This window comes from Bufo gargarizans, chromosome 8, assembly GCF_014858855.1.
Source record: "Bufo gargarizans isolate SCDJY-AF-19 chromosome 8, ASM1485885v1, whole genome shotgun sequence".
NCBI lineage: Eukaryota > Metazoa > Chordata > Amphibia > Anura > Bufonidae > Bufo > Bufo gargarizans.
This window is the reverse complement of record NC_058087.1, coordinates 102435296-102723653: the sequence shown is the minus strand read 5'-3', so window position 1 is coordinate 102723653 and position 288358 is coordinate 102435296. Positions and strand designations below refer to the sequence as shown.

General features: G+C 45.5%; 1 protein-coding gene across 3 annotated transcripts; it reads left to right on the top strand.

Moving 5' to 3' along the window:
• Nucleotides 1–136199: 136199 nt before the first annotated feature.
• INPP1 (inositol polyphosphate-1-phosphatase) lies at nucleotides 136200–285683 on the top strand. Of its 3 annotated transcripts, none has more exons than XM_044304079.1 (6): nucleotides 136200–136457; nucleotides 177649–177872; nucleotides 199870–199930; nucleotides 248208–248408; nucleotides 257485–257659; nucleotides 285086–285683. In XM_044304079.1, exons 2-6 carry the CDS (start codon nucleotides 177669–177671, stop codon nucleotides 285618–285620), a joined length of 1176 nt encoding a protein of 391 aa, XP_044160014.1. In that variant the 5' UTR covers nucleotides 136200–136457; nucleotides 177649–177668; the 3' UTR covers nucleotides 285621–285683. The 3 variants fall into 3 exon arrangements, with proteins under 3 accessions (XP_044160014.1, XP_044160012.1, XP_044160015.1); XM_044304077.1 differs by having other exon boundaries at nucleotides 136201–136395; XM_044304080.1 differs by lacking the exon at nucleotides 136200–136457 and adding an exon at nucleotides 154680–154698.
• Nucleotides 285684–288358: the final 2675 nt, after the last annotated feature.

The window sequence follows — 288358 nt, the reverse complement described above, 5'->3', positions numbered from 1 at the left end:
TGTAGATGGTTTGTCTCGTACTTACTGTTTGTCAAGCCAGGGTGCCCCAACCCATAGGTTAGTGCAAAAGGGGGGGAAATGTGGTGTCTCACAGGGTGAAGTCATTGAGGGTATATATGTGTCTCCCAGGTTCTTAACATATGCTGAAGAAAGTTATTTAGGAAAGGGTTAAAAAAAAAAACTAAGCCTGGGTCCTGATGAGCTGCACTTGGGGAGTTGCTAGATAACTGGGGTGTCAACACACTTGCGCAGAACTTCCTGGGAGTGAGAGAAGCCACATCTCACTGAGGGACCCTGAAGGTCCAGAGCCTGCAAACTGCAAGTATCACAGGCTGCTTTTTCAGACAGCGGGCTTATTTTGGGTGGACTGAGGATAGCTCATCCACGTCCTAGAGAGGGACCTATTGTTTAGAGCCAGGACAAGGCTAGGTGTTCCGTTTATATGTTGTGTTTTAATGCAACCTGTGAAATAAAGCTGGCAGGATGTCAGTTGAAATGCACTTCTGTCTCCTGAGGTCTCCTTGTGTGAAATAATCTGACTAATCCCCCTACCTTTTCACCGCTGGAAAGGGGAGCTAAATAACGGACTGTCACATTAGATTTAGAATTGACTGAACATTAGCTATAATGTTGTCTACTAGATTTCAAGTATGCTTTTGTTTTTTGTAGGTTCTGGCCTGCTTCTTGTTTTACTACAAACCAATTCAGCAGCAGATCAGAGTTTATCTGTTATCAGGATGTTGCACAGTACAGCAGTGCCATGACAGTAACTGGCAGTAGGAATCTAAGCACAGAAGCTTTCTATGGATTAGGGATTGTGTAGAGCGGTGTTCTGGACTCATGGGAACAGATCAAGATGAAACTGGATATCAGTGTCCATTATGTATGGTATGTAAAGCCATATGGAACCCTGTATTTTATGAGATCCTGCAATAAATTGCGGTATATGTCTCTTTTATAGTATTAGTGGTAATATTGGTCTTGGTATGCCTGTGGGGCGTCATTCTATAAAAAGGTGCATGCACAAAAGTTAAGGGGCGCCATACTAGGTTCGCCCCGGGTGCTGGCAACACACGCTACGCCACTGGTGCCTTGCTAAAGGCTTGAAAGCCGCATGCTGGAAAACAGGCACCTAAAGCCTGCTGTGGACTGCGGATGGAAAACTGCTAACCAGGTGAAGATTTTGTTCTATGGACATTGCATGGTGTGAACAAACACCAAGACTGTGAACTGTCATTTTGTGTTTCCTTATGTGTGAATAAACACCGAACTGTTTAAGTTAAAGACTTTGTGATTGCCTCTATACTGCCTACCAGAGCGAAACCCCACAGCTGATACAGGAACGATGTTTTTTTGGAATACTTTACTATTGCTTTATCACTGCTGCTCTTTCGTCACTATGTGTTAGTGTTGTTTTCAAGCTGATTACTCACCACTAGGGATGAGCGAACTCGAACTGTATAGTTCGGGTTCGTACCGAATTTTGGGGTGTCCGTGACACGGACCCGAACCCGGACATTTTCGTAAAAGTCCGGGTTCGGGTTCGGTGTTCGTCGCTTTCTTGGCGCTTTTGTGACGCTTTCTTGGCGCTTTTTGAAAGGCTGCAAAGCAGCCAATCAACAAGCGTCATACTACTTGCCCCAAGAGGCCATCACAGCCATGCCTACTATTGGCATGGCTGTGATTGGCCAGAGCACCATGTGACCCAGCCTCTATTTAAGCTGGAGTCACATAGCGCCGCCCGTCACTCTGCTCTGATTAGCGTAGGGAGAGGTTGCGGCTGCGACAGTAGGGCGAGATTAGGCAGATTAACTCCTCCAAAGGACTTGATTAACTGATCGATCTGCAGCTGTGGATCATTGAGCTGCTGATCCTCAATTGCTCACTGTTTTTAGGCTGCCCAGACCGTTTGTCAGTCACATTTTTCTGGGGTGATCGGCGGCCATTTTGTGTCTTGTGGTGCGCCAGCACAAGCTGCGACCAAGTGCATTTAACCCTCAATGGTGTGGTTGTTTTTTGGCTAAAGCCTACATCAGGGTGAAGCTGTCACACCAAGTGCATTTAACCAGCAATAGTCTGTTCATTTTTTGGCCATATACAAAATCAGGGGCAAGCTGCGCCTGTCACCAAGTGCATTTAACCCTCAATGGTGTGGTTGTTTTTTGGCTAAAGCCTACATCAGGGTGAAGCTGTCACACCAAGTGCATTTAACCAGCAATAGTCTGTTCATTTTTTGGCCATATACAAAATCAGGGGCAAGCTGCGCCTGTCACCAAGTGCATTTAACCCTCAATGGTGTGGTTGTTTTTTGGCTAAAGCCTACATCAGGGTGAAGCTGTCACACCAAGTGCATTTAACCAGCAATAGTCTGTTCATTTTTTGGCCATATACAAAATCAGGGGCAAGCTGCGCCTGTCACCAAGTGCATTTAACCCTCAATGGTGTGGTTGTTTTTTGGCTAAAGCCTACATCAGGGTGAAGCTGTCACACCAAGTGCATTTAACCAGCAATAGTCTGTTCATTTTTTGGCCATATACAAAATCAGGGGCAAGCTGCGCCTGTCACCAAGTGCATTTAACCCTCAATGGTGTGGTTGTTTTCTGGCTAAAGCCTACATCAGGGTGAAGCTGTCACACCAAGTGCATTTAACCAGCAATAGTCTGTTTATTTTTTGGCCATATACTACATCAGGGGCAAGCTGCGCCCGTCACCAAGTGCATTTAACCCTCAGTAGTGTGGTTGGTCAAGCTGTGACACCAAGTGCATTTAACCAGCAATAGTCTGTTCATTTTTTGGCCATATACTACATCAGGGGCAAGCTGCGCCCGTCACCAAGTGCATTTAACCAGCAATAGTGTGGTTATTTTTTGGCCATATCCCAGTCTAATTCTGTCACTAAATCCATACCGGTCACCCAGCGCCTAAATACTAGGCCTCAAATTTATATCCCGCTAAATCTCTCGTTACCGCTGTCCTGTTGTAGCTGGGAAAGTTATTTAGTGTCCGTCAAAGCACATTTTTTGTTCTGGGTTGAAGTACAATTCCCAATTTAGCAATTTCATAATTTAGTGGTTTCTGCTATATCAGAGCTATTTGAAATCTATCCCTAAAAGGGTATATAATATTCAAGGTGCACATTGGGTCATTCAGAATAACTTCACACACACCCGCTACTGTGTATTTTCAAGTCTAATTCTGTCACTAAACCCATACCTGTCACCCAGCGCCTAAATACTAGGCCTCAAATTTATATCCTGCTAAATCTCTCGTTACCGCTGTCCTGTTGTAGCTGGGAAAGTTATTTAGTGTCCGTCAAAGCACATTTTTTGTTCTGGGTTGAAGTACAATTCCCAATTTAGCAATTTCATAATTTAGTGGTTTCTGCTATATCAGAGCTATTTGAAATCTATCCCTAAAAGGGTATATAATATTCAAGGTGCACATTGGGTCATTCAGAATAACTTCACACACACCCGCTACTGTGTATTTCCAAGTCTAATTCTGTCACTAAACCCATACCTGTCACCCAGCGCCTAAATACTAGGCCTCAAATTTATATCCTGCTAAATCTCTCGTTACCGCTGTCCTGTTGTAGCTGGGAAAGTTATTTAGTGTCCGTCAAAGCACATTTTTTGTTCTGGGTTGAAATACAATTCCCAATTTAGCAATTTCATAATTTAGTGGTTTCTGCTATATCAGAGCTATTTGAAATCTATCCCTAAAAGGGTAGATCATATTGAAGGTGCACATAGGGTCATTCAGAATAACTTCACACACACCCGCTACTGTGTATTTCCAAGTCTAATTCTGTCACTAAACCCATACCTGTCACCCAGCGCCTAAATACTAGGCCTCAAATTTATATCCTGCTAAATCTCTCGTTACCGCTGTCCTGTTGTAGCTGGGAAAGTTATTTAGTGTCCGTCAAAGCACATTTTTTGTTCTGGGTTGAAGTACAATTCCCAATTTAGCAATTTCATAATTTAGTGGTTTCTGCTATATCAGAGCTATTTGAAATCTATCCCTAAAAGGGTATATAATATTCAAGGTGCACATTGGGTCATTCAGAATAACTTCACACACACCCGCTACTGTGTATTTCCAAGTCTAATTCTGTCACTAAACCCATACCTGTCACCCAGCGCCTAAATACTAGGCCTCAAATTTATATCCTGCTAAATCTCTCGTTACCGCTGTCCTGTTGTAGCTGGGAAAGTTATTTAGTGTCCGTCAAAGCACATTTTTTGTTCTGGGTTGAAATACAATTCCCAATTTAGCAATTTCATAATTTAGTGGTTTCTGCTATATCAGAGCTATTTTAAATCTATCCCTAAAAGGGTATATAATATTCAAGGTGCACATTGGGTCATTCAGAATAACTTCACACACACCCGCTACTGTGTATTTCCAAGTCTAATTCTGTCACTAAACCCATACCTGTCACCCAGCGCCTAAATACTAGGCCTCAAATTTATATCCTGCTAAATCTCTCGTTACCGCTGTCCTGTTGTAGCTGGGAAAGTTATTTAGTGTCCGTCAAAGCACATTTTTTGTTCTGGGTTGAAATACAATTCCCAATTTAGCAATTTCATAATTTAGTGGTTTCTGCTATATCAGAGCTATTTGAAATCTATCCCTAAAAGGGTAGATCATATTGAAGGTGCACATAGGGTCATTCAGAATAACTTCACACACACCCGCTACTGTGTATTTCCAAGTCTAATTCTGTCACTAAACCCATACCTGTCACCCAGCGCCTAAATACTAGGCCTCAAATTTATATCCCGCTAAATCTCTCGTTACCGCTGTCCTGTTGTAGCTGGGAAAGTTATTTAGTGTCCGTCAAAGCACATTTTTTGTTCTGGGTTGAAGTACAATTCCCAATTTAGCAATTTCATAATTTAGTGGTTTCTGCTATATCAGAGCTATTTGAAATCTATCCCTAAAAGGGTATATAATATTCAAGGTGCACATTGGGTCATTCAGAATAACTTCACACACACCCGCTACTGTGTATTTCCAAGTCTAATTCTGTCACTAAACCCATACCTGTCACCCAGCGCCTAAATACTAGGCCTCAAATTTATATCCTGCTAAATCTCTCGTTACCGCTGTCCTGTTGTAGCTGGGAAAGTTATTTAGTGTCCGTCAAAGCACATTTTTTGTTCTGGGTTGAAGTACAATTCCCAATTTAGCAATTTCATAATTTAGTGGTTTCTGCTATATCAGAGCTATTTGAAATCTATCCCTAAAAGGGTATATAATATTCAAGGTGCACATTGGGTCATTCAGAATAACTTCACACACACCCGCTACTGTGTATTTCCAAGTCTAATTCTGTCACTAAACCCATACCTGTCACCCAGCGCCTAAATACTAGGCCTCAAATTTATATCCTGCTAAATCTCTCGTTACCGCTGTCCTGTTGTAGCTGGGAAAGTTATTTAGTGTCCGTCAAAGCACATTTTTTGTTCTGGGTTGAAATACAATTCCCAATTTAGCAATTTCATAATTTAGTGGTTTCTGCTATATCAGAGCTATTTGAAATCTATCCCTAAAAGGGTATATAATATTCAAGGTGCACATTGGGTCATTCAGAATAACTTCACACACACCCGCTACTGTGTATTTCCAAGTCTAATTCTGTCACTAAACCCATACCTGTCACCCAGCGCCTAAATACTAGGCCTCAAATTTATATCCTGCTAAATCTCTCGTTACCGCTGTACTGTTGTTGCTGGGCAAGATATTTAGTGTCCGTCAAAGCACATTTTTTGTTCTGGGTTGAAATACAATTCCCAATTTAGCAATTTCATAATTTAGTGGTTCCTGCTATATCAGAGCTATTTGAAATCTATCCCAAAAAGGGTATATAATATTCAAGGTGCACATAGGGTCATTCAGAATAACTTCACACACACGCTTCTGTGCATTTCCAAGTCTAATTCTGTCACTAAATCCATACCGGTCACCCAGCGCCTAAATACTAGGCCTCAAATTTATATCCCGCTGAATTTGAATACAATACATTGGGCCAAATAATATATTTGTTGTTGTGGTGAACCATAACAATGAGAAAAACATCTAGTAAGGGACGCGGACGTGGACATGGTCGTGGTGGTGTTAGTGGACCCTCTGGTGCTGGGAGAGGACGTGGCCGTTCTGCCACATCCACACGTCCTAGTGTACCAACTACCTCAGGTCCCAGTAGCCGCCAGAATTTACAGCGATATATGGTGGGGCCCAATGCCGTTCTAAGGATGGTAAGGCCTGAGCAGGTACAGGCATTAGTCAATTGGGTGGCCGACAGTGGATCCAGCACGTTCACATTATCTCCCACCCAGTCTTCTGCAGAAAGCGCACAGATGGCGCCTGAAAACCAACCCCATCAGTCTGTCACATCACCCCCATGCATACCAGGGAAACTGTCTCAGCCTCAAGTTATGCAGCAGTCTCTTATGCTGTTTGAAGACTCCGCTGGCAGGGTTTCCCAAGGGCATCCACCTAGCCCTTCCCCAGCGGTGAAAGACATAGAATGCACTGACGCACAACCACTTATGTTTCCTGATGATGAGGACATGGGAATACCACCTCAGCATGTCTCTGATGATGACGAAACACAGGTGCCAACTGCTGCGTCTTTCTGCAGTGTGCAGACTGAACAGGAGGTCAGGGATCAAGACTGGGTGGAAGACGATGCAGGGGACGATGAGGTCCTAGACCCCACATGGAATGAAGGTCGTGCCACTGACTTTCACAGTTCGGAGGAAGAGGCAGTGGTGAGACCGAGCCAACAGCGTAGCAAAAGAGGGAGCAGTGGGCAAAAGCAGAACACCCGCCGCCAAGAGACTCCGCCTGCTACTGACCGCCGCCATCTGGGACCGAGCACCCCAAAGGCAGCTTCAAGGAGTTCCCTGGCATGGCACTTCTTCAAACAATGTGCTGACGACAAGACCCGAGTGGTTTGCACGCTGTGCCATCAGAGCCTGAAGCGAGGCATTAACGTTCTGAACCTGAGCACAACCTGCATGACCAGGCACCTGCATGCAAAGCATGAACTGCAGTGGAGTAAACACCTTAAAACCAAGGAAGTCACTCAGGCTCCCCCTGCTACCTCTTCTGCTGCTGCCGCCTCGGCCTATTCTGCTGCTGCCGCCTCGGCCTCTTCCTCCGCCTCTGGAGGAACGTTGGCACCTGCCGCCCAGCAAACAGGGGATGTACCACCAACACCACCACCACCACCTCCGTCACCAAGCGTCTCAACCATGTCACACGCCAGCGTTCAGCTCTTCATCTCACAAACATTTGATAGAAAGCGTAAATTCCCACCTAGCCACCCTCGATCCCTGGCCCTGAATGCCAGCATTTCTAAACTACTGGCCTATGAAATGCTGTCATTTAGGCTGGTGGACACAGACAGCGTCAAACAGCTCATGTCGCTTGCTGTCCCACAGTATGTTGTTCCCAGCCGGCACTACTTCTCCAAGAGAGCCGTGCCTTCCCTGCACAACCAAGTATCCGATAAAATCAAGTGTGCACTGCGCAACGCCATCTGTAGCAAGGTCCACCTAACCACAGATACGTGGACCAGTAAGCACGGCCAGGGACGCTATATCTCCCTAACTGCACACTGGGTAAATGTAGTGGCAGCTGGGCCCCAGGCGGAGAGCTGTTTGGCGCACGTCCTTCCGCCGCCAAGGATCGCAGGGCAACATTCTTTGCCTCCTGTTGCCACCTCCTCCTTCTCGGCTTCCTCCTCCTCTTCTTCCACCTGCTCATCCAGTCAGCCACACACCTTCACCACCAACTTCAGCACAGCCCGGGGTAAACGTCAGCAGGCCATTCTGAAACTCATATGTTTGGGGGACAGGCCCCACACCGCACAGGAGTTGTGGCGGGGTATTGAACAACAGACCGACGAGTGGTTGCTGCCGGTGAGCCTCAAGCCCGGCCTGGTGGTGTGTGATAATGGGCGAAATCTCGTTGCAGCTCTGGGACTAGCCAATTTGACGCACATCCCTTGCTTGGCGCATGTGCTGAATTTGGTGGTGCAGAAGTTCATTCACAACTACCCCGACATGTCAGAGCTGCTGCATAAAGTGCGGGCCGTCTGTTCGCGCTTCCGGCGTTCACATCCTGCTGCTGCTCGCCTGTCTGCGCTACAGCGTAACTTCGGCCTTCCCGCTCACCGCCTCATATGCGACGTGCCCACCAGGTGGAACTCCACCTTGCACATGCTGGACAGACTGTGCGAGCAGCAGCAGGCCATAGTGGAGTTTCAGCTGCAGCACGCACGGGTCAGTCGCACTACAGAACAGCACCACTTCACCACCAATGACTGGGCCTCCATGCGAGACCTGTGTGCCCTGTTGCGCTGTTTCGAGTACTCCACCAACATGGCCAGTGGCGATGACACCGTTATCAGCGTTACAATACCACTTCTATGTCTCCTTGAGAAAACACTTAGGGCGATGATGGAAGAGGAGGTGGCCCAGGAGGAGGAGGAGGAGGAGGAGGAAGAGGGGTCATTTTTAGCACTTTCAGGCCAGTCTCTTCGAAGTGACTCAGAGGGAGGTTTTTGGCAACAGCAGAGGCCAGGTACAAATGTGGCCAGCCAGGGCCCACTACTGGAGGACGAGGAGGACGAGGATGAGGAGGAGGTGGAGGAGGATGAGGATGAAGCATGGTCACAGCGGGGTGGCACCCAACGCAGCTCGGGTCCATCACTGGTGCGTGGCTGGGGGGAAAGGCAGGACGATGACGATACGCCTCCCACAGAGGACAGCTTGTCCTTACCCCTGGGCAGCCTGGCACACATGAGCGACTACATGCTGCAGTGCCTGCGCAACGACAGCAGAGTTGCCCACATTTTAACCTGTGCGGACTACTGGGTTGCCACCCTGCTGGATCCACGCTACAAAGACAATGTGCCCACCTTACTTCCTGCACTGGAGCGTGATAGGAAGATGCGCGAGTACAAGCGCACGTTGGTAGACGCGCTACTGAGAGCATTCCCAAATGTCACAGGGGAACAAGTGGAAGCCCAAGGCCAAGGCAGAGGAGGAGCAAGAGGTCGCCAAGGCAGCTGTGTCACGGCCAGCTCCTCTGAGGGCAGGGTTAGCATGGCAGAGATGTGGAAAACTTTTGTCAACACGCCACAGCTAACTGCACCACCACCTGATACGCAACGTGTTAGCAGGAGGCAACATTTCACTAACATGGTGGAACAGTACGTGTGCACACCCCTCCACGTACTGACTGATGGTTCGGCCCCATTCAACTTCTGGGTCTCTAAATTGTCCACGTGGCCAGAGCTAGCCTTTTATGCCTTGGAGGTGCTGGCCTGCCCGGCAGCCAGCGTTTTGTCTGAACGTGTATTCAGCACGGCAGGGGGCGTCATTACAGACAAACGCAGCCGCCTGTCTACAGCCAATGTGGACAAGCTGACGTTCATAAAAATGAACCAGGCATGGATCCCACAGGACCTGTCCGTCCCTTGTCCAGATTAGACATTAACTACCTCCCCATAACCATATATTATTGGACTCCAGGGCACTTCCTCATTCAATCCTATTTTTATTTTCATTTTACCATTATATTGCAAGGCTACCCAAAGTTGAATGAACCTCTCCTCTGCCTGTGTGCTAGGCCTAAATATATGCCAATGGATTGTTGCAGTGGTGGCTGACGTGAAGCCTCATTCTCTGCTATGACATGCAGACTGATTCTCTGGTGACATGAAGCCAGATTGTCTGTTACGGGACCTCTCTCCTCTGCCTGGGTGCTGGGCCTGAATTTATGACAATGGACTGTTGCAGTGGTGGCTGACGTGAAGCCTGATTCTCTGCTATGACATGCAGACTGATTCTCTGCTGACATGAAGCCAGATCCTCTGTTACGGGACCTCTCTCCTCTGCCTGGGTGCTGGGCCTAAATTTATGAAAATGGACTGTTGCAGTGGTGGGTGACGTGAAGCCTCATTCTCTGCTATGACATGCAGACTGATTCTCTGCTGACATGAAGCCAGATTGTCTGTTACGGGACCTCTCTCCTCTGCCTGGGTGCTGGGCCTAAATATCTGACAATGGACTGTTGCATTGGTGGCTGACGTGAAGCCTGATTCTCTGCTATGATATGAAGACTGATTCTCTGCTGACATGAAGCCAGATTGTCTGTTACGGGACCTCTCTCCTCTGCCTGTGTGCTAGGCCTAAATATATGCCAATGGATTGTTGCAGTGGTGGCTGACGTGAAGCCTGATTCTCTGCTATGACATGCAGACTGATTCTCTGGTGACATGAAGCCAGATCCTCTGTTACGGGACCTCTCTCCTCTGCCTGGGTGCTGGGCCTAAATTTATGAAAATGGACTGTTGCAGTGGTGGGTGACGTGAAGCCTGATTCTCTGCTATGACATGCAGACTGATTCTCTGGTGACATGAAGCCAGATCCTCTGTTACGGGACCTCTCTCCTCTGCCTGGGTGCTGGGCCTAAATTTATGAAAATGGACTGTTGCAGTGGTGGGTGACGTGAAGCCTCATTCTCTGCTATGACATGCAGACTGATTCTCTGCTGACATGAAGCCAGATCGTCTGTTACGGGACCTCTCTCCTCTGCCTGGGTGCTGGGCCTAAATTTATGAAAATGGACTCTTACAGTGGTGGGTGACGTGAAGCCTGATTCTCTGCTATGACATGAAGACTGATTCTCTGCTGACATGAAGCCAGATCCTCTGTTACGGGACCTCTCTCCTCTGCCTGGGTGCTGGGCCTAAATATCTGACAATGGACTGTTGCATTGGTGGCTGACGTGAAGCCTGATTCTCTGCTATGATATGAAGACTGATTCTCTGCTGACATGAAGCCAGATTGTCTGTTACGGGACCTCTCTCCTCTGCCTGTGTGCTAGGCCTAAATATATGCCAATGGATTGTTGCAGTGGTGGCTGACGTGAAGCCTGATTCTCTGCTATGACATGCAGACTGATTCTCTGGTGACATGAAGCCAGATCCTCTGTTACGGGACCTCTCTCCTCTGCCTGGGTGCTGGGCCTAAATTTATGAAAATGGACTGTTGCAGTGGTGGGTGACGTGAAGCCTCATTCTCTGCTATGACATGCAGACTGATTCTCTGCTGACATGAAGCCAGATCGTCTGTTACGGGACCTCTCTCCTCTGCCTGGGTGCTGGGCCTAAATTTATGAAAATGGACTCTTACAGTGGTGGGTGACGTGAAGCCTGATTCTCTGCTATGACATGAAGACTGATTCTCTGCTGACATGAAGCCAGATCCTCTGTTACGGGACCTCTCTCCTCTGCCTGGGTGCTGGGCCTAAATATCTGACAATGGACTGTTGCATTGGTGGCTGACGTGAAGCCTGATTCTCTGCTATGATATGAAGACTGATTCTCTGCTGACATGAAGCCAGATTGTCTGTTACGGGACCTCTCTCCTCTGCCTGTGTGCTAGGCCTAAATATATGCCAATGGATTGTTGCAGTGGTGGCTGACGTGAAGCCTGATTCTCTGCTATGACATGCAGACTGATTCTCTGGTGACATGAAGCCAGATCCTCTGTTACGGGACCTCTCTCCTCTGCCTGGGTGCTGGGCCTAAATTTATGAAAATGGACTGTTGCAGTGGTGGGTGACGTGAAGCCTGATTCTCTGCTATGACATGCAGACTGATTCTCTGGTGACATGAAGCCAGATCCTCTGTTACGGGACCTCTCTCCTCTGCCTGGGTGCTGGGCCTGAATTTATGACAATGGACTGTTGCAGTGGTGGCTGACGTGAAGCCTGATTCTCTGCTATGATATGAAGACTGATTCTCTGCTGACATGAAGCCAGATTGTCTGTTACGGGACCTCTCTCCTCTGCCTGGGTGCCGGGGCCTAAATATCTGAGAATGGACTGTTCCAGTGGTGGGTAACGGGAAGCCAGATTCTCTGCTATGATATGAAGACTGATTCTCTGCTGACATGAAGCCAGATTGTCTGTTACGGGACCTCTCTCCTCTGCCTGGGTGCCGGGGCCTAAATATCTGAGAATGGACTGTTCCAGTGGTGGGTGACGGGAAGCCAGATTCTCTGCTATGGAACCTCTCTCCAATTGATTTTGGTTAATTTTTATTTATTTAATTTTTATTTTAATTAATTTCCCTATCCACATTTGTTTGCAGGGGATTTACCTACATGTTGCTGCCTTTTGCAGCCCTCTAGCCCTTTCCTGGGCTGTTTTACAGCCGTTTTAGTGCCGAAAAGTTCGGGTCCCCATTGACTTCAATGGGGTTCGGGTTCGGGACGAAGTTCGGATCGGGTTCGGATCCCGAACCCGAACATTTCCGGGATGTTCGGCCGAACTTCTCGAACCCGAACATCCAGGTGTTCGCTCAACTCTACTCACCACCTGATAAGTACCACCCAGTGAGAGTATGGGTTAGATTGATCTTTTACTACGATATACAGGGAGTGCAGAATTATTAGGCAAGTTGTATTTTTGAGGATTCATTTTATTATTGAACAACCATGTTCTCAATGAAACCAAAAAACTCATTAATATCAAAGCTGAATATTTTTGGAAGTAGTTTTTAGTTTTAGCTATTTTAGGGGGATATCTGTGTGTGCAGGTGACTATTACTGTGCATAATTATCAGGCAACTTAACAAAAAACAAATATATACCCATTTCAATTATTTATTTTTACCAGTGAAACCAATATAACATCTCAACATTCACAAATATACATTTCTGACATTCAAAAACCAAAACAAAAACAAATCAGTGACCAATATAGCCACCTTTCTTTGCAAGGACACTCAAAAGCCTGCCATCCATGGATTCTGTCAGTGTTTTGATCTGTTCACCATCAACATTGTGTGCAGCAGCAACCACAGCCTCCCAGACACTGTTCAGATAGGTGTACTGTTTTCCCTCCTTGTAAATCTCACATTTGATGATGGACCACAGGTTCTCAATGGGGTTCAGATCAGGTGAACAAGGAGGCCATGTCATTAGATTTTCTTCTTTTATACCCTTTCTTGCCAGCCACGCTGTGGAGTACTTGGACGCGTGTGATGGAGCATTGTCCTGCATGAAAATCATGTTTTTCTTGAAGGATGCAGACTTCTTCCTGTACCACTGCTTGAAGAAGGTGTCTTCCAGAAACTGGCAGTAGGACTGGGAGTTGGGCTTGACTCCATCCTCAACCCGAAAAGGCCCCACAAGCTCATCTTTGATGATACCAGCCCAAACCAGTACTCCACCTCCACCTTGCTGGCATCTGAGTCGGACTGGAGCTCTCTGCCCTTTACCAATCCAGCCACGGGCCCATCCATCTGGCCCATCAAGACTCACTCTTATTTCATCAGTCCGTAAAACCTTAGAAAAATCAGTCTTGAGATATTTCTTGGCCCAGTCTTGACGTTTCAGCTTGTGTGTCTTGTTCAGTGGTGGTCGTCTTTCAGCCTTTCTTACCTTGGCCATGTCTCTGAGTATTGCACACCTTGTGCTTTTGGGCACTCCAGTGATGTTGCAGCTCTGAAATATGGCCAAACTGGTGGCAAGTGGCATCTTGGCAGCTGCTTGCTTGACTTTTCTCAGTTCATGGGCAGTTATTTTGCGCCTTGGTTTTTCCACACGCTTCTTGCGACCCTGTTGACTATTTTGAATGAAACGCTTGATTGTTCGATGACCACGCTTCAGAAGCTTTGCAATTTTAAGAGTGCTGCATCCCTCTGCAAGATATCTCACTATTTTTGACTTTTCTGAGCCTGTCAAGTACTTCTTTTGACCCATTTTGCCAAAGGAAAGGAAGTTGCCTAATAATTATGCACACCTGATATAGGGTGTTGATGTCATTAGACCACACCCCTTCTCATTACAGAGATGCACATCACCTAATATGCTTAATTGGTAGTAGGCTTTCGAGCCTATACAGCTTGGAGTAAGACAACATGCATAAAGAGGATGATGTGGTCAAAATACTCATTTGCCTAATAATTCTGCACTCCCTGTATAAGGTTTTTATACACATTAGAGGGTGTACCTGTTGATGAAGGCAAATCGCCGAAACACGTCCTGGTTTTTGGGACATTTCACTTTGGAAGTAATAAAACAGATATATTGAAAAAGAATTTTCTGATGGCTCAGATGGCGGCTACGGTGACTGCAAATCCCACACCATATTCACAGCACTGTGTGAATCCAGCCCATCGGTGTGCACACCTGTTGCAGAAAGGCAGATTTTGCTGGTCTGTACGCAAGTCTATCAGCAGGTCAAAATCTGCAGCGTTTCTGCAACATGTGTTTACACCCAAGACTTCTGCTGAAACAAGCAATTATTAACATATACAGTATTTTTCTCCCTATAAGACGCACCGGCCCATAAGATGCACCTAGGTTTTAGAGGAGGACAATAACTTATTTTTTTTATTGGACCTCAGATCAGCAATCAGACCCCCAATGTTAATCAGAGCTAAGCTCACAGCCTGTCACTACCAGAGCTTTGAGACGTTCTTACAGCTCTGTGTCTCCACCCCTGTGATGATGTCACTTAGAGTTTGGAGGTGTTCTCACTGTTCTGTCTCTCCGCCCCTGTGATGAGGTCTTTACTCCCAGCTGTTCCTCCTGCGTTTGATTTCCCTGCCTTTAAATCACCCCTCCTCCTATTGCAGGGCGTGGATTATATTTCTCTTTTCAGTTGTAGCTCTGCCTTGAGTATCTTCACTTGTTAAGCTATTAGTTCTCTGGACCTGTGTTCTGTTGCTGCAAGCACTCCGGATATTGCCAGCGGCCCTTGGATCCGTCTTCTCTGCGGCTGCAGCTCCATCAGCTAAGTGTGCAGACATTGTTGTGTACCTGGTGATTTTCTGACTGGATCTGAGGTGGCCACGGTTCCCTCCATATTCTGAGCAGGGCATCGGTGGCCGTGCCCCTTCCACTATTGTAGGGGTTACAGGGCTCATTAGTCTTAGGCACGCGGGCATGCCTCGTTCCACCACATGGATCCGGGCATGTGCTTTAGCAGCATAGGGAGAGTGTTGAGGGTCTGACAGGGGTCACCCTTTCTCTTCCCTAGTTTGGGTCCGGTCAGTAGCTCTTTTTACTGTGTATGCTCTTGTTACCCTTAAACAGCCGTGACACAGCCCCAATCAGATCCCCAATGTTAAAAAGATCTCAGATCAGAGCCCAATATAAAGACCCCAAATCAGACCTCAGACCTTAGACAAGTGTGTCTTATGGGGCGAAAAATAGGGTACATTATATTGCAGTCTTCCAACGCAAAGTAACCCTCCCTTTCAACCTAAGGTCTCTTGCAGATGAGCATATGCTGCCCGTGGGCAGGCCATATTTCACGGAGTGGCATCGCTCCTGTGAACTGGAGTGCACAGCATTACTAGTATGATGGTGTGTGCTACAAGACACCCGCTGGGTTACCGTCCCGTGCTCGTATGATTACGCTCGTCGGCAAGAAGCCTAACTTGCATCCCACAGATGCTAAGCCAGAATATTGTAAACCGTATCCCAATGTTCCCCAATGTACACATCTCACCATCATGCCAGCCTTCATCTGCATCCCCAGCTCTAACCACACTGCCATGTTCACCCCCCTATACACCCCCCCACACATACACACTTTACCACCCCGTGTTCACCCCCACACACAAACCATGGTCACAACCGCCAAGTTATTCCCCTTTCCCCGCTGCCAGCAGTCAAGAGCACTCAGTGTAAATACCTGTGGTAAAGACAGGCACTGGTTCTGCTCTTCTCTCACTTCAGGCGCCATCACTCTGAATGAGGATGCATCCGCTTTGCGCTCACGTGATTTCAGTATGTCACGTGCCTCCTTGACGTCAGAAGGTCCTTCACGTTCATGGAATATAACCTTTCCCTGTAGCTACAGAGAGGATCCCTGCTGAAGTTCGGTGAGTCCTAGCTGAACTAGGGTGCAATGTTCTGCAGAGTCTGGAATTGTTGCACTCTCTTTCCAGAGGTGCAATGCACTGCAAGGACTATGGACTCCTTCAGGATGTAATGTTCAGAGAATCTCATATTCTCTTTTCCTCCCAGAGTGATGTCTTCTCCACGGGATCCTAATAGCAGAAAGTTGGCTTCCAAGAGGAAGCATTTATCTAACTACGATTGTAGCACTCCTTTGGAGGATTGCTATCCCTACTCTAGGTGCGACAGCTGCCGTCCGAGGGTCGAACCTTCTGGTGAACCTACCATGCAGGATATAGAACCAAACAAGAAAAAGGCCTCATTTATAAGGTCATAGTCAAGGGCAAGCAAGAAAACCAACTATATAAACCTAAAGTCAGGGCTGCCATCAGAAATTTTGGGGCCCCTTACACAGCTCAAGGCCTGGGCCCCCCTTCTACCCCGCCCCTTTAGAATCCGTCCTGACTCCACCTCCCCTCCACCCCCAAGGACCTACCCCCAATTTCATTATTTTTTTACAACTACAAAGACAGTAAAAAATGATAATCAGCGATTTCAGTAAGGAATTATTTTTTGACCAAATAATATGAAGCCTGCTACCACGACAAGGTAGACTCTTTTAAGCAGGACCCTACACTAACACTAACTACACTACCTGTTCTAATCTGCCCTAGCAATCTTCCCCTGGCACATTTAAGAAAAAACACCATAAAAGCACAAGGTTTACTGTTACACTGTTATGGGGGGGAATCTGTGGATGACACACTGTTATGGGGGGGAATCTGTGGATGACACACTGTTATGGGGGGAATCTGTGGATGACACACTGTTATGGGGGGAATCTGTGGATGACACACTGTTATGGGGGGAATCTGTGGATGACACACTGTTATGGGGGGAATCTGTGGATGACACACTGTTATGGGGGGAATCTGTGGATGACACACTGTTATGGGGGGAATCTGTGGATGACACACTGTTATGGGGGGAATCTGTGGATGACACACTGTTATGGGGGGAATCTGTGGATGACACACTGTTATGGGGGGAATCTGTGGATGACACACTGTTATGGGGGGAATCTGTGGATGACACACTGTTATGGGGGGAATCTGTGGATGACACACTGTTATGGGGGGAATCTGTGGATGACACACTGTTATGGGGGGGGGGGTCTGTGGATGACACACTGTTATGGGGGGGGGTCTGTGGATGACACACTGTTATGGAGGGGGGTCTGTGGATGACACACTGTTATGGGGGGAATCTGTGGATGACACACTTATGGGGGGAATCTGTGGATGACACACTGTTATGGGGGGAATCTGTGGATGACACACTGTTATGGGGGGAATCTGTGGATGACACACTGTTATGGGGGGAATCTGTGGATGACACACTGTTATGGGGGGAATCTGTGGATGACACACTGTTATGGGGGGGGGTCTGTGGATGACACACTGTTATGGGGGGGGGTCTGTGGATGACACACTGTTATGGGGGGGAATCTGTGGATGACACACTGTTATGGGGGGAATCTGTGGATGACACACTGTTATGGGGGGAATCTGTGGATGACACACTGTTATGGGGGGAATCTGTGGATGACACACTGTTATGGGGGGAATCTGTGGATGACACTTAACCACTCTCAAACCCAACTGGTCAAACTTGTTAAATGGATCCCAAACACAATATGCACAATAACACCCCCCACCCCCTCCAACACTTAATTGACCCCTTCATGGCCTAAACATTTTTTTCAAAGCAGAACACAAAGCTAAATAGGGCTGGGTGGGCTGGCAAGGGAGAGGTTAATAACAATAAGTGATGGAGGATCCTGGCCCTGTGGGATAATCCAGAAAACAGCTTTGCATTTTACCCCCGAGCAAAGACCACACAAAATAGAGCTGCCTAGCCAAGTAGACAACATAAGGATCAATATGAAAAGAAATAATTTGGAGCCTTTGAAATAGCTCAGCTCAGTATGCGGCATAGGCTACTTTCACACTGCCGTTTCTGGGTCCGCCTGTGAGATCTGTTTCAGGGATCTCACAAGCGGCCCCAAACAGATCAGTTTTGCCCCAATGCATTCAGAATGGATAAGGATCCGTTTAGATCGCATCCGTTTGGCTCCGTTCCGCCTCCATTCTGCTATGGAAGCAGACACCAAAACGCTGCTTGCAGCAGGCAGCCAGGTAGGCTGCGGCGTGCTAATCTGAAGGCAGCGTCACGGCATGAGGCGGCAGCAGGCAGCGGACAGCGACAGCATCTGACGTCACCTGCCGCTGCGCAGCTACATTCCTCTGGATGCTTCGATTCACTTGCTGAGTCGGCTCTTGGTACATTGTCTGAGCTCTGACTGAGTGAGTCAGGAATGAAGGGAAGCGGACAGGAGGACTCAGTCACTCAGGAGCTGTGTGGTGGGCATGCAATGCATTGTTACCCACAGTGACAGCAGTCTGACAGCAGTACAACTAAGTGAATGCACAGGGAAAACTGTATGTGATAGGCCTCATGCACACGACCGTTGTGTGCATCCGTGGCCGTTGTGCCGTTTTCCTTTTTTTTTCGCGGACCCATTGACTTTCAATGGGTCCGTGGAAAAATCGGAAAATGCACCGTTTTGCAGCCGAGGCCGTGATCCGTGTATCCTGTCCGTCAAAAAAATATGACCTGTCCTATTTTTTTGACGGACAACGGTTCACGGACCCATTCAAGTCAATGGGTCCGTGAAAGAACACGGATGCACACAAGATTGGCATCCGTGTCCGTGATCCGTGGCCGTAGGTTACTATCATACAGACGGATCCGAAGATCCGTCTGCATAAAAGCTTTTTCTGATCTAAGTTTTCACTTCGTGAAAACTCATTTCCGACAGTATATTCTAACACAGAAGCGTTCCCATGGTGATGGGGACGCTTCTAGTTAGAATACACTGCAAACTTTGTACAAGACTGCCCCCTGCTGCCTGGCACCACCCGATCTCTTACAGGGGGATATGATAGCACAATTAACCCCTTCAGGTGCGGCACCTAAAGGGGTTAATTGTACTATCTATTCCCCTGTAAGAGATCAGGGCTGCCAGGCAGCAGGGGGCAGACCCCCCCCCCTCCCCAGTTTGAATATCGTTGGTGGCACAGTGTGCGCCCACCATCGCCCCCCCTTCCTCCCTCTATAGTTAAAAATCGTTGGTGGCACAGTGTGCGCCCACCATCGGCCCCCCCTCTCTCTATAGTAGTAACAACCATTGGTGGCAGTGTGCGGCCTCCCATTTCCCCCCCCCCCCCATCATTGGTGGCAGCGGAGTTCCGATCGGAGTCCCAGTTTAATCGCTGGGGCTCCGATCGGTAACCATGGCAACCAGGAAGCTACTGCAGCCCTGGTTGCCATGGTTACTTAGCAATAGTAGAAGATTCATACTTACCTGCTTGCTGCTGCGATGTCTGTGACCGGCCGGGAGCTCCTCCTACTGGACAGTTCTTTAGCAATGCGCCGCACAGACCTTTCACTTACCAGTAGGTGGAGCTCCCGGCCGGTCACAGACATCGCAGCAGCAAGCAGGTAAGTATGAATCTTCTACTGTTGTACTATTGCTAAGTAACCATGGCAACCAGGGCTGCAGTAGCTTCCTGGTTGCCATGGTTACCGATCGGAGCCCCAGCGATTAAACTGGGACTCCGATCGGAACTCCGCTGCCACCAATGATGGAAGGGGGGGGGGGGAAATGGGAGGCCGCACACTGCCACCAATGGTTGTTACTACTATAGAGAGAGGGGGGCCGATGGTGGGCGCACACTGTGCCACCAACGATTTTTAACTATAGAGGGAGGAAGGGGGGGCCCGATGGTGGGCGCACACTGTGCCACCAACGATTTTTAACTATAGAGGGAGGAAGGGGGGGGGCCCAATGGTGGGCGCACACTGTGCCACCAACGATATTCAAACTGGGGAGGGGGGGGGGTCTGCCCCCTGCTGCCTGGCAGCCCTGATCTCTTACAGGGGGACATGATAGTACAATTAACCCCTTCAGGTGCGGCACCTGAGCAGTTAATTGTGCTGATCACGGCCCCCTGTAAGAGATCGGGTGCTGCCAGGCAGCAGGGGGCAGTCATGTACACAGTTTTTGAGTATATTCTAACCTGAAGCGTCCCCATCACCATGGGAACACCTCTGTGTTAGAATATACTGTCGGAAATGAGTTTCACGAAGTAGCTCATATCCGACAGTATATTCTAACGTAGAGGCGTTCCCATGGTGATGGGGACGCTTCAAGTTATGTTCGGGTGTCCGCCTGGCCGTGCGGAGGCAAGCGGATCCGTCCAGACTTATAATGTAAGTCAATGGGGACGGATCCGTTTGAAGATGACACACTGTGGCTCAATTTTCAAACGGATCCGTCCCCCATTGACTTTCAATGTAAAGTCTGGACGGATCCGTCTGAGGCTATTTTCACACTTAGAAATGTTTTAACAATATAATGCAGACGGATCCGTTGTGAACGGAGCCACCGTCTGCATTATGAACACAAGTGTGAAAGTAAAGGGACTCCTGACTTTACATTGAAAGTCAATGGGTGACGGATCCGTTTGCAATTGCACCATATTGTGTCAACGTCAAACTGATCCGTCCCCATTGACTTGCATTGTAATTCAGGACGGATCCGTTTGACTCCGCACGGCCAGGCGGACGCCAAAACGACTTTTTTTTCATGAACGTGGATCCTCCAAAAATCAAGGAAGACCCACGGACGAAAAAACGGTCACGGATCACGGACCCACGGACCCCGTTTTTGCGGACCGTGAAAAAAACTGTCGTGTGCATGAGGCCAGAAGGTGATAAAAGTAACACTGGCTGATAATAAAATAGTCCCCACAGTCCACACAGACATCACTCAGGGAAATAACTAGTGTGCAATTTGTGCACGATTTTCTAATAAACCTGAAGAGAGATTGTCACCCTGTCGGATCCGTCCTGCTGCCGCTCCATCCCCTTTGACTATAATGGGGACGGGGGTGGAGCTCCGGCGCAGTATGGCAGTTCGCGGTGAGAGGCCGCCGGACTAAAAAGTTGGACATGCAGTACTTTTAGTCCGGCGGCTTTTCGCCATGCACTGCCGTGCTGCGCCGGAGCTCTGCCCCCGTCCCCATTATAGTCAATGGTGACGGAGCGGCGGTCCGGTGAAATAACGGCAGGACGGATCCGACAGGGTGAACAGCCTGTCCGATCCATCCTGCCGCTAGTGTGAAAGTAGCCTTACAATCTCATGGCTTCTGAGCAACAGATCGCATGGTCTTCACAGTCATCTGTCACTTCTCTTATCTCTCTGCTCCTGTCCCTTAATCTTATCACTGCTGCAAAAGCATCAGCCGACAGCCTCAGTGTTCTAGTGACTGACGGTTCTTTTAACTCAAAGAATCGAATGAGTCTCTATCTCTAACTAAGGCTACTTTCACACTAGCGCTTGATCGGATCCGTTCTGAACGGATCCGATCATATTAATGCAGACGGAGGCTCCGTTCAGTACGGATCCGTCTGCATTAATAACTTAGAAAATTTTCTAAGTGCGCAAGATGCCTGAGCGGATCCGTTCAGACTTTCAATGTAAAGTCAATGGGGGACGGATCCGCTTGAAGATTGAGCCATATGGTGACCTCTTCAAGCGGATCCGTTCCCATTGACTTACATTGTAAGTCTGAACGGATCCGCTCGCCTCCGCACGGCCAGGCGGACAGCTGAACGCTGCAAGCAGCGTTCAGCTGTCCGCCTGTCCGTGCGGAGGTGAGCGGAGCGGAGGCTGAACGCCGCCAGACTGATGCAGTCTGAGCGGATCCGCTCCATTCAGACTGCATCAGGGCCGGACGGAGGCGTTCGGGTCCGCTCGTGAGCTCCTTCAAACGGAGCTCACGAGCGGACCGACGAACGCAAGTGTGAAAATAGCCTAAGTCGGATCTTTAGATTCTTTTAACCTGTGACTCATTCCATTCTCAGACTCCCTGTACAGTGTGTGACTCAGACTCAGAGCTGCTAGTGCTTGCCTTGCCTCAGCTCTGATTAGTTGGTGGGCGGGGAGGGGAGGGGCTGGCAGAAGCAGCTTCCACTCTAGGATCACATTACACTCCTCCCCTCCCTGCTGCCAGCGGCTCTGCTATTGTGTGCTAGGTCAGACTGAGCTGTTTCACTCGGATCCGCTCAGTCTGAGGAATCGACTCCTCCGGTTCAGTGAACTGAATCGATTTAAATGAACGATTCGTTCATGAACCAGACATCACTTAGGCTACTTTCACACTAGCGTTCGATCGGATCCGGATCCGATCATAATAATGCAGACGGAGGCTCCGTTCAGAACGGATCCGTCTGCATTATTGTAGCATATAACAGCTAAGTGTGAAAATAGCCTCGTACGGATCCGTCCAGACTTTCAATGTAAAGTCAATGGGGGACGGATCCGCCTGAAGATTGAGCCATATTGTGGCATCTTCAAACGGATCCGTCCCCATTGACTTACATTGTAAGTCTGGACAGATCCGCACGCCTCCGCACGGCCAGGCGGACACCCGAACGCTGCAAGCAGCGTTCAGCTGTCCGCCTGTCCGTGCGGAGGCGAGCGGAGCGGAGGCTGAACGCCGCCAGACTGATGCAGTCTGAGCGGATCCGCTCCATTCAGACTGCATCAGGGCTGGACGGCTGCGTTCGGGTCCGCTCGTGAGCCCCTTCAAACGGAGCTCACGAGCGGACCGACGAACGCTAGTGTGAAAGTAGCCTAAAGGAATAATCAATTGCCCCCCTCTAGCGATGCAATAAAGTTCAACTCAAGTCACTGTCAAATGGGAGGGGGGAAAAAATAAATAAAAATTATTGGAACTGGCTGGGCCCCTCCCAGGGTCCGGGCCCCTTACTGGGGTATTGGCTGTACCCCCCTGATGGCGGCCCTGCCTAAAGTGTCGTTCAACAAACAACAAATGGATGCCCAATATATTAAAAATATATATTTTATTTTATAATAATAGACAATACATGATTATTAGAATATTAGGGATAACAAAAAAGAAATTTGAAGAGTCAGCAGAAAAACTCTGGACGCCGCAGTCCCCCGACCGGTGTCTCTATGACCCACCACAAGATGGAACACATGTAGGGCATGTATAAAGTACGCAATATGGTGATTCAGAGAAAGGAAGGGGTTATATAGTATGCAAACCCTAGAAAATAATACTACCTGTGATCATCACCTGAGTGCTTAGCCGCAGGATGAGACTCAAGCGCTGGATCCTAATATATCACAGATAAGGACATGGACAAAAAAAAATATAATGCCCATATGGGATACTCAAAATAAATAAATAAATGAGACCCCATACGCCAGACTTTCTAGAGAGCTGTAAGCAAAAAACTCAACCATAGATATCAGATGGAAAATCGCAACATACCCTGAGACATGATGGAGGGCAGAGACAACAGGCACAGGACAGGCAAAAGACCCTGACGCGCATTTCGCCTCTGCTTCGTCAGGAGGTAATGTAGGTGTGGTCATAGGCTCCTGTTTATATTCCATGTGGCTTCAGGGCATAGTGTAATTGAATACACCAGCTGGTACTTACTATCGAGCGCTCCTGCCTGATGATGCACGCCGAGTCAGTCATGGCGGCGCTGCATTCGTCAGGAGGAGGGGTGGAACGCAAGCCATGCGTTCCAGCCCGTCTCCCATGGAAACGTAGCGGCGTCCCCACCTGACCCGGCACACAATGCATCATAGCATAGCGTTGTATCAGCCAATCAAAGCAGGAAAAGGTCAGAGTTATAGTAATATGAGAACCGCATCCACCATGCTCGACACTGTTATTGACATTAAAAAGCCCGAAGAACGAAGTCCGCATAGGGGGTATCAAAAACGAGTACATCTGAATACATATATATTTCATTGCCCGGAGAGAGACGTAAGTATATCAATAAATATGGGGCTGAAAACGTAAATAGACAATATGTCAATCAATATGAGGCTAAATATATTAAGGCACATCCCAGATAGGCATCATTACAAAAAAGATATATATCGTTACCATACATATCATTGTGCTGTCACACGGTGGGGCACAACGCACACCGCACACCTCATAAACCACCAGAATCTGCAGCATCACCACTATATGGTCACTACGTATTCTGCAAGTCGGTAGAATACAAATTCATGACACATAATATATCATATAAGGTCATGCAAATATCAATAATGCAGAAATCGGACAATAATGCATGCGCGCCCCACCACATGGCAACACAACCAACATCCGCACCAAAAATAAACATCATACATGCCCAGGGAAGTGCCCTATTCCAACATACCATTACATAGAGATATCTTAAGATAAAATCATCATACATAAATATAGGACAGGTATCAAACATAATCACATGAATTAATATCACATATGCTGAATACAAAACATGATTACCCAAAAATTAAAAACCTCAATACAGTGCAAAATATATATTGTGTAATTGCATGATCATCATAGGCCCTAATAGTATCCTACTGTTCACTACCTGAACAGAATAGCAAATGTGAATAGACTTAGTGATTAGGGATGAGCAAACCCGAACTGTGTAGACATTTTGGGGTGTCCGTGACATGGACCCGAACCCGGACATTTTCGTAAAAGTCCGGGTTCGGTGTTCGTCGCTTTCTTGGCGCTTTTTGAAAGGCTGCAAAGCAGCCAATCAACAAGCGTCATACTACTTGCCCCAAGAGGCCGTCACAGCCATGCCTACTATTGGCATGGCTGTTATTGGCCAGAGCACCATGTGACCCAGCCTTTATTTAAGCTGGAGTCACATAGCACCGCCCGTCACTCTGCTCTGATCAGTGTAGGGAGAGGTTGCAGCTGCGACAGTAGGGCGAGATTAGGCTGATTAACTCCTCCAAAAGACTCCATCCAGTGATAGATCTGCAGCTGTGGATGATTGAACTGCTGCTATTGAATTGCTCACTGTTTTTAGGCTGCCCAGAGCATTTTTCAGTCACTTTTTTCTGGGGTGATCGGCGGCCATTTTGTGTCTTGTGTTGCGCCAGCACAAGCTGCCACCAAGTGCATTTAACCCTCAATGGTGTGGTTGTTTTTTGGCTAAAGCCTACATCAGGGTCAAGCTGTCACACCAAGTGCATTTAACCAGCAATAGTCGGTTTATTTTTTGGCCATATACTACATCAGGGGCAAGCTGCGCCTGTCACCAAGTGCATTTAACCCTCAGTAGTGTGGTTGGTCAAGCTGTCACACCAAGTGCATTTAACCAGCAATAGTCTGTTTATTTTTTGGCCATATACTACATCAGGGGCAAGCTGCGCCTGTCACCAAGTGCATTTAACCCTCAGTAGTGTGGTTGGTCAAGCTGTCACACCAAGTGCATTTAACCATCAATAGTGTGGTTATTTTTTGGCCATATCCCAGTCTAATTCTGTCAGTAAACGTATACCTGTCACCCAGCGCCTAAATACTAGGCCTCAAGTTTATATCCAGCTAAATCTGTCGTTACTGGTGTGGCTGGTCAAGTTATTTAGTGTCCGTCAAAGCACAGTTTTTGTTCTGGGCTGAAATACAATTCCCAATTTAGCAATTTCCTAATTTAGTGGTTTCTGCTGTATCAGAGCTATTTTAAAGGGCTTCTGTCAGCCCACTAAACCCTTTTTTTTCTTCGTTAATATTAATCCCTACACTGCGAGCTCCCTGTACATATGCTAAATATTAATTTTCGTTCAGTAGATATTGTTAAAAATCAAGTTTTATCATATGTAAATTACCTTGCTACCAGCAAGTAGGGCGGCTACTTGCTGGTAGCAGCCGCATCCTCCTCTCATCATGACGCCCCCTCCGCCGTTTGATTGACAGGGCCAGGGAACAGGTTCGTTCTCTGCTGGCCCTGTTCGAATTCAAAATATCGCGCCTGCGCCGTACCTTTCTTTAATCGGTGCAGGCGCACTGAGAGGCGGCCTCTCTCCCGGCCGCTCCATCCTCAATGCGCCTGCGCCGGGTGTAGATGTGACGGTCAATCAAACGGCGGAGGGGGCGTCATGATGAGAGGAGGATGCGGCTGCTACCAGCAAGTAGCCGCCCTACTTGCTGGTAGCAAGGTAATTTACATATGATAAAACTTGATTTTTAACAATATCTACTGAACGAAAATTAATATTTAGCATATGTACAGGGAGCTTGCAGTGTAGGGATTAATATTAACGGGGGAAAAAAAGGGTTTAGTGGGCTGACAGAAGCCCTTTAAATCTATCACTAAAAGGGTATATAATATTCAAGGTGCACATAGGGTCATTCTGAATAACTTCACACACACGCTACTGTGCATTTCCAAGTCTAATTCTGTCCGTAAAACGTATACCTGTCACCCAGCGCCTAAATACTAGGCCTCAAATTCATAGTCAGCTAAATCTGTGGTTACTGCTGTGCCTGTATTAGTGTAATACGGTACCTAAATAGATAGCCAGATAGTGTTAGGTGTCTGTAAAAAAAGGCCTGAATTTGAATTCAATACATTGGGCCAAATAATATTTTTGTTGTTGTGGTGAACGATAACAATGAGGAAAACATCTAGTAAGGGACACGGACATGGTCGTGGTGGTGTTAGTGGACCCTCTGGTGCTGGGAGAGGATGTGGCCGTTCTGCCACATCCACACGTCCTAGTGTACCAACTACCTCAGGTCCCAGTAGCCGCCAGAATTTACAGCGATATATGGTGGGGCCCAATGCCGTTCTAAGGATGGTAAGGCCTGAGCAGCTACAGGCATTAGTCAATTGGGTGGCCGACAGTGGATCCAGCACGTTCACATTATCTCCCACCCAGTCTTCTGCAGAAAGCGCACAGATGGCGCCTGAAAACCAAGCCCATCAGTCTGTCACATCACCCCCATGCATATCAGGGAAACTGTCTGAGCCTCAAGTTATGCAGCAGTCTATTATGCTGTTTGAAGACTCTGCTGGCAGGGTTTCCCAAGGGCATCCTCCTAGCCCTTCCCCAGCGGTGGAAGACATAGAATGCACTGACGCACAACCACTTATGTTTCCTGATGATGAGGACATGGGAATACCACCTCAGCAAGTCTCTGATGATGACGAAACACAGGTGCCAACTGCTGCGTCTTTCTGCAGTGTGCAGACTGAACAGGAGGTCAGGGATCAAGACTGGGTGGAAGACGATGCAGGGGACAATGAGGTCCTAGACCCCACATGGAATGAAGGTCGTGCCACTGACTTTCACAGTTCGGAGGAAGAGGCAGTGGTGAGACCGAGCCAACAGCGTACCAAAAGAGGGAGCAGTGGGCAAAAGCAGAACACCCGCCGCCAAGAGACTCCGCCTGCTACTGACCGCCGCCATCTGGGACCGAGCACCCCAAAGGCAGCTTCAAGGAGTTCCCTGGCATGGCACTTCTTCAAACAATGTGCTGACGACAAGACCTGAGTGGTTTGCACGCTGTGCCATCAGAGCCTGAAGCGAGGCATTAACGTTCTGAACCTTAGCACAACCTGCATGACCAGGCACCTGCATGCAAAGCATGAACTGCAGTGGAGTAAACACCTTAAAAACAAGGAAGTCACTCAGGCTCCCCCTGCTACCTCTTCTGCTGCTGCCGCCTCGGCCTCTTCCTCCGCCTCTGGAGGAACGTTGGCACCTGCCGCCCAGCAAACAGGGGATGTACCACCAACACCACCACCACCTCCGTCACCAAGCATCTCAACCATGTCACACGGCAGCGTTCAGCTCTCCATCTCACAAACATTTGAGAGAAAGCGTAAATTCCCACCTAGCCACCCTCGATCCCTGGCCCTGAATGCCAGCATTTCTAAACTACTGGCCTATGAAATGCTGTAATTTAGGCTGGTGGACACAGACATATAAATCACAGAAGAAATGCACCAAACGGATATGCCACTGACTATACTGGCTAGTCATAAATGCAGATATTAAAAGCTGAGACTTTTGCCAATATATTCCTGTCAGGAAGATATCGGAGCCCAACATGCACCACGTCACGGTTCTCAGCATGGCAAGGGGTCCTACCACTAAGCTACCTATGGTGTGAACAAGGTCTGAAGGTGATGTAATCCAGCTCACAGCCAAGCTTCCACACAACCGCCTAGCTGGACAACTAGTGCAATGTGAACAAAGCCAGACTGTAAGCCACACCCATATCAGACCATGTGATGGAGGTTACCAGGTGCAAAGGAGAGTGTTTGAATGCCAGGTAAAGGCACATACACTACATATAAAACAAGACAAAAACACAGAAATATAGTGGCAAATCTGGGGGAGCTGCTCAACCCCTAACACTGTAGCGTGTTTTTCATTAGGGGAGCAGCCCCACCGCATGTGGACCGCAGCAAACGACTATCCCCAGCAGTCGTTTGCAGCGGTCCACATGCGGTGGGGCTGCTCCCCCAATGAAAAACACGCTACAGTGTTAGGGGTTGAGCAGCTCCCCAGATTTGCCACTATATTTCTGTGTTTTTGTCTTGTTTTATATGTAGTGTATGTGCCTTTACTTGGCATTCAAACACTCTCCTTTGCACCTGGTAACCTCCATCACATGGTCTGATATGGGTGTGGCTTACAGTCTGGCTTTGTTCACATTGCACTAGTTGTCCTGCTAGGCGGTTGTGTGGAAGCTTGGCTGTGAGCTGGATTACATCACCTTCAGACCTTGTTCACACCATAGGTAGCTTAGTGGTAGGACCCCTTGCCATGCTGAGAACTGTGACGTGGTGCATGTTGGGCTCTGATATCTTTCTGACAGGAATATATTGGCAAAAGTCTCAGCTTTTAATATCTGCATTTATGACTAGCCAGTATAGTCAGTGGAATATCCGTTTGGTGCATTTCTTCTGTGATTTATATGATTATACTTTCATCCGCACAATGCTCCGTTTTGTGTAGGATGCCTTTGTGGTGCATGCGGACCGCGCCGACATCCTCCACCGTATGCAAAATGTTTTTTTGCTGGGGATAGTCGTTTGCAGCGGTCCACATGCGGTGGGGCTGCTCCCCCAATGAAAAACACGCTACAGTGTTAGGGGTTGAGCAGCTCCCCCAGATTTGCCACTATATTTCTGTGTTTTTGGTGGACACAGACAGCTTCAAACAGCTCATGTCGCTTGCTGTCCCACAGTATGTTGTTCCCAGCCGCCACTACTTCTCCAAGAGAGCCGTGCCTTCCCTGCACAACCAAGTATCCGATAAAATCAAGTGTGCACTGTGCAACACCATCTGTAGCAAGGTCCACCTAACCACAGATACGTGGACCAGTAAGCACGGCCAGGGATGCTATATCTCCCTAACTGCACACTGGGTAAATGTAGTGGCAGCTGGGCCCCAGGCGGAGAGCTGTTTGGCGCACGTCCTTCCGCCGCCAAGGATCGCAGGGCAACATGTAGTGTCCCACTAGGTAGGGGTGGGCACTACACAAGGGTCAATTGGTGTGCGCGTTACTCCTACTCACAAGGAACAGAAGTGTATATATTTAATTGTGCATTTTATGTATGTTCTAATGTGTTTTTACATGCAATGTAACCCTGTATGATGCAATAGCAGGCCTAGTTGGGTGTAGTTAGACATCCCAGACACTAGAGGGAGATAGGGAGCCCCTAGTATAAATGTCCAGGCCCAGACAGGGAGTGTTGGTGCAGAGTCAGGAGTCTGAGAAGACAGAGGTTAAAAAGCCTGCTCCTGACATGCAGCTGGATAGCCCTGGCTGCTAGTGATGTCCAGGAGGCTAGTGAGAAGCTCCAGCCTGCCTGAGAACAAGAGAGCCTTAGTTAGCTCTGAAGACACCCCAGTTGCAGGACCCAACCTCCTGGGAGAAACCCACAGTCATCCACTTTACAAGAGAGGGCGATCCAGGGTAAGCTAAGTGACCCTGATGGGCAGAAGAAACTAGAAAGTGCAGCAAGAATCTAATACCTGAGGAAGATAGTAACCAAGGATTTAAGCCACCCTTTAGGCATCCGGGCCTTGGGAGATAAAGCCAGAGCAGGAGTTCTAGAAAGGACAGTGTACATTGATTCTGAGGAAAGGTACAACCTGCTGCTGAGTGCTTGTGAATTTACCCTCTGCGTATCTTGCATAAATATTGCCTGCCATTTTGTGAATAAGCCTCCTTGTGGAACTGTGATTGAAAGACTGTACCACTACCTGCTGTACAAAGTTGGATTGTTCAGTAAAAATATGTTTGGTTCACTATTCTACTTGTGTACCTCCATCATTCCAACTACCAACCAGAGTGCCACCGTCCAAAGGCACTGGCGTCACGAATCCAACAGGGACCTTGCCCCAGGCACTCAAAATACCTGTAACATCCAGGGCACCTCATCCACCATCAGGCCTGGTCCCTATATACAGAGTGTGCCCCAGAGGAACCGTGTCTACCTCTCCTTCACTGCCACGCACCTGCCCAGGGTTCTCCAATACAGTGAGTACCCTCGATTGCCCATAACCGTGACCTCACTTCGTCTATACCCTGCAGGTCTGGCGTGTTGCAAACATTCTTTGCCTCCTGTTGCCACCTCCTCCTTCTCGGCTTCCTCCTCCTCTTCTTCCACCTGCTCATCCAGTCAGCCACACACCTTCACCACCAACTTCAGCACAGCCCGGGGTAAACGTCAGCAGACCATTCTGAAACTCATATGTTTGGGGGACAGGCCCCACACCGCACAGGAGTTGTGGCGTGGTATAGAACAACAGACCGACGAGTGGTTGCTGCCGGTGAGCCTCAAGCCCGGCCTGGTAGTGTGCGATAATGGGCGAAATCTCGTTGCAGCTCTGGGACTAGCCGGTTTGACGCACATCCCTTGCCTGGCGCATGTGCTGAATTTGGTGGTGCAGAAGTTCATTCACAACTACCCCGACATGTCAGAGCTGCTGCATAAAGTGCGGGCCGTCTGTTCGCGCTTCCGGCGTTCACATCCTGCCGCTGCTCGCCTGTCTGCGCTACAGCGTAACTTCGGCCTTCCCGCTCACCGCCTCATATGCGACGTGCCCACCAGGTGGAACTCCACCTTGCACATGCTGGACAGACTGTGCGAGCATCAGCAGGCCATAGTGGAGTTTCAGCTGCAGCACGCACGGGTCAGTCGCACTGCGGAACAGCACCACTTCACCACCAATGACTGGGCCTCCATGCGATACCTGTGTGCCCTGTTGCGCTGTTTCGAGTACTCCACCAACATGGCCAGTGGCGATGACGCCGTTATCAGCGTTACAACACCACTTCTATGTCTCCTTGAGAAAACACTTAGGGCGATGATGGAAGAGGAGGTGGCCCAGGAGGAGGAGGAAGAGGGGTCATTTTTAGCACTTTCAGGCCAGTCTCTTCGAAGTGACTCAGAGGTTTTTTCTTTGCAACAGCAGAGGCCAGGTACAAATGTGGCCAGCCAGGGCCCACTACTGGAGGATGAGGAGGTGGAGGAGGATGAGGATGAAGCATGGTCACAGCGGGGTGGCACCCAACGCAGCTCGGGCCCATCACTGGTGCGTGGCTGGGGGGAAAGGCAGGACGATGACGATACGCCTCCCACAGAGGACAGCTTGTCCTTACCCCTGGGCAGCCTGGCACACATGAGCGACTACATGCTGCAGTGCCTGCGCAACGACAGCAGAGTTGCCCACATTTTAACGTGTGCGGACTACTGGGTTGCCACCCTGCTGGATCCACGCTACAAAGACAATGTGCCCACCTTACTTCCTGCACTGGAGCGTGATAGAAAGATGCGCGAGTACAAGCGCACGTTGGTAGATGCGCTACTGAGAGCATTCCCAAATGTCACAGGGGAACAAGTGGAAGCCCAAGGCCAAGACAGAGGAGGAGCAAGAGGTCGCCAAGGCAGCTGTGTCACGGCCAGCTCCTCTGAGGGCAGGGTTAGCATGGCAGAGATGTGGAAAAGTTTTGTCAACACGCCACAGCTAACTGCACCACCACCTGATACGCAACGTGTTGGCAGGAGGCAACATTTCACTAACATGGTGGAACAGTACGTGTGCACACCCCTCCACGTACTGACTGATGGTTCGGCCCCATTCAACTTCTGGGTCTCTAAATTGTCCACGTGGCCAGAGCTAGCCTTTTATGCCTTGGAGGTGCTGGCCTGCCCGGCGGCCAGCGTTTTGTCTGAACGTGTATTCAGCACGGCAGGGGGCGTCATTACACACAAACGCAGCCGCCTGTCTACAGCCAATGTGGACAAGCTGACGTTCATAAAAATGAACCAGGCATGGATCCCACAGGACCTGTCCGTCCCTTGTGCAGATTAGACATTAACTACCTCCCCTTAACCATATATTATTGTACTCCAGGGCACTTCCTCATTCAATCCTATTTTTATTTTCATTTTACCATTATATTGCGAGGCTACCCAAAGTTGAATGAACCTCTCCTCTGTCTGGGTGCCGGGGCCTAAATATATGCCAATGGACTGTTCCAATGTTGGGTGACGTGAAGCCTGATTCTCTGCTATGACATGCAGACTAATTCTCTGCTGACATGAAGCCAGATTCTCTGTTACGGGACCTCTCTCCTCTGCCTGGGTGCTGGGCCTAAATATATGACAATGGGCTGTTACAGTGGTGGCTGACGTGAAGCCTGATTCTCTGCTATGACATGCAGACTGATTCTCTGCTGACATGAAGACAGATTCTCTGTTACGGGACCTCTCTCCTCTGCCTGGGTGCCGGGGCCTAAATATATGCCAATTGACTGTTCGAATGTTGGGTGACGTGAAGCCTGATTCTCTGCTATAACATGCAGACTGATTCTCTGCTGACATGAAGCCAGATTCTCTGTTACGGGACCTCTCTCCTCTGCCTGGGTGCCTGGGCCTAAATATATGCCAATGGACTGCTCCAATGTTGGGTGACGTGAATCCTGATTCTCTGTTACGGGACCTCTCTCCTCTGCCTGGGTGCTGGGCCTAAATATATGCCAATGGACTGTTCCAATGTTGGGTGACGTGAAGCCTGATTCTCTGCTATGACATGCAGACTGATTCTCTGCTGACATGAAGACAGATTCTCTGTTACGGGACCTCTCTCCTCTGCCTGGGTGCCGGGGCCTAAATATATGCCAATTGACTGTTCCAATGTTGGGTGACGTGAAGCCTGATTCTCTGCTATGACATGCAGACTGATTCTCTGCTGACATGAAGCCAGATTCTCTGTTACGGGACCTCTCTCCTCTGCCTGGGTGCCTGGGCCTAAATATATGCCAATGGACTGCTCCAATGTTGGGTGACGTGAATCCTGATTCTCTGTTACGGGACCTCTCTCCTCTGCCTGGGTGCTGGGCCTAAATATATGCCAATGGACTGTTCCAATGTTGGGTGACGTGAAGCCTGATTCTCTGCTATGACATGCAGACTGATTCTCTGCTGACATAAAGACAGATTCTCTGTTACGGGACCTCTCTCCTCTGCCTGGGTGCTGGGCCTAAATATCTGACAATGGACTGTTGCAGTGGTGGCTGACGTGAAGCCTGATTCTCTGCTATGACATGCAGACTGATTCTCTGCTGACATGAAGCCAGATTCTCTGTTACGGGACCTCTCTCCTCTGCCTGGGTGCCGGGGCCTAAATATCTGAGAATGGACTGTTCCAGTGGTGGGTGAAGTGAAGCCAGATTCTCTGCTATGGGACCTCTCTCCAATTGATATTGGTTAATTTTTATTTTATTTTTATTTTTATTCATTTCCCTATCCACATTTGTTTGCATGGGATTTACCTACAGTCATGTGAAAAAATTAGGACACCCTTTGAAAGCATGTGGTTTTTTGTAACATTTTTAATAAAAGGTTATTTCATCTCCGTTTCAACAATACAGAGAGATTAAAGTAATCCAACTAAACAAAGAAAACTGAAGAAAAGTCTTTTCAAGATCTTCTGTAAATGTCATTCTACAAAAATGCCTATTCTAACTGAGGAAAAAGATAGGACACCCTCACATGTATTCCCTCTTAAATTGGCTCAGATCTCACACAGGTATATCACACCAGGTGCACATAATTAGTAGATCGTTACTCTGCATGTTGAATGAGGCTTGCCCTATTTAAACCTCAGACATTTAGTTTGGTGTGCTCCTGACTGTTGAAGTGAGAGTGAGCACCATGGTGAGAGCAAAAGAGCTGTCAGAGGACTTCAGAAAAAAGATTGTAGCAGCCTATGAGTCTGGGAAGGGATTTAAAAAGATCTCAAAAGATTTTGAAATCAGCCATTCCACTGTCCGGAAGATAGTCTACAAGTGGAGGGCTTTCAAAACAACTGCCAACATGCCCAGGACTGGTCGCCCCAGCAAGTTCACCCCAAGAGCAGACCGCAAGATGCTAAAAGAGGTCTCCAAAAACCCTAAAGTGTCATCTCGAGAACTACAGCAGGCTCTGGCTACTGTTGATGTAGAAGTACATGCCTCTACAATCAGAAAGAGACTGTACAAGTTTAACTTGCATGGGAGGTGTGCAAGGAGGAAACCTTTGCTTTCCAAGAGAAACATCGAGGCCAGACTGACATTTGCCAGAGATAAAGTTGACAAAGACCAGGACTTCTGGAATAATGTTCTTTGGACAGATGAGTCCAAAATTGAATTATTTGGACACAACAGCAGAGGACATGTTTGGCGTAAACCAAACACAGCATTCCAAGAAAAGAACCTCATACCAACTGTGAAGCATGGAGGTGGAAGTGTCATGGTTTGGGGCTGCTTTGCTGCAGCAGGACCTGGTCAGCTCACCATCATAGAATCCACGATGAATTCTACTGTGTATCAGAAGGTGCTTGAAGAACATGTGAGACCATCAGTTAGAAAATTAAAGCTGAAGCGGAACTGGACCATGCAACATGACAATGACCCAAAACATACTAGTAAATCAACCAAAGATTGGCTGAAAAAGAAGAAATGGAGAGTCCTGGAATGGCCAAGTCAAAGTCCAGATTTGAATCCCATTGAGATGCTGTGGGGTGACTTGAAAAGGGCTGTACGTGCAAGAAACCCCTCAAACATCTCACAGCTGAAAAAGTTCTGCATTGAGGAGTGGGGTAAAATTTCCTCAGACCGATGTCGAAGACTGGTAGATGGCTACAAGAACCGTCTCACTGCAGTTATTTCAGCCAAAGGAGGTAACACTCGCTATTAGGGGCAAGGGTGTCCTATCTTTTTCCTCAGTTAGAATAGGCATTTTTGTAGAATGACATTTACAGAAGATCTTGAAAAGACTTTTCTTCAGTTTTCTTTGTTTAGTTGGATTACTTTAATCTCTCTGTATTGTTGAAACGGAGATGAAATAACCTTTTATTAAAAATGTTACAAAAAACCACATGCTTTCAAAGGGTGTCCTAATTTTTTCACATGACTGTACATGTTGCTGCCTTTTGCAGCCCTCTAGCCCTTTCCTGGGCTGTTTTACAGCCTTTTTAGTGCTGAAAAGTTCGGGTCCCCATTGACTTCAATGGGGTTCGGGACGAAGTTCGGATCCCGAACCCGAACATTTCCGGGAAGTTCGGCCGAACTTCTCGAACCCGAACATCCAGGTGTCCGCTCAACTCTATTAGTGATGCCATCACAATAACCATAATCCCTATTTGATGGCAATAGGTATACCTGCATTCTCATGGGTGACACGGAGTTTGTATATATGTCAACCCCACATGATCAGGAACACTACCCCTCTTAAAGTGCTTAATAAATAAGAAAAGAAGGGAATTTCATTATCATATAGTGATATAGTTTATTGTCTAGTCAGTGTGACGCGGCAACTAAGCCAAAACATAATGCATTAGGCTACTTTCACACTAGCGTTCGGGCGGATCCGTTCTGAACGGATCTGCTCATAATAATGCAGACGGAGGCTCCGTTCAGAACGGATCCGTCTGCATTATTTTTAGCATAGAACAGCTAAGTGTGAAAATAGCCTAGTACGGATCCGTCCAGACTTTCAATGTAAAGTCAATGGGGGACGGATCTGCTTGAAGATTGAGCCACATTGTGGCATCTTCAAACGGATCCGTCCCCATTGACTTACATTGAAAGTCTGGACGGATCCGCACGGATCCGCACGCCTCCGCACGGCCAGGCGGACACCCGAACGCTGCAAGCAGCGTTCAGCTGTCCGCCTGTCCGTGCGGAGGCGAGCGGAGCGGAGGCTGAACACCGCCAGACTGATGCAGTCTGAGCGGATCCGCTCCATTCAGACTGCATCAGGGCTGGACGGCTGCGTTCGGGTCCGCTCGTGAGCTCCTTCAAACGGAGCTCACGAGCGGACCAGCGAACGCTAGTGTGAAAGCAGACTTACACTGGCTCTCCAATAACTAAAATAATCACACCAACAGGTGTCAGTGTCATGATGCTCACCCACCATTGAAGTGGAATCAATTATTATTCAGCTGATGTGACCAAAACACCTTGGCTTCCATATAATAGGTCAAACTAGATCACTAGTGACTATATAAACACAAACACCTAAATCACAACCCTAACATTACACCCAGAATACATAGGTGTCATTCAGTGTATAAGATACAAGTCCCATATGAAGAGGTCCGTTCCAATATTGGTAAGGTGGTCCATCTTCGATGCTTATAGCATGTCTCGTATCCAGTTCCTCATTCACAGCTTGTATCAACACCATCTCTCTCCTCTTATAGCACTTCAGACATCAATATGGCCACACGAAAAACTAGATAAATAAAAGATCTGTTAAAATCACTGAAAAATTCAGTACATGCGCTAGCCTAAATAAAGGATTTGAAACTCAAGGCCTCATTTAATCCATGAGGAGTCAGTGTTGAGCAAGACCATCCATTTTGTTTCTTTTTGGAGGAGACATCGTTTGATATTGCCCCCCCTAATTCCCAATCGTACCTGGTCTATATGTATGTATGATGATTTTATCGTAAGCTATCTCTATGTAATGGTATGTTGGAATAGGGCACTTCCCTGGGCATGTATGATGTTTATTTTTGGTGCAGATGTTGGTTGTGTTGCCATGTGGCGGGGCACGCATGCATTATTGTCTGATTTCTGCATTATTTATATTTTCATGACCTTATATGATATTTTATGTGTCATGAATTTGTATTCTACCGACTTGCAGAATACGTGGTGGCCATATAGTGGTCATGCTGCAGATTCTGGTGGTTTATGAGGTGTGCGTTGTGCCCCACCGCGTGACGGCACAATGATTATGTATGGTAATGATAGGTATGGTAACAATATGAGTAAGGCCGATTTATTGGCCTGTATTTGTGGGAGGGGCATGGCTGCCTACTTCAACGGCCAGCGTCCCTCTCACTCTGTACGTCGTTACAGCGTTTGATGAGCCACACCTGGCTTCCCAGTGAGAGGAGTGCAGCATACCTGGATATCCTGACGTCGGTGAGGGTGAGAAGCTGCTTCTCTGCAGCGCGCAATGTTAGGGTCTGGCCGGCGGGGGCTCACCCCCCTAGATGAGGGGGGGGCTCCCCCGCACCGGAGCATAATGCCAGGGAGTTACGCGGCTCCCCACGCGGTACGGGTGTCCAGCCAGCGGTGGGTCGGCCCCTGGCTGATGGGGGGGCTCCCCCGCACTGGTGCACTCTGCCAGGGAGCTTTGCGGCTCCCCACGCGGCATCGACTTCAAAACCGGTGGGGGGCTGGGCCCATGATGGAAGTAGGGCTCCCCCTGCCTCGGTACCTAATGCCAGGGAGCTGCACTGCTCCCCACGCGGCAGGAGTGACCAGCCGGCGGTGGGTCGGCCCCTGGCTGATGGGGGGCACCCCCGCACTGGTGCACTCAGCATGAGCTCCCCACGCGGCACACAAATTTTGCTGATGTGGGGGCCACGGTGTATGAAGGGCTCCCCCTGGGTCGGTTCATGGTGCCAGGGAGTTTCGCTGCTCTCCACGTGGCAGGAGTGTCCAGCCGGCGGCGGGTCGGCCCCTGGCTGATGAGGGTTCCCCCGCACTGGTGCACTCTGCCAGGGTTATCATGTAGGGACGCAGAGGACACCGTGGCCCTGCTCCTTATCTTCGTCAAAGTCTGGCACGGGCCACCGTGCCGTTAGTGAGGCAGGGATCAGGGGTGAGAGAACCAGGCCGTTCAGGGGGAGCAGGTCATAGCCGGTGGCTAGCTTCCTTCTGCCGGCTGCACACAAGGTCGCCAAGAGGGTCATTTAGGCACAGGGGATTAATTAGTCCATACAGGTGAGTACTAGGTCTCACCTAGTGAGGGGTGGGTTACTGAGTACCGCATGGTCTACAGACCTGGTCCACCGTAGTAAATCCTAGCTGGGATTGCTGGTCAGGAGCTGAGGTTCACTCGTCTCAGTGTCAAGCCAGTACAGGGGTTAAGTAGGTCCAGCTTGTGGTGGTAGCTTCCCCCCCAGGTCACCAGGTTAGGCAATTCTTATTGGCAAGGGTTATTGGTAAAAAAAAAAAAAATGTGTGTGTGTGTGTAGAAATATATATATATATATTACCACAAATATTGCAGCAGCACAGTCGGACCACGTGCACTGGGTGCAATTCCTCACAGAGGTAGGCTTCTCCTCCATGATATATACTCGACAAATGACGAGGCAGCACTTCCAGCTTTTTGTGACAGGGTGACGACCCCAAAACTTTATTCCCAGCAACGTTTCGGCCTGCTCAATGAGGCCTTTGTCAAGCTATACAACAGTGCTTACTATTGAGTATATATACCCACAATTCATTACAAACTCAGTAGAATCAGTGAAAACACATGTTAAAAATAGGATCAGCAAAGCAGTGACCATTGTATGATGAACTGGCTGATGCGGCGGGTGTGCTTTTGGACGAGTCACATGGTGCATATTATGACATTCGACCTGATTTGCACCAATAAGAAGATGGTATTGGGTACCATGGTTTTGGCCTCGAACCTTTATGCCAGAAGGCATTGTTTTGCGTACCATGCTTTAAGTGCATGTAGATGGGAAGGGTTTGTCCCATTGGAGCAGCACTTGTGTTTCTCTCTTGGTGTGGGGGGTAGCCTAAGGGGGCGACACTGGTATGTCCGGTTTTGTAACCTGACGCTGGATGTCGCCGTCACTTGGCTCCCTCACACACCAAGATGAAGGTTGGCATGACTGTTGTGCACGATGTGGCCGTCTTGATGCCTCCACCGTAAACCACACTGGGATATGTACCCTGTGTTACCATGGCCACTGATACGCCCCCTTGACGCTGTGCGAGCGCGGCCGTGTCACATGTCCTTTCCCTCCTCCCACTGCCGCAGCGCCTGCGGTGCGCTCCACTGGGTGATGGTGCGTTCCAGGGAGCGTGCGTGGTGACGTGGCTGCGTGGGGAGGTGGGTGAGAGACATCTGGCCCGGCGCATGCGCATGGCAGATGGGGGGACGCCAGCGCTGGCTGACTCGGCGGGTCCATGGGCGGTGAGTTCCATCAGTTTTTAAAGTCTAATATGATGCAGCTGCATCATGAACAAGGAATTTTAACCCTTAATGTACAGAGCACGTTTGCATTACACTTAGATAATTGGGTGTTGTACCTAAGGGACACTGTCTGTGCATATTAAACTGTTATGTATAAATTTATGGTATATAGACTGCACGATGTACATTGTCGATTTGTTTTATAGATCATGTATAAGGGAATTATTGTTTTGACGCTAACATGTAGTATACACAGAATGTCATGTGATGATGTGGTGTTTGATGATCATGTGACCCTACTGTTAACATGTGTTTTCACTGATTGTACTGAGTTTGTAATGAATTGTGGGTATATACCCAATAGTAAGCACTGTTGTATAGCTTGACAAAGGCCTCATTGAGCAGGCCGAAACGTTGCTGGGAATAAAGTTTTGGGGTCGTCACCCTGTCACCAAAAGCTGGAAGTGCTGCCTCGTCATTTGTTGAGTATGTGTGTGTGTGTGTATATATATATATATATATATAGTGCTGCGCATATACCATCATTTACGTGTTACTTATTTGCGTGGTTCTTTACGACGAATGCACAATCCAGGGTTAATTTCTCAATTGTTTTGCTTCTAGGTCCTAACTTGTCTCGACTACACCCTGATTTGTGGCTTATCGGCAAGGTACTAGGGGTACATCTCGGAGAGGGGGGGAGGAGAGAAGTCACAAGCTTGGTTTTCAATAAAGTCTGGCACGGGCCGCCGTGCCGTTAGTTAGGCAGGGTTCAGGGGTGGGAGAACTAGGCTTGGTCAGAGTGAGCAGGTTATAGGTGGTGGCTGCCTTCCTTCTGCCGGCCGTACATAAGGTTTCCCAGGGGGTTATTTAGATACAGGTTGTTAATGAGTCCATGCAAGTGATTTATTTTAATTTGCAAAGGGTTGATTTCTCTGCCAGGGAGCAGCGCAAGCACCCCACGTGGCAATTGTGTAAAAGTACAGGGGACAGCATGTCCCCGCTCCTTGTCTTCAATAAAGTCTTGCACGGCCCGCCGTGCCATTAGTTAGGCAGGGATCGTGGCTGGGAGGACTAGGCTCGGTCAGGGGAAACAGCTCATAGGCGGTGGCTGGCTTCCTTCTGCTGCCTGTACATAAGGTTTCCCAGGAGGTTATTTAGGTACAAGGTGTTATTGAGTCCATGCAGGTGATAACCAGGGATCTTAGGCGGGTGTGTTGGGTCTGGTTTGGTAGGGACGGGATATATATATAAAAAAAAAAGCGGGAATTCATAGTTGGTGAAGCAAGGTCTCCGGGGAAGAGCGGGTTGCAGAGTACCACACGGTCTACAGGTCTGGTCCGCAGTGAGCGATTCTAGCGGAGGCTGCAGGTCAGGGGCCTAGGTTCGCTTGTGTCAGTGTTAAGCCAGTATGGGGGCTTAGTAGATGCGGCTTGCCGCGGTATCTTACCCTCCCTAGGTTTCCAGGTTAAGTAAATTTTAATTTGCAAAGGGTTAATTTGTAATTAAAAAAAATATATTAAAAAAATGCTGCTCTTGTTCCATCATTCACGTTTTACACATTTGCATGGTTTCCACACAACATGTGCACAATCCAGTGTTAATGCCTTCATTGTTTTGCTTCCAGGTCCAAAACTTGTCTCAAGTTACATCCTGAATTTTGGCTTATTGGCAAGGTAGTAGGGGTGCACGTCGGGGAGGGGGGAGGAAGCTTGGTTTGTGGCTCATGCACTGTCTCACGTCCAGGTCGTGCTGTATTACTACCATTCTGCGGTTGTCAGTCCGTAGGTATTCTGAGCAGGTAAGTGCATGGTCACCCTCTGGGTGTTACTTTTTGGGTGTCGGTTCTTGAAACCGAGTTGGATAAGGGTTTTGATCGGTCCTTTTGAAGTGCCCCCTTTCAGTGGTGGAGCGTTAGTCCCGATGGAGTGGTCACAGGTAAGTTTAGCAAGAAGGAGAGACTTATCATCGACCTGTCAGCCCCACATGGTTCCCACGTCCCTAGTCTTAACTCCCTCATTCCTTCAGAGGAAGTGGGCATGAGGTATTCTTCTATTGATAAGTGGAAGGTCCGATACTACTTTTCCACCAAACTCACTTTCGGTTCTAAGAGCAGCCCGTGGCTCTTTGATCAGTTGGCTCAGGCCTCCATTGGGTTTTAGAATATAAGGTACGCTGTGAATTTGTTATTCATTATTTAGATGACTTCCCGCTGATCTAGAGGCCAGGGGCAGCCCCCTTAGGGCTGGGGAGATTGTTGAGCTGTTTTCCCAGTTAGGTGTCCCGGTCTCCCCCAAGAAACCTGCTAGCTCAGGTTTTGCTGCTATTTTTGGCACCCACTTGGTCGCAGGCGAGTGGCCTGCTGAGGTGAGACAAATCCCAGGTTTCGTGCAAACCTCAGCACTTTTCGAGCTGTACCCCATTGTGTTTGGGGCAGCAGCTGGGTAAATCGCACTGTTTTGTTTGTAACCGACAATGCTGTGGTGGTAGATATCTTAACCAATGGGTTGTCTAAGTCGTCTTATGTCATATGTCTCTTGAGACGTCTAGTTCAACTCTCCTTGCGACATCATTTTTGTGTTAGTAGTACGCATGTGCCAGGTTCTCAAAATGTGGCAGCTGACGCTTTATCGAGGGCTAATTTCTCCCTTTTTGCAGGTCATGCCAGAGGCAGATGTTGTGGGCGCTACCGCCCCCCTTAACGAGTCACTAATACTGGTTTAACTGGTCACCTAGAGACGGCCCACTCCTTACTAGCCAAGCCCCTTTCACCGTATACAGCTAGGGCGTATCGCACCTGGTGGAGGGCATTTGCAGGTTTTAGGAAATATGCCCTCAAAGGGAGTCCAGTTTTGTTGAATACATCCTTGCCTTCATTGGCTACTGCCACTCAGAGCTCAAGCTGTCCCACAACACGGTGAAGTCATACTTGTCGGGGGTGCAGAATTTCCTCTCTGTCAGTCATCCTGAACGGGCATCGGTGTTCTCTGTGCATGCTGTCAAAGCTACGTTGAGGGGTTTGAGCAGATGTGGACCAGGAGGCCAAGTACGCAGACAAGCTGTTACTGGACTGCTTTTTCGTAACCTATCTGACATCCTGGATATGAACTCTTTCGGGGTTTTGCCCAGCCTGGTGCTTAAATACGCTGTTTATTTAGTCTTCTATGGTTTCTTGAGGCCTGGGGAGTTTACTTGTTCCCCTAATAGCAGCAAGTTTCTCACAGTCAGCCAGTTGGTCCAGGGTCCTGAGGGTTACGTGCTGCTGCTGAGGACATCAAAGACCTCGCAGAAAGGTCCCCCAGTCCCAATGTCCTAGTTCCATATGTCTCATCGATGGCGCCCTGTCAGAGTTCTTCGTAAGTTGCAGACAGCCTTAGCTGGGTTCAGGCCAGATAGTCCACTATTGCCTTTCGGGGTGGTTCCGCTCGCTTCTCACCAGTTCGTGTCTCACATATGCTCCTTAGTTGCCAGTTTGGGCGGTGACCCAGCTACGATCTCAGGACATCTATTCCATATAGGTGCAGCATCCACGGCCTCCAAGAATCAGGTACCGGCGCATGCCATCTAGAAGTTGGGTCGTTGGCGTTCCTCGTGTTTTAGCCGCTATACAGACGTGGACAAAATTGTTGGTACCCTTTGGTCAATGAAAGAAAAAGTCACAATGGTCACAGAAATAACTTTAATCTGACAAAAGTAATAATAAATTAAAATTCTATAAATGTTAACCAATGAAAGTCAGACATTGTTTTTCAACCATGCTTCAACAGAATTATGTAAAAAAATAAACTCATGAAACAGGCATGGACAAAAATGATGGTACCCCTAACTTAATATTTTGTTGCGCAACCTTTTGAGGCAATCACTGCAATCAAACGCTTCCTGTAACTGTCAATGAGACATCTGCACCTCTCAGCAGGTATTTTGGCCCACTCCTCATGAGCAAACTGCTCCAGTTGTGTCCGGTTTGAAGGGTGCCTTTTCCAGACTGCATGTTTCAGCTCCTTCCAAAGATGCTCAATAGGATTGAGGTCAGGGCTCATAGAAGGCCACTTTAGAATAGTCCAATTTTTTCCTCTTAGCCATTCTTGGGTGTTTTTAGCGGTGTGTTTTGGGTCATTGTCCTGTTGCAAGACCCATGACCTGCGACTGAGACCAAGCTTTCTGACACTGGCTAGTACATTTCTCTCTAGAATTCCTTGATAGTCTTGAGATTTCATTGTACCCTGCACAGATTCAAGACACCCTGTGCCAGACGCAGCAAAGCAGCCCCAGAACATAACAGAGCCTCCTCCATGTTTCACAGTAGGGACAGTGTTCTTTTCTTGATATGCTTCATTTTTTCGTCTGTGAACATACAGCTGATGTGCCTTGGCAAAAACTTCGATTTTTGTCTCATCTGTCCACAGGACATTCTCCCAGAAGCTTTGTGGCTTGTCAACATGTAGTTTGGCATATTCCAGTCTTGCTTTTTTATGATTCGTTTTCAACAATGGTGTCCTCCTTGGTCGTCTCCCATGTAGTCCACTTTGGCTCAAACAACGACGGATGGTGCGATCTGACACTGATGTTCCTTGAGCATGAAGTTCACCTTGAATCTCTTTAGAAGTCTTTCTAGGCTCTTTTGTTACCATTCGGATTATCCGTCTCTTAGATTTGTCATCAATTTTCCTCCTGCGGCCACGTCCAGGGAGGTTGGCTACAGTCCCATGGATCTTAAACTTATGAATAATATGTGCAACTGTACTCACAGGAACATCTAGTTGCTTGGAGATGGTCTTATAGCCTTTACCTTTAACATGCTTGTCTATAATTTTCTTTCTGATCTCTTGAGACAGCTCTTTCCTTTGCTTCCTCTGGTCCATGTCGAGTGTGGTACACACCATATCACCAAACAACACAGTGATTACCTGGAGCCATATATATAGGCCCAATGGCTGATTACAAGGTTGTAGACACCTGTGATGCTAATTAGTGGACACACCTTGAATTAACATGTCCCTTTGGTCACATTATGTTCTGTGTTTTCTAGGGGTACCATCATTTTTGTCCATGCCTGTTTCATGAGTTTATTTTTTTACATAATTCTGTTGAAGCATGGTTGAAAAACAATGTCTGACTTTCATTGGTTAACATTTATAGAATTTTAATTTATTATTACTTTTGTCAGATTAAAGTTATTTCTGTGACCATTGTGACTTTTTCTTTCATTGACCAAAGGGTACCAACAATTTTGTCCACGTCTGTATACCTTACCCCAAAACTAAGATGTCAATGGCTTTCCAAAGTCTGGTTTTGTGATTTATGCTGTAATAATTACTCCTGCTACTCAGTATGTCTTTTGCCCTCTTTCAGGTGTCCCTACTACGGCGCGGTTGCGGCATAACTCTAACCACTTAGGGGCAGGGTAGTCTCAGGTGGGACGGGGTGCATTCTCTTGGTTGCCACGACCACAAATATCTTTTTTGTAATGATGCCTATCTGGGATGTGCCTTAATATATTTAGCCTCATATTGATTGACATATTGTCTATTTACGTTTTCAGCCCCATATTTATTGATATACTTACGTCTCTCTCCGGGCAATGAAATATATATGTATTCAGATGTATTCAGCCATTTTGATACCCCCTATGCGGACTTCGTTCTTTGGGCTTTTTAATGTCAATAACAGTGTCGAGCATGGTGGATGCGGTTCTCATATTACTATAGCTCTGAACTTTTCCTGCTTTGATTGGCTGACACAACGCTATGCTATGATGCGCTGTACCACTACGTTTCCTTGGGAGGTGGGCTGGAACACATGGCTTGCGTTCCACCCCTCCTCCTGACGAATGCAGCGCCGCCATGACTGACTCGGCGTGCATCATCAGGCAGGAGCGCTCGATAGTAAGTACCAGCTGCTGTATTCAATTACACTATGCCCTGAAGCCACATGGGGGATATAAATAGGAGCCTATGGCCACACTTACATTACCTCCTGACGAAGCTGAGGCGAAATGCGCATCGGGGTCTTTTGCCTGTCCTATGCCTGTTGTCTCTGCCCTCCATCATGTCTCAGGGTATGTTTCAATTTTCCATCTGATATCTATGGTTGAGTTTTTTGCTTACAGCTCTCTAGAAAGTCTGGCGAATGGGGACACATTTTTTTTGTCCATGTCCTTATCTGTGATTTATTAGGATCCAGTGCTTGAGTCTCATCCTGCGGCTATGCATGCAGGATATGTATTCATGGGTGAAAAGCTATGTGGATGGATACCTCAGGGGAGTCATGAACTTAAATGATGAGAGGCTTCCTGCTCATCCTGCTACTGTCCAGACGACTACGGAGACCTCTGCTACAGTGGAGAGACCCTCTGTGGCAGGGGCGTAGCTAGAAATGCATGGGCCCCATAGCAAACAAAATGTATGGGCCCCCCCGCAGCCCCCACATATCTATCGGGCCTCCCACCACCCCTTCCAGAGCTCCCACCCAAACACCCATCCTAGATCTCCCACCGCCATGAGCAGTTTCACACTTGCGGCAGGACGGATCCGACAGGCTGTTCAGCCTGTTGGATCCGTCCTGCCGCTATTTCGCCTTGCTGCCACTCCATCCCCATTGACTATAATGGGAACGGGGACGGAGCTCCGGTGCAGCGTGTCAGTGTGCGGTGAAAGGCTGGCGGCCGAAAAGTACTGCAAGTCCGACTTTTTCGTCCGGTGGCCTCTCACCGCGCAGTGCCGTGCTGCGCAGGAGCTCCGCCCCATCCCTATTAGAGTCAATGGGGACGGAGCAGCGTTCCAGCGAAATAGCAGCCGGACGGATCCGACAGGCTGAACAGCCTGCCGGATCCGTCCTGCCGCAAGTGTAAAAGTACCTTTATGTCTGTCATATAAGAGTGTGCCCCCCAAAAGAAGGAAGGGGTGCCCTCCTTATCACAGCTGGCATCTCTTTTTAACATCAGACTCTCACTTATTAATTACAGCACACACCCCTGTAGTGTCCACCATCAGACAGGGGAGGGAAGAAAAGAAACCCCAGAAATAAAGTGTCAGTGTGCCCCCCAATGTGTTGGGGACCACACTCTAGTTCTGGGGTTTCTTCCGTCCCCTGTCTGATGGTGGACACTACAGGCCAGGGTGCAGGGTGTGTGCTGTAATTAGTGGGAGTCTGATGCGCTAGGGAGACTCCCCCCCTACACCTGATGTTTTCATCCAAGCGCGGGGAAAAGCAGCAGGGAGCGGGGAAAGTATATTCAGTGTGAGGAGCCCTGGCATATGGGGGGCATTTTTTAGTCTCGGATAACCCCTTTAAAGGGGCTTTAAACATGTGGATAGGGGATAAACGTCAGTGAGTGTCCAATGCCCACTCATCAGGAGAACCGGGGTCAGGTACTCTCTCCTTCCATTCTCATGATCGATGAAGGTCCCATCAGTCAGACCCCTACCAATCAGACACTTACCCTGTATTTTGTGGTTAGGGGACAAGTTTACATCTTGGTACAACCCTTTTACTATAGTCTAAAGTTAATCAAACAAGCAATTCCAGACAAAATGGTTGTTCATTGGGTGAATTTTAATGAATCATTGTTTTAGCACACCAATGACAAGCCTTCATCTTCTGGAAAGAAATTGTGTTTTCACCCAATAGTTGTTAGTCTCCAAAGATATTTCTATAAAAAAGAAGAGAGAGAGAGAGAAAGAGAAAGATTTTATGTCCTTCACCCGGAACAACATGTATGAACAGCTGTAATGGCCAGTATGGACTGAAATGTGTAGGTGCAATTGTTCTCCAGATGATATTTTCTTCAACCATCAACCAACTTCTATTTAATGTGCATGGACATCTTTAGAAATGAATTTGTAATCATTTTCAGAACTATTTTGCCATCTCTTTTAAAAACTCCCTCGACAGAAACAGCTGATTTCGCTGACTCATATGACAGCGCTTCATTCAGAGAATGAACATCCCATAATTATATTCTCCTTTCAATCACATAGCTTATTGAAGGCTGATTTTTGGCCTGCATGGTGGTGTAATAGTGAAATGCCCACAGGAGCAGGGCTACCAAGTCAACTGATAGCACGAAAACCAGTATGCTGTTACTATGCATTAGATCTGGACAGTGTGGTCTGGGATATTGAGCCAGTGGCCATGAGGAACGGGGGGAATCATACCGAATCCCAGGCCATCATCAAGCTGGGCTAGCTAGCGCGGCAGCGCCTCTTCTCACTGCGCTGCCGCCGCCTGTCACTGTGACTAGTTGAGACTAGAGAGAGTAGAGAGCCGAGTCAGAGAGAGTAGAGCCGAGCCGAGGCTAAAACTCACCTCGCGAGTCGCGCCGCACAGTCACTCACTGCCACTGCCGCTGCCGCCTGCTGCTTCTCCTGAAACCTGACAGTATCTGACTGGGAGCCGGAGATGCGCGGAAACCACGCCTCCAGCTCCCAGTCACTCAGACGGTCAGACCTCACACTGCTTCCGCTGCCGGCGCCGCCCCCTCTGACTCACGTGGTGAGCTGAGCTGCCAGGTGCCTGCCTACTAGAGCCTGCGCTGCACCGTGCGCACTGCCCCGGGCCCCGGCAGTACTATAAGATAACATTTTGAATAGGAGGCGGTGGGGGGGCCGTGGGCCCCCCTGGCTCAGGGGCCCGTCGCAATTGCGACCGCTGCGACCCCTGTAGCTACGCCACTGCTCTGTGGTCTCATTAGTTTCTTCCTCCTCAGAGGAGAAGGAGCTTACCTCATTTTATTTTTTCTCCAGAAGAGAGATAACTAAAGAGCCTTCCGATCACCGCTATTCGTGCACCACGTGTCTTTAAAGCGAATGAGACCCTCCTCTCTGTCATGCGTACAGAGTGGAAGAATCCTGAGAAAGGTCCAGTTCTAACAAAAAAATTTAGAACCATGTTCCCTATGGCTAAGTCCTTGGTGGAATCTTGTGGGGTTCCATTCCCAAGGTGGACATTGCAATAGCCAAATTGTCCAGACGCACTCTGGTTTCGGCAGACGATGGGTCTAGTCTGCAGGATCCCCTTGACAGGAGAGCAGAGTGCACTCTAGAACAGGTTACACAGCAGCTGCAGCATCCGCTTCTACAGCCATTTCTGCTACTGAGGTCTCTACGTTCCTCTGGACTCACCTGAACCAGATTCAGACTGACATGGATCCGAAGGTGTCTCGTGACGACATACTGGCTGCCTTCAAGACCATTAACCTGGCAATAGATTTCCTGTGCAAGACGGCGCAGCTTCAGCTAAAATTTGCGGCCAAATCCATGGCCCTTGTGTTACCAGTCCATAGGCCCTTATGGCTTAAGCCTTGGGTCGCTGAAAACTCTTCTAAATTCAATTTATGTGGCCTTCCCTTTGAGCCCAACTGTCTGTTCAGCTCGGAGCTTGATACAATTATGGAAGGCCTATCAGATAAAAAGTCTTCCCCAACAGTCCTTTTGAGGGCGTGGGTAGACAGGACCACCGTGGGGGTAGGTCTGGCCAGCAGTCAAGATCTCGAAGGGACTGGGGAGCGTAGAGAAGGGGTTCAAGGCGCTCTCGCGGAGGAGCCAATTATAAAGGAGCCACCTCCTTACTATGGGCCTCCTCAAGGCTCTTGGATGACTCCCGTTACTCTTGCTGTCCTGCCAGAAAGCCTGGTTCCCAAAGCGTCAGATTTCCGGATGATTATCGATCTGAGATGTTTCAATCTGTATATAAGGAAGGTGAAGTTTCGTATGGAAGCCATCAGATCAGTGGTTCACGTTCTCAGTCCTGGGGACGTGATGGCAACCCTGGACCTCAAGGATGCATATCTGTACATTCCGATCCATCCTACTTCCAGGAAATATCTCAGGATCGTGGTCCAGGTGTCGGGTATCACCAGACACCTTCAGTTTGTTGCCCTTCCTTTTGGCATTTCTTCTGCCCCTCACACTTTTACCAAGGTGGTGGTTTCTGTGGTGGCGGCTTTAAGACTTCAGAGACTGACTATCATTCCTTATCTGGACGATTGGCTTTTGAAAGCCTCTTCTCCGGCGGTCCTATCCCAGCATCTTCATGTAGCAATCTCCTTTCTGTTCCGCTTAGGTTGGATCATCAACTGGCAGAATTCGAATGTGAGCCCGTCAACTTCAGTAAGATCTCTAGGCTTCATAATCAACTCCTTTGGGATGTCTCTCCAGTTGTCTCCAGAAAGAAGATCCTGGATACAGAGCACGGCAGAGTTCCTATTCGTTCCCCGGCGAGTCCCAATTCAGACTCTCATAAAGATGTTCGGGCTCATGTCAGCGTTCCGTAGACCCTTGTGCTCTGTGGCACCTCCGTCCTTTACAGTCCGAGGTCCTCTCCAAATGAAATGGCAGCCCTGCCGGGCTAAACTCCCTGTCTTGGCGAACTCTGTATTCTCTCAGATGGTGGATTCATCCTTTAGGCGAGAAGTCTATGACCCAGCCAACCTGGATCATATTGACAACAGAAGCGTCCCAAGTAGTCTGGGGCGCTCACCTAGGCGACTCTCCAGTTCACGGAACCTGGTCTCCTCAGGAGCGGCTTCTCTCATTTAATCTCCGTGAGATTTGAGCTATCCGGCTAGCCCTCCTTCACTTCGCTCCTCAGATCTGGGGCAAAGCTGTGAAAGTCCAGACAATATGACTGCGGTACTTTACATCAACAAGCAGGGAGGAACAAGATCACTTCCCCTCCTATCAGAGATTGGGGCGATTCTGGATTGGGCAGAGTCGAATCTGTCCCATTTATTTGCGATCCACATTCAAGGCTCCCTCAATATGATAGCGGATCAGCTGAGCCACGGTCTTCCAACAATGGATTGGTCTTTACATCCGGAGATATTCAAGAAGATAGTCCTCAAGTGGGGGGTGCCAGAGGTGGATCTCATGGCAACAAGGTTCAAAGCCAAGGTGGAGAGGTTTTGCTCCATTTACAAGGAGGACAACCCCTGGCGATAGATGCTCTGTCAATATCCTGGAGGTTCAGGCTGGCTTGCATCTTTCCTCAGTTTTCCATGATTCCGATGGTATTGATGAAAATCCATCATTTTGGCCGAAGAGATCCTGGTTTACCCAGCTCACCCAGATGAGTCGAGGGCAATATTGGAGGCTCCCCCCTCAGCAGACCTTGGTGTCGTGGGACATTCACTTCTTCTCAGATCTGCACAGATTCAACCTGACAGCCTGGAGGTTGATCAGTCCCTTCCCAGAATAGAAAGGCTTTCAGTGTCGGTCCTGAGAACGCTGTCTTATTCAAGAGCGGACTCTACCAAGAGAGCCTACTCACAGATTATGAAGATATTTTCATCCTGGTGTACCTCAAGTGAGGTGGCATCTGCAGATCCGCCCCTCTCCGCCATCCTTCAGTTCCTGCAAGACAGCCTTGACAAACTCCAAAAAAGTGACCCCATTTTAGAACCTACGGGATTGGGTGGCAGTTTTTTTTTATTACTAGTTTAGGGTACATATTTTTAAAATCAAAGGTGCGGGAGCCGCGCTCTAAATAAAGATTAACAATGAATGCCAGTGAATACCTCCTGCAAATACAAAACAGTTGGGAAACTCGTCCAGTTATCAAAGATGGAAACCAATAAACCAGGCTGTTCACATGTAAAGTTTCTCCTGCTACTAATCCATACGTAGCATGCTAAAACTCGCACAATTATGACCAGGTCCGAACTCAGATGAAAAAACCCAATGCTGCTGGGACGTGTTGGTTATACGACGGACCGATCACAAGCACCTCCTGCTGGTCCACAAATCTCGTACTGAGTATCCGATCAGTTTTTTCATCTGAGTTCGGACCTGGTCATAATTGTGTGAGTTTTAGCATGCTACGTATGGATTAGTAGCAGGAGAAACTTTACATGTGAACAGCCTGGTTTATTGGTTTCCATCTTTGATAACTGGACGAGTTTCCCAACTGTTTTGTATTTGCAGGAGGTATTCACTGGCATTCATTGTTAATCTTTATTTAGAGCGCGGCTCCCGCACCTTTGATTTTATATACATAGGAGATTGAACCTACTCTTTTAAGGGCGCCGCTGCTGTTGTCCAGTATTTCCACACCAAATAATACTATATATCTTTTATCCTTTTATTTGGGTTCATTTGGTGAGAAATATGGACATAGACATTTTTACGTTTAGAGATAATATGCATTTGAATGTACACGAAGTGTTTAATGAAAAACCACAACCACACGGCAGTAATTACATTGATGTTGTATTTAACGATTTGGAAACATTGATGGTTAAGGAAATTAGGACCATCTGGGATGTGATATCCCTGGAAAAACTTCTGGTAGAAGACAAAATTCCAGAAGGTTTAAGATGGCAATTGCCGTTTAATTCCGATTCTGAAGAAGAATTAAAGGAATGGGAAGAGTTTGTTAATTCATGTGGTTTTGGAGCTATTAGATTCATTATTGATAGGAGGAAAAGGAAACTTACCTCGCTATGTAATAAGATTGATGAGATAAAAACAAAATTAGCTCCATTTTAAGAACTACCTGAATATCATGAATTATCATTAAAATGCCAGAAGGAGGTGGTAAAAGCTGAGCAGGAAGTAAAAAAGAAAAAACAAAAGAAGTATTTAAAGGTAGTTAATGATTATAAAAATAACACAGTGTACAAATGGAAACAAAAAAAGGATGAAAAAGAAGTGTGTGTCAAAATGGAAACAAAAAAAGGATGAAAAAGAAGTGTGTGTCAGTGAACCTGTGAATAATGGCTATTCCGCACCTAATTATGAGAGAAACACCACACATGATCATCATGTGGAATCCAACACCGGGTGGGGTCATTCAAATTTCCGTGGTTACAGACCAAGGTGGAATGGTTACCGTAGGAATTACGGCCATTATAACCATGGAGGGAATAATCAGTCCCAGTATAACAGCTACCAATATCGAGGTAATAATAATCGATACCACCATGGCCCCCGGGAATATCAGAATTCAGGGAATTATAGACAACAATACCGCCCGCATTTTGATAATAGAGGTATGGATAGTTATGCATCTGAATATAACGGAAGGTATCAGACTGAGACATATTACAGGCATCAGAATGAAAAATATCCTAGTGAGACAAATTATGGGAAAAAAACAGCATATGGACCAAAGGGGAATGGTTCTCCTAAGGTCAATAATCAACATGAAAATCAAATTGATAAGAATAATATGAAAGATTTCCGATCTTACCCCAATGAGAGAATTGATAATAGCGTTCAGGAAGAAAATTTTCCACACAAGTCAATAAAGGGAAAAACACCGCAAACACTGCAAAACAAGGAAGAAACACCCAGAAAGAAAAAGAGATAGAGGTAATAGGGGAGGAAAGAGACACAACAAGCCCCGATGCAAAGAAGGGCAGAGGGAATCTTTAGGCATTTATAATTTAAGTTCCTATGTTCTATCGTCTGATGAGCTGTCGGTCCTTAATAAGGGTCTCAAGTTTGCCCCCACTTTTTGGGGTAATAAATTTGAGACCTATTTGGATCTACATCGATTCATCAGAAAATTTAATATTCGAAAATACCTTACAAACAATCCCATCCAGAACTCTCAAACAGATGGAACAGGGATATATACAGACCTAAGGAATAAATCTACATTTTATCCAGATAACAAAGAAAACGAATGCATTGAGGCTTTTAAACGAGGTGTTCTGAAGGGACTTGACCAAATAGATACAAGGGGCATGAAACATAATAATTTGAGTAAAAAGGAAAAAGAATCTCTAAAAAATTTAGAACAAAATGACCAAATAATAATTAAGCCGGCTGACAAAGGGGGAGGGATAGTGATACTTAATATAGCAGATTACAATGCGGAAATGCAAAGAATCTTGGGTGATGCAAATACATATAAGAGATTAAAAAATGACCCGGTCATTGATTACAAGAAGGAATTAAAAACACTTCTTGATAGAGGGTTAGCTCAAGGTGTCCTTAATCAAAAAGAATATCAATATTTGAACAACCTATATCCTAAAACTCCAACTATTTATTACCTACCAAAGGTGCACAAGGATGCAGAGCGCCCCCCAGGTAGACCGATAGTCTCTGGCATTGATTCAATAACCAGCCGCATATCTGAATATATAGATATTTTTTTGCAGCGATATGTCACCACCACTCCCTATTATTTGAGAGATACAGGGCATATACTGGAATTGTTGAAGGCATTTGATAATGTCCCAGAAAATATCCATTTAATGACACTTGATGTCACATCATTATACACTATAATACCGAATAATATTGGTATAGATGCGGTTAGGTTTTATTTGGATAGCGATGAACGAATGAGTGAGGATCATAAATTATTCATTTTGTATTGTATACGGTTTTGCTTAGGACATAACTACTTTTGGTATGACGATCATTATTTTTTACAAATCTCCGGTGTGGCGATGGGTGCGAAATTCGCACCCAGTTTCGCCAACCTTTTTATGTCATATTGGGAGCATTTCACCATCTCCCCTGCCCTCAGAAGAGATATAGAGGGTGGCAGTCTTCGGTTTTGGAAGAGATATATTTATGACTGCATTGGCATTTGGTATGGTACTGAAGAAGGATTATTGAATTTTATTTCAAGTTTAAACTCTAATGAATGGAATATAAAATTCACGGAACATATTAGTAAAACCGTTATCCATTTTCTTGATCTTGAAATTAGACTGGAGCAAAACAAAATCGTAACCAGAACATTTTTCAAACCAACTGACCGCAATGGGTACATAGAAAGCAGCAGCTGTCATTATAAGCCTTGGTTATGTAATGTACCGAAAGGCCAACTAAAACGCATTAGAAGAAACTGTACCAATATTAAAGACTATGAGAATCAAAGTAGTATTATCGTAGAACGGTTTATTGAAAAGGGATATGAAAAAGAAATATTGTATGAGCAAAGGGAAGAAATAAAATAAAATAATGATGAACTAATAAATAAAAAGAAAAATAATGATCCAAAGGAAGAAAATATGAGGGATAAATATCAATTTGCCTTTTCCACTTCTTATTCTGTCATTTGTCCCCAGATTAAAAAGATCATATATCAGAACTGGAATGTCCTGAAGAATGACCGCATTATTGGAGATCTCATCCCCAAAAAAACCCCATTTATTTTTAAAAGAGCCCCCACTATAAGGAATCGCATTGTGCACAGCTTTGTGAAGGACGTCCCTAGCATAAATAAACCTTGCAGTGTGTTCACATGGTGCGGCTTTTGCACTTGTTGCAGAAATCGCTCCAGGGATGAGAAGAAAAAATCAAAAATAAAAGAGATTGTGTCTACCTCCAAAGCAACTGTTTTAAAGATTAAGGGAAACATTTCTTGTGAAACTATGGGAGTCATCTACATGTTGGAGTGCCCTTGTGGGCTCCAATATGTAGGTAGGACTCTAAGGAAGCTTAAAGTTAGGGTGGCAGAGCACATTAGAAATATTAAAAAGGGTTTGGAGACGCATAGTGTCTCTGCCCATTTTAAGAAAGTGCATCAGAAAGACCCTAGTGGTTTGAAATTTTGCGGCATAGAATTGGTTAAACAATATTGGCGAGGGGGCAATCCTGTAACACAAATTAATAAGATAGAAGCTAAATGGATTTACGAGATGGGCACCTTACAGCCACAAGGATTGAACATTGAGTGGGACATTAAAGCAGTCTGTATGGCTTGATTCATATGATACCTGTTTTCCGTTTTTATACATATATGTTTTAATGGGAATTTCATATATTACTTTTATATATATATATGTTCTTAAATATTTTATATAGGTGTATTTATATTTATATTGATTGTTTATATGACTTTTAATGTATAGTTTATACTTTTGACATTTGATATTGTGATTGACATGTAATTGATTACGGAAGTCCGTTCTAGTTCCGGGGTGGAAGGGTACTTCTACTCGCGGTTTGCACTGGCGCCTATACCGCAGCCCCTGAAGAAGCGAACAGCGAAACCCGGGTCGGGCTTTTTTATGCGCAAGTTTACAACTTACTAATTGTAAGTACAATAAATTCCTACCTTTGAAAATACCGAGGGTATTGCACCATTTGTCTCATTCCTTTTGAAGGTCCGGTGTTTGGATCGAGAGGTCGGATACTCAGTACGAGATTTGCGGACCAGCAGGAGGTGCTTGTGATCGGTCCGTCGTATAACCAACACGTCCCAGCAGCATTGGGTTTTTTCATCTGAGTTCGGACCTGGTCATAATTGTGCGAGTTTTAGCATGCTACGTATGGATTAGTAGCAGGAGAAACTTTACATGTGAACAGCCTGGTTTATTGGTTTCCATCTTTGATAACTGGACGAGTTTCCCAACTGTTTTGTATTTGCAGGAGGTATTCACTGGCATTCATTGTTAATCTTTATTTAGAGCGCGGCTCCCGCACCTTTGATTTTATATACATAGGAGATTGAACCTACTCTTTTAAGGGCGCCGCTGCTGTTGTCCAGTATTTCCACACCAAATAATACTATATATCTTTTACATATTATTTTTGGTTGCTCTATATTACACTTTTTTGTGAGGGAAGGTAACAAGAAATAGCTGTTTTGGCCCAGTTTTTATTTTTTGTTATTTACAACATTCATCTGACAGGTTAGATCATGTGGTATTTTTATAGACCAGGTTGTCATGGACATGGTGATACCTAATATGCATACTTTTTTTTATTTTATTTATGTAAGCTTTACACAATGATTTCATTTTTTAAACAAAAAAAATCATGTTTTAGTGTTTCCATAGTCTGAGAGCCATAGTTTTTTCAGTTTCTGGGCGATTATCTTGGGCAAGGTATGATTTTTGCGGGATGAGATGACGGTTCGATTGGCACTATTTTGGGGTGCATATGACTTTTTGATTGCTTGCTATTACACTTTTTGTGATGTAAGGTGACAAATAGCTTTTTTTACACCGTTTTTTTTTTTTTTTTTTTACGGTATTAACCTGAGGGGTTAGGTCATGGGATATTTTTATAGAGCAAGTTATTACGGACGCGGCGATACCTAATATGTATACTTTCTTTTATTTTTGTAAGTTTTACACAATGATTTCATTTTTTAAACAAATAAAATCATGTTTTAGTGTTTCCATAGTTTCCATAGTCTGAGAGCCATAGTTTTTTCAGTTTTTGGGCGATTATCTTGGGTAGGGTATGATTTTTGCAGGATGAGATTACTGTTTAATTGGCACTATGTTGGGGTGCGTATGACTTTTTGATCGCTTGCTATTACACTTTTTGTGATGTAAGGTGACAAAAAATGGCTTTTTTCAAAGGCCCCCACAGCGGCACGATTGACAGGAGGATTATCCTGCCTCCCCCAGGGACAGGAAACAACGTGGAGATCTTTAAATAGTCCCCTCCCCTTACCTGCTCCAGTTGTTTCCTGTCCCTCTGGGATTGCGTGGAGATCCTCCTGCTATCAGAAGCAGCAGGATTTTGTTATTTTCGGGGAGAGAGCGGGGTCGCAGGAGCGGTGCGGTCCTTCCTGTTCTTAGGCATAAGTCCTTCGGTGGAGGCAGCCCCGGGCAGCGTCCAGCGTAAAATCGTGATAGGACATGAGTCACGTGACGAGATCTCAGGACGCCGAGTCGCGTCGGATGACGTGTTTTCCCCTGGACAACGAGCATGTGAATGAAGAGCGGGAGGTGCTTCCGACAGCAGAGCAAACATGTCTGCACCAGGGGATTCGGACGCCCGGAGATCACTAGACCCAGTAAAGGCCAGCAGCCCAGTAAGCTTCCCTCCTATGAGGAGGTTCTTTGTTTGAGTATGTTGATCCTACCCACTGTGGGGAGATTGTAATCTTTTCGGCACCAGGGGCGAGGGGCTATCCCTATTAGTATTAAGAAAACTGCCCCTTCTAAATGCACCTTTTCCCCATAGGCCGGGGAGACCCACAAAGGTGTTGAATCTACTCAACGGATAAAAAAAATGCTCCATATGTATAAAAGGGCTACCATCCGGATATAAGAAACCCCTTTGTGCTAAATGTCTGGAAAGGATTGTGTCTGAAGAATCCCGTCCTTACTGGATAATATTAGACACATTGTTAAGGAGGAAGTGAACAGCGCTGTGGACCTTAAATTGGCCGTCGCAGCTCAAAAACCTTCCACTTCTTTGTCCGTTATGTCAGCACCCTCGGAAGTTGATCTCCATCAGGATGACTTGGAAAAAGGGGAGTTACCTTCAGGATCCTATTCCAAATCCTCGGATGACGAGTCTGGGCACCCACTTTGCTCTATTGAGGACACTGATTCCTTATTCAAAACAATAAGAGCAACCCTAAATTTAGAGGAGGCTAAACAGCCAAAATCCATACAGGATCTTATATTCAAAGGATTGGGAGAAAAGAGAAAGAGAGTTTTCCCTCTACATTCAAGTATAACAAAGCTCATAAATAAGGAATGGCCCGACCTGGATAAAAGTACAGGTGTATCTAGAATCATGAAAAGGAAATATCCCTTTTCTGAAGAGGATACTACCCTTTGGGATAAATGCCCAAAGGTACAGAAGACGCCCCTGTAGCTAAGATGACAAAAAAAAACTGCACTACCTTTTGAGGACTTAGGTCTCCTAAAAGACCCTATGGACAAAAAATGTGAAGCGTTCCCAAAGATATCCTGGGAAGCATCATGTCTATTTTCAGACCGAGTGTGGCATCCACTTACACGGCCAGATCTATGACTATCTGGATTAATCAGCTAGAGGAACATCTAATGACAGGTACTCCAAAGGAGGACATCACCGCTTCCTTGCCCATGATTAAACAGGCGGCCAATTTTTGGGCAGATGCCTCAGTGGACACTATTAGACTAGCAGCAAAATCAGCGGCCCTTTCTAATGCCTCTAGAAGAGCCATTTGGTTAAGATCATGGTCAGGAGACGCGGCATCTAAAAATAAGCTGTGCAGTATCTCCTGTGAAGGTGATAGGATCTTTGGATCCGTACTTGATGATATTCTTGAGAAAGCCACTAACAAGAAAAAGGGTTTTCCATCAGATCCCCGAAATTTCACCTCAGCCACAAAGGGCAGGCAAGGTCAGTAGAAAAGAGGTTTTTCTTCCAGATGGCAAACGGGTAGAGGAAGAGGGAAAGGTTTTCTCTTCAACACAGAAAATTCTTCCCAAAAGTCTTCATATCAATGACGCCAGAAGCAGCATGGGAGGAAGACTAAACAGATTCTTGTCGGCTTGGAAAAGCATTTCCAGCTCCCCTTGGGTTTTGGACGTCATATCAACAGACGTTGATCCTCTTTACCTCTGGATGTGTTCCGGGTCACCAAAGAACCAAAAATTATTTTTCTGCTAGAGACCAAATAAGAATTCTGCTACAAAAAGAGGCCATTGTTCCAGTTCCCCCAGCAGAAGAGACAACAGGATTTTATTCTCCAGTATTTCTAGTACGGAAACCAAACTGCTCATTCAGAGCAATAATAAACCTAAAGGGCCTAAATCGTTTTCTCCATTACAAACGTTTCAAAATGGAAACAATAAAATCCACCCATAAATCTATTAAGCGGAGACTCTTTCATGGCAACCCTGGATTTAACCGACGCATACTATCACATTCCAGTCTGTAGCGCCCACCAAAAGTATCTAAGATTCGCAATTCAGGTGGAAGAAGGAATACTACATTTTCAGTTTCAGGGCCTTCCGTTTGGCCTAACTTCCGTACCAAGGGTCTTTTCAAAAGTAATGGCAGAAGTGGTAGCATATTTACATCAAAGAGGGATTTTGGTTGTCCCCTACTTGGACGATTTTCTTATTGCTGCCGAGTCAAAGAAGATCCTAGAGGAACAACTGATTGTTGTGCAGCAGGATCTAGAAAATTTAGGATGGATGATAAATCCAGAAAAATCGGATCTTCATCCTGGAAAAAAATAATTTTTGGGAATATCAATGGATTCAGAGCTTATGAAGACCTTCCTGCCAGTAGAGAAGCGGTTAAAAATCATCCAGGAGATTTCTCTATTCCACAGCAGGAAAAAAGTATCCATTCGAATAATCATGAGATATGAGGTCTCATGTCTTCCTCGATTCCAGCTGTAAAATGGGCAAAGGCTCATTCTTGAACTCTTCAAGCGTTCATGTTAAGAAATTGGGACAAACGCATATCCTCCTTAGGGAAGAAGGTAAAATTGCCCCAGTATGTAAGAAAATCCCTAGATTGGTGGCAGAACAGGAAAAATCTTTGCAGAGGGGTCGCGTGGCGAATGACAAATATGATTAAAATAACGACAGATGCCAGCAGGAGCAGCTGGGGGCTCATTCAGACCAATTGGTAATACCGGGAACGTGGCAGAAAAATCTAAGTCTAGCATCTTCCAACCTGAGAGAATTGTCAGTAGTTTGGGAAGCCCTAAAAGCACTTCAACCAGAAATAGAAGGGAAAAAGATAAAATCTTTATCAGACAACGTCACGACAGTTACCTACCAACAAGCAGGGAGGTACAAAAAGCCCATCCCTGTCAAGAGTATCAGAAAAGATATTCCGATGGGCAGAGAGAAATATACACTCTATCACAGCAGTACACATAAGTGGAAAGGAGAACAAAATCGCACACTTCTTAAGCAGAGATACCCTGAAAGAAGGGGAGTGGAGTCTAAAACAACAAATCTTTTTTCAAATTACAAAAAGATGGGTTTTTCCAGACCTAGACCTGTTTGCAACTCGTCAAAACAGAAAAACTGAAAGATTTTGCTCCCTATCCTACAGGGATCGTCCAATTTTCGTAGATGCGCTCTCCCAGCCTTGGCCAAAAGAAAATCTGTATGCCTTTCCCCCATTTGCATTGATTCCAAAGATCCTACAGCGAGTACTACAGGAGAACCACAAGCTAATACTAATCGCACCTTATTGGCCAAGGAGGTCTTGGTTTCCGCTACTTCTGAGGATGTCGGCAGGGGACTTTTGGATTCTACCGAATATTACAGACCTTCTACATTATGGTCCAGTGGTACATCCAAGATCATTAGGTCTGCGGCTGACAGCCTGTAATCTGAACGGGAATTACTGAAGAAGAAGGGACTCTGAAGCAGTAATCTCTACTATACTTCACAGCTGTAAAACTATCACATCAAAAATGTATAATAGAATCTGGAGGACCTTTCTCAAATTTACAGAAGGTAACGCTGGAGCTTCCTTTATGATCCCTAATATCTTAGATTTCCTACAGAGCGGTTTGGATAAAGGTTTAAGAGTTAGTACCATTAAGGTCCAGGTTTCAGCCCTCAGTGCTTATTTAGATTCTAGACTTGCAGAAGTGGATCTCATTAAAAGGTTTATTAAAGGCGCTCATAGAAAGGAACCTATGGGTAGAACCACTGTTCCTCACTGGGATTTAACTTTAGTGTTGTCCACTTTAATTGAGTCCCCATTTGAGCTTCTGCCATAGATTTCTTTAAAATTGCTAACAATAAAAACAATCTTTTTAGTTGCAATTACTACAGCTATCAGGATAGGGGAGATGCAGGCCTTTTCATGCAGACCACCATATTTAACGATTAGAGACGATAGAATAGTGCTAAAACATTCTCCCTCCTTTTTACAGAAGGTTGTATCAAAATTCCACTGTTTACAGGAAGTATCACTGCCTTCCTTTGGATCTCCAACAGGCAGTCAGGAACAAAGGTGGTTTCACAATTTGGACATTCGGAGAGCGGTGTTGACCTATCTTAAGAAAACAGAAGAGTTTAGGAAGACAGACAGACTTTTTGTCCAGTTTGCAGGGCCAAACAAAGGAAAAGCAGCAAGCAAAACTACCATAGGCAGATGGATCAGAACGATAATCCTGTTTTGTTATGATCTGAAAAAGGTTTCTCCCCCAGGGTTAAAGGCTCATTCAACCCAATCAGTCGCAGACTCATGGGCTGAGTCAGCTGATGTCCCTCTGGAACAGATTTGCCAAGCAGCCACGTGGTCTTCGCCCTCAACATTCTTCAGACATTATCAGTTAGACATGCTAAAAAATAAGGACCTGTCCTCTCGCAGAGTGTTATCTGCGGTTGTCCCTCCCTAGACTTTCATTTCTCTGGTATTCCTCCTGTCAATCGTGCCGCTGTGGGGGCGTTTGGAAAGATTTCAATTACTTACCGGTAATTGGTTTTTCCTCTAGCCCCCACAGCGGCACGGGGAAATTCCCCCCACATTATGTTGATTCTGATGGCATTTTTATTTTGTCTCTGAGTGTAATCTGTTGTTTCAATAGAGATAAATAATATGTTGCATCCATTTCAGAGTTTCTCGGTTATTTACTGGAGCAGGTAAGGGGAGGGGACTATTTAAAGATCTCCACATTGTTTCCTGTCCCTGGGGGAGGCGGGATAATCCTCCTGTCAATCGTGATGCTGTGGGGGCTAGAGGAAAAAATAATTCCCGGTAAGCAATTGAAATCTTTTTACACCGTTTTAATTTTTTTACGGAATTCACCTGAGGGGTTAGGTCATGTGATATTTTTATAGAACAAGTTATTACAGACGCAGCAATACCTAATATGTATACCTTTTTTTTTATTTATGTAAGTTTTACACAATTAGATCATTTTTGAAACAAAAAAAAATCATAAGCTTAAATGCATGTAAATAAAATCCTGTGCCACCGTATGGGGTAGAGAAAAGGTATTTAAAGGTGAGCTGAGTTCAATTATCCATCACCTATAGTGATCTCAATTTCTGAGTAAACTGGAGGTGAGAAAGTCACTAGTCCAGCACGTCTGATGTCGCCGTGCATATATCGCCTTGCGTACAGCGGTTCAGTATGGTTCCACTTGAGTTAATGTTACTCACTGTTTCCCGTGTGAATTCACTCGGTTAGGTCTGCGGGAGGTTTTCTGTCGTGGCGTCCCACGCTTCAGTCTTTCCCCGCTGTGTTAGTGTCGGGTCCAGTTGTCTGTGTGGATCCCGTCTGCACTCTCGTGGGAGACCTATGTCAGCTTCGTCACGGACGACTGTGATCCAATAGCCTACCCAATTGGGGGGACACGGATGCAGCCCTCTGTGCGTAGCACTTCAGACCTCTGTGCCCTAAGAAAACTCCACTCGCTTGGCTAACACTGAGATATATGCTTTTTATTATATTTTTTATATATTTTATATGAATTTTACCTTGGTGCATCTAGTATATAGTGTTGATTGTTTAATAAATTTTGATTCAACTTCCACGTGAAATCCGATTGTTTTGAGTGCCGGTTCCATCCAGTCTATATTACATTGATTAGAATCAGGGGGTTCTTCTTTGAACCTGTGCACCTGTCGTGTCGAATCACAGTGAGCCACCTGCACAGCATCCTTTGCAAAAAAAAATCATGTTTTAGTGTCTCCATATTCTGAAAGCTATAGTTTTTTCAGTTTTTTGGGTGATTATCTTAGGTAGGGTCTCATTTTTTGTGGGATGAGATGACGGTTTTTATTGGCACTATTTTGGGGTGCATATGACTATTTGATCGCTTGCTATTACACTTTTTGTGATGTAAGGTGAGAAAAAAATGGTTTATTTAGCACAGTTTTTATTTTTTCACTGTGTTCATCTGAGGGGTTAGGTCATGTGATATATTTATAGAGCCGGTCGATACGGACGCGGCATTACCTAATATATTACCTATATTTTCCCCCTATTTTTTATCAATATTTTTTAGCTTTATTTGGGGAAAATTACTTTTTTCTGTTTATTTTTACTTGAAACTTTAAAAAAGTTCGGAAAAACTTTGTTTTTTCAACTTTTTTTCACTTTATTTTTTGTCCCACTTTGGGACTTCAACTTTTGGGGGTCTAATCCCCTTTACAATGCATTCCAATACTTCTGTATTGGAATGCATTGGCTGTATGAGTAATACAGTGTGGGGCTGGATCTCACAGGCTCGTCACCGGAAGGCAGCACCGATGCCTAAGGAAGGCATCGCGCTGCCTTCCATGCCAATGGTTCCCCTCTACAGCCGCATGGGGACCCGATGGCACCGCTGCCGCAACCTACAGTAAAAGCCACAAACCGCAGGTCTGAATGGACCCCTCCGCGCCTTGACGATTTGAGCAGGCACCTTGTTCCAATCACCGCCTGCCAGTACGTCATGTGTCCGCAAGAGGTTAATAAAAAATGTTAAATCACCACTGGACTTCTATATAAAATAAAGTTCCACTAGGATTTAGCATTCTTATATAAAACAAGCTAAATCTTAGTGGGCAGAGAGACCAGGTCCTTTTGATTGAGTGAGGTACCAGGAGGAGAATAATGCTGAAATCTGCATAGAAACAGTAGCAATGAGTTATTCGGGTTATCCCACACAAAAAAACTATCAATATGTAATAATTAGGACATTTCAAATTAAGTATTATTGTAATATATCCAGTAAAAATATTGTAACATTTTTATATGTATTACAGTTACAAAATTATTCAACCCCCACTGAAATTGAGTGTTTTGGCCAGTTTGACATTCATTTTGATCATTTCAGTCATCTTGTTTACAATAAAATCAAAGAGGCACTTGTAAGTCAGACAAATATAACATAACATTTATAATGAAATAACCACAAATGTATTTTCTGTGCTCACATCATTATCAGTTTTATTCAACCCCCAAGTGACATTCAATCTTAATACTTAGTACAACATCCTTTTCCAGCTTTTAAACGTGAAGCATAGCTTGACACAAGTGTCTTGCAGCGATATACGGGTATCTTCGCCCATTCTTCATGGGCAAAAGCCTCCAGTTCAGTCACATTCTTAGGCTTGCGCGCTGCAACTGCTTTCTTTAAGTCCCACCAGAGGTTCTCAATCGGATTTAAGTCTGGTGACTGCGATGGCCACTTCAAAATGTTCCAGCCTTTAATCTGCAACCATGCTCTAGTGGACTTGGAGGAATGCTTGGGATCATTGTCCTGTTGAAAGGTCCAACGTCTCCCAAGCCTCAGGTTTGTGACGGACTGCATCACATTTTCATCCAATATCTCCTGGTACTGAAGAAAATTCATGGTACCTTGCACACGCTGAAGCTTCCCTGTACCTGTAGAAGCAAAACAGCCCCAAAGCATGATTGACCCCCCCGCCGCCATGCTTCACAGTAGGCAAGGTGTTCTTTTCTTCATAGGCCTTGTTCTTCCTCCTCCAAACATAGCGTTGATCCATGGGCCCAAACAGTTCTAATTTTGTTCCATCAGTCCACAGAACACTATCCCAAAACTTTTGTGGTTTGTCCACATGACTTTTGGCATACTGCAGTCGACTCTTCTTATTCTTTGGAGACAGCAAGGGGGTGCGCCTGGGAGTTCTGGCATGGAGGCCTTCATTACGCAGTGTGCGCCTTATTGTCTGAGCTGAAACTTCAGTACCCACATCTGACAAATCTTTTTTCAGTTCCTCAGCAGTCACACAGGGACTTTTCTCCACTTTGCGCTTCAGGTAGCGCACAGCAGTCAAAGTCAGCATCTTCTTTCTGCCACGACCAGGTAGCGTTTCAACAGTGCCCTTTGCCTTGAATTTGTGAATGATGCTTCCTATAGTGTCTTTTGGTATGTTTAACATCTTTGCAATCTTCTTATAGCCATTGCCCTTCCTTTGAAGAGAAATCACCTCTTCTCTTGTCTTCCTGGACCATTCTCTTGACTTCACCATGTTTGTAAACACACCAGTAAATGTCTAGAAGGAGCTGAGTATCACAGTCCTTTTATATCTGCCTAATTGGTGCTTATTATGCTTGATTGCTGCTCCTTGACATCCACGGGTGTTTTCAATACCTGATCGAAAATACTTGAATGAACCTCTGTTCTTAAGAGTGGTAGTCTTTAAGGGGTTGAATAATTGTGTCAATGAAGAAATCACAAAAAAAAACATTTACTACTGTATTACAAAAACAATTGATGTCATTTTAGTTGCACTTGGTTCTTTCATTTTGAACACAACTGTATATTTTCCTCTCTGGTAGCACCACCTGCTGGTTATCATTCAGGTCTAGCGTCCCCTGCATTCAGCGCTAGTGTAGTGATCTCATAGTGAAGCGGTCCAGACACCTTTCATTCATTCATCCCTACGTCTAAATTCATAGATAGATATAGTTGTGTCTCTAGACAGCGGAGAAAGAAATTTGGAGGAGAGGGGTTGCATACAATAGAGTTATTTATTAGTAGAATTACGGGGGCTGTGTGTGAAGGATTCTTTTTTAACTCCTTCACTATCAGCGATGGACAAACATGGTGCATGCATGCAGCGGGCGTCATGGCTGGCGTGTGTCCGCTTTTCAAACAGAAGAGACCCGCAGCCAATGACCACGAAAGGCAATAATGCCGAACACGGTCATTAAAGCCTTTAGATGCAGTGATCAAGTGAGATCACGGCATCTAAAGGGTGAGAAAGATTGCGCTTCTGGGCTTATTACCGGCTTCCTCTGCGGCCAATAAGGATTGCTGGTAATTGATTTTAATGTGCTGGGTCTCGTTGAAGAGACCCAGGGCATTAAAGCTGAAATTCTTATTTTGGCCAGAAGGTGTCAAGCCAACAAGAAATTAGAAATTCTGAACAATTAATGGATAGGATGAGAAGAGGCCAAGTACCTGGGGTATGTAATTGGGCGCGGAGTTATCATACCTCAGGTTAACAAAATTGAGCCAATTCGGAATTGGCCCCAACATGTCACTACTAGGCAAGTAAATTCGTTCCTGGGAATGTAATTGGGCGCGGAGTTATCATACCTCAGGTTAACAAAATTGAGCCAATTCGGAATTGGCCCCAACATGTCACTGGTCGGCAAGTAAAGTCGTTCCTGGGAATGGTGGGATACTATATGAGGTTTGTCCCCCACTTTGCTACAGTGGCCGCACCATTGACAGGCCTTTTGAAGGGACGCAAATCAGTGACGGTCCACTGGAATGAGCAGACGGAAAAGGCTTTGAGCAGGAAGTCAACAGGGAGGAGCATCCCGTTGTCTTCCTCAGCCGGAAGCTTACCCCAGCCGAGACCAGGTATAGTATAGTGCCTTGCTATCAAGTGGGCACCCGAGTCTCTCCGCTATTATTTGTTGGGGAGAAAGTTTTGTCTGGTGACCGACCACGCCCCTCTCAAATGGATGAGCCAGGCCAAGGACAGAAATGCCCGGGTCACCCGGTGGTTTCTGTCCTTGCAAAATTTCAAGCTTTCAGTGTGACAGAGGGCAGGCCAGTTACTAGGAAACGTGGATGACCTGTCCCGGGTACACTGTTTAATGTGTGTCCACCACCTCAGGGTTGAACAAAGGGGGGAGGAATGTAGGAAGGAACAAGGGGCCGTCATTGATGGCCGGTATGTGTCACCAAGGTTCCTGGCCTCGGTGAGGTAAGAGCCGTTTTTTCTCAAGTGTCATTTGCAGATTGCAGTCTGACACTTCAGCTGTTTAGTATGGCTGTAAGCTGATCCGGGACGGCTTTTATTGGGAGTAGTTATAAACAGTGATGGCCAGTTTGCATTGTTCGCCCGCGAACTTTTTTCACAAGTCCTGCGAGGCACAGGTAAGCCCTTACCTGTGGCTGTGCGTGAGCTGGTCTGAAAACCGTGCAGTCAGTGGGAGCAGGCAGTTCTGAGAACAGCCAACGGGGGCCTTCATCGGGCTGTTCTCGAAACTGCCTGCTCCCGGTGACCGCATTTGTTTTCAGACCGGCTCGCAGCACAGGTAAGGGCTTACCTGTGTCTCGCCGGACTTGTGAAAAAAGATGGCAGCCCGCATATGTTTGCGGGCGAACAATGCGAACTGGCAATAACTGGTCAAAAGTGCTGGGTGGGTGGCTTCTCACCACGTTCCAGGCCGGTTCTTAGCAGGCTTATAAAGTAGTCAGCACTATCAGGTGGTGTGAATCTAACTCTGACAGTGAAGCTGTAGAGTCCTCTGTGCTGAAGGTTGAAGACTGCAAACAGGCGTGCAGGCCGCCTGGAAGCCTGACAGTGAACTTTTCCGTGGCTGAGCATTTAGCCGGGTGTGAACTGACACCTAGAATTCCAGGTGAACATTTTTTTGTTTTGCTGTGTATGAATAAGCACCAAAACTTTTATGTTTTGCTGAGTGTGAATAAACAACGGAAGTTTGATTTACAACCTGGTTCCTTGCCTCTATACTGCGTCCACTAACCTGTCTACCAGAGCAAATCCCCACAACACTTATACCAATATTACCTCCATACAGGGACCAAATACAGTTGTGTTCAAAATAATAGCAGTGTGTTTAAAAAAGTGAATAAAGCTCAAAATCCTTCTAATAGCTTTTATTTCCATACACACAAATGCATTGAGAACATTCTATTCCAAATCAAAACATGAATAAATATGTATAAAAATGTTATTGTTCCTCTAAAAAAAAATTAAGAAAAGTGAATATTAGACTGTTCAAAAAAATAGCAGTGTTTGTATTCTTCTTTATAAACTCAAACATTCACTATATAAACTGAAAAATGTCTGAAGATTTTGCTTTCCTTTGAATCACTTAACTTGGTTGTATAACCACAGTTTCTGAGAACTGCTGTACATCTGCCTTGCATGGAGTCAACCAACTTCTGGCACCTGTGAACAGGTATTCCGGACCGACTGGTCGGGCACTTCGGACGTGGTCCGAGGGCCCCCCGCAGCTGTGCATATAACATAATGTGCACGGACTGCAAAGTTATTCAGCCGGGCCCGGCGGCTGACGCAGCGTCGCCAACCTCGATACTTACCTGTATAGGATAGGACTCAGGAGGGGCCAGGCCCGGATGACGTCGACAGGCGCCGCCTGCACGGGACCGGCCTCGATCTCCATTTTTCTGGCTGCTCGGCCTGATCTTCACTGCATTAAGGTCTGTGTCTCTTGAAGTTTCCCAGCGCGATGTTCATTTTTATGCATATTGAAATGCATTCCCAGGGCTGGCGCTTCCATACAGTAGTGGAGAATGAAGTCTGTATGATCATGACAGACATTTCCCCGCTCGGAGGCTCCTCTTACCTGCTCCTGATGACTATTAACACCAAAGAGGTCATATGGGCACGTGTGAGAAAGTGATCATCATGTCAAGGAAGGAATTAGTTCTTTAAATAGCTAGGCCAAGGGAGATCAAAAGCTGCACTTGTGTCCTGTCACTGAAAGCAGGCACTGGTCTTGAAAAGCTGCATACTCAGTAAGCTTTTGACAAAACCTAGAGTGCAGTTATGTAACATCTATTGCTCCCTGTTTTCAGTCCTTCAATGGGATATCACTGAGGAATTTCAGACCAATATCCACCCCTATGGCATGTTACATAGCCATTTCTGATAATCTGTTGCAGCGTGTAATTGATCCAAGCAATTATTCTGAAAATGGCATTGGAGGGGCTATATCCAGTCCTCATAGTCAGCCCCAAAAGCGGTTGGCCAGCATTAGTGAGAGAGTCTGTTTTTGTCTCATAAACACCACCACTCGTGTCTATAGTTGTGTTGGCAATGCAGCTCTGCCTAATACTGCAGTACCATACGCAGACTACCGTCAAGGGTGGCGCCATTACTGAAAAACAAGCTTCTAATCATATATAACCCAAGTTAATGATCCAGCTGTGACATTTTTTCAGACTGGCATCATACTCCCTTTTGAAGGGACTTCTCTGTATACATTTATAGCATATAAACAGGTTAGATGTCCCCTAGAATACAATGCTGCTGTGTATTGGGGATCACTATTTACACAGGGACATTATTATAGGGGAATCTGTGGATGACACATATATAGCATAAGATGCCATGTGTCATCCACAGATCCCCCATAACAGTGCGTCATACACAGATGCCCCCCATAACAGTGTGTCATCCACAGATCCCTCATAACAGTGCATCATCCACAGATCCCCTCCATAACAGTTTCATCCACAGATGTCCCCATAACAGTGCATCATCCACAGATCCCCCAATTACAGTGCGTCATCCACAGATGCCCCCATAACAGTGTCATCCACAGATCCCCCATAACAGTACGTCATCCAAAAATCCCCCATAACAGTACGTCATCCACAGATCCCCTATAACAGTGTGTCATGCGTAGATCTCCCATAACAATGTCATCCACAGATGCCCCATAAAAGTGTCATCCACAGATCCCCCATAACAGTGTCATCCACAAATCCCCCATAACAGTGTCATCCACAGATCCCCCATAACAGTGTCATCCACAGATCCCCCATAACAGTGTCATCCACAGATCCCCCATAACGGTGTCATCCACAGATCCTTCATAACAGTGTCATCCACTGATCCCTCATGACAGTGTCATCCACAGATCCCCCATAACAGTGTGTCATCCACAGATTCCCCATAACAGCGCGCCTGCGCACTGGGGAGAGACAGAAAGGAGGGTAAAGAATCCGCGGAAGCAAGCAGAGGATGGCACAGCAGACGACTGAATAGCTTACTTTGTAAGTAAATTGTTTTATTATAAATGTAGTTACATTTAATGTCTGTTTTTCTCTTTTATTATCTTCTGGCTTTTGCTTAAAGGGACAGTAAACTATATATTTTTTTGTTGTGTATGATGCTTTTTGATAATAAATAAATGTAAATCTAGTGGTGCTATAATGTGGACCCCAGGCCTCTCTGATGTCCTGCAGGCTGGGCTGGCGCTGTGGCAACATATGGTTGGCCAGGCAGCAGAAAGGCTCTGGAGCTGTCATTGTGTGCTCTGGAACCAAGTGTAGGTGATGTGGGTGGGGCTGTGTGTGGGTGTGGCTTGAGGGTGGGCGGGCGTTGGAACACAAATTTCAAGGGCATTTCCTCTTCAGCATAAGGCAGCATGACCTCTTCAAGTATTCTGATGTATTCAAACTGATCCATGATCCCTGGTATGCGATAAATAGGCCCAACACCTTGGTATGAGAAACACCCCCATATCATGATGCTTGCGCCACCATGCTTCACTGTCTTTGGTGTACTGTGGCTTGAATTCAGTGTTTGGGGGTCGTCTGACAAACTGTCTCCGGCCACTAGACCCAAAAAGAACAATCTTACTTTCATCACTCCAGAAAATGTCTCTTTAGGGCAGTCAATGTGCTCTTTGGCAAATTGTAACCTCTTCAGAACATGACTTTTTCAACAGTGGAACTTTGCGGGGCTTCTTGCAGATAGCTTGGCTTCATGTAGGTGTCTTCTAATTGTAACAGTACTCACAGGTAACTTTAGACCTTCTTTGATCTTCCTGGAGCTGTTTTCTGGCTGAGTCCTTGCCATTTTGGCTATTCTTCTATCCATTCGAATGGTAGTTTTTCACTTTCTACCACGTCTTTCAGGTTTTGCTTGCCATTTTAAAGCATTTGTGATCATTTTAGCTGAGCAGCCTATCATTTTCTGCATTTCTTTATATGTTTTTACCTCTCCAATCAACTTTTTAATCAAGGTACGCTGTACTTCTGAACAATGTCTGGAACGACCCATTTTGCATTTCAGAAAGAAATGCACTGCAACCAGCAGGTAAAACATTTGCTGCCTTCCTTCCTTAAAGGGAACTTGTCACCAGTTTTATGGTGTCCTAACTAAGGGCAACATAAATAAGTGACTGATTCACTTAGCAAAATGCTGGCTCACTGTCTTTAATTGACCCAGTCAATCTGCCAACATCTTGTATTGAAAAGCTCCAGCTGATAAAGATGAGTCCTGAATATTCATGAGCTCCTGACTCTCCCCGCCCACCTGCTGCTGAATGACAGTTTGTTTCCATAGGAATCAGCAGCAGGTGGGCAGGGGAGTGGCTAGAGCTCTGAATTAAATATACGCTGGACTCAATGACATCACGCCGGACTCAAATCAGCTCATTAGCATGCGGCATCTTTGTGTGTATATTATGAGGTAACCATCTGTCACACCAGTAAGTGAATACATCTAAGGCACTTTTTAGTAGTTAATGATTGTATATAATTAGTTAGATTATAATCAAATATCCACATGACAGGTTCCCTTTAAATAAGGGAAATAATTGCCCCCTTTTTTTCAAAGAATGAATGACCTCACTCATTGAACTCCACACTGCTATTATTTTGAACATGCCCCTTTCAATAAGTGATTGAATTACAGAGAATCAGCAGCATGCCATGACTTTGGGGTCTGTTGGATTTCTATTACTCAATTATTTGCCATGTAGAAATATAATTTCTACCAAAAACCGTGATTGATCAGGTTAGTGATGTCTGACTGCTATTATTTTGAACACAACTGTAGTGGTAGATAGCAGTTTTACACAGTTATACCAATATTACCTTCATACCAGGACCACATAGTGGTATATAGCAGTTCTACACAGGTATACGAATATTACCTCCATACATGGACCATATAGTGGTATATAGCTGTAGGACTACTTTGGATCTGTTAAGCCTCATTCACACATCAGTGTTCCGCGGACATATGCTGTACGTTTTATCCACGGACAGAACATGTCCTCATTGATTTTAATGTGTGTATTCACACATCAGTGTTTTAGCAAAGTCTATGGGTCAGTTTTTTTTTTTTTTAGCACGGATGCATGCTCTATTTTGTCCATGTTCATGGATCCATCACGCCCCTTATAGTCTACGGGTCAGTGAAAACCACAAATGCCATCCGTTTTTCATCTGTGTTTCACGGATCATTAGGAAGAGCTGCTTTGAAAATTATTTTTCAGCTGTGCGGGGTCAGTGAAACATGGATGACACACAGACAGCAAAAAAAGGACACATGGATCCTTCATGGACATCTTCACGGAGGCATCACTGATTTAAGCACGGACATTCAGACGTGTGAATGAGCAGTATATTTTTTTTATAAATAAAATGGTCAACAAGGTTTGTGAAGGTTTAAATGTGTGTGTGTGTGTGTGTTTTTCCCCCCATTATTACTATTGCCTTAGGTACTTTCATACTTGTGGTGTTTGATTCCGGCAGGCAGTTCAGTTGCCTGAACTGCCTGCCTGATCAGGAAAACTGCATGCAGAATCCTGATCAGTCTGACAAATGCATTGCAATACCGGATCTGTTTTTCCAGTGTCATCCAGAAAAGCAAATCCGGTATTTATTATTTTTCACATTTCTAAAGGTCTGAGCATGCCCAGACCTGGAACCTGGATCCGTTTTACCGGAACACTTGATACCAGATCCAGCATTAATACATTTCAATGGAAATTATTGCTGGATCCGGCATTCAGGCAAGTGTTCAAGAATTTTGGCCAGAGAAAATACAAAATACCATAAAAGTGACTGGACTGAAGACATCCTGATGCATCCTGAACTGATTCCTTTCCATTCAGAATGCATTGGGACAAAACTGATCAGTTTTTTCCCCAGTATTGAGCCCCTAGGACGGAACTCAATACTGGAAAACGTTAACGCTAGTGTGAAAGTACCCGTATAGTAATGGCAATACTGCAAGGGCATGACTTCAATTAACCCCTTCTTAAGGCAATCAGTGCTTCCATCACTGAGACAGAATCGCTGATTTCAGGAGGTCCCTGGAGCCAAGGAATACATGCTTACCGCTGGCTCCAGTGGCGGGTCCAAAAAAGGAGCAGCGGTGAATACCTGTTCACCAGTACTATGGGGGCACCAAATGATAATTTATATTGCAGTGGGGATGGGGTTATACAATACTCAAGGAGTTTCTCTCGGTCAGCTGCGGACTGCAAGTATCCCCTTTTGTACACCAGCCGGTGTGTAGCAATCCTTTCACTGGCTGGCTTAGGGTATGTTCACACTGTGCAGTGGCACAGTGTGCATTATCCATACCTCATAAAGAAGGCACTGTCACTACACGTTATTGCCTGACAACATAGAGATGGCAACTGGCACCGTATCATTCTTTACTCTGTTATACTTTATGTGCTTGCAGGATACCATGGCTTTTCTAACTGGAGTCTGACAGATCCTGCACATTGTAATCTGTCACCTCTACCTCGGATGCATATATGTTCTAAAAGCCTAAGGCTCCATTCACACGTCCGCAATGTGTTTTGCGGATACACGGAGACACGGATCCGCAAAACACGGAAAGCGGCAATGTGCGTTCCGCATTTTGCGGACCGCACATTGCCGACATAATAGAATATGCCTGTTCTTGTCCGCAATTGCGGACAAGAATAGGACATGTTCTATTTTTTTGCGGAAACGGAAGCACGGATGCGGAAGTGCGGATCCGCAAATGTGGATGCGGACAGCACATTCCGTCCCCATAGAGAATGAATGGGTCCGCACCCTTTCCGCAAAATTGCGGAAAGGATGCAGACCCATTTTGCGGACATGTGAATGGAGCCTTAGGGATCATTCACATGAACTTTTTTTGCGTTCCGTACACGGGACATTTTTTTAGTTCCATATACGGTCCGTATACGGAACCATTAATTTCAATGGTTCAGCAAAAAAAAACTGAATGTACTCCGTATCCTATCTGTATTTCCGTTCCGTTCAAAGATAGAACATGTCCTATTATTGTCCGCAAATCAAGTTCCGTGGCTCCATTTAGGTCAATAGGTTTGAATAAAAAAAATAGAAACCAATACGGAATGTACTCCGTATGTCTTCTGTATCCTTTCCGTTTTTGCAGAACCATCTATTGAAAATGTTATGCTGAGACCAATTTTTTTCTATGTAATTACTGTATACTGTATATGCCATACGGAAAATCGGGAAGGAAAACGGAACAGAACCGGAAACACTACTGAAACAAAAAACGGAAAAACAGATCCGTTAAAAATTGCCCGCAAAACACTGAAAAAGCCATACGGTCGTGTGAATGAGCCCTTAGGGTACTGGAACACAGCGCAGTTCTGATCAGTTACTGTATCAACAAACATGCATTCTCAACGCAGTTTTTGATTGTAGCCTACTGAAATTAATTAAATCATTTAGATGATTTCAACTATGCAGAAAATCTGGGCTTAATGAGGCTGCTAAACTGGCCTAATTAAAAACTGCGCTGTAAATGCTTGTTTGTTGGAAAAAAGAATGTCAGCAAAAATCAGCATTAGACTTAAATAAATAAAGTTCCACTAGGATTTAGCATTCTTATATAAAACAAGCTAAATCCTAGTGGGCAGTGAGACCAGGTCCTTTTGATTGAGTGAGGTACCAGGATGAGAATAATGCTGAAATCTGCCTAGAAACAGTAGCAATGGGTTATTCGGGTTATCCCACAAAAAAAAACTATTAATATGTAATTAATTGGAATGAATTATTATTGTAATCTAGTAAAAAATATTGTTCGATTTTTATATGTATTGCGTTTTCCTCTCTGGTAGCACCACCTGACGGTTATCATTCAGGTCTAGCTACCCCTGCATTCAGTGCTAGTGTAGTGATCTCATAGTGAAGCGGTTCAGACACCTTTCATTCATTCATCCCTACTTCTACCTACTTCTAAATCCATAGATAGTGTAGGAAGGCGCAAGGGTCCGTCATTGACGGAAGGTATTTGTGGTCGTGGTTAATGATGGCGAGAAGGAACTGACCCCATCTGCGGCCCCCTCAACTCTAAAGCGGCTAGAATTATGCCGTAACCGCTGCGAAGTAGGGACGCCTGAATAGAGGGCAAAAACAGCAAACTTAAAGGCAGGATTTCCTTTATTACAACACAAAATTACAGAACCAGATTCTGAAAAGCAAGCAACATTTCGACCTTAGGATGAGGAATATACCTGCTAAAACACGATGACCTCCAGCGTCCTAACTTTTGGATGACGTGCGTCGGCACCTGATTTTTTGAAGCTGCGGATGCAGCCCCGATGCGGAATGAATGACCCGACACCGAAGCTGGATCCACACCTAAGCTGGCCAACAGAAGGCGTATATGGGACACAAATTGGTGGGTTGTGAGAGGCGATTGGCCGAAAGGCAATAATGGACTACTCGGCCCAAGGCCATCTAATGCTGCCAGTAACTGATTGAGTACACGGACAGGGCACCAACGGTGTTCTGTGGGGAAGAATGACACCTGAGCCGGAGGACCCACCTGTGATGTTTTCGACACTGGCAAAAGTAAAGTGAAAGCCCCAACACTCGGAACCAGTTGGCTAATCGCTACGAACTTACTGCTGTTGGAGGAGCTCGTGAACTCACCAGGTCTCAAAAACCCATAAAAGGCTAAATAAATAGCAGCTTTGAGCACTAGGCTAGGGAGGAAACCATAAGGACCCTTGTCTAAGGCGTCAGAGAGATCACGAAAAACCTGACCTGAAATAGCTTGTCTACGGACCCGTCCTTTCACGCTACATTTACCCAGACCCCTCAAAGCGGCCTTAACAGCGTGGACAGAAAATAAGGAAGCTGCTTCTTGGTTTTCTAAATTTGATTTGAGAGGAGCTTATAACCTAGTTAGTATTAAGTAGGGAAATTATATTTTTAGAGAACTTATTGGCAAAGTTATGATTGTTTATCTCGATGATATTCTTGTCTTTTCACCTGAATTGGATTCTCATGTGTCTCACATCAGACTGGTTCCTAAAATCATCAGGGAGAACCATTTGTCTGTTAAATTGGAGAACTGTGTATTTGGAGTTCAAGAGATCCCCTATCTTGGCTATATTCTTACTCCTCATTCATTTAAAATGGATCCCAGTAAGGGTCAGGGTATCCAAGACTGGGTAAGACCATCCTCCTTAAAGGCACTCCAAAATTTTTTAGGATTCACCAATTTTTACCGTAAATTCATAAAGAATTTTTCTGTTATTGCCAAACCCCTCACGGATCCACCGTATTTTTCGCCCTATAAGATGCACCGGCCCATAAGATGCACCTAGGTTTTTGGGGAGGAAAATAAGAAAAAAAAAAATTATTTTTTTTAAACTCGTTTTATTAAGCGATGTCAATCACAAGCATGTTGCACACATGACATTACATCAACCCACGCAGGGGTCAAGAGAATGTAGAGCAAGTCAAAGATCTTAGAAACAACAGTAAAGCAAATATACCAATAGCCCCAGACAGGGGAAGGTGAATGGAATAAGGCACAATCAACCCCGGGTACAGCACAGTACACACAATAGAGCATGAATATATTAAGGACCGCATACGACAATGTAAGCCCAGTGGGGCTGGGGATGAGGGTCACTAAGGACCATCGCCAGTCATAAACATGTGCGAGGAGTGCAGAGTGATCGGAGAGGCACACCAGTCGCCCCACACTCTATCGAACTTCTGAGGGCACCCTCTGTGCTTAAAGACAACTTTCTCCATTGAGACTGCGTGATTCACCAGGGAGATCCATTGTCCCTTGGAGGGGGGGAGATCACCCATCCACCTCAAGGCAATCGCCTTTCTGGCAAGAAATAAAGTCTCAGCTATAAAGATTCTATGGTAATGAGACCAGGACTCCTCATCCACAACCCCCAGGATACACAACTTGGGGCATAGGGGTAGCGCCACTGGGACCATGGTAGCGAGGACTTCCAGCACTGCAACCCAGAATTGACGAATGACTTCACAATCCCAAATCATGTGCCAGAAGTCTGCCCCCTCTATATCACATCTTTGACACCGATTATGAGCGATTCTTCCCATCTTTTGAAGTCTAGTGGGAGTGAGGTAGCTGCGATGCAGGATAAAAAGTTGAATCATTTTGTTATTTATGGAGGGTGACACTTTGGTCGGAGCTGCCAATGCCTCCTCCCAATCTTCAGGAGATAAAGACGGAATTAGCTGCCTCCACTTATCCTCAGCTGACAACGGAGCAGCCGTTATGCGGCAATTAAGTAGATGAATGTATAATACTGACACTATACCCCTCGGACCATGCGATTTCAAAACACCAATAATGGGGTATTTAGACATGCCTCTACACCCCCCCCCCCTCCCCGGAAATTGGGCCTGTAATGCGTGTCTCAGCTGGAGGTATCTGAAAAAGAGAGTGCGAGGCACAAGAAATTTGTCTTGTATCTGTTGAAATGAATAGAGTTGATGTCCCTTATAGATATCTCCCAGTGTCAGGACGCCATGCCGTCTCCATTCAGACACACCCTCCAGCTGTGGCAGGTGAGGGAACATGAGATTGTCCCAGATGGGAACCTCGTTGGGAAGATCCGTGTGAAGGACTTTGATGCAATTGCCTATATGCTTCAGTTTAATTCTCTCCCTGCTATTTTAAGGTCTATATTGTTCGGTTCCAAATGTCAAGAATGAATGTATTCGTGTACCGAACAGGGAGGCTGAAATTATGTTTGTATGTGGGATGGAAAGTACTTTTCTGAAAGTGTTAAAAGTTGTAAATGTTCTGGCCAGCAGACAATTGAGCTGTGTGTATTCTGAAAGTGTTAAAAGTTGTAAATGTTCTGGCCAGCAGACAATTGAGCCGTGTGTATTGTTAAAACTCAATTATCTAGCCGGGCCCAGAGGAGGAGTTTTATGCTGCATAAATTGTGAGTTCTGTGCGCCAGTAAAGTTAGTCTCGTGTTTCCAACATTAAGTTTTGACTCATGTGTGGATTACTCGGCGATTCCAGGGATATTCCTACTCGTGGAATATTGGGTGACTTTCTTTCATGGGAAGAAGGGAATGCTTGACGGGGATATTTTCTACTACCGTCACAACTGGTTGGCAGCAGCGGGATTTTCCCTTCTACTTTCCTTTACACCAGGATTCCAAGCAGACACTGGGAACAGTGAATGGAAGGCTGGTACACCCTGCTTGAAAGAAATACACTGAAAGAACTACTGGAAGTCCGTGGAAGGATTGCTAGCAACAAAACCAAGCGGGTCATTATAGCAGAATTAATGGAGCTAGACCAGGAGAACTTGGTTGCAGCAACGCCAGCAGTACAAGAGATGGGGACACCAGTGATTCAGGAGGAGGAATCACCAGCCAACAAGGCAATGAGAGAGAAGCTAGCATGGTTCGGTCCGAACCCAACGGCGGATGTGGTGCTGAAAGTGATGAACCTGTTAGCGGAGGAGGCTAAACAAATAAGAGACGCAGAGCTACAGTTAAAACTGGCAGCAGTCCAACAAGCAGCCGCACATTCTCCAAACAGTGAGTACAGTACAGCAGACACAAGGAAGATTCCGTTTAGCGCTTTTAAAGCTTTTGATGAAAAAGACTGTGAAATTGATAATTACCTGGCAGATTTTGAGCGACAATGCAACCTGCACCGAATAGATAGAGGAGAGTGGGTCGCAATATTGTCAGGCAAACTGTCAGGCAAAGCTTCTGATGCTTTCCGGACCGTGCCAGAGCAGGAGATCCATAGCTACGCCAGGGTTAAAGAAGTGCTCCTGGCTCGTTATGCAGTAACCCCGGAGTCCTACCGACAAAAATTCAGGGACTCACGCAAAACCACGAAAGACTCTTACGTGGAATGGGCATGCCAGTTATCCCTGTCGGCCTCTAACTGGGTCAACAGCAGCCAGGCCACCACCGCAGAGGACATTTTGCAACTAATGCTCCTGGAACAATTTTACGAGCACATCCAGACGGATGTCAAAGACTGGGTGAGAGATCGCCGGCCCATGACTCTACCAGAGGCCGCTAAGTTGGCGGATGAATATGCGGATACTCGCAAGACGAACCCGGTCACACCACGGGTACAACCTCCACGACCAACGGTGCCCTCATACCCACCCGCCGCTAGATACCAACCTCCTAACAGACCGGTGACATCTAGCCCTCGCTATCCATGCCAGGAGGGCAATGAACAACGCTGCTTCCGGTGCAAACAGCTGGGTCACTACAAGCAGAATTGCCCCATGGACAACACCAGGTCAAATTGGTCTCGACCTGGGTACCGCCCCCCCAGCAGCAGCCCATTGTGTAGACTCGGCTTGGGATCCCCAGGAACTGGGTCAGGAAGAACCATTGGGCACCCTTTACGAAGCCCTCATGGTACAATCTGTTATTACGGACAACAGGAAACACCATTGTCAGCTGGTCATGGTTAATGGAAAAACCGCCCGGGGATTAAGAGACAGTGGGGCAACCATCACGTTGGTACAAAGACACCTTATTAAGGCATCAGAGAAACCGGGGAAATCAATTGCTGTGAGAGTGGCAGGGGGGCAGTATACCGTATCCCTACTGCACAGGTACACCTAGACTGGGGGGCGGGAGCTGGCAATGTTCATGTGGGCGTCATGAAAGACTTACCTTCTGAAGCCATCTTGGGCAACGACATTGGCCCCCTGACTTCGGCGTTCGCCTCTACCCCCGCTCAGGAGGCCCACGCAGTAACCACCAGAGCACAAAGTCGCGCTGCCGAGAGCCATCCACTTCCTACTGAGACCCAGGTAAGCCAACCCAACCTACCCTTGACTGTAGAACCCCTACCCTGGGACACCCCAGAGGACTTTGGGCGGGAGGTGACCGGAGACCCTTCCCTCAGAAAGTATCGAGAGAAAGCCAGGAGGGGCCAAGGGGGATTAGAGAAGGAGCAATTTATCTGGGAGAACGGCCGCTTGTACAGGCTCACCGAGACCCGGGGTAATGCACCAGGGCCTAAGCAAAAACGCCAGCTGGTAGTTCCCCGGAAATACCGGCAGGAGTTATTGAGGATTGGGCACGACGTACCCTTGGCAGGCCATTTGGGAATACGCAAGACAGGGTATCGGGTAACCCAGAACTTCTTCTGGCCTGGGGTATCTGACGACGTCAGGGCGTATTGTCAAACGTGCGAGGTATGCCAACGTATAGGTAAAAAGGGAGACCACCCAAAGGCTAAACTAGTTTCCATGCCCATTATTGAAGAACCATTCACAAGGGTAGCCGTGGACATTATAGGGCCCCTGGCCCAACCTAGCCATTCCGGCAAGCGGTATATACTCACCATAGTAGACTACGCCACCCGTTACCCCGAAGCGGTAGCTCTCTCTAACATACAGGCTGAGACCGTAGCAGAGGCCCTAGTTAAAGTATTTTCCCGAGTAGGCTTTCCCAAGGAGGTTCTGTCCGACCAAGGTACCCAATTCACGGCCGAGGTAACCCAGCAGATATGGAAAACCTGTGGAGTTAAATCCCTGACTAGCTCCCCATACCATCCCCAGACTAACGGCCTGTGCGAGCGCTTCAACGGAACGCTAAAGCAAATGTTGAAGTCGTTCACGGGGGCATACAAGGATTGGGAGCGATTCCTGCCACACCTTATCTTTGCCTACCGAGAGGTGCCGCAGGAATCGACCGGATTCTCACCCTTCGAACTTCTCTATGGGAGGCGGGTGAGGGGGCCCTTAGATCTCATCAAGGATCACTGGGAGGGGCAGACAGAGATTGAGGGGACCCCGGTTGTACCTTATGTCCTGGAGCTGAGGGACCGCATGGAGGAATTAGCCCAGACAGTGCGAGAGAACCTCCGGGCGGCCCAGCAGCGCCAGAAGGTATGGTATGACCGACGGGCTAGGCACCGGAGCTTTCAGATAGGCCAAAAGGTCATGGTATTAAGACCGGTCCGAACAGACAAGCTACAGGCCGCCTGGCAGGGCCCCTATAAAGTTATAGGACAGATATGCGACACGACCTACACGATAGCCAGCTGCGAGGATGAAGATGTGAAACGAACTTTTCACATCAACATGCTCAAGGCCTATCAGGAACGGGCAGAGGAGGTAGCCGCTATCTGTGCACCAGCAGGAGAAGACACAGAGACCCTACCCCTTCCCGACCTATTGGGCAGTAACAACGGGATGACCCAGATAAAGAAAGTCCAGCTAGGTGAACAGCTGGAGCCGCAAGAGCGGGCTCAAGCTGTCCGCTTACTAGAAACAAAACAGGCCACATTCTCTCAGAAGCCTGGATACACACTCCTAGCTATACACAAGGTAGAGACTCCAGGACAGGCACCCCTGAGACAGCCCCCTTACCGTATCCCCGAAGCAGTCCGGGAAGGGATGCGGAAGGAAATAGATGAGATGCTTCGGCTAGGCGTAATCGAGCCCTCAGAAAGTCCTTGGGCCTCGCCGGTAGTCTTAGTGCCAAAGAAGGATGGGACAACCCGCTTCTGTGTAGATTACCGGCGCCTCAACGACAAGACAGTTACGGATGCCTATCCGATGCCACGGATGGACGAGCTGCTTGACCATATCTCTGCAGGGAAGTATCTGACCACAATAGACCTATGCAAGGGATATTGGCAGATTCCCCTAGCAGAAGATGCCATACCCAAGTCGGCCTTCATCACCCCGTTCGGCCTATACCAATTCCGGGTTATGCCGTTCGGGATGAAGAACGCCCCGGCCACCTTCCAACGGATGGTGGATCAGTTACTTGGGGGTCTCCAGAGCTTTGCATGCGCTTACCTGGATGACATCGCCATCCACAGCGATACCTGGGAAGCGCACCTAGAGCACATAGGGGTAGTATTAGATAGGATCAGGGGGGCCGGGCTGACCCTGAAACCCGACAAATGTCACTTGGGTATGGCGGAGGTACAATATTTGGGCCACCGAGTAGGATGTGGTAAGCAACGGCCGGAGCCGGCTAAGATCGAGGCTGTTGCCAATTGGCCCACTCCCCACACCAAGACACAAGTCATGGCTTTCTTAGGCACAGCCGGCTATTACAGACGCTTTGTACCCGACTATAGCGCCCTGGCCAAACCCCTGACCGACTTGACCAAAAAGCTACCCCGACAAGTCCTGTGGTCCCCGGAATGCGAGGTGGCTTTCCAAGCACTAAAGACTGCTCTGGTTAATGCTCCGGTGTTGGTTACCCCAGATCCTAACAAAAGATTTATTGTCCACACAGACGCTTCAATGTTTGGACTGGGGGCAGTACTGAGCCAGATCGGGGAGGATGGAGGTGAGCACCCGGTGGCATACCTGAGTCGGAAGCTGTTGCCAAGGGAGGTCAGCTATGCCACTATTGAAAAAGAGTGTTTGGCCTTGGTGTGGGCACTCAAAAAGCTCACACCTTACCTTTATGGCCGGGCGTTCACTCTCATCACCGATCACAACCCCTTGGTGTGGCTGAACCGGGTTTCAGGGGACAACGCCCGTTTGCTACGCTGGAGCTTGGCCTTACAGCCCTATGACTTTACGATTCATTATCGCCCAGGCAAGCAAAACGGGAATGCCGATGGATTGTCACGCCAACGGATTTAACCTCGGACTAAAAGCTCTGAACCCGTCAACCCTACTGGACCAGGAAAGGTCCAACCGAGTTGCCGGAGCAGGGAGAAAAAGGGGGGCCATTGTGAAGGACTTTGATGCAATTGCCTATATGCTTCAGTTTAATTCTCTCCCTGCTATTTTAAGGTCTATATTGTTCGGTTCCAAATGTCAAGAATGAATGTATTCGTGTACCGAACAGGGAGGCTGAAATTATGTTTGTATGTGGGATGGAAAGTACTTTTCTGAAAGTGTTAAAAGTTGTAAATGTTCTGGCCAGCAGACAATTGAGCTGTGTGTATTCTGAAAGTGTTAAAAGTTGTAAATGTTCTGGCCAGCAGACAATTGAGCCGTGTGTATTGTTAAAACTCAATTATCTAGCCGGGCCCAGAGGAGGAGTTTTATGCTGCATAAATTGTGAGTTCTGTGCGCCAGTAAAGTTAGTCTCGTGTTTCCAACATTAAGTTTTGACTCATGTGTGGATTACTCGGCGATTCCAGGGATATTCCTACTCGTGGAATATTGGGTGACTTTCTTTCATGGGAAGAAGGGAATGCTTGACGGGGATATTTTCTACTACCGTCACAATCCGTATAAACATTCAGCTTAGAGGCCTGCCATATTTGATGGGCCAGCCTATGTATGGAAAGGAGCCCCCTACGCAAATGGGCAGATCCCTCCAAAACAGGCCACAGCGTGGACACCATTAATTGTTGATGCAGATAGAACTCAGAATTGGGCATTATAAGATCAGTGACCCAGCTCCTGAGAAACCTCAGTTGGCTCGCTACGAAATACAGGAAAAAATCCGGGAGGGAGGCGCCCCCCTGCAGCTTAGATCTCTGCAAAACCGCCATGGAAAGCTTCCTCCTAGACTTGCCCCATAAAAATGATGTGACTAATGCATGAATACATTTGAAAAAACCTCTGGGGACCGGTGTGCAAGCATGGGACAGTAGATATAGGCCCTTCGGCAAAAGCACCATCTTTACCAGATTCAGCCTTCCCATAATAGACAAAGGGAGAGCCTCCCAAGCTTTAAACTTCTCATTAAACAGAGATTCCAAGGGTTCAATGTTCAGGGTATAGGAAAGGTGAGGTTCCCTAGTAATTATTATCCCCAAATATTTAAAACTATCTACTACGGGCAGATTATAGTGACGCTCAGGCCAATCATGCAGCCACAGGGGCATGATGGCCGACTTGCCCCAGTTGATATGCAACCCGGAGTAGCGCCCAAAGCGCTCTATGATCTCAATTGCTCTGGGAAGGGAAGCCTCCGGACATAAACAAAATCAGGTCATCCGCATACAACTCAATCCTGTCCTCCCTGCCGCCCGCCCCCACTTCTGTATATATTTGATCTTATCTAATTCTAATGGCGAGATGGCAAACAGTAAAGGCGACAGGGGACAACCCTGCCTAGTACCCCTACACAATGGAAATTTGTTCGAGTGGGAGCCATTAAGCTGAATACTAGCTGTAGGATTCCTATATAGTATCTCCACCCATTTAGTAAAATTAGGGCCAAAGCCAAAGCTCCTGAGGGCAGCTAACAGAAAGGGCCATTCCAGAGAGTCGAAAGCTTTGGCAGTGTCCAGGGAGGCCAAGGCCTACCTCGCCTTCTCCGCCATCCCACCTGCGCAACAACCTGAGCTCTCCGTATATTGTCTGAGGTGGACCTGCCAGGCATGAAGCCCGACTGATCAGCGTGAACCACAGAGGTAATCACCTTATTCAGTCTATTGGCTAGAATTCTGGTCAGGATTTTATAGTCCAGATTCAAGAGGGAAATTGGACGATAAGATCCGCAGTCCAGAGGATCCTTGCCAGGTTTAAGGATCACGAAAATGGAGGCATCATACATAAAATCCGGCAAGGATCCGCGGGAGTGCGCGTCCCGATACAGACTAAGGAGACGAGGACCGAGAGTAAACCTCAACCGGAATGCCATCCGGGCCGGGAGCTTTCCCTGCTGGTAGATCCCTAATAGCTCTCTCCACCTCCTCCAACGTAACATCCTCCTCCATAAGACCTCTATCCAGGTCCTCTAGCCGAGGATGAGACACTTCACCAAAGTAGGCCTCTAGATCCTGCTCCGAGTAATCAACAGCCGACTGGTATAAGTCCCTATAGAAATCATGAAAGCACATCAGAATGTCCTGCACTGTCTCCGCTATGTGTCCGGTCGCATCCTGAATACGGAGCACTGGGGGGCCATATTATTAGTACGTGTAACATGCGCAAGCAGCTTCCCAGACTGATTGCCACTTTCAAACGACTGCTGCTTGAGAAAGAAAAGCTTCCTTTTGCTCTTTTCCTCCAAATGCAACATGTACATCCTACCACTAGACAGCCATTCTACCTTGCGTTCCTCAGTGGGGGCCTCAGTGAACGCTCTTTCGGCTTCTCTACACCTAGCATGCAGGTCGAGCTCCTTGCGTTGTGAGTCTCTTTTGACATAAGAGATAGAGGATTTGAGGCACCCCCTGAGGTACGCCTTCGTGGTCTCTCCGGGATTCTATCATTCAGGCCAAACAAGGACAGCCAGAAAGGGTGTACCCGCATACTACAACCCCTGCTAACAGAGCCATCCAGTGCTATTTCAGCCCACAACGGGGCATGATCCGAGGGCCCCTGAGGTCCATAATGTATCTCCACCAGATCTGTATATACCATGGCATTACCAAATATGTAGTCTAGCCTGGACAATGCACCTCTAGCAGGTGTAAAGCTGGAGTACTCCCTAACACCTAAATGCCTGGCCCTCCACATGTCTATCCATCCCATCTTCTGGGATATTCCGGCGAGGACCGTGTCATCGCTACCAGGCCCAGCTCTTTCGGTGCCACTTCTAAACCTGTCCAGGCTCTCACTCATGACCAAGTTGAAGTCTCCCATGCAGACCAGTCGGGCCGTGGGGTAATGGGCTACAAAGCCCGTTATAGCCTGTAATAGGGAGATGGAGGCAGGGGGAGGGTTGTATACGTTGATCACTACATAGGGGATACTGTTAATGTGGACATGTAGGAAAATATACTGACCGCTCTGATCCACAACCGTATTGGTAACCTCACACCTAAGACTCTTGTGAAGCAGCAGGGAGACCCCCCTAGAATGGGAAGTGCCATAAGCGTTAAATAAGTGTTGAGCCCAAGGCTTCCTCAGCCTATTGCCCGTTTCGGGGGTAAGATGAGTCTCTTGGAGACCTACTATATGCGGATTAAAGGAACGAATGTGGGAGAACACCGCAATCCTCTTTTTGGGGTCCCCCAAACCGTTCCATGACAGCACTCTCATGGAGGCCATGGGGACTCTACTGATATATCAATGACAGGGATCCCCACCCAGGACACAGACACTGAGTCCACAGGTACCAGATAGGAGTGCAACATCATCTCGCTTGCTACTACCATGTGTATGAGCAATCGTGCTTGTGACATAAATACAAGAGTAAGTGGATAAAACATAATGCAGAACAATAACAGTAATAACTTGAGAGCGTCGGATACAAAACCGACTAACTTGGTGGCCCTTAAATCGGGGACCTGTATAGTGTAAAAAGATGTAATGACTACACAGGTTACACTCCCCCCCTCTTATTTGTCGATATAGGACAAAGTGCCAGCATGAAAAAAAACAATATGACAGTGGAACACATATGACGACCAATCATAATACATCAAGAGGACAACCCAAGACGCTGAAAGGGCCCCTCCTGATAGTCCAGACAAGATAAGAGTCCCCTACTAACAAAAACAGGGATGACAAAAGGACTCTTCATAGCTCTATAAAGCAGGCGGCATGAGGCTGAAAAAATCCCAGCCGAGTCCCATTGAAAACAGGAAAGAGGGGAAAAACATAATACTTGCTGATACCGTTCGGATAGCAGTTCAGCGTGGTTCAGGACGAGCTGTCTTCCTTGAGGCCCATTCTTCAGCTTCCCTAGGATCATTGAAGAAAACCGCTCTGTCGCCATCAACAACTCTGAGGCACGCCGGATAAGCCATTGAATACTGGAGGTTCAGTTCACGGAGACGGCGTTTAACCGCAACAAACGTGGCCCGTTTCTTCTGGAGATCAGCCGAAAAATCCGGGAACAGGGAGACACGTGCATTATCGTGCCTGATGTGTTGCTTGCTTCTGGCTTGGCTGAGGAGAAGATCCCTGTCCCTCCAGTTCAGCAGGCGTGCTAACAAGGGTCTAGGAGGAGCCCCAGGTGGGGGATATCTGGCTGGGACACGGTGCGCTCTCTCCACAGCGTACACAGAGGAAAAGGACGCCTCTGGAAACTGCTCCTTGAACCAGGATTCCAGGAAGGCCGCAGGATCCCTGCCCTCAGCTTTCTCAGGTAGGCCTAGGATTCTTACATTATTGCGGCGAGACCTGTTCTCCAGGTCATCGCACTTCTGCTGCCACTGACCCACAGAGCGCTCCAGCTTCTGCACCTTTCCTGCCATCGGCCTAGTCAGATCTTCCAGGGCAGACACTCGGTCCTCCGTGGTCTTGACCCGATCCCGCAGCTGCTGCACATCATGATGGAGCAGGCTCACGTCTACTCTCACCTCCTCCAGCTTCCCGGTGAGCGATGACTGGCACGATGAGATCGCCATTAGCAGCTGTTCATAAGCAGCTTTCAGAGTGAATTCAGGCTCTGTACCGTCCTCGGCCTCCGCCTGCTGGGCAGCTTGACCGCGCGTGACGGCCGCTCGAGTCGGAGTCACGGCCGCGGCGCCATTTTGGGCCTCAGAGCGGGCAAACTCTTTTAACCGTTCAGCAGCGGTTTGTGCCTTGTTGGGCCCCATATTCGGTGTGCGGGGTCTCCTCCTGCACACCGTCCACTCTGTGCCTGGGGTCGGCAGTTTGTCAGGATGGCTTAGGATTAGCGAGGGTAAGCGGAGCTACACTCAGATGCGTGCTTACATGCCGGCTGCTGGCCACGCCCCCCCCCCCCCCCCGAAAAAAATAAATATATATATTTTAAACCAAAAGGTATGCTTTTGGTGGGTTTGGAACTAATGGTGGTCTGTGGATGGCACTATTACTGGGGATCTGTGGATGACGGACACTGTTATGGGGGGATCTGTGGATGACTGACACTGTTATGGGGGATCTGTGGATGACTGACACTGTTATGGTGGGATCTGTGGATGATGGACACTGTTACGGGGGGATCTGTGGATGACGGACACTGTTACAAGGGGGATCTGTGGCTGGCACTGTTACAAGAGGGATCTGTGGCTGGCACTGTTACAAGGGGGATCTGTGGCTGGCACTGTTACAAGGGGGATCTGTGGCTGGCACTGTTAGAGGGGGGATCTGTGGGTGGCACTGTTATATATGTGCCATCCACAGACCCCCCCAGCCCATAACAGTGCCATCCACAGACCCCCCCCCCAAGCCCATAACAGTGCCATCCACAGACCCCCCAGCCCATAACAGTGCCATCCACAGACCCCTCAGCCCATAACTGTGCCATCCACACATTTCCCCCATAAAAATGTCATCCACAGATCCCCCCCCCGCCTCTCCAGTATACAAATATAATGTCTTATTCAATTAAAAGTTATTACACATGCCCCCCAACTCCTAACAGTACCATACATCCTAACCGCTTCAGTACAACCCAGGCAGGCCGGGCGGGCGGCGCGTCACTCACTGACGTCACTTGCCTGCGCCGCCTGCTTCATTCATAAAGTAGGCGGCACAGGCACGTGACATCAGGGAGTTACGTGGCACCTCCCCGACCTGCCTGCCTGCCTGCAATCTCCTGAAGCGGTTAGGATGTAAGGTACTATTAGGAGTGAGGGGGCATGTTTAATAACTATTAATTGAATAAGACATTTTATATTAGTATACCGGCGGGGCTATAGTACACTGACTGCACCGCCCCGCTGCTATTGCCAGCCCCCAGCTCCTCCTCCCAGTCCCTCCCCCCGCTCTCGCATACCGTACATCGCAGCCAGCGATGTAAAACTGCCAGCATTCGCCCCCTAAGACGCAGGGGCATTTTTCACCCATTTTGGGGGGAGAAAAAGTGTGTCTTATGGGGCGAAAAATACGGTAACTAAAAAAGGTTCGGATCTGGTTAACTGGTCATTGGATACCCTAAAAAATTATTTCCAAATGGCTCCAGTTTTGGTTCAGCCCAATACCGAGGAACCTTTTGTGTTGAAGGTTGATGCCTCAGAGAATGGTGTGGGGGCCGTCCTTTCACAGGGGTCCTCTGACCTCACTAATTTAAGGCCATGGGCCTTCTTCTCTTGCAAGTTCTCTTCTTCGGAAAGAAATTACGATATTGGAAACCGCGAGTTACTGGACATTACCTCTCTGAGGGCAAGTCAGTGGTGTGGGTAGTGGTTGACCGTTTTAGCAAGATGGTGCACTTTGTTCCTTTAAGTAAGCTCCCTGATACAAAGACCTTAGCATCCTTGTTCATTGAACATGTGGTACGTCTGCATGGTGTCCCTGAGAATATCGTCTCTGATAGAGGTGTTCAGTTTGTTTCTAGCTTTTGGAGGTCTTTTTGTAGAAGATGCGACATCTCTTTGTCCTTTTCATCAACAACTGAAAATATGTCATATTCTAGGTTTTTCAAAGTAGCCACTTTTGCTTTGATTACTGCTTTGCACACTCGCATTCTCTTGATGAGCTTCAAGAGCTAGTCACCTGAAATGGTCTTCCAACAGTCTTGAAGGAGTTCCCAGAGATGCTTAGCACTTGTTGGCCCTTTTGCCTTCACTCTGCGGTCCAGCTCACCCCAAACCATCTCGATTGGGTTCAGGTCCGGTGACTGTGGAGGCTAGGTCATCTGGCGCAGCACCCCATCACTCTCCTTCATGGTCAAATAGCCCTTACACAGTCTGGAGGTGTGTTTGGGGTCATTGTCCTGTTGAAAAATAAATGATGGTCCAACTAAACGCAAACCGGATGTAATAGCATGCCGCTGCAAGATGCTGTGGTAGCCATGCTGGTTCAGTATGCCTTCAATTTTGAATAAATCCCCAACAGTGTCACCGGCAAAGCACCCCCACACCATCACACCTCCTCCTCCATGCTTCACGGTGGGAACCAGGCATGTAGAGTCCATCCGTTCACCTTTTCTGCGTCGCACAAAGACACAGTGGTTGGAACCAAAGATCTCAAATTTGGACTCATTAGACCAAAGCACAGATTTCCACTGGTCTAATGTCCATTCCTTGTGTTCTTTAGCCCAAACAAGTCTCTTCTGCTTGTTGCCTGTCCTTAGCAGTGGTTTCCTAGCAGATATTCTACCATGAAGGCCTGATTCACACAGTCTCCTCTTAACAGTTGTTCTAGAGATGAGTCTGCTGCTAGAACTCTGTGTGGCATTGACCTGGTCTCTAATCTGAGCTGCTGTTAACCTGCGATTTCTGAGGCTGATGACTCGGATGAACTTATCCTCCGCAGCAGAGGTGACTCTTGTTCTTCCTTTCCTGGGGTGGTCCGCATGTGAGCCACTTTCTTTGTAGCGGTTGATGGTTTTTGTGACTGCACTTCGGGACACTTTCAAAGTTTTCCCAATTTTTCGGACTGACTGACCTTCATTTCTTAAAGTAATGATGGCCACTCGTTTTTCTTTACTTAGCTGCTTTTTTCTTGCCATAATACAAATTCTAACAGTCTATTCAGTAGGACTATCAGCTGTGTATCCACCTGACTTTTCCACAACTCAACTGATGGTCCCAACACCATTTATAAGGCAAGAAATCCCACTTATTAAACCTGACAGGGCACACCTGTGAAGTGAAAACCATTTCAGGTGACTACCTCTTGAAACTCATCAAGAGAATGCCAAGAGTGTGCAAAGCAGTAATCAAAGCAAAAGGTGGCTACTTTGAAGAACCTAGAATATGACATATTTTCAGTTGTTTCACTTTTTTGTTATGTATATAATTCCACATGTGTTAATTCATAGTTTTGATGCCTTCAGTGTGAATCTACAATTTTCATAGTCATGAAAATAAAGAAAACTCTTTGAATGAGAAGGTGTGGCCAAACTCATTAGGGTGCAGCTGGCTTAATATGGATATAAGCCAATCCAAATAGATAAAAAATGTAAAAAAAAGGGCAGCACTCCAGAAGGTAAAAATGCAAAAAAATACTTTATATACCCAAAAAGGACATGCAACGTTTTGGCTCTATGCAGGAGCCTTCCTCAAGCAGTGTGTACGGACAAAATGCTGAGTATATATAGCATTGTGCTAAATCATATCAATTTACAAAACATATGTGTTCAATTCATAACAATTAAATACCAATTTGATGAAAAATACAATACATATACATGATAATAAAGTGTAACACAGACAATCACTAATTCATGATCATATTATAAATATCCAAATAACAAAGTGTGCTCATGATTCTGCAGTGTATAGAGACTCATACATAAATCCATAATTACTATTCATATCATTAACAGTGCCAGCTGTGACCAATAACAAAGTGCCTAGTGCTTACTAGATGGTATTGCAGACGGAGGGTGAAGGAGGAGACAGAGCGTGAAGGGCTGCCATTCATGGTAACTCGTGCGATCCGGCGTGCCTAAAGCGCAACTGCGCATGTCTGAATGACAGGTACTTCATACTGCGCATGTCTGAATGAGGTGTACTTCATACTTCCAGGTTTCGATATAATCATAATGCCGCGGCTGCATATTGCAGCCCTGATGTCCAATCTGCCATTCTTAATGTGGGAATAGTGCCTTTACTGACAAGCGCATGTGTAGATGGCAGCATAGTCCGATGCGCACAGGATCAAGGTGGTAATTGCACATATTCGTGCCATATAACTACATTAGTGGCTAAGCGGGGTCGGATGAGGGCTGCCACAACCTAAGAAGTGAAGCCTCCATCCGTGACCTCAGACCAACTGCGCATCTGCACTTTAGTGCAGGATCGCACTGAGTCCGTGATCAAAGCCCACCTATCACCACCCTTTTAAGAGGGTTCTCCTCACAACCACCTGCCAAATGAATAACGGACTGTAACTGCAAAAATGCCAAATATAAACAAAAATAAATCAAACATCCTCTGCACATTATAACAGCGCGCCGTTCACGAATGCAGCCTCAGATTTCCTCACTGCATACTCCGCACTAACATGCAGATGCGCAGTTGGTCTGAGGTCACAGATGGAGGCTTCACTTCTTAGGTTGTGGCAGCCCTCATCCGACCCCGCTTAGCCACTCATGTAGTTATATGGCACGAATATGTGCAATTACCACCTTGATCCTGTGCGCACCGGACTATGCTGCCATCTACGCATGCGCTTGTCAGTAAAGGCACTATTCCAACACTAAGAATGGCAGATTGGACATCAGGGCTGCAATATGCAGCCACGGCATTATGATTATACCGAAACCCGGAAGTATGAAGTACACCTCATTCAGACATGCGCAGTCGCGCTTTAGGCACGCCGGATGGCACGAGTTACCATGAATGGCAGCCCTTCACGCTCTGTCTCCTCCTTCACCCTCCGTCTGCAATACCATCTAGTAAGCACTAGGCATTTTGTTATTGATCACAGCTGGCACTGTTAATGATATGAATAGTAATTATGGATTTATGTATGAGTTTCTATACACTGCAGAAACATGAGTACACTTTGTTATTTGGATATTTATAATATGATCATGAATTAGTGATTGTCTGTGTTACACTTTATTATCATGTATATGTATTGTATTTTTCATCACCTATCCGGGTGAGGAAGGATTTCCAATTTTTGAACCATCCAAAGTACTCATCCCATGGGTCTGTTATCCCTGAGTTACGTTTTTATTCCTCTGAGAGGTTAGTAAGCTTGTTTATTGCTTCAGTTACTTTCCCTTTGGTGCCAGTATTATCTGGGATATAGTTGCAGCAAGTTTCTCCAATCATTTTACAAACTCCCCAGTCTCAGCTAGGATCATATCTAGGGCCATCCTGTTCTGAAAGGCCACAGCAGAAGTAGCATCTAACTGTTCTGCTATTCCTTTTAGGGCATCACGGGTGTAGTTTACAAATCTTTGCTGATTATAATATATGTCGTTTATCCAGTCTACATTCTTGTTGATTGTCACAATTGGGAGTATGGATTCAAATTCAGCTGCCATCTGATCTCTGGCCTTAAACTCGTTGGGGACCCCCCTTGGGACTCCTATTGCATCTATATACTCCCTTTTTGACCTCCCTAAATAGGTTTTTTGAGTATACCCTCTAACTTTGGGGTCATCTTCTAGTATGTGAAGGGGCATTATGGTTTTCGCTAGGGTGCATTTACCAGACCAATTGCCGTCTAACCTAGTTCTTATTTTTCCGTCTCCACAGATCCAATAGATGTCCCCCAAAGATACCCTCTAATTCTGTGTTTCAGTGGACAGGTTGCTGTAGAATGAGCAGTACCTCTCTGTGAAGTTGCCCAAGAATCTTTGACTGCCAGGGTTGAAGTACCAGGTGTAGTTACCGGGGTATATAGTTATGGCTTCACCTGGTTTGGGGGTTTTTACTACCATGGGGTATTTTCTCTTCCACTTTTCACAGGCAGAGTAATTCACGCTAGTGTTGGTGTATAGGCTGAGGAAGCAGCTTTCAGTTTCAGGAGACAGATGCAAGAGCACTGTGCCTAGGTGTGGGCGTACCCCTACATATGTAAGTTTGTCTTATTGTGTGTGTCAGCATTGTATTTCCTGTCTCGGCGGCCATAGTATCTTCAAAGGTGGGGTCTGCTGTGGCTGTCATATGCCTAAGGGAGGTAGTGTAGGGTTTGGACGGACCCTTCTCTATCTTTGTGAGATTATGTAGGTCTTTCAGGTGGAACATGCCCATGTCCCCAGCAGTTACCCCCATCCAGGTGCCTATAAGGTATGTCCCTGCGTCATTGGGGCTGGGGTTTTCTATTGTGAGGGTAAGTGGCATGTTGGAGCCTGTCTGTCCACTTGGGTGGCATCTTCCACACTTAAACAGTGTCATGCGTGTAAGCAAGGATTTACCCATTTTGTCCTTTTTGTCTCAGACACTCTGAGGTCTGTATCCCCATGGGTCACCATTGTTCCACCCAACTGCTCCCCATGAGTTACACTGTTCCCCATACTGGTTATAAGTGACACAGGTGTATGTGGATCTATGGCTGCCCGTTTGGTATATGCTACATTGCCATGCTAGCATTGGGCACAATACTAGACTGCAGTAATCGAATTTGAAGGTAGTGCTGGAGGAATTAAACCAAAAAGTGGTTAATATGTAGCGATCCTTCTCTTTTTGTTCGGTGATGGCCGCTTGTCCTCCTGTCTTTGGAAGATTCTGTGTATATGTGACCATGTAGGCAAAAAGTAGCAGCGTGATAACTGTTGCAACAGGCATCATGCAGATTCAGCGGTGTTTCCCTCAATATCTGGAGCTGGCACTCGTGTTCTTTTGCAATGTGATGCGTGGATCCAGTTAGGTCTTCCCTTGAGTTTTACAGAAGTTGGGGTGGTCAGCAGCACCTGGTAAGGTCCCTTCTATTGTGGTTCGAGGGTGCTTCTGATATGCTTCTTGACCACCACCCGCTCTCCAGGTTTACCACTTCCTTCTAGGGAGTTAGGATGTGGAATGGAAGAGAAAACTTGTGCATGTACAGTACAAACCAAAAGTTTGGACACACCTTCTCATTCTAAGAGTTTTCTTTATTTTCATGACTATGAAAATTGTAGATTCACACTGAAATCAAAACTATGAGTTAACACGTGGAATTATATACATAACAAAAAAGTGTGAAACAACTGAAAATATGTCATATTCTAGGTTCTTCAAAGTAGCCACCTTTTGCTTTGATTACTGCTTTGCACACTCTTGGCATTCTCTTGATGAGCTTCAAGAGGTAGTCACCTGAAATGGTTTTCAGGTGTGCCCTGTCAGGTTTAATAAGTGGGATTTCTTGCCTTATAAATGGTGTTGGGACCATCAGTTGCATTGTGGAGAAGTCTGGTGGATACACAGCTGATAGTCCTACTGAATAGACTGTTAGAATTTGTATTATGGCAAGAAAAAAGCAGCTAAGTAAAGAAAAACGAGTGGCCATCATTACTTTAAGAAATGAAGGTCAGTCAGTCCGAAAAATTGGGAAAACTTTGAAAGTGTCCCGAAGTGCAGTCACAAAAACCATCAAGCGCCACAAAGAAAGTGGCTCGCATGCGGACCACCCCAGGAAAGGAAGAACAAGAGTCACCTCTGCTGCGGAGGATAAGTTCATCCGAGTCACCAGCCTCAGAAATCGCAGGTTAACAGCAGCTCAGATTAGAGGCCAGGTCAATGCCACACAGAGTTCTAGCAGCAGACACATCTCTAGAACAACTGTTAAGGGCTCCTTCACACTTGCGGCAGGACGGATCCGGCAGGCTGGTCTCCCTGTCGGATCTGTCCTTCCGCTGTTTCGCCGCTCCGTCCCCATTGTCTAGAATGGGGACGGGGGGGATGAGCTCCGGCGCAGCACGGCGAAAGCCACCGGACTAAAAAGTCGGACATGCAGGACTTTTTAGTCTGGCGGCTTTTGCCATGCACCGCCGTGCTGCGCCGGAGCTCAGCCCCCGTCCCCATTATAGTCAATAAAGGACGGAGCGGCGATCCGGCGGCTCGGCAAAACAGCGGAAGGATGGATCTGACAGGGAGACCAGCCTGCCGGATCCGTCCTGCCGCAAGTGTGAAGGAGCCCTAAGAGGAGACTGTGTGAATCAGGCCTTCATGCTTGAATATCTGCTAGGACCACTGCTAAGGACAGGCAGCAAGCAGAAGAGACTTGTTTGGGCTAAAGAACACAAGGAATGGACATTAGACCAATGGAAATCTGTGCTTTGGTCTAATGAGTCCAAATTTGAGATCTTTGGTTCCAACCACCGTGTCTTTGTGTGACGCAGAAAAGGTGAACGGATGGACTCTACATGCCTGGTTCCCACCGTGAAGCATGGAGGAGGAGGTGTGATGGTGCTTTGCTGATGACACTGTTGGGGATTTATTCAAAATTGAAGGCCTTTGAAAGACATTTACAGGTATCTAACCATAGTGTCCACAACTAGAGGACGGCAAGTCCCTGATCCAACCCTCTTGGATCATACTTACCACAGATGCATCCCTAGTAGGTTGGGGAGCACATCTTCTGAACAAGACAGTTCAAGGAACCTGGACATCTCAGGAGAAGTTATTGTCATCGAATCACCTAGAAATCAGGGCGATAAAATTAGCACTTCTTCATTTCGCTCCCTGAATTCAAGGCAAAGCGGTGAAGGTACAGTCAGACAGCATTACCGCTGTAATGTACATCAACAAGCAGGGAGGCATGCAGTCACAAAGTCTCCTGAGAGAGATAGGTGTTATATTGGATTGGGCAGAATTGAACCTCACCCATTTATCAGCCGTCCACATTATGATTGCAAATCGCCTGAGCCGAGGTCTTCCAACCGGAGAAGAGTCTCTCCATCCAGACGTCTTCAAGGAGATAACGCTCAGGTGGGGCATGCCAAAGATCGATCTCAACACCAAGGTACAGAGGTATTGCTCCCTTTACAGGGAGCACAACCCGGTGGCAATAGATGCACTATAACTATATCTTCCCTCCAATTTCCTTGTTTCCAAGGGTATTGATGAAAATCAGGCAGGACCAAGCATCAGTCATCGCCATCATTCCATACTGGCCGAAAAGATCTTGGTTTACCCAACTCATTCAAATGAGTCGGGGTCAATTTTGGAGGCTTCCCCCAGAGAGAGTACTTGTGTCGGGGGACACTCAGATCTCTTGTAATTTCTTGTAATCTTCAACCTGACAGCCTGGAGGTTGATCAGTTCCTTCCTAGAAAAGAAGGGCTATCGGGGTCTGTCTTAAGAACCCTACAGCACTCCAGATCTGAGACTACTAACAGATCTTATTCAAGATTTTGGAAGATTTTTTCTAAGTGGTGTTCCAGTCGTCAACCCCAGACACTTCCATGCCTACCATCCTACAGTTCCTGCAGGATGGTCTGGACAAGGGGTTGTCACCGTCTACCCCGAGAGTGCAAACTTCTGCTATCTCAGGTCCATTTCTCTAGAGCCCCTTATCAAGAGGTTCCTGAATGGAGCTTCAAGCTTAAAGCCTACAGTAATCAGACATATCCTGGTATGGGATTTAACGGTCGTGCTCAGGGGGTTTTAATCCCCCCCCCCACCCCTTTGAGCCTTTAGAGGAGTTGGAGTTCAAATTTCTTGCCTGGAAAATTACTTTTTTATTGGCTATAACTTCTGCAAAGCGAGTTGGGGAACTCCAAGCCTTTTCTTCTTTTGAGCCGTACACCAAGTTCCTTCAATATTGGGTGCTGCTCAAGTTTTTGCCTACCTTTTATACCAAAGGTGCAGCTTTGCCTACCTTTTATACCAAAGGCACCCTTCATTCAGCAACATCAACCAGGTGATTTCTCTTCCAGTTTTGGCTCCACTCCCCTCCTAAGAAGAAAGAGGGCTCCATACCCTTGATGTGTTGAGATGTCTCAGGATTTACCTGGAGCAGTCCAAGTTATTTAGGAAATATGAAAATCTCCTTATCCTTTTTTCCGGTACCCACAAGGGTAGGAAGGCCTCTAAGCCCTCCATCAGTCAATGGATTAAAGAGGCAATTCGGGAGTCTTATGTGTCTGAGGATTCTGAGCCATCGAGCGGTGGCTACTTCCTTTGCAGAAAGAAGCTCGAATCCACTGGAATCCACATCATGTTGTCACCCTGATTTGTATCACTTGTGATTAATGAACATACCCAGATGTGTACATTAATGATGCAGTATGAATATTGTGCAATATAATATATGTGTACACTGTCACTTATGTCTACAATATTATGTAAAGGTGTATATTCACTAGTTTTTATGTCATAATGTCACTTTTTAACATGGTTTTATCTATGAATTTTCACGATCATCACTTATGTATTTATTTGATTGATTGATTAGTTTGGCTATATTTATGCTACAAGTCACTTGTGTTTTTTGCTTGAGAAAGGCTCTAGGGATGAACAGAAGCGTCGCTATATTGTACTACATGGCTAAATACATTTTTCACGTTTTTATATTTTTGGAAGTGCTGTCCATTTTGCCATATTATGTTTTGGGTCATTTAGCCTGTACCCTGGGACATAGCACCCATTTGTGATTTGGTCAGTGCTGCCATTTTTTTCCATTTTGTGTTTTAGGCTTTTTGGCTGAGCACGACCATTGCAATATTTTGTCTTTTTATTCTGAGATTTAATATGGACATGGATCCGCCATGTGGTTTCACCTATACTCAGGAGGAAACGGAGCGCATTTTGCAGGGCATTGAGGGAGATGCCACCTTTCTGAACACTCTATTGGTCAAAGAGCTAAAGAAGAAATATGAATTTCTATCATAAAAGCTGCATCTCTACGTTTGCATATGACCACCCTTGGGGAATATCATTAAGCGCAACGAATACCACGTGGGGTGAGGTCGCATCTACGCACTAACCTGTGTGACAGGACCAGGGGAAAAGTGGTAGAAGGAGTCTACATTTCACCTAGGTTCCTGTCTTATACGTTCTAAAAAGCAGCCAGGGAATTGACAGCAAGGAAAACTAGGTTTTCTCTTTGCAAGGGTTTTGTTAAAAACCTGGTTAGAAGGGCCTGGCTGCTTGGAGCAGGGAGAGATGGGTGGGTCCCTGCTCCAATTAGCCGCTCCAGGTATTCAGGGTAACTGTGGCTAATCACCTTGGAACCTGAGTGTGCTATAAAAGGGCAAACAGCTCACTAGCTGATCTCTCTGCTCCTGGGAAGAACCCTGCTGTGTGAGTAAAACAACTGTGTGTTTGTTGATGGAGCTGGGCATAAGGCTCAGTTCCATGTAGTTAGGGACTACTGCCTGTTTAGTCGTAGTGGCCAGACGGCCAGGTATTTTATTTGTTTTGAACTGTTTTGTTTAATATTGATCTTTCTGCAAAAGTCAATAAAACTGGCTGAGGCCAGTTGCACCATACTTGCTTGGACTGGACTGTCTTTTATGTGCCTAAAGCGCCCGTCTATCCCAGGAGACGGCGGTCCCGTGAGCTAATCCCGTTACATATGGTGGAGGCTGCGCTGGCACAAAAAATCCAGCAAGTTTTATGTCCTGGGTTAAGTCTGCTGTTCTGAAAAAAACAAACAGTGCAGATATGGAGGAAGTGCTGAAACAGCTGATCCAGGCTAACATACAGCTTCAAAAGGCGAATGCTAACCAGCAGGAAACCAATCGGTTGTTCATGGAGACTACACAAACTGGTTTCAGAGAACAGCAATCGCTTAATAAAAGTCTGGTGGAGCAGATAGCGGTGCTGGCTGAAAGGCCGCATGTCCAGGAGGAATCCATCTGTGTGGGGAGGAGAGTGCAAGCTTCCCTTCAAAAAATGGTAGCAGGGGATGATGTGGAGACCTACCTCACCATTTTTCAAAGAGCCGCTGAAAGAGAGAAATTGCCAGCGGAACAGTGGGTAGACACCCTTGCTCCATTTCTGAGTGGGGAGCCACAGAAAGCCTACTATGATTTGACTGAGCAGGATGCCAGACAGTACCCAAAACTGAAAGCAGAAATTCTCGCTCGCTTAGGTGTAACATCTGCGGTCAGAGCCCAGCGAGTGCACAACTGGACTTTCCAATTGGATAAACCAGCGAGGTCGCAAATGTATGATCTTTTTCACCTGGCTAAAAAATGGCTACAGCCAGAGGTATCTACAGCCACTCAGGTGGTGGAAAGAGTGGTCCTGGACCGGTTTGTTCGTGCTCTACCAGTTCGGATACAGCGCTGTGTAGGACAAGCGGACCCCAGGGATGTGGATCAGCTCGTCGCCCTAGTGGAGCGGTATCTGAACACTGAGGAGTATCTCCAAGACCTCTCTCCTACTTGGCCGGCTCCAGGGAGCCAGAAGTCTACTGATTGCGGTAAGACTGTTCCTAATCTAAAGGGGGCGAGGGAGGGCCGTAAAGTAGGAACTAAGACTGATCTATTAGCCAGACCTCTTAAGCCAGCTAGCCCTAGACGGCCTTGGGCAGTCAAAAACATTGTTTGCTGGCGATGTCAAGGACTGGGCCACGTGGCTGCCAACTGTCCTTTGGCTGATGAGCCTATGGAATGTGACAGTGGGCGGAGGAGGTCATTGTTTGCGGGACCTGCCTACTCTGCCTTGCCAACCCCAGACATGGAGCGACAAACTTGCAGCTTGGTGATTGAAGGACACTCAGTTCAAGCTCTGTTGGACTCTGGTAGTCTAGTGACTCTTGTGCATGGTAGCCTGGTGGACACTAGGAAGCTGCAAAAGAGACAGATGGGGGTCATCTGCATACATGGGGATACAAAAGAGTACCCCACTGCTATAGTCTCTTTTGAAACCCCGTGCGGGAAAGTAACCCATGAAGTGGGGGTTGTAAATAGTCTATTGCATACTGTCATTGTGGGGTGTGATTTTCCTCTGTTTTGGCAAATGTGGAATATGCTTGATAAGTGTTTAAGTGGGTCTGCTGTAGATCCCATTCCCCTGGCTGAACCTGAAAATGTGCAAACAGTAGGGGTGACCCAGAGTGAAACCGAGAACTTTCCCTTAGCAGTGCTTGCAGGTGATACTGATGATGTTCCGGAAATTGGTCTCCCTGACTTGCCAGTCTCCAATGATAACTTTGGGACAGCTCAACTCAGGGACCCTACATTAACCCACGCATGGCAAAGTGTGAAAATAGTCAATGGGGTGCCTCAAGAAACTGGGGTAGAGAAAATATTTCCCCATTTTTCTATAGAGAATGAACTCTTATATAGAGTTGATGATAAGCAAAATGGACAAGTTGTGGAGCAACTGGTGGTCCCAAAATTGCATCGCCAGAGGGTGATGGATCTAGCCCATTCACATGTGCTAGGAGGGCACTTGGCTTATGAAAAAACCAAAGACCGGATTTTGCAGAGGTTTTATTGGCCCGGGGTACATAAAGAGATAAAAGAATACTGTGATTCATGCCCAGAGTGTCAATTACACAACCCGGTAGCGACCTTTAGGAGTCCGTTAGTGCCACTCCCGATTATTGAAACTCCCTTTGAGAGGATTGCAATGGATTTGGTGGGACCTCTTGTTAAGTCTGCCAGAGGTCACCAATACATTTTGGTTGTCCTTGATTATGCTACCCGCTATCCTGAAGCAATACCTCTAAGGAAAGCCTCTGCAAAAGTGATAGCCAAGGAGTTGTTCCAGATGTTCACTAGAGTGGGCATACCCAAAGAAGTACTCACTGACCAGGGGACGCCCTTTATGTCAAAGGTTACAAAAGAGTTGTGTAAACTGTTAAAAATAACTCACTTGCGTACCTCCGTTTATCACCCCCAAACGGATGGACTAGTCGAAAGATTCAACAAAACCTTAAAAGGGATGCTCAGAAAAGTAGTGGCACAGGATGGGAAAGACTGGGATTGTCTTTTACCATATCTTATGTTTTCTGTACGGGAGGTGCCTCAAGCATCTACTGGATTTTCTCCCTTCGAGCTAGTGTATGGTCGGCACCCTCGGGGTCTTTTGGATATTGCCAAAGAGACCTGGGAGAGTGAGGCTACACCCTACAAAAGTGTGATTGAACACTTGTCCCAAATGCAGGAAAGGATTGAAAAAGTAATGCCCATTGTAAAAGAACACTTGCTGCAGGCCCAGGAGAGTCAGTCCCGGGTTTACAACAGGTCGGCTAAAGTAAGAAATTTCAACCCTGGGGATAGGGTATTAATCCTTGTCCCCACCGTAGAAAGTAAATTTTTGGCCAAATGGCAAGGTCCTTATGAAATAGTTGAGAAGGTCGGAGAGGTGAATTACCGGGTTCACCAACCAGGTAGACGTAAGCCCTACCAAATTTATCATGTGAACCTAATCAAACCCTGGAAGGACCGAGAGGTGTTAGCAGCTTACAGCAGTGGGAAAACGGGATGTAGCGGTGAGATACCAGAGGTAAAAATTGCAGACACTTTGTCAGGATCTCAAACCCAAGAGGCAAAGGAGTTTGTACAGAAAAATAAAGATGTCTTTTCTGAGATACCTGGTCGAACAGATATAATTAAACATGATATTGTAACCGAACCAGGGGTCAGAGTCAACCAAAAGCCTTATAGAATACCTGAGGCTAGACGTAAAGCTGTCTCCCAAGAAGTCCAAACAATGCTTCAGTTAGGGGTTATAGAGGAGTCCCATAGTGACTGGTCTAGTCCTGTAGTCTTGGTCCCCAAACCTGATGGCACCATACGTTTTTGTAATGACTTCAGGAAACTGAACACTGTCTCAAAGTTTGATGCGTACCCAATGCCTCGAGTGGATGAGCTGATTGATAGGCTTGGTAATGCTAGGTTCTTTACCACATTAGATCTTACAAAAGGTTACTGGCAAGTACCGTTGACTGAAGGGGCCAAAGAAAAAACAGCTTTTAGTGTCCCTGGTGGCCATTTTCAGTATGTAGTCCTTCCCTTTGGTTTGCATGGGGCCCCGGCCACATTCCAGAGGATGATGGACAAAATTTTAAGACCACATCGTAGATACGCAGCTGCCTATTTAGACGATGTGATAATCCATAGCACGGATTGGGGAAGTCATCTACCCAGAGTAGAAGCCGTCCTGAATTCTATTAGGGAAGCGGGTTTGACAGCGAATCCCAAAAAATGTGCCATTGGGCAAGAAGAGGCAAAGTACTTGGGGTACACAATTGGGCGAGGAGTTATAAAACCTCAAATAAACAAAGTGGAAGCCATCCAGAGCTGGCCAAGGCCTTTGAACAAAAAACAAGTCAGAGCTTTCCTAGGTTTAACGGGTTATTATAGGCGTTTTATTGAAAATTTTGCCAGCATTGCGAGCCCTTTAACAGACCTTACAAAAGGGAAGGATTCAACCATGGTCAAATGGACCACGGAGGCGGAACAAGCCTTTCAGAACCTGAAGCAGGCTCTATGTGCCCACCCAGTGTTAGTCACACCAGATTTTAAAAAGGAGTTCATTGTGCAAACAGATGCCTCGGATGTTGGTATAGGGGCTGTGTTGTCGCAAGTAAGGGCTGGGGAAGAGCATCCAGTAGTGTACCTGAGTAAAAGGTTAAATGAACATGAAGAGAAATACTCCATTGTAGAAAAGGAGTGTTTGGCAATTAAGTGGGCCGTAGAAGCTCTCAGGTATTATTTGGTAGGGAGAACATTCAAACTGGTAACTGACCATGCCCCCCTTAAATGGATGTGCCAAAACCGTGAGAAAAACAGGCGAGTGACCCGATGGTTCTTGTCTCTTCAAGATTATAGTTTTACAGTTGAGCATAGGCCCGGGCGTCAGCTGGGAAATGCTGATGCCCTGTCCAGGATGTACTGTTTAAGGGCACAGAGTGTTCCTACCCCAAGGTCGAAACAGGGGGGGAGGATATGTGACAGGACCAGGGGAAAAGTGGTAGAAGGAGTCTACATTTCACCTAGGTTCCTGTCTTATACGTTCTAAAAAGCAGCCAGGGAATTGACAGCAAGGAAAACTAGGTTTTCTCTTTGCAAGGGTTTTGTTAAAAACCTGGTTAGAAGGGCCTGGCTGCTTGGAGCAGGGAGAGATGGGTGGGTCCCTGCTCCAATTAGCCGCTCCAGGTATTCAGGGTAACTGTGGCTAATCACCTTGGAACCTGAGTGTGCTATAAAAGGGCAAACAGCTCACTAGCTGATCTCTCTGCTCCTGGGAAGAACCCTGCTGTGTGAGTAAAACAACTGTGTGTTTGTTGATGGAGCTGGGCATAAGGCTCAGTTCCATGTAGTTAGGGACTACTGCCTGTTTAGTCGTAGTGGCCAGACGGCCAGGTATTTTATTTGTTTTGAACTGTTTTGTTTAATATTGATCTTTCTGCAAAAGTCAATAAAACTGGCTGAGGCCAGTTGCACCATACTTGCTTGGACTGGACTGTCTTTTATGTGCCTAAAGCGCCCGTCTATCCCAGGAGACGGCGGTCCCGTGAGCTAATCCCGTTACACCTGTTTTTGGGTAATCCGGTATTCTACAAGAGGTTTGAGACACTCTCTAACAGGTATTCTTTGGACTTTATTATTCTCAACATATCTGCAATATGAATTAACCATGTTGTGAAAATTTTATTATGCAGACATTTTATCTGATAAAATGTGTGTGTGTTTTTATAGATTGTCATCTGTCTCCCTGTGTCGGATTTAACCAAAGAACGCTCTAGCAGAGGGTACTTGGGTTGAATCGGGACCAGTGGTAAAACAGTCAGTATGGAAACCTTCTCATGGGCTTGGAGACGTGTTCTCAGTGTGTAGGGGGCGTTTGGGGCTTCTTCCCTTCAAATGTCTATACACATTAGAGAAGTGAATTCTGCATAACGAGAGATACATATTATACCTCTGCTGCGGCTTCGATATCCCTTTCTGGATACATATCTGCTTTTAAGACATGCATATCTGCCTTGTTGGTATACTCGTACCGTATACTGACAATAGCCGTAGCAATGTCTTGCAGATAATCTCAAACCTATAAGAACCAGTAGAATGATCTTCACTATATACTGGTCACTTTGAGCAATATTGAATGGGCTCCATGCTGACAGTGATGGGGGACGGCCACCTGGCTGATCAGACAATGGACATGACTCATCCTTCCTTATACAGGGATGGGGTGTGTGCATGGCACTGTTCGGCCATATTGATGCAATCACCTGTCCTTTGACATGTACTTGAACTATCTCATCTTCCTGTGTCATCACTTCCTGTATCCTTGTTACATGAAGTAAGTGATCGGGTAATGGGCCAGCCCCTTTTCTATTGTTACTGTGACTAAATAAAAGGTGAGCAGACTGTGGAGGGGCAGTTGCTCAGAAGAACTCAAGATGATAACACCTTTGTCTGACTGCAGTTGAAAGATTTGCCTGTCCTTGCACAAAGCCTGATGCGAGCGGATTTGTACTACAAATATTTCTATATCAACCATTAATAGTGTTGATCTGACAGACATTGAACATTCTTTAATTACACTAATGTCTGAGGAAGACGTCAAACATTTCAAGGACAATTTAATTACACAATTACAGAAATTCTAGATGGAATCTGAAAAAGTGAAACGTTCCAAATGGAACAGGGACTTGGATGATTATAAAAAGGGAAATGTGTATATATGGCAATCGGAAAGTAATACAATTTTCAAAGGGATGTTAGAAAGCGGAAAAGGAATGTCCTGCCGTCTACATCTGAACAGGTTCCTTTTTTTAGGCAACAGATCCAACAAAACGTCGGGGCAGCCGTAGGTATCGAAGAACACGGAAAATTGAGGAAAAACAAAATACGCACAGCACTCAGAAATCTGTCCTCTAAGATGCTTACACCAGCACAAGTGAGTGTCCTCAGCAAGGGACATTCTTTTTGCCCTTATGTCTTGATGAATTGGTTTGATTTAGATTCTGTTTTGAATGCATTTTTTCGCAATATAAAACTTAAGATCTGGTTTAGCAATAAATCACAAAGTGAGACTCCACAAACCAGTGAATTATCTTTGAGGATGTTAAATTTGTCCATCAAGAGTGAAGTCGCTTGGAAGGCGAGCTCCCCATCTACCTGCCGCAAATCGAGCTACACTGCCCGTGCACCCTCTTCATTGGTGGGGCGAGGGAGAACATAAGGTCCGACCATACTGCATGGATCGGTATCTTGTCAGCATGGGCAAAAAACTGAAAAGCAGAGTGCTTTCGTCGCCGCTGCAAGAAGGCGCAGTTCCAGCCAACATGGCGCCGAGCCCAGAAAAGGTGGATGACATCGTGGACCGACTCAGCTGGAGTAGCCGAGTGATGGGAGTGAGGTACGGAATCTCATGCCTGATAAGACATATTGATTATAAAGTGTTGGCAGTGGAGGTTGCTGCGCACCTAGCTCCTGACTTGCGGGAGACTCTGGCCTCCTCTTTCAATCATGTAATGCAGCAACTGCAGGAGGCAGTCCAACAACACGATACCAGGCTGGATGCTGCAGAGTCCAGAATACAGGTGATGGAGGACACTGCAGAATCTATTATTCATAAGCTACAAAAAGTCCTTACAGAAAATAAGAGACTATGTGAAAAAATGGAGGACTTGGAAAATCGCTCCAGGCGCAATAACTTGAGACTACTGGGGCTGCGGGAGGCGATCCCGGCAGGTGATTTGCTTGCCATCTGTGAAACTGAGCTACCTAGTGCCCTGGGAATCTCGCGCCTCTGCAAAGTAGAGCGAGCTCACAGAGTGGGCCCGAATAATCGTGGGGATGACCGTCAGTCTTCCAGACCTAGGCAGGTCATAATGCGCTACTTGGACTACTCTGATAAAGAGGCCATCCTCAGAGGTTTCAAAGCGCGCAAAGGCCCTGTCCTGCTGAGAGGGGCGAAAGTGTTGCTGTTCGGGGATTATTCCGCTGCAGTTGCGAAGAGGCGTAAAGCATTCTCCCCGATCTGTATTCAATTACACAACAAAAATGTCAGATTTGCTTTGATTTACCCGGCCTCGCTCCGGATTTATCGCTCAGACGGCTCATCTACGCTGTATCACTCTCCGGATGAAGCATCCAACTCACTGGAGGGACGCTCATCACCGATTCGAGGATCGCAGACATCGCCACGACATCGCGATTGGGGATCAGGTGGCTTTGCGGAGGACCTGTCGGGATCAGGTACTCATGTGCGACCCCTAGTGGATCGGACCGGTTCCAGTCAGCACCGAGGGGCAAGATGACTTTCCTGTTATGACTTTGTAACTTGCCTTGTACAAAAAAAAAGAGCAAGGATTTTTCCAAGGTAAAAAATCTCATTTTATTCAATATAAATCACATGATCATTACAGGTATTGCTCAAATGGGACAGGACATGGAGACTGAGCCACAAGGGGCTATACAATGTGGAGAATCACAATGGGGGATAATGTGACCATACCCAGCAGAGAACAACAATATACCAGAGGCCGTGAGCAAAAGTGTAGTTGCGGGTGCGAATGCTGATCCCCTAGTATAAAACAACTACTGACTATTGCTCACAGCCTCTGTCCGGGGATGCTGTGAGGTGTCAATGGACGGTGCAGTACTACTAATAAAGATGGCATATAACAATGAACTGCAAACCTCTCGTCCCACCCTGATCCAGCTACCAAGTTACCTACCCATGTTGCTGCTGTAGAATGGTAACACGACTCCCCCACTGCTTCAACCTCGACACGTGTTTCGCCACGTAGGCTTCGTCAGGAGGTATAAACCCTACGTGGCGAAACACGTGTCGAGGTTGAAGCAGTGGGGGAGTCGTGTTACCATTCTACAGCAGCAACATGGGTAGCTAACTTGGTAGCTGGATCAGGGTGGGACGAGAGGTTTGCAGTTCATTGTTATATGCCATCTTTATTAGTAGTACTGCACCGTCCATTGACACCTCACAGCATCCCCAGACAGAGGTTGTGAGCAATAGTCAGTAGTTGTTTTATACTAGGGGATCAGCATTCGCACCCGCAACTACACTTTTGCTCACGGCCTCTGGTATATTGTTGTTCTCTGCTGGGTATGGTCACATTATCCCCCATTGTGATTCTCCACATTGTATAGCCCCTTGTGGCTCAGTCTCCATGTCCTGTCCCATTTGAGCAATACCTGTAATGATCATGTGATTTATATTGAATAAAATGAGATTTTTTACCTAGGAAAAATCCTTGCTCTTTTTTTTGTACAAGTTGCAGTAGGTTGGGGAGTGAGGTACTGTTTTTGGGTTATTGTAGGCTCTATTTGTAACTTGCCTTGCAATGCGGACGCAGGAGAGTCCAGAATAAACACGGCGCAAGAGTCGGTATGTTTCGGGGTTAGTCTTTTGGATTGGGGAGGCCGGGGGCGATTTCGCTCCCGCGGGGAAGATGGATTGATCTCCTGATCCCTGGGGCCCTGGTTTCCCAGATCTAGAGGATGGATCCACTAAAATATCTCGTCGTGTTCTATGACTGTTACCTGTTTCTTAACCTCCAGTCGGGAAGTAACCGCTGACTGCGGTCCATACCATTTATTGACCTGCCTGGGTCGGCCTTTCGGGCGGGGGAAACTGGGGGCGACTTTGCTCCTGCAGGGTCTAAGAGCGTAGTCTATGACCCTGGGGCCTCAGTTTCCCGGGCCCGAAGGGTTGATCGGGATGGTAAGGCATGATATGCCGAGCTTTTATTGTTATATGCTCTGCTAGGATGTATTTGGAGTTGTATTCTAAAGGGCAGGGGAGTTTGGGGAGTGGAGCGATCATAACACCATTAACGCTCGCTCTCAAATGGGGAAAAAAGTGAAGGTTCCAAGAGATCTATTGTGGCCTTCAAGGTCATCTACAGGGCCACGTGCCTTACTGTTTTTTGTTCGTTGCTTATGCTTTAGTTATTGTTTTGGTGGGTTTGGGGGAACTTTTGCTAGGATGTCTGCCTACACTCGCTCTCTTCTTAGCTTTAACGCGCAGTGGAACCCTCCATGAGAATAGTTTCCTGTAACGTTAAAGGGCTGCGCTCTCCTCAGAAGCGCAACAAGATACTTCGGCACTTGAAAAATCTTTGCGCTGATATAGCCCTCTTACAGGAGACCCACTTGGTAGAGGAGGACTATGTCAGGATGAGGAAGATGTTGGTGGGCAATGTGATGGGATCAGCAGCGGTCAACCGCAAAGCAGGAGTGATGATTTTGTTCCATAAGAATTTGGCATGTAGTATCCTGGATCAGTCTAGTGATGGTGAGGGGAGATGGTGCACGGCAAAAGTCTCACTGGGGGCGGATGAGTTCCAGATTTATAATGTTTATGGCCCTAATGGAGATAATAGGCCTTTCTTCACTGAATTAGCGGGGATCATTGCCAAGGATGCGTCTGCCAACAAATTGGTAGGGGGAGACCTCAATGCCGCGGCCTCCTCGAGGGAGGACAGGAAACTCTTACGGAAGCCTGGTGAGCGACCCCCTGCTACTGAGGGGGCCTTGGTGAATTTTATGGAGGACATGGCATTGATAGACTCTTGGCGATTGCTTAGCCCTGACAGTAGGGAATACACATTTTACTCAAACCCTCATAACTCATGGTCGAGAATTGATTATCTTCTGGTATCGGGTAACCTGACTAATAGGATCTCAGATGCCAGAGTCCACTATTTAATCATATCCGATCATGCCCCCATTGCTATTAACTTAGCAGAGCAGCAGCCTAAAGGCTCTGACATTATATGGCGCTTCCCATCATACTTATACCAGGATGAGAACTTTGCTCACCTTCTTAGGGGTCGGTATTGGGAATACAAGGGTGATAATAGTTCATATCAAGACTCACCATCTATTTTCTGGGACACGGCGAAGGCGGTGTTGAGAGGACGCATAATGGCCTACACCTGGGGGTTGAAGAAGAAGGTGGCGTCGGCATTGCTGAACTATAGTAAGCTACTCCGTTCGGCCTACACCGAGCACATGACTGCGCCATCAGAACAGTCTAGACTAAAATGGAGGGAGGCCAGGGTCAATTACGAATTGTGGTATGAGAGAAAGGCACAGATGGATATGTCGCATGCCACGGCCAAATTTTTTAAGAGGGCAATAAAGCAGGTAGACTCTTGGCGTCGCTGGTAAAGAATTCTAAGAAACAAAATCACATAACGTCCATTGCTGATCCTCGGGGCGAAGTTCATACGAACCCGAAGAGAATAGTATCGGTCTTGCGAGATTTTTATGCAAAGCTCTATGAGGACCCTGGTTCGGCCGACCCCAAGTCTAAGGTTTTTTTTGCCATCGCCATCACAGGCCCAGTTAGATACCTTAAACTCACCGATCACTGAGTCGGAAGTCTTAGGGGCTATAAAAAACTCGAAATTGCACAAAGCTCCAGGCCCAGATGGGTATTCAATAGAGTTTTATAAGTTACTAGGCGGGGAGGTAGCAGAACCACTCACGAAAGTCTTTAATGGTGTCCTCACGGGATCCCCCCTGTCACCATCTGACAATGTAGCCTATCTTAAGTTAATTCCCAAACCTGGAAGGGACGCCATACTTCCTTCTTCGTACCGTCCCATCTCACTTATCAATGTCGATTTAAAATTGGCAGCTAAGATAATGTCGGATAGACTATCACTGTTGATGCCAGAATTGGTGTCCTCATCTCAGTCAGGTTTCATCAGGAACAGAGCTGCAGTCACCAACATACGCAAAGTCCTTACGGTACTAGATGCAGTAAGGTGGAAATCGGATAGAACTATTATGCCCTCATTGGTGGCATTTGATGTGGAAAAGGCATTTGATAATGTGAGATGGGACTGGTTGAATAGGGTGTTGGATAGGATGCAGATCCTTGGCCCCTTTAGAGTTTTCATCTCAGCATTGTATTGTGAACCCAAGGCCAGAATCTCGACACCAGGATTCTTGTCAGCACCCTTTCAGCTGGCAAGGGGAACACGACAGGGATGCCCCTTATCGCCGCTATTATTTAACTTAGCTTTAGAGCCCTTGGTTAGGTTACTAGAAGAGGGGGATATCTTCCAAGGTATTAAAGTTGGGAATCAGGAAGTGCGGACGTCGCTTTTTGCTGACGATCTGCTCATCTTCCTAGCTGATCCGATGGTGGATTTAGAGAAGGTGTTGCAGCTCTTATCCTCATTTGGCCCGGTCTCAGGCTTTAAGATAAACATAGATAAATGTATGTTACTTACGCTGCGGACACCTGCGACGAAACTTAAACTGCCGGAGTCCTGCAGTCAGATTGTAGTAGCTGAAACGTACATCAAATATTTAGGTATCAAAATAGGGAGGACCCCCGAATCCATCTACACCCTGAACTATATCCCGTTGTTTAAGGCAATCAGAAGGGACCTGCAAAGGTGGAAAAAACCTTATTAAAATGATTTGCTTCCCGAAGCTCTTGTACCCCATGCAAACGTTGCCGCTGCTCTTGAAACACTCTGATGTTAAAGGTATCCAATCCATGTTCTCAACATTTCTGTGGTTAGGTAAGAAGCCCAGAGTGTCTTTGTCCAAGTTAATGTTACCCAGACACCGGGGAGGCCTAAACATCCCAAACATGAGGATTTATAATCTAGCTTGTCTATTTAGGCATTGTATTGATTGGGCACATAAAACACATTTTTGCTCAGACCCCATTTTGGAGCAACAATTGACTGCCGAATGGCCGTTGGTGAACTTACTGCAGACTAGGAGGCAGACACTCCCACCCCATTTGAAACAATCGCTGATTTTACGAGACCCTATGGTCGCATGGAAAGAAGTGCGCAAATTAGCCAAAAGACCATTTCTAGCTTCCAGGAATCTGGAACTTTGGAAGCACCCAGAATTCCCCCTAGGGACACAAAATAAAATGTTTAAGGCTTGGAGGGCCAGAGGAATTCACACTTTTCTAGATATGCTTCATATCCCTGGGAAGAGATACCTGACGTTTCCGGAATTATGCGAGAAGTTTGGCCTAGATGACTCCCAGTTTTTGGCTTACCAGCAACTTATTCATTTTTGTAGACAAAGGCTGCTAGATGTTTCTAGTGAGTGCACAAACCAGTCCCTAGCATTCTCACTAGGACACAGGGGAACTAGGTACTCTATCTCCCAATTGTATCATGTCATGAGAGAGTCAGTTGATAAAAAAGTGGAGGCCGGACTTTTCAAGAAGTGGGGGAGGAAAATGCAAGTCTCATTGCCAGTAGAAGAGGTTTTGATGGGGTGTGAGAGGGTAAGCAAAGCAGTACCTTGCGAAAAATGGAGGGAGTCGCATTTCCGCCTCATACATTCGGCGATATATGCATTCAATGTTTCAAGGCGACCACCCAGAGTCGATTATTTAACGGCATGTCCAAAGTGCGGGTCTGAACAAGCAGATTTGCTACATTGCGTGTGGGACTGTGGTTATGTTCAGACATTCTGGAAGACAGTTGCTGCTTGGGTTAAGGATACTTGGGGAGAATCGCTGGACCACAGCCCTAAAGCACTGCTTTTCCATATTTTTGGCGATGCCTCCAAGACCCGTCAGATAATTGATGTGGCATTATTGATATCTCTCTGTGGCCTTCTAAATCACTGGTTGAAGCCCACTACCCCTCAAATTAGCGAGCTTATTTCTCAGATGTCTCATTTTATGTACATAGACAAATTGGACACGGAACATCAAAAGGAAAAGAAGACTAAGGGTTTTTTCCGCAAATGGCAAACCTTTATTGAAAAGCATATACCACGGAGAGATATCAATGAGCTGATGGCATCCTTCAGATACACGGAATGGTACTCGAAAGCGGTTCTAACAGGGAGCATAGCGAGTCTGGGTGTAGACAGCCGGGGATTGCAGGCAGCGTCATCGTGTATGCCAAACACACATGCTTGAAGCGATGATGTGGGAGGGGGTAATGGAAACAGACATCATGGGGGGTGGGACGGGGGGGGGTTGTTGGCTGTTAAAGTATTTATTTTATGCATTGAACTGTACTCCTATTGCAAAAAAAAAGAGGAAAATATGTGATGTATCTTTTGCTTACTTTAATGTGACATGCCGAGATAATGCCATGTAAGATGATATATCATGAATAAAAATATAAAAAAAAAAAAAGAGTGGGTTTACACCGTGTGTCAATGAACCAGCTGTTCATGCATTTATGTCTGCTGTTAAAACTGATATTTCACACATGACAGTAAGTCCTCTTTCACCCTGAACTATATCATACGGGCGAGATTTCCGCGTGGGTGCAATGCGTGAGGTAACTCCCCTTAATCCACTTGTTCGCACAGCCCGGCTTCTCTTCTGTCTTCTTGTTTGAGGAATAGGACCTTTGATGACGTCACTACGCTCATTACATGGTCTGTCACATGATCCATCACCATGGTAAAAGATCATGTGATGAGCGCAGTGACGTCATCAAAGGTCTTATTCCTCAAAGACGACAGAAGAGATACCGGCTGAGCGAGCAAGTGGATTAAGGCGAGTTACTTTTTTTTTTAACCCCTCCAGCCCTATTTTACTATGCATTCTATATTCAGAATGCTCTTATTTTCCCTTATAACCATGTTATAAGGGAAAATAATTCAATCTACACAACCTTGAAGTTTAGGGTCTGGGTACCACATTCAGTTGTTTATCTGGACACGCACGTGTGAAAGAGGCCTAAGGGATTCAAGCATCCCAATCTTAGCAAATTAGAGGTAAAGGCATTGCATCAATTGAGGAATGACCCCCTCCTTACAATGAAACCGGCTGATAATGGAGGTGCTGGAGCCATTATGGATACACACAAATATGTGGCCAAAATTATGCGACAATTGAGTGACACTAATGTGTATCAGGCTAGTCACTCTGATTCTAAGTTTTATATTGCCAGAATGATTAGGGTATGTCTGTGTGATACAGTTGGGGCGGGGATGGTCGAGGACTGTCTTTGTGAATATCTAATGGTGGTCCATCCTGTCACACCTGTGATATATGTACTACCTAAGATTCACAAGACATTAATTGACCCACCCGGTCGCCTGATTGTGTCTAGTCATTTGGCCATATTCTTTGATAAGTTATTGTGTAATTTTTCAATAGGCGGTGATTCATATGTACGAGATACAACTGATTTTCTGTGTAAATTGGAGGCGGCGGAAATACCCGATTCACATGGAATCATTTTAGCCTCATTTGATGTAACATCCTTTTATACCTCAATAGATCACAATTTAGGTATTTCAGCAGTTAAACGTATGCTAGACATGTCCACGCTATCTACAGCTGCCACTGATCTTATCATCCGATTGCTTGACATTGTCCTGAGACAGAATTATTTTTTGTTTCAGGGCAGATATTACAAACAGATACGAGGCGATATATCAACGACATCTTTCTCATATGGACAGGGGAACTATCTCAATTGATGGACTTTCATACTACACTTAATAATGTGAACGACTTACAATTCACTTTGGTACACTCTAATTCAGAAATACAATTTGTAGACACTACAGTTAGATACCTGGATGGGAGACTATAAACTCAATTGTACACTAAACCTACGGACAAAAATACGAATTTACGTTTTGACAGTAACCATCTTAGGAGTATGGTGAAGCATCTTCCATACTCACAGTTTTTAAGGGCAAAGCGTATAGTGTCAGAACCTAATATACTTGATAACACATTGCATGTTATGGCTGATAGGTTTAGGAAAAGAGGATATCCACGTGATCTATTGAGAACACAAATGGAAAAGGTACGAACAATTGAAAGGAATGACACATTGACCAATAAACAATCTAGATAAATGCAGACTAGAATTCCATTTATTTCTACATATACGGAATGTAGTATGGATATTAATCGGATCAGACGCCATTGGGGGATATTGCGTGGTTGTCTGGGTAATATTGCAGAATTTAAACCCCCCCCCCATTGTTCTAATTTCGCCGACCAAGAAACCTGCATGACTAACTGACAAGGGCCGATATTGGCCCCAAGAAGGGAATTACACAAACCACATTGACACAGCAGGGCTTAGGAAGTTTTCCGTGCCTGTGCTGTGTCAATTATTGTTATATTTGCAAGGGCAGTAGGTTTATACAACCAGACACGGGAATAATATACCCGAATCGCTTCCATCTCACATGCGATTCCAATTTTGTTATTTATATACTAACATGTCCCTGTAGGTTACTATATGTGGGCGATTAGGCGATATAAATTTGTGCCACGATATGGATTTTGTGCATATCGCCGGACTGCAATATGATCACGCTCTCGGCGCGCACCATGTTCTCCTGAGCCGGCACAGTGGAGAAGGCGAGAGTCTCTCTCTCTCCCCACTGTGCGCGGCTGCCGCTGGCCACCAATAAGAGCAGAGTAGGAGGAGGAGGGGAGGGACTGTGGTCACTGCGCCACCAATGAATGTGCCGGCCATATCCCGGCCCCTATAACTGCACGTTGCGGGGCAGTTCTCTCATGTGACTCCTTCCCAATCAGCTCCACCCACCAGCCGACCGCGAGATATTACAGAGCAAGACTGCCGTGTCACCACGATAGATGGAGGCGGAGTCCAGCACAGCGAAGTCCTTCACAACGATGTCTGGCAGTGGGCAGTTCCGATCGGAGTCCCAGCAGTGTAATGCTGGGGCTCCGATCGGTTACCATGGCAGCCAGGACGCTACTGAAGTCCTGGCTGCCATGGTATGTTAGTGAGCAGCATTATACTCACGTGCACCGCGGCCGCTCCTTCTTCTGTCTGTGCGGAGCATTGCTAATGCTTATAGCATTAGCAATGCGCCGCACAGACCTATGAGAAGAAGCGTCCGGCGGCCACGGCACACGTGAGTATAATGCTGCTCACTAACATACCATGGCAGCCAGGACTTCAGTAGGGTCCTAGCTGCCATGGTAACTGATCGGAGCCCGAGCATTACACTGCTGGGACTCTGATTGGAACTGCCCACTGCCACCAATGATGGGGGGGGGGAGGGGGTCCCTGTGGCCACTGCCACCAATGATTAATACTGGGGAGGAAGGGGTGGGTTTGAGTTACCAGAGGGGGCTGATAAGAGGGAGAGGCTGGGGGGCACATGAGAGGCTGGTGGGGGATCAGAGGCTGGGGGGGGCACATGAAAGGCTGGGGGGCGGATCAGAAGCTGGGGGGGCGGATGAGAGGCTGGCTGCCATGGTCAGCTCCCTGCTGTTGTGTGCACAAAGCACAGGGCAACAGGGAGAGTGTAAAGTCCTATTCACCCTAATAGAGCTCTATTAGGGTGAATATGACAAGGGTTCTAGCCCTTAAGGGGGCTAATAGTTATAAAAGAAAAAATGTAAACACCCCCCCAAATATAGAAAACAATATATTGCAATATATATCGCACATGCTTAAAATTATATCGCAATATAGATTTTAGGCCATATCGCCCACCCCTAGGCGAGACCTCCACAGACTTGAAGACACGGCTTAACAATCCGGGGGGGTATATAGATGAAAGGTTGGTTTGCCTTCTTAGCTCTGAATGATGTGTTTACGTAGCCTCATGAGTATAAGGTGATTTGTAAAGAACACACTTCGAAGCATAACATTTTTTTATTAAATATTTTTTATTTAATATTATTTTTTTTCTCTTTGCAGACACCGTGATACTCCTGGACAATAATTGGGAGGATGCCTGAACATCTAACGTGTACACAGTTACTGACATTATGAATTTTTTCATGACACCATGTGTCACATTTGTAGTTTGCATAGCTCTAATAATATGAGGAGAACTCTCTTGCTCATGAGTGCAGGTACTGGCTTGTGGCACAGATATGATATGCGCTTTATATTAACGTATTGTGAGCGTATACACTATTGGTCCACTAAGGATGAGGTTTGTCTTCTTTGACAAGAGGTAACCTCCCCTATTCCAGGATCCTCCATAATATACATCTTTGCCTCTATAACAGAGGAGCATGTGCTGTCCATTTTCTCATATTATGTTTTGGGTCATTTAGCCTGTACCCTGGGACATAGCACCCATTTGTGATTTGGATAGTCGGTGCTGCCATTTTTTTTCATTATATATATATATATATATATATACACACACACACACACACACACACATACATACACACACATATACATACACACACAGTGCCTTGCAAAAGTATTCCCCCTCTTGACTTTTTTTCATATTTTGTTACATTACAGCCTTAAATTCAATGTTTTGTTAATCTGAATTATTGTGTTCTGATCCATCACATAAAGTCTAAGTTGGTGAAGTGAAATGAGAAAAATATAGAAATAAAACTATATACTATATAGAAAACAGAAAATTGGAAGCCCATAAAAAGCTTTGGTGCAACCAATTACCTTCAGAAGTCACATAATTAGCGAAATGATGCATACTTGTGTGCAATCTAAGTGTCATATGATCTGTTATTACATATACACACCTTTTTTTTTTTTAAAGGCCCCAGAGGCTGCAACACCTAAGCAAGAGGTATCACTAACCAAACACTGCCATAAAGACCAAGGAACTCTCCAAACAAGTAAGGGACAATGTTGTTGTGAAGTATAAGTCAGGATTAGGTTATAAAAAATAAATAAAAAATCTTTGATGATCCCCAGGAGCACCATCAAATATATCATAACCAAATGGAAAGAACATAGCACAACAGCAAACCTGCCAAGAGATGGCTGCCGACCAAAACTCACGGGCCGGGCAAGGAGGGCATTAATCAGAGAGGCAGCACAGAGAACTAAGGTAACACTGGAGGAGCTGCAGAGTTCTACAGCAGAGACTGGAGTATCTGTACATAGGACGACAATAAGCCGTACGCTCCATAGAGTTTGGCTTTATGGCAGAGTGGCCAGAAGAAAGCCATTACTTTCAGCTAAAAACAAAAAGGCACATCGTGAGTTTGCGAAAAGCATGTGGAAGACTCCCAAAATGTATGGAGGAAGGTGCTCTGGTCTAATGAGACTAAAATTGAACTTCTCAGCAATCAAAGAAAATGCTGTCTGGTTCAAACCCAACACATCACATCACCCAAAAAACACCATCCCCACAGTGAAACATGGTGGTGGCAGCATCATGCTGTGAGGATGTTTTTCAGCAGCCGGGACTGGGAAACTGGTCAGAGTTGAGGGAAAGATGGACGATGGTAAATACAGGGAAATTCTTGAGCAAAACCTGTACCACTCTGCGCGTGATTTGAGGCTAGGGCGGAGGTTCAACTTCCAGCAGGACAATGACCCCAAACACACTGCTAAAGCAACACTTGAGTGGTTTAAGGGGAAACATGTAAATGTGTTGGAATGGCCTAGTCAAAGCCCAGATCTCAATCCAATAGAAAATCTGTGGTCAGACTTAAAAGTTGCTGTTCACAAGCTCAAACCATCCAACTTGAAGGAGCTGGAGCAGTTTTACAAGGAGGAATGGGCAAAAATCCCAGTGGTAAGATGTGGCAAGCTCATAGAGACTTATCCAAAGCGACTTGGAGTTGTGATTGCCGCAAAAGGTGGCTCTACAAAGTATTGACTTTAGGGGGGTGAATAGTTTTGCACATTGACTTTCTGTTATTTTGTCCTATTTGTTGTTTGCTTCACAATAAAAAAAACATGTTCAAAGTTGTGGGCATGTTCTGTAAATTAAATGATGCAAACCCTCAAATAATCCATGTTAACTCCAGGTTGTAAGGCACCAAAATACAAAAAAGGGGGTGAATACTTTTGCAAGGCACTGTATATACACAGTCATGTGAAAAAATTAGGACACCCTTTGAAAGCATGTGGTTTTTTGTAACATTTTTAATAAAAGGTTATTTCATCTCCGTTTCAACAATACAGAGAGATTAAAGTAATCCAACTAAACAAAGAAAACTGAAGAAAAGTCTTTTCAAGATCTTCCGTAAATGTCATTCTACAAAAATGCCTATTCTAACTGAGGAAAAAGATAGGACACCCTTGCCCCTAATAGCGAGTGTTACCTCCTTTGGCTGAAATAACTGCAGTGAGACGGTTCTTGTAGCCATCTACCAGTCTTCGACATCGGTCTGAGGAAATTTTACCCCACTCCTCAATGCAGAACTTTTTCAGCTGTGAGATGTTTGAGGGGTTTCTTGCACGTACAGCCCTTTTCAAGTCACCCCACAGCATCTCAATGGGATTCAAATCTGGACTTTGACTTGGCCATTCCAGGACTCTCCATTTCTTCTTTTTCAGCCAATCTTTGGTTGATTTACTAGTATGTTTTGGGTCATTGTCATGTTGCATGGTCCAGTTCCGCTTCAGCTTTAATTTTCTAACTGATGGTCTCACATGTTCTTCAAGCACCTTCTGATACACAGTAGAATTCATCGTGGATTCTATGATGGTGAGCTGACCAGGTCCTGCTGCAGCAAAGCAGCCCCAAACCATGACACTTCCACCTCCATGCTTCACAGTTGGTATGAGGTTCTTTTCTTGGAATGCTGTGTTTGGTTTACGCCAAACATGTCCTCTGCTGTTGTGTCCAAATAATTCAATTTTGGACTCATCTGTCCAAAGAACATTATTCCAGAAGTCCTGGTCTTTGTCAACTTTATCTCTGGCAAATGTCAGTCTGGCCTCGATGTTTCTCTTGGAAAGCAAAGGTTTCCTCCTTGCACACCTCCCATGCAAGTTAAACTTGTACAGTCTCTTTCTGATTGTAGAGGCATGTACTTCTACATCAACAGTAGCCAGAGCCTGCTGTAGTTCTCGAGATGACACTTTAGGGTTTTTGGAGACCTCTTTTAGCATCTTGCGGTCTGCTCTTGGGGTGAACTTGCTGGGGCGACCAGTCCTGGGCATGTTGGCAGTTGTTTTGAAAGCCCTCCACTTGTAGACTATCTTCCGGACAGTGGAATGGCTGATTTCAAAATCTTTTGAGATCTTTTTAAATCCCTTCCCAGACTCATAGGCTGCTACAATCTTTTTTCTGAAGTCCTCTGACAGCTCTTTTGCTCTCACCATGGTGCTCACTCTCACTTCAACAGTCAGGAGCACACCAAACTAAATGTCTGAGGTTTAAATAGGGCAAGCCTCATTCAACATGCAGAGTAACGATCTACTAATTATGTGCACCTGGTGTGATATACCTGTGTGAGATCTGAGCCAATTTAAGAGGGAATACATGTGAGGGTGTCCTAGCTTTTTCCTCAGTTAGAATAGGCATTTTTGTAGAATGACATTTACAGAAGATCTTGAAAAGACTTTTCTTCAGTTTTCTTTGTTTAGTTGGATTACTTTAATCTCTCTGTATTGTTGAAACGGAGATGAAATAACCTTTTATTAAAAATGTTACAAAAAACCACATGCTTTCAAAGGGTGTCCTAATTTTTTCACATGACTGTACACACATACACTGAACGCAACACTTTCGATTTTACTCCCATTTTGCATGAGCTGAACTCAAAGATCTGAAACTTTTTCTACATACACAAAAGACCCATTACTTAAATATTGTTCACACATCTGTCTAAATCTGTGTTAGTGAGCACTTCTTCTTTGCAGAGATAATCCATCCCAACTCATAGATGTGGCATATCAAGGTGCTGATTAGACAGCATGAATATTGCACAGGTGTGCCTTAGACTGCCCACAATAAAAGGCAACTCTGAAATGTGCACAGTTTTGCCTTACTGGGGGAGTGTCAGAAAACCAGTCAGTATCTGGTATTTGCCTCACGCATCTCCGTCGCATTGACTTGATCAGGTTGTTGATTGTGGCTTGTGGAATGTTGGTCCACTCCTCTTCAATAGCTGTGCAAAGTTGCAGAATGTTGGCAGGAACTGGAACACACTGTCGTATACACCGATCCAGAGCATCCCAAACATGCTCAATGGGTGACATGTCTGGTGAGTATGCTGGCCATGCAAGAACTGGGATGTTTTCAGCTTCCAGGAATTGTGTACAGATACTTGCAATATGGGCCTCACAACCGCAGACTACATCTAACCACACCAGCCCAGGACCTCCACATCCAGCATGTTCACCTCCATGATTGTCTGAGACCAGCCACCCTGACAGCTGCAGCAACAATCGGTTTGCATAACCAAAGAATTTCTGCACAAACTGTCAGAAACCGTCTCAGGAAAGCTCATTTGCATACTTGTCGTCCTCACTGGTCTGGACCTGACTGCAGTTCGTCCTCGTAACCGACTTGAGTGGGCAAATGCTCACATTCGATGGCGTCTGGCATGTTGGAGAGGCGTTCTGTTCACAGATGAGTCCCACTGTTCAAGGCAGATGACAGACAGCGTGTGTGGCGTCGTGTGGGTGAGCAGTTTGCTGACGTCGATGTTGTGGATTGGGTGGCCCATGGTGGCGGTGGGGTTATGGTATGGGCATTAATATGTTATGGACAACGAACACAGGTGCATTTTATTGATGACATTTTGAATGCACAGACATACCGTGACGAGATCCTGAGGCCCATTGTTGTGCCATTCATCCACGACCACCACCTCATGTTGCAGCATGATAATGCACGGCCCCATATTGCAAGTATCTGTACACAATTCCTGGAAGCTGAAAATCTTCCAGTTCTTGCATGGCCGGCATAATCACCAGACATGTCACCCATTGAGCATGTTTGGGATGCTCTGGATTGGTGTATACGACAGTGTGTTCCAGTTCCTGCCAACATTCTGCAACTTCGCACAGCTATTGAACAGGAGTGGACCAACATTCCACAGGCCACAATCAACAACCTGATCAACTCAATGCGACGGAGATGCACTGCGTGAGGCAAATGACACACATTACATAAAGGGGAAGAAGTCACTGCCGAAGCCTGTGATTGGCGATGACACATGTTGATGCCGATGCAGAAGTGCCATTCTGGGAGCCACACAGGCCGAATTCAGCAGCGACGACCAGGGGAGTATAATCGCCAGTGCGGCTATGCCAGATCTAGGTTTGTTTTTGTCTTGGATAACCCCTTTAACCCATTCAGGATAGGGCTATTTTAGTTTTTTACTGCCAACCTTAACTTTTTTTTTTTTCCCTCTTATATAGCAATGTGAGGGTTTGCTTTTTGAGGGAAAAGTTGTACTTTCTAGTAATTTTATATTGCATATGATGTAGTGGGAAGCTGAAATATAAATTCCTAATGGGTTGGAATTGGAAAACAAAAGTCAATTCCACCACCGTTTTATGGGTTTTCTTTTTACAGTGTTCCCTATAAGATAAAACGGACACGTTCTCTTCATTTTTCGGGTCAGGACGATTACAGCGATACCACATTTATATCGTTTTATGGGTTTTGTTTTTACAACGTTCCCCATGAGATAAAACTGACCTGTTCCCTTTATTCTCAGGGTCAGTACAATAACAGTGATTTATATAGTTTTTATAGATTTTTAATATGAAAAAAAAAAAGTTTGAATTTTCTGACCCCCTCATAAATGTTTTATTTTTATGAATAGAGGTGTTTTTACTGATACCGAATCATTTTTTGATTGCTTTTTATAAAAAAAAAATTGTTGGGGAGGTGAAATGACAAAATAGTGACAAATCAGCGATTTTGAAGTTTTTCCCCCATTACGCCATTCGCTGTTTATGTCATTATATTTAATAGTACCGGTGGTTTCACCTGCGTCGATACCTATGCTGTTTATTATTATTTTTTTGTTACACTTTTTAATAGTTCCCCCAGGTAACCTGAACCAGCAATCATTAGACTGTGTCTCTCATAGACTCCAATGCACAGGAAGGGTCTTTATAGGAAGACAGCTGTGGCAGCCTTGGATCATTCATGAGGACTGAGGTCACTGCACACACAATCCGGCTCGCTAGGGGGAGCCAATGCTCATGGTTTTTCAGCTCCCAGATGCCGTGGTCACATTTGACCACAGCATCTGAGGGGTTAAATGTGTGCAATCAATGTTGTTGTCTATTGCATACATTGGTCCAGGGTGCCTGTCGTTTAAAACACCAGGCACCCGGGGATATGGTGCTCACGAGCGGGCGCCATTTCTAAATACTAAACTGCCAACATACTGTATATTTACATTGGGTGGCTGGGAAGGGGTTAAAGCACTGTACAATGCAGGGAGGACCCTTGTAGAAGTAAATGCAGACGGTTTAGTGTGGAGGTCTGTGGGGTCATTGTAGACGTCTGTGCTACAAGCTCAGAGCAGACAGAAGAACGCCAGTGGATAGTGGGGGGGGGGGGGGGAGGAAATTTTTTAAAATTGGATAAAACTATTAGGGCCCCTTTCACACGGGCGAGAATTCCGCGCGGGTAAAATGCGTGAGGTGAACGCATTGCACTCGCACTGAATCCGGACCCATTCATTTCTATGGGGCTGTGCAGATGAGCGGTGATTTTCACGCATCACTTGTGTGTTGCGGGAAAATCGCAGCATGTTCTATATTCTGCATTTTTCACGAAACGCAGGCCCTATAGAAGTGAATGGGGATGCGTGAAAATCACATGCAATGCGATTTTCATGCATGATTGCTAGGAGATGATGTTAGTAAATTGATAAGTCAATTTACTGTATTATTTTCCCTTATAACATGGTTATAAAGGAAAATAATAGCATTCTGAATACAGAATGCTTACTAAAATGTGGCTTGAGGCACCGCCATCCTCTTGTTCGTGCAGCCGGCATGGTCTTCTTTCCTTCTATATTCATTCAGCAGGACCTGCACTGACGTCACCACATGGTGAGCGCGATTACTTCATCAAAGGTCCTTCTGCAGGTCCTGAAAGAACAAGAAAGACGATGCTGGCTGCGCGAACAAGTAAGTGGAAGAGGCAAATTAATTTTTATGTATTTTTTTAACCCCTCAAGGCACATTTTTGTAAGCATTCTGTATTAAGAATGCTATTATTTTCTTTCATAACCATGTTATAAGGGAAAATAATAAAATTAATAGCACACCTAACCCAAACTCGAACTTCAGTGATGAAGTTCGGGTACCACATTCAGTTTTTTATCACACGCATGCAAAATACATTCGCGCAGAAAAACTGACTGCAATTGCATGCCTACTCACGCAGGTTTTCCTGCAATACACGCGACGCATCCGGAGAAAATCCGGGACACCCTTGTAAAATAAGTTTTTATTCAAGACAAGAAAACCGGCAGATTTCTCCTCTACGAGCACAGTAGGAGATATCTTGGGCTATTGTGTGAGATTGCATGCTGAGGGGGGGCTGCTGTGTTGGATTGTATGCTGGGGGGGCTGCTGTATGAGATTATATGGGGGGCTATTGTGTGAGATTGCATGCTAAGGGGGGGGGGGGGGGGGGAGTTGCTGTGTGGGATTGTATCCTGGGGGGCTTCTGTATGAGATTGTATGGGGGGCTATTGTGTGAGATTGCATGCTAAGGGGGGGGGGGGGGGGGGCTGCTGTGTGGGATTGTATCCTGGGGGGGCTGCTGTATGAGATTGTATGGGGGGCTATTGTGTGAGATTGCATGCTAAGGGGGGGGGGGCTGCTGTGTGGGATTGTATCCTGGGGGGGCTGCTGTACGAGATTGTATGGGGGGCTATTGTGTGAGATTGCATGCTAAGGGGGGGGGGGGGTTGTATGGGGGGCTATTGTGTGATATTGCATGCTGAGGGGGGGGGGGCTGCTGTGTGGGATTGTATGCTGGGGAGGCTGCTGTATGAGATTGTATGAGGGGCTATTGTGTGAGATTGCATGCTGAGGGGGGCGGGGCTGCTGTGTGGGATTGTATGTTGGGGGGCTGCTGTATGAGATTGTATGGGGGGCTATTGTGTGAGATTGCATGCTGAGGGGGGGCTACTGTGTGGGATTGTGCCCCGGATGTGGCTGCATCCGGGGCACAAGCCCACTGTGTTGAAATTGCACATTAATGGCATGCTTAAAGGGGTGTTCTGGTTTACGCAAATGAAGTGCAGTACTGCAGACTGCAGTCATTGTATAATACAACATTCAGTAACTTTCCAATAACTGTTATGTTTCATTTCCTCACCACTGCAGAAGTCTCTGCTTGGGTCCTTTAATATTGATGGGAGTGGACCGTGGGCAACCCCACAAATCATCCCCCCCAACCCCCCTTGTACTTGTTCCGCTGATCCACTACTTGCAGGCTGCGCGGGCATGAGATCAGTCACTTCGGTGCGCAATCACATCCTGCGGCACGTGATCCCGCAAGACCCATGGCCCCCCGCAGCGGGTCTTGCGCTGCAGGACGGGATTGCTCACTGAAGTGACTGAACTCATGCCCGCGCAGACCGCAAGTAGCGTAACAAGTACAAGAGGGGTGCGGTGGGGTGGGGGAGGAATGATCTGTGGTAGGTTGCCCAGGTCCAATCAATATTAAAGGGCCCTGGAATAGCCAAATAAAAAAAACACGACCAGGCCACAGGGGAGAACCCAGGAATTTAGTCTAGGGGGGGTTTGAAAGGCAAAAAATGTGGCACGTGAAGTGCGCTGTGCCATTTCTTTTGCCTGCCCATTTTTCAAAGCCCCCTTTATATTTAAAAATGCGGCTTGCGTAGCGTGCTGCACCGATTCTATTGCCTGGCCATTTCTAAAAGCCGTGTAGGAGTGGAAAAATGGGTAGCCCGCAGCACGCTGCACAATTTTTTTTAGCCCCGCCCATTATTAACCCCTTAAGGACTCAGCCCTATTTCACCTTAAAGTATAACTGTCGTATTATTATTTTTTTGAGTATTGGATTGTGGTGATTAATATCTCCTTGGTGGCCCGATTTCAACTTTTCACTGTGTATTCAATTACCCCTTAATTCCACAGTTATGTTCCCTGTACTGCCTACTTTTACCGGTGCTTATAATCCGGTTGCTAGGCAGGGTCCGTCTATCTGTTGAAGGACGGAGGACGCAGAAGCACAGCGTGCAAGGTCAGATTACTGACAGCCAGGGACTGTAAGTAAATGATTACAGCCAGGTCCTCCCCAGCAGCTGATAACAGTGCCTGGGCTGTGTGCACTTCTCCCTGTCCCTGCGCTTGGCAGATGCTCCCTCACTCAGCAGACTGGGACAATGCAGAGTGGAATCAGCGCAGACCAGGGAAGGGAGATCTGCCGTCTGCTCAGTGTATAAATGAAAGCAACATGTGGTAAGAGGACCCCTTTGTGCTGCAGGAGATTAACCCTTTAGGGGGAGGGCTATGGTTGCTGACACTTTTGGGGGGCTATTGTTACTGGCTAGTGAGAGCAGGCGGTATTAGCCTCAGGGTGAGGGCAGTGGCGGCCATATTAACTGAATAGTGAAATTGAAGTTTTATGCAGACTGGTTGCTAAGGGCTGAATCTTATTAAATATGGGGTAAGTCAGTCTAATAGTAACTGATTTTGAAATATCATGTTATTAGTAACTACATATATGAAAATTGAAATTAGGGTCTAAATGTGACAGTTATTCTTAAACCGCCTCCGGACCACCTAACGCAGGATCACGTTCCGGAGGCGGTCCATTCATTCCCCCTGGACGCATCCGTGCGTCATCTCGCGAGACTTCGGCCAGGGCCGGCCCGCGGGCCGGGAATCGTTAGAAGAGAAGTTCGTCACCAGCCTGCCAGCCAATGATCATCGCTGGCAGGCTGGTGATTTTCAAAAAAACTAATCACAAGCTAGTTAACACATTATATTTATAAATATAATGTGTTAAATGGCTTCTGTGCTCTCTGTTGGGTCCTTTTCGTCGGTTGGTCCCAGCAGGGGAGCACAGATCACTGTAAGTACACAAACACCACACACTTAGCCCCAGATCACCCCAATTAACCCCTTGATCACCCCTGTCAATCACTAGTGAAAGGGAAAAAAGTGATCAGTGTAAACTGTCACTTTTTTTCCCCACTGGTATTGACTGTTAGGTTTTAGGATAGTTTAGGCCCCTTTGTTAGGTAGTTAGTGTCGGTTAGTGCCCAGCCCACCGCACTGCAGTCACTGATTCGCTGATTAGTGTATCACTAATCAGCATTGGTACTTTTATAGTATCTGTAAGTGATCAGAACTGATCACAGTCAGATCTATAATAGTATTAGTGTCACCTTAGCTCGCCCTCCACCCAAACGCAGTCACTGCGGCGGGGCGGGCATTCACCCACGCCCGCCCCGCCGCAGTGCCCAAAATTTTTTTTATTTATTTTTTGATCACTTGCACAATCACTTTACAAACGCTTCAGTGATAAAAATTAAAATCAGTTTTGATATTTTTTATCAATCGCAGCGGCTTCCGGTACTTCGCTAGCCTCCCAGACAGGCTTGCTTTTTTTCTTGTGTAGTCTTAGGGAATACCCCCTAAATTTAGTTGACCAAATGGCAAATAAGGGGTATTCTTCTGAAGAGGCCTACAGGCTTCTGACCCAGTTGGATGAGGAATGGGAACCCTCATCTGACGAATCCAGCGGGTCAGAATATGAACCTGTAGAAAGCAGTGGCAGTCTGACCCAAAGTTCAGACGAGGAGGTTGAGGTCCCTGATACCACCAGGCGTACCCGGTCACGTGTTGCTAGACCACAGGTTGCGCAGGATCCGCTTCAAGGGCAGCAGAGTGGGGCTGGCAGCCCCCAACTTCAGCCGCACCAGTAGTTCCCCCTTTCACCACCCAGCCTGGAGTTCGGGTTGAGACAGCTCAGATCGGAACTGGGGTTTTTGAGCCGTTCTTGACTGCGGAGCTGTTGGACTTAGTCATGGCAGAAACAAACCGGTATGCCACTCAATTTATAGCCGCCAACCCGGGAAGCTTTTATGCCCAGTCTTTCCGGTGGAAACCCGTCCAAGTTTCCGAAATAAAAACTTTTCTGGGCCTTCTCCTCAACATGGGCCTAACAAAAAAGCATGAATTGCGGTCATATTGGTCCACGAACCCAATTCATCACATGTCCATGTTCTCTGCTGCCATGTCCAGGACATGATTTGAGACCATCCTGCGTTTCCTGCACTTTAGTGACAACAGCATCTCTCATCCCAGAGGCCACCCAGCTTTTGACCGGCTCCACAAAATTCGGCCCCTCATAGACCACCTTACCACCAAATTTGCAGATTTGTATACCCCTGAGCAAAACATCTGCATAGACGAGTCCCTGATACATTTTACCGGGCGCCTTGGCTTCAAACAATACATCCCAAGCTATACCGGTATGGGGTCAAATTGTATAAGCTCTGTGAAAGGGCCACAGGCTATACGCACAAATTTAGAAGCTATGAGGGTAAAGATCAGACCCTGGAGCCGGTCGGTTGCCCCGACTACCTAGGGAGCACTGGGAAGACAGTCTGGGACTTGGTGTCACCCTTATTTGGCAAGGGGTACCATCTTTATGTGGACAATTTTTACACAAAGTGTGCCCCTCTTCAGGCATTTGTTTTTAGAACAGACTGGCTGCTGTGGCACCGTGCAACCTAGTTGCCGAGGCTTCCCCCAACGCCTCGTTACCACCCGTCTTGCAAGGGGGAGAGGGCTGCCTTGTGTAACCAAGAACTGCTTGCGGTGAAATGGAGAGACAAGCGTGACGTTTACATGCTCTCCTCCATTCATGCAGACACGACAATACAAATTGAACGAGCAACCAGTGTCATTGAAAAGCCCCTCTCGGTCCACGACTATAATTTGCTCATGGGAGGGGTGGACTTCAATGACCAGATGTTGGCTCCTTATTTAGTGTCCCGCCGCACAAGACACTGGTATAAGGTGTCTGTATATTTAATTCAATTGGCACTGTATAATAGTTTAGTTCTCTACAGTAACGCTGGAAGAACAAGATCCTTCTTCAAATTTCAGGAAGAGACCGAGAACCTCCTGTAGTGAGCCGTCTACACGAGCGTCATTTCCCCAATGTCGTTGCTGGTACCTCAACCCAAGCATCACCCCGAAAAATATGTTGTGTCTGTAGCAGGAATGGAATAAGGCATGACACCCGCTATTTCTGTCCTGACCACCCTGCCCTATGCTTAGGGGAGTGTTTCCGGAAGTGCCACTCACAGGTACACTATTAGCATAGGGATTGCATCTCACAGGACAGGCACACAGGGATCTTAAGGCCATTTAACTCACAGCTGCTGTAAACCTCTCCTTTCACCTGGGACAAAGTGCATAATGTACTTCGCTACATCTCTGGGCGATTTGCGCTTTGCACATTGTCCCATGGGGAAGGAGAGCTTTGTCCTATAAAAGGTAAAAAAAAGCAAAAAATAATAAAAAATAATCACCAGTAAGCAAAAAAGTTAATGTTCTGTTCAAATGTTATTATAAAGTTCATGTTAATAAATTTAATGCGTTGCGGTCTGGTTTTTTCTTTTTTGTTTAGTTTTTTTTACCTTCTAGGTGGACCAATCGATGAACCAGCTGCAGCACTGATGTGCATTCTGACAGATTACACAAAAGTCGGTGTATGCAGCGCTGCAAGACGAGATTTCTCCTCTGCAGTAAAAGATACGTTTGCCGAGGCATATGAGCTGAGGGCCGGTGGTGTTCATATGCTTTGGCAAACACTTTGTATATAAAAAAAATAAAAACACGGCAATGATTTTTTTATCCACATCGATTGATATGAATGAAGAAATCGGGTTTGCCAGGGCATACGAGCTAAGTGGGTTTGGATGTTGGGCGGAGATCCTATGTCCTGGCAGACGCCTTTCCCCTCCTTTTTTTTTTTTTTTTGGGCAGAGATTTTTTCATCCACATTGATCAATGCGAATGAAGAAATCTGTGTCGTTCATTTTTTCTTTCATTTTGGAGAGAAGACACCCTAAGGTAGTCGCTGATGGGCATAGTGAGTTCATAGAAGTTTTTATTTTTTGTCACAAGTTAGTGGAAAATTATGTTTTTTTTTTCTTACAAAGTCTCATATTCCACTAACTTGTGACAAAAAATAAAAACTTCCATGAACTCACTAAGCCCATCACGAAATACCATGGGGTGTCTTCTTTCCAAAATGGGGTCACATGTGGGGTATTTTTACTGCCCTGGCATTTTAGGGGCCCTAAAGTGTGAGAAGAAGCCTGGAATCCAAATGTCTAAAAATGCCCTCCTAAAAGGAATTTGTGCCCCTTTGCGCACCTAGGCTGCAAAAAAGTGTCACACATGTGGTATCGCCGTACTCAGGAGAAGTTGGGCAATGTGTTTTGGGGTGTCTTTTTACATATATCCATGCTGGGCGAGAGAAATATCTCTCTGAAGGTCAACTTTTCCCATTTTTTTATACAAAGTTGTCATTTTAGAGAGATATTTCTCTCACCCAGCATGGGTATATGTAAAAATACACCCCTAAACACGTTGCCCTACTTCTTCTGAGTACGGCGATACCACATGTGTGACACTTTTTTGCAGCCTAGGTGGGCAAAGGGGCACAAATTCTAAAGAGCACTTTTAGGATTTTACAGGGCATTTTTTACACATTTGGATTTTAAACTACTTCTCACGCATTAGGGCCCCTAAAATGCCAAGGCAGTATAACTACCCAACAAGTGACCCTATTTTGGAAAGAAGACACCCCAAGGTATTTCGCGATAGGCATAGTGAGTTCATGGAAGTTTTTATTTTTTATCACAAGTTAGTGGAATATGAGACTTTGTAAGAAAAAAAACCAAAAACCATTTTCCGCTAACTTGTGACAAGGGTGTCTACATTCCGAAATGGGGTCATTTGTGGGGTGTTTCTACTGTCTGGGCATTGTAGAACCTCAAGAAACATGACAGGTGCTCAGAAAGTCAGAGCTGCTTCAAAATGCGGAAATTCACATTTTTGTACCATAGTTTGTAAACGCTATAACTTTTGCGCAAACCAATAAATATACACTTATTGCATTTTTTTTTTATCAAAGACATTTAGAACAATAAAGTTAGAGAAAAATTTATATAGAAATGTAGTTTTATTTGAAAAATTTTACAACAGAAAGTGAAAAATGTATTTAAAAAAAAAATCTGTAAATTTCGATTAATAACAAAAAATTTAAAAAAGTCAGCAGCAATGAAATACCACCAAATGAAAGCTCTATTAGTGAGAAGAAAAGAGGTAACATTCATTTGGGTGGTAAGTTGTATGACCGAGCAATAAACCGTGAAAGTAGTGTAGTGCAGAATTGTAAAAAGTGGTCTGGTCATTAAGGGGGTTTAAGCTAGGGGAGCTGAGGTGGTTAAGGACCAGGCCATTTTTTGCAAATCTGACCAGTGTCACTTTAACCACTTCAGCCCCGCTAGCTGAAACCCCCTTCATGACCAGAGCACTTTTTACACTTCGGCAGTACACTCCTTTCACCGTTTATCGCTCGGTCATGCAACTTACCACCCAAATGAATTTTACCTCCCTTTCTTCTCACTAATAGAGCTTTCATTTGGTGGTATTTCATTGCTGCTGACATTTTAACTTTTTTTTGTTATTAATCGAAATTTAACGATTTTTTTTGCAAAAAAATGACATTTTTCACTTTCAGCTGTAAAATTTAGCAAAAAAAACGACATCCATATATAAATTTTTCGCCAAATTTATTGTTCTACATGTCTTTGATAAAAAAAAAAAAAAAAAAAAAAAATGGTTTGGGTAAAAGTTATAGCGCTTACACACTATGGTACAAAAATGTGAATTTCCACTTTTTGAAGCAGCTCTGACTTTCTGAGCACCTGTCATGTTTCCTGAGGTTCTACAATGCCCAAACAGTAGAAAAACCCCACAAATTACCCAATTTCGGAAAGTAGACACCCTAAGGTATTCGCTGATGGGCATAGTGAGTTCATAGAACTTTTTATTTTTTGTCACAAGTTAGCGGAAAATGATGATGATTTTTTATTTTTATTTTTTCTTACAAAGTCTCATATTCCACTAACTTGCGACAAAAAATAAAAAATTCTAGGAACTCACCGTGCCCCTCACAGAATACCTTGGGGTGTCTTCTTTCCAAAATGGGGTCACTTGTGGCGTAGTTATACTGCCCTGGCAATTTAGGGGCCCATATGTGTGAGAAGTACTTTGCAATCAAAATGTGTAAAAAATGACCGGTAAAATCCGAAAGGTGCACTTTGGAATGCGTGCCCCTTTGCCCACCTAGGCTGCAAAAAAGTGTGACACATCTGGTATCGCCGTACTCAGGAGAAGTTGGGGAATGTGTTTTGGGGCGTCATTTTACATATACCCATGCTGGGTGAGAAAAATATCTTGGTCAAATGCCAACTTTGTATAAAGAAATGGGAAAAGTTGTCTTTTGCCAAGATATTTCTCTCACCCAGCATGGGTATATGTAAAATGACACCCCAAAACACATTCCCCAACTTCTCCTGAGTACGGCGATACCAGATGTGTCACACTTTTTTGCTGCCAAGGTGGGCAAAGGGGCACATATTCCAAAGTGCACCTTTCGGATTTTGCAGGCCATTTTTTACACATTTTGATTGCAAAGTACTTCTCACACATATGGGCCCCTACCGACGAAAAGAACCAGCAGAGGAGCAGGCAGCCATATAACAGATCATATTTACTAATATGATCTGCTATCTGGCGCTCTGATTGGATTTTTTAAAAATCATCAGCTTGCCAGCCGCGATCATTGGCTGGCAAGCTGACGACGATTTACTCCCTGACAAAATGCCGGCCCGAACTGCGCATGCGCGGGCCGGCATAGCGCGTCAGTCTGCGCAGCGATGCCGCCTCCGGACCGCACATCTGCTTTAGGCGGTCCGGAGGCGGTTAAGTGCTGATAACTTTAAAATGCTTTGATTTATCCAGGCCATTCTGAGATAGTTTTTTCGTCACATATTGTACTTTACAACACTGGTAAAATGAAGTAAAAAAAAAATGTTTTTTATTTATTTATAGAAAAATACAAAATGTACCCAAAATTTGAAAAAAATTGCAAATTTCTAAGTTTCAATTTCTCTACTTCTATAATACATAGTAATACCGCCAAAAATAGTTATTACTTTACATTCCCCATATGTCTACTTCATGTTTGGATCATTTTGGGAATATTTTATTTTTTGGGTATGTTACAAGGCCTAGAAGTTTAGAAGCAAATCCTGAAATTTTTCAGAAATTTTCAAAAACCCAATTTTTAGGGACCAGTTCAGATCTGAACTCACTTTGCGAGGCTTACATAATAGAAACCACCCAAAAATGACCCCATTCTATAAACTACACCCCTCAAGGTATTCAAAACAGATTTTACAAACTTTGTTAACCCTTTAGGTGTTCCACAAGAATTAATGGAAAATAGAGATACAATTTCAAAATTTCACTTTTTTGGTAGATTTTCCATTTTAATATTTTTTTCTAGTTACAAAGCAAGGGTTAACAGCCAAACCAAACTCAATATTTATGGCCCTGATTCTGTAGTTTACAGAAACACCCCATATGTGGTCGTAAACAGCTGTACGGGCACACGGCAGGGCGCAGAAGGAAAGGAATACCATAAGTTTTTTGGAAGGCAGGTTTTGCTGGACTGTTTTTTTTTTTACACCATGTACCATTTAAAGCCCCCCTGATGCACCCCTAGAGTAGAAACTCCAAAAAAGTGGCTCCATTTTAGAAACTACAGGATAGGGTGGCAGTATTGTTGGTACTAGTTTAGGGTACATATGAATTTTGGTTGCTCTATATTACACTTTTTGTGAGGCAAGATAACAAGAAAGAGCTGTTTTGGCACCGTTTTTATTTTTTGTTATTTCCAACATTCATATGATTAGATCATGTGATATTTTTATAGACCAGGTTGTCACGGATACGGCGATACCTAATATGTATACTTTTTTTTATGTAAGTTTTACACAATGATTTCATTTTTGAAGCAAAAATAAATAAATCATGTTTTAGTGTTTCCATAGTCTGAGAGCCATAATTTTTTCAGTTTTTGGGCGATTACCTTGGGTAGGGTATGATTTTTGCGGGATGAGATGACGGTTTTATTTTGGCACTATTTTGGGGTGCGTCTGACTTTTTGATCGCTTGCTATTACACTTTTTGTGATGTAAGGTGACAAAAAAATTGTTTATTTAGCACAGTTTTTTTTTTTTTATGGCGTTCATCTGAGGGGTTAGGTCATGTGATATTTTTAGAGAGCCGGTCGATACGGACTCGGCGATACCAAATATGTATACTTTTTTTATTTATGTAAGTTTAACACAATAATATAATAAAAAAATAAATACAAAATAAATCATGTTTTAGTGTCTCCATATTCTGAGGGCCATAGTTTTTTCAGTTTTTGGGTGATTATCTTAGGTAGGGTCTAATTTTTTGCGGGATGAGATGACGGTTTAATTGGCACTATTTTGGGGTGCATATGACTTTTTGATCACTTGCTATTACACTTTTTGTGATGTAAGGTGACAAACAATGGTTTCTTTAGCACAGTTTTTATTTTTTTACGGTGTTCATCTGAGGGGTTAAGTCATGTGATATGTTTATAGAGCCAGTCGAAACGGACGCGGCGATACCTAATATGTAATCCCCCCCCCCCCTATTTTTTGACCAATTTATTTTTTACTTTATTTGGTGGAAAATTACGTTTTTGTTTATTTTTACTTGCAACTTTTAATTTTTTTTGGTGGGGGGGAAACCTTTTTTTCAGTCCCACTTTGGGACTTGAACTTTTGGGGGTATATTCCTTTACAATGCATTCCAATATAATGCATTGGCGGTATGAGTAATAGTTTGTATTACTCATACAGCTTCCGGGGCCTGTGAGATCCAGGGGGCTGGACTCCCCCGTGCATTTAGCCGAGGTGCCTGCTCAAGGATTTGAGCAGGCACCTTGTTCCGATCACCACCCGCCGGGGCGTAACATAATCTCGTAACATTAGTTTCCCACATTTCCATAATCTTCTGAACACCCTTTCCTGCCACCCCCAGTACTATACGGCAGAAACAGTCCCCCTGGAAATACTACCACACAGATAGTGCCCCCTTCAACAATTATTGGCACACAGTGCTCTAAAAAAAATAACTGCACCCAGACACTAATAGTATAAAGATAATGTCCCCCAAAAATAATTGTGTTAAGCTGATACTGTGCCAGGGTGCCCCCCCCCCCCCAAAATCTCACCAATAGAAATAATTCTCTGCCAGAGCACACTTAGTAGTAATAATGCCCCTATAGTGCCCATACTAGTGATCATGTTCCTCATAGCTCCCCATAATACCCCCTAGTAGTAATAATTCTCCTTATAATATGACAGTACATGAAATACCCCCACTTAGTGGCCACAGTTGAGCTAATGTCCCCATAATGTATGCCAGTATAAAATACCCCTATATAGTACCCCAGTAAATGCCCACATACATAGTTCTCCTTTCCCCCTTCCCCATAATATGACCCTTCTTAGTGCCCCCAGATGCCCCTATAGTGCTCCTCTGCCCCATAATGTGCCAGTAAAAAAATGCCCCTTTTTAGTGCCACCAGATTCCCCAATAGTGCCCCCAAATAATGCCCCATAGTGCTGCTCTCCCCTATAGTGCCTCCCATAATGTACCAGTAAAAATTCCCCCTTAGCGCCCCCCATAATGTGGCAATAAAAAAAAGGCCCCTTTAGAGCCCCCACTTGCTCATAGTGCCCCGAAATAATTCCCCTATAGTGCCACCAGATGCCCCATAGTGCCCCCCATAATGTGCCAAAAAAAAACCTTTAGAGCCGCCAGACGCCCCTATAGTGCTCCTCTCCTCTATGGTACCCCCCAATAATGTGCCAGTAAGAAATGCCCCCAAGTGCCCCCACCAAAAAAAGGCAAGAAATAAATGCCCCCAGAGTTCCACCCCCCAAAAAAATTGAGCTGTAAGAAATGCCAGATGCCCCCATAGTGTCAGCTCCTCTCCCAAAAACAAAACACTAATACTTACTTTCATCAGCAGTGATGCGATGCAGGTCTCTTCCAGCCTGTGTCCCCCCCAGCTTGTGTGCTGCCCGATGATAATGACGTCATCACTCCACCTGATCCGGCCTCTGATAGGCTGCAGGCCTTAGTGCCTGCGGCCTATCAGAAGAACAGGGAAGGGAGACGCCTCTCCCTCTCCTGCCCTGCCGCAGCACAGCCATCTGTATCGCTGTCCTGAGGACGGCGATACAGATGAATATGGAGATGAGAGCTTCCACAACCGCCAGCGGCAACTAGCCCTGAGGGATAAAAAAATATATAAATTATTCATTGCACCACTATCAGGCCAGCATGACATTCGGGGCACTAGACAAAACATCGGGGGCTCAAACCCCGAATGTTATGACCTAACGACACCCTTGCCCCCCCTCCAGTATATGATCTCATGCAGCAGCCCCTCCCACCAGTATACAATCTCACACAGAATCCCCCTCTGCATACAATTGTCAGCCCCCCCTCAGTATATAATCTCGCACGGCGGCCCCCCTCCAGTATATAATCTCGCACGGCAGCCCCCCTTCCGGTATATAATCTCGCACGGCAGCCCCCCTCCAGTATACAATCTCACACAGAATACCCCTCTGCATACAATTGTCAGCCCCCCCTCAGTATATAATCTCGCACAGCAGCCTCCCTCCAGTATATAATCTCGCACGGCAGCCCCCCTCAGTATATAATCTCGCACAGCAGCCCCCCTCCAGTATATAATCTCATGCAGCAGCCCCTCCCACCAGTATACAATCTCACACATAATACCCCTCTGCATACAATTGTCAGCCCCCCCTCAGTATATAATCTCGCACAGCAGCCCCCCTCCAGTATATAATCTCGCACGGCAGCCCCCCTCAGTATATAATCTCGCACAGCAGCCCCCCTCCAGTATATAATCTCGCACGGCAGCCCCTCCCACCAGTATACAATCTCACACAGAATACCCCTCTGCATACAATTGTCAGCCCCCCCTCAGTATATAATCTCGCACAGCAGCCTCCCTCCAGTATATAATCTCGCACGGCAGCCCCCCCTCCAGTATATAATCTCGCACGGCAGCCCCCCCTCCAGTATATAATCTCGCACGGCAGCCCCCCCTCCAGTATATAATCTCGCACGGCAGCCCCCCCCTCCAGTATATAATCTCGCACGGCAGCCCCCCTCCAGTATATAATCTCGCACGGCAGCCCCCCTCCAGTATATAATCTCATGCAGCAGCCCCTCCCACCAGTATACAATCTCACACAGAATACCCCTCTGCATACAATTGTCAGCCCCCCCTCAGTATATAATCTCGCACAGCAGCCTCCCTCCAGTATATAATCTCGCACGGCAGCCCCCCCTCAGTATATAATCTCGCACAGCAGCCCCCCTCCAGTATATAATCTCATGCAGCAGCCCCTCCCACCAGTATACAATCTCACACAGAATACCCCTCTGCATACAATTACCAGCCCCTCCCCAGTAGTCACATCCACCTCTCAGTGCAACAGACGCTGCTGAGCAGCCATCACTGACCTTTCTACTCTGCAGTCAGCTAGCGCCTGTGATAGCAGAGCACCGTCACGTGACATTGTGACGTCAGGAGGTCCTTACAGAAGATATAGCCATGTTCTTGGTAGAGCCGCTGGTCTCTTTCTTTCCAGTGTAGCACATGGGAGGAGCAGCAGCTCAGAAGGCGAGGCTAAACCCAAGTGTCAGGCGTGCCTTAGCTGGGAGCCAGATCTGCCTGCTGCTTGTGTCCTCGCCCTCCTCGGATCACCCGCTTGTCTTTGGTAAGTGTGACACGTCCGGTATGGCAGTGACGTCGTCACTGTGTGGAGCGAGGACCCCGACGGTGAGTGGCATTTACTGTGAACTGGAAGACGGGTTCTCTGCTTTCTGACTGGAACTCGCTGAGCTACTGTGGGCTCTGGCAAACAGGGCTGTCGTGTGACGTCACAACTAATTACAGGAGTTCACATCGGCTTGTCATGACTGGGCTGTGACGTCACAGAAGTGCACCTGGTTCATGTCATCTTCATGCCCGAAATCAGGAGTTTTCAGGAAGAAGTGGTTTGGGAAATGCTGAGTCTCTTCAGCTGGATTCTCTTATTAACCCCTTCAACCCTGGGCCTGTTTTCACCTTCCTGCCCAGGCCATTTTTTTGCAATCTTGACGTGTCACTTTATGTGGTAATAACTTTAAAACTCTTTTACTTATACAGGCCATTCTGAGATTGTTTTCTCGTCACTTATTGTACTTCATGACAGTTGTAAAAAAAAATAAAAAATTACCCAAAATTTTGAAAAATTAGCAAATATTCAAATTTCTATTTCTCTACTTTTATAATAGATAGTAATACCTTCAAAATAGTTATTACTTTACATTCCCCATATGTCTACTTCATGTTTGGATCATTTTGTGAATGACATTTTATTTTTTTGGGACGTTAGAAAGCTTAGAAGTAAATCTTAGACTGCTTTTACACTAGCGTTCGCTCGTGAGCTCCGTTTGAAGGAGCTCACGAGCGGACCCGAACGCAGCCGTCCAGCCCTGATGCAGTCTGAATGGAGGCGGATCCGCTCATACTGCATCAGTCTGGCGGCGTTCAGCCTCCGCTCCGCTCGCCTCCGCACGGACAGGCGGACAGCTGAACGCTGCTTGCAGCGTTCGGGTGTCCACCTGGCCGTGCGGATCCGTGCGGAGGCGTGCGGATCCGTGCGGATCCGTCCAGACTTACAATGTAAGTCAATGGGGACGGATCCGTTTGAAGATGCCACAATGTGGCTCAATCTTCAAGCGGATCCGTCCCCCATTGACTTTACATTGAAAGTCTGGACGGATCCGTACTAGGCTATTTTCACACTTAGCTGTTCTATGCTAAAAATAATGCAGACGGATCCGTTCTGAACGGAGCCTCCGTCTGCATCATTATGAGCGGATCCGTTCAGAACGGATCCGCCCGAACGCTAGTGTGAAAGTAGCCTTAAAATTTTTAATTTCCAAAACCCATTTTTTTTTTTTTTTTCAGGACCAGTTCAGTAATGCAGTCACATTTTGGGGCTTGCATATTAGAAACTAGGGGTGGGAGATATGGCCTAAAATCTATATTGCAATATATTGTTTTCTATATTTGGGGGGGGGGGGGGGGGGGCGTGTTTAAACTTTTTTTTTTTTTACTTTTTATTTATTAACTATTGGCCTCCAATAGAGCTCTATTAGGGTGAATAGGACTTTACACTCTCCCTGCTGCCCTGTGCTTTGTGCACACAACAGCAGGGAGCTGACCATGGTGCCAGCAGCCTCTCATGTGTCCCCCAGCCTCTGATCTGCCTCCCCTCCCCCCCCCCCCAGCCTCTGATCTGCCTCCCCTCCCCAGCCTCTGATCTGCCTCCCCTCCCCCCCCCAGCCTCTGATCTGCCTCCCCTCCCCCCCCCAGCCTCTGATCTGCCTCCCCTCCCCCCCCCCAGCCTCTGATCTGCCTCCCCTCCCCCCCCCCAGCCTCTGATCTGCCTCCCCTCCCCCCCCCCCAGCCTCTGATCTGCCTCCCCTCCCCCCCCCCCCAGCCTCTGATCTGCCTCCCCTCCCCCCCCCCAGCCTCTGATCTGCCTCCCCTCCCCCCCCCCCAGCCTCTGATCTGCCTCCCCTCCCCCCCCCCCAGCCTCTGATCTGCCTCCCCTCCCCCCCCCCCAGCCTCTGATCTGCCTCCCCTCCCCCCCCCCCAGCCTCTGATCTGCCTCCTCCCCCCCCCCCCCCCAGCCTCTGATCTGCCTCCTCCCCCCCCCCCCCCAGCCTCTGATCTGCCTCCTCCCCCCCCCCAGCCTCTGATCTGCCTCCCCTCCCCCCCCAGCCTCTGATCTGCCTCCCCTCCCCTCCCCCCCAGCCTCTGATCTGCCTCCCCTCCCCCCCCCCAGCCTCTGATCTGCCTCCCCTCCCCCCCCCAGCCTCTGATCTGCCTCCCCTCCCCCCCCCCCAGCCTCTGATCTGCCTCCCCCCCCCCCCCCCCAGCCTCTGATCTGCCTCCCCTCCCCTCCCCCCCCCAGCCTCTGATCTGCCTCCCCTCCCCTCCCCCCCCCAGCCTCTGATCTGCCTCCCCTCCCTCCCCTCCCCCCCCAGCCTCTGATCTGCCTCCCCTCCCCCCCCCCCCCCCCCCAGCCTCTGATCTGCCTCCCCTCCCCCCCCGCACCCAATCTCTTACAGTGGGCTGTGATCTGCACAATTAACCCCTCAGGTGCCTGACCCCCTCCCTCCCGAGTTTTAAATTCATTGGTGGCCAGTGCGGCCCCCCCTCCCTCCCCAGTCTTAAATTAATTGGTGGCTGTTACGACACTCCCCGCCAGGTAGATGGCACCGCTGGTTAGTGAATAAGCCCCTTTCTCCAAGAATGCCGTTTTTAATCCAGCCGATCATCAAACCCCCGAATGGAGCATACAAACGTGGCAACTCCTGATCAGCAATTCAGTCAAACTCCTTCCACAGCTAGCTATATACGAAAGCGCTGTCCCAATAATAAATCCCTCCATAAACGAGACCAAGCTCCGTCTTGAAAGTCAAACAGGGAATGTTTTATTGAGGGCTACCAGCCCATTTTTATGCAGGTCCCCATCTGGTGGACACGCCCCTAGGGGACCAGAATGGAGACTGTGACACAGGACAGACATGCAGCACTACAGAGACAATACATCCCCGCAATGCATTATGGTTTTCTCCTCTCTGCCCTGGCGGCACCCGAGGAATAATCCAATTATCTCTCAAGACAGAGGGAAATCACCAATACGCATGTGGGGACAACAGAACAGACATCACCATTTAAACATACAATGTCACAACCCTTTTCAATACACAGACATTTAGCATCACACAATGGCACGAATTAGACCAGGAGTTCAAGTTGGTTCAAGTCCTTTGTGAACAATGAGGCCATTTAGGTTAACTAGCAGCACACTCCTCTCCTGGGTGGCCGTCCGTTCAGTAGTTCCAATCGGTATGTGGGGAAACACACGAACAGGGGCATACGGACAGGAAATCCAGCGAAATGAAGGCAAACAGACGAACCAGCAATATAGGTCTATACTGATGGATCTGTCACAGTGGCCAGTGCAACCCCCCCCCCCCCCTCCCCAGTATTAAATTCATTGGTGGCAATTGCGGCTCCCCCCTCCCTCCCCAGTATTAATTCATTGGTGGCCAGTGCGGCCCCCCCCCCTTTGCTGGTGGCAGCGGAGAGTTCTGATTGGTTACCATGGCAACCAGGACGCTACAGCAGTCCCGGCCGCCATGGCTACTTAGCAATTTTAGAAGCATTATACTTAGGCTACTTTCACACTAGCGTTCGGGCGGATCCGTTCTGAACGGATCCGCCCATAATAATGCAGACGGAGGCTCCGTTCAGAACGGATCCGTCTGCATTATATTAGCTAAAAAAAGCTAAGTGTGACGGATCCGTCCAGACTTTCAATGTAAAGTCAATGGGGGACGGATCCGCTTGAAGATTGAGCCACATTGTGGCATCTTCAAACGGATCCGTCCCCATTGACTTACATTGTAAGTCTGGACGGATCCGCACGCCTCCGCACGGCCAGGCGGACACCCGAACGCTGCAAGCAGCGTTCAGCTGTCCGCCTGTCCGTGCGGAGGCGAGCGGAGCGGAGGCTGAACGCTGCCAGACTGATGCAGTCTGAGCGGATCCGCCTCCATTCAGACTGCATCAGGGCTGGACGGCTGCGTTCGGGTCCGCTCGTGAGCTCCTTCAAACGGAGCTCACGAACGGAAACCCGAACGCTAGTGTGAAAGCAGCCTTACCTGCGCTGTCTGTGGCTGGCCGGCCGGTCGCCACACTTTTTTTTTTTTTTTCTTATTTTCCTCCTCAAAAACCTATGTGCGTCTTATAGGGCGAAAAATACGGTAATAATAATTACTAGTAGACCCCAAATTTTCTTTCACAAGGGGTTAAAGAAGAAAATGCACCCCAGGTTGTGTTCCCCATTTTCTCCCCATTCAGGAAACGCCCCATATGTGCTGGTAGCCTGCTGTATGGGCGCACAGCAGGCAAATATTAATTTTGCTGACAGGCCTGAATAAACAGACATGGATTTTGGGTGCCATGTCGCATTAAAGGGGTTGTTGGAGTTATATTTATTGATTACCTATCCTCAAGATAGGTAATCGATATCAGATCAGCGGGGGTCCGACACCCATGCCGATCAGCTGTTTGAAGAGGATGCGCTGCGTCCTCTTCACTGTTTACCTTCTTGCTGGTGCATCTGTAGTGGTAAGCAGGTGTAATTACACCCAAGCCATTCATTTCAATGGGACGGCTTGCGTGTAATTACTCCTGCTCACCACTACAGATGCAACTGCGAGAAGGTAAACAGTGAAGATGAGGCCGCGCTGGCACGCCGCGCACCTCCACTTTAAACAGCTGATCGACGGGGGTGCCGGGTGTTGGACCCCCGCCGATCTGACATTGATGATCTATCCTGAGGATAGGTCATCAATAAATCTAACTTGGACAACCCCTTCAAATACATCTCCTGAGGTCCCCAGAAATGAAAAACCCCAAAAGGTGACCCAATTTCAAAAAAAGCACCCCGTACAAATATTTTAAGTGGTAGAAAGGGTACTTTTCTCCACGCCTCCACAACGGCACTACCTGGAGGTTGAACCGCCTTCTCAGGGACAGGAAACGACAGCGAGATCAGCCAATAAAGGGCCCCCTCCCTCTTGCCTCTCCAGTTGTTTCCTGTCCCTCAGAAGGTCGGAATCACGGATCAGCGGTTCGCGCGGCCTTTGCTTCTGGGGCTCTGCCGGAGGGCCAGCGCAGGAGGAGGGTCCGCGGGACAGAGCAGTCTGTCCCTCCCTCCTCTCGGTGTAAATCCGGTGGACGCTGGTGACCCCGGGCTTTTACCTCCCGCGTCCTGTGGACTGGACCGGCAGATCCGTGGTCAGCAGGGGGCGTTCCTGGGCCTGGGAACGCTCCTCCACGTGACTCCTCTGTGCGCTTTGCTGACTAAGTCATGGCGGTACGTACGGGGGAGGGGATATGACGTCACCGGAACTAGGAAGCGAAATACACAGCGAGCTGCCGGCATTTCTTGCAGCTATCGAGCTCTGTCTCCTGAGCAGCATGTCCCTGCAAACTGGTTCAGAGTCTCCTAGGAAGTCCACAGATGCTCCCAGGCCATCAAGCCCGGTAAGCCTCCTCCCTATTTTGACTATTTTGAATATTGGGATATCCTTAGGGGACACACCTTTTTTTGTGGCGGTTTTAAAATCATCCTAAATACTTAGTGTCATACTAAAATTGTGTCTCCTAGGGGAGAGAAGTCTCAAAAAAGGAACCGTCCCTCAAATAGAGATGTGCTATCTGCAAGAAGGCGCTTTCTAGTTCTTACAAGAAAGTTCTGTCAGAAATGCTGTGATAAAGTGGTCTCGGATGAATCCCCTACACTAATTGAAAGTCTAAGAACCATTATTAAAGAGGAAGTTGGGGCTGCTGTAGAAGCTAAAATCTCTACTATCCCATCCAGACCCTCTACGTCAAGTGCCTCTGTTATTGAACAAGACTCGGACGTAGATGAAGGGGAAGTCACTTCCGACTCAGACTCGTCTGTTTCTGAAGACGTCTATAGAAAACCTCTTTGCTCAATCGAACAGACAGATTCTTTAATAAAAACCATCCGTGCCACAATAAATTTAGAAGAACCCAAAGAACCATTATCGGTACAAGATAAAGAAAGAAAAAAAAAATTGTTTTTCCAGTCCATAGCAGTGTTGAGAATCAAGGTTTTAATGAGTTGAGAGACCCTGAAAAAAGACAGGCGGCATCAAAAATATTTAAGAGAAAGTATCCCTTTTCAGAAGAGGATTCGATTACATGAGACAAAACCCCGAGGGTGGATGCACCAGTAGCAAGGATTTCGGGAAGAAAACAGCACTGCCCTTTGAGGATTTGGGTCTACTGAAAGACCCAATGGACAAAAAATGTGAGTATGCTTAAAAAAGTGGGAATCCTCCACTGCAGTTCTAAGGCCAGGAATCTCAGCAACCTACACAGCCAGAACCCTATCCTTGTGGCTAAGTCAGTTAGAGGAACACATCGAATCCGGAACTCCGAGAGAAGATATACTAGCCTCAATCCCTACGTTGAAACAGGCCGCAGACTTTATGGCGGACGCTTCCGCAGACATGATGAAATTGTCAGCCAGGACAGCTGCCCTATCCAAAGCTTCTCGCAATGCAATTTGGTTGAGAACCTGGTCGGGGGATACGGCATCAAAGAACAAACTATGTGCCTTACCTTGCGATGGGTATAGAGTATTCGGCTCAGCACTGGATGATGATATTTTAGAGAAAGCTTCAGATCCTTTCGGCCCCAGAGACGTGGTAGACCTGATCAAAAGGAAAAAGAATCCGGAACGTCTTGGCAGTCATCTAGAGGGAAAGGCTTCCTATTCAATCCCGAAAAGTCTTCCCGGCCCACTAACCAATGACGCCAGAGGAGCAGTAGGGGGAAGGCTCATGCATTTTTACCCTGTCTGGGTCAATATTCGGGCCTCCCCTTGGGTGCTGGAGGTGATAAAAGAAGGCTACGGTCTGGAATTCATCCGCCTCCCCCCAGACCGTTACATGGAAAATTCCAGACTAAGCGAAAAATATCAGGAAGCGATGGATCAACAAATATCGCTACTGTTAGAAAAGAGAGCCATCATTCCGGTACCAGTAGGGGAACAGAAGAGGGGGTTCTATTCTCCTATTTTTCTCGTGAAAAAACCAAACTGTACTTTCAGGTCAATAATACATTTAAAAACTCTAAACAAATACGTTGTTTACAAAAAATTCTAAATGGAAACTGTAAGATCTGTGGTCAATCTTCTACAAAAAAATTCCTATATGATAACAGTACATATGGCGGATGCCTACTATCACATCCCAATCCAGAAGAGAGATCAGAAGTTTCTGAGGATAGCGGTTTGGTTCCAGGGATCACTCTGCCACTATCAATTTCAAGTTCTGCCATTTGGCCCCAGTTCAGCCCCAAGGCTATTCACAAAGGTGATGACAGAAGTAGCAAAATTCCTTCATCTAGTACAGGGATGGCCAACCTGAGGCTCTCCAGATGTTGCAAAACTACAACTCCCAGCATGCCCGGACTGCCAACAGCTATCAGCCTACAGCAGGGCATGGTGGGAATTGTAGTTTTACAACAGCTGGAGAGCCACAGGTTGGCCAGCCCTGATCTAGTACATGGATGTCAAACTCATGGCCCTCCAGATGTTGCAAAACTACAACTCCCATCATTCCCTGATAGCTGTAGTATGCCCAGGCATGATGGGAGTTGTAGTTTTGCAACAGCTGGAGGGCCACCAGTTTGACATCCCTGATCTAGTAGGAATCTCATTTATACTGTACCTAGACTATTTCTTTAAAAAAAATACAAAAAATCTGCAGCACTCGTCAATTGTAGCAAATACGGTGTAGGTTTATTCCATAAAAAACAGCAAGATGATGCGACGTTTTGACCGTCCCCGGTCTTTTTGAAGCCTTGAAAAAGACCGGGGACGGTCGAAATGTCGCATCATCTTGCTGTTTTTTATGGAATAAACCTACACTGTATTTGCTACAATTGACGAGTGCTGCAGATTTTTTGTATTTTCATTAATGTTGGATCAACAGCCAGGATCCCGATCTGCCTGCACCATCACTACCGCAGCTAAAGTATTGTTTATGGTTTTACCAATTGTTCTTTGGGTACAGTAGTGCTGCCGGATCTCTCTATATATCCTAGACTATTTCTTAGTCACAGCCCCGTCCAGAAAATCTTCTTCTGTGTCATTTTCAGACAATTCTTTCAACCCTAACCAACCTGGGTTGGATAATAAACCAACAAAAGCCTTGTCTTCTCCCCTCACAAGTAAAAATCTTTCTGGGCGTTCTTCTGGGCTCTCGCCTTATGACTTCGTTTCTGCCAGAGCAGAAACAGAAATTTAATTTCTAGTATCAAGAAATTCCAAACACAAAGGATAGCCTCCTTCAGGGAAATAATGGTAATCTTGGGTCTCATGACGTCTACAATTCTGTGTGTGAAGTGGGCTCAGCACCACTCAAGGACGCGTCAAGCCTTCCTTTTGGAACACTGGGACAAAAACCAGTCCTCTCTAAACAAGAAGATAAAAATCCCATCATATCTTAAAATGACCCTATTCTGGTGGACAAACCAGTCAAATTTATCCCGGGGGTGGAGTGGAGACAGACCAATTGGTCATCACTACCGATGCCAGTCAGCAGGGCTGGGGGGGCTCACATGGATGGGCAAATGACAGAGGGGTGTAGGAAAACACAGCTACAACAAGCTTCATCAAATGAGGGAGCTAAGTGCAGTCTGGGAAGCCATAAAAAAGTTTTCTCCTTAAATCTATCGGAAAAATGTAAAAATTATTTTGGACCATTCTACCACAGTGGCCTACCTGAACAAACAGGGGGGAACAAGAAGCCGCTCCCTGTCTTTAGTCACGAAGAAGATCCTAGATTGGACAGAGAAGAACCTATGCTCTTTATCAGCAGCCCACGTAAAAGGGGAAGAAAATCAAGTGGCAGACTTCCTGAGCAGGGATTGACTAAAGCCGGGAGAATGGAGCCTGAATCATCAGATCTTTGCTCAAATCTGTTCCAGATGGGGCATTCCAAAAGTCTACCTATTTTTTTTTTTTTTTTTTCCCCTATCCTCTCGACCGGCCCCTAAGAGTGGATGCCCTGGCCTTAGGAACTTCTTTATGCGCTCCCGCCTTTTCCTCTAAGGCTGTATTCACACGTCCGCAATGTGTTTTGCGGATACACGGAGACACGGATCCGCAAAACACGGAAAGCGGCAATGTGCTTTCCGCATTTTGCGGACCGCACATTGCCGACATAATAGAATATGCCTGTTCTTGTCCGCAATTGCGGACAAGAATAGGACATGTTCTATTTTTTTGCGGAAACGGAAGCACGGATGCGGAAGTGCGGATCCGCAAATGTGGATGCGGACAGCACATTCCGTCCCCATAGAGAATGAATGGGTCCGCACCCTTTCCGCAAAATTGCGGAAAGGATGCGGACCCATTTTGCGGGCGAGTGAATGGAGCCTTATACCGAGGGTCATTTCCAAAATCCTGGAAGAGAAAGCGCAGATTCTCCTAATCGCACCCTTCTGGCCCAGGAGAACATTGTTTCCAACACTGAAAAACCTAGCAGGGGAAGAATACTGGATGCTGCCACCCTGACCAGATCATCTTCTCCAGGGACCAGTAAGACATCCCAGTGTCAACCAGCTTTGGAAACTGAAAAACTCATCTTAAGAGAAAAAGGTTTCTCAGAGGCGGTAATCTCCACTCTATTACAGAGTAGAAAACCAGTCACGTCAAAAAAATATACTTAACAGCCTGGGGGTCCTTTTTTTACGTTTTGGGGACGGCAGGTGGGATCCCTCCAAGAAATCAGAGGTGACCCTAATATTGGGCTTCCTTTAAGCAGGACTTGATAAAGGTCTATCTGTAAGTACCATACGAGTCCAAGTAGTGGCTTTAAGCGCTTTTTTTAGATATCAAGCTCTCAGATTTAAATGTAGTCAAAAGATTCCTTAAAGGGGCAAGTAGAATTCACCCTAGGCTTAGGTCTTATGTCCCTCCTTGGGACCTAAATCTGGTCCTTTCCAGGCTAATGCATCCACCTTTTGAACCCCTCAGAGATCTCCTTGAGAACATTAACACTCAAAACAGTATTCTTATTAGCTATCTCCATGGCAAAAAGAATAGGAGAAATCCAGGCTTTCTCTATTGTACCTCCCTATCTTACGATTTTAGAAGATAGAATTTTATATTAAAGCATGCTCCTGTGTTCCTTCCCAAAGTAGTGTCCAGGTTCCACTGTCAGCAGGAAGTCACTCTACCTTCCTTCTGTTCCCAGGCAACATAGGATAAGGAAAAGTTGTTCCATAACCTAGATGTTAGACGGTGCGTTTTACAATACTTAGAAGCAACCAAGAATCTGAGAAAGTCAAACCAGTTGCTAATACAGTATCTGGGGCTTCATCGAGGCGAAGCAGCCAGCAAGACCTCCATCTCCAGATGGATAAAGGCCTGCATTACTTTGGCCTATGAGACTGAGGGGATTTCTCCTCCTCCTTCACTGAAAGCTGATTCACCCAGAGCATTGTCAGCATCCTGGGCTGAGGGTGCCTCCGCTTCATTGGAAGATATCTGTCGCGCAGCCACATGGTCCAACCCCTGTACCTATTTTAAGCATTACAAGCTGGACGTTTCTACCAATACAGACTTGTATTTTGGCCGCAGAGTCTTATCTGCGGTGGTCCCACCCTAAGTAATGTCTCCTATGTTATTCCTCTAGGTAGTGCCGTTGTGGAGGCATGGGGAAAATACATAAATTACTCTTATAAAAAATGCATAAAAAATATTATATATATAATCTCTATTATGATATGCCCTTTTGTTACATATTTACATATTATGAGCCGTTGCCTTTTCTTCACGGCACACTATCGAGTTTGATATTTCCTCTGTTTATACCTTTTTTATTAAATTGCTCTTTGTTTCATGCCTATTCTGAGTCCTAGGTTAATAAGTGGAGAGGTAAGAGGGAGGGGGCCCTTTATTGGCTGATCTGGCTGTTGTTTCCTGTCCCTGAGAAGGCGGTCCAACCTCCTAGGTAGTGTAATTTATGTCTTTGTCAAACGGTGTCTCTCAAAATAAATCGCACATTTGGAAAAATTACTAGCAGACCCCAATTTTTTACTTTCACAAGGGGTTAAAGGAGAAAATGCACCCCAGCATATGTTCCCCATTTTCTCCCCTTTTTTTGAAAACACCCCATATGTGCTTGTAGCCTGTTGTATTGGCGCACAGCAGAGCTCTAGAGGCAAAGTGCAAAAACTGTTTTTTGCAGGCCTGAATAAACGGACATGGATTTTAGCTGCCATGTTGCATTAAATAAATTTCCTGAAGTCCCCAGAAATGAAAGAATAAGGAGAGAAAAAAAAGCACTAAAACCTCAGCAGATGCTGTCAGTAAGTCCGAATGCACACTGCTGTGTTCCGTGGCCGAGAACGGTCGGTCCGTTGTATGCCGCGCTGGATTCCTGTTCACAGCAGGAGCGCACGGCGTCATTGGTTGCTATGACGCTGTGCGCTCCATGCCGCCTCTGCTGTACAATAATACACTCATATAGTGTATTACTGTATGCTGGGGAATGGAGGGACAGGGAATATGGGGATTAAATTAAAGGTACAACCTGATTGGTTGCTATGGGCAACTAAATCAGGTTTTCCCCCCTCGCCTATGACAGCACCCATGGATAGCATCCGCCCCCTTCCTCAGGACAGGAAACAGGAAGCACAGCCTCTTCAAAAGGGAGGTACAACCCCCATCATGCCAGTTCTGTTTCCTGTCCTAAGGGACAGGGTGGATGCATAGTGGTTAAAGAGCAGAGCTGCGGGAGCCCCTTGGTTGATACCCGTGGGAGGAGGGCCTACCCGAGCGGCGTAAGTCTTCCTCGGAAGCCGCTGCTGAAGTCTGGCCCCTTTGGACTCCCTCTCGTCCGGTCACTCCCCCGTCGGGGCTGCTTCGGTGTCCCCGGCTTGGCGAACCTCTGCGGCCGTGCCGTATGTTCGGCTGGCGTTCGCTGCGCGTATACTTCCGGGTAGGTCAGGCCGGCGCTGACGTCATCAGTCGGCGCCGGATCTTGGCTTCCGGCTTTTGGCAGTGGGAGGAGGCGGGCCTTGGACCGGAAGGGGAGGGTGCCGGCGCGCGCCCGGCAAGTTCAAAAACCAGCCAGCTCTCACTGCAGGCTGGTGTTTTGGCCTGCAGTGAACTCCATGGATGAGAGCCAGTGGCAGAAAATGGAGCCCACACAGCGCGCAGAACCCACTGAAACCACCAACGAATCCTCGGTACCGGTGGGGGTAAGAGGGGCGAATGCCCTGCATTTTCCATTTATCTCAGTACCTGATGGTTGTCTTTGCTTTATGTGTTTAGACTTCTAAAGAGAGAAGGGGGTCAAGATCCAAGGAGCAGGGCTGTGCTATTTGCAAGAGGAAGCTACCGTCCGGTTGGGGCAAACCTGCATGTCAGGCCTGCGTAGGCAAATTATTGGAGGATGAGGCCCCCTCTCTCTTATCAAGCCTAAAGAAGATTATCAAGGATGAAGTCAGAGAAACAGTTAAAGAATCCTTGAGTAATCTGCTTGAAGATCGCCCTAGTACTTCCGCCGCGGTCTCTATTCCCGCTTCAAGCGATCAGGAGCTGTTATCCGGGTTAGAGGAGGAGGGAGAACTTCCATCCTCGGATCATTCGCAGGACGAGCAGCTGGCGGGGAGACCCTTGTTCCTCCCAGAGAACATTAATGCTCTAGTCGGGATTGTCAGGGCAACTATGGGGCTTGATGATCAAGCAGAACCCCAGTCTATGAGGGATTTCATGTTCGAGGGCCTAGGTCCCAGAAGTTTGAAATGTTTTGATGTGCACGAGAACATAACTTTGGTTATTAAGAATGAATGGAGCAGGCCGGACAGAAAATTTTTCGTGCCTTCTGCCTTAAAAAGGAAGTATCCCTTTGAGGGCAAAGCCTCTGCTGATTGGGATAGAGCCCCAAAGTTGGATGCTCCGGTAGCAAAAATCTCTGAGAGCAGCCCTCCCGTTTGAAGATGCGGGAACTCTAAAGGATGCTATGGACAGAAGACCAGAGGTCTATTTAAAGAGAACTGGGAGGCGACGGCTGGTTCTTTTAGGCCCGCTATAGCCGCCACTTCTGTGGCCAGGTCCTTAAAGGTCTGGATGGAGGAGATGGAGGAGCAGATGAAGAAAGGAGCACCCATGGAACAACTCCTCTCATCATTCCCAACTCTGTACAGTGCCATTGACTTCTTAGCGGATGCCTCAGTGGACTCCCTGAAGCTGTCAGCAAGAGCCGCAGCTCTTTCAAATTCCGCCCGTCGGGCGATTTGGCTAAAAGACTGGAAGGGAGATGCAGGGTCGAAGGCAAAATTGTGTGCTATTCCCTGTCAGGGTGAATTTCTCTTCGGGCCCACGTTGGATGATCTGCTGGAAAAGGCCTCTGACAGAAAAAAGGGTTTCCCTTCTATTCATCAGCAGCCTCCTAAGAAGCCCTTTCGTTCTCAGTTGGCCAGATTTAACTTTAAGAGAAGAGAAACTCCCAGGCAGTCTGGTAATGCGCCCAGAAGGAGCAAAGGGTTTCTTTTTTCAGGTGGAGAGGCCTCTTAGAAGCCTCTGCAATGACGCCAGATGCCCGGTTGGAGGTCGTCTCTCCCTCTTCGCAGATCAATGGCGGAAGATCTCAAACAGCCCCTGGATCCTCTCAATCATTTCACAGGGCTATTGCCTGAACTTCCTGAGAACTCCTCCAGAAAGGTTCGTTTTGACGGACTATCGCTCCAGCCCAGAGAAGCTAGAAGCATTGCGTCTGGAAGTTGCAGATTTACTAAAGAAGAGGGTCCTGCAGGAAGTTCCAGGTCAAGGGAGGGAGAGGGGCTATTATTCGACACTTTTTCTTGTAAAGAAGCCGAATGGCACCTTCCGAACCATAATAAATCTGAAGCTGCTCAACAAATACCTGGTGTACGAGAGGTTTCGTATGGAGACTATCAGTTCCATAATTCCGAATTTTGCTACATGGCGACCCTGGACCTCAGGGACGCTTATTACCACGTCCCAATCCATCCCAGTCACCAGAAGTACCTGAGAGTAGCAGTTCAGTTCCCGGACAGACTCCTACACGTACAGTTTCGGGCCCTGCCGTTTGGGTTGTCTCAGGCACCCAGGCTTTTCACGAAGATTGTAGCAGAGATGATGGCTCATCTGAGGGAGAAGGATCTGATTGTCATTTCCTATCTAGACGATTTTCTCCTTCTCTCTCAGACACCGGGACAATTATCCGAAGGGATTGCCTGGGTCAGGGAGGTGCTGGTAAAGTTGGGTTGGGAGTTAAATCTCCAGAAATCCAATCTCGTACCAAGCCAGATATGCACCTTTCTGGGGCTGCTCCTGGACTCCCAGAAGCAGATGTGTTTTCTCCCGACACAGAAGGTTTCTCTGCTAGTCTCCAGGGTTCAGGACATTGTGACTCGCCGTTCCACCTCTCTAAGAGAGGCTATGTCAGTTCTGGGCCTAATGATGGCCGCAATCCCGGGGGTGGAATGGGCCCACTTCCACTCAAGGTCACTTCAGCTGCAGATCCTGGGAGTTTGGGACAAAGATCCCCTATCCTTGGATTCCCTCTTCTCCCTTTCAACTCGTACAATAAAAGATTTAGAGTGGTGGACAGTACCTTCCAACCTTCAGAGAGGAGTCCCTTGGTCAAGGCAGAATCCCCTCTCTCTGACTACAGACGCAAGTCCTTGGGGGTGGGGAGCTCACACAGAATCTCTACTTCTGCAGGGACAGTGGGATCAGGAGATAGTTCCCAGATCTCACAACTTCAAGGAACTCCTGGCGATCCTCATGGCCTTGAAGAAGTGCCTCCACCTTTTAAAAGGCAGAAATGTCTTAATCTACTCCGACAACATGACGGCAGTAGCCTATATCAATCGTCAAGGGGGGACGAGATCTCCAGATCTAATGTCTCTCACCAGGGAGATTTTCGAGATAGCAGAGGATTTCCTTCCATCGATCAGGGCGGTACACTTAAAGGGAAGGGAGAATGTGAAGGCAGACTTTCTGAGCAGGCATTGTGTTCGGCAGGGGGAATGGTCCCTAGATCAACAGGTCTTCAGCAACATCGTGGCTCTCTGGGGTCTCCCGGTGGTGGATCTCTTTGCCACAAGGGGAAACAGAAAAGTGAAAAGGTTCTTCTCTCTATCCCCACTAGAACGGCCCACGGCAGTGGACGCTTTGGCGCAGTCATGGAGAGTAGGCCTCCTGTACGCCTTCCCTCCTATAAAGCTACTCTCGAGAGTCCTGAAGAAGATTCGGGAGGAGAAGGCCCTAGAAATTACTATAGCCCCCTTTTGGCCCAGGAGGGTCTGGTTTTCCTGGCTAAGAAGGATGTCGGTAGCAGACCCCTGGGTACTTCCCGTCTTCCCGGGGCTACTAGTTCAGGGGCCATTACTTCATCCACAGTTGGAGAGCCTGCACTTGACAGCCTGGCTGTTGAGAGGCAGATCCTAGAGATGAAGGGTCTTTCCGGGGAGGTGATGACACCCTTTTATCCAGCAGAAAACCTGTTACCTCAAAAATCTATTTGAGGGTTTGGAGGGCCTTCCTTCGATTTGCAAACAAGCCAGTTAATGTCTTGGAACCCCCGGAGTTGCCTCTAGTCCTGAGCTTCCTCTAGGAAGGCTGGAATAAAAAACTGAGGCCCAGTACTTTAAAGGTCCATATCTCTGCCTTAAGTGCTCTTTGAGTATAAGTTAGCAGACCACCCCTGGATTAAGAGGTTTGTAGTTGCAATTTCTAGACTCGCTCCCGTCCAGAAATCCAGAGTTCCCCCCCTGGGATTTGAACCTAGTCCTGTCTGCCGTAACCGGAGATCCCTTTGAGCCCATTGAGGACATCTCTATTAAAATCTTGACCTTTTAAATTAGTTTTCTTGCTAGCCATTACTTCCGCTAGAAGAGTGAGTGAGATTTCGGCCCTCTCTATCGAAAAACCGTATCTCAATATCTTAGAAGATAGGGTTATTTTATCTCCTGACCCTGCCTTCCTTCCAAAGGTTTCATCATCCTTTCATCGGTCTCAGGATATAGTTTTACCTTCCTTCTGTTCCTCACCCAAGAATCAGAAGGAAAGGGAATTTCATTGCCTCGATGTTAGAAGGTGTCTAATCCAATACCTTTTGGCCACTCGGGACTGGAGGTTGTCCTCTAAGCTGGTGGTTTCCTTTCGGGGACAGAAGAAGGGCTCCCCTGCTTCCTCTCAGTCCATAGCCAGGTATATAAAACAAGCCATCTATCTGGCATATTCCTCTAAGGGGGGTTCCTCCTCCTGCCGGGTTTGGAGCACACTCAACAAGAGCAGTGTCTACATCCTGGGCAGAAAGAGCTTCCGCTTGTATTGACCAGATTTGCAGAGCAGCTACTTGGAGTTCTGCTCATACCTTCTTTAAGCACTATAGGCTGCAGCTTCCTTCACAGGAGGGTTTGGGATTTGGGCGTAAAGTCCTCCAAGCAGTTGTCCCACCCTAGGTTGATCTCGCCTAGATATCCATGGGTGCTGTCATAGGCGAGGGGGGAAATATGGGATTACACTTACCGGTAATCGTTTTTCCTTGAGCCTATGACAGCACCCGCCTAATTCCCTCCCCTACAATAAGAAATAAAAATAAAGATAAATAAAAAAATAAAAAGAGAATTTTAGAATATATATATATATATATATATATATATATATATATATATATATATATATATATATATATATATATATATATATATATATGTGTGTGTTTGCACACAGAGATGAGCATTTGTTCTGTTGTGGATTTGTGGTGTAGTGTTTTTGTCTCCTTAGTTCTTGGAATAGGACTGGCATGATGGGGGTTTATAATCTAAGATTGGGAAAGGGGGTGATTTAACCCCTTCCCGACCAGCACCATAATAGAATGGCGCAGCGGGACGTGACTTGCCCGCCAGGGCCGTACTAGTATGGCCCGCTGATCAGCTGCAGGGGACCGGCTGTTCCCGTTAGCGCCGGCATCGGTGAAAACACAGATGCCGGCACATTAATCAGTTCTATGCTGCCGTCAGAGCTGACTGAGACCTAGAAGGGGTCTGCTGCAGGTGGGGGAGCCCATCAGATCCCCACACTGCTGTGGCAGGGACCCGATGGGTAAGAAGGCAGCCCGATGGCTTGCATGGCATCATTGCTGTTAATATGAGGCACATTGTTTTTATCAATTTGGACCTGCATGTGCCTCACACTAATAGTAATTAACCTCATCACGTGTACCTCACATTAATGATTAACCCAAAGTTACCCATTAATTAATAAGGTGCTTGGGGCCACTTTCTTTTAATGTCAGGTACATGGGGGTACTAATGTAATAGCACCATCTACCTCAGATTAATAGGTGACCCCCATCTTCTCAAATTATGGCTACTGGCAACATTGCGGTTAATGAGTCACATTAACCCCAAGTCTTGCTGGCTGCCTGATACATGTTTTTTGCCTGCCTTTATTTTGAGGCAGGCTAATAATCTTGCAGTGTGTGGGACGGGTACCTGCAGCGGCTGCTTTTCAGAGCACTAATGACCGGGGACTGGAGAAAATAAGACTCGGGAGGAGGCGGCTGCCGTTCACCGAGCACACTAACTGAGATGGTGCAGTGGTAAACCTTCCCCCTACTTTAATATTAGCCACACATTCATTGGTGGCAGTGGTGTGACCAGCGTCAGAGCCCGCTCATTTTATTGGGCTCTGCGGCGGCATCATGGGAGGGAGGGATTCCCTGCCGCTGTACAAAGTATCACGACCACTGTCCCCAAGCCAGACTGCATCCTGGACTACAATAAACACAAGGGGGGGGGGGTGGTGGTGTTCTTTCGGATCAAGAACATTCCTACAGTTTCAAGAGGTGGTGATAAAGGCCCTCATTTTTTTCTAACCAAGCAATCGAGGCCCCCAGTGGTTCCGCAAGTTTCTGTGACAGTTGTACCAGGACAGTTGTACCCCCCCCCAAACAGCAAGAAAAGGAAGGACCCAAAAAAGATGCAGGGTGTGTTCCTAAATGGGGATAAGGAGAGACACCATTCACCTTTGCGAAACCTGGCCTGTGAATCAAGGATTGTTTCAGAATCTATCACTGATCCATGGAATAATTTCATCCTTGATGTACCATGTAATTTTACCACCTTATAACTGATTTTGTTCACAGAGCTTTCATATCCACTTTTCACCAACCACTACATATTAATTTCTGTAATACACCTGTTTGGTCAAAAGTGCCCTTTCAAGCCCTTAAAATGTTCGTACGGGGGTGCTTTTTCCAAAATGGGGTCATGTGATGAGTGCAGTGACGTCACCAATGGTCCTTTTTTCTCCCAGGTCCTCGAAGAAGAAAGATGAGCCGGGCTACGCAAATAAGTGGATGAGGCAAGTAAAATTTTTATTTTTTTTAACCCCTCCATCCCTTTTCTATTAAGCATTCTGTACAAAGAAATGCTATTTTCCCCAATAACCATGTAATAACACCTAACCCAAACCCGAACTTCTGTGAAGACGTTCGGGTCTGGGTACCAAACATGCCCCCCCTTCCTCACAAATATGCAAAATGCATTAAAACGCTTTGCACATGTGCGGAAAAATTTTGCATTTTCCCGCAACGCACTCGCATCCTATCTGGCCCTCACACACGATGCCCGTGTGAAAGAGTCCAAACTTTAACTCTTCAGGTGTTCCACAAGAATTAAAAGGATAATGGAGATGACATTTCTAAATTGCACTTTTTTGGCAGATTTTCAATTTTTTCTTTTTTTTTTCTTTAACGCATCGAGGGTTAGGGTCCATTCACACGTCCGTTTTTTCTTTCCTGATCTGTTCCGTTTTTTCAGGAACAGATCAGGACCAGATCTGGACCCATTCATTTTCAATGGGTCCTGGAAAAAAATCGGACAGCACAATGTGTGCTGTCCGTTTCCGTTGTTCCGTTCCGCATGTCCGTTTAAATATAAAACATGTCCTATTCTTGTCCTGAAAAATCGGATCCTGGTACAATGCAAAGTCAATGGTTCCGCAAAAAACGGAAGACATTCGGATGTCATTCCGTATGTCTTCCGTTTTTTGCGGAATCCGTTCCTGGAAACACATAGCAAATTTTATTTTTTTTTTTATTTTTTTTTTTTTTCAAAGAAATCCAAACAACTTTATTTGATTATTGAAATGTATACATGTTTCCGTTTTTTGCGGATCCGCAAAAAACGGATGACATACGGAAACATTTTCAGGAACAACGGATCCGCAAAAAACGGACCGTTTTTCAGGATGAAAAAAAACAGGACGTGTGAATGGACCCTTAACAGCCAAACAAAACTTAAAATATTTATTACCCCGATTCTGTGGTTTACAGAAACGCCCTACATTTGGTCGTAAATTTAATGTAAGGGCGCAGAAGAAAAGAAGCGTCATATGATTTTCGGAAGGCAGATTTTGCTGGACTGGTTTTTAGATGCCATGTCCCATTTTAAGCCCCCCCCCCCCATGCACCCTTAGAGTAGAAACGTATTATCAACAGAGAGAGCCCGGGCTATTGCCTTGTATCCCCAGCAGCTGAGAGCTGCGATGTAACCCACGGCATATGCCCCCCCTGCGCTGTACCTTGTATACCGCCCCCTGCTCTGTACCTTGTATGCCTCCCCCCTGCTCTGTACCTTGTATGCTCCTTGTACTGCCATCCTCCCGGCCGCTCTCATCTCGCTCCTACGCTTGTGCGAGATTTCATGCGGCGAGCGTGGATACACGGGATCCTCACGGCCGCTCGCATCTCGCTCCTGCGCATGTGCGAGATCTCCATGCGGCGTATCTAAGTGCGGCGCAGATGTGCATATGTGAATGTGAATATAAAGAATAACATAACAAAAACATGTTCAGGGTATAGGTGGCACATGTTTAGGGTCTGGGAGGCAGGGAGGGAGGACAAGGAAGGTGGTGGGATGCAGGGATGGTGGTGATACCATGGGATGGTGGTGATACCATGGGATGGCGGTAGTACCTAGGGATGGTGGTGGGATGCAGGGATGGCAGTGGTACCCAGGGATGGTGGTGGGATTCAGGGATGGCAGAGGTACCCAGGGATGGTGGTGGGATGCAGTAATGTACTGCTGTGTGTTGAAAAAGGGGTAGTCTTATACGGAGAGTATATCCCAAACTCTATATTTTCAGTGTAAAAGTTGGGTGTCGTCTTATACGCCCAGTCGTATTTTTATTTCTCTGCCAATCGTCTTGTGCAGGGGCTTGTTTTTTGCAGGAAGAGTTGACGTTTTTATTGGTACCATTTTTGGGTACATATGACTTTTTAATCATTCATTATTACACTTTATGGGGCAAAGTGACCAAAAAAAAAATATTGTACTTCATGACAGTGGTAAAAATAAGTAAAAAAACAAAACAGAACATTTTTATTTATCTAAATGCCAAATTTACCCAAAATTTTGAAAAATTTGCAAATTTCTATTTCTCTACTGTTATAATGGATAGTAATAACTTCAAAAATAGTAATTACTTTACATTCCCCATATGTCTACTTCATGTTTGGATCTTTTTGAAAATTACATTTTATTTTTGGGGGGACGTTAGAAGGCTTAGAAGTATGGAAGCAAATCTTAAATTTTTTTGGAAAATTTCCAAACCCACTTTTTAAGGACCAGTTTAGGTCTGAAGTCAGGCGCACTGAGAGGCGGCCGCTCCATCCTCAATGCGCCTGCGCCGGGTGTAGATGTGACGTCATCGGCGCAGGCGCATTGAGGATGGAGCGGCCCGCAGAGTGGCCGCCTCTCGGTGCGCCTGCGCTGATGACTTCACATCTACACCGGCGCAGGCAAATTGAGGATAGAGCGGCCGCCTCTCAGTGCGCCTGCGCCGATTAAAGACAGGTACGGCGCAGGCGCGATATTTTGAATTCAAACAGGGCCAGCAGAGAACGATCCCGTTCCCTGGCCCTGTCAATCACACAGCGAAGGGGGCGTCATTAGCAGCGGAGGATGCGGCTGCTACCAGCAAGTAGCCGCCCTACTTGCTGGTAGCAAGGTAATTTACATATTATAAAACTTGCTTTTTAACAAAATCTACAGAACCAAAATGAATATTTAGCTTATGTATAGGGAGCTCGCAGTGTAGGGATTAATATTAACCCCCCCAAAAAAATAAACGGTTTAGTGGGCTGACAGAAGCCCTTTAAGTTTTACACAATAGCCTTTTTTTTTTTATTTATTTGTTGACCGATTGTCTTAGGTAGGGTCTTATTTTTTGCAGGATGAGGTGACTGTCTTATTGGTACTCTTTTGGGGGGCATACGCCTTTTTGTTGCAATATTTATGATGTAATGTGACATGGCTTCTTTTTTTTTTTTTTTCCTTTTACGGTGTTCACCTGAGTGGTTAGGTCATGTAATATTTTTATAGAGCTGTTTGTTACGGACGTGGCGATACCTAGAGTGTGTGTGTGTGTATACAGTACAGACCAAAAGTTTGGACACACCTTCTCATTCAAAGAGTTTTCTTTATTTTCATGACTATGAAAATTGTAGATTCACACTGAAGGCATCAAAACTATGAATTAACACATGTGGAATTATATACATAACAAAAAGGTGTGAAACAACTGAAAATATGTCATATTCTAGGTTCTTCAAAGTAGCCACCTTTTGCTTTGATTACTGCTTTGCACACTCTTGGCATTCTCTTAATGAGCTTCAAGAGGTAGTCACCTGAAATGGTTTTCGCTTCACAGGTGTGCCCTGTCAGGTTTAATAAGTGGGATTTCTTGCCTTTATAAATTGGGTTGGGACCATCAGTTGCGTTGTGGAGAAGTCTGGTGGATACACAGCTGATAGTCCTACTGAATAGACTGTTAGCTGCATTTTTCTTGCCATAATATAAATTCTAAGTAAAGAAAAACGAGTGGCCATCATTACTTTAAGAAATGAAGGCGAGTCAGTCCAAAAAATTGGGAAAACTTTGAAGCATGGAGGAGGAGGTGTGATGGTGTGGGGGTGCTTTGCTGGTGACACTGTTGGGGATTTATTCAAAATTGAAGGCATACTGAACCAGCATGGCTACCACAGCATCTTGCAGCGGCATGCTATTCCACCCGGTTTGCGTTTAGTTGGACCATCATTTATTTTTCAACAGGACAATGACCCCAAACACACCTCCAGGCTGTGTAACGGCTATTTGACCATGAAGGAGAGTGATGGGGTGCTGCGCCAGATGACCTGGCCTCCACAGTCACCGGACCTGAACCCAATCGAGATGGTTTGGGGGTGAGCTGGACCGCAGAGTGAAGGCAAAAGGGCCAACAAGTGCTAAGCATCTCTGTGCAAAGCAGTAATCAAAGCAAAAGGTGGCTACTTTGAAGAACCTAGAATATGACATATTTTCAGTTGTTTCACACCTTTTTGTTATGTATATAATTCCACATGTGTTAATTCATAGTTTTGATGCCTTCAGTGTGAATCTACAATTTTCATAGTCATGAAAATAAAGAAAACGCTTTGAATGAGAAGGTGTGTCCAAACTTTTGGTCCGTACTGTATCTCCCCACAGACACTAAATAACGGTACAATGCTTGGACTCTACTGGTAGCCAGAACCCAGGCGGATCCGTTGGTCCCAGAACCATCTTCCTGTGACCTTCTGGTTTGGAGCTATGCACCCTAAGGGTTTTGTGGGTCATTTGCTGCCAGTCCAGCAGAGGGTGGGGGGGTGGGGGTGGACCCCTCCCAGAGGCCGAGAGGGGAGGGGCAGGCTACAGGTTAAAAGGCTTGTGCCAGCAAGCAGGCATGTTTTTCTTTGAAGGAGGGTCACACCGTGCCATGTGTTTAGAGGGACCTGCAACCAGCTAACATCACTGCCCTCCATGTGACTACAGCAAAGGACTAATCGTAACCCAAAGGAACATTCATCTACCTGGTAACTGACTTGTACTGTGTAATCCTGTTTGTACCAGACCACTGTATGTATTTCTCGCCCATTTTCCTTGGGGGACACAGACCTTGGGTATAGCTCAGCTCCCTAGGAGGCGTGACACTAAGTAAAACTGTTAAGCCCCTCCTCCATCAGCTATACCCTCAGCCTGGAGATAGCGGCTACCAGTTTTAGCTTAGTGTCCAAGGAGGCAAGACACTCCCTGCTACTGCAGGGCTGTTTTCTCCTTGATATTTTATTTTTCTACTTTTGATATTTACTTTTTCCTAGGGATACCAGAGACGCATGGACCTCTCTGCTCTCCCGGGGTTGAGCTGCGCCAGTGCCAACTTATCTGCACTGCTGCCTCCCCCACAGAAGCAATAGGAGGATCTGGGCAGCAATGGCTCCCCTACATCCCGCCAGCTAGGGGGTGCCCCTCTCCCAGCTTCCTGCCACTGCGGTGCCAGTGGCTGAAGGGGCGACCCTGCTGGAAGGAACTGAGGGTGAAGACGTCGTTCGGTGAGATGGCTATTCCAGCCCATACCCCTTCCCTATTTGCAGCGCCAGCTCCCCTCAGGTTATCCTCAGCAGGGGGGCCGCCTTCCTCCACGCCGTTCCCCCCCACGCTGCTTTCTTCAGCCCGGCATTCTCTCTCCCTCTCTCCCTTCCCGCCGCCGCCCGCTCCGTTCCGATCGGGGGGGGCGGGGCTTATGCCCGACATGGGCAGATCGCGGCGGAGCTCGTTTCTCGGCGGAGCAGGGGACTTGGTGGCAGAAGGTCACCCACCTGGGCAAATCGCCGCACTCTAGGGGCCTGCGGGCCCTTTATTTTCTGGCATCTGGCTTCTTCTTGGCCCTGAGAGCATTTTCGGCAGCAGGGGGCGTGGCTTACGCGCCCCATGTTGGGGGCGGAGCAAGCACTGGAGGGGGCGGAGCTTGTTTCCCCGCGATTCTGCTGAGATTTCCCGCGCTTCCTCACTCCTGACAGGAAGCTGAGACACGGTGGGGGACTCTAAACTCCTGTGTACATCGCCCGGCTTCTGTGGGCGCTATCTGCTGGCTCACTGCTGTTGCTGCTCTCTGCTGCTGCTGATCTGCTCCATCTCTACTCCTGACGTTCTTCTGTGGCACTGGTAGGACAGTTAACCCTCTCCTAACCCTCCTGGTCATAGCTGCTATAACCCTTTGTGGTCTCTATATTAGAGTACAACCACCTTTCAGCATGTCAGATCCCACGGGTGCCCCCAAACCCTGGTACCATGCCTGTACCGCCTGTAAGGAACTTTTTCCGCGTGGGCAATCTGAGCCGCATTGCCTTGCATGTCAGGCCCCGGTGCAGGGCCCGCTTCCCGCTGCGACCCCCGGTGCCTCTGAACCCCCTGACTGGGCTAGGTCTCTGTCTCAGGCAGTGGAAAGCCTTACACACGTAGTGGGCCGTCTCATGGATAGACCGCCTCTCCCGCAGGCTGCCACAATCCCTGTCGCACCCGCTGGGACTAAGAAACGTTCAAGGGTTGAGCGCACATCTTCTCCAGATGCTTCGCTCTCTCCGCCATGCGTACGAGCTCAGTCAAGTCTATCCTCTCAAAGGGATACGCTTTCTGAGGGTGAACTGGCGGATTCGGAAGTGGACATGGATTCAGAGCTTCCGTCCAAATTGGCGTCCGCGGTGGGGCATCTTATCGCTAGCATCCGTGATACCTTTCAGATACACGATGACCCCCCCAGCTCCGAACAGGCCGGCGTGTCCTTTCTCTGCCCCAGACAGGCCTCCAAGGTTTTTCCCATACACGCTGATTTTTCTTCTGTGGTATCCAAGGCTTGGACCCGGCCTAACGTCCGCTTTATTACACCCAAAAAGCTGGACATTTGCTATCCCTTTCCAGCGGATTCTGTGACCACGTGGACATCCCCGCCTAAGGTTGATCCTCCCGTGGCTCGCCTGTCCAAAAGCACTACTATTCCGGTACAGGACGGATCTTCCCTCCAGTCTGTTGAGGACCGTCGTACGGAATCCCTCTCCAAGGCCATATTTACTGCCTCTGGTTCGGCCCTTAGACCGGTCTTTGCCTCCGCCTGGGTTGGTAAAGCGGTCTCTGAATGGGGTTTGCAACTGGAACGGGAGTTGGGGTCGGACGTCCCTGTTCAGGACCTCCGTTCCTTAGCCCAACTAATTGTTCAGGCCGGAAAATTTGTCTGTGAGGCCTCCCTTGATGCGGGTGCCCTCATTGCCCGTTCCTCTGCCCTGGCAGTTTCTGTCAGGAGGGAACTCTGGCTGAAGGTTTGGGCGGCGGTCGCCGCTTCCAAACGCTCTTTGGCCGGCCTACCATTTACGGGTTCCCGCCTGTTCGGGACCCGTCTGGACGAACTTATATCAGAGGCCACGGGTGGGAAGAGTACTCACCTCCCCCAGTCCAGGCCAAAGGGCGCCCCCCGTGGTCGCGCTGGTTCGTCCCGGTTTCGGTCCTTTCGCAAGACCACCGGGTCTAGACCCGCGGCCAGTTCTTCTTCCTCTGGCCCAGCCCAGGATAGACGCAAGAAGCCGTTTTTTCGGACGCAACCTACCTGGCGCAAGTCCCAGCCTGCACGGGCTCCCACAGGCCAGCAGCCCTCTGCCTGAAGGTGCGCCCCCACCCACCCGGGTGGGGGGCCGCCTTCTCCTGTTCAGGAACGTATGGCGGGCCCACATCTCAGACGCATGGGCGCTCGAGATTGTATCTTGCGGATACAAGATCGAATTTGCGTCCATTCCGCCAGACCGTTTCTTCCGATCCCGTACGAGCGGCCGCCTTCTTCGCGGCCATTCGCTCTCTAATGTACAAGGGTGTCGTCGCCCCCGTGCCTCCGACGGAAAGGTTCAGGGGGTTCTACTTGAACCTCTTTGTGGTTCCCAAGAAGGAAGGCTCAGTGCGACCGATCTTGGACCTAAAACGCCTGAACCGTTTTCTCCGACTGCAGAGATTCCGGATGGAGTCTCTCAGGTCCGCAGTGGCCTCCCTGGAAAGAGGGGATTTCATGGTTTCGATCGACATTCAGGATGCATACCTCCACGTTCCGGTTGCTCCGTGTCATCACCGCTTCCTGCGCTTCGCGGTGGGGGACGATCACTTCCAATTCGTCGCCCTTCCCTTTGGTCTGGCGACGGCTCCTCGGGTGTTCACCAAGGTCCTGGCCCCTGTCTTGGCCCTTCTACGTTCAAGAAGTGTTTTTCTTCTCCCGTACTTGGACGACATCCTGGTCAAGGCACCCTCCTTTTCTCAGGCATCTGGCAGTGTGGAACTCACCCTGGAGACCCTGACGCGGTTCGGTTGGGTTATCAACCACCCCAAGTCTTCCCTTATCCCCTCCAGACGGCTGATCTTCCTGGGGATGCTCCTGGATACAGAGTTGGCGGAGGTCCGCCTCCCGTCGGACAAGCGTCTGGCCCTTCGCGGGTCGGTTCACGGTCTCCTCCGTCATCACCGCCCTTCCCTCAGAGCCAGCATGCGGTTGTTGGGAAAGATGGTTGCCTGTTTCGAAGCGGTGCCGTTCGCACAATTCCGATCCCGCACCTTTCAGAGGGCAATTCTGTCGGCCTGGGACAAATCACCGGGGAGTCTGGACAGGACCTTTCTTCTGCCTCCCCTGGCTCGGGCTTCCCTCAGCTGGTGGTTGCATATCCCTCTAAGGGGGAAGTCCTTCCTCCCACTGAACTGGCTGGTGATTACCACCGATGCCAGCTTACGGGGGTGGGGGGGGGGGTTTCCCTCCCCGGTCCGTCCAGGGCGTTTGGTCTCTATCTGAGTCCAGACTTCCAATCAATATTCTGGAACTGAGGGCGATTCTTCTGTCCCTCAGACACTGGACCCATCTACTGAAGGGCCACCCTGTTCGGATCCAATCGGACAATGCCACGGCTGTGGCATACATAAACCATCAGGGAGGCACTCGCAGCGCTGCAGTGATGCAAGAGGTGACCCTCATTCTCCTCTGGGCGGAGACGCACGTGCCAGCCTTATCCGCGATTTACATTCCGGGGGTGGACAACTGGGCGGCGGATTTCCTCAGCCGGTCCACCATCGACCCGGGAGAATGGTCCCTGCACCCAGAGGTGTTCGAAGCCCTATGTCTTCGCTGGGGTCGCCCCGACGTGGACCTCATGGCTTCCAAATTCAACCACAAGGTCCCCCTATACCTGGCCAGGGCACGGGACCCGAAGGCTTACGGCGCCGACGCGCTCGTCCTTCCGTGGCGCGAATTCTCCCTTCTGTACGTCTTTCCTCCTTTTCCCCTCCTGCCACGGGTTCTTCGGAGGATCGCGGCAGAAGGCGTTCCCGCGATTTTAATCGCCCCGGATTGGCCCCGCCGGTCTTGGTACGCCGACCTAATGTTGCTGTTGGCAGACGCACCGTGGCCACTGCCCTCCAGGGAAGACCTTCTCTCTCAGGGACCGATCTTCCACGAGCATTTAGGCTCGCTACGTTTGACGGCGTGGCTATTGAGACCGCCGTCTTAACGCGACGGGGTTTCTCCGCGGACGTAATCCGCACCATGATCCGTGCTCGTAAGCCCGTATCCTCTAGGATCTACTATCGGGTTTGGAGGTCCTATCTGGGGTTCTGAGAGTCCCGGAGCATCCCTCCTCTCCGATTCTCCCTTCCCACACTCCTGTCCTTCCTCCAGTCGGGTCTGGACCTAGGGCTGGGCCTCAGTTCTCTGAAGGGACAGATTTCGGCGCTGTCTATTCTTCTCCAGCGTCCCCTGGCCCCTCTAGGGCCCATTAAGACCTTCTTACAAGGGGTGGCTCACTTTGTTCCGCCGTACCGCCCTCCAGTTCCTTCCTGGGACCTGAATGTGGTGCTCTCGGCGCTCCAATCCGCCCCCTTCGAGCCTTTACGGGAAGTCTCCCTTCGTCTTCTGTCCTGCAAGGTCATCTTTCTTGTGGCCATCACGTCTCTCCGACGGGTGTCGGAGTTAGCGGCTCTTTCTTGCTCCGACCCTTTCCTGGTCTTCCACCAGGATAAGGTTGTGCTTCGGCCTGTCCCGACCTTCCTGCCAAAGGTGGTTTCCGCCTTTCACATCAATGAGGACATCGTCCTTCCGTCGCTCTGTCCCTCTCCTTCCCACCCCAGAGAACGGGAACTGCACCGTCTGGATGTGGTCAGGGCGTTGAGGATTTACTTGGAGGTCACCGGATCCTTTCGGCGCACGGACTCCCTGTTTTTGGTTCCGGAGGGTTCGCGCAAGGGTTTGGCGGTCTCCAAGGTGGCTATTGCCCGTTTCATTAAACTGGCGGTGTCTGAGGCTTATCGAGCCAAGGGCAGAGCTCCATCTTTCGGCATCACTGCTCATTCCACCAGAGCAGTCGGTGCTTCCTGGGCGCAGAGGCATCGGGCCTCGGCTGAACAGTTGTGCAAGGCAGCCACTTGGTCCTCTCTGCACACTTTCACAAAGTTCTATAGAGTGCATACGCATGCATCAGCGGATGCTGCTTTGGGCCGCCTGGTTTTGCAGGCAGCGGTTTCCTGATGCTCTGGTGGTGTTCCGCCTTGGGTTGTGGTCCCTCCCTTCTTGGACTGCTCTTGAACGTCCCAAGGTCTGTGTCCCCCAAGGAAAATGGGCGAGAAAAGGAGATTTTTGTATAACTTGCCAGTTAAATCTCTTTCTCGCTCTTCCTTGGGGGACACAGCACCCGCCCTTCTGTGTTTGGTTACAGGGTTATGGTTTGGCACCCCGTTGGGTTGCTGGCTGGTTGTTCCTGTTATTGGTTGTTTTCCTTTCACTACTTGGACACGCAACTGGTAGCCTCTATCTCCAGGCTGAGGGTATAGCTGATGGAGGAGGGGCTTAACAGTTTTACTTAGTGTCACGCCTCCTAGGGAGCTGAGCTATACCCAAGGTCTGTGTCCCCCAAGGAAGAGCGAGAAAGAGATTTAACTGGTAAGTTATACAAAAATCTCCTTTTTCTGATGCGGATCTGTCTCACAAGTGCATTGCAATTCCGGATCAGTCTCTCCATTGTCATCCGGAAAACGGATCAGGTATAATTTTTATGCCGGATCTGTCAATGCAGCAATTTTAATGCCTGATTCGGCACAAATACATTCCAATGGAAAAAAAAAAAAATCTGGCATTCCGGCAAGTGTTCAGTATTTTTGGCCGGAGAGAAAAATGCAGCATGCTGAAGTTTTTCTCCGTCCAAATACCGTAAAAGGACTGAACTGAAGATATCCTGATGCATACTGAATGGATTGCTCCGCAGTTTTATCCGAATGCATTCTGAATGATCATCATTTTTTATTTTATTTTTTCCCCGGTATTGAGCCCCTAGGACGGAACTCGATACCAGAAAACTTTGACGCAAGTGTGTAAGTACCCTTAAATGGCCGCTGCTCAAGGGTCATGTGACCAAGCAAATCACCTCCATGTGATGTCTCCTCCATTCAAACACACTGTCTGCACTAAACTCAGGTGCAGTGTATTTGAATGAAGGAGACATTACATGGAAGTGATTTGCCTGGTCACATGACCCTCCATGAGCAGCCATGTTATGGACAAGACCTCTGTGTGGACCGCACAAAAGACTTGGCAAACAAGGAGGATTAACTTATGTTGAAAGTTGGCACCATTTTGTGTGCTGTCCGCATCCGTTGCTCCGTTCCGTGGCCCCACAAAGAAAAAAATTGAGTTCTGTCCTATTCTTTTCTGTTTTGCATTTCTATAATAGGCCTCCTGTTTGGCACACGGGCGCCATCCATGATTTGCCGATCCGCAATTTGCAGACTGCAAAAAACCGGCACGGTCGTGTGAACGAGCCCTTAGGGTCCATTCACACGTCCCTAGTGCAATTGCGGACAAGAATAGGAAATGTTCTATTTTTTTCGGGAGCCACGGACCGGAAAATCGGGGCCACGCTCTGGAAATGCGGATGCAGAGAGCTCATAGTGTGCTCTCCGCATCCATTCTGTCCCCATAGAGAATGAATTGGTTCGCAAATTTGCAGAACCATTTTACAGACGTGCAAATGGACCCTTAGGGCTCATGCACACAACCGTTGTTGTTTCACTGATCCGTTACGTATCTGATTTTATTTATTTTTTTATTTTTTTAGTTTTTTTCTGATTTAAGTCCTTTTGTTCCGTTATTCCACAAAACCTATATCCGTATGGTTTCTGTATGCGATCGGTTTTTTGCAGATCGGAAACTGAAACAGTAACTTAATTGCCAAACACATGAGCAATATGGGCTGGGCATAGCATTTCTATTTCTATTCTAGTTTGGATCTGCAAAATAAGGATGACCTATGGATGTGTTCCGTGTGCATTCTGTATTTTTTGCGGACCTGTTGACTTGAATGGGGCCTCAGACCGTGATTTGCTGACAATGATAGGACATGCACAACTTTTTTGCGGATCGGAAATACGGAAACGGAATGCACACTGAGTACCTTCGGTTGATTTTGAGAGGTCTTAAAGGGGGTTAGGAAAAAAAAAAAAGTAAAATATATAGCACTGTAAGGCTACTTTCACACTTGTGTCAGAGGATTCTGGCAGGCAAACTGAAACATTTGTAGATGGATCCGGATGCGAATCAGTCTCAAATGCATTGTAATACCGTCTTTCCGTTGGATCCGGTATTTTTTTTTCTTCAGAATTGAAGGACTGCGCATGCGCAGAACGGAAGAACAGATTCCTCAATGCAGCAATTTTAATGCCGGCTCCAGCACTCATACATTTCAATGGAAATTAATGCCAGATCTGGCAAGTGTTCAGGATTTTTGGCCGGAGAGAAAAATGCAGCATGCTACTCTGGCCAAAAAACGTAAGAGGGACTGAACGGATGCATACTAAACAGAATGTTCTCTATTCAGATCTGTTTTTCCCCGGTATTGAGACCCTAGGAAGGAACTCAATACTGGAAAAGAAAAAACGCTAGTGTGAAAGTACCCTAAAGCTAATTTCTCACTAGCTGCAGGGGAGTCCGGCGGGTGAACAGCCTGTCGAATCCGTCCTGCCGCTAGTTCACGTGTGCCCCTTGGACTGCCGCCCTTTCCCCATTGACTATAATGGGGGCAGGGGCAGAGTCCCAGCGGCAGCGTACGGTGAGAGGCAGCCAGACTAAGGCCTTTCACACGGGCGAGATTTCCGCGTGGGTGCAATGCATGAGGTGAGCGTATTGCACCTGCACTGAATCCGGACCCATTCATTTCTATGGGGCTGTGCACATGAGCAGTGATTTTTCACACATCGCTTTTGTGTTACGTGAAAATCGCAGCATGTTCTATATTGTGCGTTTTTCTCACGCAACGCAGGCGGTGCGATTTTTCACACACTGTTGCTATGAGACTATCGGGATGGGGACCTGATCTTTATTATTTTCCCTTATAACATGGTTATAAGGGAAAATAATAGCATTCTGAATACAGAATGCATAGTACAATAGGGCTGGAGGGGTTAAAAAACTATAAAAAAAAATAATTTAACTCGCCTTAATCCACTTGTTCGCGCAGCCAGCATCTCTTCTGTCTTGTTCTGTGAGGAATAGGACCTTTGACGTCACTATGCTCATCACATGGTCCGTCACATGAACTATCACCATGGTAAAAGATCATGTGATGGACGTTGTGATGAGCACAGTGACGTCACCAAAAGTCCTATTCCTCAAAGAGGAAGACAGAAGAGATGCCGGCTGCGCGAACAAGTGGATTAAGGCGAGTTAAAAAAAAAATGTATTTCTTTTTTTAACCCCCTCCAGCCCTATTGTACTATGCATTCTGTATTCAGAATGCTATTATTTTCCCTTTTATAACCATGTTATAAGGGGAAATAATACAATCTACACAACCTTGAACCCAAACTTGAACTTCTGTGAAGAAGGTTGGGTCTGGGTACCACAGTCAGTTTATCACGCGCGTGCAAAACACATTGCACCTGCGCTATAAAAACTGAACAACAGAACGCAATCGCAGTCAAAACTAACTGCAATTGGGTACCTACTCACGCGGGTTTGCCACAACGCATCCGGACACGCTTGTGTGAAAGAGGCCTAAAAGTACAACATGCAGTACTTTTAGTCCGGCTGCCTCTCGCCGTGCTGCCACCGGAACTCTGCCCCCGCCCCCATTATAGTTAATGGGGACGGAGCAGCAGTCTGGGGGCACTCATGAACTAGTAGCAGGATGGATCCGACAGGCTGTTCACCCACTGGAACAGCCTGCCGGAGTCCCCTGTCGCGAATGTGAAAGTACTCTGCACTGCGCTAAGCAAGTTTTAGGCAAAAAATAAAAATCTATTTCCTAATTTCCCTGTTTTTCTTCTGTCCCTTTGTTTACTTGCAATAACAACAATTTCTGCCTCTCCCCCTGCTCTGCAAAGGGAATAAATATAAGTGCTGCCCTGAGTGACATGTCTGCCTGCTTGGAGATTGAGCAGCATATTGTATATACTGTCCTCATACACATTAGCACTGTGTGTAATCTGACATGTAGCTAAACCCCCTGTCTTCTTATGAAAAGAGATTGTTCAGCTTTAACCTTTTATTTGCTAGTAGACTGTGACAGGAAAGGTGAAACTACAGAATAAAACAGTAGTATTTCAGAACATAAATATCCATAGTACATGGCATGAATAAAGAATATCTGCTATAAATACAGTACATGAGGTACTACAATGATGAGCTATCAAATACATGAAACATACAATAAACTACAGTGTAATGTCACATAGTGTCCTTACCGACTATGCTTGAAACTGGCTGTATAAGAAATCAGGAGCAGAAGAACCAGTGAGAGTGGCTTCACACAGACAAAAAATGGCTACTGCATCTAATACAAGCACAAGACTAAAAATAGCCAGGAACTACCCACAATGCCCTGGGATTCCCAAAACGCATAGGAAAACAGGCTAGATGAAATACACTAAACTCACCAATAGATGGTGCTGTTACCTTACAATATAATGCAGATGGAATACAACACAGGTAAATTGCAATGTCAAAACTGATACAACCTGATTTGCATCTGAGGACAGACCATTGTATGTGTAGGACTACAAGTCCCAGCTGTACAATGACACTGCTGATACAGACAGGATCTTCCCTACCTGTTCTTGTGCAATGCTCTGAAGAACTCCTCTACTGTCATCTCCTGTGCCCAGCATTTGTCTCCTCACTTCCTGCAGCTACTCGGTAAAGCCTTCAGCCCTGAGTCTGTACTGCTGAAGGGGTTAACGTTTTTACTTTAGAATCCAGGGAAAGAGCAGACAGCAGTGCAGGGGGCGTGGCCAGCACAGTGACGTCTCATCTCGTGTACAGGTGCATATCTGCTCTCTCAGGCTTGTGCACAAAACATCATCAGAGCAGGGAGAGAAGCTGACATCACAGGTCATGTGACCCTCAGTGAAATCTGAGAAAGCAGCAACTGCAGATAATGTAAGTCTTTACATTTGATTAGTTAGAAACACACAAAGAAAAAAAAAAAAAAACTCGGACAACCCCTTTTAAGTCTTTGCTTGGGTCATACATTTAGTTGATTGTGTGGGTGTTTTTTTTTCGTTTTTGTTTTGCATTTTTAATGAAAAACTACATTTGTGGAAAGGCTAATGTCTCATGGCAGTGGTGTGTAAATGGATATTATCTAGCGTGCACATGTTCTTATGCAGACAGATCTAACTGATCTGTTACCATCTCATTTGCGTGTCATGCAGACTATTACAAGTGAAGAAAGAGATAAAAATGATTGTCCTTTAATCACGTTTGTGGAAAATACTTCTGTTAAAGGGTTTTCCAGACAAATATTAATAACCTATCTTTGGCTAAGTCACCAATATCTGATCGTTGGTCCAACTCCTGCCACCCCCAAAGTCACCTGTTTCATAGTATACCAATCACAGCGCCCCACATTGTATAGCGGCTCTTCTTGGAATTGAAGCTCAGACCTATTCACTTAACCCCTTCAGGGTCTTGCGATTCATTTTATTTTTTATTTTTTTTACCACCTGCCTTTTTGGAGCCATAACATATATATTTAATTTTTTCCATTTACATATCAGTTATTTTTTTTTTTTTGTGGGATGAGTTGCATTTTCTAATGGCACCATTTAATATTGCATACAATGTAGTGGGGACCTGGAAATAACATAGTAACATACAGTAGTATCATAGTACATAATGCGGAAAAAAGACATTTGTCCATCCAGTTCGGTCTGTCATCCTGCAAGTTGATCCAGAGGAAGGCAAAAAAAAAAAAAAACTGTGGTAGAAACCAATTTTCCCCACTTTAGGGAAATAAAAAATTCCTTCTCGACTCCAATCAGGCAATCGGAATAACTCTCTAGATCAACGACCCCTCTCTAGTAGCTATAGCCTATAATATTATTATTACAGTCCAGAAATACATCCAGGCCCTTCTTTAATTCCTTTATTGTACTCACCATCACCACCTCCTCAGGCAGAGAGTTCCATAGTCTCACTGCTCTTACCGTAAAGAATCCTCTTCTATGTTTGTGTACAAACCTTCTTTCCTCCAGGCGCAGAGGATGTCCCCTCGTCACAGTCACAGTGCTGGGGATAAATAGATGATGGGATAGATCTCTGTACTGACCCCTGATATATTTATACATATTAATTAGATCTCCCCTCAGTAGTCTTTTTTTCTAAAGTGAATAACCCTAATTTTGATAATCTTTCAGGGTACTGTAGTTGCCCCATTCCAGTTATTACTTTAGTTGCCCTCCTCTGGACCCTCTCCAGCTCTGCTATGTCTGCCTTGTTTACAGGAGCCCAGAACTGTACACAGTACTCCATGTGTGATCTGACTAGCGATTTGTAAAGTGGTAGGACTATGTTCTTATCACAGGCATCTATGCCCCTTTTTGATGCAACCCATTATCTTGTTGGCCTTGGCAGCAGCTGCCTGACACTGGTTTTTGCAGCTTAGTTTGCTGTTTATTAAAATTCCTAGATCCTTTTCCATGTCAGTGTTTCCGAGTGTTTTACCATTTAGTAGGGATCGACCGATTTATCGGATTTACCGATATTATCGGCCGATATTCAGGATTTTGAACGCTATCGGTATCGGCATTTATTTTGCCGATATACCGATAGCGTACTGGGAACACAGATCGCGCTGCTGTCAGCGCTCTCTGTGTTCCCTCAGCAGCATCACAGGGGAGAAGGAGCAGTGTCTCCTCCCCCTGTGCTGCTGCCAATAAAAGGACAGGGGACAAGAGGAGGGGAGGAGCTATGGCCACTGCGCACCAATGAAGCTTAATCTTTCATTTATTCATATACAGGAGGCGGGAGCTGGCTGCAGGATCACATAGCCGGCTCCTGACCTCTATGAGCGTTAGCTGCGATCTGCGGTAGTTAACTCCTCAGGTGCCGCGGATCGCAGCTACAGCTCATAGAGGTTGGGAGCCGGCCATGTGATCCTGCAGCCAGCTCCCGCCTCCTGTATATGAATAAATTGGAGATTAAGCTTCATTGGTGGCGCAGTGCGCCCCCCCCCCCCCCAAGCCCCCCAGTATTAAGCAGTGGTGGCGCATAGGGCCCCCCCACCCCAGTCGCAGTGCACCCCCCCACAGGATTCCCTCTCCCCTGCTCCTTTGATCGGAGCCCCAGCAGTGTAATATGGCTGCTGTTTCGCCGGACCGCCACTCCGTCCCCATTGACGGGGATGGGGCGGCGCTCTGGCGCAGTACGGCAGTTCGTGGTCAGAGGCCGCCGGACTAAAAAGTTGGACATGCAGGACTTTTAGTCTGGCTGCCTTTCGCTGTGTACTATGCCGGAGCGCTGCCCTCGTCCCCATTATAGTCAATGGGGACGGAGCGGCGGCACGGCGAAACAGCGGAAGGATAGATCCGACAGGGTGAACAGCCTGTCGGATCCGTCCTGCCGCAAGCGTGAAAGTACCCTTTGAAAACCTTCAAACAGTTTACCCACAACAGATGTTAAACTTACCGGCCTATAGTTTCCAGGCTCTGTTTTTGGACCCTTTTTGAATATTGGCACCACAATCCTGTGGGACATTCCCTGTCAGTATAGAGTCTGCAAATATCAGAAATAAGGGTCTGGCTATGACATGACTTAATTCCCTTAAATAAATTCCAAATTAGGTATTTATTTATATTTGGTAGTTTTATGAGTTTTGTTTTTACGGCCTTGTGTATGCTGTAAAACTGACCCGTGCCATTAATTATATTGTGTATCTTGTGTTTTAATACTGGGGGGGGGGGGGGGGGGAAACTTTTTTTTTTTTTTCTTTTCATCAACTTGTTTTGGCCCCCAATTTTTAATTTTTTTTATAGTTGGGCTAGTGCTTGCTAGATACTAACATATAACTACCAAGGAGCAGCTTCCCTAATATTTGTGCAGAAAAGCCCCAGCAGCACAGCACACCTGGGGAAAGCTACTTCACAATTGACCACAGTATCTGAAGGGTTAAATGTCTGTGCCGTTATCACTGATCAGACATTAGCCCATGGTAACTGCTTTTTAACCCTTAGAGGACCCTGAGATTTTCAATTTTTGCATTTTTGTTTTTCACTCCCCACCTTCCCATAGTCCTAACTTTTTATTTTTCCATTCACGTAGCCTTATGAGAGCTTATTATTTGCGGGGAAAATTCCAAATGGTGTGGAATAGGGAAAAACACTATTCTGACACTATTTTTTTTTTCCTGTTGCCCTATGCCATTAATATTGTTATTGCCCCCCCCCCCCCAAGCCCCCCCAAGCCCCCCAGTATTAAGCAGTGGTGGCGCATAGGGCCCCCCCACCCCAGTCGCAGTGCACCCCCCCACAGGATTCCCTCTCCCCTGCTCCTTTGATCGGAGCCCCAGCAGTGTAATATGGCTGCTGTTTCGACGGACCGCCACTCCGTCCCCATTGACGGGGATGGGGCGGCGCTCTGGCGCAGTACGGCAGTTCGTGGTCAGAGGCCGCCGGACTAAAAAGTTGGACATGCAGGACTTTTAGTCTGGCTGCCTTTCGCTGTGTACTATGCCGGAGCGCTGCCCTCGTCCCCATTATAGTCAATGGGGACGGAGCGGCGGCACAGCGAAACAGCGGAAGGATAGATCCGACAGGGTGAACAGCCTGTCGGATCCGTCCTGCCGCAAGCGTGAAAGTACCCTTTGAAAACCTTCAAACAGTTTACCCACAACAGATGTTAAACTTACCGGCCTATAGTTTCCAGGCTCTGTTTTTGGACCCTTTTTGAATATTGGCACCACAATCCTGTGGGACATTCCCTGTCAGTATAGAGTCTGCAAATATCAGAAATAAGGGTCTGGCTATGACATGACTTAATTCCCTTAAATAAATTCCAAATTAGGTATTTATTTATATTTGGTAGTTTTATGAGTTTTGTTTTTACGGCCTTGTGTATGCTGTAAAACTGACCCGTGCCATTAATTATATTGTGTATCTTGTGTTTTAATACTGGGGGGGGGGGGGGGGGGGAAACTTTTTTTTTTTTTCTTTTCATCAACTTGTTTTGGCCCCCAATTTTTAATTTTTTTTATAGTTGGGCTAGTGCTTGCTAGATACTAACATATAACTACCAAGGAGCAGCTTCCCTAATATTTGTGCAGAAAAGCCCCAGCAGCACAGCACACCTGGGGAAAGCTACTTCACAATTGACCACAGTATCTGAAGGGTTAAATGTCTGTGCCGTTATCACTGATCAGACATTAGCCCATGGTAACTGCTTTTTAACCCTTAGAGGACCCTGAGATTTTCAATTTTTGCATTTTTGTTTTTCACTCCCCACCTTCCCATAGTCCTAACTTTTTATTTTTCCATTCACGTAGCCTTATGAGAGCTTATTATTTGCGGGGAAAATTCCAAATGGTGTGGAATAGGGAAAAACACTATTCTGACACTATTTTTTTTTCCTGTTGCCCTATGCCATTAATATTGTTATATTTTAATTGTATGGGCATTTTTGCACACGGCGATGCCCATTATCTTTATTTTATTGCTTAAGTATTTTTATTTTAAGGAAGGGGGGTAATTTTGAAAATTATTTATATTTGTAAAAACAGTTTTTTAACCTTATACCGGTACTTCATGTGTCGTTCCAATCACCAGCAGGCAGTGATCAGAACTGGGTGCCTGCTAAAATCAATCAGCAGGCACCCTGGGACAATGCATGGGGGGGTCACGTGACCGTGTCAATTCAGACCTGCTGTTTGCGGCATTTACGGGTCGTTCCGGCGGGGATCGGCGGTGCCATCGGGTCCCCGTGCTGATGTAATGGGGAGCCGATGACATGGAAGGCAGCGCAATGCCTTCCTTAGGCATCAGCGCTGCCTCCCGGTGAAGAGCCTGTGAGATCCAGCCCCCTGGATCTCACAGGCAGGAAGCTGTATGAGTAATACAAACTGTATTACTTATACAGCCAATGCATTCCAAAAGGGGATCAGAGCCCCAAAAGTTGAAGTCCCAAAGTGGGACAAAAAGTTAGTGAAAAATAGTTGAAAAAATAAAGTTTTTACCCCCAAAAAATTAAGTTTCAATATAAAAAAACTAAAATGCCATTTCCCCCAAATAAAGTTAAAAATAGGGAAGAAAGAGTAGACATATTCGGTAACGCTGCGATCGTATCGACTGGCTCTATAAACGTATCACATGACCTAACCCCTCAGATGAACACCGTCAAAAATTAAAACTTTGCTAAATAAACAATTTTTTTTATCACCTTGCATCACTAAAAGTACAATCACAAGTGATCAAAAAGACGTATGCCCACCAAAATGGTACCAATCTAACAGTCACCTCATCCCGCAAAAAATTAGCCCCTACCTAAGACAATCGCCCAGAAAATGTAAAAAATATGGAGACCCTAAAACATTTTTATTTTATAAAAAAAAAGCTGTTCTTGTGTAAAACTTAAGTAAAAAAAAAATAAGTATACATATTTAGGTATTGCCACGTCCGTAATAACCTACTCTTTAAAAATATCACATGACCTAGCCCCTAGAAAAAAATACTTGGGGGACGGATCCGCTTGAAGATTGAGCCATATTGTGGCATCTTCAAACGGATCCGTCCCCATTGACTTACATTGTAAGTCTGGACGGATCCGCACGCCTCCGCACGGCCAGGCGGACACCCGAACGCTGCAAGCAGCGTTCGGCTGTCCGCCTGTCCGTGCGGAGGCGAGCGGAGCGGAGGCTGAACGCCGCCAGACTGATGCAGTCTGAGCGGATCCGCATCCATTCAGACTGCATCAGGGCTGGACGGAAGCGTTTGGGTCTGCTCGTGAGCCCCTTGAAACGGAGCTCACGAGCGGACAGCCGAACGCTAGTGTGAAAGTAGCCTAAATCACAAAAAGTGGAATAGCAAGTGATCAAAAAGTCATACGCACCCCAAAATAGTTCCAATCAAACCGTCATCTCAGTCCTCAAAAATCATACCCTACCCAAGATAATCGCCCAAAAACTGAAAAAAAACTATGGCTCTCAGACTATGGAGACACTAAAACATGATTTATTTATTTTTGTTTAAAAAATGAAATCATTGTGTAAAACAACTTACAGAAATAGAAAAATAGTATACATATTAGGTATCGCCATATCCGTGACAACCTGCTCTATAAAAATGCCACATGACCTAACCTGTCAGATGAATGTTGTAAATAACAAAAAATAAAAACTGCCAAAAAAGCTATTTCTTAACTTGCCTCACAAAGTGTGTAATATAGAGCAACCAAAAATCATATGTACCCTAAAATAGTAACAACAAAACTGCCACTCTATCCCCTAGTTTCTAAAATGGGGTCTTTTTTTGGGAGTTTCTACTCTAGGGGTGCATCAGGGGGGCTTCAAATGGGACATGGTGTCAAAAAACCAGACCAGCAAAATCTGCCTTCCAAAAAACGTATGGCATTCCTTTCCTTCTGCGCCCTGCCGTGTGCCCGTACAGCAGTTTACGACCACATATGGGGTGTTTCTGTAAACTACAGAATCAGGGCCATAAATAATGAGTTTTGTTTGGCTGTTAACTCTTGCTTTGTAACTGGAAAAAATTATTAAAATGGAAAATCTGCCCAAAAAGTTTTTTTTTTTTTTTTTTTTTTTTAAATTGTATCTCTATTTTCCATTAATTCTTGTGAAACACCTGAAGGGTTAACAACATTTGTAAAATCAGTTTTGAATACCTTGAGGCGTGTAGTTTCTAGAATGGGGTCATTTGTATGGTTTCTGTTATGTAAGCCTCACAAAGTGACTTCAGACCTGAACTGGTCCTTTTTAAAAAGTGGGTTTTTGAAAACTTCTGAAAAATTTCAAGATTTGCTTCTAAACTTCTAAGCCTTGTAACATCCCCAAAAAATAGAATATCATTCCCAAAATGATCCAAACATGAAGTAGACCTATTGGGAATGTAATGTAATAACTATTTTTGGAGGTATTATTAGAAGTAGAGAAATAGAAATTTGGCATTTTTTTTTATAGATAAAACTGAAATATTTTGACTCCATTTTACCACTGTCATGAAGTAAAATATGTGACGAGAAAACAAACTCAGAATGGCCTGGATAAGTAAAAGCGTTTTAAAGTTATCACCACATAGTGACACATCTCAAATTTGCTAAAAATGGCCTGGACAGGAAGTTGAAAACTGGCTCTGGGTTGAAAGGATTAAAGACTGGGCTTCTGCCATACATTTTTGGCCAAGGTCCAGAAAGGATTAAATAGGTCGGAGACCCATGAAGTTCATGTGAACAATGAACGCAACATTACAGGTTGTGGAAGATGCCACAGCACTCTCCTGAGAGCTGGGGCCCTTTCCGTAAGGCTACTTTCACACACTCCTTTGGTGCGGATCCATCATGGATCTGCACAGATGGATCCGTTTAGATAATACAACAGTCTCAATCTGTTCAGAACGGATTGGTTTGTATTATCTTTAACATAGACAAAACAGATCCATCTTGAACACCATTGAAAGTTTTCTATTGTGTCATAGAAATCGGATCTGACCACATTGACTTGCATTGTGATGCATTCTGAGCTGATCCTTTTTCCATTCAGAATGCTTTAGGGCAAAACTGATCCGTTTTGGACCGCTTGTGAGAGCCCATGACCGATCTCACAAACGGAAAGCCAAAATGGCAGTGTGAAAGTAGCATAAGCTGATCAGCAGTGGTGCTGGGAGTCGGACCCACTGCAATCTCTGATAATGCAGACCTATCTGGAGGACAGGACAATTAATATTTTAGATCCAGAAAAGCCCTTCAATTTTAATTGGTTATAATAAAAATATTTGGTATGGTAGTACCTCCTCTGAGTTACTTAATATCGCCTGTATCTTGAGGGAGTGAGTGAAAGTTGTTATACTGCATTTGTTAAAAATTAAATAACAACTTTTAGATTGTAAGATTGACATTAGTTTTAGTGCTTCCACCTCGTAATGATAAATTGCCTGTGTCTTATTTTGACAGTGTACTGGACAGTCTGAAAGATGTCTGAAATCCTCAAAGAATTGTTATGTGCTTCTGAGAAGGCGGCATGCATTGCTCGAGCATGTCGGCAAGAAGAAGCCCTATTCCAGCTCTTAATTGAAGAAAAAAAAGAAGAGGAGAAAAACAAGAAGTTCCTTACAGATTTTAAAACGTTGGCTGATGTCTTAGTCCAAGAGGTCATTAAACATGACCTTGGAATAAAGGTGAGGAGTCTCAAGACATGCATCAAGTGCTTTGGATTACAGTATTTGACCTGCAGGAAAATTTTATTTGATATTCCTACAGATCTACAAGATGTCCCCCCCCCCCCCCCCCCCTCGCCTATGACAGCACCCATGGGTAGCATCCGCCCCTTTCCTCAGGACAGGAAACAGGAAGCACAGCCTCTTTAAAAGGGAAGTACAACCCCCATCACATCAGTTCTGTTTCCCTAAGGGACAGGGTGGATCCACAGCACGAGAAGATGGAGCTGCGGGAGCCCCTGGTGTTCACCCGTAACAGGAGGGCCTACCCGAGCGGCGTAAGTCTTCTTTGGAAGCCGCTGCTGGAGCCTGGATCCCTGGACTCCCCCCTCGCTCCGGTCACTCCCCCGTCGGGGCTGCTTAGGTGTCCCCTGCACGGCGGACCTCTGCGGCCGTGCCATATGTTCGGCTGCGGTCCGGCGTTCGTGCGGGAGCGCGGTGCCGACACTTCCGGGTAAGCGGGCCGGCGCTGACGTCATTAGTCAGCGCCGGATCCTTGGCTTCCGGCCCAAGCAGTGGGAGGGGGCGTGCCTTAGACCGGAAGGGGAGGGTGCCGGTACGCGCCCGGCAAAGTTCAAATCCAGCCAGCTCTCACTGCAGGCTGGTGTTGTGGCCTGCAGTGATCTCCATGGAGGAAAGCCAGAGGCAAAAAATGGAGCCCACACAGCGCGTTGAAACCACCAACGAAACTTTGGTACCGGTGGGGGTAAGAGGGGTGAATGCCCTGCATTTTTTTCATATATTACTTTATCCTGATGGTAGTCTTTTTTATTCTGTGTGCCTAGACTGCCAAAGAGAGAAGGGTGTCAAGATCCAAGGAGCGGGGCTGCGCAATTTGTAAAAGAAAACTACTGTCTGGTTGGGGTAAACCTGTCTGCCAGACCTGCGTGGGCAAATTTTTGGAGGATGAGGCCCCTTCTCTCTTATCAAGCCTAAAACTGATTATCAAGGACGAGGTCAGGGAATCAGTGAAGGAGTCCTTGAGTAATCTCCTTGAAGATCGCCCCAGCACTTCTGCTGCTGCCTCTATTCCCCCTTCAAGTGATCAAGAGTTGTTATCGGGGTTAGAGGAGGAGGGAGAACTACCGTCCTCGGATCACTCCCAAGATGAGCAATTGGCGGGGAGACCTTTGTTCCTATCAGAACATTAATTCCCTAGTCAAGATCGTCAGGGCGACCATGGGACTTGATGACCAGTCAGAGCCTCAGTCTATGAGAGATACTATGTTTGAGGGCCTGGGTCCTTGGAAGTTGAAGTGTTTTGACGTTCACGAGAATATAACTTCTGTAATTAAGAAAGAATGGAATAGGCCGGACAAAGTTTTTTTTTTTTTTTGTGCCCTCTGCCCTAAAGCGGAAGTATCCCTTTGAAGATGAGGCTTCAGCTGATTGGGATAGAGCTCCGAAACTAGACGCCCCAGTAGCAAAGATCTCTAAAAAGGCAGCCCTCCCGTTTGAAGACTCGGGAACACTTAAAGATCCGATGGACAGAAGCGCTGAGGTGTATTTAAAAAAGAACTGGGAAGCGACGACTGGCTCGTTAAGGCCCGCTATAGCCGCTACCTCAGTGGCCAGATCATTAAGAGTCTGGATGAACGAACTGGAAGAGCAGATAAAGAAGGGAGCGCCGGTGGAGCAGTTGCTTGCCTCCTTTCCAACCCTTTTATAGTGCCATCTATTTTCTAGCAGATGCCTCAGTGGATTTTCTGAAGCTATCAGCAAGAGCTGCTGCCCTCTCAAATTCCGCCCGGAGGGCCATTTGGCTTAAGGATTGGAAAGAAGATGCGGGTTCAAAAGCGAAATTGTGTGCCATTCCCTGTCAGGGTGATTTCCTCTTTGGGCCAACGTTAGACGATTTGCTGGAGAAAGCTTCTGACAGAAAAAAAGGGGTTCCCCTCTATATATCAGCAGCCTCCTAAGAAACCTTTTCGCTCTCAGACAACCAGATTCAGCTTTAAGAGAAGAGAAACTCCCAGACAATCTAGTAATGCGGCCAGAAAAAACAAGGGATTTCTTTTTTTCAGGTGGAGAGGCCTCAAAAAAAAGCCTCAACAATGACGCCAGATCCCCGGTTGGAGGTCGGCTCTCCCTCTTCACAGAGCAATGGCGGAAGATCTCTAACAGCCCCTGAATTCTTTCAATTTTTTCAGAAGGCTATTGCTTAAACTTCCTGAAAACTCCTCCAGAAAGGTTTGTCTTGACGGACTATCGCTCCAGCCCAGAGAAACTGGAGGCGTTGCGTCTGGAGATTTCGGATTTGTTGAAGGTCCTGTAGGAGGTTCCAGCTCAAGAGAGGGGGACGGGCTATTACTCAACGCTTTTTCTTGTAAAGAAGCCAAACTGCACCTTCCGTACTATAATAAAACTGCTCAACAAATACCTGGTGTATGAGAAATTCTGTATGGAGACCATCAGTTCTATAATTCCAAATCTATTCCCAGGCTGTTACATGGCAACCCTGGATCTCTGGGACGCTTACTATCATGTACCGATCCATCCCAGTCACCAGAGGTACCTAAGAGTAGCGGTTCCGTTTCCAGACCGTCTCCTACATGTACAATTTCAGGCCCTGCCGTTTGGGTTATCTCAGGCACCCAGGCTTTTCACAAAGATTATAGCAGAAATTATGGCTCATCTGAGGGAGAGGGATTTGATTGTCATTCCCTATCTAGACGATTTTCTCCTTCTCTCCCAGGAACCAGACCAGTTAATCAATCTGATTTCCTGGTTCAGGGAGGTGCTGGTGAAACTGGGTTGGGAATTAAATCTCAAAAAATCCAGTCTTGTGCCAAGCCAGTTATGCACCTTTCTGGGGCTACTCCTGGACTCCCAGAAAACAAATGTATTTTCTTCCGCCTCAAAGAATATCTCTGCTAGTCTCCAGGGTTCAAGACATTATAGCTTGCCACTCCATCTACTTAAGAGAAGCGATGTCAGTTCTAGGCCTGATGACGGCTGCAATCCTGGGAGTAGAATGGGCCCACTTCCAATTCAGTTGCAGATCCTGGGGGTTTGGGACAAAGATCCTTGGATTCTCTTCCTTCTTTCACCTCAAACGTTAAAAGACCTAGAATGGTGGACGGTGCCTTCCAACCTTCAAAAAGGAGTCCCTTGGTCAAGGAAGGATCCCCTTACTCTGACTACAGATGCAAGTCCTTGGGGTTGGGGAGCTCACACAGATTCTCTACTTCTGCAGGGACCTTTGAATCGGGAGATAGTCTCCAAGTCTCACAACTTCAAGGAACTTCTAGCGATCCTCCATGGCCTTGAAAAGGAGCCTCCACCTCTTAAATGGCAGAAATATCTTGATCTACTCGGACAACATGACGGCAGTAGCTCATATGAATCGTCAGGGGGGGACCAGATCCCCAGACCTGATGTCTCTGACCAAAGAAATTTTCGAGCTGGCAAAAGATTTCCTTCCATCAATCAGGGCAGTACACTTAAAGGGGACGGAGAATCTGAGCAGACATTGTGTTCGGCAAGGGGAATGGTCCCTAAATCAGCAGATTTTCGACGACATTGCGGCCCCGGTGGTAGATCTCTTTGCCACAAGGGAAAACAGAAGAGTGAAGAAATTCTTCTCCCTATCTCCATCGGAGCAGCCCACTGCAGTGGACGCATTGGCCCAATCATGGAGAGTAGACCTCCTGTACGCCTTCCCTCCTATAAAGCTACTCCTGAGAGTCCTGAAGAAAATTCGGGAGGAGAAGGCCCTAGTAATTAAGGAGGATGTCGGTAGCAGATCCCTGGGTACTTCCTGTCTTCCCAGGGCTACTAGTGCAGGGGCCGGTACTTCATCCGCAGTTAGAGAGCCTGCACTTGACAGCTTGGCTGTTGAGGCAGATCCTAGAAATGAAGGGTCTTTCTGGGGAGGTGATAAACACCCTTTTGTCCAGTAGAAAGGCTGTTACTTCAAAGATTTATTTAAGGATTTGGAGGGCCTTCCTTAGGTTTGCAAATAAGCCTGTTAATGTCCTAGAACCCCCGGAGTTGCCACTAGTTCTTAGCTTCCTCCAGGAGGGCTGGAATAAAAAACTTAGACCTAGTACTTTGAAGGTCCATATCTCTGCCTTAAGCGCTCTCTTTGAGTATAAATTAGCAGACCACCCCTGGATTAAAAGATTTGTTGGTGCAATTTCTAAACTTGCACCCGTCCAGAAGTCCAGAGTTCCTCCCTGGGATCTAAATCTAGTTTTGTCTGCCTTAACTGGGGATCCCTTTGAGCCCATTGAAGATATCCCAATAAAGATCTTAACCTATAAATTATCTTTTTTGCTAGCCATTACATCAGCTAGAAGAGTGAGTGAGATATCGGCCTTCTCAATGGAGAGACCGTATCTTAGCATTTTAGAGGATAGGGTTATTTTATCTCCTGACCCTGCCTTCCTTACAAAGGTTTCGTCATCCTTTCACTGATCTCAGGATGTAGTTTTACCTTTTTGTCCCTCACCAAAGAATCAGAAGGAAAGGGAATTCCATTGCCTCGATGTTAGAAGGTGCCTAATTCGGTACCTTTCTGACACTCAAGACTGGAGGTCGTCCTCTAAGCTTGTGGTTTCCTTTCAGGGACAGAAGAAGGGCTCCCCTGCTTCCTCACAATCTATTGCCAGATATATTAAACAGGCCATTTACCTTGCATATTCCTCTAAAGGGGTTCCTCCTCCTGCCGAGTTTGGAGCACACTCTACTAGAGCGGTGTCTACATCCTGGGCAGAGAGAGCTTCTGCTTCTATTGACCAGATTTGCAGAGCTGCTACGTGGAGTTTTTCACATACCTTTTTTAAGCACTATACACTGCAGCTTCCTTCACAGGAGGGTTTAGGGTTTGGGCGTAAAGTCCTCCAAGCAGTTGTCCCACCCTAGATAATCTCGCCTAGATATCCATGGGTGCTGTCATAGGCGAGGGGAGGGGATATGGGATTACACTTACGGTAATCGTTTTTCCTTGAGCCTATGACAGCACCCGCCTAGGACCCTCCCAAAATATAAAATTATAGATAGATAGATAGATAGATGAAAATTCAGGGCAGCACTCCTTGTAGCAGATGTAGGGTGCCAGCGGTATCGACACTATACCACAGTGTCCAATAGCCAGAAGAATAAATACACCGCAGCACGTCCGTAAGGTGAAATTGTGGGATCCTTTATTCACCCAAGCAGCGACGTTTCGGTCCGCTTGCTGGGACCATTTTCAAAGAAAATGGTCCCAGCAAGCGGACCGAAACGTCGCTGCTTGGGTGAATAAAGGATCCCACAATTTCACCTTACGGACGTGCTGCTGTGTATATATATATATATATATATATATATATATATATATATATATATATATATATATATATATATATATATATATATATATATATATATATATATATATATAATTTATTATAGATATATTGTGTCCTGTGGTGTAGTATTTTCTGTTTCCTTAGTTCTTGGAATAGGACTGGCGTGATGGGGGTTGTACTTTTCTTTTTAAAGAGGCTGTGCTTCCTGTTTCCTGTCCTGAGGAAAGGGGCGGATGCTATCCATGGGTGCTGTCATAGGCTCAAGTAAAAACTATTACCGGTAAGTATAATCCCATATTTTTTATAGATATGACTAATCTAGGATAGTTGTAGTGTTGGAGTAATTGGGGATGTTTGGCAGAACAGCTTATCTTGAGTTTATCATTACCTTATTTTTCGCTTTAATACTGACTGTGGCATCTACGGGATTTGCAGAGGAAGGGGGCTCCCTCTCTGACCCCCAAAGGGGGTCTAGGGGTACCTCATAGTCTCTGCAAATGAAACATGGCACTTGAAAATTATTCCAGTGAAATCTGCGCTCCATATGGGTCTTCCTTCCTTCTTTCTGAGCTCTGCCGTGTGCACATACAGCAGTTTATTACCACATATAAGGTGTTGCTGTATTCAGGAGGAAATTGGTAAAACATTCTGGGGTACATTTTCTCCTATTACCCCCTTGTGATAATGAAAAAATTTGACCTAAATCGAAATTTTTATGGCCAAGTTTCTACTGTAGTGATGCATTAGGGCGTCTTCAAATGAGACATGATGTTTGAAAATTATTCCAGTTAAACCTGCCCTCCAAAAGCCATATAGTGCCCCTCCTCTTCTGAGTACTTCTGTGTGCCCATTCAGCAGTTTATGACTGCATATGAAGTGTTGCCATATTCAGGGAAAAATGGGTAACAAACTGTGTAGGTTTTTTTTTTTTTTTTCTTGTTACCCCCTTGTTAAAATAAAACATCTGGGGCTAAAGAAACATTTTTAGTTGAAAAAAATTAAATTTTTAATTTTCACAGCCACGTTTCTAATTTCTGTGAAATGCCTGTGGGATCAGAGCACTTACTACACCCCCTCAAAAGAGAGTTAGTTTCCAAAATGGACTAACCCTTTTGGGGTTTCCACTGTAGGGGTACCTCCAGTGTTTCTTCAAACGTGACATTGCACTCAAACTATTCCAGCAAAATCTGCCCTCCAAAACCATATGGACTCCTTCCCTTCTGAGCCTTGCAGTGTGCCCATACCCCATATATGGTCATAAACTGTTGTATTTCTGTGAACTGCAGCCACCACCAAGCCTTCCTATTGGCCCCTAAAAATAGCAGAGTGGCTAGTGACCGAAATTATTCGGAGTGCACCATGCTTGCGTGGCCACCGCTCCCCTTCGTTTCTATGAGGCCCACGGAAATTGCCGAGCCAGTGATCGGCTATTTTCGGCTGTCCCATAAAAATGAATGGAGGTCAGTTCCACGTGCTTTGTGTGCCCTCTGGGACTTTGCCAGCTCCGTTTACAAGATACGTGCCTGTCCCACCTATATCAGATAATGGGGGCATATCCTAGCGATATTCCCCCATTGTCTGAGATGACACAACCCCTTTAAAGTGCTTGTCTCACTTCAGCTAGTAGCATTTATCATTTAGACAAAGTTAATACAAGGCACTTACTAATGTATTGCGATTGTCTATATTGACTTCTTTGCTGGCTTGATTCATTTTTCACTGCTTGTTTCCAGGGGTTACAACCACCCCGCAGTCCAGCAGCAGTGTCCGTGCTTGCACACCAAAAAACCTAGGCGTCTTTTTGGTGGCTGTGACCGTGGGAGCGCACACTGGCTAATGCTTTTTTCTATAGTGTGCAGGCATGGCCACAGCTGCTGGATTGCAGGGTAGTCGGTGAATCCAGCCAGCAAAGAAAGCAATATACCATATTTTTCGCCCTATAAGATGCACCTAGGTTTTTGAGGAGGAAAATAAGAAAATAAATATTTTTAACCAGAAGGTGTGCTTTTGGTGGGTTTGAACTAATGGCAGTCTGTTGTGCATGACACTGATATGGGGGTGAGCTGTGGATGGCATTATGATGGGGGGGAATCTGTGGAGGGCACTAATATGGGGTAGTGGATCTGTGGATGACACTGCTATATGTGATAGGTGTCATCCACAGATCTCCTCCCCCCCCATCATTATCCCATCCACAGATTCCTAGGGAGGGGCTGTAGTAGGCGGGGAGAGCGGCGGGGCAGTGCAGGCACTGTACTCTGGCCCCGCCGCTCAGTATGTACTGTATTATACGTAGCGTTAATCATCATATCTAAACTGAATAATGATGCGCTCCCCATGTGTACCGTACTTACCGCTACACATGTCACGCTCCTGTAGCAAGCACTGGCAGCTAGCAGGCAGGCCGGGCGGCTGTTGCTCACGGAGGTCACGTGCCTGCTCCACCTGCTTCATTCATAAAGTAGGCGGAGCAGGCATGTGACCTCTGTGAGTTACAGCCGCCCGACCTGCCTGCTAGCTGCTAGTGCTTACTACAGGAGCGTGATGTGTACCGGTACGCAGGGAGAGCGCAACATTATACAGTTTAGATATGATAATTAACACTACGTATAATACAGTACATACTGAGCGGCGGGGCTAGAGTACAGTGCATGCACTGCCCCGCCGCCCTCCCCGCCTACTACAGTCCCTCCTCACTAATACATCGCAGTCTGCGATGCAAATTGTCAGCATTCGCCCCATATGACGCAGGGGCACTTTACCCCACTTTTTTTGGGGGGGGGAGCATCTTACGGGGCGAAAAATACGGTAATAACAATTACTTAGTAAGTGGCTTGTGTGCCTTTTTAAAATATAGTATTGCAAAGAAGTAGTAAAAAATGACATTTATATATAAAAATTAGCTGTATGACTATATCCTGCTGGTCGATGCAAATAAAGTTATCATATCTTATATGCCATATGATGAACCCCATAAAAATAAAAAAAAAACACTGACAGAATAAAAAATTTTGTCCACTTCACCTTCAAAAAAAAGGACATGCGTGTTCAAAAGTCACATGTACGCCAAAATGGTACCAAAAACGACTACAGCTTGTCGTGCAAAAAATAAGCCCATACACAGCTACGTTGACAGAAAAATAAAACTGTTATTGATGTTATATGGCGATTTTATATACAGATTAATTAAAGAGATTTTATGATGAAAAAGTTATTTTTTTTTGCCCGATAAGACGCAGAAAAATAAGAAACTATTTTTCCAGATATTGATCCCCAATGTTAATCAGACCTCAGCTCAGACCCCCAGTGTTATATAATTTATTTTTTACTTCACTGCAGAGCCTCTGCAATTGTCAGTCAGTACTGTATCAATCACCAAACTAGGCCTCAAATGCACATAGTGCTCCTTCTCTAATGAACCCTGCCATGTGCCCAAACAGCAGTTTCCAATTATCTTGTGAAAATTAAACATTTGCAATTTCAAAAATAGGGCCACCTTTTTCTGTTTACATGGGGGGGAGGGGGAGGTACCACAGGTTCTTGGTGATGTCATCCGTCTGGCATCTGAGAGTTAAGGCAGAAGGATGTGGCAGTGAAATCGCAGGGGGGGGGGGCTCTGATCTGTTACCATGACTTAGCCTGGGGCCTGACTGTCATAGTAACCACCCTGCTAAGCTGTGCATGAGACACAGATCAGCAAGTAACATGTCAAAATCCTACTCATCCTAATGGATCTCTTAGGCCTCTACGCACACAAAGTTTTTTCCATATCACCATGACGGCTCACGAGGAGATTGACCCCTGACCTCTGTATTGGCAGGAACAGAGAAGGGTTTAAATACCCCCAACACTAGTGTTTCCTGTCCCTACAGAGGACAGGGCGGAGAAAGGTCTCCCTGTTCAGGGACATGAAAATGCTTACCGCTACACCATATTTGGATCATGGTGTCCCCCTGCTCTCCCGCGGTCTTGTATTAACGCTTGGCAGGGGGAGGATCGGGAGGACTCACTCAGGTTGATCTGGAGCCTGCTCCCAGAGCGACTTCTCCCACCTTGTCCCTGGTGGGTTAAGCTGGGTTAAAAAAAAGCTCTGGAAGTGACTGGTGCGGCGTCCTAAGTGGCAGAGCACATGGGGGTGCAGAAACTAGTCGCAGCGGTGTGGCAGCATGTCTGGTCCAGAGCTGCGATCACCAGGAGATATTCCAGTGCTGCTCTCCAAGTCTTCCTGTGGGGAGAAATGATTCATGTCTGTGTCGAGTGCTCTGTCTGGTCAGGGAGTCATTTAATTCCCCCCCCCCCTCCTCTTGTCAATACACTTGTGAGTTTTTTAGGAGATATGTATGTATGTATGTGTATGTATATGTATGTATGTGTGTGTGTATGTATATGTGTATGTATATGTGTATGTGTGTGTGTGTATATATATATATATATATATATATATATATATATATATATATATATCTCTATATTATATATTTTATCTCTCTATCCACCCCCAGGGACAGGAAACCTACAGAAATAAAAGGGTGGAGCCTCTCCTCCCATTCAGTGGTTCCCTGTCCTTGGAGTGGGAGACCTACAGTTTTTCTTTTAGGTCTTACCGGCGGTCTTTCTTGCTTCCTAGGAGTTTCCTAGAGGGCCGTCGGTTGCTGCCATGGTCCATCGCGCTGCTGGGCAGGCTGACAGGACCCTAGGATACGGAGGTGCTCCAGGGTCCCTCCGTATCTTGCGGCAGCCATGTGGGTAACTCTCAGGGAGAGCTCTGCCTCATGAGAAACGCCAGTTGTGTGTCTGGAAGGGGTATCCTTGAACGCAAGGCTCTGCCACTTGGAGTCGGCTGGAGCAGCGTTAGCGTGGGCCGGTACTCGCGGAGGGTATGACGCACTTCCGGTTTTACCTCCAGCTCCATCGAGGCGTGGAACGCATATGCACGACTTCCAGTTTCAGGATACCGGCTGTGACGCGCTTCTAAAGCGGCAGGAGGAACAGACGCCGGTTTTTGTATTTAAGGGAGGCAAGCCAGACCAGTCAGTGAGCTATACAGGACGGTCTGTGCCCATCTATATCCACATGTAGGAGCCTCCTGGTAGTTGTTACATGGGTAACAAAAACTATGGGCCAAATAGATTAACTATACCCCCTCTTTGTTTTCTATAAGTGTATAGACTCCCTACCTCCTCCATCCGGTATACAAATGGAGGAAGAAAGAAGACAGGAATCTGCTGAGGGTGAAATGAATCCCATCCTGGTAGTGCTTCGATCTTCAGGGGGTAAGTGGCTCAGTTAATTGGCAATTTTTTATTAAAATTACGCCTTTGTGCTCTTTTTTTCCAGCCTAAACCAAAGAAAATGCTGGCAAAAAGAAAAAAAACAAGGAGTGTGCGCTGTGCAGAACTTCTCCATCTTCTTCTTATGGGAAGAAATTGTGCCAAATATGCATTGATAAGACCATTTTGGACAAATCACCATCCATATTGGAAAACATTAGATCGCTCATTAAGACGGAGGTTAAAAATTCCCTTAAGTCAGGCAAGAGGGCAAAAACATCTGTTAGGCCAGATCTTGCACTTTTATCCTGATCTCATGACTTCTCATCAGACGACAGTGACACACACAACCAGGGTCGTCCTCGTCTGGTTCCTCATCTGAAGACAAGTCTATGTCTAACACCTTTTTTCCTTCAGAAGATACAGACAAACTACTTAAAAGTTATATCTACCATGAACATTGAGGATGTTAAGGAGGATAAATCTGTAGCAGACTCTTTGTTTGAGGGGCTACAGGAAAGGAAGGGTCGTTGTTTTCCCGTACATAGCAGCATTATGTCCTTAATTCAGAGAGAATGGAGGAAGCCAGACAGGAAAGTATTTGCCTCTACGGCCTTTAAGCGTAAATATCCGTTTGAAGAAGTGACTTCTTCCTCTTGGGGGAAAGCTCCTAAAATCGATGTGGCCATCTCTAAGGTGTCTAAAAAATCCTCACTTCCTTTTGAAGATACTGGTATGCTTAAAGAGCCCTTAGACAAAAAGGCTGAAAGCTTCCTTAGGGGTGCCTGGGAGGCCTCTACCTTTATCCTTTTGCCCTGCCGTAGCGGCTACAGTCGCGGCTAGGACTTTAGCTCTCTGGTTACAGCAGCTAGAAGTGCAGTTAAAAGAAAGAGCCCCTAGGGATAAGATTTTGTCCTCCTTGCCAACTTTACAAAAAGCAGCTGACTTCTTAACAGATGCGTCAGTTGATTCTATTAAGCTTAGCGCACAGTCGGCCTTCCTCACCAATTCTGCGCGTAGGGCTCTTTGGTTAAAAAGTTGGAGTGGTGGTGATATAGCCTCCAAACAGAGCTTATTTAATATCCCCTGCCAGGGAGAATTTTTGTTTGGACCAGAGTTAGACGACCTTTTAGAAAAAGCAGCTGATAGGAGGAAAAGGTTTCCGGTCCCTAATCCTGCTGCAATCTTTGGTTCCTGGAATAGTCAGTCCTTTCGCACTATAGAAATAATGCGGGCAGAAGGCCAAGCAGGGATAAGGATCAGAGATTCGGATCCAGAATTTTTTTGGGGAAAGGATTCCTATTCGGAAACTCTTCCTCTGCTAATAAGAAACAACAATGACGCCAGGTTAGAGGTGGGAGAAAGGCTAAAATTCTTCCAGAAAGCTTGGGAAAGGATTGCAGGGCCTTGGGTCTTGGATGTTATTTGTTCAGGTCTAAAACCAGAATTCTATTCTTTGCCTCCGCAAAGATTCGTCATTACAAAAAGCATTTGTGTTTGCTGTTTTCCCATAATAAAAGAAGTTTTGGACCTTATCAAGAAGAATATTTTGATTCCCATTCCTCCAGAAGAGCAATCCAAAGGGGTTTTTCTCCCCCCTGTTTCTGGTTCCAAAACCAGATGGTACACACAGGACTATCATCAATCTCAGGGATTTGAACAAATTTCTGGTGTTCAAAAAGTTCAAGATGGAAACAATGAGGAATACGCTCCAGCTTCTTTTTCCTCATTGTTTTATGGCTGTGTTTGATTTAAAAGACCCTTACTTCCATATACCAATGCACCAGAGGTTTCAGAAATTCCTGAGAGTGGCGATTCCAATAGAGGGTCAGATTCGGCAATATCCGTTCCAGGCATTACCCTTTGGCCTGTCTATGGCCCCAAGAATATTTACGAAAGTAGTAGCAGAGATGGTGTCTTTCATAAGTATCAAAAACATTTTGATAGTTCCATATCTGGACGACTTTCTGATTATTGCGAGTTCCCGGCTGGATTGTGAAAGGACCGTTCAGACTGTTGTTCAGACATTTTAGGAGCTAGGTTGGATAGTAAACTACAAAAAAATCCAAATTAAAACCGGTCAAGATTCAGCGGTTCCTTGGCCTAGTTTTAAACTCAGACTCAAAGTATATCTCCCAGAAGAAAAAAGTACAAAAATATGTAATCAAGTCAAATCCCTCTCTTCCACATCCCTGCCTCTTCGAAAGGCCATGTCTGTCCTAGGATCCCTTACTTCCTGCATCCCGGCAGTAGAGTGGGCCCAACTTTATCTTGACAGCCTTCAAAAAGCACAAGGGGATGTTGAATGTCAGGATAAAAATTTCAGACACAACCAGAAGGAGTCTATCTTGGTGGCTGGACAGGGACAATCTAGTTCAGGGAGTTCCATGGTCCTACCCAGATCCTATTGTTCTGACCACGGATGCGAGCCTTTGGGGGTGGGGTGCCCACGTTCGACAATACAATTTTCAGGGTCTATTGTCCCCAGTCCAAAAATCATTCTCTTCCAACCGGAAAGAATTGGTAGCTGTAAGACTAGCCGTAAAAGCTTCTCTGCCACTACTAGGCACAGGCCACGTGAGGATTCTTTCGGACAATCGGACGACTGTGGCATATGTGAACCACCAGGGAGGGACAAGGTCGGTGTCCCTACGGTGGGAAGCAGAAAAATTATTAGCGATTCTAGAGAAACAAGTCAGCCACGTATCGGCCCTCCACATAAAGGGGAAGGAGAATGTTCACGCTGATTTTCTCAGCAGACATCCATTAAAGCAAGGAGAATGGTCCTTCAACACCTCAGTATTTTCCAGGATCAGCGAGTCGTGGGGCATGCCAGTCATAGATCTCTTCAGTACAAGCCAGAACAAAAAAGTGGAAGTCTTTTGTTCCCTAAATCCAAGAGAATCCCTCTATGGGGTTGATGCTTTTCTCCTGAAGTGGGACTTCCCCCTAGCATATGCCTTTCCCCCCTTCCAATTGATCCCAGCAGTCCTAAAAAAGATCAGGAAGGACAGGGCAAGGGTCATCCTCATTGCCCCCTTTTGGCCCAAGAGGGCATGGTTCACTCTGCTCCAGACGATGTTGATCTCAGACCCCTGGATTCTGCCAGACCTGCTGGATGTGTTGTCCCAAGGTCCAGTTCTTCATCATGCAGTCAGTGGTCTCCATCTGACTGCATGGAATTTGAGCGGAACTTATTTCTCCCAGGAGCTCATCACGACCTTGCTTAAGAGCAGAAAACCTATTACGGTTTCCATCTACGCTAGAACGTGGAAGAAATGTATTGAATTTATTTGCCCTTGTCTGTCCCCATTTCCCAGGTTCTGGAATTTTTACAGAAAGGCCTTTCCTTAGGTCTTGCTAAGAGTACTGTTAAAGTACAGGTCTCTGCCCTGTCAGTTCTATTCGAGCGGAACTTTGCCTCCAATCCATGGATCACTAGATTCTTTAAAGCGGTAGATAAGATGACGCCAGTCTTATCCCCTAGAGTTCCCCCGTGGGATCTTAACATCGTGCTTAATTCCTTAACCAAAGTACCCTTTGAACCTATTGATTCTGTAAGCATAAAGCTTCTTACTTTCAAGCTTGTTTTGTTAGTGGCCCTCACTACTGCTAGAAGGATAAGCGAGTTACAGGCCATTTCCATCAATTCCCCCTTCACTACAATTCTGGAGGATAGAGTTGTATTATTCTGCCTGATCCGGCCTTTTTACCCAAAGTGTCATCTAAATTCCATAGGTCCCAAGAGATTATTCTTCCCTCCTTTTGCAACCATCCCAAAAATTCTGGAGAGGTGACGTTTCATACCCTAGATGTACGGAGATGCTTAATTCAGTATCTTAAAATTACGGAAGAATGGAGAAAGTCTTCTGCTTTATTCGTTCTCTTTTCAGGATCGAATAAAGGGAAGAAGGCTACCAAAAGTACCCTGTCTAGGTGGCTTAGACTGGGCATTATACAATCTTAACTGGAGGAGGGCATGTCTCCTCCAGTCTCGGTGAAGGCTCACTCTACTCGCTCAGTTTCCACTTCTTGGGCAGAAAGGTTGGGGGCTTCTATTGAGCAAATTTGTAAGGCGGCCACGTGGTCTTCTCCCTCTACTTTTTTCCGTCACTACCGTTTGGATCTGCACTCTTCCTCTGATCTTTCTTTCGGTAGAAAGGTTTTGCAAGCAGTGGTCCCACCCTAGGAAGGGTTCTTTCCTCTGTAATTCTCTCTATGGTGCTGTCGTGGGGGAGGGAAAAAATTATGATTACACTTACCGGTAATTGGATTTTCCAGACCCCACGACAGCACCCTTCCTTATTCCCTCGCTTGGCGATGGTTTCTGTATTCACATGGAGTAGCAAAAAATATATTAAAAAAATCTTTCTCAAGATCTGTATTGTTTATGCAATTATATGCTGTTCAGCTCGGACTGATTAATGGTGTAGGAGTCCCTCTCTTGCTCTGTAATCCACTGAATGGGAGGAGAGGCTCCACACTTTTTATTTCTGTAGGTTTCCTGTCCCTGGGGGTGGATCCCTCTCTCTATGGTCCTGTCGTGGGGTCTGGAAAATCTGATTACTGGTAAGTGTAATCATTATAAATTATATTAGGGGTGGGCGATATAAATTTGTGCCACGATATGGATTTTGTGCATATTGCCTATATCGCTACATGACCACGGAGCGGTAGTGAATGATCTCGCTCTCGGCTCCAAGTTCTCCTGACCCGGCACCAGTGGAGAAGGAGGGAGTCCCTCCCTCCCCACTGTGCGCGGCTGCCGCTGGCCACTAATAAGAACTAAGTAGGAGGAGGATGGGAGGGACTATGGCCACTGCGCCACCAATGAATGCCTGCCTGAATAACAACGTAGCGTTCATGTGCCGGCCATATCCCGTCCCCTATGACTGCACGCTGTGATCCGCCGCAATTAAATGTTCTTCAGTCTCTGCATTGGTGGCAGTGGGCAGTTCCGATCGGAGTCCCAGCAGTGTAATGCTGGGGCTCCGATCGGTTACCATGGCAGCCAGGAGTCACGCTACCGAAGTCCTGGCTGCCATGGTATGTTAGTGAGCAGCATTATACTCACGTGCGCCGTGGCCACCAGTCGCTCCTTCTTCTGTCTGTGCGGCGCATTACGAATGCTTATAGCATTAGCAATGCGCCGCACAGACCTTTGAGAAGAAGGCGCACCCGGCGGCCACGGCGCATGTGAGTATAATGCTGCTCACTAACATACCATGGCAGCCAGGACTTCAGTAGCATCCTGGCTGCCGTGGTAACCGATCGAAGCCCCAGCATTACACTGCTGGGACTCCAATCGGAACTAGAAGAAAAAGTTACAGCCAGCTCACCTATATCATCCTGTGTAGTGGTGCACGGAGCGGACCCAAGCCAGTCCCGATGTAGGTCCACATAATAAGAAAAGAGGCTCCAGCACCAGTGGCAGACGCTTTAGCAATTCCGATCTTTATTCACCAAAATGTTCAGAGTAAATACAGCATACAGTGGCACTGATTCCCACTTACTCCCAGTAGATTTACGTGTTTCGAACAGTAGTGTTCTTGGTCACAATCCGATCAAACTGCCCACTGCCACCAATGATTAATACTGGGATGGGAGGGGGGGTGGGTTTGAGTTACCAGAGGGGGCTGATAAGAGGGAGAAGCTGGGGGGCGGATGATAGGCTGGCTGCCATGGTCAGCTCCCTGCTGTTGTGTGCACAAAGCACAGGGCAGCAGGGAGAGTATAAAGTCCTATGACAAGGGTTCTAGCCCTATATATCGCATATCGCACATGCTTAAAAATTATATCGCAATATAGATTTTAGGCCATATCGCCCACCCCTATTTTTGTGTGTAGCCCCTCCTGATTTGGTCTGTTCTCGCCTCTTAGGTTTCCAAGGAGGCAAAGAAGAAACCTAAAAAGCTGTCAGTGTATATAATGTTTCAAGCGGCTTCCAAATAATTATGCTAGGATTGTATCACTAATGGATGATTTCAGAGTTATGATGCAGGAAGAAATTAAATCCTCCTTGTCTCTCCTAAGGGTCCTCTCCCCCCCCCCCACTATGGCCACTATGGGGGTGGAAGAGGTGCAAAAAAAAAACTTCCATCCAGGGAGAAATGTTTGGGGACTAAGGGTTAAAAAGACATGTGTATTCCCTATTAATGAAAACATAAGAGACATGATTTTGGAGGAATGGTCGGACCCCAAAAAAAACATCTGGGTTTGTCCAAAGCTTTAAAAAACAGTCTGCTCTTTGATCCAACAGAATCTAAGATATTAGATGAGATACCTAAGATAGACGTGCAAGTGACAAAGGTCAATAAGAAGACAGTATTACCCTTTGAAGACGCATCCCAGTTATGGGATCCCATGGACAGGAAAGCAAATTGTGGGAAGAAGGGATGTTTAACCTTAAAGGGGTGCTGCAGTTTGTTTAAACTGATGATCTATCCTCTGGATAGATCATCAGCATCTGATTGGTGGGGATCCGACACCCGGGAACAGCTCGAACAGCTGATCGGAGGGGTTCCTGGGTGTCGGAACCCCGCCGATCAGATGCTGATAATCTATCCTCTGGATAGATCATCAGTTTAAATAAACTGCAGCACACCTTTAAATCGAATATCGCTGCAACATCTGTCGCTAGTTCCATGTGCCTTTTGGCTAAGCGAGCTTGAAAATCATATTCGGGATAAAACCCCTAGAGAGGAGATCTTGAATTCTATTCCCTTGCTAAAATCGGCCACTGCTTTCTTGACGGATGCCTCTGCCGAGTTTGTAACATTCTTAGCCAAAGACGTGGGCCTCTCCAATGCGGCTCACTGAGCTCGTTGGATGAAGTGTTGGTTGGGGGTCAAGACTTCTAAAATGAAGTAGTGTGTGTTTTCGGGCCCGTACTGTATAAAATCTTGGAAAAAGCCTCAGATAAGAAAAAATTTTTTTTCCTGAGGACAGACCATACAGAAGCAAATATCCCTTTTGTTCTTCCTTGGGCCAGGATAGATCATATAGAGGAAAGGGAAAATTGGGACACTGGAGCTACCCTAAGGGGGGCAGAGGTAGGGGCTTTTTCCCTACTTCTCAGAGCAAGCCTAGTGATAGACAATGACGCCAATGTAGGGGGGAGACTGAAGAATTTTGTGTAGTCTTGGGCATTAATTTCCCCGAACCCCTGGGCTCGGGAGATTAAGTCTGGTTACCGAATAGAATTGTCTTCATTACCCCCCAAACAGGTTCATTGTGTCCAGTCTCTGACAGATCAGGAAAGAGAATCTGACAGGGTGTACAAGACCTTTTTAAAGATGGAAGTGGTAATAAGGGTTCCAATTTCAGAGCAAGGACTTGGTTTTTACTCCAATCTATTCCTAGTGGGAAAGAAAGGGGGCTCTTTTTTTCGTACGATTATAGAGCTAAGATCCCTGAACATATTCATATTGTACTGAAAATTCAGGATGGAGTCTCTAGGGTCCATAATTTCCCTAATATATTAAAAGATGCCCTAATGTGCTCAGTGTACCTGAGGGACACCTACTACCATGTTCCAATTTATGCCAACTCCCAGAAGTTCCTGAGATTCGCCATCAGGGACCACAGAGGGTTGATATAATCCTTATCAATTCACAGCCCTTCCATTTGGAATTTCCTCTGCACCCAGGATTTTCGCAAAACTTGTAATCTAAATGGTGGCTTTCTTGAGGCAAAAAGGACTAATCTTAGTCCCATACTTAGACTACTTTCTCCTAATCGGCCACACAGAAGACCACCTTTGGTAGACTTATACACTTTCCTGTCAACACTGAGGAAACTGGGCTGGATAGTGAACACCAAAAAAATCAAACCTACAACCGTCAACAAAAATAGGTTTCCTGGGAGTCATTCTAGACTCTTATATTCAATCCACTCTTCTTCCCCAAGACAAGGTCAAAAATCTCTGAGACAAAATCAGAATATTTCAAAAGAAGAAAATCTGCTCCATAAGGGAAGCAATGAGTCTCCTAGGCCTACTCAATTCATACATACCTGCAGTACCTTGTAGTCAACTGCATTTTCCACCTTTTACAAGCCTGGATTCTCAGAGTTTGGAACAGACAACAGATTACCCTGGATTACAGAGTGTCCGTTCCTCACATGGTAAAGTTTTCCCTAAATTGGGGGCAGTCTCAAAAAATCTCTCAAGGGGAGTCTTGTGGAAGAAGGCTCCTTATGTACAAATCATGACGGACACAAGTCAGTCAGGATGTGGGGTGGAAGTAGGGGACTATTATTATCAGGGCTCCTGGCCCCAATTGATCAGCTCTCAATCCTTAAATTTCAGAGAACTAATGGCAGTATGGGAATTCCTGAAAGCTGCAGAAGGGAATCGTCACGGTCTCCACCTAAAGCTTATTTCGGTCAACACAACTACCGTTGCCTATCTCTCCCATCAAGGAGGAATAAGATCGAAAAATCTCCTGTACTTATCCAACAAAATCTTTAACTGGGCAGAACAAAATGTGAAATCCATTTCTGCGATCTTCCTCAAGGGGTTACTGAATCTAGAGGCGGATTACCTTAGTCAGAGGAAATTGGACAAGACAGAATGGTCCCTGAACTCAGACGTTTTTCAAATGTTAGTGGACAGATCCAGAAGTGGACCTGTTTGCTACAAAGGAAAATACGAAGGCTGCAAACTTTTGTTCCCTAAACCCACGGGACAATCCCTGGGCATTGGATGCATTTACCCTGCAATGGAACTGGAGTCTGTTACGCCTTTCCTCCGCTTCCGCTCATTCCCAAAGTGATTCAAAAGATCTACCAAGACAGTACAACGTTAATTGTAATAACCCCATTTTGGCCGAAGAAAAACTTGTTTGGCTCCCTCAAGAAGCTCTCCATCTCTGATCCTTGGCCTCTTCCACCCAGGAAGGATCTTCATCAGGGTCCGATTTCTGCACCCCAATCCAGAGTTCCTGAAACTAGGAGCCTGGATCCTGAAATCCAGATATTGAAGCATCAAGGTCTTTTGGACAGAGTAATATCCACACTTAGAGCATGCAGGAAGAAAGTAACTTCTGCAATATACCTCAAGATATGGAAAATATTCTGTTCCTGGTCGGGAAACCCATCTCCAAACCTGGAATGACCAAACATCCAGATCTTGGCATTCTTACAGCAGGGACTTGAGCTGGGGCTTAGACCATCCACCCTCAAAGTACAGGTGTTTTTACAATTCCGATCTTGCCAACCACAGATGGATACAAAGAGTCATGAGAGCAGCCTCCAGGCTTCAACCAACTCTAAAGTCTCGTATTCACCCTTGGGACCTTAATATTGTTCTCCCTGGTCTAACACGTTACCCTTTTGAGCCTTTTCCATACCCTGGATGTCAGATGTGCAGTCTAGAATTAAATTGAGACTACCAAAGATTTCAGGAAGTCAGATAGCCTTCTAATTCAATTTTCAGGCAGAAACAAGGGCAAAAAAATGCCAATCTTCCTTTAGACAGGTGGATTAGGGACACCATTTCCCTCTGCTATGAGACTCCGGGCCTTCCCTGTCCAGAAAATTTGAAAGCTCATTCGACTAGGGCTATGTCTTCTTCTGCTATGTCTTCTTCTCAGGCGGAGAAAGCAGGAGCATCTTTAGAAGACATTTGCAGGGCCGCTACATGGTCTAGTGTTCATACATTCATGAAGCACTATAGATCTTTTAAGAAATTCTGACTTGTCTTTTTGTACGTAAAGTCCTTCAGGCAGTCGCCCCAGCCCTTTGATTTATTATTTTGTATATCTCCTTGTGTGCCGTCGTGGTCATAATATGGAAAGCTGGAATTAGTCTTGCCTGTAATTCAGTTTCCATGAGATCACCACGATGGCACATTATTCCCTCCCAATTATTTGTTTTTTAAGGTAACCTTCTGGTGGGTATGAAGTAATACCTTTCCTTAGGTTATATTTCTCTTTTTTTCCTCTTTTGTGTTAACCATCACCTTTTGCTCTTTATAATTTTGTAAACACCGGTGTTGGTGGTGTGAGGGGAGTTTAAACCTTTCTCTGTTTCTGCCCCTACAGAGGTCAGGGGTCAATCTCCTTGTGTGCTGTCGTGGCATAGAAACGGAGTTACCTGTAAGTCTAATTTCGGCTTTTTTTTCAGTTTACATTCCATATATGGACCGTATACAAAACCATTCATTTCAATGGATCCGTAAAAAAAGTATGCCTTCCATTTCCGTATTTGTTTTTCCGTTCCGGTCAAAGATAGAACATGTACTATTATTGTCGGCATAAAGGACAAGGATAGTACTGTTCTATCAGGGGCCAGCTGTTCGTTCCACAAAAACGGAATGCACATGAACGCCATCCGTAATTTTTAAGGATCCGTTTTTTGCAGACCGCAAAATACTGAAAAAGCCATACGGTCATGTGCAAGAGGCCTTAGGGTGAATAGGACAAGGCATCAAAAGATCCCATGTACTCACCCCCTAAGGGGGGTAATAGTTACTAAGTAAAAAGTAAAACTAAAGTTTTTAAAAGAAAAAAGAAAAAAAAAAATTATATATAAATTTTATATTTAACCCCTTAATCGCCGGCACTTGGCGCTCGAGGTCGAGCGTTCTCATCCTGCAGTCGTTCCTCCCCCCGATCAGCAGAGATCCGGCAGTTTCTATAAAAATAAATTTATAAATAAATACCAAATTTGCAAATTTCCAAGTTTCAATTTCTCTACTTCTATAATGCATATATAAAAAGTATATAGAAGTAGAGAAATTGAAACTTGGAAATTTGCAAATTTTTCCAAATTTTTGGCAAATTTGGTATTTATTTATAAATTTTTTCTTGTACTCAGTTTTACCAGTGTCCTGAAGTACAATATGTGACGAAAAAAACAATCTCAGAATAGCCTGGATAAGTCAAAGCGTTTTAAAGTTATCACCACATATGATACTGGTCAGATTTGCATAAAATGGCCTGGTCCTGAAGGTGAAAATGAGCCCGATCCTTAAGGGGTTAAATAACCACTCTTTACCAATTTACATATAAAAATGTATAAACAATACCAAAATAAACAGTTATGGCTGTCAGAAAATGCTGATGCAAAGAAAATTTAGATTTTATTTCAAAGGTTTGTATTTTTTAAAAGTAAAAACTATACAAGTTTAGTATCTCGGTAATGGTATTGAGCTGCAGAATAAGGACATCATGTCATTATTAGTGCACATTTCACATTGCGATGTCAAAAACCAAAAAATCTTAGCAGAATTGGGCTTTGTTTTTGCATTTTTTTCAATTTTACCCTACAAAGAATTTTTCTCCCAATTTTTCTCCCAATACAAGACATAGTAAATAAATAATAAATAGGACTCCTGCAAAAAATAAGCTTTTATATGGCTGCATGAAAATGTATTTACTGTTCATATTTTAGTTTCCAGGTTTAGAGAAAAGTATAAGGGGAGAAGAATCCAATGAATTCACAAATGATCTTGGTAAGTAATGTTAAATGTGTTCTTAGGATAGGCTGTCAATATTTGTTTGTAAGAGATCCAGCATCCTGAACCCACTCTGTTCAGCTGTTCAGGAGGAGCTCTGAGACCGGAATTATACAGTTTTGTCCACTGTAAGTGCTACAGTTGGTTTTGCAGTGAAGTGAAGGGAAGCACTGCTGCAGTAGCCAGCTTCATTCACTTCCTAGTTTAACAGAGCTTTGTAGTGCTGGCGCTACTTCTAAGCATCTGATCATTTGGGGTGCAGGGGGTGTTGGACCTTCATCGATCTGGTGTTCATGGCCTATCCTGTTGGTAGACCATCAATATAAAAATCCAAAAGAACCCCTTTAAATTGCAATTTCAAACAGACTATTTAGTCATTTGTGAAGGAAAAATTATTTAACTGAAATGTCAGCTCCAAAACACCCTATCCCCCAAACTAGAGTAATCGGTGTATATTGTGAGTGATGCCAAGTCATGTAATTTCTATCCTCATAGTCGCTTACATTCCAATGGTGTGCTCCTACAAACTAGTTGTAAGATGCATTAAGAGGACACTTGTACTCATGCACATAATGGAAAGGACTCAGAGGTTGTCCTCTCAGTGCATTTAACAGCTGGATTGTGTCGGATTGCAAGTGAACATGAAGATAAAAATGATATACTATACACCGCTTACTCTTGTTTAGGAGCTGGCAGATTTCTTTTACTAGACAAAAGAAAAAAATGTCTTGTCTGGTTAGTGTGTCAAGTTGATGATGTTTACCAGCAATTGTTTTTGACATCAGGGTTTTCTTCAGAGGTTCAGTAAATTTGTACTGTGGAAATCTCCATGTTTTTACAACTTTTTTAGTCAGTCCACCATGCCACCTCCATATGTGCAGGGTTAACAAAATGTCCTCAGCAGGAAACAGATACACTTTTTTTCTTATATGAATACTCCCTCTGCCCTAATCTTGATGTGCACAATGGTAAACCTTTGTAATGTTCTTTTGTCACACAAGGGACAAAAGTAGAGTTCAGGAATGTCTGTGGAGCAGGAGAGCTAGTGGCTGCCATATTGCTTCTCCTCCCCAACACACTCTAGGGTCATTTTCATTGGAAGCCAATTTACCTCTTAGAATATTTTTCCCCTCACTCATGACTGCACCTGGAGAGGGTCTGCCTCCCAGCACAGAAAACCTGCAGATGTATAAAGGTAGACCCTCCCACTGCCCTCAGTGGTTTGCTATCCTAAGAGAGGAACAAATGCAGAGAGGAGTTGCTCCCAGTGTTTTCTGGTGCTGGCTGGGTTTGGGGTGTGCCAGATGAGTTCCCTTTTCCATACACCACATAATATGCCTGCAAGGCCTCTTATGGCCTAAAGTTGGCATATGAGACTGACTGCATGGATTCACTGAACACTTGGCCTCCTTTAATTTTGCACCAGAGTGGCAGCGCAGCCTCTTTTGTGATATTGATGAATATCAGATCAGTGGGGGGGGGGGGGCGACTGGCGGAACCCCCGCCGATCATCTGTTTGAAGAGCATGCATCGCTCGTGGGAGTGATGTGTTTTCTTCTGTTTACCTGTTCTCGATTGACATGGCAGCGGTGAGCAGGTGTAACTAAAGCTCCACTGTCCCCATTCACTTTAATAGGACAGCTCTGCCCTATTCACATGAGAAGGAAGTAGACATTCCATTAGTGCTGCATTCAAGTGCTAATGTGTTGGACATCAATATAACAAAAGTGAACAACCCCTTTAATTAGTCTTATGCTGATGTAAGTTCTTTATTCCTTATTTTTCATAGGATAAGCCTAGAAAGTTGGTTAGTAAAACGCCCCATAAGGAATGTGCTTTGTGTAAGACCAAGTTAGGTCCAGCATAAATTATGCTGCGTTTTCACTCCCACATTGAAAGTAGGATGTCGGAGGAATCCTCATCTATGATCAAATGTAGGAATGAAGAGATGAAGTCCATAGTGCCCTTAGGGCTCTTTCACACCTGCGTTCTTTTCTTCCGGCATAAAGTTCCGTCGTCGGGGCTCTATGCCGGAAGAATCCCGATCAGTTTTATCCTAATGCATTCTGAATGGAGTGAAATCCGTTCAGGATGCATCAGGATATCTTCAGTTCCGGAACGGAACGTTTTTTGGCCGGAGAAAATACTGCAGCATTCTGCGCTTTTTGCTCCGGCCAAAAATCCTGAAGACTTACCGCAAGGCCGGATCCGGAATTAATGCCCATTGAAAGGCATTGATCCGAATCCGGCCTTAAGCTAAACGTCGTTTCGGCGCTTTGCCGGATCCGACGTTTAGCTTTTTCTGAATGGTTACCATGGCTGCCGGGACGCTAAAGATAAAGCCATGGTAAAGTGTAGCGGGGAGCGGGGGAGCAGCATACTTGTCATCCGTGCGGCTCCTGGGGCGCTCCAGAGTGACTTTAGGGCGCCCAAGCGCATGGATCACGTGATCGCATGGCACGTCATCCATGCGCATGGGGCGCTCTGACGTCATTCTGGAGCGCCCCAGGAGCCGCGCGGACTGTAAGTATACCGCCCCACGCTCCTACTATGGCAACCAGGACTTTAATAGCGTCCTGGCTGCCATAGTAACACTAAAAGCATTTTGAAGACGGATCCGTCTTCAAATGCTTTCAGTACACTTGCGTTTTCCGGATCCGGCGTGTAATTCCGGCAAGTGGAGTACACGCCGGATCCGGACAATGCAAATGTGAAAGAGGCCTTAAAGGGAATCTGTCACCTATTTTGACAATATGAAACCGTTAACATAGCAATGTGCAATAAAGTACAAACCGGATTCCAAAAAAGTTGGGACACCATACAAATCGTGAATAAAAATTGAATGCAATGATGTGGAGGTGCCAACTTCTAATATTTTATTCAGAATAGAACATAAATCACGGAACAAAAGTTTAAACTTAGAAAATGTACCATTTTAAGGGAAAAATATGTTGAATCAGAATTTCATGGTGTCAACAAATCCCCAAAAAGTTGGGACAAGGCCATTTTCACCACTGTGTGGCATCTCCCCTTCTTACAACACTCAACAGACGTCTGGGGACCGAGGAGACCAGTTTCTCAAGTTTAGAAATAGGAATGCTCTCCCATTCTTGTCTAATACAGGCCTCTAACTGTTCAATCGTCTTGGGCCTTCTTTGTTGCACCTTCCTCTTTATGATGCGCCAAATGTTCTCTATAGGTGAAAGATCTGGACTGCAGACTGGCCATTTCAGTACCCGGATCCTTCTCCTACACAGCCATGATGTTGTGATTGATGCAGAATGTGGTCTGGCATTATCTTGTTGAAAAATGCAGGGTCTTCCCTGAAAGAGATGACGTCTGGATGGGAGCATATGTTGTTCTAGAACCTAAATATATTTTTCTGCATTGATGGTGCCTTTCCAGACATGCAAGCTGCCCATGCCACACGCACTCATGCAACCCCATACTATCAGAGATGCAGGCTTCTGAACTGAGCGTTGATAACAACTTGGGTTGTCCTTGTTCTCTTTGGTCCGGATGACATGGCGTCCCAGATTTCCAAAAAGAACTTCGAATCGTGACTCGTCTGACCACGGAACAGTCTTCCATTTTGCCACACTCCATTTTAAATGATCCCTGGCCCAGTGAAAACGCCTGAGCTTGTGGATCTTGCTTAGAAATGGCTTCTTCTTTGCACTGTAGAGTTTCAGCTGGCAACGGCTGATGGCACGGTGGATTGTGTTCACTGGCAATGGTTTCTGGAAGTATTCCTGAGCCCATTCTGTGATTTCCTTTACAGTAGCATTCCTGTTTGTGGTGCAGTGTCGTTTAAGGGCCCGGAGATCACGGGCATCCAGTATGGTTTTACGGCCTTGACCCTTACGCACAGAGATTGCTCCAGATTCTCTGACTCTTCGGATGATGTTATGCACAGTTGATGATGATAGATGCAAAGTCTTTGCAATTTTTTCGCTGGGTAACACCTTTCTGATATTGCTCCACTATCTTTCTGCGCAACATTGTGGAAATTGGTGATCCTCTACCCATCTTGGCTTCTGAGAGACACTGCCACTCTGAGAAGCTCTTTTTATACCCAATCATGTTGCCAATTGACCTAATTAGTGTTAATTGGTTTTCCAGCTCTTCGTTATGCTCAAATTTACTTTTTCCAGCCTCTTATTGCTACTTGTCCCAACTTTTTTGGGATTTGTTGACACCGTGAAATTTTGAATCAACGTATTTTTCCTTTAAAATGATACATTTACTCGGATTAAACGTTTGATCTGTCATCTAGGTTCTATTACAAATAAAATATTGACATTTGCCATCTCCACATCATTGCATTCAGTTTTTATTCACGATTTGTATAGTGTCCCAACTTTTTTGGAATCCGGTTTGTACCTTCTTACCTACATGGGTCTTCTTTCTTTTATTCAACTTTTCATTGTTATTAAAAAGCAATTTTTCTGATATGCAAATGAAGTCTCAAGGTGCCCAGAGGGGTGTTATTACTTTGCTCTAGTGCCCAGTAACGCCCCCCTGCAGTGCCCAGCCGGCCTTTCTTCCAAGCCCAGCCGGCCTCCTAAGAAATAAATATCCTCCCACATACTTGCCGAACGGCGCCGCCCCCTCCCCACTACGTAATTTAATTTATTCACTGCATCGTCTGTGCTCCCTCATCTCTTTGCCTACGGCGCCGCCCCCTCCCCACTACCTCATTTGATTTATTCACTGCACGCACCGGCCCATGCTTCCTCCTCTAGAATCTCTCAGAGGCAACAGTGCTCTGATTAGTGTCGCTGGGATTGGCGCATGCCCAGTGACACAAGTGAGGCTGTTGCCCTCTGGAGCAGGAGTATCGTGCAGGCACTCAGCGATACTGCGCCTGCGTGGGATTTCGGAGGAGGACAAAAGAGGAGGAAGCAAGGGCCGATGCAGTGAATAAATGAAATTACGTAGTGGGGAGAGGGCTGCGCCGTAGGCAAAGAGGAGGGAGCACAGACGATGCAGTGAATAAATTAAATGACGTAGTGGGGAGGGGGCGGCGCCGTTCGGCAAGTATGTGGGAGGACATTTATTTCTTAGGAGTCCGGCGGGGCTTGGAAGAAAGGCGGGCCGGGCACTGCAGGGGGGTGTTACTGGGCACTAGAGCAAAGTAATAACGCCTCTCTGGGCAACTTGAGACTTTATTTGCATATCAGAAAAATCACTTTTTAATAAGAATGAAAAGTTGAATAAATGAAAGAAGACCCATGTAGGTAAGAAGGTACTTTATTGCACATTGCTGTTAACTGTTTCATATGGTCAAAATAGGTGACAGATTCCCTTTAAGAGTAAAACGGACACCCTACAGGTATTCTCGAGATAAATCCTCTTCTGTCTCAAATTACTCAGAAGGGCATCTCTGGGGATTTGAAAGCCCGGAGCAAGATTTGGGGGGGTTCTTTGAGGACAAAACCCCTTTTTTCCTACAGATGATGTAGATCAGTTGTGGAAAGGGCTACTATGAATATTGAGGAACCTAAGGAAGTATGAACTGAACAGGATATTATGTTTTGAGGGGTTAGAAGATAGAAAGGAAAAATCTCTTTATTCATAAGAATTTGGCTACTCTTATTTCTAGGGAATTAAAGCGGTTGGTAGAAACATAGAATGTGTCAGCAGATAAGAACCATTTGGCCCATCTAGTCTGCCCAATATACTGAATACTATGAATAGCCCTTGGCCCTATCTTATATGAAGGATGGCCTTATGCCTATCCCATGCATGCTTAAACTCCTTCACTGTATTTGCAGCTACCACTTCTGCAGGAAGGCTATTCCATGCATCCACTACTCTCTCAGTAAAGTAATACTTCCTGATATTACTTTTAAACCTTTGCCCCTCTAATTTAAAACAATGTCCTCTTGTAGCAGTTTTTCTTCTTTTAAATATTTTCTCCTCTTTTATCTTGTTGATTCCCTTTATGTATTTAAAAGTTTTTATCATATCCCCTCTGTCTCGTCTTTCTTCCAAGCTATACATGTTAAGGTCTTTTAATCTTTCCTGGTAAATTTTTATCCTGCAATCCATGTACTAGTTTTGTAGCTCTTCTCTGTACTCTCTCCAAAGTATCAATATCCTTCTGGAGATATGGTCTCCATTACTGAGCACAATACTCCAAATGAGGTCTCACTAGTGCTCCGTAGAGCGGCATGAGCACCTCCCTCTTTCTACTGGTAACGCCTCTCCCTATACACCCAAAGCATTCTGTTAGCATTTCCTGCTGCTCTGACATTGTCCTCCTACCTTTTAAGTCTTCTGAAATAATGACCCCTAAATACCTTTCCTCAGATTCTGAGGTTAGGACTGTTAGGACAGAACAGATCCCTGTGGTACTCCACTGGTAACAAGACCATGGTCTGAATATACTCAATTAACTACAACCCTCTGTTGTCTGTCCCTCAGCCACTGCCTAATCCATTCAACAATATGGGAATCCAAGCCCAAAGACTGCAATTTATTGATAAGCCTTCTATGTGAGACAGTATCAAAAGCCCTACTAAACTCTAGATAAGCAATGTCTACTGCACCTCTGTCATCTATTATTTTAGTCACCCAATCAAAAAAAAAATCAATAAGTTTAGTTTGGCATGATCTCCCTGAAGTAAACCCATGCTGTTTTTAATCTTTCAATCCATGGGATTTTAGATGTTCCACAATCCTCTCCTTAAGTATAGTTTCCATTAATTTCCCCACTATTGATGTCAGGCTAACTGGCCTATAGTTGCCAGATTCCTCCCTACTACCTGTCTTGTGAGTGGGCCCAACATTTGCTAATTTCCAATCTTCTGGGACGACTCCTGTTACCAGTGATCGGTTAAATAAATCTGTTAATGGTTTTGCTAGTTCACTGCTGAGCTCTTTAAATAGCTTTGGGTGTACCCCATTAGGCCCCTGTGACTTATTTGTATTAATTTTAGAAATCTGACTTAGAACCTCTTCCTCTGTAAAGACACATGCATCAAAAGATTCATTAGTCTTCCTTCCTAACTGAGGTTCTTTTCCTTCATTTTCCTTTGTAAAAACTGAACAGGAGTATTCATTGAGGCAGTCCGCTAGTTCTTTATCTTCTTCCATATACCTTCCTTTTGTTTTTAAATTGGTAATAACTTGTTTTAGTTTCCTTTTTTCATTTATGTATCTGAAGAATGTCTTATCGCCCTTTTTCACTGACTGAGCTAATTTCTCTTCTGCCTGTGCTTTAGAATCTCTTATAACTTGCTTGGCCTTTTTTTTTTTTTTTTTTGTTTTTTTTACTACTAAATGCTATCTTTTAGTTTTTAATGATTTTGGCCACTTCTGCTGAGTACCACAATGGTCTCTTCCTTTTTTTGCTTGTACTGACAAGCCTAATCCAATTTTCTGTTGCCTTCAATGGTGCCACTTTTAAGTAGTCCCATTTCCCCTGGACTCCATTGAAACTGTTCCAATCTGATAGGGACTCGTATACCACTAATCTAATTTTAGGAAAGTCTGTTTTCTCAAATCTTAAACTTTTTGTTTTTGTGTGAATCAGTCAGTGTACTTAAGTAAACCACACTGACTGGTGATCACTAGATCCCAAGCTTTCCCCTACAGTAATATCATATACCAAAATCCCAATTGTGAATACTAAATCTAAAATGGCTTCCTTCCGGGTTGGCTCCTCAACTACTTGCTGTAGAGATAATCCCAGTAGTGAATTTAGAATATCTATACTCCTGGCAGAACTAGCTATTTTGGTTTTCCAGTTTAGATCAGGAAGATTTAAAGTCTCCCATAATGATAACTTCCCCCTTCAATGTCATTTTAGCTATTTCCTCAACTAGTAGATTATCTAATTCTTTGACTTGGCTAGGTGGTCTATATATCACACCTACACGAGTTACCTTATGATTATCAAGCTGGAAGGTAACCCAAACTGACTCTAAATTGGTCTTGCTAACTTGTATTAGGAAATTAGCTTTTATGCTATTTTTCACATACAGGGCCAACCCTCCCCCTTCTTGCCTTCTCTGTTTTTCCTATATGCAGAGACCCCTGGTATTGTTATATCCCAGTCATTACTCCCATTTAACCACGTCTCGGTAACCACCACTAAATCTATATTCTTAGATGCCATTAAAACCCTTAATTTTATTGATCTTATTCCCTAAACTGTGAGCATTTCTAGACAAGACTCTGAGCTTGTCATTTCTTAACCTATGTGCTACTGGCATCTTCTGGCATTGTAGCTCTATCTCGGGGTTGGTAAAATGTAAATATCCCTTTGAGTCCAATTCTGTAATTTGGGATGGTGCTCCAAAAATTGAGGTCTATATTAAGGTGTCTCATAGGTCCTCCCTTCTCTTTGATGATTTGGGTCAGTTAAAGGGAATCTGTCACCAGCGACCTCCCTATTTGACTATTTGCATAGAAACATAGGACTTTGGTTCACCTGATTTTAAAAGTTTTTCTTTTATTTTCCCAAATTGATACTTTTTTTGTATGCAAAGGTGTGGAGCTTGGGTGCAAGCATAGCAGTAGTGACTCCCTCATTGCAACAAAGCCTAATTCGTATATAAAAAAAAAAAAGTTGCATAACTCGGGAACGTAGCCTCGGATCAACAAAGAGGAACAGCGTTTTAATCTGGTGAACCACAGCTATGTGTATGCAAGCAGTTGGATAGGGAGGTCGCTGGTGACAGATTCCATTTAAAAGATCCCACAGATAGAAAGCTTTTTTTTTTTTTTTTTTTTTTAAGAGAACCTATGAGTCATTAGGTGCCTTTTTAAACCTAATATTGCTGCTACCTGTGCTGCTAGGGCTCTTATTCTGAGTCAGAACAGAAATTTAGTGGGGGGAAAAAGTCCCAGAGAGAAAGAGAATAAGTTGAGATGCTCCACAGAAACCCTAAAATCCTGTAGAGCCAGAAACCAGCGGGTGACACTGGCATTGTTGCCCGTTTTCTCCCTTATATATTTCCTCCCCAGGAGGTAGTATTGGAGGTAATCAATTGCCCACTTAATGGCCAAGCATTCTCTCTCTCAATTGTAGAACAATTCCGCTCTGTCGGACCGCTTTATGCTGAGATGACAAACTGGATGCTCCTCCCCATTTATGACCTGGGACATCACTGCCCCTAAGCCTACTTCTGAATGATAAACTCTTGGGAGAAGTCAGGAGCTACCAAGACTGGCTGTCTACAGAGGGCCGACTTAAGCTTCTGGAAGTCCTCTTCAGCCTCGGGGGACCACTTGATCATAGCAGACTTTCCTCCCTTTGTAAGGTCGGTCAGGGGTACTGCTATGTCAGCGAACTTGGGGACAAATCTCCTATAATATCCCACAATACCGAGAAATGCCTTAACCTGTTTCTTTGTAAGTGGGAGGGGCCATTCTTCGATAGCCTACACCGTTTATTTACTTAATTTTATCACCCCTCTTCCATGATGTACCCCAAGTACCTGGCCTCTTCCATCCCCATGGCACACTTACTTGGATTTATAGTGGATCTGGGCTTTCTTAGCGCATCTAGGACGGCTTGAACTTTACAGAGGTGACACACTCTCACGACTGAAGATCACTGTCATCCAAGTAAGCTGCTTCATATTCCCTGTGTGGGCGTAAGATCTGGTCCATAGCCCTCTGGAAAGCAATGCAAACCAAATGGCATCCTTATGTACTGGAAGGACCCTTCTGGTGTGGAAAACGCTGTTCTCTAGCTTCTTTCGATAAAGGAATTTGCCAATACCCCTTGGTAAGATCTAGGGTAGTTATGTAGCGAGCTGGCCCTAGTCTCTCAATAAGCTCATCTACCAGGGGCATGGGGTATGCATCTACCTTGGATACCTCAGTTAACTTACCGTAGTCGTTACAGAATCGCCACCCTCCATTGGGCTTTGGGACTAGCAGTATGGGACTGGACCACCCACTTTGAGATTCCTCAATCACCCCCAGCTTTAACATGGTCTGGATCTCCTTGGAAACTACCTCCCTACGGGCCTCGGGAATCCTATACGGTTTTAAATTTGCTCTTGCATGAGGCTCTGTGATAACCAATGTTGTGTAAGATGAGTTTAACCCTGGTGTTTCTGTAAACAAGTCCCAATTCTGCTGCAACAGGAGCTTTCATTGGTATTTTTGGGTAGGGGACAGGACTTCTGCAATCTTCAAATTCTCTATGGTTGGCGTCTGGTTGGGTCATCAGACAAGGGGCTTCAGGAGGATCCCTATGTTTCCATGGCTTAAGTAAGTTGATGTGGTAAATCTGATAGGGCTTTCTCCTACCTGGCTGATGTACCCAATAGTTAACTTCACCCACCCTCTCAACTATCTCATAGGGTCCTTGCCATTTTGCCAGGAATGTGCTCTCCACTGTGAGCACTAGGGACTGTCTAAGATGGGCCGACCTGTTATACAAACCGGATTCCCAAAAAGTTGGGACACTACAAATCGTGAATAAAAACTGAATGCAATTATGTGGAGGTGCCAACTTCTAATATTTTATTCAGAATAGAACATACATCACGGAACAAAAGTTTAAACTGAGAAAATGTACCATTTTAAGGGAAAAATATGTTGAATCAGAATTTCATGGTGTCAACAAATCCCCAAAAAGTTGGGACAAGGCCATTTCCACCACTGTGTGGCATCTCCCCTTCTTACAACACTCAACAGACGTCTGGGGACCGAGGAGACCAGTTTCTCAAGTTTAGAAATAGGAATGCTCTCCCATTCTTGTCTAATACCGGCCTCTAACTGTTCAATCGTCTTGGGCCTTCTTTGTTGCACCTTCCTCTTTATGATGCGCCAAATGTTCTCTATAGGTGAAAGATCTGGACTGCAGACTGGCCATTTCAGTACCCGGATCCTTCTCCTACGCAGTCATGATGTTGTGATTGATGCAGAATGTGGTCTAGCATTATCTTGTTGAAAAATGCAGGGTCTTCCCTGAAAGAGATGACGTCTGGATGGGAGCATATGTTGTTCTAGAACCTGAATATATTTTTCTGGATTGATAGTGCCTTTCCAGACATGCAAGCTGCCCATGCCACACGCACTCATGCAACCCCATACCATCAGAGATGCAGGCTTCTGAACTGAGCGTTGATAACAACTTGGGTTGTCCTTGTCCTCCTTTGGTCTGCATGACATGGCGTCCCAGATTTCCAAAAAGAACTTCGAATCGTGACTCGTCTGACCACCATTTTGCCACACTCCATTTTAAATGATCCCTGGCCCAGTGAAAACGCCTGAGCTTGTGGATCTTGCTTAGAAATGGCTTCTTCTTTGCACTGTAGAGTTTCAGCTGGCAACGGCGGATGGCACGGTGGATTGTGTTCACTCACAATGGTTTCTGGAAGTATTCCTGAGCCCATTCCGTGATTTCCTTTACAGTAGCATTCCTGTTTGTGGTGCAGTGTCGTTTAAGGGCCCGGAGATCACGGGCATCCAGTATAGTTTTACGGCCTTGACCCTTACGCACAGAGATTGTTCCAGATTCTCTGAACCTTCGGATGATATTATGCATAGTTGATGATGATAGATGCAAAGTCTTTGCAATTTTTCGCTGGGTAACACCTTTCTGATATTGCTCCACTATCTTTCTGCGCAACATTGTGGGAATTGGTGATCCTCTACCCATCTTGGCTTCTGAGAGACACTGCCACTCTGAGAAGCTCTTTTTATACCAAATCATGTTGCCAATTGACCTAATTAGTGTTAATTGGTCTTCCAGCTCTTCGTTATGCTCAAATTTACTTTTTCCAGCCTCTTATTGCTACTTGTCCCAACTTTTTGGGGATTTGTTGACACTGTGAAAATTTGAATCAACTTATTTTTCCTTTAAAATTATACATTTACTCGGATTAAACGTTTGATCTGTCATCTACGTTCTATTACGAATAAAATATTGAAATTTGCCATCTCCACATCATTGCATTCAGTTTTTATTCACAATTTGTTTAGTGTCCCAACTTTTTGGGAATCCGGTTTGTATATTTTAGCTTGTGCCTCTTGAGCCTGGAGAATATGCTCCTTCACAATGGGCATTACCTGAGCTATTCGCTCTTGCAGTGTGGTGACATGTTCAATTACGGTTTTATAAGGTGTGACCTCGCTCGCTATATTGAACAGCCCTCGAGGATGCCTGCCATACAACAATTCAAAAGGTCAGAACCCTGACACTTGAGTTGAGGCACCTCTCTGAGAACAGTAGGTAAGGCAACAGTTAATCCCAATCTCTGCCATCCTTTTCAACTACTTTCTTCAACATGGCCTTTAATGTTGTGTTAAAACGTTCTACCAAGCCATCTGTCTGTGGGTGGTAAACCGAGGTGCGTAACTAGGTAACTTTTTGTACTTTACAGAGATCCTGCATTACCCCTGGTCGGTCAGCATCTCCTTGGGCAGCCCTGTTCTAGAAAAAATCTGAAACCTCTCTCTGGCGATAACCTTGGAGGAGGCCTTTCTCAAGGGTAGTGCCTTAGGGTACCGGGTGGCAGAATCCATTACAACTAATATATATTGGTGCCCCCTAGCAGATTTTTCCAAAGGCCCTACCAAATCCATCACTAGTCTCTCAAATGCAACCTCGATAATAGGCAATGGTATTAGAGGGCTGCGGAAGTTTGCGACTGGGGAGATTACTTGACACATAGGGCTGGACTGGCAATCCCTAATTTCTTTGTAACACCCTTGCCAATAAAACCTTTGTAAAAGCCTTTCAAGGGTCTTATCTGCCCCCAAGTGTCCCCCTAAGACATGGCCATGTGCCAGGTCCATTACCATGCGTCTATATGGCTTGGGGACCACCAGCTGTTCCAATAATTCTTCACCGATTTTAGTCACCCTGTACAACAAGTTTCTATTTCCTCACCTTTCGTCTGCCCCTGGCTCTTTAGGTGCCCCATTGACTACACCCACATTATGTAAGGCACCTTTTAAAGTCTCATCTCTGAGTTGGGCGGTCCCAAAGTTCCCCCGAGATACTTCTAAGTCGGGGAAAGTCTCCTCAAGGGCAGACTCCTTCTCATTATCACCTACCATGGACGAGAATGGAAATTCAGGGACAATCCAGGTCAATCGGCACAAGGCTGTCTTTGCACGCAGGGCTTTGTTGCGGTACCGCCCTGGCCCAAAGATCCCAGAACAAAAGACAATCCCGGCCAATGATAATCTCGTGCATCAGCCCCGGCACCACCCCTACCTGGTGGGACACCATACCCTCCTCTGTCTGTCTTAAAGGTGACCTGGGCCACTGGGTAAACCTTGGCATCACCATGAATGCAGGTGACCCTCCAAGGTTTTCCCAGGGACCAACCTATGAGGGATACAGGCCATTAGGAGCGTGACCTGGCTCCCCGAGTCCAGTTATGGGGGTGTCATTAACGCTGATTGAACAGAATGGAAGTCCCTCCCTAGAGTTTGGAACAGCACTACATGCAAACATGGAGCTTAGTCTCCCCAAGTAACAGTCCATTTGGTTCGAGCTGATGGACTGTGCACTGGGCCGCTATATGTCCCGGGGCATGGCCTCTCCAGCAGACAGTGGCGTCTCTAGCTTTCAAATTTTGGGGGGGCACACTGGGGGCCAGGACAAAAGTAGGGGGGGCAGCTATAACAATGATACATTTTCACAAGTACGCTTAGAAATGCTGCGATACTTTACCCAATACCTAAAACCGCAACAGGGAAGAAAAGTCCAGCTGTCTGTGGATGACACTTTTATAGAGAGGGGGATCTGTGGATGACACTGCTATGGGGGGGATCTGTGGATGTCACATACCGTGTAATGTATAGCATCTTATGCTATATGTGTCATCCACAGATCCACCCCATGACAGTGTCATCCCCATTTCCCCCTCCATAACAGTGTCATCCACAGATCTCCCTCCCCGCCACTCACAGGAGTGTACATTTGACATTTCTAAACCGTAATCCATATCCTGCAGTAACTTTAAATCAGGATTAAGCGGCCGCTCATCTCTACTAGTACCTTAACCTTACACCACTCGGCTAGCTTCGGTAACAGGGCCAGGCTACAGCCTGCAGGTCCTGCCTGTTAGTTGTTATCGATCGAGTGCCGATTTCTGCAGGTCAAAGCATACGGATTACAGTTTAGAAGAAATGTACACTCCTGTGAGCGGTCCAGTGGCGGATCAGAGCCTGGTCTCGGGAGGGGCACTTCCAGATTATTTTCTGTCCGCCGCCACGGAACAAGGGTCCTTTTAGAACAGACTACACAGTGTAGAAGCATACTATATATTGTGGGGCACAGTGTAGCGGTATACTGTATATTGTGGGGCACAGTGTAGGCTATATGTGTATAACAAACATATTTCACATGAACACTTACAGTTACTTGGCTTGGCCCTTGGGGGTCTCGGTCGCCACTTCCACACTTTGGCCGGGGGCTCGGTGGAGCTGATGTTGTGTTTTATCCTAATGAGAAAGATTTCATAATAAGGATTTGGAGAAGGGGCAGAGGAATAGCAGAGCAGGGAGAGGCTGGTGCTGCTACTAGGGGTCATACCATGTGGGAGTAATAAAGCCCACCATAATGCCCCCCAGTAGTAATAATTCTCCTTATAATGTGACAATGCAAAACATACCCCCTTATGCCCCCAGTTGAGCTAATGTCCCCCATAATGTGCCAGTATAAAATACCCCTATATAGTGCCCCCAGTAAATGCCCCATAGTGCTCCTCTCCCCCTTCCTCCTAGTGCCCCCATAATGTACCAGTATAAAATGCCCCAGTAGATGCCCTCAATGTCCCCCATAATTTTGCAAGTATAAATTACCCCTTCTTAGTGCCCCCGTAAATGACTCCACGTGCCAGTAATAAGCCCCCATTACGTGCCAGTAATAAGCCCCCCATTACGTGCCAGTAATAAGCCCCCCATTACGTGCCAGTAATAAGCCCCCCATTACGTGCCAGTAATAAGCCCCCCATTACGTGCCAGTAATAAGCCCCCCATTACGTGCCAGTAATAAGCCCCCCATTACGTGCCAGTAATAAGCCCCCCATTACGTGCCAGTAATAAGCCCCCCATTACGTGCCAGTAATAAGCCCCCCATTACGTGCCAGTAATAAGCCCCCCATTACGTGCCAGTAATAAGCCCCCCATTACGTGCCAGTAATAAGCCCCCCATTACGTGCCAGTAATAAGCCCCCCATTACGTGCCAGTAATAAGCCCCCCATTACGTGCCAGTAATAAGCCCCCCATTACGTGCCAGTAATAAGCCCCCCATTACGTGCCAGTAATAAGCCCCCCATTACGTGCCAGTAATAAGCCCCCCATTACGTGCCAGTAATAAGCCCCCCATTACGTGCCAGTAATAAGCCCCCCATTACGTGCCAGTAATAAGCCCCCCATTACGTGCCAGTAATAAGCCCCCCATTACGTGCCAGTAATAAGCCCCCCATTACGTGCCAGTAATAAGCCCCCCATTACGTGCCAGTAATAAGCCCCCCATTACGTGCCAGTAATAAGCCCCCCATTACGTGCCAGTAATAAGCCCCCCATTACGTGCCAGTAATAAGCCCCCCATTATGTGCCAGTATTAGGTAAGTACCCCCCCCCCCCCCCCCCAAGTATCACTATTGTAAAAAAAAAAAAAAAAAAAAACACTTATACTTACCTCAGTGTCAGCGATGCGATGCAGGCCTCTTCTCGCTGTATGGCTCAGGCGGCGCGATGACGTCATCGTGCCGCCTGCGCCGGCCTCTGATAGGCTGCAGGCACTAGGCCGGCAGCCTATCAGAGCAAGGGGAAGGGACACGCCTCTCCCTCCCCTGCACCGCCGCTTAGTGATGGGAAGTTCGGATCTTTTAGGTGAATCGGTTCATTTGAATCAGCTCATTCAAATGAACCAATTCATGAATCGGATCTTCGGTTCACTTGGTGAGTCAGACTGCTGAGCTGACTCGCAAGTGAACCGAAGACTCTAGGTGCCGGTGCGCATGCGCAGATGCTTGATACATTCGATTCACTCACTACTTGCTGCGCTGCTGACTCAGTGCAGTTGGCTCGTCTTCTTCAGCTCTCTCTGAACTCTGATTACTAGTATTGAGTGAGTCAGGAAGAGTGATTTATTATAGTAAAGGGAAGCTGAGGCTGACGCCGGACAGGAGGACTCAGGAGTCAGACAGGAGTCAGAAGCTGTCACTGTGGTGTGCAATGTGAATTGTTGTCTGCTGTGCATTGTTACCCACAGTGACAACAGTCTGACACTGACAGTACAATCCATAAAGGTGATGTGAACCCACCCTTAGGCCCCTTTCACACTTGCGTTGTCCGGATCCGGCATAGAGTTCCGTCGTCGGGGCTCTATGCCGGAAGAATCCTGATCAGTTTTATCCTAATGCATTCTGAATGGAGAGAAAATACCGCAGCATGCTGTACTTTTTGCTCCGGCCAAAATTCCTGAACACTTGCCGCAAGGCCGGATCCGGAATTAATGCCCATTGAAGGGTATTGATCCGGATCCGGCCTTAAGCTAAACGTTGTTTCGGCTTAAGGATACGACGTTTAGCTTTTTCTCAATGGTTACCATGGCTGCCGGGACGCTAAAGTCCTGGCAGCCATGGTAAAGTGTAGCGGGGAGCGGCATACTTACCGTCCGTGCGGCTCCCGGGGCGCTCCAGAGTGACGTCAGGGCGCCCCAGGCGCATGGATAGCGTGATCGTATGTACACGTCATCCATGCGCCTGGGGCGCTCTGACGTCATTCTGGAGCGCCCCAGAAGCCGTGCGGGGACTGTAAGTATACTGCTCCCCACTACTACTATGGCAACCAGGACTGTAATAGCGTCCTGGCTGCCATAGTAACACTGAATGCATTTTGAAGACGGATCCGTCTTCAAATGCTTTCAGTACACTTGCGTTTTTCCGGATCCGGCGTGTAATTCCGGCAAGTGGAGTACACGCCGGATCCGGACAACGCAAGTGTGAAAGGGCCCTTAGTTATATAGCTACTGAATGAGATGCCTTTAACACGTATATCTCCTGAGAAGCCAATTTGATTCTAAAGGGTTAATTTAATTCAACCTGTAATCTAAACTCTTGTGTCATCTGTCACTTCTCCCATCCCTTAATCTTATCACTGTTGCAACAAAAGCAGCCTCAGTGTAACCTGTTCTACAGCCTGACTCACTGCTCTTTTAACTCAATGAATCTAATGAGTCACAAACTAAGTCGGATCTTTAGATTCTTTTAACTTGTGACTCATTCGATTCCTTTCTATTAGACTCCCCTGCACTTACTTGTGTGACTCAGACGACTCGATTCAGAGAGCTGCCAGTGTGCTTCCCCTGCCCCCTCAGCTCTGGTTGGTGATTGGTTGGTGGGCGGGGAGGGGTGGGGCTGGCAGAAGCCAGCTTCCACTCTGAGATCATATTACGCTCCTCCCCGTCCCTCCCTCAGGCTCCGGCTCCCTGAGTCCCTGCTGCCAGCAGCATGAGGTGAGAGACTCTCTGTGACTGAGCGGAGCCGTTTCAAACGGATCGGATCAGTCAAGTGAATGCCGCTGGCACAGGCAGTAGTAAGGAGATGAGCGCAATGGAAGCGCTCATCTCCCTGTGCCTGGCGGCTCACTTGGGGGGGGGGGGGGGGGGCATTTTAGTTGGGGGGGGGCCCAGCATGATGTTGGGGGGGCCGTGGCCCCCTCTGGCCCCCCCCGGCGACGCCACTGCCAGCAGATGATCTCTCTTAGGGAAGGTCTTGGAGTTGGCTTTGTCTCTTGGCCTTAAAACTTCCTTTCCGAGGAGTTTTTAGTCCCTTCCTCTGGCCTTCAGAGTCACTCCGCATTCCAGTATGGGACAATCAGGGACCCAGAGTCAGTTATGGTGTTCTCTCCTGCATAATATATCTCTGTACCAAGCCTACCAAGTCATCCGCAGTCCAAGGGTTTCCTTGCACAACGCACTGCATTAACTTGGAAAGAGTGTGCATGAAGCGGTCCATTATGACCCGCTCCACCATTTTGACTGGGGAACAGACATCCGGCTGTAGCCATTTTTGGATGAGGTGCAGTAGGTCAAACATTTGGGACTTTGGGGGCTTGCCTCTCCTAAATCCCCCATTGATGCACCCTCTTAGCATGGACTGTGACTGTTACCCCCAGACATGCCAATATCTCTGCTTTTAGTTTGGGGTATTCCCACGCCTCCTGCAGTGACAAGTCATAATAAGCCTTCTGGGGTTCGCCCAGAAATGGTAGTCTCTCATGGTCAGCGACCTGCTCAAAGACTGTGAGTAAGGCTTCTACGTCGTCCTCTGTGGTAATTTTTTGCATGGCTTCTCGTACCGTCCTCCATGCTCGCTGGTAGTCCTCATTACTGTGGGAAGTTGGGGTCTTGGGGTCTACTTGACCCGGATGGCTTCTGCCATTATGTATATGTAAAAAAAGAGTAAAGCTGAGGGTTAATCAAATCTTGAGGGAAAAAAAGTGTCCAAAAGATAGGATAAACACGAGGCGCCAGTGGATTAGGAGTGTTTATTGGTGGGTAGGCTGAAGACTTACCCAATAGACTCCAATGAATAGTATAAAGGGAAAGGCTGCTGATGGGATTGGCCACGTGAATAGCAATAGTGTGTGAACCAAGTGCAGTGAAAATAAATGCTTGGGTCAACTCTCAAACCCATTTGCCACAAAGTGCAAAGCCGGTTTTCTATTCCCAAATAAAAGCGCCAAGTCCCTAAGGTGTAAAAAGGCGGCGTGTCAGTGCCCCTCTAAAAGGGTAGAATATCAAAAGATAGGCCTCAACTGTGCACCAGAGTTGGTGATCCCCTTCTTTTTGTGTATAAAAAATATACAGGTCCTTCTCAAAAAATTTGCATATTGTGATAAAGTTTATTATTTTCTGTAATGTACTGATAAACATTAGACTTTCATATATTTTAGATTCATTACACAACAACTGAAGTAGTTCAAGCCTTTTATTGTTTTAATATTGATGATTTTGGCATACAGCTCATGAAAACCCCAAATTCCTATCTCAATAAATTAGCATATCATGAAAAGGTTCTCTAAACGAGCTATTAACCTAATCATCTGAATCAACTAATTAACTCTAAACACCTGCAAAAGATTTCTGAGGCTTTTAAAAACTCCCAGCCTGGTTCATTACTCAAAACCGCAATCATGGGTAAGACTGCCGACCTGACTGCTGTCCAGAAGGCCATCATTGACACCCTCAGGCAAGAGGGTAAGACACAGAAAGAAATTTCTGAACGAATAGGCTGTTCCCAGAGTGCTGTATCAAGGCACCTCAGTGGGAAGTCTGTGGGAAGGAAAAAGTGTGGCAGAAAACGCTGCACAACGAGAAGAGGTGACCGGACCCTGAGGAAGATTGTGGAGAAGGACCGATTCCAGACCTTGGGGGACCTGCGGAAGCAGTGGACTGAGCCACCGTGTACAGGCGTGTGCAGGAAATGGGCTACAGGTGCCGCATTCCCCAGGTCAAGCCACTTTTGAACCAGAAACAGCGGCAGAAGCGCCTGACCTGGGCTACAGAGAAGCAGCACTGGACTGTTGCTCAGTGGTCCATAATACTTTTTTCGGATGAAAGCAAATTTTGCATGTCATTCGGAAATCAAGGTGCCAGAGTCTGGAGGAAGACTGGGGAGAGGGAAATGCCAAAATGCCTGAAGTCCAGTGTCAAGTACCCACAGTCAGTGATGGTCTGGGGTGCCATGTCAGCTGCTGGTGTTGGTCCACTGTGTTTTATCAAGGGCAGGGTCAATGCAGCTAGCTATCAGGAGATTTTGGAGCACTTCATGCTTCCATCTGCTGAAAAGCTTTATGGAGATGAAGATTTCATTTTTCAGCACGACCTGGCACCTGCTCACAGTGCCAAAACCAATGGTAAATGGTTTACTGACCATGGTATTATTGTGCTCAATTGGCCTGCCAACTCTCCTGACCTGAACCCCATAGAGAATCTGTGGGATATTGGGAAGAGAAAGTTGAGAGACGCAAGACCCAACACTCTGGATGAGCTTAAGGCCGCTATCGAAGCATCCTGGGCCTCCATAACACCTCAGCAGTGCCACAGGCTGATTGCCTCCATGCCACGCCGCATTGAAGCAGTCATTTCTGCAAAAGGATTCCCGACCAAGTATTGAGTGCATAACTGAACATAATTATTTGAAGGTTGACTTTTTTTGTATTAAAAACACTTTTCTGGATGAAATATGCTAATTTTTTTAGATAGGAAATTTGGGTTTTCATGAGCTGTATGCCAAAATCATCAATATTAAAACAATAAAAGGCTTGAACTACTTCAGTTGGTGTGTAATGAATCTACAATATATGAAAGTCTAATGTTTATCAGTACATTACAGAAAATAATGAACTTTATCACAATATGCAAATTTTTTGAGAAGGACCTGTATAATCGGGGCAACATGCATGAGGATACAATGCACATACCTTGTTTATATAAAAGATCATGGTCAAAAAGCCCGCCAAAAGGGACAGGGCAACGCTCTGAGCCGGGGCAGAGATGTGCAGCCCGCTGTTTCCAGTCATGCGCATGGACGGGCGCCAGCTTCCTGTCTAATGCGTTCCACTGTGGCACGCATCGGGTACTTCCGGTTTGCTCTGCGTTCCAGCGTGGCGCTCTACTAATATCTCCGGTCGCCTGTGTGCTGAATAGGAGTTTTATCTGTGCAGATGTAATTCAACAAGTGTATAGGTGATATTTATATACAAAAATGTCTATACATGACATATCTATATAGAACATCTCTACACATATATATAGGGGAGGAAAACAGGGAAAGCCCTGCCTAAGGGAGAGGGAAAGGTGGTGACCCCTAACTCACCTTGCGGCTGGCACCTGACTTCCCTGACGTCCCTAGACGGGTTCCTCACCCGTGCGGCGATCACGTGCCTAAACCCTGGCTTTCCCTGAAATGAGCCCTAGGTAGTGAACGGGCCGGTGGGATCGCTAGTCCTCACCACTGCACTAAGAGGGAAACACCAGGGAGAGGACAGACAAACACAAACACCCAGGTGGACGACAACAACTGTCCAATAAGGTCCAACAGGGATCCGGAGGGTAGCGTTCTAACGCAACAATCAGAGAACGCAGCAACACAGCTCCAGTGGGTCAGGATAGATGTCCAGGCAGGAAGCTCTATCTCTGGCAACCAGAGAAGTGTGAGAGAGGAATATAAGGAGGTTTGGGAGTGCTGGACAAGGAACAGCTGAGGAGAAGGAGCTACGGATCCCTGAGTGAGCCAAAAGGGTTTGCAAAGCAAACCCAGAAAGCTACCATAAGGAAAACAGCCCTATCTTAAATAGAGCGTGCAGCCAACCGCTGCGACTTCCTGACCCCAGGTATAACTGAGTCAGGCGTGGTTCACGATACCCTCGTGACACATCACTTATCTACTGTATTTGTTTTTGTGGGGGGTTCAGTCAGCACAACCCTGTATGCAGGTGCACATTGCTATGGCGAAATACAGATAAACGCAAAAACACAAATGCAATCGCACTCTGCAACCAGCACTCTGCCCTGCCTCTATGCTGGATGTTGAATGAGGCATTAGTGTACATTTTGGCCAAAGCGTAATAAGCCACTCGCCACGTCAAGGTCGCCTCCATGAGTGGTCCCTAACACTAGTTCCTACCTGTTATGGGCCATGACAGCCACACAAAGTCCAGGGAGTGCAGGTACAGCATGCACGCCAAGCACACTCTGCTTTTAAACCCGTCCGGTGCCATTACAGCTTTTATCGGATCCAGGGATGCAAGTACCAACATGCACACGACCTTGACGTGGTGAGTGGCTTATTAGGCTTTGGCCAAAATGTACACTAATGCCTCATTCAACATCCAGCATAGAGGCAGGGCAGAGTGTGATTGCATTTGTGTTTTTGCGTTTATTTCAGAAAAAAAACAAATATATTCACTAATGTATTTTATCTGCAATCATGTATTTAGGATTGTAATTATGTATCGCATTTCTGTTTTTCACTTGATTTTTATCATGTTTTATGGTGATTTTGTAACATTAATATGTATATTACTTGCTTCATCTTTTAATCATGTAATTATCACTTTTAAGAATTGTTTGTGCTATTTATATTTTGCACTTCACTTGTGTTCTTTGCTTGAGAAAGGCTCTGTGTATGAGCCGAAACATTGCCTCACTGTACCACATGGGTGAATAAACCACCGTTTCAACTTCCAGTCCGGATACTTTTTTTTAGCATTACCCTCCAGCCTAGTAGAGTGTTGTTGTGTTTTTTTTTTTTTTTTTTTAAACACCTCTCGCCACTGACCAGAACACTACATTTGAACGCCTCACCCATACTGTCTCTATGGATAAACTCATTCAGCACACATATCTTGAACACATTGATCCCCACACCAGGTTCCTCTCACATAATCACTCCAAAACCAGCCAAACCACTGAAAGTTACTCACTTTTACAGTCCGATCTCAAGTGTAAGAAAAAGACCAAATCGCGCTACAGAGGATGTAGAGGGGGGCCAAAAACGAAATGCCAATAAACAAACAGCCCAAACCCAAGACCTCACCTCCTGAGAATTAAACAGAGATAATTACGAGGGAAAGGCATCTTTAATTTATCAAAATACATTTTGAGACAGAATTAAGGGAGGTCCTTATTCAAAAGCTCTAACATAAACATAGAATGTGGCGGCAGATGAGAACAGTTTGGCCCATCTAGTCTGCCCAATATACTAAATACTATGATTAGCCCTTGGCCCTATCTTATATGAAGGATGGCCTTATGCCTATCCCATGCATGCTTAAACTCCTTCACTGTATTTGCAGCTACCACTTCTGCAGGAAGGCTATTCCATGCATCCACTACTCTCTCAGTAAAGTAATACTTCCTGATATTACTTTTAAACCTTTGCCCCTCTAATTTAAAACTAGGTCCTCCTTGTAGCTTTTTTTTTTTTTCTTTTAAATATTCTCTCCTCTTTTTTACCTTTTTATATAGTTAAAAGTTTGTATCATATCCCCTCTGTCTCGTCTTTCTTCCAAGCTATACATGTTAAGGTCCTTTAATTTTTCCTGGTAAGTTTTATCCTGCAATCCATGTACCAGTTTAGTAGCTCTTCTCTGAACTCTCTCCAAAGTATCAATATCCTTCTGGAGATATGGTCTCCAGTACTGAGCACAATACTCCAAATGAGGTCTCACTAGTGCTCTGTAGAGCGGCATGAGCACCTCCCTCTTTCTACTGGCAATGCCTCTCCCTATACACCCAAGCATTCTGCTAGCATTTCCTGCTGCTCTATGACATTGTCTGCCTACCTTTTTAAGTCTTCTGAAATAATGACCCCTAAATCCCTTCCCTCAGATTCTGAGGTTACGACCGTATCACTGATTGTATATTCTGTAATGTTCTTGGGTTTTTACGCCCCAGCTGTTGATCCAGGGAGTTATTGTGATTGCCTGATTGGAGTCCGGAAGGAATTTTTTTTATTCCCCTAAAGTGGGGCAAATTGGCTTCTACCTCATTTTTATTTATTTTTTTTGCCTTCCTCTGGATCAACTTGCAACTTGCAGGATGACAGGCCGAACTGGATGGACAAATGTCTTTTTTCTGCCTAATGTACTATGTTAGACCCCACTGACACAATCGCTGCGATCATGCCAGTAATAAAGAATGTCATCCTTTTACCCATTGGAAAGTAGAGGCCCTCATATTGAGAGCTATTACAATATGGTAATGGGAGACCTGAAGACTTTCTTTCTCCTGTCCCGACCCCTGTAACCCTCCAATCAATAATAAATTATCTATAAATGATAGATTTTCTTTTGAGTCCGGACTAAGGGCTCTTTCACATCTGCGTTCTTTTCTTCCGGCATAGAGTTCCGTCGTCGGGGCTCTATGCCGGAAGAATACTGATCAGGATTATCCTAATGCATTCTGAATGGAAAGTCCGTCCTTCAGGATATCTTCCGTTCCGGAACGGAAAGTTTTTTGGCCGCAGCAAATAGCGCAGCATGCTGCGCTTTTTGCTCCGGCCAAAAATCCGGAACACTTGCCGCAAGGCCGGATCCGGAATGAATGCCCATTGAAAGGCATTGATCCGGATCCGGCCTTAAGCTAAACATCGTTTCGGCGCATTGCCGGATGCGACGTTTAGCTTTTTCTCAATGGTTACCATGGCTGCCGGGACGCTAAAGTCCTGGCAGCCATGGTAAAGTGTAGTGGGGAGCGGGGAGCAGCATACTTACCATCCGTGCGGCTCCCGGGGTGCTCCAGAGTGACGTCAGGGCGCCCCACGCGCATGGATGGCGTGATCGCATGGCACGTCATCCATGCGCACTACTACTATGGCAACCAGGACTTTAATAGCGTCCTGGCTGCCATAGTAACACTGAAAGCATTTTGAAGACGGATCCGTCTTCAAATGCTTTCAGTACACTTGTGTTTTTCCGGATCCGGCGTGTAATTCCGGCAAGTGGAGTACACGCCGGATCCGGACAACGCAAGTGTGAAAGAGGCCTTAGCTAAGGCCCTAAAAAATCTAAGACAAAGCAAAGATCTAGTGATCAAAAACGCAGACAAGGGGGGTGGTATAGTCATCATGGACGGAAGCTATTGCAAGGCCGAATCTTTGAGAATACTCTGACACTCAGAGTACTACAGACCACTTAAAAATGATCCGACTAGAGAATACAAAAAATTACTCCATTAACTGATAGATCTTGGATCCCAAACTGGAGTCTTTGACAAGAAAGAGAAACTTCTTGAAAGTCCCCCACCATAGCTCGATTCTATTTACTGAAAATACACAAGTCCCTTGTCCCCCTACCCCCCTCCCGGACGACCCATAATATCCGGGATAGACTTCCTCACCTCAAACTTGTCTGAATACACTGATGGAATCATTCAAAGATATGTGATCACACTGCCATCTTATCTTAGAGATGCATCACACCTCATCAACACTCTGGAAAATATAGACTGGCAAGAGAACTACATATGGGCAACCCTAGATGTACTCACTAGGCATCAAAGCAGTCAAGGAATATATAGAGGCTGACATTTCCATGCCACAAGCACAAAGGGATTTTATTCTGAAATCCATTAATTTCATCCTGCAACACAATTTACTTTTCATATAATGATACAAACTATATACATGAGAAAGTAACGGCGATGGGCACAAAATTTGCCCCGTCATACGCAAACTTGCTAATGGGCTCTTTTGAGAAACATGTAGGCCTGCTTAGCCACTCTGTCGTCTTCTATAAAAGATATATCGACAACATTATATTAATATGGGATGGGAACGCAAATGAACTGGAATCTTTTATAAGGACAGTGAATGCCAATGACTGGAATCTGAGCTTTTCCCACCCTAGGGAAGCCATTTTCCTAGACCTTCACCTTGGTAGCATTGACAGTCAAATCTCCACTAAAACGCACTTTAAAAGTGTCAATGCCAACAGCTACTTAGACTTTAAAAGCTGCCACCACCACAAATGGAAAACCAATATCCTATTTAGTCAAATGAAAAGAATCAGATGCTAGTCATGAGAGAACAAATAGAACTCCTGAGCACTAGGTTTGAGAAAGGTTATCCCCTGCAGCTCATCAAATAATCAAAAAATAGGGTCCAAAAAGTGAATCGGAAGGAAAGTCTTAAAGAAAAGACTATCCCAAAAACTTCTCCACATCCATTCAGACCAGGTCTAATAACAAGATACAATCGCAAACAAAGTGATCCGACAAATACTAACCAGACATTGGCCAGTCTTACTTAAAGATCCTATATTGGGTAAAGATATCCCTCAACAGCCCAATTTAAAATTCTGTAGGGCCAAAACAAAAAAAAAAAAAATATGTTGGCCCCTTCATGCCCCAAAATCAATTCAACCCGAACACAGCCCTATATGTAGACAAAAGAGAAGGGGTTCTTTCAAATGTGGGGCACGCAAATTTAAAGGGATTCTGTCATGAGATTTGAGCCCTATAAGCTAAACATATGGCCATGTCGGTGCTAATAACATGAATCCTAAACTGCCCTTATTAAACCTGATTGTGGCTTTATTAGCCCAAAAAAACAGGTTTTTATAAGCTGTCACTCACCTACCTAAGGTGCCCATGGGGTTTTACGTTAATCCAGGGTGCCCGTACCCCTCGCCGTCTGGTGCTCAGCGCCGCCTTCCTCACCTCAGCGCCGCCTTCTCAATCCACCTGTCCCTCTGCCAGATCCGGCGCCTGCGCACTAGGCTCAGCCTGATGCGCCGCGGACTCCTGGCAGCGGCTTCGTTGAGCGAAGTGCGCATGGCCATATGTTTAGCTTATAGGGCACAAATCTCATGACAGAATCCCTTTAAGTGCTGCAAGATGATCACATGCGCCACTGGGGGGGTTCAAATACCACATCTCAAAAACAAGATCCTCTATCAACACCATATGACGTGTGGCAGCACAAACATAGTATACTTATTACAATGTCCTTGTAACCTTTACTATGTAGGCCCGTACAACACAAAAACGCTTGAGCAAATTAATGAGCCCCAGTCCAACATAAGCAGGAAGACTGCGTATAATGTTTTACTATTTATTATTAAGGCCACATCAACCTTGTTTTAGACATACATACACAAGCTTTTATACTATTCACCAAAAGTTGCTGCAAAAATCTTTTTTTATTTTTATATATATATATATATATATATATATATATATATATATATATATATATATATATATATATATATATATATATTACACACAGTGCTGCCCATAAATATTCATACCCCTGGCAAATTTTGACTTAAATTTTGCTTTTTTTCAACCAGCAAGTAATTTTTTTTTTTAACGGGAAATGACATGGGTGTCTCCCAAAAGATAATAAGACTATGTACAAGAGGCATTATTGTGGAAAAAAAAAAAAAAAAACTATTTCTCAGCTTTTATTTACATTTAAGCAAAAAAGTGTCCAGTCCAAAATGAATCATACCCTTCTCAATAATAAATAGAAAAGCCTTTATTGGCTATTACAGCAATCAAACACTTCCTATAATTGCAGGCCAGCTTTTTGCATGTCTCCATAAGTATTTTTGCCCATTTATCATCAGCAATGGGCTCCAAATCTTTCAGGTTGGAGGGTCTTCTTGCCATCACCCTAATCTTTAGCACCCTCCACAGATTCTCAATTGGATTCAAGTCTGGACTCTGGCTGGGCCACTCCAAAACGTTAATGTTGTTGTCTGCTAACCATTTCTTCACCACTTTTACTGTGTGTTTTGGGTCATTGTCATGCTGAAATGTCCACTGATGTTGTCGTTGAGAATCCTCATGTATTGCTCTTTTTTCATGGTGCCGTTTACTGTGATTAGGTTCCCTGGTCAATTGGCTGAAAAACGCCCCCAAAGCATTAGGTTCCCACCACCATGTGTGACAGTGGGGATGGTGTTCTTTGGGTTGAAGGAGTCTCTCCTTTTTTTATGCCAAATGAAGGAAACCTTATTGTGACCAAACAATTACATTTTTGTTTCATCTGTCCATAACACAGAAGACCAGAAGTAGTCTTTGTCCAGATGAGCTTTTGCAAAGGCCAAGCAAGCTTTTGTGTGCCTTTATCTGAAGAAGTGGAACCCAGCAGTGTACAGTGTCTGTTGGATTGTCTGCCTTGAGACATTACCACCCGCAGAGCCCAGATTCGCCAGGATGGCCTCGGTGGTGATCCTTGGATTCTTTTTCACCTCTCTAACTATCCTCCTGGCCAGCACAGGTGTCACTTTTGGCTTCCGACCACGTCCTCTGAGAATTTCCACAGTGCGGAACATCTTGTATTTTTTACTTAAATGTAAATGAAGCTTGACTTTTTTTTTTTTTCTCACAATTCCTCTTGTACATACTTTTCTTCAAACAGCAAGACTAACTTTAAGTAAAAATTTGCCAGGGGTATGAATAATTATGGGCAGGTGTGTGTGTGTGTGTGTGTGTGTGTATATGTATGTATGTACCGTATTTTTCGCCGTATAAGACGCACTTTTTCTCCCCCCAAAATGGGGGGAAAATGCCCCTGCGTCTTATACGGCGAATGCTGTCAGTTTTACATCGCAAGCTGCGATGTAAAGCGAGCGGGGACTCGGGGAGGGACTAGGAGGAGGAGCTGGGGCCGGCAATAGCGGCGGGGCGGTGCAGTCACTGTACTATAGCCCCGCCCCGCCGCTCCGGTATACAAATATAATATGTCATATTCAATTAATGGTTATTAAATATGCCGCTTTATGCCTAATAGTACCTTAAATCCTAAGCGCTTCAGTAGTATGCAGGCCGGGCGGGCGGCAGCGTAACTCCCTGATGTCACGTGCCTGCGCCGCCTACTTTATGAATGAAGCAGGCAGCGCAGGCAAGTGACGTCAGTGAGTGACGCGCCGGCCGCCCAGCCTGCCGGCATTGTACTGAAGCGCTTAGGATTTAAGGTACTATTAGGAATAAAGAGGCATATTTAATAACTATTAATTGAATAAGACATATTATATTAGTATACTGGAGCGGCGGGGGATCTGTGGATGGCACAGTTATGGGCTGGGAGGGTCTGTGGATGACACATGTATAACAGTGCCATCCACAGATCCCCCCCCTGTAACAGTGCCAGCCACAGATCCCCCTGTAACAGTGCAAGCCACAGATCCCCCCCCATAACAGTGTCCGTCATCCACAGTTCCACCCATAACAGTGTCCGTCATCCACAGATCCCCCCATAACAGTGTCCATCATCCACAGATCCCCCCCCATAACAGTGTCCGTCATCCACAGATCCCCCCCCATAACAGTGTCCGTCATCCACAGATCCCCCCCATAACAGTGTCCGTCATCCACAGATCCCCAGTAATAGTGCCATCCACAGACCACCATTAGTTCCAAACACACAGCACACCTTTTGGTTAAAAAATTTTTTTTTCTTATTTTCCTCCCCAAAAACCTAGGTGCGTCTTATACGGCGAAAAATACGGTGTGTGTGTGTGTGTGTATATGTATATATGTGTATATATATATATATATATATATATATATATATATATATATATATATATATATATATATATATATATTAAAATACATGTGTGTCTTCAAGATATATGTAGAGATGTTCTATATAGATATGTCCTCTATAGAGATAATATATATATATATATTAATATATATATATATATATATATATATATATATACACATCACCTATAAACTTGCTGAATTACATCTACATATTCAGCACACAGGAGACTGGAGATATTAGTAGCTCTCCACACTGGAACGCAGAGCAAACCGGAAGTTCCTGATGCGTTCCACAGTGTAACGGATTGGAAACAGGCTGTGCCCTGGCTCCGAGCGTTGCCCTGTCCCTTTTTGGAGGGCTTTTTGACCATGATCTTTTATATAAACAAGGTATGTGCATTGTATCCTCATGTATGTTGCTCCTGATGAAGGGGTCTGTATGTTTACACCCCAAAACGTCTTGAGCCGGATTTAACAATAAAGAATTTGATCAAAAGGCCCTGTGGACATGACTGCCTTCAATTTCTATCAATCTACAAGTGATGCAGGCAAGGAGGGTTCTTGGGGTTGCCTGGTGTCTTAAGCTTATCTGGGAGACCCACCCCCCCCCCCCCCCCCCCCCCCTGTGAAGTGAGTAAAGCTCATACTTTTGCAATATTTTTTATTTTATTTATCTGATGTTTAACAGTTCAAACATTCTCTTCCTTAAACACTGGATTGTTTTTTTTTTTTATCTTCACTGTGGCCTATTAGATATTTTTTATACACAAAAATAAGGGGATCGCCATCTCTGGTGCACAGCTGGGGCCTATCTTTTTGATATTCTACCCTTTTAGAGGGGCACTGACACACCGCCTTTTTCCACCTTAGTGACTTGGTGCTTTTATTTGGGAATATAAAACTGGCTTTGTCCTCTGGGTGAACTCTCGAACGACCATTTGACACAAGCATTTATTTTCACTGTACTTTCTGCCATCATGGCCATTTGCTTTATGAGGAGCTGGTTGGTCTCCTGTTGTACTCGTACAGACTCTGCATGAGCTTGCTGCTGTTGGGTGTTGTCCTGCATGAGGGACCCAATGGAGGGGCTCCTTAGAGGAGGTTCCTGAAGTTATTTTATTCTAATAGCAGTCTTAACCCAGGAAATCCAGTGACAAAAAAATTATTTCAAAAGGTCAGTTCAGTAACTTGGGCCCTTTTAAATGTCCAACACAATTTGGCTTCCGGCCTTTTAACTTGCTGTTGCTCCTCGCAACAATTACTCTGCCTGCGTCCTCCACCAATTGTAGGCATATGGACCAATGGTAGCCTTCAGATAAGAACACAGCTGCCTTTTAGCAGCGAAAGCAAAGCAACGGTTGACAAAACCATAAGGGAGTAATCGGCAGTGACCGGCTTGCTCCAGCTGGCATTAAAGAAACAATAAAGTCCCGTATCTATAGCACAACAACGGGTATGGCTTTGCACAGTACTGTAACCCCACGGGGTATATGTGGACCTTGCTTTGTCCTCAGTGTTTCAGGCACAGCATTCCAGCTCGCACTCTGATCACACACAGCCCTCTATGGAGCTCCACAGTCAGAGAGGTAAAAAACCCCACCTGCTAGGTGTTTTTTAATTTTTTTTTTTTTTTTTTTTAGGCCAGTCAAAATCTGGCCTGGAACGTGGGGAGTAGTCACCCACCCAGCACTATAACTACTCCCAGTAAGAGCTTCCCCGGATCAGCTATTCACAGCTATACTAAATAACAAAGGGCCAGATTTATCATTACTCTGACAGCTCACTCCACTTTCACATATGGCTAAAGTCCGTTTTAGCAAAGTCAGATTTATGATCGGCGCTTTAAAACTGTAATAAATGTGGTTTGCGGTAGCAGTTTATCTGTCAGTAAGCAGCGTTATAAAGGTCTCACGTCTTTTCAAAAAAGTCGCATGTTCTATTAAAAAGTCTCATAAGATGAGCATAGTCCTCACTGGAGTAAAATTGCGAATTTTTTTGCAACTTTTTAAATAGTTGCTATAGTAAATCTGTCTAGAGATTCATTTACATAAGAAAACACGCCCACTTTCGGGAAATTGGCGTGCAGAGCAGAAAGTTGCCAATTTTTGCAGTTTTTTAGCGATTGCAGAATTTTTTTTTATATATTATTTTTTTTTCATTTTTTTCACTCCATTATTCTGACTTGAGCTAATGATAAATCTGGCCCAAAGTGTCAACCAGCTACTGATGCCTGGAAATACTGTCAGGATAAAGCTCAAGACACCTGCAGTGTTTCGCCTTCCCCACCAAGATCGCTAGAATGTCAGGAATTGATATCCTCCCAAATGAGGTAACTTCTTTGTCATTCACTTTTATTTGGAATAAAAGCTCAGCGTGTCTTGGAGGGGGGTGGTATTTATTCAGTTTCCTCCTTTTGAAATGGGGGAAAAAAAGGGATTCTTTGTGTCGGAAGAGACATCAGAAGGAAGTCACTTCCGATCGGGGTCGAACGCATACAGTACTTTCGGTAATCATGTTCCAGTAGTGGAAAGCATAGTATGTTTCTAAAAGTGGAAGTGACGACTGGATCGCCTGACATGTCTAGTACCTGTGCTGACGCAATATGTTCCAAGATGGAATGCACACTGGTTTCATTCCTACTATCAAAGATGGAAAATTCGGAACATAACGTAACATATTATCAACATATGCTGATAAGTTGGAAGTAAGGAAATCTATTTCTGATATCATAGGTCTCCCTGGGTGGGGGAATTTAAGGATTTGTGTATTTTAAAGAGAAAACAGAATCGGGGGATAGATGGGTGGAGAATTTTGAGGCATTTTCTCTGCCATTTTTTCAACAATTCCATTTCTAAAACCCAAATCTACTAGATCAAAGAGTGATTTCTTATATTCTTTGGAGAGATCTTGTTTCTGGGGCCCATAGTACTCCTCATGAGTGCTCCTCAGATAGCTAAAAAATACTTTCCTGTCAAAAGGAGAAAAATGGGGTTCCTATATATGCGGAATAAAAAGATGTACGTGTTGTAAGATGATATCCCATGGAGTACAAGAGTTGACCATCTCCACCACAAAATAAAAAAATATACTACAACAATATATGCACTATGGAACATCCAATATTATCTATCTCTTACAATGCCCCTGTAATTTACAATATATAGGTTGTACGACACCAACCCTACATGAAAGGATGAATGAACATCATTCTAAAATTAAACATAAAAAATTTACTTATAGCGAGTCAAGACATTTTGCGGTAGCTCACGATAGAGAGCCGAGACATTTAAGAGTGAGCCCTCCCCCCTGGAATAGGTCCCCTAATCATATCAACAACTCTGCAGAAAAGAAATGGTCTGGATATATTGGATGAATACCCAGTCTCGTTTAGGATTAAATTAATCTTTGGAATATACGGTAGCAAAATTCAAAATTAAGAATTATGATTTAATGGACAAATTTGATTTTTTTTAACAATTTTTTTTTTTTTATATACATCTTTTTATTTGTCATGCTAATTGTAAGTTTATTTAGACTCATGCATTTTTTTTATATTAATAACTACATGTAGATCTATATCTTTAATCTTTATTCATTGAACTATTTGATAAGTGAATTTATTTAGGGCCCTCTAGTTGGGCCAGGCATTGAATATATGTGGGCGACAGATGTGCGCTGAAGTGGGGAAATCTAACTATTATGGATAATAGGCATGAAACCAGTGTGCGTTTCATCTTGGAACGCATAGCTTCAGCACACACAAAAAAAAATAAAAAATTCATTCCAAAGGCGGGAATTGGATTTTTTTTAAACTGGTTTAACAAAACCTATTGCTCCTGAGGAAGATAATTGCACCCAAAACACATTGAGCTTTTATTCCAAATAAAGGTGATTGCTAAAGAAGCTGTCACGAACCAGCAGGCGTGAACCCACTGCTCCACGTGTCCTACCTCCTCTAAGTGAACCCCTCGATCTTCACAGTACCCCTAATGGTGGCATAGACTTTCCTGATGGGAACACCAGGTCGCTACCTCTTGAGGAGGATTGTCACACGAGGCTTCTGATACAGGCGGACCAGGAGGTACCTGAGCAAGGTACCAGAGGTACAGGCGTAGTCAGCCGGCCGAGTCGTAACCAGAAGCAATAGTGCAGGAGCAAAGGATGAGGCAGAGGAGAAGTCAAAGAATCAATAGGTAAGGGCAGACGGCACAGGTACAGATCAGGCAGTCTGGGTCGGGAACAGGAGAGTAAAGGCAACCAGACATGGATCAAACAGGTAGTGGAGTCCAGAAACACAAGCACAAGTCAGGTACACAAGCGGAGATCACAGCAACATTAGCAGGACAAAAGGACCTTGACGCTGAGTCATCTGAAAAGGGGGCTGAGCCACTTATATATGTGCAGGAGGGCTAGGATTGGTCAGCGAGGTCACATAACCTAACCCATAAAGCACAGGAAGTGATGCACATGGGCCCTTAAGGAAGTACTGCACAGAACAAGTAGCAAGCTACGGTGGCCAGGTCTGAAAAGAAACTGTGGAGCGGATCCCAGAATAGTGCCTACACGGACAGAACCCAGGACTGCAGCGGTGAATGGGGAAGTACTGGCAGCAGATCACCACTGAACACTGTGCCCAGGACTGCGGCAGTAAGCAGGGGAACAGTGAAGCACAGCAGCCGCTGTTACAGAAGCTACTACAGTGGGACTGATAACAATTCCTGACATTTTACAAGCGATCTTGGTGGAGTTGAAACACTGCAGGTGTCTTGAGCTTTATCCTGCAAACCACCTCCCCAGTAAAGTGAGTAATATTATTATGACTATTATTCACCCTGATACGATTATTTGGGTTTACAGGATTTATTTTTATTTTTTTAAAGTACCATTTATAAATGACATGGGTTCTAACTGGATTTTAAACTCCTATATACATATCTATTGATGTAAGTCTCGAGGGCTTGTCGCCGAGTGTCTTTTTATATGTGGATGTATGTTGGTGGTTATCAGTACAGGTCTATAGATATATCTATTTACAAATAGATATACACTTTTTTTTTTTTTTTCTCAGACTGTTTTATAGGTTCACAGAGTAAAATACTCTGAATTCAGTGGCTGATCCAGAGCCTTGTCTCGGGAGGGGCACGTCCAGATAATTTTCTGTCCGTCGCCACAAAACAATGTGGTGCTTATAGAACAGACTACACAGTGTAGAGGTATGCTGGACATTGTGTGGCACAGTGTATGCTATATGTGTATAACCTAAACCTATTTCGCATGAAAACTTACAATTACTTGGCTTGGCCCTTCGGGATCTTGGACACCACTTCAACACTTTGGCTGGGGGGGGGGGGGGGTTGGTGCTGCTACTAGGGGTCTCATACCATGGGGGAGTAATAAAGCCCACCATAATGCCCCCCCCCAGTAGAAATAATTTCTCCTTATAATGTGACAGTGCAAAAAATACCCAGTTGCGCTCATGTCCCTATAATGTGCCATTATAAAATACCCCTATATAGTGCCCCCATAGTGCTCCTCTTCCCCCCCTTCCTCCTATTGCCCCCATAATGTAACAGTATAAAATGCCCCATATATAGTGCCCCAGTAGATGCAAATTATGGGGGACACTGAGAGCAAGTATAAAATACCCCTTCTTAGTGCCCCCCGTAGATAACCCCCTAGTACTCCTCTCCCCCCTTCCCCATAGTACCCACCATAATGTGTCCCAGTATAAAATGCTAGTGTACAGAGCCCCCCATATAAAATACCCAATAAGTGCCCCCATAGATGCCCTCAATAATGTGTCAGTAACAAGAGCCCCCCCATCATGTGCCAGTAAAAGTATTGTACATATATAAATAAAAACAAAAAAGTTATACCTCGCGCTGTACGGCTTAATCGTGCTGTCTTTCAGAGGAACAGGGAAGGGACACACCTCTCCCTCCCCTGCCCCGCCGCAGCACAGCCATCTGTATTGCAGTTTGTGTGTGTGTGTCCCAGATCCCCCAGTGTATGAATTACAGCATCACCCATATAGAAATATGTCAAAGAGCAACATCATTGTGAAACCAGTATACTTATAAATTTTTTACTGTTGTAATCCCCATTTAGTATGTGTTGCACAATTGACAATGCAGTCCAGTGCACATCTTGCATGATGTATGCAGTCCTGGAACAGCCATTTGAGGGTGTATATCTTTGTTCAAGATGCGAGCAAATTACCAGTTTGGAATCTCAAATAGAGTCTCTAAACGGGCAAGTTGCAACACTGAGAGGCATTGACAATTTGCAAGAGTTTGCTTCTCACCGAGCAAGCACTCTTTGGAGTAGATGAGGGGGAGAGTGACAGAGAGGAGGCTGAGGAAAGTGAGGTAGCTAGCTGGGTAACAGTTAGAAAGCGGGGTAGAGGGAAGAGTGCTAGCCCTGATCTGACACACCTCCACAAGTTTGCAAGTTTTTGGCAGATGAGGGGGATGTCAGTCCAGGGACTGCACTGCTTCAGCCGGACACTTCCTCTGCCAGTCAGGGGAATGTCAGCTCCAGTAAGCAAGGAACCAGGAGTGCAGGGCAGGCCAGACAGGCGCTGGTAGTGGGAGACTCCATTATTAGGGGAACAGATAGGGAAATCTGTCACAAAGACCGTGATCGCTGAACAGTGTGCTGTCTTCCTGGCGCTAGAGTTCGACACATCGCGGATCGGGTTGACAGATTACTGGGAGGGGCTAAGGAAGATCCAGCGGTCATGGTCCATATCTGAACCAATTACAAAGTTAGAGGTAGGTGGAAAGTCCTTAAAAATGATTTCAGGGATTTAGGTCAAAAGCTTAGGGCAAGGACCTCAAACGTAGTATTTTCCGAAATATTACCTGTACCACGAGCCACACAAGAAAGGGAGTGGGATATTAACAAGTGGCTCAAGAACTGGTGTAGGAAGGAGGGGTTTGGGTTCCTGGAGAACTGGACCGATTTTTCTATCGGCTACAGGCTCTATCGTAGGGACGGGCTGCACCTCAATGGGGAAGCGGCAGCTGTGCTGGGGAGAAAGATGGCTAGAAGGTTGGAGGACTGTTTAAAATGGGGACTGGGGGGGGAGGGAAATTAAATTACAGTGGAGGAAATAATTATTTGACCCCTCACTGATTTTGTAAGTTTGTCCAATGACAAAGAAATGAAAAGTCTCAGAACAGTATCATTTCAATGGTAGGTTTATTGTAACAGTGGCAGATAGCACATCAAAAGGAAAATCGAAAAAATAACTTTAAATAAAAGATAGCAACTGATTTGCATTTCATTGAGTGCAATAAGTATTTGAACCCTCTAACAAAAAAAGACTTAATACTTGGTGGAAAAACCCTTGTTTGCAAGCACAGAGGTCAAACGTTTCTTGTAATTGATGACCAAGTTTGCGCACATTTTAGGAGGAATGTTGGTCCACTCCTCTTTGCAGATCATCTCTAAATCCCTAAGGTTTCGAGGCTGTCTCTGTGCAACTCTGAGCTTGAGCTCCCTCCATAGGTTTTCGATTGGATTAAGGTCCGGAGACTGACTAGGCCACTCCATGACCTTAATGTGCTTCTTCTTGAGCCACTCCTTTGTTGCCTTTGCTGTATGTTTTGGGTCATTGTCGTGCTGGAACACCCATCCACGACCCATTTTCAGTTTCCTGGCAGAGGGAAGGAGGTTGTCGCTCAGGATTTCACGATACATGGCTCCGTCCATTTTCCCGTTTATGCGAATAAGTTGTCCTGTGCCCTTAGCAGAAAAACACCCCCAAAGCAAAATGTTTCCACCCCCATGCTTGACGGTGGGGACGGTGTTTTGGGGGTCATAGGCAGCATTTTTCTTCCTCCAAACACAGCGAGTTGAGTTAATGCCAAAGAGCTCTATTTTGGTCTCATCAGACCACAGCACCTTCTCCCAGTCACTCTCTGAATCATTCAGGTGTTCATTGGCAAACTTCAGACGGGCCTGCACATGTGCCTTCCTGAGCAGGGGGACCTTGCGAGCCCTGCAGGATTTTAATCCATTGCGGTGTAATGTGTTTCCAATGGTTTTCTTGGTGACTGTGGTCCCTGCTAATTTGAGGTCATTAACTAACTCCTCCCGTGTAGTTCTAGGATGCTTTTTCACCTTTCTCAGAACCATTGACACCCCACGAGGTGAGATCTTGCGTGGAGCCCCAGAGCGAGGTCGATTGATGGTCATTTTGTGCTCCTTCCATTTTCGAACAATCGCACCAACAGTTGTCACCTTCTCTCCCAGCTTCTTGCTAATGGTTTTGTAGCCCATTCCAGCCTTGTGCAGGTCTACAATTTTGTCTCTGACATCCTTGGACAGCTCTTTGGTCTTTCCCATGTTGGAGAGTTTGGAGTCTGCTTGATTGATTGATTCTGTGGACAGGTGTCTTTTATACAGGTGACTAGTTAAGACAGGTGTCCTTAATGAGGGTGACTAATTGAGTAGAAGTGTCTAACCACTCTGTGGGAGCCAGAACTCTTAATGGTTGGTAGGGGTTCAAATACTTATTTCACTCAATGAAATGCAAATCAGTTGCTATCTTTTATTTAAAGTTATTTTTTCGATTTTCCTTTTGATGTGCTATCTGCCACTGTTACAATAAACCTACCATTGAAATGATACTGTTCTGAGACTTTTCATTTCTTTGTCATTGGACAAACTTACAAAATCAGTGAGGGGTCAAATAATTATTTCCGCCACTGTATAGGAGGGGAAGATGGGGCAGATAGAGGGTAGTGGGACTGGGGGAGGAATGGAAGTGGGGACTAGAATAGTTCAGAAGGAAAGGTGTAGGGTAAAAAAATATACATAAACCTCTCAAATGTATGTATACTAATGCCAGAAGCCTGACTAATAAAACTGGGGAGCTGGAATTAGTGATGTGTGAGGAGGACTATGACATAGTGGGAATAACTGAGGCATGGCTGGATGACAGCTATGACTGGACAGTTAATGTACAAGGTTACAGTCTGTTTAGAAAGGATCGTCAAAACCGGAGAAGGGGAGGGGTTTGCCTTTAAAGTCTTGTCTAAAGCCCACACTCTGTGAAGATATGTGAGGGACATGAACATGTGGAGTCACTGTGGGTAGAGAATCTACTACTAAACGGGATAGGAGAGGCAGCAAATCAGAATGAGGTGGTTATTATCGGGGACTTCAACTACCCAGATATAGACTGGAAAACTGAAACTTGGATATCTCATAAAGGAAACAGGTGCTTGGCAATAACCAAAGACCATTACCTCTCCCAACTGGTTCAGGACACGACTAGAGGGACGGCCATACTGGACTTGGTATTAACCAATCGGTCTGACAGAACAACAGACGTGCAGGTTGGGGAACACCTTGGGAAATAGGGATAATAAGGTAATAACCTTCCAATTATCATTCAAAAGAGCATTTCTACAGGGAGGAACAATGATACCAAACTTCAAAAAAGCATAATTTAGCCAACTAAGAGAGGCGATAGGCCTAAGTAACTGGGACAAAGTCCTCAAAAATAAAAATACAGCCACAAAATGGGATAGCTTTAAAAGCATTCTAAAATCTAATTGTGAGAGGTACATACTGTATGGAAATAAAAGGTTTAAGGAACAAAAATAAACCAATACATAGAACTGTAAAGAAAGCAATACATGACAAAAAGAAAGCATATAATTCACTGAAACAGGAGGGGAGCACGAAAGCACTGAAAAACTATAAGGAAAAAAATAGAACATGTAAAAAACAAAAGTGGCCAAACTAGAGACCGAGAGATTAATTGCCAAAGAGAGTAAAACTAACCCTAAACTGTTCTTCAGTTATATAAATGTTTAAAAAGTATAAATCTGAAGGTGTCGCCCTTTAACCCCCTCAGCCTCCCCTAGCTTAAACACCCTTAATGACCAGACCACTTTTTAGAATTCTGCACTACACTACTTTCACCGTTTATTGCTCGGTCATACAACTTACCACCCAAATGAAATTTACCTCCTTTTCTTCTCAGTAATATAGCTTTCATTTGGTTGTATTTCATTTTGTTTAATCAAAATTTACCCAAATTTTTGCAAAAAAATTAAATTTTTCACTTTCAGTTGTAATTTTTTTTTTTAACTACATTTCTACATAAAATTTTCTCTGAATTTATTGTTCTACATGTCTTTGGTTAAAAAAATAAATAAATGGTTTGGATAAAAGTTGTAGCGTTTACAAACTATGGTACAAAAATGTGAATTTCTGCATTTTGAAGCAGCTCTGACTTTCTGAGCACCTGTCATGTTTCCTGAGGTTCTACAATGGCCAGACAGTAGAAAAAAAACCACAAATGACCCCATTTCGAAAAGAAGACACCCTAAGGTATTCACTGATGGGCATAGTGAGTTCATAGAACTTTTTATTTTTTGTCACAAGTTAGTGGAAAATGATGATTATATTTTTTTTCTTACAAAGTCTCATATTCCACTAACTTGTGACAAAAAATGAAAACTTCCATGAACTCACTATGCCCATCACGAAATACCTTGGTGTCTTCTTTCCAAAATGGGGTCACTTGTGGGGCAAGTTATACTGCCCTGGCATTTTAGGGGCCCTAATGCGTAAGAAGTAGTTTGAAATTCAAATGTGTAAAAAATGTCCTGTGAAATCCTAAAGGTGCTCTTTAGAATTTGGGCCCCTTTGCCCACCTAGGCTGCAAGAAAGTGTCACACATGTGGTATCGCCGTACTCAGAAGAAGTAGGGCAATGTGTTTTGGGGTGTCTTTTTACATATACCCATGCTGGGTGAGAGAAATATCTCTCTAAAAGACTTTTCCCATTTTTTTTTATACAAAGTTGTCATTTGACAGAGATATTTATCTCGCCCAGCATGGTTATATGTAAATAGACACCCCAAAACACATAGCCCTACTTCTCCTAAGTACGGCAATACCACATGTGTGACACTTTTTTGCAGCCTAGGTGCACAAAGGGGCCCAAATTCCTTTTAGGAGGGCATTTTTAGACATTTGGATTCCAGACTTATTCTCACGCTTTAGGTCCCCTAAAATGCCAGGGCAGTATAAATACCCCACATGTGACCCCATTTTGGAAAGAAGACACCCCAAGGTATTCCGTGAGGGGCATAGTGAGTTCATAGAACTTGTGACAAAAGTTCAATCTTTAATGGACTCAATATGCCCCTCAGCGAATACCTTGGGGTGTCTTCTTTCCGAAATGGGGTCACATGTGGGGTATTTTTTTTTTACTGCCCTGGCATTTTAGGGGCCCTAAAGCGTGAGAAGAAGTCTGGAATATAAATGTCTACAAAAAAATGTACACATTTGGATTCCGTGAGGGGTATGGTGAGTTCATGTGAGATTTTATTTTTTGTCTCAAGTTAGTGGAAAATGAGACTTTGTAAGAAAAAAATAATAATAAATTTAAGGGAACCAGTCACCAGGATTTTGGGTACAGAGCTGAGGACATGGGCTGCTAGATGGCCGGTAGCACATCCGCAATACCCAGTCTCCATAGCTCTGTGTGCTTTTATTGTGTAAATAAACCGATTTGATACATATGCAAATTAACCTGAGAGGAGTCCTGTCCCTGACTCCTCTCACATACAGGACTCATCTCAGGTTAATTTGCATATGTATCAAATCGGTTTATTTACACAATAGAAGCACACAGAGCTATGGGGACTGGATATTGCAGATGTGCTAGCGGCGATCTAGCAGCCCATGTCCTCAGCTCTTTGCACAAAATCCCGGTGACAGGTTCCCTTTAAATCAATTTCCGCTAACTTGTGCCCAAAAAAATAAAAATCTATGAACTCGCTATGCCCCTCAAAAGTGATCTCTTTATAGCGCCACAGCGATTTTACTGTGTTTTTACAGTGATCAGAAAAAATATTTGTCACTGCGGTGGGGCGGACTGAACGCAAGTGTGCTCACAAGATCAGGCCTGATCGGGCGAACACTGCATTTTTTATAGAGCCTATAGAACATGTCCTATTCTTGTCCGCAATTGCGGACAAGAAAAGGCATTTTCTATATAGTTCTGGCAATGTGCGGATCCACGGTGTCCGTGTTTTGCGGATCCAAAAAACACATACGGACGTCTGAATGGAACCTTACAGGGGGGTGATCAGGGAGTCTATATGGAGTGATCACCCCCCTGTCAGGCTCCATTCAGATGTCCGTATATGTTTTGCGGATCCATGGATCCGCAAAACACTGACACCGCGGATCCGCAAAACACATACGGACATCTGAATGGAGCCTTCCAGGGGGGTGATCAATGACAGGGGGGTGATCGGGGGTTAATAAGTGACGGGGGGGAGGTGTAGTGTTTGGTGCTACTTTACAGAGCTGCCTGTGTCCTCTGGTGGTCGAACCAAGTAAAAGGGACCACCAGAGGATCAGGTAGCAGGTATATTAGACACTGTTATCAAAACAGCGTCTAATATACCTTTTAGGGGTTAAAAAAAAAATTGCATCTACAGCCTGCCAGCGAACAATCGCTGTTGGCAGATTGTAGATCCATTCGCTTGCCTGCAGTTCCTGTGTGCGCGCGTTCACAGGAAATCTTGCATGACGGGTCGGCGTGTCCAGGAGGAATTACAGGGCCGCCGCAAAGACTCATCCCTGCGTGCGGCGGTCCTGTAGAGGTGAAAGAGTAATGAGGGGGAAGTCGCAGAGAGTGATGAGGCGAAAGCAAAGCTGGTAAATATTTTTTTTCTCCAATGTATTCACTGAGGAAAATAAACTGTCAGTTGACATGCAGAATGTAAAAAAAAAATTCCTCATTAAAAGTGTCCTGTCTGACCCAGGAAGAAGTACATGAGCGACTTAAAAAGATTTAAAATAGACAAATCGCCAGGACCGGATGGCATACACCCCCGTATCCTAAGGGAATTAAGTAATGTCATAGCCAGAACCTTATTTCTGATATTTGTGGACTCTATACTGTCAGGGAATGTCCCACAGGATTGGCGCATGGCAAATGTGGTGCCAATATTCAAAAAGGGTCCAAAAACAGAGCCTGGAAACTATAGGGTGGTAAGTTTAACATCTGTTGTGGGTAAACAGTTTGAAGGTTTTCTGAGAGATGCTATCTTAGAGCATCTCAACGGATATAGGCAAATAACGCCATATCAGCATGGCTTCATGAGGGATCGGTCATGCCAAACTAATTTTATCAGTTTCTATGAGGAGGTAAGTTCTAGACTGGACAGCGGCGAATCAATGGATGTCGTATATCTGTACTTCTCCAAAGCATTTGACACTGTACCATATAAAATGAGAATGCTCGGACTGGGAGAAAACGTCTGTATGTGGGTAACTGGCTCACGGATAGAAAACAGAGGGTGGTTATTAACTGTGCACACTCAGATTGGGTCACTGTCACTAGTGGAGTACCTCAGGGGTCAGTATTGGGCCCTATTCTCTTCAATATATTTATTAATGATCTTGTAGAAGGCTTGCATAGTAAAGTATAAATTTTCGCAGATTACACTAAACTGTGTAAAGTAATTTACACTGAAGAGGACAGTATACTACTACAGAGGGATCTGGATAGATTGGAGGCTTGGGCAGAGAAGTGGCAGATGAGGTTTAACACTGACAAAATGTAAAGTTATGCACATGGGAAGGAATAATGCAAGTCACTCGTATATACTAAATGGTAAAACACTCGGTAACACTGACATGGAAAAGGATCTAGGAATTTTAATAAAATGCCAACTAAGCTGCAAAAACCAGTGTCGGGGAGCTGCTGCCAAGGCCAATAAGATAATGGGTTGCATCAAAAGGGGCATAGATGCCCGTGATAAGAACATAGTCCTACCACTTTACAAATTGCTAAATCAGACCACACATGGAGTTCTGTGTACAGTTCTGGGCTCCTGTAAACAAGTCATACATAGCAGAGCTGGAGAGGGTCCAGAGGAGGGCAACTAAAGTACCCTGAAAGATTATCAAAATTAGGGTTATTCAATTTAGAAAAAAGACAACAGAGGGGAGATCTAATTAATATGTATAAATATATCCGGGGTCAGTACAGAGATCCATCCCATCATCTATTTATCCCCAGGACTGTGACTGACGAGGGGACATCCTCTGCGTCTGGAGGAAAGAAGGTTTGTACACAAACATGGAAAAGGATTCTTTACGGTAAGAGCAGTGAGACTATGGAACTCTCTGCCTGAGGAGGTGGTGATGTGAGTACAATAAAGGAATTCAAGAGGGGCCTGGATGTATTTCTGGAGCGTAATAATATTACAGGCTATAGCTACTAGAGAGGGGTCGTTGATCCAGGGAGTTATTCTGATTGCCTGATTGGAGTCGGGAAGGAATTTTTTAGTCCTCTAAAGTGGGGAAAATTGGCTTCTACCTTTTTTTTATTTTATTTTAATTTTAACTTATTTGGGGTTTCATCCCAAAATATCTGAATTTAATCCCCTTTTTTTTCTTTCTTACTCTCTGCCCTTATAAACACTTATTATAGCTCATTTCTTTCTGATAAGCATGTGGCTTAAATGTGTGTTTATAACCTCTAGGTCTTTTTTAGAGAAAAAGTTTATAAGATGACAGGCACAAGGTGAAAGTACCGGTCACACAGCTCGAAAAACTGTTGACCCTTTATGACAGAACAGCTCAATATTTTAATAAATGGCAATTGAAAAAAGGATTTTTTGCCAAAAACTAGTAACATGCAATCATAAAAAATAAATAAAAATTGCCTCCCAAGGTGTATATAGCCTTTAACAGCCAGTCCCCCTGAGTCAGGGAAGAAAGATAATTTCTAATAAAACCAGTGTGGAAGAAAGATTGGAAAACTTCCTCCTAGCCTAGAGAAAAATACAAAATAGATTTGTGGTTACAAAGGTGAGCAGAAAAGTTCAAGAAGCCCTAGAAAGTGTTCTCCTTTCTTGAAATAAGAACCCCATTTTAAAGTCAAAAATCAGAAGAGGGTACAGTATTTTACTCCACTCCTATTTTTAGTAATAAAAAACAAAAAATATATATGGGTATTTCAGGACCATCATAAACCTAAGAGGATTGAACTTTTTTTTTTATTTACAAAAAGATAGAAATTTAAAAATCCATAGTAGATTTACTATACAAGGATTGTTTCATGGTGGTGCTGGACATCAGAGATTCATATTACCATCCTCCCATATGTTCAGCCCATCAGAAATGAGTTGCCCTATGGTTCCAAGGATGGTTGAGCTAGTTTCAGGTACAGCCTTTGGGATCTTGATGGCTTTTCAGATTTCCACAAAGCTGATCTCTGAAATGTGGTCATTCTGTGCTCTTGTGCCCTATGTGGACAATTTCCTTGTGGTAGGACCTTCCAGACTAGCATGTGCAAATCATGTGGACAAGATCAAATTGATTTTGTTTGTCTCTAGTCCAGATATTGAATATACTGAAATCCAGGATGACACCACAAGACGCAGCTGTTTTGGGCAAATTACTACTCGGGGGGGGAGAGATTAAGTGTATTCTTGTGGGGCAGTGGGCCTAGGCTCATTCCAGAGGTATGTAGGCCATGCTTCTTCAGAACTGGACAGTGGATGATTTAGGCTACTTTCACACTCGCGTTTTTGTGCGGATCAGTCATGGTCGGATTTATTCAGATAATACATTCTGAACGGATCCGTTAGTATTATTTTTACCATAGTCAAGACTGATCTGTCTTGAACACCATTGAAACGGATCCGTCCCCATTGACTTACATTGTGTGCCAGGATGGATCTGTTTGGCTCGGTTTCATCAGCAGCGTTTTTGTGTCCGTCTCCATAGTGGAATGGAGACTGAACTGATGCATTTGGAGCGGATTCTTTTCCATTCAGAATGCATTCGAATGCAAACTAATCTATTTTGGACTGCTTGTTAGAGCCCTGAACGGATCTCGCAAATGGAATGAAAAAATGTGTGTGAAAGTAGACTTAGACAGAATGTTTTGGGTGTGTCACTGAGACTTTGAAGGCCCTAAGTTGGTGGTTACCTATGCTGTTAGTTTCCCCGGATAATTTGAATCTTAAGTGGTGACTACGGATGCCAGTCCAGTAGGATGCAGTGCCTATGTGTAGGAAAGGTTATTTCAGGGAACCTGGGAAGATTCCCTGCTGCGGTACCAAAAAATTAAGGAGCTGCTAGCTACAGTATATTACGGATCTTTTAGCAGGTTCGACCTTTGCTTCAGGAGCATCATATAAGAATATTATCAGACAATATTACCGCAGTTGCTTATTTGAATCATCAGTGTGTACCAGGTCTCAAGCATTAGGGAATATAGCCTATGTATACAACCGTATATACAACTGGCAAGAAGATCAGATGCAATGGGAGCTCAGTCCTGGTGTGTTTTCCCAGATGGTTCAACTTCGGGGGAAGCCAGAAATAGGTTTGTTTCCCTCAAGGTCCTAAAGAAAGGTTGCCAGCTTTTTTTTTTTTTTCACCCGATTCAAAGGAATTGCCTGGTAGCAGTAAGTGTTTTCCTTCTGTCCTTGGCCTGGGGCCTTTCTTATGTTTTTCCTCCTTCAGCTGATTCCCAAAGTTTTTGAGGATAAAGAAGGACAGAGGGAGAGAGTTATTCTGTTAGCTACTTTTCGGTTGTGTCAAGCTTGGTTTACTTGGCTCCAGGGGCTGGCTGTCTGTGGCTCCCTGAATCTGCTGGAAGTACTGGATCTTGTACTGCAGAGTCCTAGAACTAATTCTCAAGTAAAGGGTCTACACTTGACTATTTTTTTTTTATTGACTGTTTGATTCTGTAGTGTCTATATTGTAGAAGAGCAGGAAGTCAGTTACTTCAAAAATATATGCTATAACTTGGTCTGCTTTCTTTAAATTTTTCGGGGTCGGTCCTTCTACCTCTCGGCCGCTCATCTCACCTCAGGTTTTAGACTTTATACAGAAATGCTTAGATAGCAGTTTAACCTGCGGGATAGTATCCTGTAAGTGCAGATAGCAGTGCTTAATGTTCTATTTCATTTCTGTCTAGAATGGTTCCAGTTAAGATTTCCAGATCTTCACCTTGAGATTTGAGTCTTGCGCTATGAACCTAGAGACCGCATCTCTATTAAACTCCTGACTCTTAAGTGTGCCTTTTTTTAGTGGCCCTTACTTTGGCATGGGGTATATGGGACTTGGAGGCTTTTTCTATTAACCCTCCTACTATCCAGGAGGATAGGATTGTTCTAAGATTACACCCAGCTTTTTTTTATTTATTTTTTATACCTAAGGTGGTCTCTGGGTTTCGCTGATCTCATTTTGTAGCAATCTTGTGTAACGGAAGGGAAGGTAATTTAATTGATTTGATATTAGAAGACGTGTTGTAGCCTACTTGGAAGCACCTTTTAAAACGGGTTTGATCTTGGTCACAGTAGGGAACAGTGAGCCCTATATTCCTGCCTAGCACTGTCCCTACCTACTTGCACGGTCCATTCTAACCATTGGCCCGCAACTGAATAGTAGTCTCCTCCTGTATAAGTGCTGCGTCTGATTCAGGGAGGGAATACAGGGAAACAAAATAGCAGATGAGTAGTGACAGAGTGGCACAGTGGACAACCAGAAAACGTACCAAGCCGAGGTCAATACCAGGAGAATTGGAACCAAATTAGAATTAGAACCAGCAACAAGTCAGAGTCTGGGTACAAACCAGGGTCCGGAATCCAATAGCAACTTCACAGGAACAAATGCTAGTGTGGCGATCCAAAGGATGAAACCAATCATGGGCTACATGTGGCCAGCAGGCTGTCTGTTTAAATAGGCAGCACTTCCTGGTCATGTGACCCATCCAGTGTCACATGGGTGACATCGTGCACTTCTGATTGGCTGATGCTTTCTGAACCAGGAAGCTCGGCCTCGTTGTCCTGACAACTGACTGCAAGCGGCGCTGCCTGCTGAGGAACACACCATCTACAGAACGTGACAATGTTCTTCCCTTTTTGTACAGTTTGCAGGCCCAAATACAGAAACATCAGCTAGTAAATACTACTTAGGCCGAATGCACACGGCCGTTTTTCACATGATCTATACCAGTTGTTCACATGATCTATACCAGTGTATTGCGGCTGCAGCAGGGAGCGCACGGCGTCATAGCAACCAATGACGCCGCTGCGCTCCTGCTGTCAGCAGGAATCCAGCCCGTGGTTCCACGGACTGCTCACGGCTGTGAAAAACGGCCGTGTGCATTCGGCCTTAGCTAGATGAATTAATCAGACTATATATATTTAGCTTATCTCTCCATGCAGAAACCTTTGCCAAAGGGACTGACAGCACACTCTACTAGATTGGTTTCCATATCTTTAGCGGAAAAAGCAGAGGTGACCTTCAGGACATTTGTAAAGCATCTACTAGGTCATCCTCTTACATTCTTTTAAACACTATAACTTGGATCTGTATTTCTCATCTGATCTTGCTTTTGGGCGTAAAGGTAATCAGGCTTTGGTCCCTTCCTGACTTTACACTTACTGGTAATTGGATAGTGGGAGACTTCGCTCAGTTATTATTTTTGGAGTGTGGGAGACAACTGGAGCACCCAGTGGAAACCCACTTAAACAAGGGAGGAACATACAAACCCTACGCAGATGTTGTGGTTAGTCGGATTTGAACCCAGGACCTCAGCACTGAGCTAACCTGTAAACCATAATTCTGCCCATAATAACACTTAATAGATTGGGGCCATGGATTTAAGATCAGTAATCATGTTCCTTAACTCCTTGAACATATATGTAGGCCCTAATGCACAAGTGGATATCACAGAACCACCATCGGGTCCGTGTACAGGAGCTTTGCTGTAATTGATGTTGAACTAAGGGCTTGTCCAAATAAGTGATCTTTTGTGTTCTGTCCTCTAAAAAAAAAAAAAAAAAAAGGCAGATTTCCATCTGTGTGGTATAAAAATTGTCTGTGTTCAGTTTGGCTGTTTTTTTGTCATGATGCAATTAGTATGTCATGCACATGTATTTTCTCATATCCATCAAAAAAACAGAAGAATGAAACCAAAAAACGAAGCGCACACAGGTGGCGTCCATGTGCTGTCCCATTAAAAAAAATAAAAAAAAAATTATAACCCATTAAATTGAATGCGGAATGAAAGTCTGACCAAAATCGTGCATGCTGTGACCTATCTGAATTTTTTTGGTATGTTTCCACTGTTATACTTCTACTATATATTTCACACGCAATTTTTGTTTATATTGGTTTATTCATTTAACATTTTCCCTGAAAATATGTAACACTAGAGTATGTTTGATAATCTTATGTCAATTTGTCCTTTATTGTTAGGAGAAAAAATTATTGTTAAAGTCTGTCCTTCAGAGCCGGAAACTGCGAGTCTGTTGGAGAAGGTACTGGATAACAACAAGGCTGCAGCCAAGACTTTAGCAAGAGCTGTTCACCAGGAGGTGACTCTGACAGGCGCGACTTTAGATGCTGTTAATGTGTGCATCCCTCTAGATAACATTGCAGTTTGGGTGGATCCTATTGGTGAGTTAAACACCAGGCTTTAATCTTGCTGTAAATACAAATATCTGCATTGTTTGACCTGTACGCCATAGCTACTGTGCGTGTATAAGGTTCCTTCTTACCAGCGCCTCCACAATCGCACTGCCAGGAGAGTTTCCCACCTCCACAGGGACAAGAAACAATGTAGACACAACAGATTAAACCCTTTTTCACGTTAACTGCTTCAGTTGTTTCCTGTCCCTGGGGGATGCATAGAAGCTCTCCCTGCTGGTGTCTTTTTTTGACAGCTTTCTTCTTGCCCAGACTTTTTTTCCCCATGGTGCCAGGGGTGCTGGTGCAGAAGGATCTAAGGCAACCCCGGGCTTTCAGTGCCAACTCCGGGTCATATATATATATATATATATATATATATATATATATATATATATATATATATATATATATATATATATATATATATATATATATATATATATATATATATATAAAAATATAGGCTGGCTCACAGTATTTTTGCATCAAATACAATATTTATTAATATAAAATGCAACTACTTAGATATCAACATATCAGCACAAATACATATACGTGTATATTGTATAGATATAGACAGTGCGGAGCTCACGCACTAACCTATACAGACTGGAGTACTCCTAATAAATAGATAAAACCTTATGGCTATACTGGACCTGCAGACTTTCAGTTGAAACCACTAAAAATGTCCACGGACTTATATACCAATTTGTTGGAACCGAACAGGTTCAAAAGTTGTCCTTATAACAGTAAACTCTGTATTTAGGTACCTTTTGACGGTGATGGTTATACTGCTTTTCAAATTGCAGCGTTCGCGCTCTCTCCACTTTGGGAGCGAGCTTCCGACCCGTTCTCTCAGCGTCCCACGTGACCAGCTGGATGGCAAGTCGCTGGTTGATGACGTAGGTGCTTGGAGCCGTAGGGTTGGCGGAAGCTAATGCAGCTACGATGTTACTTGCTTGAGCCCGTCAGGTTACCGGAGCTTGATATAGCAGAGTTTACTTTGTAGTTAGTTTGCTTCTCTTCTGTAGCGTTGATATACAAACGGACAGGTAGATGATAGCATAGGGTTTCTTTCAATGGCTGAAAAAGTCTTTTTTTGCAGGATAAAAACTGCACCAGTAGCCTTGGTCTAATACACACTAGACGCGTTTCGGAACGTTGTTCCTTCCTCAGTAGTTGAATGCTGAGAGTCAGCATTCTACATTCAACTACTGAGGAAGGAACAACGTTCCGAAACGAGTCTAGTGTGTATTAGACCAAGGCTACTGGTGCGGTTTTTATCCTGCAAAAAAAGACTTTTTCAGCCATTGAAAGAAACCCTATGCTATCATCTACCGGTCCGTTTGTATATCAACGCTACAGAAGAGAAGCAAACTAACTACAAAGTAAACTCTGCTATATCAAGCTCCGGTAACCTGACGGGCTCGAGCAAGTAACATCGTAGCTGCATTAGCTTCCGCCAACCCTACGGCTCCAAGCACCTACGTCATCAACCAGCGACTTGCCATCCAGCTGGTCACGTGGGACGCTGAGAGAACGGGTCGGAAGCCCGCTCCCAAAGTGGAGAGAGAGCGAACGCTGCAATTTGAAAAGCAGTATAACCATCACCGTCAAAAGGTACCTAAATACAGAGTTTACTGTTATAAGGACAACTTTTGAACCTGTTCGGTTCCAACAAATTGGTATATAAGTCCGTGGACATTTTTAGTGGTTTCAACTGAAAGTCTGCAGGTCCAGTATAGCCATAAGGTTTTATCTATTTGTTAGGAGTACTCCAGTCTATATAGGTTAGTGCGTGAGCTCCGCACTGTCTATATCTATACAATATACACGTATATGTATTTGTGCTGATATGTTGATATCTAAGTAGTTGCATTTTATATTAATAAATATTGTATTTGATGCAAAAATACTGTGAGCCAGCCTATATTATTATTTGATTTATCTGTTTTCTTTCAGCTGGTAACTGAAAGGCTGAGTTCCAGTAGTTTGCTGGTGGAGCCTTTCTAATAATAATTAATATATATATATATATATATATATATATATATATATATATATATATATATATATATATATATATATATATATATATATATATATATATATGCTGTGGACGTCCATAATGTGGCACTATGATGCGGAGAGACTAGAGATTTCCTTGGGACTTGGGAATTCCTTCCCCTGGGGTAGTGGTGATGTATTTCCAGTTTCGAACTTATATATAGTTATATAGCACTGGCATATTCCATAGCAACTTACAGACATTATCATCACTCGCTATCCCCAGCGAGGCTCGCAAACTAAATTCCCTATCAGTATGGGAGGAAACCAGAGTACCCGGAGGAAACTCACGCAAATACAGGGAGACCATACAAGTCTGTGCAGATGTCTGATTCGAACCTAGAACTCCAGTGCTGAAAGGCGACTGAACTACTGTGCTGCCCTTATGCCTTTCATTATTATGTTATAGGACATAGAATTCCTTTTTGTACGATCTGGCACTGAATCTTCTCACAAGGAATGTGTTATTTGTAAGAAAGTAATGTCCCAGTTCCATAAAAAGAAAATGATTTCAATGTGTACAGTTTAAAATTGGTGACTGAAGAGGCTCCCTCTTTTATGGATAATTTAAGAATAGTTCTTAAAGTGAAAGTCCGTTTCTCCGAGATTAAACTTGCCGTCACCTCAGCCTTTTTTCCCCCTCCCCCACGACAGCACCACTGAGAGATGGCTCCTCCTCCATGGACAGGAAACCTGTAGCATAAAAAGGTGGAGCCACTCTCCCACCTCAGTGAGGTTTCCTGTCCCTGGAGCAGGAGACTTGTAGTGTTTTCTTTTCAGGGACCCATGGTTTGGAAATCCTAGGACAGCCTAGAGAGCCATGGGTCACGCCAGCCCTTACCGGTGGTTCACTGAGGGACAGGAGTTGGTCCGGGCCAGCTGCTGATCCTGGGGCTGAAGGCACCGGTCCCTCAAAGGAGAGGCCCGAGTGCTGCCGCGAGGCAGGCGGCGAGGGGGAACAAGCCAAAGGGCTGTTTTCCCCGGATGCGCACCCAGCGGGGACTGCGGGCGAAGGCCGGGCAGTGGAGCGTGTCGGAGCGCCAAACCGGAAGTCACAGGCGTGACGTCAGCTTTGACATGCGTTCCACTGACGACTTCCGGTTTCAGGCCGGATATGTAAGTACCCATGCGTTCCAGCAGATCGGAACACAGCAGGACGGAGGAAAGAGTGGAAGAAGGGATAGCTGTGCTCTCACCTGATTGCCAGAGCTTCTGCCAGTTTCTTTTTGCCTGCAGTAGACTGAGAGGTTGGCGGCATCTTAAAGGCGCTCCCAGGGAACATGCGGAACTCTCAGAGGAGAGGTGCTGTTCCCTGCAGCATATTGATTTCCGTATTCTCTATACCTCCAGGATAAGTATGGAGGAGGAAAAGAGACCAGAGGAGACGGAACCAGAGAAGCAGCCGGTATAAGACAGACTCTGGATGGGGTAAGACAATGAGTTTTGTTAAATCACTGATTTGTGTCCCCTTGTTGGTTATAGATGGCAGCTAAAAAAGCCGCATCTAAGAGAAAAAACAAAGTGCGCTCTATGTAGATGCCCTTTGTCCACGTCCTATAATAAGAAGTTATGTCAGGACTGCATTGAAAGAACCTTGGCGGAGGAATCCCCGAATCTGATGCGGGACATTAAAAATCTCATTAAGGCAGAGGTTAAGGAATCCCTTAAGACAGCGAAAAAGTCGAAGCCGGTAGATAAAACAGACTCAGAGCCGGACTCGGTTAGCGAAAATGAGGGGGATGACAGATCAGAAGATTCATCATTCGCGGAGGAGGAACAGGAGAAGAAATTCCTGTTCCCAGTATCTGATACTGAAAAATTGTTAAACAATTAGAGCGACATTAGAGCTGGAAGACGCCAAAGAAGATAGGTCTGTTGCAGATGTAGTCTTTGAAGGATTACGGGAAAAGAAGAGAAGAGGTTTCCCCTTGCATAAGAGCGTATCAGCACTGATAGAAAAAGAGTGGAAGAAGCCTGATAAGAAGGCCTTTATTAGTAAAAATTTTAAAAGAAAATACCCGTTCGTGGAAGAAGCTTCTACTTCGTGGGATAAAGCGCCAAAGTTGGACGTAGCCATTTCGAAAGTATCTTCATTGCCGTTTGACGACATGGGTTTTTTGAAGGATCCACTGGATAAGAAGATAGATTCTTGCCTGAGGAATACCTGGGAAGCATCCACTGCCTCCTTTAGGCCCAACATTGCAGCAACCGTTACTGCTAGGTCCCTAGCATTATGGCTAGAGAGGTTAGAAGGTCAGTTAAGGGATAAATGCCCTAGAGACCAGATATTGAATTTACTTCCGACCCTACAGAAAGCTGTGAATTTCCTATCAGACGCCTCGGTGGAGGCAGTTCGTCTAGCAGCCAGGTCGGCTTCCACCTCTAATTCCGCCCGTAGGGCCCTCTGGCTTAAGAACTGGAGAGGGGGCGATATAGCCTCTAAACAACGCTTATGTAGCCTTCCCTGTCAGGGACAGTTTTTATTCGGTCCTGAGTTAGATGCCCTTCTAGAGAAGGCGGCTGATAGAAAAAAGAGAATGCCTCAGGAGTCTTCCTTTTCGCAGTTCAGGCCTTATAGACGTCCCTTTCAGAACGCCCCTAGATCTCAGGGAAGAAGACAGCCGGGAGATAGAGATCAGTTTCCCAGGCCAAAGGGCTCAGGGGGTAGAGGCTTTGTTTGGAGGTTCCTCTTCCTCTCAGAAGGATAAATCTTCTAAAAAGTGACGCCAGGCTACAGGTAGGGGGGAAGACTAAGGTTCTTTCCCTCTGCCTGGAGAGAAGTCGCGGGAAGGTGGGTGTACGACATTATTACAGAGGGCTTAAAGTTGCAGTTTCGGGGTCATTGTCCGCAGAGGTTTGTAGTAACAAAAGAGTCCAGACAGTTATCAAAAGAGGTAGATCTACTAATAGAAAAAAGTGTGTTAGTCCCGGTACCAAGAGCAGAGCAGGGAGTGGGTTTCTACTCCACGCTGTTCTTGGTCAAAAAACCAGACTGATCCTTCCGAACAATTATAAATTTGAAACATTTGAACAGATACCCAAGGATAAAAAAGTTCAAGATGGAGACCATAAAATCCGCGATTCATTTAGTTTTCCGGGGTTGTTTTATGGCGGTAGTAGATCTAAAGGATGCATATCTACATATCCCGATGCATCCCTTTTTTCAGAAGTTCCTAAGAGTGGCTGTTACGGAGGGTACCAGTATCAGACACCTTCAGTTCCAGGCCATGCCCTTCGGCCTATGTACGGCCCCGAGAACCTTTACCAAGGTGATGGCGGAAGTAGCGTCCTTCATTCGAAAGGAGAATGTCTTATTCCTCCCTTACCTGGACGACCTCTTGATTATTGCAGAATCACGGGAGACATGTCAGAAGTCAGTACGGACAGTGATTCGGATCCTGGAACAGCTGGGATGGATGATCAATTCCAAAAAATCCAGGTTGGAACCCAGCACAAGTCAGATATTTCTGGGACTTCGGTTGGATTCTCTACAGCAAAGGACTTTTCTTCCAGCAGAGAAGATGGGGAAGATCCAGAACGAAGCCGGGAGGGCTCGGCAGAACCCAGAAATGTCAGTCCGGAAAGCAATGTCTTTGTTAGGGTTAATGACGGCCTGTATTCCAGCAGTCCGTTGGGCTCAGTTTCATTCAAGGATATTGCAATGGGAAATATTGAATTGGACAAAACGAAAGGCGATAACGTTAGACTCCCAGATATGTCTCAGCCAGAGGACTCTGATCTCCCTCAATTGGTGGCTGGAGTTACGAAATTTAGACCAGGGTATTCCATGGAGTTACCCCAATCCAGTGGTGATCACTACGGATGCCAGCCCTTGGGGATGGGGGGCTCATTTCCAGGGTCAAGTGAGGCAGGGAACCTGGTCCCCGTTACAGAGACAGTTTTCGTCCAACAGGAAGGAATTAAGGGCAGTGTTGTTGGCTTTACGAGCAGCTCGGCCAGGACTCCAGCACCAACATGTCAGAGTAATGTCAGACAACAGAACAGTAGTTTCGTATCTGAACCGCCAGGGAGGTACCAGATCCCTATCTTTGAGGGAGACAGGGATGATATTCTCAGAATTTCAGGAGGAACTAACCCACATATCTGCCCTACATATAAGGGGGGTAGAGAATGTCCAGGCCGACTTCCTGAGCCGTCATCGTTTAAAGCAGGGGGAGTGGTCCCTGAATCCGGCCATATTTGCAAAAATTGTGGATCTATGGGGGGGTACCAGATATAGATCTATTTGCTACCAGGGAGAACAGACAGGTAGAAAGGTTTTGCTCCCTCAGTCCCTACGAATCCCCTTATGGGATAGATGCCTTTCTCCTGGATTGGAGATTCCGTCTGGGATATGCTTCCCCCCCCCCCCCCTTCAGCTCCTACCCAGAGTTCTCAGGAAGATAAGGGAAGAGAGGTCGAACCTAATAGTCATCGCCCCCTTTTGGCCAAGGAGAGCCTGGTTCTCTCTACTCAGATCCATGTCAATAGCGGAGCCATGGGTTCTTCCCGACATTCCGGAGCTCCTGAGGCAGGGCCGAGTGATACATCCAGAGGTAGGGTCCCTGCACCTTACGGCATGGAGATTGAGAGGGTGCACCTGATTAAGAAAGGCTTCTCTGAGGCCTTGACCTCCACCATTCTTAGTAGTAGAAAGAGGGTAACAAATACCATTTATGCAAGAATATGGAAGAGATTTCTTTCCTTTTTCAGGTCGGGACACTGATGTTTGGCCTGAGAAGGTTTCCACTAAACAGGTCTTAGAATTTCTACAAAGAGGTCTGTCATTAGGTTTGGCCAAGAGCACTTTGACGGTGCAGGTTTCGGCCCTCTCGGGCTTATGTGGTAGAAGTCTGGCTATGGATCCCTGGATAGTCAGGTTCTTTAAGGCCGTTGATAGGGTTGCGCCTGTTAGGGGTCCTAGGTTTCCCCCCTGGGATTTGAACTTAGTCTTAAAAGCCTTGACCAGTCCCCCCTTTGAGCCTATGATGGAAAGTTCTATTAAAAATCTTACTTTAAAGTTAGTCATGCTAATAGCATTAACTTCAGCCCGTAGACTTAGCGAGCTTCAGGCACTGTCCTTCAACTCCCCATTTATGTCCATACGTGAGGATAGAGTGGTTCTTAGGCCAGATCCAAAGTTCATTCCCAAGGTACCTTCCAAGACTAACAGGTTGCAGGAAATTGTCTTGCCAGTCTTTTTTCCAGACCCTAAAAATGAGGAAGAAGATAGATGGCACTTACTGGATGTGAAAAGATGCCTGATCTATTATCTGGAGAAATCAAAAGATTGGAGGAAGACCTCTTCCTTGTTTGTATTATACGCTGGGGCTCGAAAAGGTAATACGGCCTCCAAGAGTACTATTGCTAGGTGGATACGAGCACTTATTTCCCTAGCCTACTCGTGTTTTGGTCTTTCCCCTCCACTGTCACTGAAGGCTCACTCTACCAGGGCAATGTCTACCTCCTGGGCAGAAAGATCTAATGTCTCTATTGACCAGATCTGCAGGGCAGCCACATGGGCTTCTCCTTCTACTTTCTATAAGCACTATAGGCTTCAACTTGACTCTGTTTCTGACCTCCTTTTTGGTACTAAGGTGTTAGAAGTGGTCACCCTCCCTTGAATTCTATGTAATCTCTCTCAGTGGTGCTGTCGTGGGGGAGGGGAAAAATGATGATTACACTTACCGGTAATCGGATTTTCCTGACCCCACGACAGCACCCGTCTAATTCCCTCCCTAAGGTGGTGGTGGGTAAAGAAATTCACGTGATGATGCAAAAAAAAAAAAGTGTGTGTGTGTGTGTGTGTGTGTGTGTATATATATATATATATATATATATATATATATATATATATATATATATATATATATATATATATATATATATATATATATATATATATATATATGGTATTAATCAAAAGGGGAGTCCCTCTCATGCTCTGTAAACCCACTGAGGTGGGAGAGTGGCTCCACCTTTTTTATGCTACAGGTTTCCTGTCCATGGAGGAGGAGCCATCTCTCAGTGGTGCTGTCGTGGGGTCAGGAAAATCCGATTACCGGTAAGTGTAATCATCATTTTTTCCTTTAGTCCAGACTCTTGACTCATCTAGTTTTCAGATTGATTTAGATGAGGGGTAGGTTAGTTCATGCTGCCCCCTTTTGTTTTCAGGAGGACACAGGGCAACTATGAAAATTGAGGACATTAAGAAACCCCAATTTATTCTGGACCAGTTGTTTCAGGGTCGAGGAGAAAGGAAAAGAAGAGAATGGAGGGATCCTGAAAAGAGATTGTAGGCCTTCAAGAGAAAATATCATTTTACTGAGGCAAAACTCCAAAGATTTATGCGGTCATAATTTCTAAAATATCTGCATCCTGTGTGTAAGAAGCAGCACTACCCTAAACACCGAGCACCTCAATGTTTTTCACCTCTTTGGATTCATCGAAATAAGTGTGAACTTGACCGAAGAGTAACTTCATGTTTACGTTGGCCAACAGAGCAGGCACTGATTAAGAATGAGAATTTCAAATTTTTGCCCACTTGTTGGCTACAGTTATGCAGGAATGATTGGTTATGTATGGAGATGTACAGTTACTATGATCCATTGTCCTCATATAGTTTCCTTGTTTGTGCGCAATACATCCCTCCATCACTTCTCATACATGGCAAATGGCAATTATTGGGAAGGAGCATTCGTTCCCAATGATTATCTTGATCCTTAGCCCATGTAGAAGGGCCTTAATCTTTACCATATTAGATAAAGATTGGACATTTAAGGCTATTATTTTCATGTTCTTTTGCAGGCCAAAAGATAATCTGATGATCTTTCGATCTGCCATCTTGGATGATTGATTTGGCCCTTGACTTACTGTACAACAATGTGCTTATCACTTGATATGCAAGAAGAGATTTATTTATTTATTTATTTATTTAATTTATTTATATTGTTCACCTAACTCTTGGTGAACAATATATGTTTTGTTCTAATTTCAGACTCCACGTACCAATATATTAAAGGGTCAGGAGATATCCAGCCAGAAAAAGGGATTTATCCTAAAGGTCTTCAGTGTGTAACTGTGCTGATAGGAGTTTTTCTTATGGACACAGGGCATCCAATAATGGGTGTGATTAATCAGCCTTTTGCAGTAAAGGATCCTATAACTCTAAGGTAAGGAAAAATCTTATAGTTCAGTCTATTTAATTTACATTCGTGCAGAATATACATGACATTTTCCACTGCCACCATTCATCTTGCTTAACCAATTTTAAACACCAGGTTTTTAATTTTATAACAAGAAAAATGTTTAAAAAGGGTCTTTATTTTTTTTATCTTACATTTTATGCTTCCCATAAGGTCATACAATAGCTTTGGAGGGCATTCAACATTGCATTTTTTACTGCTGATTTCTCCTATATAACTCAGGCTGACGCGTTAGTCACAAGGGGAATACAGCCCTGCAGCCTTTAACAAGGCTATTCAGCCTCGCTGCAGATCTTATCTGGGCCTAATATCAGCTCGTGCAGTTACTTGGCCTTCATCGATCACATGACTGCAAGGACTGCAGCAGGAAGTGGCATTGGTGCTCAATTCGTGCAAAACGGTCCCTGCCTTCTAGGTGGTTACTGAGCTGCCGTATTAGCTTGCAGATACTAACTCTGCAAGGACTTAAAAAATTGTCCTTGCAGAGATATATGCTGACCGGACAGATGTTTAAGGTCTATGAGCAGTCGGCTATTGCCTTATACAGTTGTGTTCACAATAATAGCAGTCAGACATCACTAACCTGATCAATCACTGTTTTTGGTAGAAATAATACTTCTACATGGCAAATAATTTACTAGCAGGTGTAGTAGAGTAATAGAAATCCAACAGACCCAACAGTCATGACATGCTGCTGATTCTCTGTAATTCAATCACTTATTGAAAGGGGCATGTTCAAAATAATAGCAGTGAGGTAATTCATTCTTTGAAAAACAGGTGGCAATGATGATTCCTCTTATTTAAGGAAGGAAGGCATCAAATGTTGTACATGCTGGTTACAGTGCATTTCTCTCTGAAATTCTGAGGAAAATGAGTCGTTCCAGACATTGTTCAAAAGTACAGCGTACCTTGATTAAAAAGTTGATTGGAGAGGGGAAAACGTATAAAGAAGTGCAGAAAATGATGGGCTGTGTTACGGTTGCCTCAGACTGGCTGAGGGTTGGACCGCTTAGATGTCCTTGTCCCCGAATTCTAGAGAGCACTGTTAGGTTCCTTTTTAGCAGTCATCCATGCTCCTGTAGGTGTAGATGAAATCCAGAGAGCTCTTACAAGGGCTAGTGATTAGTGATGCTCTACAAAATGAGTCGAAGCACGAATGGAGGGTAAGAAGCAGAATCTCTCTTTACTGAGGGCTACCCGCCCGTATTTATGCAGGTCCCCATCTGGTGGACACTCCTCTAAGGGACCAGATGAGACTGTGACACAGGACATATAAACAACAGTTCAGGACACAGACACAATACATCCCCACAATGCATTCAGGTTTTCTCCTCTCTGCCCCGGAGACAACCGAGGAGTAATTCAATTATCTCTCAGGACAAAGGGAGATTGCCAATACACACGTGGAGACAATAGGACAGAAATCACTACTCCAACATACAATGTCACAACCATTACAGTAAACATAGACATGTAACACATCTGAGTGCATATTATTAGGTAAATGGCACTCAGACTACACGAATACAGTAGAATCGCCATGGAGCCAAAGTCTTTACTTTCACATACTCTATCATTATCCGAATGGGCTCCATGGCATAGCAATCTGGGGTATCGCTGTTCAAATCGGGCAAGTACCAAATGACCCGGCTTTCATGTCTTAAATAACCGAAATACTTGGTTGCAACAAAGTATCAGCCAGAGTGTAACTGTCACAACTGTAACAGGCTGCTCAGCTAAAATGATCGCAAATGCTTTAAAATGGCAACCAAAACCTGAAAGACGTGGAAGAAAGAAAAAAAACTACCATTCAAATGGATAGAAGAATAGCCCAAATGGCAAGGACTCAGCCAGAAAACAGCTCCAGGATGATCAAAGAAGGTCTAAAGTTACCTGTGAGTACTGTTACAATTAGAAGACACCTACGTGAAGCCAAGCTATCTGCAAGAAGCCCCCGCAAAGTCCCACTGTTGGAAGAGATTGTTCTTTTTGGGTCTAGTGGCCAGAGACAGTTTGTCAGACGACCCCCAAACACTGAATTCAAGCCACAGTACATTATGAAGACAGTAAAGCATGGTGGCGCAAGCATCATGATATGGGGATGTTTCTCATACTAGGGTGTTGGGCCTATTTATCGCATACCAGGTATCACGGATCAGTTTGAATACATCAGAATACTTGAAGAGGTCATGCTGCCTGATGCTGAAGAGCAAATGCCCTTGAAATGGGTGTTCCAACAACACAATGACCCCAAACACACCAGTAAACGTGCAACATCTTGGTTCCAGGCCAACAAGATTGATGTTATAAAGTGGCCAGCCCAATCCCCAGATCTTAATCCAATAGAAAACTTGTGGGGTGACATAAAAATGCAGTTTCTGAGGCAAAACTAAGAACTAGAGAAGAACTGTGGCATGTCGTCCAATCATCCTGGGCATGAATACCTGTTCACAGGTGCCAGAAGTTGGTTGACTCCATCAGATGTACAGCACAGTTCTCAGAAACAGTGGTTATGCAACTAAATATTAGTTAAGTGATTAAAAGGAAAATAAAATCTTTAAACATTTTTCAGTTTAGGCTGCTTTCACACTAGCGTTCGGGTTTCCGTTCGTGAGCTCCGTTTGAAGGAGCTCACGAGCGGACCCGAACGCAGCCGTCCAGCCCTGATGCAGTCTGAATGGAGGCGGATCCGCTCAGACTGCATCAGTCTGGTGGCGTTCAGCCTCCGCTCCGCTCGCCTCCGCACGGACAGGCGGACAGCTGAACGCTGCTTGCAGCGTTCGGGTGTCCGCCTGGCCGTTCGGAGGCGTGCGGATCCGTGCGGATCCGTCCAGACTTTCAATGTAAGTCAATGGGGACGGATCCGTTTGAAGATGCCACAATGTGGCTCAATCTTCAAGCGGATCCGTCCCCCATTGACTTTACATTGAAAGTCTGGACGGATCCGTCCCAGGCTATTTTCACACTTAGCTTTTTTTAGCTAATATAATGCAGACGGATCCGTTCTGAACGGAGCCTCCGTCTGCATTATTATGGGCGGATCCGTTCAGAACGGATCCGCCCGAACGCTAGTGTGAAAGTAGCCTTATATAGTGAATGTTTGAGTTTGCAAAGAATACAAAACACTATATATTTTTTTTAAGTCTAATATTCCGAATGCATTGGGGCTAAACTGATTTGTTTAGCCCCAATGCGAGAGCCCTGAAACTGATCTCACAAGCGGACCCATAAACGCCAGTGTGAAAGTAGCCTTAGAAGGATTTTGAGCTTTATTCACTTTTTTAAACACTGCTTTTATTTTGAACACAACTGTAAGTGTGCTGATGTGGAGTTTAGCCGAGTTCAAAATCTTGGAATCTTTTAAGAAATGTCAAGTTACAACTGCATGGATAAAACATTCTAGGCAATACATTGAATATACTGTATAAGAACATCACAGTCAGTAGTACAAGGGGGAAAAAGGAACATACTAGAGTTGTTGCGATACCAAGTTTTTTATTTCGGTTTCGATACCATGAAAAAGTATTGCGATATTCGATACCACGCGACAAAAATAAACCAAAAAAGCCACGTGCATTCCGCATTTTTAAAAATGGCGATTTTTTGCATTCACCACCTAGATTTTTTTTTTTTTTTTATTTTTTTTTTTATTTTTTTTAATATTTTAATAGTTTGGACTTTTCTGACGTGGCGATATGTAATATGTTTATTATTTATATATTTTATATGTAAAATTGGAAAAGGGGGTGATTTATACTTCATATTTTTTTATTTTTTTTTTGTTTTTTTTTTCTTTACACTTTTTATTTAATAACTATTTCCCCCTTAGGGGCTAGAACCTGGGATCTTTCATCCCTTGTCCTATTCACCCTGATAGATCTCTATCAGGGTGAATAGGACTTCACACTGTCCCTGCTGCTCTGTGCTTTGTGCACACAGCATCAGGGATGTTACCATGGCAACCAGGGCTTCTGTAGCGTCCTGGCTGCCATGGTAACCGATCGGAGCCTCAGACTTGGGGTCCATTCACACGTCAGTATTTTTACCTTTCCAGATAAACGTTCCTGTTTTTTGCGGATCCGAAAATCTGGATGACATGAGGATGCTTTTAGCATGTCTTCCAGATTTTCGACGGATCCATTGACTAGAATGGGATGACGGAACGCAAAATCGGACAAATAGTAGGACAGGGTATATATTTTTTTTCTTCCAGGATCCGAATAACGGAACCCACGGAACTGAATCGGAGAGCACCATGAGTGCTGTCCGATTATTTGCTGATTCCATTGAAAATGAATGGATCCGCATAACGTTCCGTTTTTAATTGGAACGGATGCGGAACACCAAAACGGACGTGTGAATGGACCCTTACAAAGCTGGGGCTCCGATTAGAAGCTGCCACTGCACCACCAATGAGGGGGAGGGGAGAGGACCCTGTGCCCACTGCCACCAATGATTTTAATACTGGGGGGTTGAGAGGGGCCGGCGCACTGTACCACCAATGATTTTAATGGGATGGGGGGGTTGAGGGGGGCACACTGCACCACCAATGATAATTTCCCCTTTATACAGGAGGCGGGTACTGGCAGATCAGCGGCAGTTAACCCCTTAGGTGCCGCACCTGAGGAGTTAACTGCCGCTGATCGCAGCTCCCTGTCAGGGGCAGGGTGCCGGCAATGCGATTCTGCTGCCCGCACCCGCCTCCTGTATTGTGTTAAAGACTGACTGACTACTTTATATGGGACTCCAGACTTTCGCTATTAGGCTACACAGAGCGGTGCCCAGCGATGTCCCAGCACTCACCATTAGTCCTGGGCGCCGCTCCTTTCGCCCGCAGTGCCCCATTACTGTCTTCTCTCCTGCTCTACATGCTGATTACTATCAGAGCGATGGGAGGAGACATCAGCTTCACTAGTGGGCGTTCCTTCTCCCTGGCTGTAGTGCTGTCCAATCGGAGCGCAGGGAGAAGGAACACCCACTAGTAAAGCTGATGTCTCCGGCAGCACGTGGAGCAGGAGAGGAGACAGTAATGGGGCACTGCGGGCGAACGGAGCGGCGCCCAGGAATAATGGTGAGTGCTGGGACATCGCTGGGCGCCGCTCTGTGTGGGAATAGTCCTATCATTGGTGGCTCAGTGTGCCCGCCCCTCCTCCGCCCCTCTCTTCTCATCGGTGGCAGCAGCACAGGGGGAGGGAGACACTGCTTCCTTCTCCCCGTGCTGCTGAGAGAACATGAGCGCGCCAATAGCAGCGCGCTCATGTTCAGAGATACTAGACTGCACAGAAGCGCAGCCTAGTATCGAAAAAACTGAAATCCCGGTATCGTATCGATACCGGGACAAAAGTATCGATTGGGTATCTAAATTTTGATACCCGCAACAACCCTAGATCTTGTAACCTAAAAATACTTTTTTCTTCATTTATTAGTCTCTTCTCCCAATGCCCCCAACCTCCTGCAATAATAATTTATTCTGAATTGACTAAGAAAAACTCTTCAGAGTCGCTGATTTTCTGCTTAACTCGGGTTGCAGTTGCTGGCCATAAGGGTCTATAGAGAGGGAGAGGAAGGAGTTCCAGCGGCAGAGAGAGAGGGACAAAGACAGAGAGACCATGTTTTACTGTCTCGCACCATTGCTGGATTCACAGCAACCCTGCTGAGTACAGCTGTTGTAATGTCGCTCATGCTGCTATTGTGTAGAGAGATAGAGATAAGTGGACAGGATCTTTGTGTGCTGTGTATGAAAGACATTATACTAGCAATTTTCTGCCCACTTTGAAACTGAGTGGAGGAAAAACAGACCATTAAAGATGATGCTTGCGTTTGGAACTACTGGTAATGCAGGATACAAGTCATATAATTGTCAGAAATAGTTATTCCTCATCCCATTGCAGATTCAGTCACATGTAACGTAAAAATAGTGCTATACACAGAGCTATTTTTTCTGTTAAAATGATGGACCAACATGATAAGCTACGGGGTCCATCGAATGCTGTTGGTGTCTGTCAGATGGTGGATGCTTCACAGTTTGAATTCCATCTTCCTTTTTATTTAGCGTTATTTTTAAAATCGCAATGTAACTTTGCAGGGCTTTGACGTTTTTTATAGCTGTGAGCTTTTAGTATATTTGTGGGAAGTTACAACCAATAACTTTAGTTGCTGTTCTCAGTATAACTAGCTCATACTTCTCCGCTCCGTTAATCACGAGAAAAGAGGTCCAGTGACTACCTTCATATGACTAGAGCAGTGGTGGATTATGTGTGCTGCTTCTCATGTTGACTGTGATAGTCATCCTAGGTATTTAAATATAATATGTGTGAAATGGTGCTGTTGAGCTGGTGTATCTAAAGTTATCATGTTTGATACTGTGCTGCTGCACACATGTATCTCATCTCATGATAATCGATACTAAACTGATGTACCAAAGTCTTTTATTATATTGTTAGAATGGCAAAGTATCCAGGCTCATGATGTTTTAGACGGCACTCTTTATCGAGTGTGTGATACTGTCTATTAAACCACTGGATCTAGCCTTCAGGTTTAGATACACTAGCGTAACACCAAACATATCATAATGGTGGATAAAGTCTCTGCAGCATACACGGCTTTTATCTATTAACTGTACCCTGATTCACAAACAAACTGTATACAGAATTATTCTACAACATTTCAGCATGCCTGACAGCGCTAGGCTGTCCAACTTAAGTAACAGCTGGAGAATAATGTTCTATACATATTACATTTATTAAGCTCTGTTCATATACAGAGTAGTCTCCAATATACACCTCCGACACCGTTTGTGCAGACAATGAATGTGATACATAATTAGCTTATAACATCAGTTGTCATTATCTATGTATATCCATTTTTTTTTTCAGATTCGGCATAATCATTTTGTGTAGTTATTGTGACGTTTCGGTAATTATTATTTGACAATCGCATAGATGTAGGTAGCAATTGTGTGTTTATGCAGTTGTTTCAAACTATAATTACACAATGTTACAATTGAGGGTACGATCTCAATGGCCTCAAAAAAAACACCTGAAATGGGCTGGTATCACTGCCGGGATCGTAGTGAGTGGATCGATGGAAAGATGCATTACATCGACTGCAACAATTAAAAAAAATGGAAAACCTGCACTGCAATTACCGGGTTCTGCTGGCTGCTAAGGCATATCCTGCGTTTCCGGTATTGAGTTCCATCCTAGGGGCTCAATACCGGGAAAAAACTGATCAGTTTTATCCTAATTCATTCTGAATGGAGAGCAATTCCGTTCAGGATGCATCGGGATGTCTTCAGTTCAGTCACTGTACGGTTTTTGGACAGAGAAAATACCACAGCATGCTGCAGTATTTTCTCTGTCCAAAATTCCAGAACACTTGCCAGAATGCCGAATCCGGCATTATTTTCCATTGAAATGCATTAATGCCGGATCCGGCACCAAGTGTTCTGGCAAAACAGATCTGGTTTTCCGATCTTCGCATGCGCAGATCTTTAAAAATGCAAAAAAATATATAAATACCGGATCTGTTTTTCTGGATGACACCAGAGACTGATCCAGTGTTTCAATGCATTTATTAGACTGATCCGGATTGGTCTACAAATGCTATCAGTTTCCAGAACTGCCTGCTGGATTTTCACAACGCAAGTGTGAAAGTACCTTTAAACTGGGGAAAAAAAATGAACATTGTGTATCACTGCTTCCGTAACTACCTGATCTATAAAAGTATCACATGCTCTACCCTTCTTAAGTGACCGCCATAAAAAATAAATAAATTATGCCAAAACAGACATTTTTTTGGCCACCTTGCCTCACAAAAGGTATAGTATGGAACAATCAAAAATTCACGTGTACCCCAAAATGGTAACTATGAAAAACGTCATCTCATGCCACTAAAAACAAGCCCCCAACACAAGACCGTGGATACAAAAAATAAATATGGCTCTCAGAAAATGGTGTTGCAAAAACAAAGCTAATTTTGTCTAAAAATAAAATGCTTTGTGTAAAAGTGGTTAAACATAAAAAAAAACTATATAATATTAGTATCTCTGGAATCGTACTGCCTAACAGAATAAAGATAAAGGGGTCTAAATTAGGTGTATTTCAGGCACAGATGGTGGCACAGCAGATAGTTGCAACTGCGCCCCACTCACACCAGTTCTAAAATGGCAGGCCCGTGTCATTCACCATTTTCTATGCCGGTGTTAGGCATATAAAATGGTCTAAAACAGGCATAGAAAATGCTGTCTTGCATTTAGAACTGACGCTTGATGTGCCGAAGTTATGGAGAGGCCTGCGTCTCTACATAACTTCAGAGGAGCCACCACCAGCTATGGGCCTTTATTAAGACCGGCGTCTAAAACGCCGGTCTTAATAAATGTGCCCCTAAATGGCTTTTTTCCGACACTGTGCACGCTGCAGTAACTCCCAAAAAAAAGTTTATCCTACTTCCTAAAAAGTGACCAAAAAGTTTTATGTACGCCAAAATAAAACCAATGATGATAGCAACTCACCCAGTAAAAAATAAGCCCTCACAGAGCCATAAGGTTGTTCAATAGCAACATGGCTCCCGTAAACCAATCAATCAAACTGTGCTGCAAGAGTTAAAAGATGGTCCATCTCTTCTGAAGATCGCAGCATACCCAAACAGCAGTTTACATCCACATTTATGATACCAATTTATTTATTCATGGATAGATACTATACTTTCCATCAAGATGGCAACCACTGCACCACCAATGCTGATATTTTAGTCTGCGGCAACCACTGCATCACCAATGCGGATATTCTAATCTGCAACCATTACTGGACCGTGTCTAAGCCTGGACCTGGCATATATACTACAAGGGAAGCACAACTGTATTATTTTATTTCTCCCTGGGTATACACTACGTGCAGAATTATTAGGCAAATTAGTATTTTGACCACATCATCCTCTTTATGCATGTTGTCTTACTCCAAGCTGTATAGGCTCGAAAGCCTACTACCAATTAAGCATATTAGGTGATGTGCATCTCTGTAATGAGAAGGGGTGTGGTCTAATGACATCAACACCCTATATCAGGTGTGCATAATTATTAGGCAACTTCCTTTCCTTTGGCAAAATGGGTCAAAAGAAGGACTTGACAGGCTCAGAAAAGTCAAAAATAGTGAGATATCTTGCAGAGGGATGCAGCACTCTTAAAATTGCAAAGCTTCTGAAGCGTGATCATCGAACAATCAAGCGTTTCATTCAAAATAGTCAACAGGGTCGCAAGAAGCGTGTGGAAAAACCAAGGCGCAAAATAACTGCCCATGAACTGAGAAAAGTCAAGCGTGCAGCTGCCAAGATGCCACTTGCCACCTGTTTGGCCATATTTCAGAGCTGCAACATCACTGGAGTGCCCAAAAGCAAAAGGTGTGCAATACTCAGAGACATGGCCAAGGTAAGAAAGGCTGAAAGATGACCACCACTGAACAAGACACACAAGCTGAAACGTCAAGACTGGGCCAAGAAATATCTCAAGACTGATTTTTCTAAGGTTTTATGGACTGATGAAATGAGAGTAAGTCTTGATGGGCCAGATGGCTGGATTGGTAAAGGGCAGAGAGCTCCAGTCCGACTCAGACGCCAGCAAGGTGGAGGTGGAGTACTGGTTTGGGCTGGTATCATCAAAGATGAGCTTGTGGGGCCTTTTTGGGTTGAGGATGGAGTCAAGCTCAACTGCCAGTTTCTGGAAGACACCTTCTTCAAGCAGTGGTACAGGAAGAAGTCTGCAAGGTAAGAAAAACATGATTTTTATGCAGGACAATGTTCCATCGCACGCGTCCAAGTACTCTACAACATGGCTGGCAAAAAAGGGTATAAAAGAAGAAAATCTAATGACATGGCCTCCTTGTTCACCTGATCTGAACCCCATTGAGAACCTGTGGTCCATCATCAAATGTGAGATTTACAAGGAGGGAAAACAGTACACCTCTCTGAACAGTGTCTGGGAGGCTGTGGTTGCTGCTGCACGCAATGTTGATGGTGAACAGATCAAAACACTGACAGAATCCATGGATGGCAGGCTTTTGAGTGTCCTTGCAAAGAAAGGTGACTCTTTTGGTCACTGATTTGTTTTTGTTTTGTTTTTGAATGTCAGAAATGTATATTTGTGAATGTTGAGATGTTATATTGGTTTCACTGGTAAAAATAAAAAATTGAAATGGGTATATTTTTGTTTTTTGTTAAGTTGCCTAATAATTATGTACAGTAATAGTCACCTGCACACACAGATATCCCCCTAAAATAGCTAAAACGAAAAACAAACTAAAAACTACTTCCAAAAATATTCAGCTTTGATATTAATTTAGTTTTTTGGGTTCATTGAGAACATGGTTGTTGTTCAATAATAAAATTAATCCTCAACAATACAACTTGCCTAATAATTCTGCACTCCCTGTATTATACAGTAGGAATCGACCGATTATCGGTTTTACCAATATTATCGGTCGATATTCAGGATTTTCAAAGTCATCGTTTCGGCATCTATTTTGCCGATAACGAATCGGGAACAAGGATCGCGCCTCTGTCAGCACAGGGGAGAAAGATGCAGTGTCTCCCTCCCCCCTGTGCTGCTGCTGCCACCAATGAGAGGAGGGGAGGGGCAGTGGTCACTGAGCCACCAATAATGTTAACTCGCTCATTTATTCAAATTCAACAGGAGGCGGGAGCTGGCTGCAGAATCATATTGCCGCACCCGACCTCTAAGACAAGTAGCTGCCATCCGCGGCAGTTAACCCCTGCCGTACCTGAGGGGTTAAAGGGAACCTGTCACCAGTTTTATGGTGTCCTAACTAAGGGCGACAAAAATAAGTGACCGATTCACTTAGCACAATGCTGGGTCACTTTCTTTGATTGACCCAGTCAATCTGCCAACATCTTGTATTGAAAAGCTCCAGCTGATAATGATGAGACATGAATATTCATGAGCTCCTGACTCTCTCCGCCCACCTGCTGCTGAATGACAGTTTGTTTCCATAGGAATCAGCAGCAGGGGAGTGGCTATAGCTCCGAATTAAATATACGCTGGACTCAGTGACATCACGCCGGACTCTAATCAGCTCATTAGCATGCGGCATCTTTGTGTGTATATTATGAGATAACCGTCTGTCACACCAATAAGTGACTACATCTAAGGTATTTTTCAGTAGTCAATGATTGTATATAATTAGTTAGATTATAATCAAATATCCACATGACAGGTTCCCTTTAACTGTCGCGGATCGCAGCTACCGCTCAGAGGTCGGGTGCGGCTATATGATTCTGCATCCAGCACCCGCCTCCTGTATATGAATTAGTGGGCGAGTTATCTTTGGTGGCGCAGTGCGCTTCCCCCCCCCCCCCCCCCCCAAACCCAGTATTAAAAACATTGGTGGCTCAGTGCGCCCCCCACTCAAGCCCCCCCAGTATAAATCGGAGTCCCCTCTTCCTCATTGGTGGCAGTGCCAGCACTGTAAGCCTGGGGCTCCGATCGGTTCATGGCAGCCAGGACGCTACTAAAGCCCTGCCTGCCATAGTCGGCTCCCTGTTGCCCTGTGCACAAAGCGCAGAGCAGCAGGGAGAGTGTGAAGTCCTATTCCCAGGGTGAATAGGACAAGGGTTCTAGCCCCTAAGGCGGCTAAAAGTTAGTAAAAAAAATAAAAAAAAAACTCAAACACCAGAATATTAAGCATAAATGAAAAAGAAAGAATAAAAAAAATAAGCTAAACGTTAACAATAAACATGTTAATTTGCAGCAGATTTATGTAGGAAATTTGTTTTTGTTTTAAAAAAAAATGAAAATGCACAGAAAACAAAGTATATAAATTATCGGCCTGAAAGTTCAGATTATCGGTATCGGCTGTAAAAAATCTATATCGGTCGATCCCTATTATACAGATATGCTTTTTTGATCATTAGCTAGTCTGTAAACAATTTCCATTACCATTATTGATATCCTATACAATTTGTTATATATTTAACCTGCATATGGGTCTGACTACAGGTAATGTTTTTTTTTGTTTGTGGGCCAAAATCTGGTAAAATCATTTTTGGGCATTATTGAAACATGTACACAAATATATCCTTCTCCCAGTTTTATTTTTGAGGGTGAGGTGATTTATGTTAATGTAATCCCCGTAGTGATTAGCAGCATATGCAATATTCGTTTTCACGATATTTTGCGAGTTTCTAGCCTAATATTCTCAATAAATTTGCAAATTCTAGAATTTGTGATCTCGAGTCATTATTTTCTTGATTGCGAAAATCGGTAATGTAATATGCGAGTACAGGCGTGGGTCACTTTTGGTACATTTTTCCAGCTGCTAGAAGTTTCTTGAAAATGCACAGTACAGTAATTCCTATCAGCTACACTATAAGGGATCGCCTCTTATTCGGGGGTCATTCTCACAATGATCTTCATAACTACTGGGTTTCAGGTCCAAACAGTGCAATTTATTTTACACTCTTCATACACAACATGGCATAAAACAAAAGCCTGCCCGTCTGGGCTCTACATAAACATAATGAACTTCGTATCCCTAAATCGGCTATACGATGGCGTTCCCGCATGGAACCAGGTGCGCTTTAGCCCAGACATACAGTCCACCAGCCCTCAGGCTGTAACAAATCCAGTACCTTTTTGGAGGGGGTTGTGGTCTAGCAGTCCTCCTGACTCTGACCTTTCAATGCTTGATCCCGGGTGTCGCTGAGTCCCCCAAAGTACAGGCTATTGCATAGCCTCGTGGCCCCTCAGCCTTGCCTAGCTGAGACCACACTGACAGAGCCTCACCAGGCCTCTATCTGCACACTCTCCAGAGTGAGACACACCCAGGATCCAGTAGCAGGATTAAATAGGATCCCTGGACATGAGCATGCCCTAAGTCCTGGACTGGAACCTGGGGAAACAACACCTCAATGTTCACATTGCCAATATATATTTCATCTATCTAATGTAATGACACAGCAGAGCACAACAGTGTAACTTCTCTCACTCTCAGAACTGCGGAAAATGGCTGCTGGGGAGGTTCTTATATAGTAAGGGGTAGGCAACTTTCCTATTGGTTGCTAGGGATGTTGCTAAGCTCTGACAGTTACTGCAGCCTTATCATTGGCCCACAACCAAGAAGGGAGGTTGCTGATGAAGAAAAAATCTAGAATATTCATGATTACGAAGATATAGCACTATATTCTATATTCTCGATAAATATTAGCAATTTGAATATTCAACACTAGTCCCCTGATGTACTGATTCTATTAACCCCTTCCCGCATCACCACGTACATGTACGTGGGGGAATATGGTGCCTTACCGCATTCCCTTGTGCATGTATGTGATGTGGTCACACTATCCGCGCATGGAACGATGCGCTGACAGTTCAGTTTTTGCCGACACACTGTGGTTGCTAGGCAACCAGCGACTCTGGCAGGGAGGCAATCGCGGCGATCACTGTGGTTGGTCCATTACTGCAGATGGACCAATCACAGCTCACTGACGCTATTTACTGAGGGACTTTGTGTACTGGTGTGTCCTCTCCTTCTCTGATCGTCCCAATTCCTGTCAGGGAAGTGATCAGAGAAGGAGCATTATCAGAATCAATTCACCACAAACGTTTTAATCCCTTCAGTCTTGAAACGCCACTCTTCTGTGCCCAAATCAGTCACACAGATCAGTTCTGTGCCTCATCTGTTATTAGCCGTCATCTGTCCTCATCAGTTCTGTGCCTCATTCCCTGCCTGACACATAATTAACCCCTTTACTGCCGATTTGCCACATTCAGTGACAGATCAGTCCAGTCCTGTCATAATCACCAAGTCCACACACCTGTCACTCCAGCCTGTCCGTCCATCAAGACACCTGTCACACACTCAAGTTACATAAAAAATAAAATAACCCTGTCACTACGTGTGCCATCCTCCTGTGTGTACATACTGGTGTCCTGTGCTTGAGTGGCACCATTCTGTAAAATAGAAGTATCCTATGTCCCATGTGGATTTGTGCCACCTATAACTGTAAAATAATACATTAACCACTACAGGACCGCCGCACGCAGGATCGCGTCCTGGCAGCGGCCCTGTTATTCCTCCTGGACACGCCGATGCGTTTTCGGGCAGAGCCGGCCCTCACATGCGCAGTGCGGGCCGGGAATCATTGAAGGAGTATTTTGTCACCAGCCTGCCAGCCAATGATCAGCGCTGGCAGGTTGGTGACTTTTAAAAAATCTAATCAGAAGCCATATAACACCTTATATTTATAAATATTAGGTGTTAAATGGCTTGTGTGCGCCTCTGCTGGTCCTTTTCGTCGGTTGGTCCCAGCAGAGGAGCACACATCACAGTGAGTACACACCAAACACTACACTTAGCCCCAGATCACCCCCCATCACCCCAATTAACCCCTTGATCACCCCTGTCAATCACTAGTGAAAGGGAAAAAAGTGATCAGTGTAAACTGTTAGGTTTCAGGATAGTTTAGGCTTCTTTGTTAGGTAGTTGGCGTCGGTTAGCGCCCAGCCCACCGCACCGCAGTCACTGATTCGCTGATCAGCATTTGTACTTTTATAGTATCTGTAAGTGATCAAAACTGATCACAGTCAGATCTATAATAGCATTAGTGTCACCTTAGTTCGTCCTCCACCCAAAACGCAGTGTTTGCCTGATCAGGCCTGATCGGTCGCCCACACGTGCGTTCACCCACGCCCGCCCCACCGCAGTAACAAAAAAAATTGCTTCTTTAATCACTGCACAATCACTTTGCAAGCGCTGCAGCAATAAAAAAATAAAAAAAGTTTTGATATTTTTTATCAATCGCAGCGGCTTTCGGTGCTAGCCTACCATTTGTAAGACAGGCTTGCTTTTTTTCTTGGGTAGTCTCGGGAATACCCCCTCAATTTAGTTGACCAAATGGCAAGTAAGGGGTATTCTTCTGAAGAGGCCTACAGGCTTCTGACCCAGTCGGATGAGGAATGGGATCCCTCATCTGACGAATCCAGCGGGTCAGAATACGAACCTGTAGAAAGCAGTGGCAGTCTGACCCAAAGTTCGGACGAGGAGGTTGAGGTCCCCGATACTACCAGGCGTACCCGGCCCTGTGTTGCTAGACCACAGGTTGCGCAGGATCCGCTTCAAGGGCAGCAGAGTGGGGCTGGCGCTGTCGGATTACGTGGTGAGGCATACACCAGCAGCACAGCATATCCTGGACCTAGTACCAGCACTGCCGTACTACATGGTGAAGTGGCAAGCACCAGAAGGGCAGGTGAAGCTGGTACGGTGGCACGTGCATTAGTTCCCCCGTCGCAGCCACCGCACAGACAGGCCCGTAGAGCCCCTAGAGTCAGAGTTGATGGCAAACCCTGATTGGCAGCCCCAACTTCAGCCGCACCAGTAGTTCCCCCTTTCACCGCCCAGTCTGGCGTTTGGGTTGAGACAGCTCAGATCGGATCGACAGTTTTTTTTTTTGTTTTTTTTTTAGCTGTTCTTGACTGCGGAGCTGTTGGACTTAGTCGTGGCAGAAACAAACCGGTATGCCACTCAGTTTATAGCCGCCAACCCGGGAAGCTTTTATGCCCAGTCTTTCCGGTGGAAACCCGTCCAAGTTTCCAAAATTAAAACTTTTCTGGGCCTTCTCCTCAACATGGGCCTAAAAAAAAAGCATGAATTGTAGTCATATTGGTCCACGAACCCAATTCATCACATGCCCATGTTCTCTGCTGCCATGTCCAGGAAACGATTTGAGACCATCCTGTGTTTCCTGCATTTTAGTGACAACAGCACCTCTCGTCCCAGAGGCCACCCAGCTTTTGACCGGCTCCACAAAATTCGTCCCCTCATAGACCACTTTAACACCAAATTTGCAGATTTGTATACCCCTGAGCAAAACATCTGCATAGACTAGTCCCTTATACATTTTACAGGGCGCCTTGGCTTCAAGCAATACATCCCAAGCAAGCGCGCCCGGTATGGGGTCAAATTGTATAAGCTCTGTGAAAGGGCCACAGGCTATATGCACACATTTCGAGTCTAAGAGGGTAAAGATTAGTCTCTGGAGCCGGTCGGTTGCCCTGACTACCTGGGGAGCAGTGGGAAGACAGTCTGGGACTTGGTGTCACCCTTATTTGGCAAGGGGTACCATCTTTACGTGGACACTTTTTACACAAGTGTGCCCCTCTTCAGGCATTTGTTTTTAGAACAGATTGGCTGCTGTGGCACCGCGCGACCTCGTCATCGGGGGTTCCCCCAACGGCTCGTTACCACCCGTCTTGCAAGGGGGGGAAGAGGGCTGCCTTGTGTAATGAAGAACTGCTTGCGGTGAAATGGAGAGACAAGCGTGACGTTTACATGCTCTCCTCCATTCACGCAGACACGACAATCCAAATTGAACGAGCAACCGGAGTCATTGAAAAGCCCCTCTTGGTCCACAACGATAATTTGCTCATGGGAGGGGTGGACTTCAATGACCAGATGTTGGCTCCCTATTTACTTTCCCGCAGAACCAGACGCTGGTATAAGAAGGTGTCTGTATATTTAATTCAATTGGCTCTGTATAATAGTTTTGTTCTCTACAGTAAGGCTGGGAGAACAAGATCCTTCCTCAAATTTCAGGAAGAGATCATCAAGAACCTCCTGTATCCAGGAGGTTCTGTGGCCCCAACCACCAGTGTAGTGGGTCGGCTACATGAGCGACATTTCCCCAATGTCGTTGCTGGCACCTCAAACCAACCGCCACCCTGAAAAAGATATTGTGTCTGTAGCAGGAGTGGAATAAGGCGTGACACCCGCTATTTCTGTCCTGACTGCCCTGACCACCCTGCCCTATGCTTAGGGGAGTGTTTCCGGAAGTACCACACACAGGTACACTTGGCATAGGGATTGCGTCACACAGGACAGGCACACAGGGCTCTTAGGGCCATTTAACTCACAGCTGCTGTAAACCTCTCCTTTCACCTGGGACAAAGTGCATAATGTACTTCGCCACATCTCTGGGCGATTTGCGCTTTGCACATTGTCCCATGGGGAAGGAGAGGTTTGTCCTATAAAAAAGGTAAACAAAAGACAAAACAAAAATCACCGGTAAGCAAAAAAAGTTAATGTTCTGTTCCAAAAGTTCAATAAAGTTTATAAAAGTTAATGTTCTGTTCAAATGTTATTATAAAGTTCATGTTAATAAATTTATTGCGTTGCGACCTGGTTTTTTCTTTTTTTTTAGTTTTTTTACCTTCTAGGTGGACCAACCGATGAACCAGCTGCAGCACTGATGTGCATTCTGACAGAAGCATTACGCTGCTGTCAGATTACACAAAAGTCGGTGTATGCGGCGCTGCAAGACGAGATTTCTTCTTTGCAGTAAAAAAGATACGTTTGCCGAGGCTTATGAGCTGAGGGGCGGTGTTCATATGCTTTGGCAAACACTTTGTATATAAAAAAAAAAAAAAACTAAAAAAAAAACCGGCAATGATTTATTCATCCACATCGATTGATGTGAATGGAGAAATCGGGTTTGCCAGGGCATATGAGCTGAGTGGGTTTGGATGTTAGGCGGAGCTCCTATGTCCTGGCAGACGCCTTTCCTCTCCTGTTTTTTTTGTTTTTGTTTTTGTTTTGTTTTTGGGCAAAGATTTTTTTCATCCACATTGATCGATGCGAATGAAGACATCTGTGCCGTTCATTTTTTCTTTCAGCCCAGAGGCTGAACGAAAATAAATAAATCTCATTACCCGTATGCTCAATATAAGAAGAATAGCAGAAACAGCTAATGCTGGCCATACGTGTAATGATTGCGGAGACCCTCAAATGCCAGGGCAGTACAAACACCCCATAAATAACCCCATTTTGGAAAGAAGACACCCTAAGGTATTTGCTGATGGGCATAGTGAGTTCATGGACGTTTTTATTTTTTGTCACAAGTTAGCGGAAAATGATTTTTTTTCTTCCACTAACTTGTGACAAAAAATAAAAACTTCCATGAACTCACTATGCCCATCACGAAATACCTTGGGGTGTCTTCTTTCCAAAATGGGGTCACATGTGGGGTACTTAGGGCCCCTAAAATGCCAGGGCAGTATAAAGCGTGTGAAGTCTGGAATACAAATATCTAAAAATGCTCTCCTAAAAAAAATTTGTGCCCCTTTGCGCAACTAGTCTCCAAAACAGTGTCATACCTGTGGTATCGCCGTACTCAGAAGAAGTTGGGCAATGCGTTTTGGGGTGTCTTTTTACATATAGCCATGCTGGGTGAGAGAAATATCTCTCTAAAATGACAACTTTGTATAAAAAAATTGCAAAAGTTGACTTTTAGAGATATTGCTCTCACCCAGCATGGGTATATGTTAAAATACATCCCAAAACCACATTGCCCTACTTCTTCTGAGTACGGGGATACCACATGTGTGACACTTTTTTGCAGCCTAGGTGGGCAAAGGGGCCCAAATTCTAAAGAGCACCTTTAGGATTTCACAGGGCATTTTTTACACATTTGGATTTCAAACTACTTCTCACGCATTAGGGCCCCTAAAATGCCAAGGTAGTATAACTACCCTACAAGTGACCCCATTTTGGAAAGAAGACACCCCAAGATATTTCATGATGGGCATAGTGAGTTCATGGAAGTTTTTATTTTTTGTCTCAAGTTAGTGGAATATGATTCTTTGTAAGAAAAAATAAAATAAATATCATTTTCCGATAACTTGTGACAAAAAATTAAAACTTCTATGAACTCACTATGCCCATCAGCGAATACCTTAGGGTGTCTACTTTCCGAAATGGGGTCATTTGTGGGTTATTTCTACTGTCTGGGCATTGTAGAACCTATGGAAACATGACAGGTGCTCAGAAAGTCAGAGCTGCTTCAAAATGCGGAAATTCACATTTTTTGTACCATAGTTTGTTAACGCTATATCTTTTACCCAAACCATTTTTTTTATGCCCAAACATTTTTTTTTTTTTTTTTTTTTTTTTTATCAAAGACATGTAGAACAATAAATTTAGTGAAAAATTTATATATGGATGTCGGGGTTTTTTTGCAAAATTTTACAGCTGAAAGTGAAAAATGTCATTTAAAAAAAAAAAATCGTTAAATTTCGATTAATAACAAAAAAAAAAGTAAAAATGGCGGCAGCAGCAATGAAATGCCACCAAATGAAAGCTCTATTAGTGAGAAGAAAAGGAGGTAAAATTCATTTGGGTGGTAAGTTGCATGACCGAGCAATAAACTGTGAAACTAGTGTAGTGCAGAAGTGTAAAAAGTGGCCTGGTCATTAAGGGGGTTTCAGCTAGGGGGGGTTGAAGTGGTTAAGCCAGAAATACAACCATAATTTTCTGGGTTTTTAAAAATACCCACCTTGCTGCATCAGCACGTGTGAAATTCAAGAGTTATATACTGCTTTCATATTCAGTTACTAAACAAACACCCCTTTGGGGAAAAAAAAGTTTAATTTGCAGTCTTTGCTGCATATGTCATAGTGAGATACTGCCTTTACATACTGTCGGTAAATTTCGATTAATAACAAAAAATGTCAGCAGCAATGAAATGCCACTAAATGAAAGCTCTATTAGTGAGAAGAAAAGGAGGTAAAATTCATTTGGGTGGTAAGTTGTATGACCGAGCAATAAACCGTGAAAGTAGTGTAGTGCAGAATTGTAAAAAGTGCTCTGGTCATTAAGGGGGTTTAAGCTAGGGGAGCTGAGGTGGTTAAAGTACTGATGGCCTCTCGTTTTTCTTTACTTAGCTGCTTTTTTCTTGCCGTAATACAAATTCTAACAGTCTATTCAGTAGGACTATCAGCTGTGTAGCCACCTGACTTCTCCACAAGGAAACTAATGGTCCCAACCCCATTTGTAAGGCAAGAAATTCCACTTATTAAACCTGACAGGGCACACCTGTGAAGTGAAAACCATTTCAGGTGACTACCTTTTGAAGCTCAACAAGAGAATGCCAAGAGAGTGCATAGCAGTAATCAAAGCAAAAGGTGGCTACTTTGAAGAACCTAGAATATGACATATTTTCAGTTGTTTCACACTTTTTTGTTATGTATATAATTCCACATGTGTTAATTCATAGTTTTGATGCCTTCAGTGTGAATCTACAATTTTCATAGTCATGAAAATAAAGAAAACTCTTTGAATGAGAAGGTGTGTCCAAACTTTTGGTCTGTACTGTATATAATTAAATTACACTAGTGACTGACTCGGATTTCTGATGTCCTTATTGATCAGAAATGTGATCTAGTTTTAATTTTGCACAGCCTCCCTGCTCATTAATTTATACAAAACACCTGTGCTGTCAAAATGCTCACTCCACCACTAAGAGGGTTGTAGTTTCCGATAAATGGAACCCTGAAACATGACCCTATATTTGTTTCACCCCAGAACCTCTACAGTTGTCAGCACAAGATGTGTAAACCACTGCAGTGGGTCTCAAATGTGCATGCTGCTCTTTTGCTCTTGAGCCCTATTGTATTTCAAGGCAAAAGATTAGGGCCACGTGTAGGGTGTTTATAAAACTAGAAAGTATGGCATTATAATAAGATGGCTTGCTTTTTATACTGGCACACAATGGGCACAATATATTGGGCACTGAAATGACATATCTATATGAAAATTGCAATTTTCACTTTAAACCATCAGCTATGAATTGACTTTTGCAAAATACCCGAAGGGTCAAAATTCTCAGTACATCCCTTCGTAAATTCTGAGGGGTGTGGTTTCTAAAATGAAGTCACTTCTTGGGGGTTACTTTTTTTTATTTCACTTCAGAGCCTCTGCAGTTGTCAGTCGGTGCTTTATAAATCACAAAACAAGGGATTAAATGCACATGGTGATGTTTATCTTCTGAACCCTGCTATGTGTCCATGTAGTAGTTTCTGACCATATTTGGGGTGTTGCTGTATTCAGGAGAAAGTGGGTAACAAATTGGGAAGTGCATTATATCTTGTTACTCCTTGTAAAAATGAAACATTTTCATGCATGTCATTTTTCATTTTCATGGCCAAGTGTTTATAAATTTTATGAAATGCCAGTTGGGTCAAGGTGCTCACTCCACCCCTTAAAAAATTCCATGGGGAAAGTAGTTTCCAAAAATGGGGGCACTTTTGAGCCCTTCATTGAAGGAGTACCTCAGGGTGTCTTCAAATGCAACCTGAAAAGTTTTGTGGTGAAATCTGCTCTTGTTGTGGAAATTTTATTAGGCTGTGTTTCTAATCTATTGTGTATTGTCATCATGTCTATGTGTCAGGGTAAACCATTGGAGTGGATATCTTTCTGTGTATGTCCTGTCACAGCTGCTGGGCGCAGAGATCTCCGTCTGAAAAATGGTCCATGTGCTAAGCACTGGGCTGTGGGCCGGGGGAGACTGATGTGTTCAGCAGAGCAGTGTTTTGTTGGCTGATGTATGGACGCCGGCTAATGGCTTGGCGTGGATGCATTTGTTAAAAGAACAATATATGAAAGGAACGTGCTTTTGTTGTCTCTAGTGCGCCTGATCAGCCGCTGAAGATAATGACGTTGTCCTGTAAATAAACATGCATGAGGATCATGGTAACTCTATCTGGCATTGATCACTGAGCAAGGATGGATGAAGTTAACTCCAGTGGTTATAGGATACATGTGTTTGTTAGCTGGCTGTTATTCTAAATGATGGTGTCTTGTCTTGTTCCTATGTCATCACTTCCTGTATCCTTGTTACATGAAGTAAGTGGCCGGGTGATGGGCCAGTCCATTTTCTATTGTTACACCTTTTGTGACTAAATAAAAGGTGAGCAGACTGTGGAGGAGGGGGAGTGCTCAGCAAGAATTCAACATGAAAACACCTGTGTCTGACTCTGACTGCGGTTGAGAGATTTGCCTGTCCTTACACAAAGACTGTTGAGAGCGGATTTCTACTTTTAAAATTTCCACAGCACCCTCCAAAAGCCATATGATGCTCCTTCCCTTCTGAGCCCTGTGGTGTGCCCATAAAGCAGTTTATGACCACATATGGGGTGTTGCCATATTCAGGACCAAGTGGCTAACAATCTGTTACCCACTTGTAAAAACGAAAAATTTAAGCAGGATTTTTTGGTGAAATACAGTCCTGATCAAAAGTTTAAGACCACTTGAAAAATGGCAAAAATTCATGTTTAGCATGGCTGGATCTTAACAAGGTTCCAAAAAGAGCTTCAACATACAGGTCCTTCTCAAAGAATTAGCATATTGTGATTATTTTCTGTAATGTACTGATAGACATTAGACTTTTATATATTTTAGATTCATTACACACAACTGAAGTAGTTCAAGCTTTTTATTGTTTTAATATTGATGATTTTGGCATACAGCTCATGAAAACCCAAAATTCCGATCTAAAAAAATTTGCATATCATGAAAAGGTTCTCTAAACGAGCTATTAACCTAATCATCTGAATCAACTAATTAACTCTAAACACCTGCAAAAGTTTCCTGAGGCTTTTAAAAACTCCCAGCCTGGTTCATTACTCAAAACCGCAATCATGGGTAAGACTGCCGACCTGACTGCTGTCCAGAAGGCCATCATTGACACCCTCAAGCAAGAGGGTAAAACACAGAAAGAAATTTCTGAATGAATAGGCTGTTCCCAGAGTGCTGTATCATGGCACCTCAGTGGGAAGTCTGTGGGAAGGAAAAAGTGTGGCAGAAAACGCTGCACAAAGAGGTGACCGGACCATGAGGAAGATTGTGGAGAAGGACCGATTCCAGACCTTGGGGGACCTGCGGAAGCAGTGGACTGAGTCTGGAGTAGAAACATCCAGAGCCACCGTGTACAGGCGTGTGCAGGAAATGGGCTACAGGTCCGCATTCCCCAGGTCAAGCCACTTTTGAACCAGAAACAGCGGCAGAAGCGCCTGACCTGGGCTACAGAGAAGCAGCACTGGACTGTTGCTCAGTGATCCAAAGTACTTTTTTCGGATGAAAACAATTTTGCATGTCATTCGGAAATCAAGGTGCCAGAGTCTGGAGGAAGACTGGGGAGAGGGAAATGCCAAAATGCCTGAAGTCCAGTGTCAAGTACCCACAGTCAGTGATGGTCTGGGGTGCCATGTCAGCTGCTGGTGTTGGTCCACTGTGTTTTATCAAGGGCAGGGTTAATGCAGCTAGCTATCAGGAGATTTTGGAGCACTTCATGCTTCCATCTGCTGAAAAGCTTTATGGAGATGAAGATTTCATTTTTCAGCACGACCTGGCACCTGCTCACAGTGCCCAAACCACTGGTAAATGGTTTACTGACCATGGTATTACTGTGCTCAATTGGCCTGCCAACTCTCCTGACCTGAACCCCATAGAGAATCTGTGGGATATTGGGAAGAGAAAGTTGAGAGACGCAAGACCCAACACTCTGGATGAGCTTAAGGCCGCTATCGAAGCATCCTGGGCCTCCATAACACCTCAGCAGTGTCACAGGCTGATTGCCTCCATGCCACGCTGCATTGAAGCAGTCATTTCTGTAAAAGGATTCCGGACCAAGTATTGAGTGCATAACTGAACATAATTTTTTGAAGGTTTACTTTTTTTGTATTAAAAACACTTTTCTTTTATTGGTTGGAAGAAATATGCAAATTTTTTGAGATAGGAATTTTGGGTTTTCATGAGCTGTATGCCAAAATCATCAATATTAGAACAATAAAAGGCTTGAACTACTTCAGTTGTGTGTAATGAATCTAAAATATAAAAGTCTAATGTTTATCAGTACATTACAGAAAATAATGAACTTTATCACAATATGCTAATTTTTTAGAAGGACCTGTGCAACAAGAAGAAATGAGAGTGAGACAAAACATTTTTTGAGCATTCAGTTAATTGAAAATAACGATTAAACTGAAACAGGCAGCTTTTCAGCTGATCTAAATTTTAGGACCACATGCCTTTTTAAAAGGCCAAATCTGTGCAAAGATGTGGATTCATTGTCATTTTCTGTCAGGTAGTCACACATTGTGATGGCAAAGGCAAAAAAAGTCTCCCTTTTTGAACGTGGTCGGGTTGTTGAACTGCATAAGCAGGGTCTCGAACTGCATAAGCAGGGTCTCGAACTGCATAAGCAGGGTCTCTCACAGCGCGCCATCGCTGCTGAGGTGGGATGCAGTAAGAGTCATTTGGAATTTCTTAAATGATCCTGAGGGTTATGGAACAAAAAAGTCAAGTGGAAGACGCAAAACATTTTCATCAGCACTGAGCAGGAGAATCCAGTTGGCTGTCCGTCAAGACACTGGACGATCCTTGACCTAAATTAAGGCCCTTACTGGTGCTGACTGCAGCCCCATAACTATCAGACGGCATCTGAGACTGAAGGGCTTCAAAAACAAAAAACGTCTTCAAAGACCTTGTCTCCTTAAACGCCACAGAACTGCTTGTTTGGACTTTGCAAGAGAGCACCAAACATGGGACATTTAAAGGTGGAAGAAAGTTTTATTCTCTGATGAGAATTTTTTTTACCTTGATGGTTTCCAACGTTACTGGCATGACAAGCAGAGATCCCACCTGAGTTGTTTTCTACGCGCCACAGTGGAGGGGGAGCCATAATGGGCTGGGGTGCTTTTTCCTTCAGTGGAACAATGTTGCTTTAGGAAGTGCAGGGGCGTCAAACGGCCGCTTGCTATGTCAAGATGTTGCAGAGAGCATTCCTCATGACTGCGGGCCCTCGTCTGTGTGGTAACGACTGGGTTTTTCAACAGGACAACGCTACAGTGCACAATGCCCGCAGGACAAGGGACTTCTTCCAGGAGAATAACATCACTCTTTTGGCCCATCCTGCGTGTTCCCCTAATCTAAATCCAATTGAGAACCTTTGGGGATGGATGGCAAGGGAAGTTTACAAATATGGACAACAGTTCCAGACAGGCCGTCTTCACCACTTGGAGAAATGTTCCACTCACCTCATGGAAACGCTTGCATCAAGCATGCCGAAACAAATTTTTGAAGTGATAAACAATAACGGCGGAGTTACTCATTACAGAGTTCATGTTTGGAAGTTGGATTTCTGTTTTGGGGGGTTTATTTTTTTTCCAGCAAAATCTGCCCTCCAAAAACCATATGACGCTCCTTCCCTTTCAAGTCCTGCCATGTGCCCATACAGCAGTTTATGACCGCATATAGGGTGTTTGCTGTTAAACCTTGCTGTGTTGCCAGAAAAAAATATATAAAAATGGAAAATCTGCCCAAAAAAGTGACAAATTTAAATTTTACATAAAGGGTTAACAAAGTTTTTTTATATCAGTTTTGATGTTGTGGGGGTTGTAGTTTTAAAATGGGGTCATTTATGGGTGGTATTAATTATATTAGCCCCTCAAAGTTACTTTATAACTAAATTGGTCCTTTTTAAAAAGCACGTTTTGGAAATTTTCTTGAAAAGTTGCTGCTTGTAAAATTCGAAGCTTTCTAATGTCTTAAAATTATATTTAGACAATTTTGCCAACATAAGGTAGACATACGGGGAATGTTAAGTAATTAACATTCCCGGTAAGTAATTATTTTAGGTGAGGTGTCACTATCCGTTGTGGGGATTCGCTCTGGAAGACAGGGTGTGCGGACGCAGTACAGAGGCAAATTACCAGTTCTTAAACTTCCGTTTTTATTCACACACACAGCAAAAACAAAACGTCACTTTGCAGTCTTGGTGTTAGTTCACACACAATGGGAAGTACACATAGCAAAAATCACCATGTGTGAAGTTCTGCCTCCAGCAGTCCATAGCAGGCTTTAGGGGGCCTGTTTTCCCTACAGACAGGTCTCAGCCCTCCAGCACGGTACAAGCCTCAGATCCCAGCACACCTTCTGAGCTCCACTATCAGACGGAGATAATCCTCTCCACCTGGCAGTGCTAGCTGGTTTTTATGCCTGGCAAAACCCGGCCTGGAACATGGAGTAGTTACCCACCAAGCACTCCCAGTAAGAGCCGTCCCGGATCAGCTATACACCCATACTAAGTATTAAAGGGAGTCTGTCACCACATTTCAGTATATTAGACCGATCAAATAGGGTTATATGATCCACCCAGAACTTAAAAACGGTACCTTTGTTTTAGAAAACTGACTTTTCTTTTAGCCGAAAATGAATTTATAAGATTATGTTATGAGCCCTCTCAAGTGCCCAGGGCGGTCTCTCAATCCTCGGAGCCCCAGGCAGCACCTCCTAAACGTCTCATAACCCCGCCCTCCTTGCCCCTCTGCTGCCCGCCCGTTAACTCCCCTCCCCTGTCCTTTTCCACTGCGGCTGTGCAGTCCAAATCGTAGCGGGCGCATGCGCAGTAGGTATTGCGATGCCCTGCCAGGAGCGGGCATCGCATTGCGCATGCACCCGCTACGATTTGGACCGCACAGCCGCAGTGGAAAAGGACAGGGGAGGGGAGTAAACGGGTGGGCAGAGGCGCACGGAGGGCGGGGTTATGAGCCATTTAGGAGGTGCTGCCTGGGGCTCCGAGGATTGAGAGACCGCCCTGGGCACTTGAGAGGGCTCATAACATAATCTTATAAATTCATTTTCGGCTAAAAGAAAAGTCCGTTTTCTACAACAAAGGTACCGTTTTTATGTTCTCGGTGGCACATATAACCCTATTTGATCGGTCTAATATGCTGAAATGTGGTGACAGACTCCCTTTAAGGTGTCAAACAGCAACTGCTGCTGACACATAAAAACTGGCTCTTACTCCACCGAGGCCAGGAATCTCAGTGACACGTACCTATCATACACGATGATTCCTTGTAGCTTCTTGCACCGTCTTTAAATGTATTTTTTTTGTAAATAAAGGTAAAACATATTAACTCAAATTTACAACGAACATGAAGTACATGTTTAATGAGAAAACAGTCTGAGTGTCTTGGATAGGTAAAAGCATTCTAGTTATTACCATATAAAGTGACACATGTCAGATTTGCAAAAAATCTTCCTGGGCCTTAAGATGAAAAGTGTCTTAAGGCAGATTTACACATCCCGATGTAACGGCAGATTATCGATAAGGAAGCATTCCTTCCTGATAGTCAGGTGCTTGCTCAGTGAAGGAGACCGCTGCATTTACATTCAGCGATTGCCTCCACTGTATGATGATACGGGACACGCGTCCCCATATGGAATCATTGTTTCTGGGCAGCAGATGGCTGTTTAGACCGCATAATCTGCTGCCCAGAAACGATAATTGGTGCTCCTGCACAAACAACAAGAACACCTGATTTAAATTAAAGTTTCACTCTTTCATCGGGTGATCAGCGGCACATTTAGATGGGCAGATTGGCGGGACTGAGCGTTCACAAGAATGTTTGTTCCTGATAATCTGCCCGAATATAAGGCAGTGTAAATCTCCCTTTAGTACTTAAGGGGTTAAATAGTTTGAGTTTGTGGAATTGTATTTATTTATTTCTCTCTGTATAAATGTTTTAATATTATATTTTCTTCAATTTAGATGGAAAGGTCAGTGGTACTGGGGATTATCATATATGGAATTCAATATCTGTTCTCTGCAATTTTCTGCTGCCAATGAAAAAACTAACAAAGGCTTGCAGCCGACTGCTTACCTTGAAAAGAATTCCTACTCTGCTGTGACAAGCTCAGCTGAAGCAAAAGATGTTCTCAGCGCCCTGTCAATAGTGTGTGGCGAAAATCTGCATTTTGCTGCTGGAGCAGGTTACAAATGCCTTTGTGTGATTCAAGATCTTGTGGATTTCTATGTCTTTTCTGAAGATACCACATTTAAATGGGATAGCTGTGCTCCTCATGCCATTCTTAAATCTCTAGGAGGTGGAATGTTGGACCTTTCAGAATGTATCAAGTTTGCAAATCAAAATAAGAAACTGTGTGTCAGGCCACCTCTCCTGTATAATTCTGAAGTGCAAGGAGCAAAAGGAGCAGACAGATGGGCTAATAAAGGAGGACTTATTGCTTACAGATCAGAAGAACAACTGGAATTCTTTATTAAGCTGTTCATAAACAATTTGTAGTTACCAAATGAACTTCTTTAATGATATTTAAAGAGGACCTTTCACTTGTATAAACAAAGTGAACGGAGTATGCTGCCATATAGAGCGGCGCCCGGGGATCTCACTGCACTTACTATTATCCCCGGGCGCCGCTCCGTTCTCCCGTTATAGGCTCCGGTACCTTTGCTTCTTAAGTTATAGTAGGCGGGTCTTCCCTTGTCTTGTGGGTGTCTCCTTCTCCTAGGCTGCAGCGCTGACCAATCGCAGCGCACAGCTCACAGCCTGGGAGGTTCTTTTCTCCCAGGCTGTGAGCTGTGCGCTGCGATTGGCCAGCGCTGCAGCCTAGGAGGAGGAGACGCCCACAGGACAAGGGAAGACTCGCCTACTATAACTTAAGAAGCAAAGGTACCGGAGCCTATAACGGGAGAACGGAGCGGCGCCCGGGGATAATAGTAAGTGCAGTGAGATCCCCGGGCGCTGCTCTATATGGCAGCATACTCAGTTCACTTTGTTTATACAAGTGAAAGGTCCTCTTTAAGTTACTTTTATTGCAAAATGTTGTTACATGAATCCCAGGTATATATTGTATTATATAATTTCTATCCCAGAAATGTAATAAAATATACTCAATGTATAAACCACTTTATTTATATAGGGGGCCTGTTTTCCCAGCGTGCGACTCTCAGCCCTCCAGCACAGCACAAAGCTTCAGATCCCAAAAACAGAGACATCTCTGCTGAGCCCAGCTGCCTATTTAAGGACAGCCAGGTGCTGCCAAAACCCGGACTGGCACTTAAACTCCGGTCCGGTATTTGACCTCACCTGGCTGGAAACCAGCACAGCCACATATGCTAGGAGGAAAATACCTGCCTTGCCAGACACCCCCCCTCACTGTGTCACATTACTCCCCCCCCCCCCCCCCCCCCCCATTTGTTCAACCCTGAGGGAGTGGACACACGCCAGACAATGCACCCGGGACAGGGCATCCGCGTTTCCCTGCAAACGGCCTGCTCTGTGTTCTACCGAGAACTTCTGCAGAGACCAAAACCATCTGGTGTCCTTGGCCTGGCTCATCCATTTGAGAGGGGAGTGGTCGGTCACCAGGTGGAACTTTCTTCCCAACAAATACTAGCGGAGAGACTCGAGTGCCCACTTGATAGCCAGACACTCTCTCTCCACTATACTGTACCTGGTTTAGACTGGAGTGAGCTCGCAGCTTAGACAATGGGAAGCTCCTCCCCGTTGCCCTCTTCCTCCTCCCCGTTGACCTCCTGAGATAGTACAGTACCAAGGCCTACTTCGGAGGCATCTGTTTGTACCACGAACTCCCTCTTGAAGTCAGGCGTCACTAAAACCGGTGACCCACACAGGGTTGACTTCAAAGTGGCAAAATCATCTTCCGCCCGATCATCCCAGCGAACCATCACTGATTTTTGTCTCGTCAAGAGCCCCGTCAAGGGCGCGGCTAGAGTAGCAAAGTAGGGAACAAACCTCATGTAATAGCCCACCATTCCCAGGATTAACTTTTTTGCCTAGTGGTGACAGGTCAGGGCCAATTCCGTATCGCCTCTATTTTGTTCACATGGGGTATGCTGACAGGTTAGCGGTTAGGCCAGCTTTCCGAAGGGAGTCCACTACAGCCTGCACTTTGGTAAGTGACTTTCCCAGTCGGTACTGTGGATGCCAATATCGTCCAGGTAAGTCGAAGCGTACCAACGGTGTTGACGATGCACAATGTCCATTAGTCACTGAAAAGTGGCAGGGGGCACCATGCAAACCAAAGGGTAAAACCTTATATTGATACAGCCCCTCAGGCGTGATGAAGGCAGTTTTCTCTTTTGGCAGCCTCCGTTAAGGGCACCTGCCAGTACCCTTTCGTGAGGTCCAAAACAGAAAAATACCTGACTTGTCCTAACCTCTCGATGAGCTCATCCACCCGGGGCATGGGATACGCATCAAATTGTCAGTGGTTAATCTAGGCGATCTTTAGTCTGAAACTAAGGATAGAACAGCGGTTTCTGCAATATTACCATTTAAAACCCAGAATCCGCAATTCCATCCTCTAAAAGCACACACACTAGGGATGGACATATTTCAGGAAGTCCTAGAGAAGCGACTTCTCTCCATACAAACACAGAGCACAAACAGCACAACAGAAAAAACTACAATTTAACGAGATGATATTATTATCAAAATGGCAGGGGGGGGGGGGGCGCAGTGGTGGTCTTAGACAAATCAGCGTATCAAAAACAAATGATGGATATAGTAACTGACACTTCCAAATTAGACAAAAATCCAATTGAGATATTGCGCACAAAATATTTGGATCTTTTATGTGAAGGGGGAAATCAAGTTTCACACCATGCAGATTTTGTGTATATCTTGGAAGTTACACAGTTCCTGTTAACTCATAATTATTTTTTGTTTGACAACAAAATTTTTCTTACAAATACGGGGTGTGTCCATGAGGGCCAAGTTCTCCACCTCGCTGGCGAATTTGGTGATGTCGTATTGGGAGGAGCGATACATTTACACCGTGGACAACCCTTATGAGTGGAGTGCTATGGCAGGTACATTGATGATTTGCTCATCCTTTGGAGCGGCGATGTGCCTGCCATACCCCCCTTCATTGACTACTTAAATGACAACCCCTACAACCTTAGTTTTGTCAGTTTGCATTAGGAGCTTTCCATTAATTTTCTGGATTTGACTTTAACAGGCTTTTCCAACCAGATTATACACACTGCCACCTTTTTGCA

What these genes read in the sequence shown, in the direction of transcription:
- INPP1 (XM_044304079.1), top strand. Translation starts at nt 177,669, where the DNA reads ATGTCTGAAATCCTCAAAGAATTGTTATGTGCTTCTGAGAAGGCGGCA. An exon ending in AGTTTGGGTGGATCCTATTG is followed by an intron (nt 248,409 to 257,484) that starts GTGAGTTAAACA and finishes TTCTAATTTCAG; the next exon opens with ACTCCACGTACCAATATATT. An exon ending in AAGGATCCTATAACTCTAAG is followed by an intron (nt 257,660 to 285,085) that starts GTAAGGAAAAAT and finishes TCTTCAATTTAG; the next exon opens with ATGGAAAGGTCAGTGGTACT.